The sequence below is a fragment of the Thermobia domestica genome, chromosome 9 (assembly GCF_964235325.1).
Source record: "Thermobia domestica chromosome 9, izTheDome1.hap1.1, whole genome shotgun sequence".
Classification (NCBI taxonomy): Eukaryota; Metazoa; Arthropoda; class Insecta; order Zygentoma; family Lepismatidae; genus Thermobia; species Thermobia domestica.
Window position 1 is genome coordinate 51,737,876 of NC_137462.1, and position 288,358 is coordinate 52,026,233.

General features: G+C 36.4%; 5 protein-coding genes across 9 annotated transcripts in view; 4 read left to right on the top strand and 1 right to left on the bottom strand.

Annotated features, from left to right (window-relative positions):
• The first annotated feature begins 17,182 nt into the window (after positions 1-17,182).
• On the top strand, positions 17,183-103,319 carry LOC145693999 (acylamino-acid-releasing enzyme-like). 2 transcript variants are annotated; one of them, XM_081770143.1, is made up of 13 exons: positions 17,183-17,469; positions 29,735-29,952; positions 35,199-35,377; positions 39,262-39,395; positions 41,479-41,746; positions 45,820-45,962; positions 51,996-52,167; positions 57,095-57,346; positions 61,407-61,550; positions 66,582-66,802; positions 83,457-83,536; positions 92,085-92,294; positions 103,123-103,319. In XM_081770143.1, exons 1-13 carry the CDS (start codon positions 17,455-17,457, stop codon positions 103,256-103,258), a joined length of 2,172 nt encoding a protein of 723 aa, XP_081626269.1. In that variant the 5' UTR covers positions 17,183-17,454; the 3' UTR covers positions 103,259-103,319. The 2 variants fall into 2 exon arrangements, with proteins under 2 accessions (XP_081626269.1, XP_081626270.1); XM_081770144.1 differs by having other exon boundaries at positions 17,183-17,432.
• Positions 103,320-123,602: 20,283 nt separating this feature from the next.
• On the top strand, positions 123,603-169,778 carry LOC145694636 (acylamino-acid-releasing enzyme-like). 2 transcript variants are annotated; one of them, XM_081771046.1, is made up of 13 exons: positions 123,603-124,115; positions 130,449-130,666; positions 136,492-136,655; positions 138,392-138,531; positions 139,164-139,431; positions 140,990-141,132; positions 142,477-142,648; positions 145,831-146,082; positions 151,272-151,412; positions 153,845-154,065; positions 157,305-157,384; positions 160,267-160,476; positions 169,411-169,778. In XM_081771046.1, the coding sequence occupies exons 1-13, from the start codon at positions 124,101-124,103 to the stop codon at positions 169,547-169,549; spliced, it is 2,163 nt and encodes a 720-aa protein (XP_081627172.1). In that variant the 5' UTR covers positions 123,603-124,100; the 3' UTR covers positions 169,550-169,778. The 2 variants fall into 2 exon arrangements, with proteins under 2 accessions (XP_081627172.1, XP_081627171.1); XM_081771045.1 differs by lacking the exon at positions 123,603-124,115 and adding an exon at positions 125,699-125,824.
• A 10,886-nt stretch (positions 169,779-180,664) lies between these two features.
• Positions 180,665-181,120, top strand: LOC145660809 (uncharacterized). The gene has a single exon (XM_081726224.1). It carries the CDS (start codon positions 180,665-180,667, stop codon positions 181,118-181,120), a length of 456 nt encoding a protein of 151 aa, XP_081582350.1.
• Positions 181,121-187,125: 6,005 nt separating this feature from the next.
• Positions 187,126-213,273, top strand: 128up (GTP-binding protein 128up). Its single transcript, XM_081771048.1, has 8 exons — positions 187,126-187,361; positions 193,835-194,000; positions 197,781-197,911; positions 200,440-200,679; positions 203,837-204,005; positions 205,965-206,094; positions 210,353-210,475; positions 212,871-213,273. Exons 1-8 carry the CDS (start codon positions 187,320-187,322, stop codon positions 212,971-212,973), a joined length of 1,104 nt encoding a protein of 367 aa, XP_081627174.1. The 5' UTR covers positions 187,126-187,319; the 3' UTR covers positions 212,974-213,273.
• The window catches only part of LOC145694638 (uncharacterized), an 82,719-nt gene continuing 465 nt past the window's right edge, over positions 206,105-288,358 (bottom strand). The window contains exons 2-3 of one of the 3 annotated variants that reach the window (XM_081771050.1): positions 234,975-235,279; positions 206,105-207,068 (exon numbers count right to left, since the gene is read on the bottom strand). In XM_081771050.1, the coding sequence (XP_081627176.1) occupies positions 207,013-207,068; positions 234,975-235,260 (342 nt within the window). In that variant the 5' untranslated portion in view covers positions 235,261-235,279 and the 3' untranslated portion in view covers positions 206,105-207,012. The other 2 variants (XM_081771049.1, XM_081771051.1) reach the window with 2 other exon arrangements.

Here is a 288,358-nt window from a genome sequence, read left to right on the forward strand (position 1 = left end):
TATAAGAAGATGAATAAGGTTATTTGTTAGTTATATTCTCAATAAAGATGTCTTAATAAAATGAAAAACATTTTTCCCGCATAGGGAGCTTGTAGCGAAATTTCCAAATATGAAAGTCTGATGTGACACTGTACATAATTCTATAATATATATATATATATATATATATATATATATATATATATATATATATATATATATATATATATAGATAGATAGATAGATAGATAGATAGATAGATAGCAGCAGTTAAATGCGTGGGCAGGGGCGGGTAGGAGTAAATCGATGATCGCTCGATTCAGGGCGCTGTAAAACTAGTTACTCCACTGACACTAATCATGTTTCAAATATAAATATATAAATATATATATATATATATATATATATATATATATATATATATATATATATATATATATAATACTATAAGACGATCAAAGTATGATAAAGCACGGTACATACATCGTTTAGATAAACAACATCCTTGTACAATTTATTTTTAAAAATAATACAAATTGTAATCAAATAATTAACTTAAAAATCATAACAACAAATGAAAAAATATTTAAACAGTCTACGCCATAGATGTCCAAACTCGCAAGCCCGACGCTCGTGAGCTCGGCACTAGCGCTGAACCGGGTTCAGGCTCAATAATTGAGCACGAGCCCGAGTGAGCCCTAGCTCCAATGGAATCCAATCTTTTTTTCTCGTGCTGTATCTTTATGGTAATGTGTGTGTTCATCCATCTCCCTACATGTAATGTTTACATATGAACTAACCTTTCATTTGCATATTTCAGATTTTTTTTATTCGTTAGCTTTTTCGACAAAAAATAGTTGCAATAACTTTTACAATGACCTTCGTTATATATATACGGATATATATATATATCAATAGACATTTATAAATGATTTTAACCTGGAAAATATTTTTTCATACTGAGTTCAGGAGGAGAGCGTGCGAAAAATTCTTTTATATGGTTTGTAGAAAATGTAAATTATATTTAATTGTGAATGATTACTTTAGTTCACAGGTTTATTTATTATTTTAATCAGGGTGGTTGAAACGGAAAGTACGAATGTTTTTTTACTACTACTTTTATACTTTAATAATAAATTTCGTTGCGCTAAAAGGTATGTTATTTATTACCAATCTTAATTAACAGTGTTTTTATTTTGCTGAAATAAATCGTTAACATTATATATGTAAAAAAAATATACTGTTAAGCAGCAGTTTGTTAATTGACTTCAGACAACAGTGATGCACATTTTCTTTACTACTTCTTATGCCTAATTGTTTATCTCATTTATAATCTGGTATAAATAGTTTCTACGTATTTATTCCTTAACAATACAGGATCCATTATAACGTGCGCGGTCAACAACGATTGGAAAGTGATAATATCACTAGAGACAGGGGGAAATGTCCTCATAATAGCTTTGTTTCAGAGTTACAGGCATCCAATGGAAAAAAATGAATGTTGGATGTAAATATCTCCAAAACTACTAGACTTTGAGCTGATGCGATATGTTATTCTCTTAGATTTGAAATCTGTTGTATTGAAAAATTACACAATTTAAAATCTTTTGGTGGTAGCGCATGGAAATTCTCCACTGGAAGGAGAGATTCACGAATATTACATTCATATAGGTGAGTCCTACTCATGATATATGGAACAATTTTAAGGCAAGTAACAAAAGTTCGTTGACGAAACCTAGATTTCTTTGTCAGAATAAAAATGGCGAAGGTTTTTTCTTTATGTTGTGCGTAGCTGCATAACTGAAGAACGGATATCAACAAACGCAACACAGGTATTGCGGATTAGGGTTTTGGCTCTGATTACCTCAACATCACAGCTCTGAAAGAATAATATTCTCATTTGCTTTACTTAAATATGTTTAACAACCTCTAAACCTACTGATTCGGGTACTGGCGAAGAGTACTCATGAAAAAGAAAGAAAGGAAAACGGAGATTTTAAATCTCTTGAAATAGGAGCTGTCATCGACTTACTTTGTGTAATTTTACTTTGCGGCCGAAAACGAACAGCTTTACACGTTGTTTACAAATATAGCAGCTGCAACCTATATGCCTATCAGAACAAAATCAAAATAATAATTAAACATATTTTCCATAATTAGATTCTAATTATATTTACGTTATCTCTTCCTCTCATCTTCGCGACTCCCAAGGTTGAGAAACCCTGACCTAACCATATTGTATAATTCGTTTGTCCCTTAAAAATCCAGAAGGAGAGGTTTTCTCAAGTGGTGATGTTTCTTGCCAATTTTCTCAGAAATAACAGACGAATGTGCATATTTCATTAATAATCATTTCAGTAGTAACCTTACAAAATGGCATAGTTTGCTTCTCCCGAAAAAAAATCATAAGAACAAGAAAATGAAATGAAAACTTTAAGTTTTACATCTCACAGTTATGCCGGCTACGCTAAAGAAGACGGTGATGATGAGAAATGAATGAAATGATAGAATGAAGAAAGTGGGAGTAAACGGGAGAGCCCTCGAGAAAACGCACACACACAGTGTTTGTCCATACAAAGCTCATTTGGCGCTAGTTCGTATCGAACCAAGGGCCCCATGCACCAGAGATGAGTGCTCTAACACTAAGCCACCGCAGCGCCGAATGTGAAAATGAATAACGCCTACACTGACATGTAAGGTGATAATCTGTCATAACACAAATTTAATAAGGTATGTTTAATGTGTTGTCATGCTAGAAAAATATTGTTGGGGTTGAACTGCTCACATTCAAAACTTCTGGTAGACATATGGTTGTGTGCCATTCTGCAGTCACTGTTCTACGATTCTCCAGTGGGACAGTTGCAATATGACCTGATTTACCAAAAAAAATGAGGCAATCATTTGTTTGTAAACACTGCGTGCGCGATCAACTGTGTTTGGTTTAGGTTCATCGCGGAACACCTACACAGCAGATTGTTAAGCCATTTTCACTATATTTCACGTTTCAGAAAAACGTATATATGATACATGAGTTGAAGTGCAATCAACTAATGTGAGACATAATTCTACTTTATAAGGTTTCCAAGTTACCAAACTGTTGCTGAATAGTTGCATTGCAATGGAATCTGTTTCAATAGCCTCTTGAGTGCCTTCGCTATCTATGAGAACAGTTTGTACATGGTACACTCAGGAGGGATTTATTGTTGCTCTTAAATTCGTTAAATTACCGCTAAACTCAGCTTACATGCATGATATCTACTGATGCTTGCATATTTTTGTTCCCGCTTTCCTGGTTTATGTTCCCTGTTTAAACACCTACATCATATTGACTCGTATACAGTGTTGCTAACAGATGCCTTCATAAATACTGCAATATTTCCTTAACCTAAACAGCAGATGCGTGTAAATGTGATCGACTGTAAGTTCAAGGGATAGGGTCCAACAGGTGACAAGCGGGGCTATTTAACACGGAAGCCCCATTCCGTCAGTATTATCAGGCAGTTTCTAGTGGTAGTGACAATGAGTGCTTAATAATGTCTGATGTGCGAATTCTTACTTTATAAGTTCGAACACAATCATAAAGTTGTTGCAGCAAGTTGCAGTGAACCACAGGACAGCAAGGTGATGTTTCCAGAAATTTCGTGTAGGCTGTAAAAATGAAGTTTAGCCAAGGTTCGGCAGCCCCAGAATAATGGATGCAGAGGTTAAACGACACGCCATTGAGGAAAATCCTTCCACCAGCACCCGACCACCTTGAGATGTCCCAGTTCACTGTAATGTGTTAACTTCATGAACTAGGGAAAACTATCATTACCTGCCGCATTGTGCCACATGAGTTGAACCCAGCTCAGACCCATAGGAAAAGTGATGTGTGCCGCAAACTATCAAAATTCGTTTGATGTGCGATTTCTGAGACGGATTGTCATATGCAAAGGAAAAGTTTTTTTCGAAATCCGAATTGTGCTAAAACAGTGCACGATTGTGCAACAAAAGTTCGTGTAAAATTATTCTTGCTAAAAACAAACATAATCTAGTGAATGAGGAATTGAAGTGTGAGGAAGAACGTTTACGATTAGCTGTACAACGAGCATATACCACACCGGATAAGAAAGAAGAACTTAATTTACGGGGATAGATCTGCAGATACTGGATTCTCATATGAACAGGAACTGAGATGAACATGTTCCTGAATAAGATCACAGGTCTTATTCATCTACATGATCTCAGAAACTTAATGAATTGGATAACCGATTTTGCTTCTTAACACCACCAAGGCTTTTTGATCCTGGACGCGAATGTAAAATATATAATGTACCTGATGACGTTAACAAGAACGATTTTGAAATGTATGTAAAAGTTCATTGCCGGATCAGGACAACAAAGAGATACTACGGACATTTTTTAACTCTTACAATTTATCCAACAGTTTCTAACATTGGTACCTGCATTTCTGTTCAAAATACTGTCATAATGTTACAATTTTTACATTATTGAGATTAGTGTTGCCAGTTGTGACCGCAGTTTCTCTTAAGTTAAAGCTAATTAAGAGTTACTTAACATCTTCTATGACGTAGGCGAGGTTGACTAACTTGAATTTTGTCAATTGAAAAAGACCTATCAGATGGAACTGCTTTTATTTGTGATTTCACAATTTGCTGCTCGAAAGAGCGCAAGATTCGTTTGTAAGTGAAAAAAAAAATGAAATGAAATCTTTGAGTTTTACGTCCCACGGTATGCCGGTTAGGCTAAAAAGGGGACGGTGATGATGAGTAATGAATGAAATGGTGGAATGAAGAAAGTGGGAGGAAACGGGAGAACCCCGAGAAAACCCACGCACACGGTGTCTGTCCACCACAAAGTTCACTTGGCGTGGGCTGAGATCGAACCCGGGACCCCTAGCACCAGAGATGAACGCTCTACCACTGAGCCACCGCGGCCCTCGTTTGTAAGTGCTGTAAACTTTACGTTTGTAACTACAGTGTAAAGTTACGCCAACGTAAGTAAATGTATTTAATTAGCAGTATATTTCAAATTTTCTATTTACACATATACTTAATTTAGCAGGTAGCATTAAGATTGTGAGCAAGGAAGAGGAGACGACTGTTAGTTGGGAGCGACAAAATTGCAGTCCGCCCCTGAAGCTGGTATTTTCTTTCAGTGTTTACTTCCATAATATGAGTTATCGGTTTAAAATAATATCATTTTAAACTTTGGAATACATTTGTATATAGATAAAACTGACAAGATATATAGTCAGCCGGTAAAATACAGATATGTTGATACACCGTGTGCGTGGGTTTCGTCGGGGTTCTCCCATTTCCTCCTACTTTCTTCATTTAATCATTTCATTCATTGCTCATCAACACCGTCTCCTTTAGCCTAACCGGCATAATCGCGGGACGTAAAACAAAATTTTTTCATCCATTTCATTTCCAGGTCTGTTGGCATCCCTAAATGCCCACCAAAAATCAAGTCGGAGGTAACTTTCAACCATAAGCATTAAGAACTCAGCAAACACTTATATTGATTCTCTAGAGATGGCAAACCTGGTACTCAGGCTAAATGAAAGTTGTACAAGTAATTAGAACCTATTTTCCAATCAAGAATGGAATGGCCAATGAAGAACGCTGAAATATACGATTAAGCAATCAAGATGTCTGAAATTATTCCCAGATGCGCCCAAAATAGCTGTTATGTCCTCATTTTAACTTCGATTTACTCTAATACAAAATATCTGAACCCTTTCCACTGACGTAATACCATAATTACTAATACTAGCGTAAGCTGTACGTCCACAACAGTATCTTGCTTACTATAGTTTCAGAAATTCTGCTCTAATAGATTTTGGTACCAATCCTATCTATTAACAAAATATATCATGCTCCAAAACAGGTAATATCTTAACCAAATTACATAATATATGTCACTTACTCCTCTGTTAGTAAGTGATCTGCATTTATTTTTATTCATGTCCATAACTCGTATCAATGCTAATAGATGGGGCTAGTATCAATATTGTGTCCTCTGTGCAATTCTTTTAATTCTGCTAAATATATTTAACTTTTCCAGCAACAGATATTGTACGTTTTAAAATAAATTCTCGTATTATTTTAAAACAAATTAATTACAAACAATATAATACGAGTTTCTGAATTTACACTTAAAAATTTAAACTTTAAACAGGCTCAGCAGTAATTAACTTAAAAGATTGTTATTGTCACTCTCTGTACTCGGGTGGCCAAGCCAAGAGGGTTCATCGAAGGAGCTAAGGAGCTAAAAGCATCATTCAGTGATGCCAGGCACTTCATGGGAAGTGTTCTGTACCCTCTGGCGCAATCCGCCTTTTTGTATTTATTCCCACTATCATAGTTTTAATGTACTAAAGTACATTTTTAAGTTGATTATTCCAAATATTTTCTACTTTCTGTTGCTTTCTTTGTTATTTCTACGAGGCTGGTTCGAATCCTGTTCATTATTTTTTTTTTATTTTCTGGAAAAAGGTGTTTCCAAGCTGAATTTCAGATTATTTAATTTTATTTTACTTTACTTTATTTTACTTTTAGAAAAACCTCTTACAAGTTTCAAATATAGAATGATCATAAAACTTTCTTACATATAGGAATGTCATCTATTTCTTTTATTACTCTTTCCAAATTAATGGAATCAGATTAAATATTCGAGTCATTTGGATGAAAATAGTTTTAAAAGTTCCAGCTCTTCTTCCTTTAGAAAATACAGTTTGAAATGGAAATTTGAGAAAAGCATTTATTAGAATTGACTTTCCTCGTGGATATGTGGTTAGCCTGTGGCCAGTGGCGTATTTACGATTTTGTTTCGGGGGAATTTGCTAACTTTATTCCTGGAAATGTGAAAATTCTGCAAGATATTTGGTTTACTTTAAAATAGTAGGTCTTTCTGTGTTCGTGCCCCTGTCGTGTTGGCGTACTTAGAATTCAAGAAATACCACCAACCGGACCAGTGTTGCTCTTAGGGCTTATATAAGTGTCTTGGTCACGGGTGACACAGGCTCCACAGCCGACAGGAGCTCATGTGGTTTGAATTTCAAGATAAACTGTAGGTCCACGTTCATATAGCATCGGCGCTGGAAGAAACGATAAATTCGAATCCGACAAGATATTTACTAGAATTACGTGAAAACTCATGAAGTTCGATAGTTCTGAGGTTTACTCGTTCATATATCTCTATATGAAAACATGACTGACCGGAAGTAATTTCAAGCTGAAAAATCATTATCATAAATGATCTGGCATAACTGCCAACTCACCAACAGCAAATCAAGAAGCTTCCAAATTATGCTACACTAATATCTTAATTTAAATATTGATTACAATTGTAATTTTCGTTCTACACCAACATTTACTTATTTTAATCATATCCACTATTATTCTTGTCGTCTTTCCTAACTTTCCCAACAATTCCTCCTCGTTTCACCGAGATAATATAGTCCATTCTTCTCTATACTAATATTTCGTGGGACTTAAGTCAATTTTATTATTTTCTTTCAATATCCATAGTTGTGCAGTAGGGTGGGTCGAATTTCAACTTTTTTTTTGAAAATCTATTCGGTGAAGCGGTTAAAGGGTGTCTTTTAGTGAGCAAAGTGTGCCAGATTTTTTTCTTTTTTCAGAATTTTTAGTCAACGCCTTCATGTGCAGCATCGAGGTTTTATGAAAAATGTATGCAACTCGTACTACACGATACAATATGTCATGTTTTTGGCTGTGTAAAACTCATATATTCTCGTTTTTTTTTTTTTTTTTAGATTCAGCCTTAGGGGCAGCTTAAACTATACCTAATTCACCTTCCCAAACCTCACTTAGCTCTTCGCAGTGCAGTTGTTTGCTTAAATTGGCCAAATTTCAACGCTTAAGGCAAGAAGATTGCGTTTTTTTTATTTGTATGTACAAAAAGTTGATTTATTTTTGTTTAGGCTAAGAATAGAGTTTATCTACTTATTTATTTATGTATTTATTTATCTTTTCCTCTAATGCAGTTCATTATCAACATTCACGATCATTTATTCTTTCTCCAAAATAACCCAGAACTCACAACGAGGAGGTGACAGCACTTCGAGTTCCACCCACTTTTAATTAAGCCCTGTCTAATTTTCTGCCATGGCCTTACTTGCTTGCGTCCTCACTTACTTGCTTTACTTTTCTAGATGGCATAGTCTTTTTCTCGATCCGAGTGTTGGTATTTCCTTCCTAGAAAACAAGGCACAGCGTATGAATCCATCACAACCTGCCGAACCACACACGGATTGAGAACCTTGCGTCACCAGACCCACCATTCACTCTACTGCTTGGGTATGGCACGGTAACGCAGTTATTTCTTCTCAGAGCATTGCAACTCTGAGCACTGCAACTGTCTTATTCACTATATACTTACTTTATACCTCCTATAGGTTAATAATAATATTGAAAATAAAAATGTAAACACTTTAACAAAAGAAAACTCTATATTGTATGTTACTGCCAAAATTAATTATGCTGTGCAGTACATCACAAGTATAATACATAGTACAATAAAGCATGATACAAGTTTCGTGTACCCGTCCAGTTATTGAAGGCTATCCAAGTGGTCGACTTGAACGAAGGACACATAGTAAATGTTTCTAAAACCATAACGAAGAAACGGGAGTTGAAAAGTATCGATATATAATCCTGTTTTATACAGTAATTACCCTATGATATGATTAATAGTATTTTTCATATAGCGGAGTGAAGACCGTGCAATGAGGATTCCTACAGACCAATAGCAAACTCACATACGTATTCCCCATCAATAGAGATCCTCGTATGGCGGTGACCGCTCCGCTCCAATTTGTACGTTATTGCATTTTTCGAGTGAGACTTTCTGTGTAATCTTTTGACCCGACAGCAATATTTTTCCACGTTCATGAGATATTCGGCATAATATCAGTGCCTTCGCCTTTTGCGCAACGCCTGCCACGTGGAAACGGTGAAGCTTTCAACCCATGTTCATTGCAACTTCGATTTTGCTTATTTTCGTGTTTACTGTCACATCCTCCAGTTTGTCGGCATTATCTTAACACTCTGTATAAATCTTTTAGTACATCGGTTCAACATTTAGTAGTGTCAAAATTAGAAAAAAGTGGGTGTACTGTAGAACTTTATTTTCTTTCAAACGACATCTGAAGATAATCTTTGAATAGAATAGCACTACATTTGATTCGATACATTTTACCAGGACAAAACATGAAAGCAAGAAAAAATCAATTTATTAAGAGAAAAATATTTATAAATAAAGTAAGGTATAACTTTGAATATGGTTTTGTATTATCTTAAGATATTACATAAGTCATGAGTTATCAACAATAATTTTTTCCATGTTTTTAAATAATACTTTCTCTAAAAATAAAAGGAGAGATAATAAATACTGTATTCTGATGACAAAACATAAGGTGATAATAAAAAGGGATTTCCATTCATTGTCTGTGAACATTATTTCACAGAAGTCACTAGTGTTATACGTGTAAACACAGTAGTAATCTTTGATAATGCACTGTTACGTATTATATAACATTTTTCTTTACTTTTTTTAAATTTTTTGTTTTGATTCGATACTGGTTAAATAGTCAAATGTTTTGTCAGTTGCAAAACTCTTTTAAGAAGTAAATTTGACTACGTACGAAATTCAAGACAGAATATTGTTCTTCAAGCAATCGAATTTGATTGTCTCCAAATTATATAATATTATTTCCTCCCTAAAGATTATAATCATCATATAAAATTATATTCTTCCATTACTGGCATCTCAGTGGTAGTTCATATCATTCGTACACCACGTCACTCTGTAGGACCACGTCTCATATAGCCTCGCTGCTGAAATAGAAAGTAAATTCCAATCTAATTACGAAAAAATTACAAAACCAGCCCTTACTGGCAATTGCTTAGTTAAGTTCAGGTTCTTTTATTTACTACGGTTGCATTTCGTATTTATTTTTCAAGTGGGGACCAGTTTTATTAGTCAGAATGCTCTATGGATCCTTAAATCCTTCGAAAGCAGATATATATTGGGTCGATGCATAAGTTCGTGCAGTTCTTATATTTTACATTTTATTTTTATTCTGCTGTTCAGTTAATTCAAATACAAATACAACATAGACATAAGATTAACATATTCTACGAGTGTAACAATACATTGTATACAATTCACTGTCACTCACATTAGCTCACAATCACTCAGTGATGTATTCAACTCCACTATCTGACCTTCTGCAATGTTCAGGTAGCAGTCAAAATCTGAAGGTCTTCCAGAACGTACATACATCATCAAACAAGTCAAACCGTCCTGCTCGAAAGCCGGAAAACCAATTCTGTGCTGTTCTTTCAGCAATTTCTTTATTCCCGTACACTGCACAAATTATTCTCTCAGCTTCTGCTGCACTGGATCCTCGGTTAAACTCAAAGAGTAAAATGTGACTGAAATGATGTCTTTTCTCAACTTGACATTCCGTATTTGTTTATCTGAAATATATACAATAATACGTTCATAATGAAGAAAATCTGTTTCACAACATACCAACTCCAAACTACGGTAAAGCAACGGAGTAACGATAAACAATCGCTTCAGGCTGCATTGTTGCCAACCCAAAAGAATACCACACCAATTTAATACACTTAAATTAAAAGAGAAATAAAAAGAAACTTTATCCCCCCCTAAAAATAAAAGAAGCGACCTTATAATTTATTTAGATCAGGCAGCTGAGACTTATAACATTTGAACGGTAGTAGTACGTCCGTTACTGCACACGATGACTTGAACGAAAAAAAAAAAATAATTCTGCTTTTTTCTGCAGTAGATGGTTAGGTAAATTATCTGAGCCGAGTTCATTAATGGAATGAATCCGTTAATATATTTATGGATAACGGCGGCTTTAACGGTAGCTATGCATACCCCATTTTCTACTATGCACACAAATACACACACACACACACACACACACTTGCTCTACCTATCTATCGCGAGTTTCCTGCAGACGTCAATTTCATTCACACCACCCACAAGTTGTAAATTCCAATGTTATCTCAATACTTTACTACCAAAATTTAGATCAGATACTGCGAACAATAACAATTTAAAGTAAGAGACGATTCATAATATTCTGATATTTTTATATGCTAATTCGCATTTTTAAAATAGACTTCCATAATAAAACTATAGCTACAACAAGAAATCAAGGTAAAGTAAAACGGAACAAATAAAATAGGAATAGTTTCACCAATATTCTAAATATATATTCTACTACTTTTAGTTAATCTTTCATATCATAAGTGTTATGTTTCTCTGGTACTCGTAGTTTTGGCCTAGGCAGCCTTCTACTTCACTGCGCTTGGTTGGTTGACGTGAGAGCAGCGCCGATGGTCTGCAACGTAAGGGTGTGACCTGCAAATGGTAGATTTTGTAAGGTACCGAAGTGAAAAGGAGTTACAAAGTGACATGATCCGTTTGGTCCAATATTAACAAAAGTATCATAGACTCCCACTTTGTATAGACAGCCAAACTTCTCTTATATCCATGATGGCCGATGGTCAAATTTGGCTAAGACATAAACTAGAAATAACATAACATTATTTTTTCTAGAACGGGACTTCACCGATTTAGACCAACATTGGGCTCAGGTTCGCTAGCAATTTTGTTTAGATCGACACGATGCAGGCTAAATTTGGTCAGAGCTTAACACAGGAACTGATTGTAAAGTTTCAAGAACAATTTACACTAAAATTTGCAAATTCGCGAATGTCATTAGTGAGCAATTAACATCCATCTCGTCTCGAAGAGTTATGTTCCTTCTAGTCTCGTAAAACAAATACCAAATTTAACTTGTAACAACAGAAGTGATAAAATATCAGTCGTACCATTGTCTTTAAATAAATCTTGCATTATATCATAAGATAGCTGCTGTATTTATTTCTGAAATATAGCAATTTAAAAATATTTTACAAAACCTCTAGTGCGTGGGGTTCCTCGTTCAATCCCAGACCGCGCCAAGTGAACCTTGGGATTGGATTGACAATGTACTTGTGAGTTTTCTGTGGACTCTACCATTTCCTTCCACTTTCTTCGTCCCACCATTATCATCACTAAAAATTTCATCTCCTTGATGGTAGTCGAAAATGGCTCTAATGATTTTCGTCATATTTCACAAATAAGTTTCATTGATAGTATTAAAATATAGCACAAATCATTTCTTTCAAAAAATAAAATAAAAAATAATTCACAATCCCATATAACCTCCACGCTGAGAAAGAAAGTCATACTGTATTAAATCAATCGATCGAAAAATGCAGAAGAAATACGCTCGTAGTAAAATAGTTCAATTGGAGACGAGTTGTTTCTAAGATTGTTAAGTGTTTCCATCGTTTTTGTTTATATTTCATTATTGACGCTAACATTGCATAATTAGCGTGTTACATACAAAATCCAGTAAGGGCGACTTACTGACGTACTTATAAATATGTAAGTATCGACTCTGAAGTAGACCATATGATTGAATGTAGACTTTACGAAATGGAATCGAAAAAGCTCATTCGATGTGTCGACCATACTTCTATTATTTCTAGAAAAAAAGTTCTGTGACCTATTACTTTTCCAGGGACATAGGACCACTATTATTATTATTATTATTATTATTATTATTATTATTATTATTATTATTATTATTATTATTATTATTATTATTATTATAAACTATACAGCATTTTTATAAGCGACAGAACAAGAAATAGTCTGAAGTGTCAATTTTAGGTAATTTTGAGTATAGCAGATAAAAAGTGATTTTAACGATAACATAATGCATCAATTTTACAGCTAATACAGGGTGTCCAATATACAATGGAACCCAGAGTTTGGGATAGTAGAACTTTTGAACTTGAACCTGAAGCGATACACCAATAATGGTTATACCAAAATGAAGCCTTGTTCATGCATTTATTTTTAAAATAGGAAGCAGCGATTGAAGTACACTAGGAACACACAGTGTTGCCAAATGTAATCGAAGGTGTAAATCAATTATTTTTCTTTTTACAAAGCACGTAAATTGACTCATAACTCATACGTATGGATGCCCTGTCGTTAATTTTTAGTTTGTTTAGTTGGAGTAGCTTGGAAACTATGGAGCGGGAAAAAGAATTTTTCATGCGTAGTTTTCATAAATTAACACTGAATTGGCAATTCTGCTAATGTTTCAGTGCATCAAAAGCTGTGTTAAGGATCTGTCTACATTATGCAATTCCTGAAAACAATGAAAAAGGAACTTTGAAATTATCATGATAGACCTTTTACTTACATACACGGCAAAACTACTATTCATTTCTATTGGTTTATTTAAAGCAAGAGGTATACAAGAACAATTCTCTATACATGGCGTGGCAACGAACATCCACAGTGCTATTGAGAACATTAACACTTCTACTCTTCCTAAAGTTCCTAAAGCTACTGGTGAAATATGTTAACCAGGGTTTGAATCAAAACAGGGGGCACTTCCAACATTTGCTATAGAACTAATAACTCATTTCGTGATAGTAGCAGTGTTGCCGGGTGCATGTAAGTAAAAGTTTTAGCATAATATTTTCAAAGTTTCTTTTTCATTGTTTTCAGGAATTGCATAATGTATACAGATCCTTAACAAACCTTTTGATGCACTGAAACATCAGCAGAGTTGCCAACTCAGAGTGTTAATTTATGTAAACTACGATTTATCTACTTGTCCCTTACAGAGGCGTCATCCGATTAGTTATCGGTGGAAATGAAAAATTCTTTCTTTCTGCTCTACACTTTCCAAACTACTCCAACCAAACAAATTAAAAATTAACGATAGAACATCCATAAGTATGAGTTATGATTTCATTTAATTTTCCTATTGAATTCAAATTGCTGGTATAATATTGAAAATATTATAATTTACTTACAGATCTTTTCTTGGTTGATTGTTTGTGTTGGAGTTAGCGTCCTTTCAATATCGAGATTAAATACACATATATGACATGGACCTACTGCTTAACGTAGGATCCAAATGAACTCTCAATTGAAAAACGAATGTGGGTCTCCCGCGTCATTGGTTCGTATGGTAATCAGTCGTTCTTTAAAAAAAATACGGGGGGCACACATAGTATTCCGGGGGGGCACTGCTGGTACTATTTTATTTATTATTATATCATAGACGTTTTATATTTGGTCTCATCCGGGGGCACTCTCAGAGCTCCTGGGGGGCAAGGCCCCCCAAAAAACGTGTCTGGAAGAAATACTGATGGTAATAGTATAGATATGAGAAAATTCTTTTCCCTTGTAGACTACACCTACAGCTTAAAATTATTACAGAATTGTAAGCTTTCTTTTACATTTTTGAACCTTTTATTATTACATAATATTTCTAATAATTTGACTTTTAATTCGATAACAATAATACGATTTCCAGAGTTAAAATATTTTGGCTGCATTTTGAAAAGTGTAACCCCTAAAAATAAACCCTCTATCAGCAACAGATAAATGCGTATAGAGTTTCCTTCTTTCATACATTCTTTACATTCTTTAAATAACAGTAAAACAGTGATGCAATTTTACAAATATATTTCTTTAGATTACAACTAATAGATACCGCATTGGGCAAACTGTGTTTGTCAGAAAATCAAACTGTGATCCAATAAAAAAAAAAAGAAAAAAAACAACCTGATTCTCACAGAGGCCATCATAAATCATCGTCCATTACATTCATCAATTTTTACGTTAAAATAAGTGTATTACAAACGCAACGAAAATCACAAGTAACACTTCCCAGTAACACTCAGATTTTGATAAAATTTGGCAGGTAGATACTACACATGAAATAAATGAACACTTGTTTTTTATTATTATTATTTTCTGCGGAAAAACGGTTTTAGGATGCTAAAGCTCACGTCCGAAATTTTGGAATTTGACACCCGAAAGTCAAAAACAAGTGGACAGAAGTGAACGAAATTGTGCGCAGATATTGTAGACGTAAAATGAGGGAATATGGGTTTCGTATTTTCCTTTAAAAAATGGTTAGATGAGGTACGGACCCTTCCAAACTTTTGATCACGAAATATCAAAAGTGATAATAACAGTATGTCAGATGTGTGTAAAGGACATCAAGAATTGCAACGAAACTTTTTGTATGGACAATACGCAAAAAATAAATGAATATGTTTTTTTTTTAATTTTCTGCGAAAAAACGGTTTTAGTGGGCAAAAGCTCCCATCCAAAATTTTGAAAGTTGAGGCCCGAAAGGCCAGAAGAAGTGAACCGAAGTGAATGAAATTGTGCACAGATATTGTAGACATAAAATGAGGGACTACGTGCTACGTATTTTCCTGAAAAAAAAACGTTTGGGTGGGACACACGACCCCTCCAACACTTTGATCGTGAAATATCAAAAGTGCTAATAACAGTGTCAGAAGTGCTTAAAGGACATGAAGCATTGGAACGACACATTGTGTAGAGACAATACGCAAAAATAAATGAATGCGGGTTTTTTTATTTTTTGCAGAATAACTGTTTTAGGGGCAAAAGTCCCCACCCAAAATTTTGATATTTCAGTCCCAAAAGGCAAGAACAAGTGCACCGAATTGAATAAAATTGTGCACAGATATTGTAGACGTAAAATGAGGTAATTGCTTTTCATATTTTCCTGGAAAAAAGCGGTTGAGTGGGGCACGGACCTTCTAAACCTTGATTACGAAATATCAAAATTGCAAATAAATGTACCGTACGTCAGAAGTTCCTCAAGAATATGGAGAATTGCAATTTGCAAAACAATAAATGAAACGTGTTTTAATTTGTGCGGAAAAACAGTGTAAAAAAAGTAGACATTGCCGTAATAGTGCAGGAGGGAGTGAACCGAAGCAAATGAAATTGTGTGTAGATATTGTATAGACCCTATGAAAATAAGGCTTCTCGTGTTTCTCAAGTGTCCCTATCTGTTTTGCTACAAATTTGGTTCATCAACAGCAAAAAAGAAAATATTCGACACGTGTTTTTGTTTATGCGGAAAAACATTGTAAGAGTTAAAGGTGCCTCCTCAAATGCTATAAAATACGCTATACTGTTTGTGCTTGTTGTTGATCAAAAAAAATTGAAGAAATTGGATGGAGTCACTTGTGAAACACGAAAGGCCTTATTTTACATATCCAATATCTACATATAATTTCATTCGCTTCGGTCCACTTAGCATTTTTTTTTTATTATTATTATTTTCAGGAAAGTACGAAACACGTATTCCCTCATCTTACCTCTGCAATATTTGTGCACAATTTCATTACTTCGGTCCAATTCTTCTTGCCTTTCGGGCGTCAAATTCCAAAATTCTTACTAGGGGCTTTTGCCCCCTAAAACCGTTTTTCCGCAGAAAAAAACATATTCGTTTATTTTATGCTTATTGTCCCTACACACAGATTTGTTCCAGTTTTTCATGCCCTTTAGGCACTTCTGACATACTGTTATTAGCACTTTTGATATTTCATGATCAAAGGTTTGGAGGGGTCCGTGCCCCACCCAACCGTTTTTTCCAGGACGATACGAAACCCGTATTTCCTCATTTTACGTCTACAATATCTGTGCACAATTTCGTTCACTTTGGTTCACTTCTTCTTGCCTTTCGGGCGTCAACTTTTAAAATTTTGGTTGGGGGCTTTTGCCCCTAAAACCGTTTTTCCGCAGAAAATAAAAAAGCCCGTATTCGTTTTATCTTTTTGCGTATTGTTCATACACAGTTTCGTTGTAATTCTTCATGTTCTGTACACACATCTGATATCGGGGCCTACTGTTACTAGTACTTTTGTTATTTCGTGATCAAAGGTTTGGAAGGGTCCATGCCCCAGCTAATAGTTTTTTCCAGGAAAGTACGAAACACATATTCCCTCATTTTACGTCTACAATATCTGTGCACAATTTCGTTAACTTCGGTCCACTTGTTTTTGCCTTTCGGGCGTTAACTTTCAAAATTTTGGGTAGGGGCTTTTGCCCACTAAAACCGTTTCTCCGCAGAAAATAAAAAAAACACGTATTCGTTTATTTTATGTGTAATATCTACCTGCCAAATTTTATCAACTTGGGAAGTGTTACACTTGGGAAGTGTAGTATTGGTGACTGGTACCTAGGTCTGTACCTGAAGATATGAAACCTTAATTGAGGTTAAGGAGGAGAAAAAATTTCACAGTATTTGAATTTATGTGCATATTTTATGTATAATATTCTAATTTAGCATCAGCACGTTTAGCTTCATAACTGTTTTCGAACGTGTTTCAACATGCCTTTTTGTCCTTGCTTTAAATCAGTGGGATAGAATGAACTTGATCTAATAAAATGAAGAACGAGAAACGATTGAAACTTCACATATGTGATATTTTTCGTGTATCTTTCTGAGTACGTTACTCAGTAATGCTTCTTACTATGTAAGTGAAATTGAAACAAAGCATGGAAATCAAGCACGTAAGTTTGGATTTCGGTGTGGATTAGCCCGTCAAATTTAGAAAGCATTTTTCTTACATTTCTTGCTCTAAATGATTCCCGAAGACGTTCGGGATAATTTTCAGTTGGTGCATGCCCATTAATTATGTACAGATTGATAGCACGCGTAAACTGATGTGCCCGGGAAATGATTACTTTCTATTCTATTATATGCAATTATTTCTTTAAGGTTCACTCGTAGTGCCTTCGATATTGTTTCTTACAAGGGAACCTTCCGAAAATGATAGTTGCAGGGAAAGATGTGACCTATGCCAATTGAAAGAGCTGTAACAGAGATGTTCATTCCCAAAAAATTAGCTGCCCATAGCAATAGGTTCAAGAAATATAAGGGGTGGAAGTTCGGGAAACAGCAAGATTGGACAAGGGGGAAAAAGTGCAAATTCCGCAAAAAAGAAGGGCACGGCAAAATACAATGCTGACAAGTGATGTACAGAAAGAGACTTGTCATAATAGGGAACAAATGAAGGCCACCAGTGGGGTTAACAGTGTTGCCAACTGCAATGAAAAGTACATACTTTGCAAAGAGCACTATAGGAAGTGAGTGCAATATTCAGTGTCAACCTGTAATGTAGAATATAAAATATGACGTGCATAATCAGTGGTACAATCTAACAAAAGAAAATAGAAAAAACAGAAGTACGAAAAATATAGAAAAGACGAAGTTGGTCATAATGCGCCATATTTGATCACGAGCTGTGTATATTAGAATGAACAAAACAAGAAGCACCAACTGCGCAGGAAACCGACGTACCTAGAGTCAAAAAGAAAAACGAATTCCAAAGTTGGCAACACTGGCCATGAAAATCCAGACAATTCTAATATTGTTAGGCCACTCGCTTCACAAAAAGAAAATTCCGGCAACAGACATTAGCCTTCGCATCATTTGTACATGCTCGTCAACATTGTACGTACAACTGTTCGATGAGACAATGGTCCAAACAGAAGATAAATTTGCAGTGAGCACAGCGGAATACTGCCAATCCGTCACACATGGTATAATGATCGCCTGTGAATGTCTCGAAACAGTACTCTAGAGGTGTCGGAACCTTTGGTGGTCTTTTTATCACATATCCACACCTGTAGAAACCGAAACATAATAAAAGGCTTGATCTGCTGTGTGCTGCTGTCTGCAGTACTATCGCCGCCTATATGATATACCCAGAGTGTCCCACCTAACTCTGCGACTGAAATAGTTTCAAAGCGAAAAAAATGTGACACATCCAGTTGTGCCGGAATGTACCCATGTCAGCGAGCGACAAACTTCTGTGAGACGCAAGTGCCCCCAAGTCCCCCATCATAGGGTCCCAGGGGCCAACTTCAAAATTTCAAATAGTACCATCGGTCGAGTTATATTTCTTTCGATAAATCTTGGAATGTGCAACAACGCATATCAGAAATATTTACTATATGGGATTTCAAAATGGCCGCCAAAAATATCTGCTCGGTGACAAGAAAAACGTGCATTTTTGGCGGCCATTTTGAAACCCGTGCTTTATATAGCAAATGTTTCTTATAGGCGGTGTTGCATCTATCCAGAGAAATATAATCCGCCCCCTGTTCTCATTTGAAATGTTGCGGTTGACACCTCGAGCTTTATGATGGGGGCCCTGGGGGACTTGCTTCTTACAAAGTTTTCTTGGCCCTCGACATGAGTACATTCCTTTGCAATTGGATTTGCAACATCTCTTTTCGATTCGCAGCAATTTGAGATCACAATGTTTGATGCCATGTTAAGACACAACATATATTAGTTGCGGCCATTTTGAAAACCATGCTTCATATAGCAACTATTTCCTATAGGTGTTGTTGAACATTCTAGGATCTATCGAAAGAGGTACCACTCGGTCTCTGTTGCCATTTGAAAGTTTGAAGTTGGCTCCTGGGGTCCTATGATGGGGATCCTGGGGGCACTTGCTTCTCACAGAATTTTATCATCCCCTGACATTGGTACATTCCTGCACAACTGGATCCGTCACATTTTTGTTCGTTTCGCAAATCTTTCAGGTCACAAAGCTTGGTGGAACACCCTATATATTCCCATATACGACCCAACCATGACATAATGTTCACTACTTCTATTATTGGTTGTTGGCTCAACCCAACCATTTCATGTTCCCCGAATTGACATTGCCTCAATCACTCTAGCATTGATGCATTCCGAGTGGTGCCTGTTGCCGGAATTTTCTTTTTGTGAAGCGAGTGTCCTAACTATATTAGACTTGTCTGGATGCTCATGGCCAGTGTTGCCAACTTTGGAACTCGTTTTTCTTTTTGACTCTAGGTACGTCGGTTTCCTGCATAGTTGGTGCTTCTTGTTTTGTTCATTCTAATATGCACAGCTCGTGATCAAATGTGGTGCATTATGGCCAACTCCGTCTTTTCTGTATTTTTCGTACTTCTGTTTTTTCTATTTTCTTTTGTTAGATTGTACCACTGATTATACACGTGATATCTTATGTTCTACATTACAGATTGACACTGAATATTGCACTCACTTCCTATAGTGCTCTTTGCAAAGTATGTACTTTTCATTGGAGTTGGCAACACTGTTAACCCCACTGGTGGCCTTCATTTGTTCCTCATTGTGGCGAGTCTCTTTCTATACATCACTTGTCAGCATTGTATTTTGCCGTGCCCTTTTTTTTTTTTTTTTTTTTTTTTTGCGGAATTTGCACTTTCCCCCCCTTGTTCAACCTTGCTTTTTCCAGAACTTCTACCCCTTATATTTCTTGAACATATTGCTATGGGCAGCTAATTTTTTGGGAATGAACATCTCTGTTACAGCTCTTTCAATTGGCATAGGTCACATCTTTCCCTGCAACTATCATTTTCGGAAGGTTCCCTTGTTAGGGCAGGAGTTGCATTCATATGTGCAATTTCACTTTACGAAAACTTAGCTTTACGGATATGCGCGTCCAAACGTATGCCATAAAAACGACTTGCAGAATCTGCTAAACAGCTTGCGCTGAGTGGCCACTAAAAGCGAGGCTGCTATCTAACCGAGTCAGGCCAAGAGTAAAGCAGAGAAGGAGACGCACAGGCGCGTCAGCGATGGAGAGTATGTACATAAACGAGGATAGTGCAAGAAATACTTCATATGCAGGTTAAAATCGTATGGGTTAGTGCATTTGTAATGGTTTCAGACTTGTAACTTTATACTTGTAAACAAGAAATATAGGTTTCCTACATCGTGCAGAAAAATTCCATAAATGGAAATTACTATGTTACAGAGTTATCTTTGATGTATACTGTTTCATTTTAGCCTTAGTATGTAGCTCTTCTAATGGTTTCACAGATGTAACATTACACTTGTAAACATGAAATTCAGGTTTCCTACGTTGTGAAAAATTCTTCCGACAGTGGAATTTAGTATCCTACACAATTCTCTTTCATATGCACTCACTCATTTTAATCGTATAATTTCCATTTTTATCACAGACTATTCTTAATGGGTATATCTACCTGGGTTTCTCTCAAAACATAATCGGAAAACATATTTTGCTTCAGTATTAATTGACAACGTAGTCTTACAGTTGCAGTTTATGTATTTCATAGATGCACCGTTTTACCCTATGCGACGATCTGATTTGGATAATTGAATATTTAACTTTGACTCTTATATAGGGTTACTATACTGTGTTCTGAAATGTTAAAATTCAAACACACTTCCATTGGGATAATTGACATATAAACATATTTTTCGACACCAGAATATTACATTTTATCTCTTACGTTTAAGTTTGCTTTCAAAAGTTAATGAAAAATGTATTTAAATGCATAAAACATGATTAAACAAGACTACTCATATATCATCATGTTCATCTTGCTCACTTATCGTTTTCGGAAAATCTTATCTTTTTTAGCAATTCCTTTTTGGAATACAAATAGCCAAATATATCTTTATATATGAAATGTCTGGGATTGAACTGAAAATACACTGTAGCTTAGTAAATGCGGACAACTCAGGGATTTTTTGAAAATGTATGCTGATGGAAATTTCTTCTGTCAAATACGAATATGTCCTCATAAATGCTGATGTATGGTAACTTTTATATATTGTTTTTTTTTTTTTTTTTTTAACAATGCCTACAAATTTGCAAATTTTAAAGATTGCTTTCACCTATTTCATATCCATCCGCGCGATTTGCAGCATATTAGGTCACATGTATGATGAAGCAATAAGACAGAAATGACATAAGTATTATCGGTGTCATTTACACGTAAACTTTCATAAGAGAAATATGCACTCGAGCCAACTGCTTAGGAAAATTAACTCCAATTTGAGTCTCAACAGCCTAAAATAGCTCCCACCTTTAGGTCTTCAACTCCCTAACCTTCTGCGCTACCCACCTGGCTTCACATTCTTACGTTCTCATCTTTAGAGATGGGTATGAGCGAGCTTCCCTAGAAACTCGACTCGAAAAAGACATCTTTGAGTTCGAGTCGGGAACTGGACTCGAAAAACTTCCTCCAACTCGACTAGAATTCGAGTCAAGTCGAGCTAAATCTAGCTAAATCCTCTGAGTAGTTTCAAGTACTCTTTTCAAGTATCCTACATAGACAGTATAATTATCATCAATGATACTACTACTACTGCAAGTTATTATTATTATTATTATTATTATTATTATTATTATTATTATTATTATTATTATTATTATTATTATTATTATTATTATTATTATTATTATTATTATTAAACACCGTGTATAAACATGAAAGATAGGCGGTTTATATCTTTATACTTAACTCTAGTTGACTGCCGACTTCGGTAATCGTTAAGTCTAGGAGGCAAGAACATCGTTCACGAAGTACCGGGTTTATATTCCGGGGGAGCATCAGACTCGTCGCCAGACTTAGTCACGGAGTGAACCCTCCCTCAAGATTAATTGACCACCCTGGAACTGTAAGTTTTGATAATCTGTATTTGGAAATTTAATTAAAACATGAATTTACAACAGATGCGAATTTTACTTTTATGATTACTTTACGTCACATAGCTAAAACGAGCCAAAGCCTGTATGCAGTTTTAATTACTCTGGGCCAAGGAGAATGGAAGAGACGAACATATGAAGGATCACAGGCAAATTCAATATTCACTCTCTACAGCGCTGACGTCATCATCAAGGGCGAGGGAACAGGTACAAAACGGAATTGAATTAAATTTAATTACAGCAAACTGGCATCTTGGCTTATGGCTTTGGAAAGAGATAGGGGAAGTTAGCTGCCAGGTCAGGGCTATTTTAATATAGGTACCATCCCGATATCGCCCAGTAGATGAAAACAGCGTGCTGTCTTTTTATCCTATGTCAAATTAATGAAATCAGGAGAAAGTACTGCAATGCTAACAAAAAGATGCCGAACCAAACCAAACTTTGTAAGTGCAATACAAGTCACCTACACATTGAAACATTCAGCAAATGTGGCAATTGTAGTATATGTTCCAAGAGTTGTTTATCTTGTTGTGCACACATGGCCACATGATACCACATATCTTGTTCTGCGCAAATGGCCCTGCCTGCTACTTTCCACATCATTTCTTTTTAAGAGCATCAGACATAGATGTCAGTTTGCCATCAATAAATATAATTAAATTGTATTTTGTACCTGCCCTCTACCCCTTGGTAGAGACTGTCTCGTTATAAAAATCTATTGTCGTCTAGTTATCAAGACGGGGCGAGATGCAAGCAGTGTCCTCACTCATGTGCAACATTAAAAGTATTCCACATTTCTGCTTACATTTCTCATGGCTTTTGCTTTCCAGTCTAATCAGGCCATAATTTCAAAACGAATTAAAACGAGGTGAACGAGCGAGCCATTTATCAAACTCGACTCATGCTTATCCCTACTCATGTTCCAGGTGTGTTACGAAACAAATCGCTCTGGCCAACACAATAATGATATAAAATGCAGGTTAAGTTAGAGTAAATAGATTGATTAATAAATTTGGAGCTTAGTGTCAATTTCAGTATCGAAGCTACATGAGAAATGATCCTACTGGTTAACGTGGGATTCAAACCGCATAAGCACCCACCCAACTCGGAATCGACACTAGGACCAAACTGTAATCTCCCGCGCCTCAGGCACGAACACTAACCATTAGCCACGAGGGACTCTTAAGTTGGGGTAAGGTAGGGAAGCTTAGGTTGGACTGGACCTCTTTTGTAAAACTTAACTGCGTATATTCGCCAGTGACGTAGCAAGGGAATTGCCGTAGGGGTTTAAGAATTGACATGATGAAGAAGGCACACACACACACACACATATATATATATATATATATATATATATATATATATATATATATATATATATATATATATATATATATATATATATATATATATATATACTAGCTACCAAGAGCGGCCCGCCAATGACGGCGCACAGTGGAGTATTTAGTCTTGAAACCCGGATAAAATTATTTACCATTTATTATCATAAAATAATCGATTAAATTAAATTAATTTGTATTTACTTACAGTTTTAAAGATACTTTATACCCAAAACCTGGTCCTGCAGTTTTGAACAGTCAGGAAAATCAGGAAAATTATATTCTACCTATCTTGTGTATGATTTTTTTATTACTTTAAATTGGCTATGGTAAATACTTTGGAACATTTTAAGAGAAAATTCTTAGTTTTGCTATTAACTAACATTTGCTACGTCAAATAATGGTTTAAAAGTAACATAAACATAAAATAGAAAGAGCAATACACTTTTTTAGATATACTGTACAGGGTGTGGGCAAAAGTCTGGACCGGGTTAAATATTTGAGTAACTGTAAACGCAGTAGATCCGAAGTCAATTGGGATCAATGTTGATGGTAGAGAGAAACATTATGACGTGGTTAAGGTTGTCCGCCATCTTGATGGCCGCCATATTGTAATCAACTTATTTATTTAAATAGCACTATGGTCATGTGACATATTAAAAACATCCCCGTTCGAAGAGAAATGTAACGGTAAAGTTATTTTTCCAAAATCTGCATCGTTTTAGAGTTGGAAATGAATTTAGGATAGGTTATGTTATCATTAAGACTTAAATTGTGTTATGTGTGGAGCATTGTATGGACGGAAACTGACTGTCTCTATTTTTTTCTTGTAGGTAGGATGGGATGTTAATTCGAGAAGAAACGATCAAAATTATCCTTTTGGCTGGAGAACGCAATTACCGTAGGATGTCGCTTATTAAAGACGGCTGCTATTATTGTTGAACTGAGTCCTCTAATTCGAAAATGTTTGTTTCTAGCCTCAGCTGCCTCCTCCCAAAGTTGCTCATCAGGCAAAATAGCATGTTTTATGATTGCTGGGCCATGAATTAAAACTTTATGTAGGACTGGAGTCATCGGATACTAATTATATAGTTTCACATAAAGTTCTGCAGTGGTATTAGCGAAGTTCTTAAATTTCTCCACGTTTATTTCATGGCTACTAGAAATTGCCTACAGAATAATCTTGATTTTTTTATCGAGTTTAAATCCACACCAGTTATTCAGGCAGCAGTTTCGTGGTAAGCAAAAATACCTCCTTGAAGTATTCTCATCGTTTGTATTGCCATGGCCTTGCTTAGGGACGTCCACTAACAAACCCATCTCTTCTCTGAAACTGATTTGAATTTATTTTCTTCGTCTCTTTAACTGTGATTTTTTCTTCTTCTGATTTCCCTTCCCATTATTTAATAGGGATTTTGGTGGCCAAGTGTAATATTGGTTCGAAAAACCTGATCCTTGTATGAAGGACAGACAACAAATTTCATGCTTCATAATTCATGGTGCAGTTTATGAAGTTAGAAGTTTCAGTAAATTTCATTCATTATAGAATTAATTGTATGAAACGCTACTTGAAAAGCTTAATTCTACTTTTCTGTATAAACTCTATCAACTAAAGATTAAACTCACATGTTTATGTCAGGGAACTGTTGTAAGACCTTCTGAATTCACGTAAAAACCAAATTAGATATTATATAAATATTTTTAAATTTTCATGGGGTAATTTCGGACAAAATTTTGTTCGTGGACTAAGTTAAGAAAAGATTGAACTTTCAAATGCAAAAGGAATCATTGATCAACCAGAATCAGAACTTAAACAAAAACACTTCTTAACTTGTAAACTTTATATTTTTTTCTTGCAAAAAGCTTTTGACATTTCATTACATATTTAACCACCAAGATTTAGAGCTAAAATGTTCACATATCATAAAATTAAAACTTCTATCAATGCCCTTAAAAATAATAGTTTTTGTTGATAATGACTTTAATACAATTACTAAAATTAATACCTCAAAAACTGTACTCGCGACCACACTAATTTAAATTCGCTTGGCCAGAAAAATTGAGTTACTTCAGCAATTATTATTTACGTTCATTTCATATCTAAATAATGGGATTTGTGTTTACAAGATCCACCAGTTATCGAAGAACAAGAAATAAACTTTATTTCATGTATTATTCAAATTTTACTTTTTCGACTTTTGTCCGGGTTTTAGGGTCAAATACTCCACTGTGCGGCGGCCCGCTTAGCGGTAACGTGTCTGCTACTGCCAAAATGTCGCACGCGGGTTGGTCAGCGATTTGTGGTTTTTAAGACATCAAATCCGTACGCAGGCAGCCGGATAAATAAATGCGTGGGTCTCAAGAACCAGGTTTCGGAGGAACTAAATTAAAGTACCGCTAAATATTACAGTTTTACTGTAATCAAATTGAAAAAAATAATCGAAAAATTGCTTTGTGGGAACAGTAGTGTGCATAAGACAGTTATCACGAGTCCTCTAACTGCTTTCATTAATGGGAATTCCACAAATTTCTGCTTAACAAAAGCAGTTAGCCGACTCGTGATAACTGTATCTCATGCAGACTACTGTTCCTACAAAGCAATTTTTCGATTATTTTTTGTTTGATTACAGAAACATGATACAATTAACGGTATTTTAATTTGGTTTATGAGGCCCCTTAACACACAGCAATACATGTGTTACGCTAACTATAGTCATTGGGAAGAAAGCAGTGAAGGAACACAATATAACATTTACTTTATTCATCGTCTTAACCACCAGGGCCCACTTTAACATCATGTTCTTGTCAATTTCGCTTAACCAGCAACTTAGTACAGTTGCCAGACTATTGTTCACTTGTAAAAGCATCAGCGTTGCCAGATCTAGCATAATGATGCTAGATCTAGCATAATTTGCATTTCTTTAGGATCTAGCATCTTGGTTTTAGCATCCTGCCCAAATCTAGCATAATTTCAGCAAGTTTATCAAAAAGCCGTAATACCTGAAGATGAGACAGAAGTTGGTCGTGGGAAGAAAAAGAACGGCAGAAAAGTACCCTCTTCCATCGATTCATATAGTCGGTAAACCATACAGACAATCTTATTTTCCGAAGTAAGTTAAAAACGGCTTTGGCCTTTTTTTTTTTTTTTTTTTTTTTTGTAGCTCCACCCAGGGTTTTCTAATCCTTTAACTGCGAGGCATGGTCGGAGCTATGGGGGCCATTCTCCCCCCAACTTTTTGACAACTTCACCATCTTTATTTCTGACTTCATGACCATCTTTATTCCTGAAATGAAGGGTCCGAGACCGACCAAAAATTTGCCCCCCCCCCCCCAGCAGACAATTCCCAACTCCGCTTATGCTACTAGGTAATTTTCTTTCAAAATATGTAAACAAACACTTTGCATTCATTTATACGATATATACGCCATTGAGTCTGGCAACAACTGCACTAGTTTAGTTGAGTTAAAGCTTTGGAGTTTAGTTGAACTATTGAGTTATATCCACGCATTCTTGCGCTCTGCGTATTTTAAGTTACGTTATCGTGTCTGAACTTCGTTTTTTTTTTTTTTTTCTATCTTTTAAAGCTCCTGAACTAGTAATTATGAGGATCTAGCATAATTTGACCGAATCTAGCATAATTTCGATCAGGTTTTGGAATAATTCCGAGCTGTCAGTCTGGCAACGCTGAAAAGCATACGGTATACTGTATGCAATTTTTATCACTCACAAAACGTCTTCCACTTTACGTGTAAACTCTCTTCACTGCATCACCATGTAACAAATGAAGAACGCGAACCGATCATACAGGTAGCGGGACCAGACGACGATTTCTCCAATCAGGCTCTTTAGCGGCAAAGCTGTTATCGTCACTGACGGGTCGCCCCGCGAAATAGCTGCAAAACGGCATAAGCGGGCAACGCCCTCATCCCACCTTGACCCCGCTTGTGTTGGCGGCCTGGCCGCTCCGCCATCGATGGCGGCAAATTGTCAATGAGGTGTGTATGTGTGTGTGTGTTCATGTTGGTCCACAGCAAGCATTCTGTGGTGTTTCATGTACTGATATTAAGTTAGAAATTTGGCTTTGATAGCTGATGCAGTGACCACGGATTACCGTTAGAAATATGAGTCATGTTGTCGGCTAGAGGTCTTTATGGTTTAGTATTTAGTAATAGTAAACTAAACGCTCTTGCAATATAGCTGATTAAAGCCTATAGTCGGCCAGAAGGGATGTGTTCACCTGGGTAATGCGTAGTGAGCTCATCGGCTCCCAGTTGTCATTATTTCTGGCTTTTTCGACCGGCGTTTGCCACCTCTTAATTCAGGAAGCTCTCCAATTGCCTCATGTTTCTGGGCCAACATCCGAATAATTTAGTAGTACCACAGTAGTATTCTCTGTCGTATACAACCAGTGACCAAACACGCAGAAGCTATGCGTGCTAACAATTCGGCTATGCACGAGTTCAGTAAAGTAAAACAAAAAATACCCATTTTCTTCTTCAATGATCCCTATTAACATCCACCGATAGTAAATTTTGATGCATATACTAGAGAAAGAGCTTACACAATATAACTAACGCTGACATTTTGTGCAGTGTTGAAGATAGAACTTCTGAAAAGTAAGTATTTTGAACGTGAGTGTACAATTTAGTTTTGTGCGTGTGTGAAAAACTATTTAAAAAATCTATAAAACATACGAAATCAGACATGAAACAGATTGCGTGTCAGCAGAATTAATTTAGATATCGCTAAAAATAAAGGAGAGATTGAGCCGCATTCCACACCTCCATCCAGAGTGCGAATTAGTTAATTTATATTAGGGTGGGATAAAATTAGGCCAACAGAACATAGAGTATGAAGATGCAATAATACAAAATGAGACAATAGTACCTTACTCACTCCCCACCATACTCATAAATATGATTATCTGACATCTGTAATAAAAGAAATTAATAAATCTACCGACACTAACTATATATTCTCTGAAATGCACAAACGACACCTAAGCGGATGAAAGTTTGTAAAAAAAGGATCACTTTCATTGAACTTACTTTCCAGTGCTTCTATTTTAGAAGTTTAGTCTGTTTCATGTGTCGAAGCTTATTAGGACCTAGGCTATAAACACATGAAACTAATTATATAAACTCTGGACTTTTCTTTTTAAAAAAATCAGTCTGGTATCAACAGTGTTGATTGATGCTTAAGAATGAGCTTGATAACAAAAACGTTAAAGAGAATAGAAAATAGACAAAAACGTTAAATTATTCCTGTTAAAAGTTAAGCCTTGATTGAGGTATATTATGAAGGCCAGCTTCACTCTTTCTCTTAGACATGAAGTTAAGAAGAAAATAGGCCTAAATAATAGTAACAAATTACAGTAAACTTCTGATAATCCCGCAGTTTCGTGAATTGGCCAATGGCAGATGGCCAAAAAGACCGGACTATCGGGCAGTACTTCACGCGATTGCTAAACATTTAAGTCGTAGACTGAAAACAGCTATGAAGTGATTTTTGACACCAAATGTTTACCAGAAACAATAGAATAATAATTTTAACTCAAATATAACTAAAACTAAAATTTTAATTCTTTATTTTAATGAATACATACTGATAGAGAATTTCTGCACTGTACAGTTCCGTTTAGTTCGGAAGCACGCCAAACTCTTTCGATTCCGTTTGCCAGTATGATTGTCTAATTTGACTTGCTTAGCCGGGCTACATGTTGGATGCCGGGCTAACGGAAGCCTACTGTATATACATTTTTATTTTAATTTGTGAAATGAATGAAACTTACTCTCGAACCGGATCTGGTCCGCAAGCTGCAATTTAGCCCTCATTTCGACAATCTGGGTGTGCGATTTCCGCCGGTATCCCGTTCTAGCCTAAGAATTGAGCGATATTAGTTAACCTTTTCGTGGTATCTTATGATTCTAATTCTTTTTGTATAATTGCAGATATCCCAAGCAGTAAACCTGTATAGAAAAGTTGCTCGAATTCCATTTGTGCTGTCGGGAAGAATTCTGAAATCATCGGAAACACTCTTCACTGTAACAGCGACTTGGATGTGTAGAGATTTGGAAAGAAAAATAAGAAGGAAATACCAGGGAACATATTTGATTAACAGGAATTTTGAATTCACTGTGGCTTTGCCTCCGGTAGATGTTTCCACTGAGTAAGTTGTATTATACAGTTATTTACAAGTAAATTAATTTTAGTATGTTAGGAGATGTTTTCCCAGTCACGTATTTGTATCTTTAGTAATATCCAGTACGTAAAGCTGAACACAAAAACAGAGTCCTTGAAGATTTAGTAACTTAAGAAAATAATTTGCTGCTCTTACGTAAAATATTTAATCAGTACGAGAGAAGTAAGCACAAGTGAAATGCTGTAAAATTGTTACACCACTGCCACCTATTGATGTATTTTGTATTACTTAAAGAAAGAGTAACTAATAACTTGAATATTGAAATGCTCACTAAATCTCTGCAGTGGTATTCTATTTGTCTCTATAAAAGAAAATCAAATGCGCTGTAACTAGAAATACAAATCACTGAATAAACGAACGTTTGTTTTAAAAATAATAGCTATGTAACATTTTCGGCAACTAACTGAACATACTGGCTTCATCAAACACTGTAAAAACAAGAGGGAGTTACCAAGGGCGCCGATACCGGGGGGCCGAGGGGCCCGGACCCGCCAAAGCTCATGTGGGCCCCCTTATTGTATTTATGAATATACAATATTTGGTATAATTTGAGTGCAATTTGTCTTAAAGTCTGCATATATATATACCTTCTGCATCTGAATGCCCCCCCCCAATTTACAGAGAAATCGGCGCCCTTGGGAGTTGCATCTAAATATAAAATTCTGTAAAAGGTTTAAGGAAGGAGGCCATGTTCATTGGAAAAGAGCAAACCTGTTTTCGACTTGGAATGCAGGATTTAAAATTGACGAACGGTGGGGAAAGATATTGGAAAGACTTAATTTGTAGCTTAGTTTTCTACCGGATCACGGAGGGGTCGGGATTTATGGTTTTAATTTCAATTTTGTCAACTTTTAGTATGATTGGCTGAGTCCGTTCTGGCCAGCCAATCAGCGTTCAGAATCAGTGTCTGGTATCCTGTTATATTTAGATGCAACTCCCTCTTGTTTTTACAGTGTCTGATGAACTCAATCGGTCTTATGCAGAGTCGTTCTGACGCTTGAGTAGTGCCATACTAAAGAGTTCGCCTAACATACGTTTCCTGAAGTAGTCAGGCCTTTAGTATGATGCTAATCATACTTAAAAACGACTCTTCATAAGGCAGAATATGTTTAGTTAGTTGGCGAAACTGTTAGACAGTTATTATTTTTAAAATAAACGTTGCTTTGTTCAATGATTTGAATATCTAGTTTAAATTGTTTAGGATGGCAAAGCTAATGTGAACCACTTCGTTGGATGCACTTATATAATTCTTCATGGAAGAATGTATTTTTGTTTAATAATTCCAGCGAAAACTCCTGATTCCCACTGAAACACTTCAAAAATTAAATCTTTAATATCCCAAACATATGTCCTTTGGGCCAAAGGGGACGAACTATTAATTAAAGTGTATGATATGAAATAATTGGTGAAATGAGGTAGAGAAAGGAAACGGGAGATCTGAAGAAATCCCATGAATAGAGACAATGTTGTCTATCGCAAACTTACATGACCTCACATCGAACCAATGTCCTTCCCATTGTTATGTGAAGGGGTGGAATTGGTAGCATAACTTGGCGGGAAGAAAGCGCATAGGAAATATAACAAGAAGCATTTGAGTCTTGTAAATGCACCAATATTGAAGAGATTATAAATTAAGTTCAGATTTATGAAGTAAGTTCAGATTATTAAGTGTTCACAAAATATTGTTATAACTAGATGTACAATAATTGCAAATTTGGAGCGAAGTATCGACCTCTATTGATTATTCATAGAATTCTTTTAGTGCATCAATTGTTTTCGTGAGCGAACACATGTAAACAGTTCAATATTTGTCATATCAGCGAAAAGCATAATCGCTTTGAAAAGTTGTGTTCGTAGAATAAAACGAAAAGGACTTCACCATACGCCTAGTGTTGGAAATTCTATTTCCCATTGTTTACAATAAGAATTCGCGCGCCAAATTCTTTTTCAAGGTTAAGTCTATGGCCATCCCGTTTTGCGGTTACTTTTCCTCAATGGTAGTTCCGATCGGAACATGCAACCCATTACGACACTCAGTGCCAGTGTATGTTCTCAAATCATGTCAAATTTGGTTAAGAACGGTACATGCGTCTCGGAGATCCATCTTTTCTTAAATTAATCCTCAATGGTATACCCCATCGGGACATGTGACCGCTTATGTCACTCAGCGCACACTTTTAAATTAGCATACCAAATTTGGTTAAGAACGTTTCAGGCGTCTCGGAGGAGTATCCGCATAAACGAACGCCTAAATCGAATAGGTCTAAAGAAAAGCTTTGCCCCAATAATTAAAAAGTCGTTAAAACCTTGGAACACTAAACATTCATAAATTTGACGACTGATAGCATTAGTAATAGTATAACTCCTTAGAGAGTTTAGTATTCTAAGGTTTTAAGTACCAATTGAGAGTCCTAACGTGAATAATGTAATAAGGAGAATATAATACAAGAATAAGAGACTTGCAACAATTTTGAGAATTACTCATTGAACTAGTCTTTACTATGTTTTTAATGATATTTCATTAGGCCTAACAAGACATTAAACTAATGTAGAAGCCTAGATACAACTAAGAGCACAATTATCGAAAAATCGCAATTACCTTATAATAATTATAACATTTGTATTGCACCAGATGTGAGAGTTCTACCACTAAGCCAACTGGTCTTCACATTCAAACATTTATTTCTGCTGAAATCATAAAAGAAGTATTGAAATTATTCTGAACTGGACTGATTAGGATTTTCTGTTCTTTTGTCGCGTAGGATACATAAATCGGGATCGATTTCGAAGTCCTGTGATCCATTCTCTTAGAGGCGAGTTAGTAAGGTAAGGAACGTCCTATAATCGACCTTGCATGATGGTCTGTGCATACCCTGCTAACTTCGAACCTGGTCGTGACGCAAAGCCCAAGTTAACAATCATGTGTGTCCTTCATAACCTCGTTATTGCTTCTTAAGGGCGTAAACCACTAAAACTCACAAGATGGGACCTACCTCTTAAATGGAGATCACTATCGTCTTTATACCCCTATCCAGAGTCAAAACCGGCACTATGCGAACAAAGTATATGCGTCAACTACTCAGCACATGTATTGAGCTCCTCTGTGGCTAAGCGGTTAGCATACGCGCCTTTGGCGTGGGAGACCTGGGTTTGATTCCCGGCGCGAGCTCATGTGGTTCGGGTTCCACGTTAATCAGTAGGTTCACGATTCATATAGCCTCGCTGCTGAACGGGACGTTAAACCCAAACTCAACTCAACTCAAGCACATGTATTATAGTCTATCAGAATTAATATTAAAATACATTCTGAAGTAATTGTGTTTCTTAGGGGGAAACCACTCATGCGAGACATCTGGAAAATTACAATTTCGCGGTCGGTCTATTCCTGTCGGAACTCTGATCTTTCTACAGAGTCTTTCGTACTTTTGCCTGAAATAATAAAGTTTTATTGAAGACTATTGGAAACCTGAAGCTTCAAATAATTTTACGGAAACCATATATTTCAAAGAAGCAAAGCAATTATCAGCATCCCCAAAGATTGCATGCGAAATATTTACAGTATATTCCCGACTATCCGATTTAATGTGGCGGGAGAGCAGGCCGGATAGGCCGAAGTCCTATGAACTCATTTTTTTATAAGTATTAAGCATACCCCAAGAACAATTTACGAATAGAGTACTGTGCGTACTTTACAGTTGTAATCATGAACAGCGGCAAGAATATTGTATTGAGGTTCGTTACACACTGACGAAACAGTAGACAAGGAGCAGAACGCTGGTCTTTTCCTGTCACAACTTGTATTTTGCACACCACACGTAGGAGGATCGTAGCAGATGCCCGCTTCCAATGCCTTCGCAATGTTGCCAATGCAACACCTTACCTTCCTCATTTAATTACAATAAAAGAAAACTAGGCCCTATAGTGCGGAGGCCGGATAGTTGCGAGCCGGATGTTCGTGAGTCTACGGTAGTTGAATTTGGGCAAGTTGATAGGTGAATGGATTTACTATGACCGATTATAATTAAATATATATTCTGCAGATAAGATAACAATTAATAAAATCTGACATATAAAGAAAAGTTACACAAATAGTGGCTATAAGCTGTATTTAGTATACAAGCTACTTACTGCGTTGTAGAATTTGATAAGAGATACTCGGCTAGAAGTCCAGCGTACGTGTCTAAGAACACAAAACACAAAAGGTAAACTGTTTTCTTTACTCTATACCCAAGACTTCGCTTTTGTAGACCTGGTCAGTTGACCATGGCTACAAATCTGAATTGGTTTGGACAGATGACTGTCTCATCTTGTCTTCTCAATTCGAACCCGATTAGATTGACCACAACTGGTCTCAAACTCCTATCATCTTAGGTGATGGTACATCACTTTTTATCGAGGAATTCTTCGTGACGAAATCAAAGGCTTACTTTATGTATAAATTGAACGAAACTGCGTGTCTTATGGGTGGTTATACATTCAGCTCGACTTGTAAAAAACACTAGTGTTTTGAAAAGGGCTACCCGAGGAGAAAGTGTGTTTTCGTGTCAAATATTGAAACACACTCCCTGAGTGTACCTCCTATCGCATTTGCGTCAATATGCAATCAAGCGTTCTCATGGTCTTGATGCATCCTCTGGAGTGGACTTTGGAGTATTAGTTAAAAAAGAAAAAGAGCGAAACTTATTAATTGTGATCCAAAGGTTGGAATCTGCATCCCGAAAGAGATGCATATTCGTTTTCTGTCTGACCTACGAACAGAATTGTTCATCGATTAAAATTAACGAGTTAATAAACCCAATGCTTGAGAAAGATATAAAAGGCTTGGATATGTTAAGTACAGTTAAGTTGGCAATTCTCCTTGATTACTTCTTATTTCTTACTGAAGCAGCAATAGTAAACAACAAAAATAAAATAAAATTTAAAAACTAGAAGAATGTTAACAGCGGATGTAGCTATCTAGAATATATATTTCCTATTTCCTCGGATAGTTTTGTTTTCAGTCCATAAAATGAATGAATAAATTTTTATTTAAAAAAATCAATGCATTAGATTATTTTAGTTCACATGATTTTTGGAGTATATTTTAAATAGTATTTTTTAAAATACTGTTTTTGTCTTAAAACTTTGGCGTAATATCCATCGTATTGAGATCTTTAACACATTTCTTAAATTAATGTATTACATAACTATTTACAATGTTTTACTTGTCTTAGGTTACTCTCAACTTTGTCTGCATCGGAGAAATTAAAAGCCATTGTCCGGGAAGTGCCTCAGATTCACCGAAGTAGTGAGCGTAATCAATATCTAGAAATTTGGGCAGAGGACAACTTAACCCTTAACTTGGATTTGGCGGCACAGGAGGTACACGGCGAAATTAAGGCTAATGGTACAGGTAAGATTTATATAACTAATCGTGCTGTGGAGTGTTGAAAGGAGCGATCCTCTCTTTCATTGATTCCAACCCTAAACTACAGGAATAAGTCTCTAATCTCCGACAAAACTCATAATGTTCCATAAAACTGAGTATTTTTTAATAAATATTCAGCAATACATAAGAAAACTTGGGAAGAAAGCACTCCGTCATTTCAACTGTTAGCTATATCGTTTAGCATGGAACTCGGAAAAACAAGTCAGAAGGTTAACACCACTAGTTTGTGACTAAATATTTGGAAGCCTTAAAGGAAATTTTCGACATATGACACCAACTGTAAAATTTTCCATTGTACAAGCCTTGTTTTTTAACACAAATCTGATTCAAACTACTCCCTGAGCAAAACAATAGGTTTATTATTTAAAAAATATTAGCACATAACGGTTTCGCCAACTATCCACTTTGGCTTCATCAGATACTATGCGAATGATTCTTATAACAGGAATCTTATAACAAGTAATGATCGCAGTCATGCTCAAGGTGTAGAAAGAAGGAAAACAGTAATTCTTGCCATTGCTAATTGATCAAAATTAAACCCTTTTGCAGGGTGAATGAAGTTACTTGAGAATTCAGAACTATTTTGATCCCACATAGCACAAGTACGTCCACGGGATGTCCGAGACTGAGCCCGCAACGGATGACGGGACATTCCGGGATATCCGAATGTGCTCCCGGGACATCCACAGGATTTCCGCGGGAGATCCAGATGTCCACTAATATCCCGGGATACGGGATATTCAACGGGACCACGAAGGGATGTCTATTGGTTCTCCCTCGGACCTCCTGTCCCATCTGGGACGTCCCGTGGACATCCTACATGGGAATCCTTCAGAACGTCCCATGCAGGAAGTCCATGGGATGTCTTCTCATTGTCCCGATAATCCCGGGAACCGAATGGGATGATTGGGATCAAAATGGGACATTCCAGGGACGTAGTGTGCTATGTGGGATGTTTCGCCACTTAGCGGGACGAGGCACTCTGGGTGCTTCGAGTATTTCTTGGAATAATAGAAATGAAAGTTTTTGGTTTTACATTCTACAGTTATGTCCTTTACACTAGAAAAGACGAATCATAAATAAAAGTAAATGATAGTGAAAAAATGTGGCGCGGAAGTGTGAAGGGAAAACGATAGACACCCAAAAAAATACTCAAGTACATGGTGTCTTCCCTACACGAAGTCCAATTGCCACGAGCTGCGATAGAACCAGGGATCCAACACAGCCATTGAAGCTCAGTACAAATGATTGTATTACACAAAATCTATAATAGTCCTTGCTTAAAAATACAAAGTATGCTTGCATTCTGCAAGCCACTTATGTATTTTAGCCACTTCTTGGCGGAACCGGGAGTGGCAATATAGATAGCTTCCATTGATTGTATCTATAAAATTAAAATATTTCCATATGATCTTATTTTGCGTTAATACAATAACTGATATTCACATCAGTTATATGTAGTATATATAACGTATATGTGTGTCATCGGATTTTCGCATAGAAAAGGAGTCCCCTAGAGCCACCAAACTGTGTACATGGACAGGAGCGGATTAAGGGCAGAGCCAATGGAGCCCAGGCTTGGGCAACCTGAGCCCCCCAAAAATCCCTCTCTTTCATACTAAAATATAACAATCACCTTATTATATTATAGGTTTCAGACTCATGCTAATTTTTTCCCCGCTCGATACGCTCCCGGTATCGCTAGAGTTAAGTCTTCTTCCACCAGTGTCTTCACGATACTTATTTTGTGAGGGAATGAGCTATTTTGGGCCTCTATTACAAACCACATTATCAGCTTGTGGTGACAATTCCCTTGAAATATCTCTCATTACTTAGATCAAATCTAGGAGGTTTTCCAAATCTCCTTAACAATAAACGTTCCTTAAGTTTATTCGTAACATAGGACACCAAAAGCCTTAATCCACCCCTGTACATAGATGAATCTTTACCAGATCCATACGCGTACGAAACTGTTTTACAGATTTTCGACTCGAAAGGGGATTGGGGAATAAAAATTTATGCAAAAAATTATGCAGTGAAATCATAGTGCCTGTAAGGCAGCTTACCCAAACTTTTTGCTCGGGTTCATGTTGCATAATTTTCAATAAAAAAAATCCTGAAGGAAGAAAAATTGCTTCCCTCTTCCAATTTTTATAGAGAGGTTCCATATGTATGAGATATATCCATAAAGTATGGTTGCAACTCCCTGTAGGCAGACAAGTGTGCGTAAGGTGGTAATACTGGCCTTCACTATCACCTTTCCGTTTCCCTCTTGCGGCAGTTCCTCATCGCTACGCCAAGCCTAGTGCAAGTAGCATGTGATTACGATGCAGCGCCGATTTACAATTTCACCAAATGTAAAATGCAAACCATCAAAAGTTTGATTTCATCATAGTTTAGCATCAATTTCAGTACTAAGGATATATGAGACGTGGAGCTACAGCTTATAGTGCAATCCGAACCACATAAGCTCTCACCGGGAACTAAACTCAGGACTCCCGCGCCAAACACACGTACGCTATTCACATTGCCACGAGGAGGCTCGCACTTCGTCCAACGTTTTCGCAAAGCACGAGATAATAGCCCAGAGAATATTCAGAAAACATTTGTTTCCATTTAAGGGAACATTTTGCTGGATAAAACTTCTACAAGGAAAATCAAAGATAGCAACCAGGGCCTAGAGTTGAACAGCATTCACCAGGTTATGGCATATGCTGATGATGTAAATTTAATAGGGGATGATAGGAGAACAGTAGAAATAAATGCAGAGATCTTATTAAACGCTTGCAGGGACATGGGTTTAGAAGTAAATGCAGAGAAAACTAAATACATGGAAGTGCATCGGGATCGTAATACGGCAAATTGTGGAGGCGTTAAAATATTAAATAATGATTTTGATAAAGTGGATACTTTCAAATATTTAGGATCAATATTAACAGACGAAAACCATATTAACGAAGAAATTAAATGTCGACTAAAAGCAGGGAATTCGTGTTACTATTCGGTTCAAAATCTCTTGTCGTCGCGAATTCTGTCGAGGAATTTGAAGCTTAAAATATATAAAACGATAATCATGCCTGTTGTTCTGTATGGTTGTGAAACATGGTCGCTTACTCTGAGGGAAGAACATAGACTGAAAGTATTTGAGAACAGGATCCTGAGAAGAATATTCGAACCCAAGAGGAACGAGAATGGGGAATGGCGGAAGCTTCATAACGAGGAACTACATAGTTTATACGGTTTACCCAACATTGTTAGGGTCGTCAAGTCTAGGAGGCTTAGGTGGGCAGGTCATGTAGCTAGAATGGAAGAAAGTAGAAACGCTTTCAAAGTCTTGGCTGGTAGACCCATAGGAAAACGACCATTAGGAAGACCTAGGCGCAGATGGGAGGACAATATTAAGATGGATCTCGCAGAGATAGGAATACAAAGTAGAAACTGGATGCAATTAGCTAAGGATAGAAGTCAGTGGAGAGCTTTTGTGAACGCGGCACTGAACCCCCGGGTTCCATAGGCCATAGAGTGAGTGTGAGTGAAAACTTCTACAACGATGACGAGATCAAGAACGTAGTTAAAATGTGACTCGAGCAATAGGCGTTAGAATTAATATGTTGTAGTAGACATTTTGTCGAAGACACCTTTTTTTATAAATGAATATTAGTCGTTGTAACCTTACTTCTCAGATCCATCTTATAAGTAGATAAATTTTCCATATACTGATAGACTTTTCTGTCATTATTTCAAAAGAGTTTCATGGTATCAAGTCCTGATAAATAGTATCAAAACAATATGACAAGTATTTTCCATTCTTGAAGGAAAGAACTAAAACTGTGACGCTGTATTTGAAGGTGAATTTGGTTCACTTGCTTGGTGCCCCTGTGAAGATAAGTTGGTATATGTGGCTGAAGAGAAATACATGAAAACAGAACCGTTCTATAATCCACACTCAGCTATGGACAGAAACAGCGACAGTGTGTTTAAGGTAAATACCATTTCAATTTTATGACACACACAAAATATGTAGTGGTCTCTTTGCTAAACATTGTAAAAGTCAATGTTGTATTTTCTAGAGTACCTACGCTAGTTGAAATAAATCAAAAGTTAAAGAAAAATTACTATCTTGTTAATAACGATAAAGCCCAGCCGAACTTAAACCAGTACTGTACACCCCCGTCCTAAACTTTTCACTGGGTATAGGCTACGCTGTTTTGTGAATTCCTATGATTGTAATAGAGTTCGTGTCATAAAATGAACAATGTGTAACGCATGTATTAATAATTTCTTAAAATACAAAAGCTGCGACACTGTTTTAAAGTCTAAAAGAATCTTATGCTATTCCCTTTGTGTTACTCCCTAGATAAAATCACTAAATTAATAACGTAAATGGGTGTAAAAACACAGGAAGAACTAATCCACTACGAGGTGGAACTGAGAAAATCGCGCCCAATGTGTCAGAAGGGAATTAAGATAATTGTAGTGAGGAGTAGAATGGAAATACGAATATCACAATTAAACAAAGATTTCATACTGATATTCACTGATCTAAACAACATGAACTTGAGAGACTAATATTAGAGACAAGACGAGACTTCCTACAACATATACAAAATAAGACTAGAAAGCCGTACTTTTGGTCTCTTATGGAGAACTACAATGTCTTCACATGTATTTTCTTTGACCAGACCAGATACTGACATTTCATATTGCTATTGGGCAATCCTATCACTTTTCGGTGAGCCATACTGGGGCATGAAACATTTTGAATCAGTGTCCTGTATCGCAGATTTATTGCTATCGTGTTTCCCACGGTCACAGTTTCCATCCAATTTGAAGCTCATGTTTTCGTAAATTCATGTTTTCTCCTCTTCGATTCAGGTATTGAACATGTTTCTACTAGATTTTTTCTTTCAGTTCTACGAAATATCCTACCTTTCTTTTGGGGCTACCCTTACACCACCCCTCCTTCCAAGCCATTCCTCCCACTATGAAATCGCAGGTACGAATAATGCATATTGCCTTTGGCCGAACTTTAATCCGATATGTCATTCTCAAATTACGGTTACCGGTATTTTTGTCCCGTTACGACAAATATTCGGTGGTCTCTACGAACATTGTTCAGTAGACTTCCGGACACTGTTCCTATTCTCAAATTGCTTCTTTAGTCATTGACTATCCACCCTGATTTTGTCCCCAGGTCACTGTCTGTATAAACGAAACAAAAGTAGAAAATACTATACGTCTTGAACCAGAAGTCATACGCTAACGACTAAGATTAAGCAATGAATGTGCAGCATATACTGCAGTATACCTTCGACAACGACCCTGACTAAAATTCGCACTTTGTTCCGAAGCTTTGATAATATATAAAATTCATTGTTCTTTGATGACTACGAAGTTTACCTAACATTCAGTGTATGAAATTGATTAGCTTAGTTTAATCAGGTGAAAAACATTTATTAACTCATACTTACCTTATAGAAACAAGAGAACTTTTCCACAATGTTCTATTCGATTGTTTTCAGATAGAACATGGAACCTGAAGTTTAATAGCTTTGTCAACGAGGTACTTTAATGTTTGATTATGTTGGCCACACTAATAGACTTTTGACGTTGTAATGTAATAGTATAATTGACATATATTGTATAAATATTACTGAAGTTGTGAAATCATTGTTTATGTATGTTTGATGAACTTTCATAATCCATCGTTACGGGCACTGAATACTCACCTACCAATTCATTTTAGAACAAATATTATTATCTTTGATTAGCATAGTTTATAATTAGACTAACCCATAGATTATACTTAGTCATTAGCACTATGTAAAATAGAAACAAAATCAATTTGTATTATAGGATAGAATAATATAAGATTTAGATAGAGTGAGATATAAATTGGAGATATTGCTTATAAATATTCCCTTCATACTAAAACCTTGATTCATGCTATTTTTAAAACAGGCTGTAAAGCAGGGCATATGATAATACTGGTAAATACATCAATTGATAATGTTTAGTAATGTAAAACAAGCAATAGGTAATCTTTTCTTATTCGTCCTCTGTAGGGAGGTGAATATTTCTTTCGAGAATCTTGGGGTGAGGAACATGCTACCACACATCAAACTGTTGTTGTAATTTGTAATATAAATGAAGAAAGAATTTCCGTGTTAGAAGGATTTCTACCTGGATACTCGCCTGGTCAGGTTACTTGGTCACCCAATGGATGTGCCATAATTGGAATGGCACTTAAAAACAGCCCACGTCGTTTAGGCCTTGTTCATTCTACCAATAAAGAAAGTGTCATATTTCAAATGGGTCTGCATGGATCGTATAGTACGTAACTTTTAATTAATTGTGCACGAGTATTTTACGTTTTATTCTTGTAGTATCCCTACATACTAACAATTTCTGAACTCAGGACCCATTGGTATGCGTGATATTTGATTTGTCAAGTTACAACTTTGAGTTGAGTTGAGTTAAAATTGAATTCAACGTCCCTTTTAGCAGCGAGGGTATCTGAGACTTAGACCTACTGATTAATGTGGAATCTGAATCACATGAGCTCCCGCCAGGAATCGAACGCGGGTCTTCCAATTCAAAGGTGCGTATGCTAACCGCTTAGCCACGAAGCAGCTCCAAGTTATAAGCACACTAGTCAAACTGATTAAACTTATAAAAGCCAAAATCATTAGAACAATTTCTCAGAAGTTGCCTTTTGAACATATTTTTAAATTTTAAAATGTGTCTGCCTTTTATTATTATTATTACTATTATTATTATTATTATTATTATTATTAGTAGTAGTAGTAGTAGTAGTAGTAGTAGTAGTAGTAGTAGTAGTAGTAGTTGTTGTTGTTGTTGTAGTACATGTTATATAATTTCTTATTCGTAGGCCTATATGTTATATTATTTTATTAATGTTGTTTCTATGTTGTACCATGTAAAAGTTATTTATTCTATAGAGATTACAATTTGTATATCTTTATTTAATACTAAGTCCTTATATATTTTTACTTAATAGTAAGTCCTCAGAATTCAGTTTTATTAACTTCACTCATGTTCAAACTTACGGATAAATATAAGTTTCAAATGCTGTATCGTTCCTAAGTGGCATAGATTGTTATAACTTAAACCATACCTAGAAAGTATCGATATACCGTAGTATGATACAGGAGAAAAAATAGAAAGAAGCAGGTGATCAGAACATAAATGGTACTTCCATTCACAGACAATAACTTACACTGAAAGCACTGGAAATCATGATTAGGCGACTCATGTTTTTGTCAAGTGAGATTGCAGTCAGTCATTCATCCTATGAATAACCTACATTTTAAGAAGTTTATTAGTTTGTTATTAACGCAAAGATTGGAGATAACTGATATATTCCCACTGATGCAAATCAATGGCATATAACTTATTGACATTTATTAAATATTATTTCTCAGACACAGAGACACATCTAACGCTTCTTTACTGTTTTTCGTTACTTTTTTGTTTTCTTCAGTAACCAAATGAGCCGTGTCATATGTGTGTCGTGTTAGTTTGAATGCCGTGACACGCAGTTTTGTATCATTCATATGCAGAAGAAATACCCACAATAGCTCCAAGACCGAACCCTGTGGTACACTATTACTAATATATCTTTCTTCTGATAAAGATTATTAGATTCTGTTTTTCATAATTATTATTGCTACTATTATTCAGTCTCAATACTTTACTGACAATTTGAGAGGCATGATTTGAACAAACTATACTCTTACCCTCTATATATGAAGGGTGTGAGGCAAGAACATGGTAACCAACAAATTTTAAATTTCTGAGTTATGCAACACCCTATAGAAAGCAAAGCATACCGCTTTGTTTCATTCTACCCGAGTTCAAAATGGCGCTCTATAGATCGCAGTAATATTCACTTACGGTAAGCCTCTTTATAACTTTTTGGAATGCATAAGGTGTTAACAGTTAAGATGGCGGACAATGAGGAGACGTGTACGACCTTTCCATCCAAAAAGAAAAGAATTTGCCCGTGGGATGTTTCTTACAGCCAATTCAACGAAGATGATTTATTGTTGAGTGACTCAGAAAGTGAGTATTGTCCCGAAGATGACACAACAGAGTCGTCCTGGGCAAATAATAAGGTAAGTTGCACTGTGCTTTCTGTCTCGATCTGTACGTTGCTTACCATATTATGTTTCCATGATTTTGCAGGATTTCATGTGGGTATTTTCCATACGCTTTTGCATAATCCATTATTGTTTTCGGATAAAGGTTACCAAATAGTGTTGAGTGAATCATGTTGTACTTTCAATAATAAGCGGTTAATCTGAGATATCAAGATTTGCAGTTTGGTAATTGCTGTGGGATATCAATTATTAAATTTTAGTAATTTCAGTGTACCTCACTAAGATTTTTTGCTGGACCACCCAAGAATCCAGTATGTATTTCCAGCAACACTGTGTGTTTTTAAACATTTACGATGATCCGTTTGCTGATCCAATAAAAATCTAGGAAAAGATTTTTTGCAGCAGCAAGCTTCCATTAACACAGTGTGTATTCGCAAATATTCTTTCGGAATCCGCACTGCGTTACTGGAAATTCATGCCGGATTGTGGCTGGTCCAGCAAGATTTTGTAACTTGGGCAAACAAATGAACATGTGGCCCTTGTACTTCAGAAACCGAAAGAACTATTATTATTACGTCGCCTAACTTGTTTTTTTCTTTTATTAATAGTGCTTTCCCTTTATGAAGTACAATGGCCTACATCCAATTTTTCGAATCCTAAGTAACTATAGTTTTCGTTTGATGAATAAAACAAACCTTTCTGTGACAAATATTCAAGGTTGGCTGAGTGAAACTGGAGTACTGTTATAGCAGGGCCAACAAGAGATGGCCTCTAAAGTTTCTTTCCCATGCCCAGGGAAAATGCAACCCCTAATTTGGTACTAGTGTCACAAACCACTTTCACTCTATCTTTCACTATTAATTAAGCTGCCACTGCACCAAAAGAAAAAAAGCCTTCACATGTGAGTAGTGGCAATGTCACTGCGAGCTGTCAGAGACCTTCTCTTGCTGGCTTCTCTATAGGGTTGGGTTAGGTTAGGTTAGAAATAGCTCTCCGGAGTGAAAAACGAAAATAGTGCCAATATTAATATTCTAACGTGTGTATCAAATTGACTTAGGAGAACTTGATGATACACAGAAGAACCAACACGCTATGGAGTAAAAGCAGTATACTCCAAGATCCATTTTTGTGTAAACGTCTGTTTGGATATTGTGAAAGCAATTCGGTTTTTATATTAGATTTTCTTCTTAATTTAGAATCGATTTCTTTAGTTCATAAGGTTTTTCACCAAGTTTGTAATATTTGCATTAGTTGAATTAAAACCCCACTCGTTCGAGTTGTCTTTATGTCGTTAGGTACATTTCTGTAATACTCATGTTTTGTATAATTGAGTCAACAAATATTGTTTCCTGATATGAAAATCCAATACGTAATGTAAATCATGACGCAAAGTAACTACTCATGCTTCAGAAAATAATATTTATATCAATTACGGCTTAAATGTTAAATAAATGTTAAAACATGGTAACCCACACAGCAGCATACAAAGTTAAAAATTCTTTACAATTATTTTAATCTTTTATGTATAGTATTATGTGAAAAATCAGCTTTCCAACTTTGAAAATGAATTGTGAAAACTTCTAATTTCTTACAATAGTAACATTGTGCCTTACCATGTTCTTGCCTCACACCCTTCATATCATAAACTTAAAAAGAAAGAAATAAAAAACACTGTATTTATTCTAAAATATTTTTAACTATCAGACACAGTATTTATGTCCAATAAACTTGTAGTTAATCTGAAATCACGGGGTAGAGGCTATTCTCTAGAATTGTGAGTTGGAATTCGTACTTTCGTTCAAAATATGACTTGGTTTTAAGTTTTGTATTGCAGAAGTTGCAAGCAGCAATTATTCATACCGCTCTTATAGTAATGATCTGTAATTGACACGTTTGCTTGTCTGTATGTTTTAAAAGTGGCATGCAATTCTATATTTTTTCTGTTAAATCTTCACCTCTTCCACACAAAATTAAAAATTCAAAAGCGGAATAATGAATGTAAATTGTTTACCTGTAAAACTCGAAAAATGAATTGAATGATAGTGTAAACAAGGAAATTATTAACAGAAAATCCTATTTCTATTTCAAGAGAGCTCGGAAATACGGCAAAGTACTCTTCTGACGTATTTCTCTATAATTTTTAAACATTAAGCTGTCAACAAAATTAAAAAAAACTTAAGATTTCATTCAAATTCCATGTTACATTAGAAATATTTTATTGAATTCTGAGTTTACTAACTCAGAAAATGTTACTTATAAATCCCCTAATTTAAAACATTCTAGGTATTCTCAGTGATGCAGCAACTGCAGCCCGTTCTCCAAGATATAGTCCAGATGGAAAATACATTATCTGGCTCCAGAGACCTGCTGGAGGATCCATGCATGGAGCTCTGCAGCTAATCTCATTCAATACACAGACCAAAGCGGTAAGATATTTTATAAAAATAAGGTCTGAGATTCTAATGCATAAAGTGGAAAACAGCAATAGTTAAGAGGAAAATATTATTTCAGTAAATCTGATTTACACTGAAAACAAGAATTTTAAGAATGATTAAAAAATGGATCAGAAGATTGCGATCTTTGCCAAGAGTTTTAGGAATAATCCTAAAAATGCATGAAAAGATTGCGATCGTAGCCAATAATTAGTTTTTGGTTCAGGGGCCACAAAATTTTTGAACGGCTCTCAAATCCAGTTTTCGTATTTTTTACAGAATAAGCAAACCATACTGAGTTAAGTGATAGTTTGAGTTTGGCTGCACTATATGTAGTTCTCCAGATATAAGACCTACAAAAAAATTTTGCTTGAAATATATTGAATCTTTTGTTCCAAAAATAAGAAAAATGTTGTTCAATATTTATTTTGTGAAATATTGATAACGAAACGGTAACAGCAATGTTACTAACAAGTTACTAATAAAAGTATCCTGTTATTAATAATATATATATCACCTTTCAAATCTCACATAAGCTTTCCAAGTCAAACTTTCAGACCAAAATTGTCACTGCATCGGATTTGTTCCCAATAAAACCTGTAATTGAGTTCAGCGGGTTTGCAAGAACTAACAATCACATTATACTTGATCAATTGTATTATATTTGCTTTAACCAGATTTTTAGGACAGAAACATTATAAAACGTCCTTACAGAACTTGGAATACCTAGAAAGCTAATTAGATTAATTAGGATATGTTTAAATGAATCCCAAAGTAAAGTCCGGGTAGGAAAATTTTTGTCCACGAGCTTTCACGTCGAAAATGGCCTGAAACAAGAAGATGCTTTGTCGCCATTATTATTTAACTTCGTTCTGGAATACGCTATAAGGAAAATCAAAGATAGCAACCAGGGCCTAGAATTGAACGGTATTCACCAGGTTATGGCATATGCTGATGACGTAAATTTAATAGGTGATGATAGGAGAACAATAGAAAGAAATGCAGATCTTATTAAACGCTTGCAGGGACATGGGTTTAGAAGTAAATGCAGATAAAACTAAATACATGGAAGTGCGTCGGGACCGGAATACAGCAAACTATGGATGCGTTAAAATATTAAATAATACGTTTGATAAAGTGGATAGTTTCAAATACCTATGATCAATATTAACAGAGGAAAATCATATTCACGGAGAAATTAAATGTCGACTAAAAGCAGGGAATTCGTGTTACTATTCGGTTCAAAATCTCTTGTCGTCGCGAATTCTGTCGAGAAATTTGAAGCTTAAAATATATAAAACGGTAATCATGCCCGTTGTTCTGTATGGCTGCGAAACATGGTCACTTACTCTGAGGGAAGAATATAGACTGAAAGTATTTGAGAACAAGATCCTGAGACGAATATTCGGACCCAAGAGGAACGGGAATGGGGAATGGCGGAAACTTCATAACGAGGAGCTGCATAATTTATATGGTTTGCCCAACATTGTTAGGGTCGTCAAGGTTAGGAGGCTTAGGTGGGCGGGTCATGTAGCTAGAATGGAAGAAAGTAGAAATGCTTTCAAAGTCTTGACTGGAAGACCAATCGGAAAACGACCATTAGGAAGACCTAGGCGCAGATGGGAGGACAATATTAAGATGGATCTCGCAGAGATTGGAATACAAAGTAGAAACTGAATGCAGTTAGCTAAGGATAGAAGTCAGTGGAGAGCTTTTGTGAATGCGGCATTGAACCTCTGGGTTCCATAAGCCATAGAGTTAGTTTAGTTAGTTAGTTAGAAGGTTAACTACCTTCTAGCACCTGAACTAAACACATTTCTAATATATTTTTAGCTGGAAATCTCTACCAAACACGTATATCTTAGTTTTTAAGGATTCACTAAACGAAGTAGACAGAGTTTCCCTGAAATCAGTATATTTTCATTCACCAAAACATATCAACACAATAATTATAAAATAGCCGTCGTAATGTTAAGTATGTGGTGAAAATTTTGGTAGCCATTTCTCAAGGACGTTATTGAACATCGAATTTTTACTCATCCTAATATAAAACCTAGTGAATTATGATCACTGCTGTGCAAAATTTTGATTGTAACTAGAACAGTTCTTTAGTTATAAACTGAAAATGAAAAAGGCAAAGTGAACCAATACAAGCTCAGAGGGGAATGCGGGCCGGACTTAAGGCGATAGAGCCGGTTGCTTTGAGTTGGGCCCAGCACTAGACAGTAACATACTCTCGGTTCTTAAATACGCACAAGAACACATTGCAATATACGCTTTTCTTGACAATCCCAGTCATTGTGACATCTGGACAAAGAAGTTTTCCCAAGTTGAAACTGAACAAAACTTAGCTGAGATTACCAATTCAGCAAGAACATTTGAACAATTTGACAATGTTGTCCACTGAATCTGAAATTAGCAGAAATTTGAACTTCAGAGAAAATTCTAAAAGACGTTTCAGAGAGAGAGGTTAAAGCACGAAAGATAACTTTAATCAAAACTAATGACATTTAAAATTTATGAATGTTAAGTGGTTTTTAGATGTCCAGAAAGTATCATTTGTTTCCGACAGTGTACTTAAATTTTCATTTTTAAAAATATTTTTTCCCAATAAATCATTTTACAGTCACTAAAAATGTTACATTGTGACCATGTACTTTACATAGGCGATACACAAATATTCAGTTATTTGTAGGTTTATAAGTATCTAATTTCGTGTTAAAATATAGCTTATGTTTATTATACAACTTTGCGGACCCCACATTTGTAGCCAACCTGCACTAAGGTCTATAGGAATATTCCTGTAGACTGTAGACCGTATATTCATATAGACCTTGGCTAGAAATGTGGAGTCCGCAAAGTTTTTCCCAATTGAGCCCCGCACCAAATAAGGCCGACCCTGAGAGGAATATTATACCTCCATCTATTGAAGAACGGTGATTGTTTATATTATTCAATAGTATTACTAGTGAAGACAAGAAGTTCAAACACGGTATAAAAATCAAAGGTATCAATTTCGAATGAAACATTAAGAAAAAAGGAAAATATATTTTGTGGACATTTGAGTGACTCATGCAAGGTTTCATGTGAAGTATTGTACCTGGATGGAGCTGGAAACATGAGTTACAGGCAAAAGGGACGGAAAAAGGCTGTTGATTTACGAAATGTGGGTGTGAAGAAGTGTGGAAAAAATTAGCAGAGGAAATATTGGGAATAACAGAGGAAAGAAAATAACAAAGAGTAGATGTGATTAGAAAGAAGAAGGGAAACTGTGGAAACGTTGACCAAGAAGGCTCCTAAAGGATATGATAGAAGGCATGTTACATGAAAGAAAAGTAGTGAGCAAAAGAGAACCGTTTTGAGAAAAGAAAAGGAGATGAGATTAGCAAATAACTGAGTTGAATGTAAGCTTGTGAACCTGCGGCCAGTGACCTGCCAGTAATACCTATGATGATGTTGATGACTAACTTAGCGTTGCCCCGTTCCAGCTTTACTTTTTACTAACTTATTTTTCGTTTATAATTTTGAAGTTTCTCCTTCGTCCATAAGGCTGTTGTATATGACATGAATCTGCAGCTTAACGAAGGATCCTAACCACATGTATCCAAACTGAGAATCAAACCCTGAAGTGAAGATACACGTCTATGAATAATTCCTTTATAAATCGATCGTAATGGTAATATATTAGTATAATGAAATATTCTCAAATTCGATTTATCAGAACTCCCTGGTAATTGAACGATTAGTACTTCAAGTAATTTAAATTTACAGTATGTATGGTATTCTATTAAAAAGAGGGAAAACGGGTTAAAACTTAGTTTTAGAGGATACTGTACTCTAAAGGAGCAGCAATACTAAAACGAAAATTTTAGCAGAGTAACTCCTAGATTTAACGAAAACGTTATTTCAGTATCCCCTAAACTAAACGAGAATATCACCTGAGTATCCGTAGGTCAAACGAAAATGTTATCTGAATAACTCCTAGATTAAACGAAATGTTACCTGAGTAACATCTAGATTAAATGAAAATGTTACTGGTTAACTACGAGACTAAACGAAAATATACCTGAGTAATCTTTAGATTACAATGTTGCCTAGGTAAATCCTAGATTGAACAAAAATGTTACCTGCGTAACTTCTAGATTAAATAAAAATATCTAAGTAACTCCTAGGTTAAAGGACAATGTACCTAAGTAACTTCTAGATTAAATGAAAATATCTCCTAGAATACTCCTAGGAGTTACCTGAATAACTCCTAGATTCAACTAAAATATTACCTGAGTAACTCCTAACCTCCTCGGTCCCAGCAATTTTTTGGGGTGGAAATATTATGTTCTAATATTATAGTTATCTTCGGTTGTATACCTTGTTAGCCAATTTTCAGTTATTCTTTCTTATATCTTTGTCATCTGTTTACTGAGTGCATGTCGCCTATAGGCGACATGGGGACTCAGTGTATACATCATGTATAATTCACATGTCGCCTATTGGCGACACGGGGTTCGAGGAGGCTAAATTAAACGAAAATATTACCTGAGTAACTCCTATATTAAACAAAAATTTTACCTGCGTAACACCTAGATTAAACAAAACTGTTACCTGTGTAACTTCTAGATTAAACAAAAATATTACCTAAGCTACTCCTAGACTAAACGCAAATGTTAGCTGAGTAACTACCTGAGTAAACGAAATGATACTTAAGTTACTTTTAGATTAAATGAAAATATTACATAAATAACCTTCAGGGATGCAAGTAAGCACTCATCCGTTCGCCCGGGTTAAGTGGTTCAACGGTGCGGGCGAGTTTTTAATATCACTATTAAAATACTAAAGGTGAGTAAATGATTTCTATTGTGGGATGTGGGCTAGTAGCATTTATCTTGGGCTAGTAAAATTTTGTTGCTTATTTGCATTCCTGACCAAAAAGTGACGTAAGTAACTCCTGGATTAAAGTAATAAAATGTTACCTGAGCACAGTAGTGCATAGAAGGAAGCTTTTAAGTTTGCGGTAAATGATCTCACAGTGTACTAATGACGATAAAGTACAGGGTGTGGCACGTAAAACCGGCCCGTAAAGTGAACACATAAAATGAAATGTAATGTATCGAATATGATTAACTACAACACATAAATGAAATGTAATGTATTGAATATGACTACTCACCTTCACAGCAGCCTTCACAGCAGGTGCTGAAAGTGTCCTCCGCCCACTTCAACACACATGTGAGCACGATTGAGGAGATTCATATATACCCTTGTCGGTTCTTGTGTTGTAATGCTATTGGTGAAATCCTGGATCCTGGTCTTGAGTTCTTCAATTGTGTGTGGATTTGTTTCGTATACTCTTACCTTTAGCAGTCCCCATAAGTAAAAGTCACACGTGGACAAGTCTGGTGACCGAGGAGGCCACACGCCTTTGCTGATTGTCCTCTCTGGCGTAAACATCCCATGCGCAAGGGACAATGATGCAGCTGATGTGTGGCATGTTGCACCGTCCTGCTGAAAGTAACATAACTGACGCTCCTCTTCGGTCAAGTGTGTATAAAACTCCTCCAGGATTCCCATATACATGTCACTGTTCACTGTCGTCTCAAAGAATATGGGCCCAATAACGCGTGTGGCGGAAATGGCACACCAAACACCAATTTTCTCATCATGCAAGGGTACCTGGTGAATTGCGTGTGGATTTTCTGTCGACCAATACCGGTTGTTTTGGGAATTTACGTACCCAGACAGGTGGTCGAATACGGCATTATCACACACTGACACTCACCCGGCTTAACACAACGAGGCCTTTTTCTCAATTGGTTTCGAAAAGTTTCACTGGCTGCGGCTGCACGTGACTGCTGCAGGTCACGTAAGTCGACCCGACCTCGACACACCATCTCTTGGTAGGAAGGTAGATTATTGAAGTGTTGCCAAAAACACAATATACCAGAATATTACGACGGGCCGGTTTTACGTGCCGCACCCTGTATTTATTTTCTTACGTGGTGATAAGTATAGATTTTACTTTTTGTGTTACAGAAGACCGTGATAGTAGAGCAAATTCAAACTGAGATGAAAACAACCAACGGAACCACGTTTCACGGCATTTATTGTTTCTCTCTACCTCAACGGTGTTGGTCTTTGGATGGAAAGAGAGTCGTGTTCAGCACCGAACAGAAGACACGATGTGTCTCTTATGTTTTACACTTAGGTAACGTATTTATTATTATTATTATTATTATTATTATTATTATTATTATTATTATTATACCACTAGTAGCAATTGTGTCTTAGAACAAGTTCTTGCACTGAGAGAAATGCATACTCCAGTCGGCATGTAAATGCTGTTTTTACCAGGTTACGCGCGTCACCTCATTAAGCAATGTTGTTTCATCCGTAGTACTGTCTACACCACCGTCCAGCGAAAATTTTGTATTGTAGGACCACCATTTCAAATCTAGAATTAACGCCATACCCATTCCGACGGTGGTAACTTACGTATATAATGTTGTTACCACCTTCCTACGATTGTTCCCTCCTGCTTCTTTCTAAATCTGTGACTCGCTACCTTACGAGAGTAATAGTTTTCAACACGAAACCAATCATGTGAATAAAATTATCCAATCACAGCGAGTCTAGTTCGACGCCGAACTCCAGACTTGGCATGGTGTTCCCACTTGCTGTACTTTTATACATGAAATCCTAAGGAGCGCACCCGCGTAAATACGATGTATCCACACGGAAATCCTAGTCCTTTTTTTCTCAGTGTGAGATTCACTAGAAATGTATGAAGAAATTGTAACATATAGCACACATTATTACTCTTCTGATGAATTTGTTCACACATAGATATATCATTGGTTCACACAGGTATATCATTGGTGGGATTTTAGTACGAGTTCACCCCAGCAATAATTCGCTTCGGAACTCCCTGCAAAAATTCTTTCCGTCTCAATCTCAAGCTTTTCTCAGGGCTACAACGAGACTTTTGCTTTATTTACTGTTAAAATACATAACATTATTGATACTGTAATATGTCTTTCTATATATAAAAAAAAATCATTTATAGTTTTTCTTAACTTTGTGAAAGAAGCATAAGACATTGGCTGGATTATCTGTGTCCAAAATTGTCAGGAACAAATTCGTTAAAAACTTCGCACCAAAGCAAGATAGTAGTTTCCACTCAGGTAATCCAGCCACTGACAAGATGTTTCGAGGACCTCGTTACGTAGCAGGTTTGCATGAACGCAACGCAAGTTTGTGATTTAATTTGCGATAATTGGCATTACAGTTATAACTGCTCGTTGGACTGTTTGCGTTGTGTTGAGATCCGCAAATCTTGCAAATGAGACCCCAATTTTCGTTAATTAATGCAACAACTGGAAATAACTGTTCTTTGACATTCACCATATTGCAGTATCAACAATGGTAATCGAAATTTATTCACAAGTAACACAAAGTGAATAACAATGACTAATTTTCATTTCACTACTATGCCTATATCATATAGGTTACTAAGTATAGGCCAATAATATGTTGCTAGAATTTTTGAATACGCTCAAAAACTTTGACGCACACTCACCCTTATATCCATCATTACATACTTAATTTAAAATGAAAAATGAAATGAAATGAAATCTTTAAGTTTAACGTCCCACGGTTATACCGGTTTGGCTAAAGGAGACGGTGATAATGAGAAATGAGTGAAAATGGTGGAATGAAGAAAGTGGGAGGAAACGGAGAACCCCGAGAAAACCCACGAACACGATGTTTGTCCACCACAAAGTCCACACGGCGCGAGCTGGTTAATTTAAAATGAGTATACACTGAATTATATATATATATATATATATATATATATATATATATATATATATATATATATATAAATCAGGTGGATATACGCCGTATAACCTCGTATAGCTTCCATTACAACCCTGTGTACAAATTAGCTATAAGTAACTGATAATACGAGATATTGATGAGAATTGTTTCGTTTTCGAAGTTCTGCATTAAAAAAAAGGAAAGAAATTCAGATAACAGTAGATGGATAGAGAGACCCTGAATTCAGTATTATCCGTTCGTCTCAAATAAACCTCTAAGATGACACACAAGCTGATAACCACGCTATTCTAGCGGTGTCATGCATATAAGTAGTTGCGAGGCTTGAAAAGAGACAGGGTAGAGAGTGCCTACCCCTTAGAATTTTACATGTATTGTTTAGCCCTGTTCCTAAGTTCCTATAATTTCTTTTCTGGTTTTTCTTTTTTTACACGATGAAAGTAGATCCTTTTCTAGACCCTGCTTCCACGTAAGTAGACAGATCGTTCAGTTTCCAGCGTAACCTTGAACATTATTATTGTACTGGATCCATATTCCATGCATGGACCTACAGAAGTGTAGGAGCCCAGTCGCACGTGAAATGAAAGGCCAAACACTCGCTGAGTAAACCCTTTATAAGACTTCGGCACTCTGTCTATTACACGATTTCCAGCATATCTAGTTTAAGTTAGATTTGTTAGTACCAGAAACAGACCACTACGTCCTTCTTCTTCTCTTTCTGATTTTTTTTTTTAAATTTTAAACCACATTTTCAGTTCCATCTATAAAATGTTAAGTTATTGAACAAGCCCTTAAGAAACAATGTTTTACAAATTTCGTCGTTTTGTATCCAACATCTGGAAAAGAAGGGGAAAAAGTATGGTGCATAGAATTTATTATCTCTGCGAAGTCTTGATTTCCGAGGGCTACCAGATATCCCAGTTAGCCCTAAATTTATACAATCTATCTTCCCCAAAATTGTCCAAACCTCGAAATATCCCGGTTTTCCTCCGAAACATAAATGAATGTCATTTGTTCTTTATTTAAAAGAGACCGCTTTATTTATTTAAAGCTTCATCGAATCTCAATTAATAGGAATAATCTGCTTTTTGACACCCATTCGATGAGTCTTGATCTATTACACTAGTCAAAGATTTTTATTTTTTTTATTTTTTTTTATTTTTATTTTTATTTATTTATTTATTTTATTTATTTATTTTTTTTTTTTTGCAAGAACTAAAATTACCAAGTCTAAGTGTCTTTTTCAACCTGAATTCAAAGCATGTGATCAGAATTTTCCCATTAGGCAAGATTTTGCTGTGAAAATTAGTTTCTTTGTCCTTATACGCGACATGGACCATATTTTCTTGAAACATGCATGTGTTCGAAGCGGTATAGATAAGTTGTTTATTAACGTAGAAGGATGATTTAATTGTCAGATTATTGTGAAAGTATAAAAGTTTCACCTGGTATGAAGTTTGTCGTCGCCCATTCTATAGTATGGAGTCACTGAATTTAAGTTAAATATTGTTGAAATTATATATTTTCAGTTGCCCCCCTTCCTGCACCTTAACAATTGATAACAAAAGTATAAAGTTAGATAGCTTATGGGACACTAACGTCATGTAGTTATTCGATTTACCCAAAATGTCCTAGTTTTTGCCCAAAATACCCAAAAAAGAAATAAAAAGGTAAACATCATTCTTATTTACCTAAGAAATTTTAAATGATAATTTTCTTGCTATATTTAGCCTCTCGATATCTCTCTTCAATACCCAGCAGTAGACGGCCAGTATACTGGAACTCCATTTGCCTTGGTACTTCTTTTCCATTGTAGAAATTTGCTATGGAATCGCTCACCATGTCCATCGCTTATTGAGCCAAGATTTTCTGGGGAAAAATCTAAGTAAAAGTTTAAGAAGTTGATCTTTTTTTTAAAAAAAAAAGACATAATGAATCCCATAGCTTGGTACGAATTCACAAGATCACTGACTATTTCATGATAGTTGTCTGCTTTATGTTTTCCATGAAAACCACAACAAATACCTTGGAACACTTTCCACGCTTTGTCTTCCAGGGGATTCAGCAGTTTGTGAAATTGTCATTGTCTAATAATAATATTATTTGTGGCCCAATAAATATTTTTCTAGTTTCAGATAGCTAATTTTTGGAAATTTAGATTTCAAATATATGAATGCAGGAAAATTAGAATGCCATAGGTATTATACATATTAGCTAAGCTATCTTTTGTTTTCTCCTTTAGAAATAATGCATTTGGAGAAAGGATTTCATTCGCACCAATCTAAGATTACTGAGACAGTCCCACGGTAATATTCGAAAAGACAATAGGCTTGGTTACCTCACAATAATGTACTCCAAAATTTGCGTATATTTCATGCAGCAATATTAAACTGTGTAAAACAAAAGTTTGAAAATCTGACTCTACTGTAACCAACACCGTTTGAAACGCAAATTTCTCTCTGGTAAAACAGGCACACTATTCGAGTATGACCTCTAATAAGAAACTTTGTAGTCACTAGAATATATTGTAATATCCTACACGTGGCTTATATTTGTAAACACAAACACATGCTCTTTATTTACTACAAAAGCAAACGACAGACATTTATTATGTGATCATGTACCAAACAGACATCAGCGCCACCGCTGTCCAAAAGAATATAAAACACCATTAATGTCTCCACCAACATCAGTTTCAGCTGGTCAAATCTCCTGTCTTAGCTTACTAAGAGCTCTAAAAAATCTAACCTAACCCAAACCTCTTAGCTTGCCTAGAGCTCTGAGGTACCCTACCCACCTAAAGCTTTATTAAAAAACTCAACCTCTCTCTTAGCTTGCCTAGAGCTTTAAAAAGTCGTAACCACAACCACCTAGCTTGCCCAGAGCTCTGTGTTTTTTCTGCACGCCTGACTTGCCTAGAGCTCTACGGGGCACCAATCCTCTCTTTGTTTGTCTAAAGCAATGAGAATCCTAAACCACCTTCCCTTAGCTTGTTTGGAGCTTTGTGGAAGTCCTTGTCTTTGCTGCCTGTGCCAAAAACCACCTAGTTTTTACCCTAACTACTTAGTTAACATTATATTGATATTAACCACACTTATGTATAGTAACTTTGTGTTGTATTGCGTATAACATGAATTTTATAATAAAAAGGTTGTTGGAGAAAACCGAATCCTGTGTGCTAAATTCCTCTACCAAGGTAATTTTATAATATCTAATAACTTCATTATATATAGTAGCTTCATATGTAGTCACAACCCATTCAAACCCATACTGTGATTTTCATTTCTTTCTTTCAGAAAAGAAGGTATTAACTGAGATTACTCACCCTCAAAGTTTGTCTGTATTGGATGTCTGGGACGACCATATTCTCTTCATGGGGACTTCGATACTAGAGCCACATACATTGTACTTGGGACAGCTTCCTCCGGAATGTCAAGAAGAGAAAATGGTTCTTAAAAGGATTACTAACCTTACAAAAATCGATGACTTTGACGATTCATTGTTTCAAGTTGTATGTACTCAGGATACTGATATCATTGGACATAAAAGTAAGTATAAATATGTCTAAAAATATTATAATCATATTTCTGAATTGTTTGGTAAATTTATCACTATAGTGTGTAAATTTTGGTCTCTATCATACATTTAGGATTGATTTGGATTCCTAACTCCGTTAGAAATAAATTACTGGCAAAATGTGCAGCTCAGCGTCATAAATCTAATTGCCTACTATTCACCATAAAACTTGCTGTGATGGAAAGCAAAAATGATCCCAGCCATGGAACGCATGTTAAATAGTGGAAAGCGAAAATAAACAGTAGCAATAGTAAATTTGATTGCAATTTACTTATATTGCAAATGTTTCTGGGCTAATACAATATGTGGTAATAATATTGGAGCGTGACCACGAGTAGCTAAGATTTGGCTTGATTACAGTTTATATTTTAAGGTTGTTAGGCCACGCAAGCTTAAGTTCAAAGAGGAAACTACAAGTAATATAAAGTAGTATGAAACATAGGGTATAATATTAATTAAAGGAATTGAATATTAGATTAGATACCATTTCAGCTGTGAATCCTTTGTAATGTAAATAGCAAGTACATGAATGTAAGAAATATACTGTTTGAAAGTAAGAAAATGCAATTTGATATATGAATCACCGATAGAGGTAAAAGTCAGATTCTGCCAAATCTACACTATCGCTCATGGAAGTTCGGACACGTACTTCATAAGTAATAAACAAGTCATAAAGCTACTTTGATTATGACATAACCTTGTTGCTTGTCAGCAATATTAATAAATGGTACATGTGATAACTTGGCCACTCCAATACAGTATATTATACCAAACTAACAAATTTGCCTTAGTTTTGCAAGTAAAGTAGCAAAACCCCAAGGAAGCATAAGTGGTTTCAAATGCATACAGCAGAGGCCCCTGGACGAGCAGTTGTGTGAAACTGGTAGACCGAATTACGATCGCTCTGGTAAGACAAAATACACTCGGTGAAACGTCGTTGTTTCCGTCAAGAGCAGCGTTAATTATTAGTAGAATTGGATGAGTGAAGATCGTCGTAGTGATCAGAAGCAAATGCATAATTTTAAGACAATGCCGCGAGGAAAGCCTGTGCCTATTCAGAAAAGGACAACGATGGTTACCTTTGATAAAGAAGGGCATTCAGTTCGAGAAATTTCCAAAAAGTTAAGGATAGCTAAATTTACCGTTAATGATGCAATAAGGCGATACGCCACTTTCGGGACTCATGAATATCGTAACCGCCCAGGGCCATTTCGAGTAATATAATAGAGACTGAAGATATGCGAATACGATTACTTAGTAAGCGTAAGAGGAGGTTAACAGCACCGGAAATAACGGAAGAGGTCAAAGAACACGTTCCAACAAAGTGACCGTTAGTACCGTGAAACAGCAACTACAGGAATCAAATTTACATAGGCGTGTAGCAGTGCGTAAGAAGTTGCTTTGGTGCGGTAACAAACAAAAAAGACTACTGTAGGCATACGCACACAAAAACTGGACAGTCAGAGAGTGAAAACGTGTGTTGTGGACGTTTTGGAGTGTTTGGAGAAAAACGACGAATTTTTGATCAGATCTTTGGTTGATAAAATGCTACCGGAATGCATAATGCCGCTAGTAAACATGGTGGAGAGTCTGTGTTAGTTTAGAGCTATTTCTCATATATTGGGGTCGACAGGTTAACTAAAATCGATGGCATTATGCGAAAAGAACCTTATCGAAAAATTCTTGAAACACCCGCCTGATCTCCGTTTAATTGGACAAAATTTCACTTTAGTTCACGGTAGCGATCCCAAACACCCATCTGCACTTTGCAGAACACACCTCCAAGCCCAAGCTGAAGCAGGGATCCTACAGCTAATGCCATGGTCTCCACAATCACCCGATCTCAACCCTATCGAGTAGTTGTGGGATGAACTTCATAGGCGAGTGCGAACTCAGTGTTCAACATCTCAGCATGACTTGCAGAACATACTCCTAGACAAGTGGAATGCTATTCAACCAGAAATGTTGGAAAAGCTACTGAGGTGAATGCAAAGAATAGTGAAATCAGTTATAGCTGCACAAGGCTGTTTTTTGACGAACAAAAGTATAATTTTGTCAGATAATATTCGTTTCCTGTGATTTCCTTTTGTTTCATCGCTGTACCAATCAATACAGGTATATGAACAGCTATATTTGTATTTTGTCTCACACTACGTACGTTAAACCTCTATTTTATATGTTTGTATCGCTGTCCGAACTTCCATGCCAATGTTGCTTTTGTCACAACTGTCATTGCGCTTTCTCGATTCTGTCCACGAATCCTATCTTCTCGTATCAATGACCTGATTCTTTTCTGCCTCCTAATTGCAGATTTATTTCCAATTTTCTAACCTTAAGGAAAGACAGATTTATCTCTCTGATTCGGCAATCCCCGGGTATTGCGGGTTGTTTCCTACTTAATGGAATGTGTCGTGTATATTAAGAAATTGTTCGTATGCACTTGTGTTTTCTTCTTGTTGAAAGCTCGCCAGTGAACGACACAACTTGTTATAAAACTCAAAATGAAAATATTTTACAAATCACATTAAATATAGCATATGAATAAATGTTATCTTCTGACATGTTTTTATCATGTTAATGTGTTCTAATTTTTCAAAACTCTCTCACCGGGAATCCAACCCTGGACCCTGTGCACCAAAGGTAGGTGTGCAAGTTAGTAGACAATAGAGTAATGTAAATACTGGAGTTGGCTAATTAGAGTTTATTGCCCCATTTTGCGATACCGTGTATAAGTTATACAATCTCTATTGTTCTAAGTGGAATCAGAATCATTATTCGGGTTTCATCTAAACTTGATACACCCAATGGGAATAGAACCTACGAACGTATGGACATAAAGTATGACCGTTAGCAATTTATTGTAGCTACGGTAGATTATTGGACCTACATAAGTTCTATAGTCAAAAATGAGCTAAACAATAATAAATAGAGGAAACGTTGTTCCTTAATATAATATTATTTATGCATTTTTAATTTCACACTATTTATTTCGAGACGAGATCGAGACCTAGCCCTTAAGACTGAAACCAAAATCGATACAAGTGTATTTTGATCCAGGCGAGACCGAGACCGATACGATAATTCTCGACTCGAAGATGAAACCGAGACTGAAACCGCTATTTGTGAAACGAGACGGTACTAACCGTAAGTCTCGTTTCGTCTTATCTCGATATCATTCATACTGGCTAAGACAATGATAAGTTGCCCAGGCGTAATGTCGCCACCTGGCACAAGTTGCAGACACAACACTAACATTACCGTACAATAAGTCACATGTGGCGTCCTAAAAAAGCGAAATGACACAATATCTTTCATTTTAACATCCCACGTTTATGTTTTTTAGGCTAATGGATACGGATGATTAAGGCAAGCAAATCATGATGGAAAAATTGGTGGAATGCGAAAGTGGGAGGAACCAGCGGTACCCTGAAAAAAACGGACACGATGTTCCCGCTACAAACTTACTTGGCCGGGCATCGAATCAGGTACCTCACGCACCAGAAGTAAGCACTCTACCACTGAACTACCATGCCCCTAACGTCTTAAAGAGCAGTGCTTCTTAAAATTATCCTAATGCTGAAGTTTACTTACACTCAGCCTAAATCTCCACGTTTAAAAGCCGAAACCGTACATTTGAACGAAGATGCAATTCCTTCTAAGAAACATTGTACATAATACTTGTTTGCCATTCATTTGAAATGACTGTATGGTAACTTGTTCTTGGATCTTCCAGTGTTCTTAACCATGTCTGTCCCGGCGTTCCCCACAGGGGACATAAATTATGACGACATTATTATAGCTTTACAACTTTAAAATCCGACTGGCAACATTGAAAACTGTTTACAAGGGATGATCTATCTATGATTATCCCCTGTAAACAGTTTTCAATGATGCCAGTCTGATTTTAAAATTGTAAAGCAATAATAATGACGTCATATTTTATGTCCCCTGTGGGGGATGCCGGAACCGACATGGTTAAATAAATAAATTAAATAAATAATAACAAACAGTATATTTTTCTGCTATTTCCAGAATATTGTTCAACCATATTTTTCGGGCCATTAGAAAATAAACTGAAGCAGGAGAAAACTCCTTTGATGGTGATACCTCATGGAGGACCTCACTCAGTGTTACTTAACGAATTTCAGTTGTATACAGCTTTCTTTGCTCTCCTAGGTACGCATTTGTTTTTCAAAATAAGTATATTAGCACATATGACAATGTACGGTTTGAAAATTTTAGAACAATTATAAGTATAAAGGTGAAATAGAGGAATTGCAAGTGGATTGTGAATACATAAATATGTCTATCAAACGTGGCTTTGAGAGATGTCACATTTGTAAACATTTATTTTTTATTGTTACAAGCTAACATGAATGCTTATCTACTGAGGCGTACTACAGTAATTCTTGTTGAGTTGATTTTTAGTTTAGCGTCCCTTTCAGCAGCGAGGCTATATGAGACGTGAACCTACTGATTAACGTGGAATCCGAACATGAGCTCCCGCCGGGAATCGAACCCGGGTCTCCCACGCCAAAGGCGCCTACGCTAACCGCTTAGCCACGAGGGCACGGTAATTCTTGTGTACAGCTTTCTAAAGTTCTATAAATGCATTTAAATTACTTTGCACTTAAAACTGTACTCTATGACAAAGCATTAAAATTCCCATGGTAATCTTAGGCGTAGTCAGAGCTATTGATATTGTTATGCACAAACGTTATTAAAGAAGCGTGTGCGCACAGGTAATTAAAGTTCATCCAACATCTTACTATAACATTCGCATGTGCTTATTTTGTTAGATTTTAAGTGTACTAAAAATCAGATAAAATATTGTTTTAATGAATTGAAGAATAACAGACAATAAAATTTTATAATGCATGATAATTGATGAAATAAGAGAACCAAAGGATTTTATTCGGATGTGAATGGACACTCGCTGAAGTTACGTCTATGATGAATTGTAAATGAATCGAAAATAAATCACATTTGTTATATTTCAGTTTCTGTATACAACGTTGTGTAACAGAGGTTTCTTCCACCTGACTTCCGAGTAGTATAGATGAAAGTGTGAATTAACTGGAGATGACAAGTATTTCCCCGTAAAAAGAATGTATCCTCTCTTAAGAAGAAAATTTTCATCCTTGGCAGGGATAACGTTCCCCCCCCTCTCTCTCTCTCACTCTCTGTCTCTAGATTTTTTTCGAATGATCATAAAGGTAGAAACAAGGAACAACTTTTATTTTGTGTAGCCAAACTAAGAAAGCACTTTTATTTGAAATAAATCAGTTTACGAAATATCATACTTTTCTTTTTGTGTGTGTGTGTGTGTATTTGTAGATGTTACAATCATACATTTTGTTTCTTGAAATATTTATTATTCACACGGAAAATATTTTTTTTTTAGCTAAGAGCAAGCTAAAGAACTCGAAGGGAGTGGAAAGATTTGCTATTCCTCCAATGCATCCTTGTACGCTGTGTCAGATTGATAACATTCACTGAAACCGGTTATATCTAGTTTCAGCTGGAAGCACCTACGTATATATAAACGTACCCAAGAAAGTTCTGTCGATTTTTCACCCAATATCTTCGATCATCGATATGTCACCTAAGACGTACTTAGAAGATAAAAAAATAGTTCCCATCAGAATCGACGACCTTCTGCCAACGTTCTGGAAGGCCATGGATTCCATCGCGATAGAACTTGGTGGACCATGAATCGAAGAAGGTATCAAGTGTATTTTGCATCTCTACTAGGGATTTGAACTGCGTCCTCTAAGGTGAGTGTCTAAGGAATGGAACAGGTGGTAATTGGAAGGTGCAATGTCCGGGGAGTATGGCGGATGCAACAGTGTTTCCCATCCAAAGTATAGAATGGTGTTCCAGGTCATCTTTGCCTCATGGGGCTAAGCGTGGTCCTGTAACAGGAGGACCCCTTTGAGATTCAGAAGTTCTGGCTACAGAGTTTGCGTTTTTCTTGAACATGGTGCAACTGTTGACAGTACACAGTTGCATTGATACTCTGAGCAGCTGGTAGCAGTTCCCGATGCACGATGCTGCGAGCAGTCCAGCAAACACACAGGAGGACCTTTTTCTAGTGTAGTGCTGGTTTCAACTGTTTTGGAACCTGTTCATGGGGTGCTGGACGATGACGGCTCCGTGGAGCCTCGTACAGGACCTACTTCTGATCACATTCAACATCCTGTCCAAAAATGGATGTTGAATGTCCTGTTAAACCACCGCTGCACTGTCCGCGTAGTCACGACATCCTCACCAAAGGCCTGGCATATCTTCCGCCCCGCTGCAGCAGCGTTTGATCCCAGTTTGAACTCGTACAGCATACACACCCTTATGATGCTCTGTGGAGGTCCCATGTTCACTCTGTCCTTAAGCAAGTTCTAAGTGTAACTGAACTGCCACAACCAGGTAGTATGTTGGATATACCCACACCAACAACTGACCTTCGCCTTATCTCCATTTGCATTCAACTCTCAGTGTGAGGGCCAATTTAACACAGACCTCCACAAAAGCGAAACAACTTCCTTGGTTACCTTTATATTTGTATTACGAAGAGAGCATTTTTGGGAGAAAGTAAAAAAAAAAAAAGAAAGAAAAGAAAGAAAGAAAAAAGAGCTAATGTCAAAACATATTAGATGTGCTTACTCCACTACAGTATTTATTATAGTTACTGTGATTAATAAAGTTATGAAAATGTTCGTCAATCATAACACTTTCACATGAAGTCTTATGTCCATCAGTGTGTGTACTGCCGAGTTCCCTTGTGTTTTGGTCTTTTGCCTGCCCCCCTGGGAAAAATTCTGCAGGCGTTGCTGTTATATGTATATTATATACAGAGAGAGAGAGAGAGAGAGTGCGTGTGTGTATGTTTGTGTGTGTGAGTGTGTGATGAGTGGATGTATTTATAGGTAAAATTCATTCCTGCGAAAAGTATCCAATTCGCACATTGCATGAAAGGTCCTATTTTACATAGTAAAATATATCTTTAAAAGAATATAGATGCTTCTAAGTCTTTCCACCTATATCCAATACCTCTTCTAATGCAGCATACTTAACTTCCGATACAGAAATAGGACGATAATTTTTACGTAAGCAACTTTAGGATTTCAAATGAATCAGCTCTTAATCAAATGGCTACACCACAGACAGCTAGAAAATGTCGAATACGAAATTTGAAGTTCTGTATTAAGTACTGTCGACCAGAAGAAAAGATAGGGAAATGTTTGCCTAAGTTTTATTCTATTTTTAAAATTCTTGAATTATAATCATTAATTGACATAACAATTACCTACTTGAACAAAGTTAAGAACATTTCAAACAATCTCAAATAGAAATAGTGTACTATTGCACACTAATTAGAGATCGATAAAACGTGCGTAGGGAAATAAAATACTCTCCACGTTTGAATAAAACTTTGCTTGTAAAACGCAAATAAAAAACTTGTCGGGACCGAGGACTTCCTTAAACTGTTATTCCAAACCAGAACATTTTGGAAATAGGAACTCCAAGATATACCACGAAAACCAGTGGGGGTCATGGTTAAACAGGAGCGTCTGGAATCCCAATCATCATGTGGATACTAACCGTAACTGTATTGTACTAACAGTTTATAACGATCAGAAATAGCACGTGAGTATATACTGTATTGAGATTTGTGAGAGTTTAATCATTTGTAACCTTTTCTACAGCAATAAGTAACATAGAAAGAGAGTGTGGCAGACAGTTCCATCTTTCGTGCGGTAAATAGATTTAGGTATATGGTACGTACACTTTAGTCTCTAAATTAGATAAACTATAACCGTGTCGCTGTATGAATCGTCCTCCATTACCGTTTAAAGCAGAAGACAAATGCCGGACAGCGGGTTTTTTCATTGGCTGCTGGTGACTTTGTGTCCTTGAAAGCACTCGGCTGTGGCTGTGTCAGCCCGATAAGCAAAAGCCATATAGCAGGGGAAGTTCAGAGGCGTCTGCTAAATTGCAACAGAGCATTAAATACAGGCTTGCCAACCATATGAAAATTTATCGTGACATACGATAATTTAAGCATTTATGCTGTATACGATAATGCCCTTGTAGTAGTAATAGGTGAATATAGGATAATTTCAGAATGTGCACTTTTTTTTTGCTGTTTTTTGAATGTGCAAATAAATTATAGATGTACATTAAATAATTATAAAACACCACACCAGGGTTTTCTAACTATTATTGCTGCTAAAATAAATCAATAGTACCGGTAATTTATGAATCGGCAAATGGTAACTCAACTTTCATCCTTTAAGTTCAAATATGTTTACAAGGTGGTGAAAATGTTGTTCACAGTAGTGTTACTAAGAATTTCGAAAAATTGTGATCATAGTGGCACCGATTTGGAGGTCGAAACTGAAGATCACTAGATAAGTTTATTATATATGATTGCTATTATCAGTAATATTTTACTTGTTTCTACAATTGTCACGTGCGTAACGAATATGCGATATTTTTTTGTAATATACGATAATTTTAAAGACAAAAACATCGAATTGGCAACTCTGATTAAATATACGTGCTTCCAGATCAGCGAACATAAACAAGTGGATTGGACCACTCTGGTAGAGGTCTGCACGGGCTCGGGCCTACAAAGCATATATAACTTCGGGCCCGGGCCGGGCTCTTCTCACATTTCTCGGGCCTTTTCGGGCCAAACTTTGTAAATATACTGTACAACGATATATATTGCACGGTTCTTTCTGTAGAACTTTCAAAGCACAACTGCAAAATTAAATTTCTAATTGTTGGAAATATAAATACAATTTTGCTTTAATTATTAACTTTCTGTAATTCGGGCTTATTTGATTATCACACAAGCTCGGGCCGAGCTCGGGCCTAAATGCTAAAACATATTTCGGACTCGTGTCGGGCCTCACAGTGTAAATTCACGGGCAAGGCCGGGCCGGGCTGGGGTAAAAATTCCGGTCCGTGCAGACCTCTACAGTCTGGGACTATATTATCTTCACAGTCCCGTTCATCATTACAAGTTTTCTATAAAAGATATACTTTAGGTATCGTTTATTTGTCATTTAACTTCGAATACTAATACTTCGTATGCTTTTGAAGAACACAAGAAATTATTGTGATAGACGTAGTACGACTAGTCCTGTTATGATTGTAGTTACCAAAGTTAAATTGATTGTATGTTATTATTTATTGCTATAGGATTCAGTGTACTTCTAGTAAATCATCGAGGTTCAACTGGGTTTGGCGAAGAAGCGATTAAATCCATTCTTGGTCGTATCGGTGAAGATGATACGAAAGATGTACAAAGTTCTGTGAAGACGACATTGGATCGTTTCCCATTTATAGATCGTGAGAAAGTGTCCATGTTTGGAGGATCCTATGCTGGTTTTCTTGTCACACATTTGAGCCAGCAATATCCAGTAAGTTACAATAAATTAAATCTTATTTTGCTATTCTTCTGTTTGTACACAAGTAATATATGTAGAATACTATTCTGATTAGGTTAAATGACGCAAATGCTATAATGAATTTTTTCTAATACTTTATTAGTAATAACTGCATTTACATTAGGATCATTAGGTGCTAATTTTAACACTCATAATCGCAGATTTTGTTGAAATTTGTCCAATTATTTCTTCAAAAAGGTAATAAATTACAGCCTTATTTACCCTCTATTGTAACACGATTGGGTTCGATTCTGACCTGTCCCTGTTCGGGAAGACATTTCTGTAACAGGAATTGGGTTCGATTTTGACCTGTCCCTGTTCGGCGCCATTTCTATAACAGGAAGGGGTTCGATTCTCGTTTGTCCCTGTGAGGGAAAGCCATTTCTATAACACGATTGGATCGTGTTCCTGTTTGGGAAAACCATTTTATGACCTGCAGGGGTTCGTATCTTGTTCGGTACGCCTGATTGGTGATAGTACTGGGTTCGATCCTCATGTGTGCGTTGCCGGAGTAAAGACTTTAATTGCAGTACGTAGGTCGGATCCTACAGATCCCTAGGTGGGCTCGGACATCCACAATGGTCCGGGATTCGATCCTCTGCTACTAATATGTCTCCTTTAATATTTATCATCCACTCGGATCATCCATTTCAGCCTACCATATAGCTACTGGACACACAACTTAAGAGTTCGAACCAGAACGTTTTAAAGAACCAACATAAAAGTAGATACCAATTGCATTTTCAGCGCTGATGCAATTTATTAATATACGAATTACTAAGTTGCATAGGCGCTAATCACTCGTGCTGTAAAGAAAAATGAATTAAGTTGCTTCTTAAAATTAACACATGTAAATTTAAACCATGATCATTATTTTGAAAGGATACTAATATTTTCGCTTTTAATTTAATTAACACTTAAACTTCACAAACAAATATTACATCAACAGAAGCACTTCAATTTAGAAAACTAATGATGATAATGATATTTTAATTTAGGCCCATTTAATACGAAGAACGCGGTTGACACGGTTGCCACGAATTATTCGCTATATTTCGTCACATTGCTGATTCTTATTCTTTCACTAACACTGTTTACTCACTGTGGCACCTGAAGAGAAACTGTTATTGGCGGTTCCAGAGGGGGGGTCTGTCCAGAAGGTTGCGGGTTGGCCTCCTCTCATCTTCTTTTGATGAACAGGTGGTTTTTGCTACTTGCCTACTCCATGTTGCTGAAACATCTTCTAGATGTACACTTTTAAACGAACATTTTAAAATTATTTCTAATCTTCATAATTATAGCATTTGTTCAATATTACAACTCTTGGATTTACTACGTTTCACACTTGACAAAGATTAAACATTATTTAAGTTGCTTGTTCATTTCAGTTGTGCGCACCAAATTCTAGTGGTAACTTCTATGAATGTGTTCGTCAGACTAAAGAAGCAATTTAATTCATTTTTCTTTACCGCACGAGTGATTAGCGCCTATGCAACTTAGTAATTCGTATATTAATAAATTGCATCAGCGCTAAAAATGCAATTGGTATCTACTTTTATGTTGGTTCTTTAAAACGTTCTGGTTCGAACTCTGTATCATCTGTCCAGTAGCTATATAGTAGGCTTAAATGAATGATTCGAATTGTTGTTAAATACTAAGAGACACAAGTAAGCTTTAGAGGATCGAATCCCGGACCATTGTAGATGTCCGAGCCCACCTAGGGATCTGTAGAATCAGAATTACGTACTGTGATTACAGGCTTTACTCAGACAACGGACACATATAAGGATCGAACCCAGTACTATTACAATTAAGGCGTACCGAACAAGATACGAACCCAATTGGATCACAATATTGGCTTTCCCGAACAGAAACACGATCCAATCGTGTTACAGAAATGGCTTTGCCGAACAGGGACAAACAGGAATCCGAACCCTTCCTGTTATAGAAATGTCTTCTCGAACAGGGACAGGTCAGAATCGAACCCAATCGTGTTCAATATTACAACTCTTGGATCTACTACGTTTCACACTTGACAAAGATTAAACATTATTTAAGTTGCTTGTTCATTTCAGTTGTGCGCACCAAATTCTCATGGTAACTTCTATGAATGTGTTCGTCAGACTAAAGCACCTTTTCTCTCCGTCTCGTCGCGTTGCCAGGCAACAACTTGGTTTGCTACGCAGTTAGGTGATGTAAGAAGTTAAAAATAGCCATGACAACCCATACACAGGAATTTTTAGAGACGATGATTGTTCTCTGTGCTGAATTTTAGCTCCTTATTTGGGAAAGAGAGAGGAACTCTACGATTTCCGTCGCAGACGAGACGCACATACATATATGCACATTCGTTTGTTGGCTGAGAGAAAAATTCTTGTGAGCACTTTTATGCGAGGTTCATTTAGAAAGTTAAGATTTTCTTGATAAAAATTCAATAAACTGAACCGTATGGTTACAAAGGCGCTCGACAGGGCGTTTGTTTTTGAGCGGAGAGGAAAAACAAACAGAACCCTGCAACACTGATCACTTCACTAGTGTCACCAAATTTCATTCACTGGTCATCAAAGGGTTAACATCACTCAAGTCTTCTTGTGACGATATAACTTATTCTATAACACGATTGGGTTCGATTCTGACCTGTCCCTCTTCGGGAAGACATTTCTGTAACACGATTGGATCGTGTTCCTGTTTGGGAAAACCATTTTATGACCTGCAGGGGTTCGTATCTTGTTCAGTACGCCTTTCATTGTGATAGTACTGGGTTCGATCCTCATGTGTGTGTTGTCGGAGTAAAGCCTTTAATCACAGTACGTAATTCTGATTCTACAGATCCCAAGGTGGGCTCGGACATCTACAATGGTCCGGGTTTCGATCCTCTAAAGCTTACTTGTCTCCCTTAGTATTTACTACGTTTCACACTTAACAAAGATTAAACATTATTTAAGTTGCTTGTTCATTTCAGTTGTGCGCACCAAATTCTCGTGGTAACTTCTATGAGTGTTCGTCAGACTAAAGCACCTTTTCTCTCCGTTTCGTCGCGTTGCTAGGCAACAACTCGGATTGCTACGCAGTTAGGTGATGTAAGAAGTTAAAAATAGCTATGACAACCCATACACAAGAATTTTTAGAGACGATGATTGTTCTCTGTGCTGAATTTTAGCTCCTTATTTGGGAAAGAGAGAGGAACTCTACGATTTCCGTCGCAGACGAGACACACATACATATATGCACATTCGTTTGTTGGCTGAGAGAAAAATTCTTGAGAGTGCTTTTATGCGAGGTTCATTTAAAAAGTTAAAATTTTCTTGATAAAAATTCAATAAACTGAACCGTATGGTTACAGAAGTTCCCTATCTTGGCTGTTCCCAATTTTACAGAAGTTCAGAGTTCCAGATAGTTCTCAATTTTCACAATTTCCAAAATCTTGCATCAAATTTTTTACTTAATAACATAAGTTATCACGTTTCTACAAAAGAGAAAAGAGGAAAAAATACATTTAAAAATACATTTATTGAATTCTAGGCTGTGCTTCATAAAAGCATCACAATTCTAAAAAACTATATTTGATCACTGTATAAAACTACGTTTTAATCTAATAAAACGCATAGAAATAACAGCACTATTTAGTATTTTCATAGCACACATGGTTTGCTTAAACGGGAATTTTAAGATTTTGGATCATTTATTCCAACTGGAATTTTAGAAATAAACCTATTTAATGTTTTTATTTAAAAAATCAAGAATAAAATAAATAATCATACAAGCAAATGGTTTGCTGAGAAACATTTTCCTTTGTTTATACTCAACATGTCAAAATAAGTAAGAGTAAGGAAGTAAGGTAAAGGCTGTAGTTAGAAATATATTTTTTTTCATCAACAATGCAAAATATGACATTTACACAGTTCTTTACACAACTAATAGGTTTCTAATACATATATTTATATTTAAAAAGTTATAAGCAGTGGCGTATTTAGAGGAGGGGGTTTCCTGGCTTAAGCCCCCAGAAATCTTACTTACTATAGTAAAGTATATGAAATATCTTGCAGAATTTTCACATTTTCAGGCAAAGCCCCCCTCCAAAACAAAATCGTAAATACGCCACTGGTTATAAGTAATAAAATCAGAACTTTTTCGTCGGAAAAATTTATTCTGTTATTGCCTTGTTTCTGTGGTATTCAAACTAGACTTATACCAAAGAATCATTTAAGTGTAATTCAAATGAGAAATAGGGGTATGTCTTAGTTCTTTCTTGCTTCTCTGCGAGGTAGTGCCGTTAAGTTATACGCGAATAAAATCAGGAAACGAACATTTTTCTTGAAATATTTTCAAAACTTTCCTCTATTATTTTCCTGTTTTTGAAGTTATTCAAACAAACTTATATCGAAGGAAAGGAAACTTAATTGCAACTCAAATTAAGTATAAGGCATATGGTAATTGCGGATGATTAGGGCCACTTTTTTTAAAAAAAATACCTGCTGCTCCTTCATTGTTTATTATATTTTCCGAATTTCTATTAAATATACCTCTTACATCCATTAGCCATTGATTCCATCCAGAAATGTTTATACATCCTCTAAGGTTGGAGAGAAAATTAAAAAAGAACAATAATGCGAAAAAAGAAGTTATTTTTTATTAATAACGTAAGTACTAAAATGTTACTCTCATATATATAGGAATAGATTTTCTTCCAAGGATTCAGAGTAAGCATAAAACATTAGTAGGTTAATCGGAATACAGTAGATTACAGAATAACATCATGTGAAATTATATTGCTCGCATGAAATAATAATAAAATCACTCGGGACTCAATAGTTACAATTGAGTCTGAAGTTACACTTGTATTTAAGAACTAGAGACAATCAAGCATCGTCTGCATGTGAACTTCTTCTCTACCCTACGCATCGTGCATGGAACAAGCTTTACATTTCACACAAGATATCCAATCGCCGAAGGATGAAGAATTGGGGTGGTAATATGAAATACTACAAAATGCACAAATATTGTCATCAACTTTAAGTTCTTTGTTTTCTTCCTTCGTTTTTTGACTTCCTTTCGATTTTCCAGTAGAAGATCTACATGGTTGATGATTGTTTTTGAAAACTACATTCTGACATTTTTACTAATCGTTGTTCCAACTCCTGCTCTTGGTCATTTGTAAATATGATTGTCCTCCTTTCTTTTCAACTGGTTTGAAACTAGCCTTACATCTTAATTCTTCTCTGCAAGCACATTTTGGGAACACCATAATCCTCGCTGCTTGTCTTTGACTCATACCGTCTCTAATCTCTAACTGTCTGCAGTGCCGCCTGAACAACTTCTTCAGTCCATTTGACTTCAGTTTTTCTTTTCGTATCTGGTTATCCGAAATTAGATAGTAACAAAATAATTAATATTTTTAAAGGCGTCTTATTATGTGAAGACATCTTTAAAACAACATGACTACAGGCATTTACTGTATAAAAATCTACAAAATATGTTACAAGTATTGTGGTCCTATTCGCCCCAAATGACTAGTCCCTATTCACCCAATTTACACATGTTTTCATATCATTGGATGGCAACCCTACTTCCATGCACTGACTGACCTTGAATAAGTAACTATTTGTTGCCCCATAACTATCGCTCTTGCATAAAGAAATGTTTCATTGCTAGGAAAAATACATGCTATATAATACACAATATTCTCAACACTGAATTTTAACTTATAATCAAATTCAAACTATTTACCTTCAAGAACGTAACTTCAATTCTTCATACAATGAAAACTGTACAACCAACATGCATCCACCCGTTCCATTAACATTCCTCACGTACTAACATTCCCTCCATGAGGCGTTTAACATTCTGCATAGTTGTCCAGCATTGCCAGATATTGCATTTTCTTAGAGTGGCCCTATTCGAAAGGTGGCCCTAATCACCCACACTTACTTTAATTGTGGCTTGAGTAATATGCGTCTAAATAAAGTTATGCGATTTAGTCAGAAGAGGAAAATCTTATAAAGAGTGGAAGTTTTAAATATATAACTATACCAGTGGCGGTCGAGTTGAGAAAATTTGCATGAGAGCTTATTTTGACACGCTGAATATAATCAAAGAAGAAAAACCTTTTTTTTAACTTCTTATGACTTTAAAACCTCGTCCTAGTTCAAGTGTACTATCTCTCGTAAATGAAATGTTTGTAATTTTATATTATATTTTTGAGGTGACAATTATTCTATTTTGCAAGTTTTTCTAGGTGCATTTCGCCAGCCCCCCCAACTTGGAGTTTCGAAAAAAAACCTATGCCAATCGTTTGTGCTACGTTTGTGCCGGAATGTACCGCAAAAATTTTCGTTTGTACCACTTCCGGTACGAAGTTATAAGGGTTTTAAAGTGGGGGGCTGGGGAAACGGCAGCCCCCCCACCTTGGAATTTCGAAACGAAACCTATGCCAATCGTTTGTGCTACGTTTGTGCCGGAATGTACCGCAAAAATTTTCGTTTGTACCACTTCCGGTACGAAGTTATAAGAGTTTTAAAGTGGGGGGGCTGGGGAAACGGTAGCCCCCCCACCTTGGAATTTCGAAACAAAACCTATGCCAATCGTTTGTGCTACGTTTCTGCCGGAATGTACCGCAAAAATTTTCGTTTGTACCACTTCCGGTACGAAGTTATAAGGGTTTTAAAGTGGGGGGGCTGGAGAAACGGCAGCCTCCAAACTTCGAATTTCGAAACAAAACCGATGGCAATCGTTTGTGCTACGTTTGTGCCGGAATGTACCGCAAAAATTTTCGTCTGTACCACTTCCGGTACGAAGTTATAAGGGTTTTAAAGTGGGGGGGCTGGAGAAACGGCAGCCTCCAAACTTAGAATTTCGAAACAAAACCTATGGCAATCGTTTGTGCCGGAATGTACCGCAAAAATTTTCGTCTGTACCACTTCCGGTACGAAGTTGTAAGGGTTTTAAAGTGTGGGGCTGGAGAAACGGCAGCCTCCAAACTTGGAATTTCGAAACAAAGCCTATGACAATCGTTTGTGCTATGTTTGTGCCGGAATGTACCGGAAAAATTTTCGTTTGTACCACTTCCGGTACGAAGTTATAAGGGTTTTAAAGTGGGGGGGCTGGAGAAACGGAAGCCTCCAACCTTGGAATTACGAAACAAAACCTATTGCAATCTTTTGTGCTACGTTTGTGCCGGAATGTACCGCAAAAATTTTCGTTTGTACCACTTCCGGTACGAAGTTGTAAGGGTTTTAAAGTGTGGGGGCTGGAGAAACGGCAGCCTCCAAACTTGGAATTTCGAAACAAAGTCTATGACAATCGTTTGTGCTATGTTTGTGCCGAAATGTACCGGAAAAATTTTCGTTTGTACTACTTCCGGTACGAAGCTATAAGGGTTTTAAAGTGGGGAGCTGGGGAAACGGCAGCCCGCCACCTAGAAATTTCATAACTAAACCTATGCCAATCGTTTGTGCTACGTTTGTGCCTGAATGTTCCGCAAAAATTTTCGTTTGTACCATATCCGGTACGAAATTATAAGAGTTTTGAAGTGGGGGGCTGGGACACGGCAGCCTCTCACCTAGGAATTTCAAAACAAAACTTATGTCAATCGTTTGTGCTAGGTTTGTGCCGGAATGTACCGCAAAAATTTTCGTTTGTATCACTTCCGGTACGAAGTTATAAGGGTTTTAAAGTGGGGGGGCTGGAGAAACGGCAGCCTCCAAACTTCGAATTTTGAAACAAAACCGATGGCAATCGTTTGTGCTACGTTTGTGCCGGAATGTACCGCAAAAATTTTCGTTTGTACCATTTCCAATACGAAGTTATAAGAGTTTTAAAGTGGGGGGCTGGGGAAACGGCAGCCCCCCACCTTGGAATTTCGAAAAAAAACCTATGCCAATCGTTTGTGCTACGTTTGTGCCGGAATGTACCGCAAAAATTTTCGTTTGTACCACTTCCGGTACGAAGTTATAAGGGTTTTAAGGTGGGGGGGCTGGAGAAACGGCAGCCTCCAAACTTAGAATTTCGAAACAAAACCTATGTCAATCGTTTGTGCTAGGTTTGTGCCGGAATGTACCGCAAAAATTTTCGTTTGTATCACTTCCGGTACGAAGTTATAAGAATTTTAAAGTGGGAGGATGGAGAAACGGAAGCCTCCAAACTTAGAATTTCGAAACAAAACCAATGGCAATCGTTTGTGCTACGTTTGTGCCGGAATGTACCGGAAAAATTTTCGTTTGTACCACTTCCGGTACGAAGTTATAAGGGTTTTAAAGTGGGGGGCTGGGGAAACGGCAGCCCCCCACCTTGGAATTTCGAAACGAAACCTATGCCAATCGTTTGTGCTACGTTTGTGCCGGAATGTACCGCAAAAATTTTCGTTTGTACCACTTCCGGTACGAAGTTATAAGGGTTTTAAAGTGGGAGGGCTGGGGAAACGGCAGCTCCCCACCTAGGAATTTCAAAACAAAACCTATGCCAGTCGTTTGTCCTACGTTTGTGCCCGAATGTACCGCAAAAATTTTCGTTTGTACCACTTCCGGTACGAAGTTATAAGGGTTTTAAAGTGGGGGGGGCTGGAGAAACGGCAGCTTCCAAACTTGGGATTTCGAAACAAAACCTATGGCAATCGTTTGTGCTACGTTTGTGCTCGAATGTACCGCAAAAATTTTCGTTTGTACCACTTCCGGTACGAAGTTATAAGTTTTAAAGTGGGGGGTTGGGGAAACGGCAGCCCCCCACCTAGGAATTTCGAAACGAAATCTATGCCAATCGTTTGTGCTACGTTTGTGCCAGAATGTACCGCAAAAATTTTCGTTTGTACCACTTCCAGTACGAAGTTATAAGGGTTTTAAAGTGGAGAAACGGAAACCCCCTAAAGTGAAATTTCGAAACAAAACCTATTGCAATCGTTTGTGCTACGTTTGTGCCGGAATGTACCGCAAAAATTTTCGTTTGTACCACTTCCGGTACGAAGTTATAACGGTTTTAAAGTGGGGGGACTGGAGAAACGGCAGCGTCCAAACTTGGAATTTCGAAACAAAACCTATTGCAATCGTTTGTGCTACGTTTTTGCCGGAATGTATTGAATAAATTTTCGTTTGTACCACTTCCGGTACGAAGTTATAAGGGTTTTAAAGTGGGGGGGGGCTGGAGAAACGGAAGCCTCCAACCTTGGAATTTCAAAACTAAGCCTATGCCAATCGTTTCTGCTACATTTGTGCCGGAATGTTCCGGAAAAAAATTCGTTTGTACTACTTCCGGTACGAAATTATAAGGGTTTTAAAATGGGGAGCTGGGGAAACGGCAGCCCGCCACCTAGGAATTTCAAAACAAAACCTATTGCAATCTTTTGTGCTACGGTTGTGTCGGAATGTATCGCAAACATTTTTGTTTGTATCACTTCCAGTACAAAAGTATGACAGTTTTAACTAGGGGGCTGCCGTTTCCAGAACCCTCCGCCTTGGAATTTCGAGATAAGACTGTGTCAATCGTTTGTGGTAGTTTTTGCCGGAATGTACCGCAAAAAAATTACGTGCCTGAAGTTGGCCCCCACCTCTCGCAAATTACACCAAACGTTGCACATCGTTAATGCATCGTTAGTGCACGTTAGTGCATTTAGAACTAACGTTAGTGCTATCAGCGTTTACGAGATATTGAAGATTTTGCTGGGGGACCAACTTCATATGAAGTTAGCCCCCCACCCATCTTTATGCAGACAGATTTTCACTAAACTTAGCGCATCGTTAGTGCATCGTCAGTGCACTTAAACACACTAAGCACTACCGTAAGTGCTACCATATTTTGGGATTATTCAAGATTTTCGGTGGGGGGCCAACTTCAGAAATATCAAATTCTATACAAATAGAGGTAGAAACATGGGGTTGACGGTAATCGTTAGTGCATCGTTAGTGCACTTAAACACACTAAGCACTACAGTAAGTGCTACCGTATTTTGGGATTATTCAAGATTTTCGGTGGGGGGCCAACTTCAGAAATATCAAATTCTATACAAATAGAGGTAGAAACATGGGGTTGACGGTAATCGTTAGTGCATCGTTAGTGCACTTAAAAGCACTAAGCACTAACGTTAGTGTTACCACATTTTGAGATTTATTCAAAATTTTTGGTGGGGGCCAACTTCGGAAATATCAAATTCCATACAAAGTGTCAGTATTTTCAGGAATCAGTAACGAATGCACTAATTACTTTGTTAGTGTTTGAAGAGGGCGCAAATTCACGCTGACCACCAAAGATATTTTACTTCTAGCACCTACACTAATTAAGCACTAACGTTAGGGGTTGGTGCACGAAGAAGCACTAACGATGCACTAAGGATTGTACTGGAAATGATCATTAGTGCTTTTTAATTTGGCAGAAATTGGACACAGTGAAAAACTCCCCTTAAATTTCTTATGTGAGTTTCCTGAGATGTAACTGGCCATAACTACACTAATAGTGAAGCACTAATGAAAACGGCTGTAATTTTTTCGTTATTGGTTGAAGTGGGGCGCCAAGTTTATGAAAGCTTCCAAAGGTTTTTTTACTTGTAGGACCTACATTAATGAAGAACTAACGTTAGGTGTTAATGCACTAAGAAGCACTAACGATTTCAGTAGAAGAGGTCATTAGTGCTTTTGATTTTGGCGGAAATTTGACGCAATGAAAAATTCCACATAAATCTCTTATGGGATTTTTGTGGCATATAATTGGCCATATCTACATCAATAGTTAAGCATTAACGGAACTATGAGTGTTTTGCAGAAGCGCTAACGATACATTAACGAATGGACTTATTTTTCGTTACTGCTTGAAGTGGGAACCAAGTTCACGCTGGCCCGCAAAGGTTTCTTACTTGTAGCACCTACACTAATGAAGCACGAAACTTAGGTGTTGGTGCACTAGGAAGCACTAATGTTACAAGGAAAGAAAACTTTCGAAATTATCGTGAACTTAGCCCCCACTACAAGCACTAACGAAAAAATTAGTTTTATACGTTAGTGCATTGTTAGTACTTCTAGAAGATACAAGTAGTTTCGTTAGTGTTTCACCATTAGTGTAGAAATGGCCAATTATAAGTCTCAAAACTCCCATAAGAAACACATGGGGAATTATTCATTGTATCAAATTCCCATCGCATTCAAAAGCACTAATTACCTCTGTTAGTGCAATTGTTAGTGCATCGTAATTGCTTCTTAGAGCACAAACACCTAACGTTAGTGCTTCATTAGTGTAGGTGTTACAAGTAAAAAAAAAACCTATGGGGAAGTCAGCGTGAATTTCACACCGACACTTTAAGCACTAACGGAAAAAAGTCCAATTCGTTAGTGCTTCTATAAAGCACTAACAATTTCTTTAGGGCTTCACTATTAGTGTAGTTATGGCCAATTACATATCACGAGACTCACAAGATATTTAGGCAAATTTTTCATTGAATAAATTTCCGCCAAATTCAAAATCACTAATGATCTCTTCTAGAGCGATCGTTATAGGGATGCGCACGAGACGAGTCGAGACAGGATTTTCCTGACAAAATTCGAGTCGAGACACGGCTCTTCCAATAGAAAGATATATATATTTCGAGTCGAGACATCACTTTTACAGCACATTTTCGAGTCGAGACAGCCATAAATCTTGTCTCGTGCGCATCCCTAGATCGTTAGTGCATTGTTAGTGCTTCTTAGCGCATCTACACCTAAGGTTAGTGCTTCATTAGTAAATGTGCTATAATTAAAATACCTTTTGAGGCCAGAGTGAACTTAGCGCCCCCACCTGAAGCACTAACTAAAAACTTAGTGCTATTCGTTAGTGCATTGGTAGTATTTCTGGAAAACGCTAACAATTTAGTTAGAACTTCAATATTAGTTTAGTTATGCCCAATTACATGTAACGAAACACATAATAAATTTATGGGAAATTTTTCATTGCATCAAATTTCCGTCAAATTCAAGAGTACTAATGATCTATTCTAGTGCAATCGTTAGTGCATCGTTAGTGCTTCTAGAAAACACTAACTGTTTCGTTTGTCCTTCAATATTAGTGTAGTTATGGACAATTACATGTCACTAAACTCCTATAAGACATTTATTGGGAATTTTTAATTGCATCAAATTTCCGCCATATTCAAAAGCACTAATGATATCTTCTAGTGTAATTGTTAGTGGTTCTTAGTGCACCAACCCCTAACGTTAGTACTTCATTAGTGTAGGTGCTACAGGTACAATATCTTTGGAGGTCACGGTGAATTTGCGTCAACTTCAAGCACTAACAAAAAATTAATGCCATTCATTAGTGTATCGTTAGTGCTTCTAGAAAGCACTAAACGTTTGTATGGAATTTGATATTTCTGAAGTTGGCCCCACCAAAAATCTTAAATAAATCCCAAAATATGGTAATGCTAACCTTAATGCTTAGTGCATGTAAGTGCACTAACGATGCAATAACGATTGTCTTTAACTGCATGTTTCTACCTCTATTTGTATAGAATTTGATATTTGTGAAGTTGGCCCCCATCTAAAATCTTGAATAAATCCCAAAATATTGTAGCACTAACGTCAGTGTTTAGTATTTTAAGTGCACTAACGATGCACTAACGATTGCCGTTACTTCTATGTTCCTATCTCTATTTGTATAGAATTTGAAATTACTGAAGTTGCCCATCCCACCGAAAATCTTGAATGAATTCCAAAATATGGTAGCACCAACGATAGTGCTTAGTACGTTTAAGTGCAGTAAAGATGCACTAACGTTTGCCATTAACCCCATGTTTCATCCCTATTTGTATAGAATTTGATATTACTGAAGTTGACCACTCCACCAAATTTTTTGAATAAATCTCAAAATATAGTAGCACTAACGTTAGTGCTTAGTGCGTTTAAGTGCACTAATGATGCACTAATGATTGCCGTTAACACTATGTTTCTACCTTTATTTGTATAGAACTTGATATTTCTGAAGTTGGCCCCCCCACCAAAAATCTTGAATAAATCCCAAAATATGATAGCACTAACGTTAGTGCTTAGTGCTTTTAAGTGCACTAACGATTGCCGTTAACTCAATGTTTCTATCTCTATTTGTATAGAATTTGATGTTTCTGAAGTTAGCCCCCACTTTAAAACTATTATAACTTCGTACCGGAAGTGGTACAAACGAAAATTTTTGCGGTACATTCCGGCACAAACGTAGCACAATCGATTGGCATAGATTTTGTTTTGAAATTTTTAGGTGGGGGGGCTGCCGTTTCCCCAGACCCCCAATTCAAAACGCTTATAACTTCGTACCGGAAGTGGTACAAACGAAAATGTTTGCGGTACATTCCGGCACAAACGTAGCACAAACGATTGGCGTAGCTTTTGTTTTGAAATTCCTAGGTGGGGGCTGCCGTTTCCCCAGCCCCCACTTCAAAACCCTTATAACTTCGTACCGGAAGTGGTACAAACGAAAATTTTTGCGGTACATTCCGACACAAACGTAGCACAAACGATTGGCATATGTTTTTTTAAATTCCTAGGTGGCGGGATTGCCGTCTCCCAAGCCCCCCACATCAAAACCCTTATAACTTCGTACCGGAAGTGGTACAAACGAAAATTGTTTCGGTACATTCCGGCACAAACGTAGCACAAACGATTGGCATAGGTTTTGTTTCGAAATTTCACTTTAGGGGGTTACCGTTTCTCCAGCCCCCCACTTTAAAACCCTTATAACTTCGTACCGGAAGTGGTACAAACGAAAATTTTTGCGGTACATTCAGGCACAAACCTAGCACAAACGATTAGCATAGGTTTTGTTTTGAAATTTTTAGGTGGGGGGGCTGCCGTTTCCCCAGCCCCCCAATTCAAAACGCTTATAACTTCGTACCGGAAGTGGTACAAACGAAAATTTTTGCGGTACATTCCGGCACAAACGTAGCACAAACGATTGGCATAGGTTTAGTTTTGAAATTTCTAGGTGTCGGGCTGCCGTTTCCCCAGCTCCCCACTTTAAAACCCTTATAGCTTCGTACCGGAAGTAGTACAAACGAAAGTTTTTTCGGTACATTCCGGCACAAACGTAGCACAAACGATTGCCATCGGTTTTGTTTCGAAATTCCAAGTTTGGAGGCTGCCGTTTCTCCAGCCCCCACACTTTAAAACCCTTATAACTTCGTACCGGAAGTGGTACAAACGAAAATTTTTGCGGTACATTCCGGCACAAACATAGAGCAAACGATTGTCACTGGCTTTGTTTCGAAATTCCAAGTTTGGAGGCTGCCGTTTCTCCAGCCTCTACACTTTAAAACCCTTATAACTTCGTACCGGAAGTGGTACAAACGAAAATTTTTGCGGTACATTCCGGCACAAACGTAGCACAAACGATTGCCATCGGTTTTGTTTCAAAATTCGAAGTTTGGAGGCTGCCGTTTCTCCAGCCCCCCACTTTAAAACCCTTATAACTTCGTACCGGAAGTGGTACAAACGAAAATTTTTGCGGTACATTCCGGCACAAACGTAGCACAAACGATTCCCATCGGTTTTGTTTCGAAATTCGAAGTTTGGAGGCTGCCGTTTCTCCAGCCCCCCCACTTTAAAACCCTTATAACTTCGTACCGGAAGTGGTACAAACGAAAATTTTTGCGGTACATTCAGGCACAAACCTAGCACAAACGATTAGCATAGGTTTTGTTTTGAAATTTTTAGGTGGGGGGGCTGCCGTTTCCCCAGCCCCCCAATTCAAAACGCTTATAACTTCGTACCGGAAGTGGTACAAACGAAAATTTTTGCGGTACATTCCGGAACAAACGTAGCACAAACGATTGGCATAGGTTTAGTTTTGAAATTTCTAGGTGGCGGGCTGCCGTTTCCCCAGCTCCCCACTTTAAAACCCTTATAGCTTCGTACCGGAAGTAGTACAAACGAAAATTTTTTCGGTACATTCCGGCACAAACGTAGCACAAACGATTGGCATAGGTTTTGTTTTGAAATTTTTAGGTGGGGGGCTGCCGTTTCCCCAGCCCCCCAATTCAAAACGCTTATAACTTCGTACCGGAAGTGGTACAAACGAAAATTTTTGCGGTACATTCCGGCACAAACGTAGCACAAACGATTGGCGTAGCTTTTGTTTTGAAATTCCTAGGTGAGAGGCTGCATTGTCCCAGCCCCCCACTTCAAAACTCTTATAATTTCGTACCGGATATGGTACAAACGAAAATTTTGCGGAACATTCCGGCACAAACGTAGCACAAACGATTGGCATAAGTTTAGTTTTGAAATTTCTAGGTGGCGGGCTGCCGTTTCCCCAGCTCCCCACTTTAAACCCTTATAGCTTCGTACCGGAAGTAGTACAAACGAAAATTTTTTCGGTACATTCCGGCACAAACGTAGCACAAACGATTGCCATCGGTTTTTGTTTCGAAATTCCAAGTTTGGAGGCTGCCGTTTCTCCAGCCCCCACACTTTAAAACCCTTATAACTTCGTACCGGAAGTGGTACAAACGAAAATTTTTGCGGTACATTCCGGCACAAACATAGAGCAAACGATTGTCACTGGCTTTGTTTCGAAATTACAAGTTTGGAGGCTGCCGTTTCTCCAGCCCCACACTTTAAAACCCTTATAACTTCGTACCGGAAGTGGTACAAACGAAAATTTTTGCGGTACATTCCGGCACAAACGTAGCACAAACGATTGCCATCGGTTTTGTTTCAAAATTCGAAGTTTGGAGGCTGCCGTTTCTCCAGCCCCCCCACTTTAAAACCCTTATAACTTCGTACCGGAAGTGGTACAAACGAAAATTTTTGCGGTACATTCCGGCACAAACGTAGCACAAACGATTGGCATAGGTTTCGTTTCGAAATTCCAAGGTGGGGGGGCTGCCGTTTCCCCAGCCCCCCCACTTTAAAACCCTTATAACTTCGTACCGGAAGTGGTACAAACGAAAATTTTTGCGGTACATTCCGGCACAAACGTAGCACAAACGATTGGCATAGGTTTCGTTTCGAAATTCCAAGGTGGGGGGCTGCCGTTTCCCCAGCCCCCCCCCCACTTTAAAACCCTTATAACTTCGTACCGGAAGTGGTACAAACGAAAATTTTTGCGGTACATTCCGGCACAAACGTAGCACAAACGATTGGCATAGGTTTTTTTTCGAAACTCCAAGGTGGGGGGGGCTGGCGAAATGCACCTAGTTTTTTTCTTTTTTTTTTTTTATTTAAGGGGTGTCATAGAATACAGGGTATCATATTCTCGTTCCTTTGACTGGGATTGGTTACGTCTGCAGGATTTTGGAACACGATCGATATTCTGCTGGGTAGATTAGGATTTTCTTTCATTATATGTTGAGGTGGGCGGTCATAATAGTATTTCCAATAGTACCATACGATATCTATCCAAAGATATTCGACGATACTGATGTAAGGATTTGAGAGGTAGACTCTCCCGTTTTACTCATACAGAGGAATTTATTATTGTACTTACGAAACAAGAATCAAAACTAGCGTTTTTAAAAATGATTCGAAAAGTCTTAAGGTTCATCAATGAAATATATAAGTAGGGATCAATTCTATATTTAAATATTATGTAGTTACACCTAATACGTGCTTCACCTCATTTTGTATAATGTCACCAGACGATAACTAGAATAAGCTACATTCTCCCTCTCTCTCTCTCGTTCTAGGACACATACAAAGCGGTAGTTGCAAGAAATCCAGTAATTGATATAGCCACTATGTTTTCAGATACAGATCTTCCTGATTGGTAAGTTTTGATTATTGTTCTAAATATTTTACCAGAAATAGCAGTGCGAAAGATAACTAACTAACTCTATGGCTTATGGAACCCGGAGGTTCAATGCCGCGTTCACAAAATCTCTCCACTGACTTCTATCCTTAGCCAACTGGATCCAGTTTCTACTTTATATTCCTATCTCTGCGAGATCCATCTTAATATTGTCCTCCCATCTGCGCATAGGTCTTCCTAATGGTCGTTTTCCTATTGGTCTTACCGCTAACACTTTGAAAGCGTTTCTACTTTCTTTCATCCTAGCTACATGACCTGCCCACCTAAGTTTCCTAGAGGTGATGACCCTAGCAATGTTTGATAAACCATATAAATTGTGTAGCTTCTCGTTATGAAGTTTCCGCCACTCCCCATTCAGGTTCACCTTGGGTCCGAATATTCGTCTCAGGATCTTGTTCTCAAATACTTTCAGTCTATGTTCTTCTTTCAGAGTAAGCGATGATGTTTCGCAACCATATAGAACAGCGTTTCACAACCGGTGTGCCGCGAATGGACCGCTGGTGTGCCGCGAGGAAATCGAAACAAAATTATTAATTCTATAGCAACGAAATTGCAAGACATAGGAAAAATGTATATTTTTGTATTTCACATTGCTATGAATTTCTACCATGGGAAAAATTACTGTAATTGTAATATATTATTCTACATCTATTACTGTGTAGCAGACAGTATTTCGGCTCGCACACATTTCCACGGTTAGCTGCTATGTTAAGCTTCAATTGAGAGTCATACTAACACCGAGAAATAGAAGCACTTGTACGGTACGCGTCAAGTGAACGTTCGTAGAACACTCATTCGCACGTGAATGACAGAACAACACTTTGTTCAATAGCTGTGTTTTGACTTCGACGCATCACAAGTTGTGTGATTGCAATAATATACACTGATTTTGGTTAAGACAGCAAAGTTAAAAGTACAAGACATTTGTTTGTTAGTTCGTTATTTAGTGATCTTCGTTCTTAGTGAAAGGTTGGATACAGTTTTCGAAAAAGAAAGCGTATTTTTAAAAATCTGAATCATATATTTCATTGCAATTGTTTTCTATTTTAAAATTAGAATGTAAAATAAGCATAATGAATTAGCATGGGGGGGGGGGGTAAACAGTGATCGAGCTTTCATCTCTGTGAGAAGGAGATCAGTAATCACAGAAAAAACACCATGGTATCTTATATTTACAAATAATAATAATAATGAGTGTGCCGCGAGAATTCAAATTACACCCGTAGTGTGCCGCAAGTTGAAAAAGGTTGGGAAACGCTGATATAGAACAACAGGCATGATTATCGTTTTATATATTTTAAGCTTCAAATTCCTCGACAGAATTCGCGACAACAAGAGATTTTGAACTGAATAATAACATGAATTCCCTGTTTTTAGTCGACATTTAATTTCTTCGTGAATATCATTTTCGTCTGTTAATATTGATCCTAGATATTTGAAACTATCCATTTTATCAAAAGTATTTTTTAATATTTTAACACATCCATAATTTGCTGTATTACGGTCCCGACGCACTTCCATGTATTTAGTTTTCTCTGCATTTACTTCTAAACCCATGTCCCAACAAGAGTTTAATAAGATCTCTGCATTTCTTTCTATTGTTCTCCTATAATCCCCTATTAAATTTGCATCATCAGCATATGCCATAACCTGGTGAATACCGTTCAACTCTAGGCCCTGGTTGCTATCTTTGATTTTCCTTGTAGCGTATTCCAGAACAAAGTTAAATAAAAATGGCGGCAACGCATCTCCTTGTTTCGGGCCATTTTCGACGTGAAAGCTCGTGGACAAAAATTTTCCTACCCGGACTTTACTTTGAGATTCATTTAAACATATCTTAATTAATCTAATTAGCTTTCTCGGTATTCCAAGTTCTGTAAGAACGTTGTATAATGTTTCTCTCCTATCTGAGTCGTACGCCTTTCTAAAATCAATAAATAGTTGATGTACCGGGGTATTGTATTCCCACTTTTTTTTCGAGTATTTGGCGAATGGTAAATATTTGGTCGATAGTTGATCGATTTCGTCTAAATCCGCACTGATAATCTCCAATAATTTCATCTGCGTGCGAAAGATACTAGCAATAAATTTCAGCTATTTACATTCCATAGTTAATTAATTAGTATTCATAATGGGGGTATATTAATGATAAAAATTCCTCTTACTTGTTCTTGTAAAGATAGGTATAAAGCAATCCCTAGTAACTAGTGTTGTAAAAAAACGGTTTTTTTTCTGTGAAGTTTTTTTTCAATAAAAAACATCGTTCTTTTTCATGTTTTTTTTCAAATGTCTGTTTTTTTTCTGGCAGCTATTATTTATTGATTTATGTTGAAGATTATTGAAATAATCAATAGAACTTGAGTCGAAGCCTTCGTAACTTACAAATCGCTTGTTTCCTTGTACCTATACGAGCAAAATCGTGTGATTATTCCTTTCGGGCCCAGGTCATTTTTGGCGTTTTCCTACCTTGTCAGTTAGTGACTTATTGCTCAAAAGCCATTTACCCTATTGATATGGTTAAGACCTTGCTTTTTAGAAAAGGAATGTGGCTATTTTTTGGTGTACGTTACATTGCAGTGTTGCGAGCGGGTGGAAAATTACTGAGGGAAATGTAGGGATGAAAATTTACGAAAAAATCCCTAACCGAAATTCAAGACTTTTTGTATCTAGCACCACTCTTGCCATATGGGTCCAAGTCACCTAAAAAATTTCTTTGATGCGTTGACAAGGTACAGTGAAAACCTGAAGTCGCTGGCTTCCATTCAAAGAGAGAAAGAAAAAAAATCTCTGTTTCCATACACATGAAATTTTGACACTTTTTACGCCTCAGAAGCAAAAATCAACAGATATGCCGGGTCTACAGCTTCTCTAATTATCCTATTGAAACTTTTTATGGTGCGTTCTGTAGGCTAAAGAGATGGCTTTCAGGTAGAGGTACATTTGTTCCAACGTAGCGAGCAAGAGGGAAATAATAGAGGGGAAAGGGAAATTTGCCGAATTTTTCACTTAAAATCGGGAATTAATTGTTTTGGCTGGGAATACTGCCATAAAACAGACGTAAACTATATGAAAGTAAATTTTGGTACCATAAGAATATATCCTACAAGTATCATGACGATATCTAACAAAGTAAGCATGAATTTAAAAAAAAAAAATCTCATTCTAACTCAGAAATGCACAATTTCCTTACCATTTACAGAACATGGTTTATTATAAGCCTCAACTGTACTTTCCTAATTATTCTATCGAAACTTTTTATGGTGCGCTGTGTAGGCTAGGGACGAGGCTTTCAGACAGTGGTACGTTTGTTCGAATGTAGCCAACAAGAGAGAAATAATAGAGACAAAAAGAGAATTTTCCCAAAATTTCCCCCTAAAATCGGAAAATAAAATTTTCTGTAGCTGGCAACAGTGCTAGCACACACACACACAAACTATCTTAAAAGAAGCTTTGGTATCCCTATAATATATCCTACAAGTATTGTGACGATATCTAATAAAGTAAGCAGGTCATTAAAAAATATTTCAGTCTACCTAAAAAAAAAATCACAGTTATCTTTCCACTTAGAGAACAACGTGTACTGTAAACCTCAACTGTACTTCTCCTAACTATCCTATTGAAACTTTCTATAGTGCGTTGTGAAAGGCAAAGACAATACTTTCAGATACTGGTACTTTTGTTCCTATGTAGCCAACAAGGGGGATATAATAGATAAAACATGTAATTTTCCCCTAACATCTTGAATTAAAAATTTTCTGTAGCTGGCAACACTGCTACCAGACAGACAAAAACTATCTTAAAATAAACACTGGTACATTACTAATATATCCTACAAGTATCATGGATATATTTAAGAAACAATGCTTCTAATTACCAAAAATATATTTCGATAAACAGAAAAGTAGGGGAAAATCAAGAGTTAGAACCTAAATCCGAATTTTCGTGCGTCCCCTAATTACCCCACTGTAACGATGTGTACCCGAGCTTGTTCAGTAAGAACAAATGTTCGACTGGCGTAAGTTGACTTGCATTCGGACGTATAGGTACAGTTTATAACAAAAATTTCGATTTTTTGCCCAAATTCAAGAAGATTTTAATTTCCGTAGTTGGCAACACTGTACGCAAGCCTGTCCAATTTATGTCAACAATTAGGTATTCATTCGACGTGTTTACCTGACAAGTCTTGAGGAGGTCTCTACAACGAATGAAGCTACAGGGGAAAAGTATTAAAGAAAATTCGAAAATTCTCGAATTTTTGACTGGGGTAATATTTGAGAAGGAAATTCGACACACAGAAGAAAAAGAAACTAAAAAGATAAACTATGGATTAAAAAAGTGACACACCCGTATGTGCCACTTTGGCCAACTGGGTCTGAAAGGGTTACGAGTGTACATTTAATTACATTGTTTTGACTACTAACTTGTGTTGTAATAATTAGGCCTACAGTCTTGACTAATAATAATATCGTTGTTGTAAACAATCACAATTTCTCCATTTTACATCTTAGTTCCAATACTGATGCTGAGAAATGCAGGGTATTTCAAAATGAATATCGGGGAATTAAGTCTCCGTAGTACTTATTACATTTTACCTACAATTATAAACGATACATCAAATAAAAGAACACCTCAAACAGTTTTTGCTTTAAGTGTTCGATGTGAGCTTCATTCGTCACATGGCACACATTGAGTCAATAGGTGAGAAAGGCCCATAAACTTTCCGCCATATGGCACAAAACATTCAATTCACACAGACATTTGCACTGTAAATATAGATTCAGGCTTTGCAAAATTAAAACACACAAAGCTTTCTGGTCTCTAGTCTCCATTTTTGCTACTTGCTCTTTCTAACAGCAGACAGAGAAAATAATGCATGGCATGCGTGTGTACAAAACTGTTTGAGTTGCTCTTTCATTTGATAATACTTATAATTGTAAGTTAATTGTAATAGATACTACAATGTTTCAAACCCTAATATTAATTTTGAAACACCCAGTATTACTTCAAATTATGTCATCCTATATTCATGTCTTGTATGTACGTACATATCATCAGGGCCGGCTCTAGGCAATTTGTCGCCCCTTGCCGCTTCCCTCTTTCTCCAGAAAGAACAAATCTTAAAAGTCACAATTTTAAGTATGCTACTCCAGCATGAACAACGAAGGGGAGGGAAACTACACTCGCACTCAGAAAGGCTTAAATACTTACTAGAAATACAATATTGTTGTGTCTGTTTTTTTCTTTCTTTAAATATTAATCTATTATGTTAGTGAAAGATAAAGCAAATACATCTGAAAGATGATAATCCTTTTTATAGAATTCAATATCGAGTTTCAACCTCAACATGTCAGTTTGCAATTATAGTGCAACTAGCTCTTTTACCTTTATTTCTGGATTTTCCTTCTACATCTGTTATTTTTTTAAAGTGTTTCCATCTTCAATGATAACGATCTTATTTGCGACAAAGACAAGAGAAGGTTTCATATCAGAACTCTGATAACTAACCAAAGTGGACAGGCGTTCGAGAATTGAGTTCTTGTACTTGGCAACAATCAAGCAATTTATTCTGGGATTTATTTCACTATTTGCTTTAGCACTGACCATGTGACAAACTAATGCGACCTAAACATAATTTATGAATGTAGTATTCAAATAGAAGGTCAGCTTAGTAAATTTAGCTACCATGATCATAAAGTCTGTTTCCAACAAGGAACATTTATTTTAAATAAAATACTTATGACAGATAATGCAGTCCCGTGCAAATGCACGTGTTTCACATATGGTAGAGCCAGCTATGCATATCATATATCTAGTCGACAAATTATTTATATATGATACTCAGAAAAATACTAGTAGGCAAATTAATATTAGTTTTTACCTTTAGACAAGTTATTTGCATTTTATACTGTTCATGATATTATTTTCGTACTTATTAAAGGCCTACTTTCACGAAAAAAACAAATGTTCATTTATACTTTTATTTCTTCGTTGATATTGGTGAAACAGTACAGAAACCCGGATTATTAGTAGGTACGCTACTCATATAAATTGTAAAATATTTGTACCGTATCAGTATTTAGTGTTTAATTTATGTTGCATTTTTTGGTAATTACATCTACATAAAAATACTGCAGACTTAAATGGCGTAAGATACATTACAAATGACTATTTGAAAAAAAACAAAATTTAGAAAAAAAACGAGAGGCAATGTTTTTTTTCTAAAAAAAACGTACATTTCTGAAAAAATACGAACGGTTTTTTTTCTATTTACAACACTACTAGTAACAGAGACAACTTGCAAACCGCTTGCTATAAGCTTGAATTGCAAGTCGGCCAAGCTTACATCCAGCTTGATTAGAAAGCGTGCAAGCACGCCGCAAGCTGGATTCCAGTAACGAAGTTACATGGGGACAACCTTGCATTCAGGGTTCCATTCAAGCTTGACGTAAGTGTTTTACAAGTCAAGTCAAGTTAACAACCAATGAAAGGCCAGTGATGCTATGACGCTCTACAAAGGGTCTAAAGCGTCGCTTGCAAGTACAACAAAAGGCAGATTGTATGGAAGCATGAGTTTCAAGTGCAGGCGTAGAAAGCCAAAAGAAAAGCACGCGCCAACTGGTCGAAAACTTTTTTGCTACTAGGAATATAATATGCCAATCAACAAAATATTGGCGTTTTTGAAACACATTGAAATCACTAATATGGCAGAATCTTATTTAATAGACATAGCGTTATGCATAAAATTAATACATTTATCATTTCTCTAATATCTCTGAAAACTAATGGCCAATATTAGTTCTTATTTCATTACTATTTCTGTTACTATATAATTAAATCGAAATATTGTCAAAATTGTTCCAAAATTGTTCAGATGTGCCGTGCCGTGGGTAGGGCCAGCGAAGCGATGGTCCCGGGCGCCGATTTTCCACGGCACGGCAATGGAAATAAACTATAAAATATTGATGTATCTATTAGATTGTTGGTAATTTTCGATATGTCTGCCTTTAGACGAATGCATTTGGTTTATTGATATTTTTCATCCAGAATTAAAAATATACCTTTCAGCCAATGATGTACGCTCGTTTTCTGATGGAAATCAGCATCCATCAAGGAATCTCTTTGATTTTGGAAAGAAAGGAATTTTAATGAAGTCAAATCAGGCAACTAAATTGATTGGTAGCAAGCCATACCTCAATTCATTGATTTTTCAATAGAAATAGCAAACGTATAAGGTCGAGCATGACAATTAATGCTGGATGACTTTCTCCTTCAATATACACGGTATTTTATCGGGTATTGTTCTCGTAAGCTGATCCGAAACGTTATCACAATATCCTTTCGTAAAAAGTATACCAATTGGAAGGTAGTCGGTCAGAAGGACATATTGCAATCCAAAATACCAGGTACTAATGTCATCATATCCCCGATGGACTTCACAAACTTTTCGTTTGTCCATAATTTCTCTCTCAAAATGTGAATATCTGGAATCCATAAAGCCTCAACGATTTCAAACATTTTTAATAGATCATCTTGCAAAATAATGTGCAATTTTCTAAATACTTCTCGTGTGATGAAAAACGTTCATTACCGATTCATCTTTCGGTTTTCACTGTCGGCGTTTTAATCAAATATCTATTAGATAACAGTTTCAAATGAGGCACTTGAATCACCATGAGTCAATTTCAATTGCTGCTTTTTTTCCATATAATTACACTTAGTGCTCATTGTTTGATACACAAAGATTCTGTCCAGAAATTCAGCTATTTCCACGGCAATCCAATTATATCAATTTTAAAAATATTTCAAAATCCAATAATGTTATTGCTATTTTGCTGTAGAGCTCACTTACAGTATATCATACTGTGATTTATCATTAGGGTCTATCAGCGATATCCATGTATTGAACATCAAAACGTATCACATATCAATTTAATCGAAATGGTATCACTTATCAAACCGTACAAACTCATTAACTAGAGTATTTTTTATAGTAGTTTGTAAGAATTGGTGGGCAGTGATCAGTGGTGTATTTAAGGAGCCTTCCAGACTTAATCCCCCCGAAATTTTATTTACTATTTTAAAGTAAATGAAATATCTTGCTGAATGTTCACATTTCCAGGAATAAATTAGCAAGGCCCTCCGAAACGAAATCGTAAATACGCCACTGATAGTGATAAATTGCTATAATAAACTTAAGCTTTAAAACATTGTGGAAAACGTTAAAAAAATGGAGGCAGTTGAAGATTATATATTATAACACTTAGCTAATCCTAAGAAATTGATGTAATGGTTGTCGGTTGGTCTGTGAACTTTACGGATTTCATTCGTCTTTATATACATTTAATATTATTAGTTTACATAAGTATTGTATTCAAATTAAAAAATAAATACTAGTACTATCAATTTCATCTTTATACATCACATTATTTCAATAAAATCTTCTGTTCTTTTTATATTGATATTCATATCACTAACAAGAGCGATCTATACTTTTCTTAATCTGCAGGTGTGCAGTAGAAATGGGCTCTTCTCTACACGAAGTTGATCATAGTAACATAGAAATGTTGCAAAAGATGCGAAAGAAATCACCAATCTACTTTGTGTCTAAAGTAAAAACTCCAACATTATTGCTTATAGGTAAAAATGATAGAAGAGTCCCTCCTAACCAGGGAATTGCCTATTACCTTGCTCTTCGGCAAAGAGGAGTAAAAACATTGTAAGTATATTTGAAACAAAAATATGTCATTAGGACATATCATCAGTCTGCTTACTACTCGTCTTTGGAAAATATCTATCGCCCTCTATATACTTGTATTGTGAATTTGCAGTGCCTAGAAACGAAACTAACATAAGTTAATAATTGTTAAATAAAATGTTATTGACAAAAAATTCTACAAACAGATGTTTAGTCAGGGTTATAATTAATGCTGTCCAAATCGATTTTTCCGAAAATCGAAACTCGATTCTTGCAAAAAGTTGAAATTTCAAACAATTGATTTTCGGTTTTTGGTTTCCAAAACCAAAATTTTCGGTTTCAATTTTTAAGACCAGATTTCAGGATTTAGGATTTAGATTTCTGGGCTTTCGACATCTATGGCCATTTAGCCCGTCACGTTTAGAGGAACGAGGACTATCCACGGAAAGGGAAGGAAGAAAGGATTGGAAAAGGAAGGAAGCAGCCTGGGACCTATGAGTTAGGTACCACCCCAGCATTTGCGTGGTGAGAATGAGGAAAACCCAGGAAAGCCTGATTCAGGGTGGCTGGCCTGAAAAAGCGTTTTACATTTTTTCGATCGAGTGCCCACACCAGGAATCGAACCCGGGACCGCTCGCACCCAAGGCAAGAGCATTAGCGACTACGCTACGCGGGGTCTGCTTATAAAATCGAAATTCAGTTTCGATTTCCAAAATCCATTTTTCGGATTTCGAAACCAAAAATAAATTTTTGGTTTTGTCTCTTCACTATGCTATCCTTATTTTAAGGTGAATATAAACGTAAATAATGAAACGAAGTGAAAATAATATATAGAAACAAAACACTCGCATATCTGAACGTGTTTAATATGTGCTACAAAGTGGGCATACGATAGTAATGTTCTACAATACACTAATGTCCTACTTATGCATGATGTGAGCGTTCCTTGCGTGAAAGGTGGCTAGTTCACCTTCAATGCGTATGAGCCCTGTTTTGAACCCCGAGATCGCTACATTAGAACATAGTGACTGCAGATCTGAAACAGTAGCTTGACACAACATGTGAAATTGCTTGCATGAAAAGACACTGTCAAAAAGAGAAAAGTGTCCAGATATCTGATTTGAAAATTGATCGCCTGGTGAATAAGGTGTTTGAACATATATTTACTCCCACTCCGCACCGAGTAATGGCAATCCCTTGCTGATAGACATTTGTTTTGCCATTTGGCGTGGGATTTTCCTAGATTGTTATACTTTCACCGACATTTGCCGCCTTAACAAGGCCCCCGAGGTTAAGTGTCATTTTTTTTAACATCTAGAATCACCCTCGTGTTCAGCACTAGTGATGAGCAAATGCAAGACCAGGACCAAGACCCGGGTGGTCTTGGTCTTGGTCTTGCTGCAAGAGTCTTGCAGGTCTTGCTTTTAAGAAATCTTATGCTTTTCATAGGTAAATTTTACTCTGGATAAATTCTAAAATACTACAATAGTAACGGAAATACAATGTATGTTTCTAAATGTAATATAGTTCACAGTGTTCGAAGTGAAAAAAAAGCAGAGGCAGTATGTTTTATTATAATTTTGACTCACCATACCGGCTATTTAAATATTGTCTTGATCACTGAAAAACCAGAGACGGTATGTCTTCATTACTGAAAAACCGGAGGTGATATGGCATACCACCGCATACCGTCTCACTTCGACCACTGATAGTTTACCTTCGTTTAAGTATGATGATAGTGTACAACATAGGTGATAATCTTTTTCAATGGGTGCCCGCGCTTCACTACTTATAAGATAAATTACAACGTTTCGTAATATTTTTATATTTTTAACAGATCCATTACTCCCCTGGTTCCCAAACATTGGGGAGACTACCCCTGAGACGCATGAAAGAAAAAACAACACGGTAGAGATTACTGAAATACCATGAATTGCTACCCGTAAATTATTTTTACACACTAGAGGCGTCAGATATTTTTTATTTCCAATCAAAATTAGCTAATCTTCATATTCAACGAACTTCCAATTAAATATTGAGATTTTGTTTTACCGATTCCAGTAAGCACTCTATGGAACAGAAACATGGACATTACGCAAAAGCGATGAAAAATATATTGGAGGCTTTCGAGAAAAGGAGGGAATTAGCTGGGTTGAACGGAAAACGAATGACAAGGTATTAGTAGCAGTAGGGGAAAAAAGAATAATTTTAGATGTAGTTAAGAGGAGGCAAAGGAATTGTTTGAGACATTGGCTGAGGAGGAACTTTATTATGAGGGACGTCCTATAGGGTATGGTGGAAGGAAAGAGAGGGAGGGACAAAGGAAATTGTAGTTGAAGGAAAATATTAAAATAGAAAATTGCTACGTCAAGACGAAGAGACTAGCTGAGGACCACCGTATATTGAAGCTTCTGAGTTGCAACAAGTCACCTGCCAATATTGACAGACCAGCTATGATGATGATGATATGTTAGCAATATTGGCCAAAAAAGAGAGAGAAAAATTAAAATAATCAAACCTCTTAATATTTTAGAATAATATGAGTGAAAGATGAAAACGACTCAACTGTCCATGCCTTTTGTGTAAACTCAATTTATACAAATACTTTTTACCTATATGAGAAATACAAAAACACAGTATCAAAATCCAAGTTATTTGAAATATCGGTACAAAATCACTCTCACTTGTGAATATGGATTATTTATTGTTGTATAATGTTATATTGCTCAATCCTCGAGTGCCATATACCTGAGGAGGCTAAAAGTTATATTGGTAAACAATTATTCAACGTACAAGCACCCGCCCATGAAATCAAACTTGCGGTCACATACACTAAGTTTTTGTCAATATCATGAAAATGTTATTTCGATATTAATTTTTTGAGCACACATTAAAAATTTCTAACGGATGCGTGATCCTTGGAGACAAGGTCATACTCATGCAGCCGGCACCTATGATGTACGAAATTACCGATGTTCCATACTTCATTTCTGTTTAGTTTTGGAACAAAGAAACCTCTCATATGTTTAGAAATGATGTAATATCTAGTTTTACGTACGTCGAGGCTAAGGGAGATGGTGATGAGAAATGAATGAAATGGTGAAATGAAGAAAGTAGGAGGAAACGTGAAAATCCCGAGAAAACCTACGCACACGGTATCTATCCACCAACAAAACTCAAATGGTGGAAACTTGGATAGAACCAGGGACCCCAGCATCAGGGGTTAACGCTCTACCACTGACCGGTACTTGTGCAAGACTCTTGGTCTTGGTCTTGGTCTTGCATCGGGATTCGTGGTCTTGGTCTTGGTCTTGCATGCAAGACTCCTGCAAAAACTGCAACACCAAGACTCTTGCGCTCATCACTATTCAGCACGGGGCCCACGGGCACGAGTTTTAGATCATCTGATGTAGATCTACTTAGGTATATAATAGACCTCCGTCACTTTACCTGAATCTAATTCTAAGTGAATAATGTAGACAACCAAATGAGCCACGGGCGCTCAATCTATGTATAATTAGTGTGTTATTTTTTCTTTATTTAGCAAAGCAGATTAAACAGGAATGACCCCTCAAAATTTTAACTCCCCCTTATTACACCCTAATAACAATGCTGTTAAGATTGTTCTGTTCTATGGAAAAATTATCCTTTAAAGCTGTCAGCTGAAATTTAATATGCTTTTACGTCAACTAGGCTACACAAATATAACTTACTAGAAAATATCTATGTAGTCACTGTACACTCACAGGTATACTGACATCCTGACACAGAATTACAATTCGATAAGTTCGGTTTGTCCGAACAGAATTATGTAATTTTTTCCACATGTTATGCGTAAACCAAACGGACCAGGGCTAAAATCGTACTCTCCACTGGTCTAGTAACTAGCACATACACCTTTGCTGTACAAGATCTTGCGCTCCATTCTCGGTGTTGATGACGTGCTGCAAGAAGAAAAAGAGGTTTACCAACTTTGTATTTCCTTTTGTTCTTTCTACTAGAGGTCTGCACGGGCTCGAGCCAGACTCGGGCCGTAAAGTTTTAAATATACAACCGTAACACAGCAACTGAAATGCGTGGGGCTGAGGGCGGGTAAGTTATTTCTATTAAGAAACCTAAAGCTTTTACTTATCTTTTTCCTAAGTTATCAGTATTGTCCGGGTATCGCTAAGTGGGGATCCAGAAAGGAGTCGCGGGGTCGCGCGCCCCTCCATGAGGAGTAAAATATATGTATAAATTAGTCCCTAATGAAGCGCTTCTTCAAAGGCTGTTGAAAAAAGTTTTCAAATTTATCTCAAAAGGAAGATTTTGAAGACTTTCTCCATTCCTTGCAGATAATGTATGCGTTTCCAGTTCATGGTAATCCTAGTTTCCCTCGTGTTGAACGACATGACTTTCCTCAACGTCGCCTGCAGAAGGGCGAAGACAAATACGTATTACGAAGCACTGCAGTCCACATTTTGTTAGCGAATCAAATACCGAAAAATGTCTCAAGTTTATTTTTCAGACCTGCGCCCCCCTAAAAAATTCCTGGATCCGCCCCCGGTATCGGCTGTTGCCATTTAACTGCTAATAGTCATAGCGTAGCTTTTGAAATGTTTCAAACGTTCTTTGCATAAGGAACAGTTTTCATTATTGTCTTTTTCGCCCTTGCGCTTTGGAGCAATTGCTCCACTCGCTCCATTGTAATTACGCCACTTCTGCTTACCTTTTACACGAATTCAGCAGATAGTACAGTGATTGTAAGGTTATCCACAGCTCAAGTGAAACGATGAAAGGAAATGACTTACAAAGTAAATGCCACATCCAATCCCATGGTCTTCCAGGAGAAATGTTGCTATTAATGACATTTTTTTCTTCTTCCTTCCTTGCTGGTTTGTGATACTAAACAACCAGTTATACTGTATACGAGTACATATATAGGCCTGTATACGTATTTTCGAAACCAATTTTAAGGATAATTTCTGACGTAATGAAAGTTAATAACATTAGTTTATAATACTTTTCATAAAACCAAATGCGTTGTTCGAGATAATGTCTAAATCCTACAAAATGAACTTTCATTAATCATTTAAAAATGTATTACATTTTTTTTTACTTTGCTTGTGTATGGAAGATGTCTCGAACAGAATGTGAAAGATGATTTAAATAAACTATTTCAGTCCTAAAACAATATATTTAATTCAGTGTAGTGATTGTGGGAATTAACTCATAAAAGTATCTTAAGGCACACATACACATACACAGAGATGTTTTTTATTGATTGATATTTCCGATTTAGCTTAGCAATAGTGATGAGCGCAAGAGATTTGGTCTTGCAGTGTCTGCAAGAGTCTTGCATACAAGACCAAGACCAGGAATCCCGATGCAAGACCAAGACCAACCATACCTGCAAGACCAAGACCAAGACCCTTGTGCAAGAGTCTTGCACATTGTGCAAGAGTCTTGTGCAAGAGTCTTTCATTCATTTCTCATCATCACTGTCTCTCTTAGTATCGGTGCATAATCCTGGAACGTTAAACTAGATATTTCATTTCACTTCATTTCAAAACATATTAGTGGTGTTCTTCTTCCAAAACTAACCAGAGATGTAGTATTGAACACCGGTAATTCCGTACATCATAGATGCCGAATGCATGGGCATGGCCTTGGCTTCGAGGCTCAAGCATCCGTTAGAATTTTTTAATGTGTGCTCATAAAATTAATATCAAATTATGTGCTCATTTTCATGACATTGACAAAAACTTAGTTCATTTGGCTGCAAGTTTACTTTCATGGGATGCTTATGCGTTAAAAATTGAAGCCGTGACTTCCATGACCACACAAGTCCAGCTGCAGAGATATTGAGAAACTCAACAAAAACTGAATATTTGTGGGAAATGTAAACTTGGACATCAGATTTTTTACATACTTACTGGCATTTGCTATTCAGCAAAGTGTAAGTATTAAAAAATCTGATTTTTAAATTCACATTTGCAACAAACATTCAGTTTTTATTGAGCTTCTCAATATCTCTGTAGCTGGACTTGTGTGGTCATGGAAGTCACGGCTTCAACTTTTTTATCTATATCGTCGCATGAGAGCCAGAGCAACGTAACCCCATTTTCGTAGGTTTACAGGCGAGAGGATAAAAATATTGTTTTCTTAGAAAGATGTGTTTTTAATAAGATAATAATTGAGCTACATTATAATAGATGATTGACAAGGAGAACAGATGGCGTTACTTTACATTTACACCGATAGGGTCTTTCAAAATTATGTCCAAACATGAACAAAACGAAAACCGCATTTTTGTAGTTACGTTCCTCTAGTTCTCATGCGACGATATAACAAATCAATGTATGTATACGGCACATGGAAAATTGAGCGATATAACATTATACAACAATAAATAATCCATATTCACAAGTGAGAGTGATTTTGTACAGTTATTTCAAATAACTTGGAGTTTGATGGTGTTACTTTGTATTTCTAATATAGGTCAAACGTATTTATATAAATTGAGTTTACACAACAGACATAGTCGTTGAGTCGTTTTCAGTTCTCACTCAAGTTATTCTAAAATATTAAGAGGTTTGATTATAATCATTATTATTTTAATTTTTTCTTTCTTTTTTGGCCAATATGGCTAAATATATCATCATCATTATAACTATTCTACCATTATTGGCAGGTGATTTGCCTTAACTAAAAAGCTTCGATGTACGATGGTCCCCATCTAGTATCTTCGTCTTAACGTAGCAGTTTTCTATACGTTTCATAAAAAGAGCATGTTAGAAGAACTACTTTTGGACAGACTGTTAGGAGTACATTTAATTTGTATAACAGAGCACTGGTTACAATCAGGGTGCTTAGAATACCTAGGCATTCCTCAATTTGAGCTAAGAGCACAATACTGCAGACATAATAGAGATAGAGGAGGGGCTTGTATATATGCAAAAAGGGACCTAAAAACGAGAGAATGTACTAGGTTTAAATATTTAAATGTAGAAAAACACTTTGAAAGTTGTGCATTAGAAATTGTAGATTATAACTTTGTAATTGTATGTGTATATAGAACTCCTGACAGTGATATAGAAATCTTTATAAATAAGATGGACACCATACTAAATTATTTTATAAAAATCAAGAAGACTGTCGTAATTGTTGGGGATATCAACATAGATTTTTTACAGCCGATAAAACACGAGGTAGAACTTCTTCTAGATTCATTTAATATGGAGGCAGTTGTTAAAGTTCCCACACGAATCACAAAATGCTCCAAAAGTGCAATTGACCAGTTCATAGTGAGCAAACACCTTAACTACAACACAGTAGACGTCTTCAACAGTGGTTTTTCAGACCACCTTGCCCAAGTACTCGATATACATGTAACTCCCAATAAAAGTTTTTGTAATACAAGAACAAGTAATGTAACGTACAAAAGAAAATTTAATGATGAAAATATACAATATTTTAATCACCTCCTCAGGGAAGAAAATTGGAACGAGCTTTACTTGTATAACCAGGTCAATGAATCTTTCAGTTACTTCATTGACACCATAACATTCTATTTCAATCTAGCATTCCCTGTTGTAAAGTGTGTAACTTCAAGAAAACAGTCAAAACCCTGGGTAACACAAGGGATCAGAATAGCAAGTAAAATAATGAGACTTCTTAACAAGGCTAAAACACAAGGAAATCTATCACCATATACAGAGACATATTACAAAAGATATAAGAACATATATAAAGGAGTTCTGAAAGCAGCAAAACAGTTACACAATGACAAAATCATTAAAAAATCCGATAATAAGTCGAAGGCGTTGTGGAAACTAGTGCAAAGCGAGTTAAGTGTAAACACTCGTAATGATGACGGTAATTTAGAGGTAATTAAAAATGGCAACATAATTAAAGATCCTCGTACAATAGCTGACCTATTTAATAATTATTACAGCAACTTATCAAAAACGTACAATAGTGAGCTAGCAATGCCCACGAAAATTTTCTCAAAAACTTGCAACAATACAATTTATCTGCATCCAGTTACAAATGCAGAAATAATAAAAGTGGTGAATAAGATGAAAAGTAAATGGTCAGCTGGCGTAGACGGTATACCGCCAAGTATTGTAAAGAAAAGCATTAAATATATTGCTGACTCCCTGTGTTTCCTCATAAATATGACGTTCTTAAGTGGAGAATTCCCTAGTATATTAAAAATTGCAAAAGTAAAACCAATTTATAAAAAAGGCGACAAATCAGAGCTTGAAAATTATAGGCCTATTTCACTTCTCTCAACTTTTTCCAAAATTTTAGAAACCATAATGAGTATCCGGCTATCATCCTTTTTACTTAAACATGATCTAATTACACACGAGCAACATGGCTTCCTAAAAGGGAAATCAACGGAAACAGCAATATATAATTTTGTAGAAATTGTACATAAAAGTTTAGATTGTAAGGAGAAATGTATAGGTGTTTTCCTTGATCTTTCCAAAGCATTTGACTTAGTGTCACATAGAAATCTTCTTTCAAAGCTCCAAGATTATGGAATAAGAGGCATTGCGTCCAAATGGTTTAAATCGTATCTGGAAAATCGGCAGCAAGTAGTAGAAATTACATACAGTAACAAAGATACAAACCAAACTACATACTACACATCAGGAAAACAAAAAATATCATGTGGAGTGCCACAGGGATCCGTATTAGGTCCATTATTATTTTTGATATACATTAACGATCTACCATGTAATATTGCTCCAGCAGAACTATCCCTTTATGCAGACGATGCTAATATCATAGTAAAAGGGAACACAAATGAGGATGTTGAAGGTAATGCAAATGAAATCATTCATAAACTATCTCAGTGGATTAAAGAAAATAAGCTTAAATTAAACATTGAAAAGACACAAGCAATCAATTTTCATCATATCCGCAACAAACATACGCAGCCTGTTAATATTTCAATTGAAAATAACGGAATAGACTATGTGAACTCCACTAAGTTCTTAGGAATCTGGATAGATAAAAATCTCTCCTGGGATGTACAAATAACTAAACTTGGTAAAAAATTAAATCAAATTTATTTCGCAATTAAAGTACTCAAAAATGTTTTAAAAGAGTCTACTTTAAAAACAATTTACTTTGGATTATTCCAGTCAAATTTAACATATGGCATTATATTTTGGGGAAATACACACAAAGCCAAGGTAATTTTTACAATACAGAAACGAATAATAAGAATGATGGCGGCTGCTAAACCAAAAGATCACTGCAAACCAATATTTAAAAAAATTCGTATACTCCCAGTACCTTGTTTGTACATTTTAAATCTACTGATATTTGTAAAGAGACATTTAGAAGGTGTTCTTACGCGGGTAGAAGAAAAACATGATCATGATACAAGAAACAAACAAAACTTTTCCATTGTAGAACACAGAACCGTATTATATGAAAAAGGGTGTAAATACGCAGGTATCATGCTATACAATAAACTTCCCAAAGATATAAAGACTCAAAAATCTGTTGCTAAATTTAAAAAAGAACTACAGAAATATTTACTAAAACATTGCTTTTACTCGATAGAGGAATACATGAATTGCTAACAAAAAAGAAAAACTACATTATCTATAGTAACCACTGTCGTTGCTTGTTTTTAGCATTTGATATATGTTCAAGGATTTCTACATACACTGCAAGTAATAATTACTCTTACTTTATTTTTAATAATATCATGCAAAATGTAATGGATAAGATGTAAGGTGTAATGTTTAATTATTAACCTAGTGTGTGTAATTTTCATTATTATTGTTCTTTTTACTTTTGTGTTTATATATAAATGACGTGTCCACTTCATATGCATTGCAATCAGTGCTAAATGTATGAAAAAAGGACGAAATAAATACAATACAATACAATACCTTTCTTTAACTATAGTCTCTTCGTCCCCTCCTTCTCTTTCCTTCCATCATAGCCTGTAGCACGTTCCTCATAATATAGTTCCTCATCTGCCAATGTTCCAACCAGTTCCTCTTCCTCCTCTTAATTACATCTAAAATTCTTTTTTCTTCCCTACTGCTACTATTTCTAACTCCTCATTCGTTTTCCATTCAATCCATCTAATTCTTTCCTTTTTTCTCCATGCCCACGTTTTAAAAATCTCCATTTTTTCATCGCTATTGCGTGATGTCCATGTTTCTGCCCCATAGAGTACATATTGGAATCAGTAAAACAAAATCTCAATATTTAATTAGAAGTGTGTTCAATACAAAGATTAGGTAATCGTACTTGAAAATAGAAAAAAAATCTGACGTCTTTAGAGTGTAAAAAGATTTGCAATTCATAGTATTTCAGTAATCTATACCGTCTTGATTTTCTTTCATGTGTCTCAGAGGTAGGCTCTCCAGTGGAGTATTGGATCTGTGAAAAATATAAAAGATTACAAAACGTTGTGATTTATAAGTAGTGAAGCGTGGGCACTCATTGAAGATTATCGCCAATGTTGTACAGTACCACCATATTTACACGAAGGTAAAATATTACATTTAGAAACATACATTGTATTTCCGCTCTATTGGCGCATTGTAGAATTTATTATCTCTTGTATCCATAGTAAAATTTACCTATGAAAAGCTTGAGATTTCTTAAATGCATGACTTGCAAGACTCTTGCATGCAAGATCAAGACCAAGACGGGGTGTGCAAGACCAAGACCAAGGATTCCAGTGCAAGACCAAGACCAAGACTGGATGTGCAAGACCAAGACCAAGACCACCCGGGTCTTGGTCTTGCGTTTGCTCATCACTACTTAGCAACTGTTTACGTCTCATACAGTTACTACATTATGTCCCACTGTTAATTTTTCATTTCAGATTGCTCCTCTATGATGATGAGCATCCCTTAAGCCAAGTATCTGCTGAGATGGATAGTTTGATTAACAGTGCTTTATGGTGTCTGCATCATATGGGTATTTCCATACCTGAATCCTACAGGAAAATGTTTGGTTAAAATGTATATATGCAGCATTACATGCATAAATTATTAATTGTATAAGAGTATAAATAATTTGAATCAGTAATAAATTAATAATTAATTGTATATTTTATAATATATGAACATTTAATAAATATGCATTAATGGAAGGTTGTTTTTATTAAGGCTCTTACGAGAGAATTACGGGAAAACACACATCGACAGGCATTTTCGCCGATCCCAAGAGGTTCATCCAATACATGGCTGAAGTAGCACTCTTATTGGTCACATACGAATGACGTCACAAAGATTCAAGTTCAACTTGCTACTATTCTTGCTGCTTTAATTTCTCTGATTCGTGTGTGTGTGCGTGTTAAAAAAAAAAAAAAAGAGAGAAGAGGTTATCAATAGGCACCCTATTATTACTTGTGAAATAAACTGCATTATAATTCTTGATTTATATTCACTTCTTAGGCGGTACAAATAAATTATCCTTAAATAAGTCTTCGTCCAAATATGTTTTAAAAAATGCACTTCACATGAATGTTATTATTGTCTACAGTTTTAACATTTTTATTAGATCACAGAGACAACATTCAGGAGCGTCATTTCAGATTTTGCTTGGGTGGGACAAGACCCCTTGATATAAGTAAAATTTCGCGTTTTTCACTGATTTACTACTATTCTATTGATAAAATCTATATACACCTCAAACTCAGGGGGGGCAAATGCCCCTCCCTGCTCCCCCTAAATGACGCCCCTGACAACATTAGCTGATCGTACTCACAATGAATATAGGCCTACTGGCTTTTGCAGAAATCGCGCACTTTGTAATGCAACATCTTTTGATTTCAAATTTAGAATATATACAGAACTTGGGTTCCACTCAATTGATGATGTAAAATTGAAAACGTCTTGATCTTGTTACTTTTACCATGTACAAAAATGTTTCTGAGATTAACTTTACATTACACGCTCCAGTTCGTCTTCATTTGCATCCAAAAGTAGGTCTGGTTTAGAAGTATTTTGCGGCAAATAACGTTGCAGTGTCGCTATTGATATGCCATGCTCAGTTCAATTGCACGAGAAATGCCCACTAACTTTAGCTAGATGGCCATTATTAGCTAGCATTCTTTATGAACCACATAAGATTACCAACTGGAACATACAATGCAAATTGCATTATATTTCGTTGGAGTTTAGCATCCCTTTCAACACCAAGGTGAGACATGGATCTACTGCTTCACGTGGAATCCGAACCACATGGGATTACGCCGGGAATCGAATCCGGATCTCCTAGGCTAAAGACACGTACGTTAACGATATAGCCACGAGATAGTTCCAGACAATGTAAAGTTAACCCTGCTTTTCTTTAGAATGAATATACCTGGGTCAACTTTACATCGCATTAAACTTTAAACCAGTGGTTCCCAAGGGCCAGCCTTCTGAAGAGGACTTGAAGAACAAGCGAGGGATCACAAGCTGACTACAGAAATAACTATAAAATTGTCAATAAACTTAGCATATAGTTCATTCTATTGGACAAAATAGGAAGTACAAAAGCCTCGAAGAACAAAGAATTAAAACTAGTAAATGACGACAGTAAACAGTATTACATATTTGGTGATACTTTTAAACAATAGGCTATTAAGAAATTAAAACTCGATTTTCTCAATAAGCTCATTTTAAGATATTTTTTGTTTTCTCCCGACATCATCTATATTTGTCACACTTGTGTTACTTTAGTGGTTTTACAGTGTTCTAATACGAAATTAAGCAGGGATTCCGCCAGGATTTTTGTTTTGGGATGTAAAGTCAAAATTAGGAAGGTGTAAATGGTTTGCACGGTTCGTATCGAATTTTGACTAAAAAATTTGAAGTTGGGAGTTCTTTCAAGAATATGAGGCCACTCCCCCATTTACAGGGGAGGGGGATTTACCGGAAATCTTCTAGTAAGATGTTAATATCGTACAATGTCATAAATAGGGTGAAACTGGAGCAGACAAAATTTTAGTGGCCAGATCTAGTACTCTTTTTCTGCATAGAAATATTTTTGCTCGGTGGTCACACTGGGCACATCTGAAATAGAAAGACCCTAGTGATAGTTCTTGACGAAGATCATCCCGATAATCATTCTATCGTTACAAGCTTTGAACAAACAAAATTGTACGTGGTACATATTTTAAGTTCTCTTTCCTTAGGTTGTAGCGTTAAAATGTTACCTGTTTGACGGAGCTGCAAAAGGAAACGCACATGGCCATGGTCTTCATTCAATATCTGCTTTCGCATCATGATTCTATGCCAATTATCACAATTTGAACATGAATTTTCCGTTTCGTTGACGCAAACTGTTACTGAAAGTATCCTCTTGAAACGAATCGCATGAGTCAAAGAATGGAAGCATCCTACACATCCAACACCACCTACTACCACTATTATTATTATTATTATTATTATTATTATTATTATTATTATTATTATTATTATTATTATTATTTTAGTTTAACATCCCATGTCTATGCACTTAGGCTACGGGTGATGTTGAAATGAGTGATAACGGTGGAATTAAGTAAGTGAGGACAAAAGGGAGAACCTCGAAAAAACCCATACACACGATGAATCTACACGCACCAGAGATATGACCTCTAACTTAGTATTACAAAAATGTTAATCCTTTTCTTTGATTGTCTTGCCCAGGGTATTTGCCAGAAATGTTCTTCAAGGAGGGTGTAATGAATTGGAGAGGGTGTGTGGATTGTAATGATATGTTTTATGTAAGAAAGGCCAGTTCGTAAGCGTACTTTTTCTTAAAACTACAAAACATTACAAATTTAACCTAACCTCGGCAAAAGATTGCATTATTTGCTTTAGTTATAAATAGAAGAAAAAATACTTTCCTTTTACTTTTATTTGCTATTGTATGAACACTTTTTCTTATTCTCACTCTCACCACACACAGACATGGAATCGTCCAATTCCAAAATGGCTCCTGTCCATTTACCGCAAATCCCAGAAAAGTTAGAAAAAATATAGGATTTGCATGTTTTGTAGAACTGGGAATACTTCAGTGTGTTCATGTGAAAAACTTCAACATCCTCAAATATTTCCAGTTCTATAAAACGCATCGATCCCACAGTTTTTCTCGCTTTTCTGTAGAGATGCAAGGGCTCGGAAAAAAACCGGCTTTTTAAGAAAAAAACTCGGTTTTTTCTGCTTCGCTTTTTTGCTTCGGAAATTTTGGGCTTTTTTGAAAATTTTGCTTTAAACTGATAAAGCAGACTTTGTTTCGCTTCTCTACAACAAAAAACTCATTTAATTAGTGGTTGATGCAGATAATAATGTGAAACTTAAAAAATAAACCATAAATTTCAAAAAGATTTTTTAAAATTCTTAACATATTTACATTGTGAATTACAAAGGATTAACCAATACATGTAATAGTAGTTTAACCTCTTATATACAATAAGTACTTTAAAAAATGATAACAAAAATAACTAGCAAAATTGTATGTAGTATTTTTACTTCAATATATCACACACCCTCTTTTTGAAGGAAAATAAAGAAAAACATGAGAGAAATCTGCACATCAAGAGCTTCGTTTCGGATGGTTCTGTACATTCTTGATATTTTTCAGTTAAGTTTCAACTTTCAATTGTATATTTCGAACAAAATTTTCACTGATTGATCACATACGTAATAATCTGTTACCACCTATCAGGTGCTTCGGATCTGCAAAATCGGTAAAGCTCCAAATTATGTAATGCACTCACTGTTTCTTAAGCTTGTTCAGAATCGGGAAAGTATCGAATTTTCTGTTCATGGATCATATACGTAATAGACGGTTCATCTGAGCGTACGGTTTCCTAGACTGTAGAATATATACACTATCACGGTTTCCCAGTCCTGAAGGTTTCTGAATTTTTAACAAGTAAATTCAACATATCGTTACGAAACTTTTTTTTTTTTTTTTTTTTTTTTTACAAAAACGAAAAACTATGGAACACATTTAAAAAAGACTGGAAGAATCAATCAGTGTTTCAATTCACAAGAAAGACGACAAAATTGATTGTAATAATTATCGATGCATTTCTCTTTATATTCTATTAATAAGATTGACCCCATACGCACATGAAATTATTGGAGATTATCAGTGTGGATTTAGTCGAAATCGATCAGACATTTACCATTCGACAAATACTCGAAAAGAAATGGGAATATATTACCCAGTACATCACCTGTTTATTGATTTTAGAAAGGCTTACAACTCGGTTAGGAGGGAAACATTGTCTTACAGAATTTGGAATACTGAAAAAGCTGGATTTATTAAGTGTTTAAATGAATCCCAGAGTAAAGTCCGAGTAGAAAAATGCGAGCTTCCACGTCGAGATTGACCTGAAACAAGGATATGCGTATCGACGTTCTTATTCAGCTTTGTTCCGGAGTACACTATAAGAAAAATCGAAGATAGGAACCAGGGCCTAGAGTTGAATGGTATTCACTAGGTTATGGTATATGCTGATAATGTAAATTTGATCGGAGAACAGTCGAAATAAATGCAGAGGCCTTATTAAACGCTTGCAGGGACATGAGTAAATGCAGACAAGGAAGTTCACAAGGATCGTAATACGACAAATTATGAATGCGTTAAAATATCAATTAATACTTTCGACACCGTGGGTACTTTTTTTCATATCTTGGATCAGTATTACCAGACCAAAATCATACTCACAAAGAAATTAAATGTTGACCGAAGTCAGGAATTTCTTGTTATTATTCAGTTTAAAATATTTTGTCGTGAAGAGTTCTGTCAAGGAATTTAAAGCTTAAAATATATAAAATGATAATCATGCCTGTTATGCTTTATGGTTGTGAAACATGGTCGCTTACGCTGAGGGAAGAGCGCAGACTGAAATTATTTGAGAATAAAATTCTTAGACGAATATTTGGACCCAAGAGGAACAAGAACGGGGAATGGCGGAAACTTCATAAGGAGGAACTACATAATTTATACGGTTTACCAAACATCGTTAGTCATCAAGTCTAGGAGGCTCAGGTGGGCAAGTCATGTAATCAGAATAGAAGAAAGTAGGGACGCTTTCGAAGTTTTAACTGGAAATTCAATCGAGAAACGTCCGTTAGGAAAACCTAGGCTCAGGTGGGAGGACAATATTAAGATGCATCTCGCAGAAATAGGAATACAGAGTAAAAACTGGATTGAATTGGATAAGGACAGAAGTCAATGGAGAGCTTTTGTAGCCATAGAGAAAGAGAGAGAGGGAATACATTTTAGTTAAGCACAACTGCACAAGAAACATGAGTGAGTGGTTAGCTTTCGCGCTTCTATTGTGAAGTCCGGGATTCAACCCCGCATTCGACCATTTTGACAAAAGTTTTTCTTAATTCCATCTGTGAATGTAAAAATAGTACGTGTACTGTGAATCTTGGCTGACTTCCTTTCTAATCGTTTTTAAATCTGTTTTATTACTAATTACCAGCAGTGATGGATTTGTGAAGAGGTTAGGGTGGGGATGTCTTTCGGATTGAAGCCTCTACCCCGAAATTACGGAATTTCTAAAACAAACTAAATATTAGTTTTGCCTTTACTCATAAACTTCAAGCTGTCCTCAAATAAAAAATTAGGAATTTTTAGATAAACATTAATAAGAAAAGCCCTTCCAAAAATACTTTTCTAAATCCGTATAAAATGGTATTTAATGTTGTATCTGGAAGATTATAGCTGAATATACAAACGAAACGAAATATTTGTTATGCCTGTACTCATAAACTTAAGCTCCTCTCAGGGACGTACGGAAGGGGGGGGACACGGGGGTCCGGACCCCCCCCCCGAAATTTCGACTTTTTAAAAATTTAGCCTAATTTTAGGGGCAATTTTAGCAATTTTAATATAAAATAGCTTCATATTTAGTTTGGACCCCCCCCGAAATAAATTCCTGGGTACGCTACTGGCTCCTCTTAAATAAAAGTTAAGAATTTTTAGAAAAACCGAACATTATTCAGAGAAACCTCTCCCAAATATTTTTCTAAATCCGATATTGATTATTTCTATCAAATGGTATTCAAGCTTGTGTCCGGAAGATTATTGTTAAATCATTGCAGAGCTACAGTATAACGGAAATGTGGAAGTACGCTCTGATGGATATATTGAAAAACATAAGTTTAATTATGTGCTAGAAGCTAGAGTACTAAGCTCTAAGAAGTGAAACACGAATGACTAAAAAGAAATCTAGAGAAGAAAAATGTCGATAATTCAGAAGTTAAAATAAAGTTAAATATCCTCTACAATTGCCCTCAAATACTACGTACTTTATGTTTACTTTAATTCATAAACCATGTGCTCCATACATCATGATGGTGAATTCTAGAGCAAAATATGGCATTTAGGTCATGGAATCTTATTTAACTTTAGATTATACTATAAGAAAGCTATTTAAACAGAAAAATCATGAAAATGAAAAAAGCCAAAATTTCCAAAATTCTCGTTTTTTTCCCAAAAAAGCCGGCTTTTTATGTGCAAAAAACCATCGATTCAAAAAAGCCGGCTTTTTTGCATCTCTACTTTTCTGGGATTTGATGTAAATGGATACGAGCCGTTTTGGAATGGACGATTCAATATACTTACCCTCATACATATCTTTTGTTCTACCAAAGTTGCACCATGTTCAATCATTCTTCACGTATGTTTATGCATAGTATTTACCTACACATTTCTATGAGGTTTCTTTAACCAGATGTTGCAAGCTTTACCTATTAGTTCATTTAGCCTTTGTTCTTCTTCTTCTTCACAACCGGAGCGAATATCAGGATACCAGGGGCCTTCTATACATACTTTCATTAAATCGTTTACATGTTCACAACATCGGCATCGTTCTGAACATAACACTCTGTTCATTATAGTGAATGAATGCTCTACTTCTGCTGCAAGGATGTTGTAAAATAGAGGATCTGCCCATACAGCAAAATCGTGAAGCCATACGTCACAGCTTCGCCACACCTACTCTGCCCACTCCGTGCCACTAAGATTGCAATGTTTCGAGCCAACAATCATGGCAGAAGCGAGAACAGCCAGATCAGACTTGCCAGTTTAGACGATGCTCGGTTGTTTTTTTGGCTTCGTTGAGTTAATGTGATGAAGATACGTATGGGCAGATCCTCTATTTTATAACATCCTTGTTCTGCTGTGCCTACAGAAAGTCGTAGTACACTTGCTACTTCGGACAGAGTTGGGAACATAATTCTTCTTTCTTCTTCACAGAAAAAATCCAAGAGTTTTTGGTGGATGCTGATGTTAGGACCTGCAGAAACTCTTTTATAAATTTACTACTGTAGTTTGAGTTCAGATTTATTAACATTACAAATGCTGACCACTTCAGTTAAGTCAGGTAAGTAGCGGGTGTTTTTGAACACATCATAGAAGTGAGACAGTTGTTTGAGAGGACCACCAAACCTTTCCTTCATGTTGCTGATAATTTTTGATTTGTAATTGGAGAGAAGAGCCTTCAATTCTTGGGGTTTAAAATTTTCTTCCATTCTCTCACCCTCAGATTTTGCCTTCCTACAACACTTTCAGCATGCTCTGAAATCTCTTTAAAAGCGATATCTTCCAAATGTGCAATGACAGCTGCTACCAACTTCAGCGCTGTAACCATATCATTTCCATTTGGCATTTGCATACTTTTCCTTAGTTTTGCAAGTTGCTACAAAAATGTATTTAAGAGTTCTAGTGTGAACATTATCGATGTCTCTCTTAGTTATAGCAATAGGCAACCAGCATCTGATGACATGTCTCCTGTAGATATGCTCTAACGCAATGCATATTGCAGCATAATGTTTGATTACCACATAAACATTATCTTAATGTGAAAGCCACCTAGTGGAAGCAGGTTACACCAATTTGTGACAAGTAGTGTCTATTGAATATTCAATTTCCTGCAGAACTTTAAGCTGCTTGTGACTCCCGTGAAATGCTGTGTACAGTTTATTCACTACATTTACAACGTTTTGATTTCTTTTGAAGTTCCACACGCCCTTATCAAAACCAGTTGCAAAAGATAGCATCTGCAATGAACGAATATCAACCTAGGCGAATCTTCTTTGAGACGTGCCTGAACTCCGGACTTTTCACCGCTGAAATTTGAACCACCATCAAAAGCCACAGCAGTCAGTTTTGCAGTACTAATCCCTACTTTACGCAGGGGTGCCCACAAGGGGGGGCTATGACGCAAACTGCGTCATTGAAATATTTGGGGGGGTTAAAATCTATATAAATATGGTTGATGAGGGGGGGTAAAATTAATCGAAAAGAAGATTTTTTCATGGGAGAACACCTACGGATAGACAATTGGGGGGGGGTGCGTCATAGACATAAGGGGGGGTGGGCACCACTGCTTTACGTACAGGTATTTTTTGAATAATTGTCTCTGATGCATTCTGCATTAGTAGACTAAACTGGAACACTGCAAACTAAGGTCTCCTTCACTTTGCAAGCCTCTATGTAACATATACAAATACTCAGAATTTCTCTTCCATTTATATCTGTGCACTCGTCTGCCATGAGTCAGAATTTACTAATTCTAGAGAACTTGGCTTTTGTAGATTCAGTGATGGCCACACCAAAAAATTCTTGAACAGAAGCAATAAAGTGATGTGCATTCTCTGGAGGGTTTCTTATGTGCTGCTTTATTGTTCCTCAATGGTCAAGCGATGTAACTGGAGGTCTTCATTTGGATGTAGGCCTATGTGGTATTTCGTCGGAAAATAGGAAATATGCGATCTTGAACAAATCTTTAGTTTACTACTGAAATATCTTCACACTGAATGTTAAACTACTGATTGCCTTGAGTAGCAACACTGTCACTTTGCCATGAGGCCTGTAAATGCACACACATGATCTTCACTTTTGTCATGTTTTCATGCCTTTTCTGGAAGATCTGTGGATGAATATAAAGAAAGAGGGACTAACAAAGGTGACATTACAAATTATTCCGCCCATTCGTTTGACAGACTGACACTCTCACACTACCGTTTCTTGTTTCAAGCTGTTACCGAGTGAATGAAATAAGAGCAGTTTACAATGCTGCTCTTGACTGAACAGCCTGTGTGCGTCGCCACCAGGAGCCAGCTTATCACGGATCACTGTTGCCAATTTGGGGGGAAAGTCGCTAAATCTAGGGGATACGACTTCCAGGATAGCGACAAAAAGTAAATTTTCCGATTAGCGACTTTTTTGGTGATTTTTGAATGACAATACACCTATATTTTAGGTTTACAAGTGTAAGGTTACTAGTGTAAAATAATTACAAGTACTTTACGATGGAAGAAATAAGTGAGTGCGTATGAAAAATGGCTCTAGTAGAAGCTATTTTCCACCAGTGCCATATTTCTGCACAGTGTACAGGACCTCTATTTTATGTTTACAAGTGCAGCGTTACTAGGATGAAACCATAACAAGTGCTATTGAAACTCGTATCATTGCCAAAATCAACTTGTTTCCACTATCTTCGATTGCGCGCACATCTACTATCGCTGGCGTGCTGATCTCTTCGGACTTCTCCCCTCCCGCGGTACCACCCGGACCCACCAGCTTCGTCCTGTCTGACTCCGTTAAATAGTATTTTTCTTTCAATGGCCACCTAGTCAAGGTTGGTTTGCGTTTCTTAACTGTAGGTTTTATTCTACGCACCCGGAAGCCGTATTTATACGCTAATCGTAAAAGAATTGTAATTTTTCAGCAATTACTTCTTGTGACCCCTTTGGATTTTATCTATGCCAAGTGAAGTACTTTCATGGTGCCCAGTGGAAACTTTTTAGGTTATAATAAGAAGAATATTAGTGAAAGATTTATAATTTTTTAACAATTCTTTCTAGTGGTGTGGCAAAAGTAGATCTGTACGTTCTAATGGAGCTTATATAATATAGCATAAAAAGTGATAAGCTTCATAAACCAAGCTATCTTTTGTTGAGGTTATGTCTTCCACACCTGCATCTAACCTTTTCGAAGCATTTTAATATTTTTAATTTTATTACATAGATCAGCAGTTGTGATTTTTAAATTCATTTGATGAATAAATCTAGTGCTGTTCCTCTAGTAGCAATATTTCTGTAAAGAGTATTTTTTGTATTCCATAAACATTCATTTTCTCATATAATTATAAAAGTAATTTAATGTAAAATAAGCATAACCGCATGCCGGACACTTTTCCTTTCCCCTTAAAATGTTTTGGAATCAGGTGTTTACATTAGGCAATCTAGTCGTATTCGCTAGGCAATCTGATCGAATCGACCACAGAAAATAGAACGTCTTTCCATTCAGTTGCCAGTCGATTAGTCGCCTTCGATCAACAAGCGATTAAATTGAAGTCCCGTTTACACGGTCGATTAAGTTGAAAGTGACGTCAATTCAACTGAATCGAACGCAAATCGACTAAGTGTAAACGCCCCATAACCAAGCACTATTAGCTCGAATCAGTTCAGATATATCTAGGTTTATTTTTCTTTTGCTTATTTGAATCAGAGCAGGTGTTGACAAACGGGAAAAGGCGATAATATTTATCTCCAAATTCCCGCTTTGATTGCTGATATTGCCGATAGCAAACTGATTATTTGTAAAAACGTGAGTAGAAGTGAAGCGTGTAAGATTTCTTTTAAGCTTTTATTTCTTTTCGTTTTTCTAAACTCATATTTTCTACTTCGTTAAAATGAAATTGGTTATAAGGTTAAAAAATATGCATTGTATGAAAAGTGAAATTACTGTTAGTTACATATAAATCTTTCATTTAGGTTTTCGTGGCGTAGATAGGACTATGGCTTGAATTCATCACATACACACACACACACACACACACACACATATATATATATATATATATATATATATATATATATATATATATATATATATATATATATATATATATATATATATATATATATATATATATATATATAAGAGAGAGAGACGAAATTCCACGAATATATTTTTAGCGATTTTTCACCCAAAATTGGAGTCATTTCATTTCCTATTGGGCGACTTTTTGTATCAACTTATTGGCAACACTGTCACGGATAGGTTTTCAGTTTCCTATTGCGCGTTTGGTTTCCTAATCACCTTTGTTTTATTGATTATAGCGAATCAGTTTTGATATTGGTTTGATATGAGATTTCAGTTCTAACGTGGATTCTCAAGCAGTTCTTTGAGCCCAATACTTAATACAGTTGGATGAGTAGAGAAATAAAAATATAAAATCGAAGATAATATGTACATTGTTGAGTTTCGTGACAGCTGCCAGAAAAGTTTCACCAAGATATTATTTACTGGGCTATATTTTATACTTATAGCACCGATGATAGTAATAACATAAAAAATTGTTCACCCCCCTTGGAGGGTATCGACTTGTTTTGCCAGGGGGTGGTATTGCCTATCACAGGGAGGGTGTAAGGCAGTGATTTATTTGTTGATTTTGTAGAAGGGGGAATTTATGAAAGGTTGTGTTTCGTATAACAGAACAACTATAAAGTCAGGTTGGTTAACGTTATTTTTAAACCTATATACTTTGAAATTATGGTACTAGTTTCATAGCCAGTCCCCAAGTTCATATTTTTTATTTAAAAAAAAAACAATTTTATGATAAATATTGGTAGGGACATTAGATAAAATTTGGTTAGGCAGATGAGATCACATTCGTTACTTGCCTTGCTACTTTTCGTCCTACTGCTGAGGACAAGTGTGCAGCATCCAGCAAAGGCCCTATAGTTACATTGCAACCTGCATAACTTGTCATAACAAGTGTCACACTCCTACGTAAAGCTTTTGTTATGACAAGTAATTCTTTAGTCCATTCTTATTAGGTATTTGAAGACGAAATTCATCGCCCGAACAATAAATACTACAAAAGTTAAGAGTTTACATTTTGCAGAACAGCGATAGGTGCACATACATTTGAATCTAATTTTATTAAATAGAAGGGGAAAGAGGTACTAAATGTAATTCTTCATATCATAAATAAGTTTTAGTACCAGTAGAATTAATAGTACTGTCACAACGTACCTCACTTTAGAATAGTGAAGCAATAGGAGAGTGGTTTAAATCGGATACCGTCTTTTTCACAGTTGATTCAGCAGTTTCATGGTAGCAGCATGATGTCCATTTTTTATCCTGATAATGACATACTTTTCTGCATTGAAAGAAGTCTCGTAATGTCTTGTAGATTCGAGGATTTTTACAGATAAACGGGTTCTAGCGTCAGTGTGCTGTAAGTTTAAGCTGAAAAAGCCTCTCCCACAGTATGCAGAAGAAACTAGAAGAATAATGAATTTATGTTAAGATTTTGTAGATTTGGTCCAATATTAGGACGTTCTCTCGGAATGCTGCAGAATTTTGGCTGTATTGTCAAAGGGAATTTTTATTTTATTATTATTTTTTTCAATTTCCATTACTTCTTTGTCGCCGTATAACATTCTTGCAGACAATTCTTCTGGTCACTTGGATTGTAGCAAAACCTCGACCCCACTGAACGTTTCGTTAGGAAAGCAAGACTGTATGTTATCTCCTAGACCCTGACAGAATTGCAATCTTATTTGCTGGTACTTCTCAAGAGAACTGTCTAAGGGTTTTGCAAGTAGGACTCCACAAAACTGAGAGCTCCTTCGTGGCTAAGTGGTTAGCGTACGCGCCTTTGGCGTGGGAGACCCGGGTTCGATTCCCGGCGGGAGCTCATGTGGTTCGGATTCCACGTCTCATATAGCCTCGCTGCTGAAAGGGACGCTAAACTAAAAATCAACAATCCACAAAACTGAGCAGTTTCTTCAAACTGAAGTTGTGATTCTACCATGAACATGCCATCCTTTTCTTACAATGCTTCCAGTACACGTACAGTTGTTTCAGTTTTGCTTATTGCCTATAGAATACAAGGGATGCTGACCTTTCTTGTAGAAACAGGCTAAGGACATCTAGAAGTTCCAGCACATCTCGGATCATGGACATTTCATAAACAAAATTCCACTTAGTGAAATTTTGCAGGCCCGAAAATATTGCACGCTGCTCAAAGTTTCTCTGCAAATTTGTAGAAGCTTCTCGAAAGTGTTCCACTAGCGCAGGATAGGACTTCCACAATGCTTCTACTGAACGGTAAGAAGAGCCTAACCACCGTATATCAAAAACTGTAGTAATATTATAGAAGAGAATACCTAGTTCTTCTTATACAGGGTGCGGCAGAACTAAGGAGCAATAAAAAGTAAATCTGTATATATATATATATAAATGTTTTTATTTTCTAAATTAGTACAATATACCATTTTACATTAATTTAGTTTTGAAAATAAAGTGGCGGCCGTTAGGATCAATACATTGTTGTAGACGATCCCTGAAGTTTCGAGCAGCTCTTGCACACATATCGCGGGGTATGGCATTCACTTCGTCAATAATCCGCTGTTTTAACTCTGGTAGGGTGTGAGGGCGGCTTTTGAAAACCTTTCCGTTCAGATGTTCCTAAAGAAAGTAGTCACAAATGCTCAAATCTGGTGTCCTCGCAGGCCACTCAACATCACCCCTCAAAGAGACGAGGCGTCGCGGAAACATTTCTCTCAAAACACCAAGTAAAATTCGAGGTGTGTGAGCAGTTGCCCCATCGTGTTAGAACCACAAGTCCACCAGTCCATGTTCTTCAACAATTTCCTCCATTCTGGGTTGCAGAAAATTTTTCAACATTGAAACATAACATGTGGAATTCAGTCACGGACACTCCTTCCTCCTCAAAAAAGTAAGGTCCTACCACGCCAAATTGTGATATGGCACACCACACTGTCACTTTAGGAGAATCTTGTGGTCTTTCATGAATAATTCGGAGGTTACTTTCAGCCCAGTAGCGAAAGTTTTGCTTATTCACGCACCCACTAAGAAGAAAATGTGCCTCGTCACTACTGAAGAACGCTGCATTGGAGAGGTCTGAGCAAGCATTTGTTCATGCAGATTTTGACGGTTGGCGTAGTCTGCTGGGCATAATTCTAAAGCAATCATTATTTTGCAAGGATGGAACTTCAAATAGCATTGTAGAATCCTTCTCAAACTGCGGTCTGAAATCCCCAATGCAACAGCATGTCGTCGAGCAGAAAGTTGCAGCGATTGTTGAACTGCTGTTCTCACCCGTTGCACATTTTCTGTCGTTCTGATGGATCTGCGTCGGCCATGTGTATCTATTCTTATTGTGCTACCAGTTTCCTCCAACTGCCGAACCCAGAACCGAATTGTGTTTGCATTAGGAACGGCATTGTTACGTGGAATGTTGAACTGTCGCCGAAAAGCTCGTTATGTAGCGATCACAGATCTGTTGTTTTCATGATAAGTGCGAACGGCAAAACCACGATGTGCACCGGTCCAGACCACCGAAATGGGGTCAACGACTGAACAAAGGCAGACCACGTGCAACTGCCTACCCCCACCACAGCTCTCGCGGTAATCGATAGAAGCTGCTTAGTCGGTTCTGCCGCACCCTGTATTAATTCAGTTTCTCGTGTTCTACGGGGACATTGAGTAAACACCACGTAATCGCTCTACAAAGTTTTGAAAATGAACCATATCTGAAACCGTATTAACAACTTTGTGAACAACCAGTTCCTCATCTTCTGACTCATGTAGAAAAACACGAGTAAATTGGTGTCTAATTCTCGCTGCGGTAAAGAGACAGCATTATTTATTTCGCTTTGCATGTTACTGGCGCTCACAGACAAACTGCCATAAGTCTTCCCCATAATATCATTTTGGAAAGATTCATACGTTCGGATAATCACAGAATCACAAACCTCAATGCCTGTTATTGCCTCTAACTCAAATAATCCTAAAATTATATTGATACATATTTGATTAACTGCAGTACGAATATACACAACTTGTTCGAAGTCCATTAAATTTATTTCTTGCAATTTAATTTGATGTGGGGCACCGTAAACGATAGATGATTTTGGACAATAACGTAGGCAGTCCTAAATATCGTAGCTGTCTTTTTACCACGAATTTCATTCATAATTTTCCACCTGTCTTCTGCATTTGTCATTGAAACCTATATTTCTTCCCTATCCCTTTGTTCGCATATTGAAATGTGAACATTTCCTGTGTGTAATAGACTTTTCGTGGTCAAATATTTTATAAAAACGTTTCTTTGATGCATTTGCAATAATATCGTTGCACCATACACTTTGTACATTTATTCTTCTTTCTGTATGAATACCGAAATTAAATGAAATCTTCCAAGTTTTACGTCCCACGTTTATGCCGGTTAGGCTAAAGGAGACGGTGATGATGAGAAATGAATGAAATATTATTTTAATTTAAAAAGTGTTATAAAGATGTAAAAAAAATGCTCGGGCCGGGTTTGAACTCACGCCAAAAAAGATTACTTTACTGGCATATAGCGCTAGCCCACTCGGCCACGAAGACCGACAAGAACAATTGTTTGATTTCTGCTATTTGAATGAAACGTGGCAAGAAATGGATAACGCCAACCAATCAGAACTGTGCTTTTCGTTCCTACTTCCGGGAGCATTACTCTCCTGAGCTAGTCCTGCTTGTCAACGAAGAAGACACCAATTCACAACTGCTATCACTGAAAACGTTTTATTATTATTATTACTGTGCCACTCAGATTAAGAATGATAAGTAGCGATGCCAGTTGAAAGATTTTTTCTTCGGGAAGCAATTCTATAAACAAGACCACCACAGCTCGCGACAATATAGATACTGAAAAAATAAATTATTGTACTTTAAAACAGATTGTATAGACTAAGAAAGGGGGAAAATATCTTCCCAGGCTGGGAAGACTAAATTAAATCTAGAGAGAGGGAAGTCAAAATTTAGAAGGGGGGAAATTCCCAGGCGTCCCTGGCTACAAATAAATTACTGGTGTAAGGGAATCTTAAGGGGTGTAAAAAATTACCTGGTTTTGCCCTCGATTGATTGCCGAAAGGTGCCAGTGTGAAAGCTAGACATATCTACAAAACACTATAAAGTTTTAGGAGGAGAACTAAGAATAATTGACCTGGAATGCAGCCGCGATGCATCAGTTCTTTTGTTTAAGAATGCAAGGCCAAATATCTACAGCAGCCATGGGCGTATCTGGTGGGGGCAGGGGGACGCGTACCCCAAAATTTGTGTAGCAAAGAAATAGATGAAGGCTGAAGTACTTAAACGGAAGAAGTAAAGAAATAGGACAAACATATAAAGGGCATGTATATATTTGTTGTTGCTAAGTAGTAGTGCGAGTATTACATTGTATAATAAATACTTATGTGAAACTTTGTCTCCTGAGTGACGTGGTATAACTGAAGTAAAACAAGAGAAAAGAGAGAAACTGCAATTAATGAATATTGCTAAAGGATATTATTGCTATGTGAAAACAAAGTTGTTGAATGTCAAGAATAAAAGAGAAATGCAAAAGATCACAATCTTGTACTGATTGAGGTGGCATCCCACTGAAAGATACAGGGTGGCCCAAAAGTAAGTATACACCCCTGCATTGATCAAGTATAACATTCTAGTTTATGGGTTTATTTGCTTCAGCTCGTCCGAGCTTAAGACGTAAGTAAACACACATTAAGAACAAATAATAAAGAAACTAAGTCTACCTGATGGATATCAGTAGATGCAATGAGCTGATCAGTATGATACAGTATACCTACATTTAGGCCACCCTGTATAATAATGGAAAAAGTAGGAGACAACATGATAATACTGTAAAGTTTAAAGATGAGGAAATAAAAAAGAGTTTTGTTTGAAAATCTCGAAACTAGTTTTAGGAAGTTTTGCCGGCCAACTTGTTTCAAACGCTTTCTCGGCATGATCGGTTTCACCCCTAAACTTCCCTAATAGCATGTTGGTTTGCAGCAAGTCTTTCACTATATTTGATTTTAACTTGTTAGACTTTCCGTGCACTGTACACCTGCTGCAGGCGTTTTGAAAGAGTTACCCACAACTGTCGTAATTTCATTTTCACTTCCTAGATTTTACTTGCCTCGGAGGCTTGCTGCAACTTTGTAGCAAGTGTGTCAGTTCTAATTTCTACCAACAGGTGGCACAAAAGTCTAATCTTAGAAATCTCCCCGCTAGGCCGCCATTTGTAGTAGGTGAAAAGTGTGTGAAGCATTAAAACATGTGTATAATTACGATAATTACGTAAGTATCCAGTATATAGAGAAATTTTATATTTTAAACGTATATTGTTTGACAAAGTTGTTGAAATATATACTGTGCGATTGTTCGTATACAGTAAATGATCAGTTTGTAAAAGGCATTTAATGCAATGCAAGTATATACCTGCAGAAGACTTACTACACTCACTTGCTGAAGATCTGCTATAGACTTGCAATGCAAGTACATACTTGCAGAAGACTTACTACAAACTTGCTGTAGACTTGCAGTGCAAATGGTATCCTTGCACAGACTTGCGTCAAACCTGCACTAACTTGCTGCCGAGTTGCTGTGCACTTGCAATGCAAGTGGAAACTTGCAGTAGGCTTGCCGTGCAAGTAAACCCCTTGCAGAACCTTGCTTTGCAAACTTACCATACACTTGCGCTGCAGGCGTGCTGCAAGTTCGAAGAGCGTCAACTAGGAAGCTTGCATTAAACTTGCATCAAACTTGCAGACTTGCATTACAAGTCTGCTGCAAGTTTGCCAGACTTGAATTGCAAATCTGCTGCAAGTTTGCCAGACTTGAATTGCAAATCTGCTGCAAGTTTGTTGCAAGTCATTTTTGCTATCTGGGTTGGCATAAATTTGTAAATCAACCCACCGTTACTACATCAGTTTTGATACTGTTATGCAAACTTCCACGAAGCAAGTTGTTTTACCTTGCTACAGAATAGTGTCCTACCAAAAGCTATAAACGACATACTGTAGTGATATCAATATAACGTAAACAGGGTTTCGCAATAATTACGTTTTTACCATTAAGCAAATTTGCACTACACACACAATCAGGATGCATCATGATCTGACTTTCTATACTCACAATCTTGGGCCTTATGCAGAGTCGTTCTGACGCCTGATTAGTGCCATACTAAAGAATTCGACTAACGTTTCCTGCAGTAGTCAGGTTTTTAGTATAACGCTAATCATACGTCAACGACTCTGCATAAGGCGGCTTGTGTCTGATCAAACTTCTTCTCATGATATCTTTCATACACTCGACTTGAAACGATAGCTGATAACGCTCTCTCAATGCAGATATGTGCAAATGATCGGTTTCACCCCGCAAGATCGGTATTACCCCGTTCTACAGTACCACACAAATTCATACCTCTACGTCAGTTGTTTCCTCTTCCCAAACATGCTTTCAATGTCCAAAAATGTTGCTATTGCAGACCCTAATTTCAGCCCCTTCAAGTGGCTTTAGGCAAAAATGTTAAGAGATCAAAGTTTTAGCTCTGTACGAGTTGGAGACGTCCACCAATTTTCAATTTGTTAGGACAATTACATGCTGAGATATTCAAAACAATGTAAACGCCTAAAATCGAAAAAAAAACGCAAAATGGCGCCAGCCGTGTCGCCATGGGATGTTGTAAAAAAAAAATTACCGGTAGTTAATTTTGGTTTTGAAGTACCCCGATATAGGATAAACATTATGAAAAAAATTGGATTTTTTGGAGATGGTCGAGCGACACATGTTTGATCACTTAGGCCGGCTATACACTATAAGATAGATCCTAGGAAATCTCTTACGATTTATCCTAGAGTCAAAATCTCAACGTGTATGGCAACAGATCCCATGTCATTTCCTGTGTTCTGAACGATCCTATGAGATTTCTCTTGTTTAGAGCACGCTCTATTTCGGAAAGAAAATTCGTAAGATTTCGATTTAAGCGACATCAGGTGAGAGAAAGTGAAAACAAAACAAATAAAAACACAAATGATGAGGTATCTTCTGATCGTGCAGGTTTACTTTAGATGTACCACTCGAAATAATTGTTGAAAAATTATAATTTGTCACTATTTTCTAAATGATTTGCGTTGACCGACATGAAAATATCTTACATAGCATAGATAAAATCCCTGAAGGGGACCAACAAAAGCAATTGTTGATAAACTACAATTCTTTTACGATTTGCGTACAAATACGGGGTCAAGATATATATATATATATATATATATATATATATATATATATATATATATATATATAGTATAAAAACTATAGTGCAAAAAACGCAAACCAAGTTGTGCTAGGTTGTTTCTAGAAAGTACGAATGCTATTTAACCGAGTCAGAGCAGGGCTAAGCGGGGTCCCGAGCGTCAGTGAGGGGGTGCGAGCGAAGGAAGCAGGCGCGTCAGTTGTTGTAGTGAAAACGAGTGGTTTTTGGCAATGATAAGTTTGAATAGCACTTGTCATGGTATCGTGGTAGTAGCGCTCTACTCGGAAACATAAATTATAGCTTCTGTAAACTATGCAGAAATGCAGAAAATAGTATCACCGGTCAACTTTCATATGCACTCACTTACGTAAAAGTTTCGCAGAAGGAGTCCAGAAGTAAGCAGAACATACAAAATTTACAGGAGAAATGGAAGATGCAAGTACTTAGACCTAACACAACCTAACTAAATCTAACCTAATGAAGTTAACTAGCTTAAACTAACCTAATATTAATAGAAGTAAGCGAAATTCTATCACTTTTTGAAAATTGTGTTGGACCCATATACTAATATAATCTAACGTAACACAACCGTAACTAACCTGAACCAACCTAAACTAAACTAATGTGAATATAAACTACCGAAATTGTAGCATTTCGTAGAAAAAATAGCTGGACCCTTTCTGTTAAACATTGTCTCACCTATTTTAACCGTCGTTAAAACATTTATAATGATTTTACACTAGTAACCCTACAGTTGTAAACATAAAATACAGGTGTATTACTTTGTATTTAATTATGTTGCTTCCAAAAAAAATTGTTCCTTATAAATATGTCTTTTCATGCAAAGTATTAAATTTTACTTGTAAAACTTCTAAAATGTGGTGCGCCAAAAGTATACCAGCACCCTTCTGACTTATGTTTTTTTTTTTTTTTTTTTTTTTTAAGAGGTATCCAATTTAACAATATAGCGCCTGATATTAATATCAGTGGGATGTGCAGTGTGGTTAGCATAGTAATTCTTCAACTTTATACTTTTATTAAATAGAACTATTTCACAATGTTGATATACGTCATTCGGTCAGACAGGAAAAATCTTCACGTGTATGGCACACAAGGGTAAGATTTCCTACAAGATATGTCATAACATTTTTCCGAAGATAAATCCTAAGATATTTCCTAGGATTGATCTCGTAATGTATAGCGCGCCTTAGAATGGATTGACTCAGAGACGAGTACTTTACATTAGACAATGTATTGAGAGAGTAACCTACCGGCTAAATTCGTCATGTTGCCCAATTTTGATATGGTATTGTTTCTCCGTTATTTTCAAAAATAGTGAAAACTGACAAATACACTGTACAGCGATCGCCGTCCGACCCACCCTTGCAAAGACCTCTTAACTATCACCGATTGATGTGCTACTATGACCGTAAAATATTCTTTTTGAACTTCACATAGCCTCACTTTCGTAATTTACCTTGTTTGTAAGGCGATAGCTATTTCTTTTTATTGTAAATCCCTTGTTGCGTTCATATTACGCAATTTACCATGAAAATGAATGTTTAAAAAGCGCAAAACGTACAAATAAAACACTTATCTTGCATTTTACAGTAGCAATTTAAGATAACGAACTCGATAAGAGAAAAGAAAACAAGCATCAGTTTCCACCCGCACTGTCACAACGATTATGAGGAATTCATGAATAAAAGTTGTGGTGGTTCGGCTGCTGTAGGAACGTAGGGATGGAAATAAAGCAGGTGAGGATAAAATAAAAGTATTTACGTTATTCCGGTTTCCATTCCCTGATATTCGCTACATTTGGTATAGGCCTTATCTATGTAGTGTTTAACTATCAAGAAAGAGCTAACAATTTATGAGAAGACTATTTGCTTTTTTATTAGTCCTCTGGATATACCACCAGAGGATTCACGTTGCCGTTAATGGTGCTAATGAAGTTTAGGTATACCACATTTTGATAATTTTACAGATAAAAATTAATGCTCTGGAAGGAAAGATGTGTTACAAGGAACAAAATTCTGTAGGCGGCAAAATTAACTAGTAAGTATTAGAGTTGTATTTTATGTGTACAAATCTAGGGTTACTAGTGTGCAAATGATGCTGGTGTAGTTTTGGGATACCATGTTTTGAAAGATTTACAGGTAAAATGCAATATTTTGCATGAAAAGACATCTGCCATTAGTACCGTATCTCCGGACCAATTTAAAAACTGAAAAGAAAAACACCAAAATGTACTGCATTCTGTTATATTTTGTTGGATCGCATAAAGTTACGTTAGATTATGTTACATTACGTTAGAGGCATAAGACTACAGTGTAAAAACAAAAACCAACCCATGCTAGGTGGCCACTAAACGAATAATATCTAACCGAGACAGGGCAGGGCGAAGCTGGTGTGCTCTCGGATGTCCGAAGCGAGTAGGCGCGTCAGCGACGGTGGGTATACCCATAAGCCATGGTAGTGAAAAAGGTTTTTGGTAATCATAAAAATGTCAATAGCGCTAGCAACGCTTCACTTGTTAACATGCAACACAGCTTTTGTACACTGTGCACAAATAATTCCGGTTGAGTTAAAGGCCACTTACCTTCAAAACAAGCTTGTAAATTTTTCCAATTTCAAGAAAATGTTGTACAACAGTTTCCTGGGTTTCCCTACTCTTTTCCCACACTGTTCGCCTGTTCAGCATACCGTGTTTTTCACAAAATTTCAATGACTGTCTTTCGTTATTTTTATACAGCTCCACATAACTAATACATGATATGTCACATCCTTGACATACAGGGGCCATTTTCACATTGCCTTTCGCACTACTATATCGTAACAAATGTACCTCTCCGCGTAATAGTCCTTCCGCCTCACATACAGTTCCGCTTATATCATCAGAAACAACAACCTTCTCTACTTTTACTGTTTCACTTACCTCATTTTCACTCATTCCTCCTCACAAACTTAAATAAATTCTCCAATTGACCCGGTAAATTTCCTAAAATTGGTCCGGCAATACGGCACTTGAACCAGACATCTGTATAAAAAACAATTTTCAGCAGGCGACAGAATTAAATACAATGTAATACAACGTAATGTATTTTAATTTTACAAGTGTAGGGTTAAGTGTAAAATCATTACAAGTGCTTTCCGGCGGTTCAAATAAATGACTGCATGTGAAAGATAACTGTATTAGATAGTATTTGTCACTGGCACAGCATTTCTGCACAGTATACAAAAACTGTATTTTATGTTTACAAGCGTAGAGTTAGTAATCTGAAACCAATGCAACTGCTTTAGGACTCGTATCACTGCGAAAACCTACTGGTTTTCACTATCTTCGCTTACGTGCATGCCCATCGACGCTGACACGCCTGCTCCCTTGGCCGACGGGACATACCAGCTTCTTTCTGCCCTGGCTCGATTAAAGCATTCTTGCTTTTTTAATAGGTACCTAGTACAAGTAAGTTTGTGTTTTTTTGCACGAGTTTTTATGACATATATCGGCACGCTATATTTATACGTAAATCGTTAAAGAATTGTAATTCTTCAACAATTCTCGTAGGCCCGTTGAACTTCCATCTATGCTAAGTGGTATTGTCTTGTCGCCCAGCGCAAATTTTTTGGAGGACAACAGAAGAAATCAATGAGAGAATTATAATTTTCAACAATGATTTCAGTTGGTGTGCTTAAAGGTGACCTACACAGCAATTTCTTCGAATTAATGCTGCTGTTTGGCAGCTTCTTTTTAGTATTACGGTACACCCTAAATGCTATAAACATTTAGTACAGCAGAACAGTCCGAGAGCTAACATTTTAAAATTTGCGGAAAAATCTATTCATTAAGAAAAACTAATATGAACATATCACAAGTGACATAATGTAACATATTAATTTTGCTAAGCCCACTTCAGTTGGTATCTTTATGTGGAAACGGAACAATTGCGTTATTTACAACCATGAGAACAAATAGGCGTTATACCAAATGTTGGAACAAAGAAATCGACCTTTCTGCCGCAGAGTAGGTGAAACATGTTCTGAAACGTGTAAATGTTGTTATTACTATTTTTCATTTATCATAAGATTCACTGTTATTATCTTAGAGATTGTTTCTCAAGAATAGAGTTGCATTCCACGGTGCAGATTCACGTTAAGAGGGCTTTACCGTTTTGCGAATGAATACTGCGTCTGGACATATGCCATAAAGCTATACGTATAAGAAAACACCATCCAATTTTCTTTAGGTTGCCACTAAGAAACGTATGTTATCTAACCGAGTTAGGGCAGGTCAAAGGTGATAGGCCTACGAGGGTGTTTCTTTAGCTAGCAAGCGCGTCGGCGACGGTGGGTGTACGCGTGAACTAGGATGTTGCAAAAGGTTAGATTATGTTCGGTTAGTTTCTTTCATTATTCTTTCACACTATTATGACCGACTTTTCTGGGTTAATTGCGAATAGCACGACTTATTTTGGATTGCTAACAGACGACATTTCTTTCTCTCTCTTTTTAACCATTTGCTTCAAACTTTGGCTTTGTGGCTTTTGGCGCCCACAAAAGGTTATTATAAACCATACAAGCAGTCCCCGTCTCCACCGACCGCTGGGAAGATATCGGGGTAGAGAAGAGTGCTTGCCGTAAAGATTAATGAATATAACAAATTAAATAATTTATGAATTGTTACAATACATTGTAAAGCTACGAGCGATTACGGCTAAGAATTAAACGTTAAATTTAAATTGCGAGTACTATGTGTTATGATTAAACAAACAATATATAATAAGTAAATTACAAGAAAATTATATATTTAACAACTTGAACGCTCAAAAGTATTTTTTTTTAAATTATTTACTTTGATTAGGTGGCCTTTTTGATTTATAAGAATGATTTCACTATGCATACTGTACTGCACAAGGAGGGTGAGGATTAAGTTAGCTGCAGTATTTTTTTCTGGGCTATCCTCTTTACAGACTCTGGTTCCTAAATTTAATTCAGTAATTCATTTGCCATACGAAAGAAATTATCCAATAGTTATGCTGCTCACAACAGGATTATTGTTTGGAAGTGCTCCTGCCAAGGTCCACTGACTGCATCAAATTACGTTTGAAACTAGCTTGTTAGCTCTTTTCCTTTTTGGCTACAACTACTCATAAAATCACAAAATGGATTTAGATGCAAGGCTCGTTTTATAATTATTTAACACCGACACTTGGTTTCTTTTACTTCAACTTTTTAGGAACAACAGCGGGCACAAAGCTTTGGAAATTTAATCAGGTCGACGGGCTGGGTGCGAGCCCGTGTAAAGCCTACTCTACGTGCAGGACGAATGACAGGTGCGAGGCGCACCTCTGCTTCACCGAGTTTTTTTTTTTTTTTTTTTTTAACAGACTGACTTGCTTTTTTTGACAACCTCTTGTGTTGCTTCTTCAAAGAGAAAATCCCAGGTTTGACTTGAAACGCAATCAACTGACGCAATGGCTAAACTTAGCGATGAGACTTCTTGCTGGAATGTTTTGTGAAGCGATTTTTTTTATTTTATTTTATTTTTTTTATTTATTTTTTTTTAAGCAATAAAAGGACTGCTGGGCGATGTGATCGAAGTTAGTTGCACATACACACATTTAAACATATATATGTATATGCTTGGGAAAAGAGAGATTTTCTGGAAAAATTTTATACGAGGCCTGTTTATTACTTTTGAAGTTTACACTGCATAGACTGTTTTTCTTTTTTTGATTAACACAGTTAATGAGCGCCAAAAAATTCGTAATACTATCACTACGGTATTCACATTTAAATATGTAACTCTTTCTGCATTTATTTTATTTTATTCTATTAAGGCCTTCCTACATTTATCACATTTTCTGCTAGTTCCAATAATCAATGTATCTTCTGTTCCTTGCTAACGTACGTTCTTATAATACTGAAAATCGAAATGTCACATTCATCACATGGAATTGCCGTCTTTCAATGCGACGAAGTATTTGCCCCATTATACCCTTATGTCTGAGTCAGTATGCCTCCACTTAAAATACAACCAACAAGAAGGAGCTTGCAACTTCCGCAAATAACACATTGGACTTGTTTAGTTTGTATGAATTTCACGAAAAATAACCGATTCGCCACTTACGTATTTTTCATGTTTCTGTACCTACTGTCCGGTATTTACCAAAGAATGTTCCTGTGTTTTGAGAGGTACACAAAATTCGAGTACAGATCATCCTTGTAGCTGAGGGTTACACTTCATGAAAGATCCATGCAAAAGCCTCAAGGATTTCTCAATAATAGCTGTAATACCTTTTACTCACTGACATCAAATTACATTATGCTTCCTTTTTATACTTCAGTAATGATTAAATAAACTTCTTCGGAACTTACCCAAACACCATTATCAAAAATTTAACCTTCCGCTATACAGATAACTGTCCGTAAAACTAGTAGCTATATATTGTGTTTAATGTTTTACCTGTATTGAATTTTAGATATAACGGAATTCAGAAATCTATACGAGGATGGCAAATAACTCTATCCATCATGACTCTGGTATTTATTCCATGTATTACAAATACATTTTGACCAGAGCGTAATACACTTAATACACTTAGGCTAATAAAGTGTGACAGTTTCGACTACTTATCGTTGTCTTCGTTAACAAACAACGATGTGTTGTCGAAACTGTAACACTTCTTTTTACTGTTAATAAACAAGTGTATTAAGCTCTGGTCAGAAAGAGTTAGTTGTTCAAGGACGGTAAAACATAATATTTACTTGTGTACAGTCAAGCAAATTTCAACCGTATGGATTAAATTTAAAATACTTTCAATTTGCTGATAGAAACGAAGTATAAGCCATTTATCAACTTTTCCTTAGCATATACCTAGGTATGTCTGTGTTATGTACCACCAGAGTGAAAAGCAGAAAATGACCAATATAGTAACATAATATGTTTTGCCATCCTTGTATTCATTTGGTTCTTAAGGTTGAAATTCGCTTGCCTGTACAAATGTACATATATTTTACCATCATCGTATGTATATCCTGAAGTGTAATGGCAGTATTTGTATGTTAAAATGCAACTTTCTAAATACAGCTTGTTGAGAACAGATATGGAAATCATTTCACATTTGTGATCAAGTGATTGTGAATTTACGTTTACGGAAATTCCATAGCATAGGTAGCTGTAAGTTGTGAAGCTTTCAATATTAATTCTGCATCATCACAGACTACATAATAAAATAAATTTTAAAAAATGTTCGAAACACATTATAATATAATTTATTGAAGCTTAAGCAATATAGATACCGTGACCTCTCACTTTTGGTAACAAGAGATAAAATAAAATGAAATATTAGTTTAATGGCCCATACTAGGCTAAAGAAGATAGACTGTGATTAATGCTGAAAGAGTCGAAAAAAAAAAAAAACGAAAAATCTTCAAGAAAACCCAAGAACATGATGTTCATGTTCACCACAAACACGTCAGTTTGGGTAGGAAGAGAAATTAGGCATCCGTTGCACTCCAGTTCAGCATTAATCAAAGGGCCTACTATATAATAATAATAATCGGTTTAGTTTCGAACAAGTATTTATTAACATATCACAAGGTAATCTCATCGTTTCTAGGTTTTGAAGTCAGGTTCATGGACACAATACCAAAAGCAGCGATGCCGGAGCTTTGCAGTTTGTTATAACTGAACTCAGTGATATCATATATTGGTTGAGGCGAAATGCTGTGGCATCAGAAATGTTTTTCACGATTATTGCAGATCTCCGCGATTCGATGAACATAGTGATGACGATTTAAAAAAAAAAAAAAAAACAGCGATCCGACTTTCAGAACTTGAAATAATCGCAGTTTTACTTTAATTTCGGATAGTCAATCCGGAAATAGTCAGATAGCAAAATCTTTTGTACCGTTATGTTCCTTTCATTGACATGTATAGTAATTGTGAAAGACACTTATCATGCCACAACGCTTCACCCCAACCGATTTTTTAAAAATGTGATTATTTGTAATAAACAGTTTTTTACTACCCTTCTAACCCGAAACAACTTTATAAATGTAATGGAATATTTCTTTTCTGTTTTCAGATAGAAACTATAGTTAATCTCTTCAGGACTGCGTCTCGCATTCCGTTTGTATCATCTGGAAGAATATTGAAACCCAGCGATTCATTCTTTACAATTTCTGCTGTGTGGTCCCAGAGAAATTTGGAACGGAAAAAATCTGCTAAATTTCAGAGCACTTACTTGGTTCACAGAAATATTGATTTTACTCAAACTTTGCCGCCTGTGGACATTTCTAATGAGTAAGTCGTATTTCTACAAAAGTAGACTATATACTTACAGCTTATAGATATACATAACGTAGGCGTTAGCAATGGGGAGTCGAGTGGGGATAGGACCCCCTCATGAAAATTAAATTTCGTAGGACAAAATCCTATCAAAGTGCCAGCAACTACAAATGATCATCACGATATACAAAGAAAAAATACGTTGAGATATGCATTTCAATGCATTATTTTCTATTAAAATTCAAAGTTTGTTTGTTTATACATAGAAATTAATAAGTTTTCTAATGTTCCTATATAGATAATATCTTTTCAGTATCTATATTTCGGATTCTTTAATCGAGTATCCGTCGTCGGATAAACATCTAGTTTTTAAAACTATGCACATGGCCAAAATTTCTAGCGTGCAAGATTTCAAATAATTCGTAACAGTCAAAGCATATTTTAATAAGTGGCAGTTAAAAAGATAATTCCTGAGTAGTAATATGCATGTCAATGCTAACGGGAATAAAGTTAACGAAATATCGCAAGGTTTTCTTTCAAACGTCACGACACCCACTCAGGTAAACCATCTTTCACTTTTCATAAAGGAAAGAAGTCAAAACTATATGACAACTAAAATAATATATTTTTGAAGAAAGAAATAGAGAGAGAAAGCAGAAACAATACCATTAGAAGACAGAAAATGGCTCCAGAATTCAATAAAAGTACTACTTCGTAGGCAAGTGACTAACGCTCCTACTTTCTTATCGTGTGGTCTCGGTTGCGATTTCCCTACTTCTTACTTCCAAGGTGGGCTAGTTTCTACCAGGTGTTTAAAAAAAAATGGTTTAAACCTAAAAATAAGTTTAAACCCCAACAAGCCGTGTGTGAACTTTATGATGATGTTTCCACATATTTCAAACCATTTTGAAGAGCATTTCTAATACACTACAGACATAGGAAACATGAGTAAAGTGATTTGTTGAAATCAAAAGTATTTTCTGCATAGCATATATATTAATAATTCAGAGCCAGAGTGAACTCAGGTTATTCGTATCTTTATTTGCCTGATTCGTATCATTTAAATTAAGTCGCTGTATTTCTGACTCAGTGAACTAACTCGGACTAAATTAGATCCTTTGTACTCTGTAGACTCTTAAAATTGTTCATTTATTATAATAATGTGTGTATAATGTGTACAGTGATTTCACTTGTACAGTTGTGTATCATTTTGCGCTTCTGAAGTGACTCGTAAAATATTGACAAGTATACAAGATCAGTATATCGTATTTCTGTCAGGTATTCTCCGTGAATAAGTCGGTAGACTTAGTAATCAATGGATTCTGAGTTTGAAAAAATGAAATGAAATCTTTGAGTTTTACATCCCACGGTTATGCTAAAGGAGACGGTGATGATAAGTAATGAATGAAATGGTGGAGTGAAGAAAGTGGGAGAAAACGGTAGAACCCCGAGGAAACCCACGCACACGGTGTTTGTCTACCACAAAGTTCATTTGGCGGGGGCTGGGATCGAACCCGGGACCCCAAGCACCAGAGGTGAACGCTCTACCACTGAGCCACCGCAGGATTCTGAGTTTGTTTCTCTTGGATGCAAACCAAGTAGCGGTTCGGATCCCACTTTAAGCTGTAGGTTTCGTCCTTCATAACCCCGTTGTTGCATGAAGACATTAAGACCAGACAAAATTATTTCTGTTCATGTATAATCTAAATAAAGATAGCAATTCTATTTATATAAAAAAAAAACATTTAAAAAAACTTAATTCCTCTTCCGAACTATTATTTTTGCAAACCCTGCCTGGCTCAAATAAAGACCCAAATAGTAGTTCAGATTCCGTCTTAAGCAGTAAGACCTGTCTCAAACGAGTCCTAATCAAAACGGCCTCGCACTGAAGATCTGAGTCAAAAGAGCTCCGCGTCAGATAAACCCGGATAAAAGTGGTCTCGCATCAAAAATGACCGGATCAGAACGGCCCTGATCAGAAGAAAGCTATCAAAAAAAGTCCTACGTGACGAAAGGATCATAGGTAAAAAGGACCCCGGTCAAATACGCACGGCATCAGCAGGACCGTGGTCAAAAGACCTCAGTTTCTGAAAGATCACATCTCAAAAAATTCCTGGTCAAAAAGACCTCTTAGAATGTGCATTTTAATCAATAATATGATAAAAAGCTAACTTGAGGTAGGTAGTCAAAGTACCAGCTTGAAGTGTGTTCAAGAAGTACTTTTCACAAACTGTTCAAGACGATATATATATAGATATATACAGGGTTACCGTATAGTGGGTATACAGTCCCGTACTGATCGGCTCATGGCATTTTATATCATTTACTTATTGTTATCTATACAGGTATTGACTTAGTTTCTTCATTAGTTGTTCTTAATTTCTTTTCACTTATACCTGAAGCTCGGAACAAACCAAAGCAAATAAATTCATTATCTTAACAAATTAAAATGTCATACTTGATCGATGCTGCTCTGTATACTTACTTTTGGGCCACCCTACATATATATATATATATATATATATATATATATATATATATATATATATATATATATATATATATATATATATATATATATATATATATATCAAATGACATGTTCGCTAAAAGCTTAGCCGCGAGGGAGCTTGGGAAAGAGGGGAATATGTACGATTATATTGAAGAATGAAAGAGATTCACTGAAAATTCAAGCCATATTGATATATCCAGGAACGTGAGATTTGGATAGAAAACTCCTTTCGTTATAATATATCCTCGATACTGAACAGGAACGTTGAATTTTATATAATGAGTCAGTAAATTAAATAAAATAATACTGTTGTATTTTATGTACTGCATGAAAATTGATTGATTTTATTCACCTAAATGATTCTGTGTGTGCAGTTTTGTTAATACGTATATGTATATATTAATCACCCCTTGGTTTAAAAGTCTATGTTCTGGCAACCGTACATCGGAAATTTTAATACTTTGGCTCTAAATAAAGATGTGCATTGGTCAAAGAAAATCCGTATTTCTTTAATTTAATTCCATCTGTAAGAGTGCACGATTTTTCAAGGAGGGATATGTAGCCAGGATTTTTTTTAGCAAGACTGTACATAATGATATCTGTGGTTCTCCTTCTAAGTTACAGGTTCGGAAACAAGACGGTGTGCCCTCATAAGAATGTGTTCCGATGTATTTTCTTACAACTAATGTTACCTGTAGATTCCGGAGAACGTTCGTTTACAGATGCTTTTTTTTTTTTTTTTTTTTTTTTTTTTACTTTAAACTTTCTGGCAATAAATCCCTTTCACAAAATATTAAAAAAAAACAGAAGAATAAGTAATTGTAGTTTTATATCTTTAGATTATTTTGTGATTTAAAATTGCACAAAATTATTTTTCAAGATTATTTAATAGTCTTGTTTTAAGACAATACCCTATATACCTTTACTTACTTTCTTCTTTTTTTAAACTTAATTACAAAAATTTTTCAAAGATTATTTAAATCTCCCAGAAAATCAATTTATAGTATTTTACGTGCAGATAAAGAATACCATCGCATATTACGAGAGACATAATAAACAAAATGGAATATGAATTTCATTGTACATAAACACAAGATAATTAACAAACACGTACAGATTGATATAATGTCGGTAAATAAAAAATTAAATTAAATCAGCCAACATTGAAAAGCTGAAATAAAAATAAACATTAAGAAATTAATTCATGACATATTACTCTGTAAACGGATCGGTAGAGACGGTCCGTTACATATCGCTATATAGTAAAAAATTTAGACATACAGTGAATATGCATAAAATTCTGAAAGGTATAGACACAATTACATTTGTCAGATAAAAGAATCATTTTAAATGTTAAGCGATATTTGTGCTTCTGCAGCAGTTTTTTATTATTTCGTGGTTTAGTAGTTTATTTTACAGTTTCAGTTCCTCGAATATAATTTCTGAGCTTAGAACTGCTTTCTGGCTAAAAGGAATAAGCACCAGAAAGTAAATAAAGAGCAACAAAGAAAAAACTGTAACTTTTTTTTTTTTTTAATGAGAATTGAGTTGTATTTTGCTTCGCTACTGGGCTAGACGGTAGCGCGTGTGCCTCTAGGTTCGATTCCTGGTAGGAGAGCGCAAAACTTTTATTCCACAATCATTCACTTAAAGCTGATAAACAAGTATTCATCTATATAACAATGTGTTTACCTTTTCACCGTGCTCCTCTTCATTTCAGTTTGTGTTAATATTTCGGAGCGCTCGGAAGCCACGGTCGCAACTGCCTTTACTTCTTGCAGGCTGGAACTCCTATACTTTCATCACTGCAAAATCTATGACTGTAAAATCTTGCCTGCAAGAGATACGAAGGATTGCGACCATGTCTCCCGCGCCAGTCGAAATATCGACACAAACTGAAGCGAAGAGAAACACGGGTGAAAAGGTAAGCACATTAAGTTGTACCCCATAGCAACTATCAGAAAGTATTTATATATTTTAATTGAGTCCCTGGTTCGATTTCAGCTCGCGCCAGGCGGGCAATATGATGGATAAACACCATGTGCGTGAGTTTTCTGGGGATTCTCTCGTTTTATCCCACTTTCTTCATGCCCCCATGTCATTCGTTCTTATCGTCATTGTCTCCTTTAACCTAGACGGCACGTAAATGTAAAATATTTCGAACTAAAAAAAACTAAATCACTGAACTTATTTTAAAATAATAACTGTGTGACACTTTCGCCAACTAACTGGACATATAGACTTCATCAGTTACTGTGAAAACAAGAGAGAGTTACATCTAAATCTAACAGGATCCCGAAAAATGGTTCTGAAGGCTGATTGGCTGATCAAAAACGAGATAAGGTGCAGTGATTGTAATAGTTGTTATATTCGTGAAATGGGAAAAAAAGCTAAAAGAACGGTTAAAACAACACAAAGATGATGTGAGACTGGAAAAAGAAAGAAATACCATTTTTCAACACGCGAGGGACACGGGACATAATATTAATTGGTGCGAGATTGAAGTGTTAGCACGGGAACAAAGGACGTTAATAAGAAAATGGAATTAGGCCAGATTGATTGAAAAGAGAAAAGCTGTATTAATGACGAACAATGGTGCAAGTTATTGGAAAGACTTAATTCGCAGCTAAGTATTCTACCGGACCCGGGAAGGGAATGGATCTGTGATGTTTAGTTTCACTTGTGTCAACTTTTGTTATGATTGGCTTATTCCGTTTTGATCAGCCAGTGAGCGTTCAGAACCATTTTCCGTGATCCAGTTACATTTCTCTCTCTTGTTTTTACAGTGCCTGATGAAGCCAATATATTCAGTTAATTGGCGAATCTGTCACACAGTTATTAATTTAAAATAAACATTTCTTTGTTCAGTGATTCGTTTATTTAAGACAGCAAAGTTAATATTAACCAGTTACTAAAATATTTCATTTTATGTTTTTTTTAACATAGAGACAATGTGTCACATTTTGTTAAGATTACTCGCCGATGTATGCCCTCGTAAATATATGGAGATATTAATCTATAAATTTATGATTATACACTCTTAACTAGTATTGCACATAGAATCTTGAAACGAAATTATCACATTTATTAAATTCCATGATAGTATTTTGAGAGGTTATATGAGACGTTGGATCCAAACCACATGAGCTCCTGTCGGGAATCGCACCCGGGTCTCCTGCGCCAGAAGCACGTATGCTATCTACACAGCCACGAGGATACTCCTCGTAGTGTTTTGATGAACTAATGTATACTCTCTTCGTAGAGAGTTATATGAGTGAATTGAAATAAGTACAACTTATCTTCACTGTTTTCTCCGATTTCTTTGCAGGATTATATCAGCTTTTTCAGCGTCTGAGAAATTTCGAGCCGTAGTTCGTGAATTTCCTCAAGATGATAAGAAGAACCAACATTTAGAGATCTGGACAGATAAACACATAAAGCTCAACTTCGATTTAACGTCGCTAGACTTACATGGAAACGTTAAAGGATCTGGTAAATATTTGCTGCCTTTTCCAGGCAAAATAAAGGATATCCCATGAAGAACTCAAATTTTGAAATGCCCGCTATTTCTGCTCTAGTAAGTTGGCAACACTGAACGTTACACGATTTTCATCTGTTGTCTTTGTGGTTAGTAATCACAGAGCGCCGAATAGCGCATGAATTCAACGGAGTTTGCGAACAGTATCTGCAAAACATTGGCCACATTTCTAATAAGTTTTCACTATGACAACACACTGTTCCGTCATGAAATACTCCATTCCTATCCGTACAGAAAACAGATTACGATTATGCGCTATTCGGCGCTTCATGACTACTAAGCACAAAGACAAGAGATGAAAAATCGTGTAACGTTCAGTGCTGCCAACTTACTAGAACAAAAATAGCGGGTATTTCAAAAGTTGCGTTCTTTATGGAACACCCTATTGTTTCTGTTTTCTATTTTAAGTTTGTAATCAGCAGCACCCCAGTAGTACTTAACTTTATTTTTTAGTTAGGATCACGCTAGCAGCTTTTCTGTATTTAAAGGTCAGAAAATATGAATAACAGTATGTTTTGGCGTAATAAGTGTGGTTTTAATGATATGGGTAGGGCAGGAAGCGAGTAATGATAGAACTTCGGTGTATTAGGGTTTTTTTGTTGGCCGGACAATTGGGAATGTACTGCATCTATTAAAACTACTTATCCAAGAACACCAAAATTATAATTCAACTTAGAACGTTTCGACAAAAAAAAATATTGCCATCTTTATCACAGATCGTTTCAGAAAATGAATTTCTTATAGAATTTCGCCCTGTTGATTTTCTTTCTGGCTGCCTTCTGTGCTGGTCTAGTGATGCCTTTGGTTCACATGGTCCTCAGTGCGATTCCCAGTGGGAGAGCATTAAAAAAAATTTAATGCATACGGTAGTTCGGATTCGACCATAAATTGTAAGTCCACATTTCGGGTAGCCCCGCGTAGCGTCATTAACGCTCTCGCTTTTGGGCGAGCAGTCCTGGGTTCGATTCTCGGAAGGAACCGAACCAAACCACTTGGTGTAACCCTTTCTGTGGGCTTGAGCCGCACTAACACCATCTGTCAGCAATCGACTCAACTACGTCCAGCCTAGCCATGAACACGTGCGTCCTCCTGTCTCCAACAAGCGTAGAAGAGCTCTCTCGACCTGCTGGCCGTCAGGTCTTTTGTTCACGTGACTCCTCAGTTAGCCTCACTACGCTGGGTGGACGCCGAAAATTGGGGAAGCACCGGCCGGGATCGAACCCGAGACCACGCGGACTTGAGTCCAACGCTCTAACCATTAGACCAGTGGGAACAGTCACTCGAGAAAGTGTAACAGCTTTTTCAGGCCAGCCCTCCTTAGTTTTCCTAGTTTTTCTCATTCACACCAGGGAAATGCCGAGATGGTCCCAGGCCACTTCCTTCCTTTCCCACCTGGGTAGTATGCTTGCTGAGGGACATACGTGAAGAGCTTAAGGCCGTAGATGCCCGTAATGCTCAGAAATATAAATAAATAAATAAATCATTTAGCCTTGGTGCTAGAAACGGACGCTAACTTTCAACAAACACACAACTTTTTTGTGGTTTAAGTGAATATAGATTTAATAAGTACATTTATTATTTTCCACATAAATAAATAGTTCATAATAGGTTTTTTTATTAGGATTTACTCTTTCTTTCGAGGAAATACTATATAGCATAAGCAACTAAAATATGTTTTTTGTGTTTCCAGGAGAATTCGCTTCACTAAAATGGTCGCCGTCGGAAGATAAAATAGTCTATATCGCAGAAGAGAAATCTCCTAAGACTGAACCATTTTATAAACAAAAATCAGAAAATGGCAAAGGGGACGCAGATGCCGGGTCTTTGCAGGTAATTCATATGTAATATGTATGTCTAAATGACGAAATCTCCATTCATTATATGTTCTGTTTGTATTGTTCATGTGAAAAACGTAATCGTAGTGATACTACAATGTAGAAATGTTTAGGACCAATCCAAATAAAACTTCGAACGTAACTAAAATGTTATGCTAAATCTTACTTTCTTCTTTTGAGCACGAAAAGTAGGTATATTAGAGACATTTTTCTCATGTACAGTTTCAGAATCTCAAAGTTTCACTCCCTTTCCCTTGTAACCACCAACACTCAAACCATGACATTAACCGATCCTTCCGCCAACACCACACATTCATCAATGTGCCCGACCGTTACCTTACTGCGTCCAGTATTTCCCAAAGCGACACTTGGAAGTAATAAACTTCTTTTAAAAAAATATAGAAATCACAAAATTTCTGAAGCTCATTTCGACCTGACACAGTTGTCTTTTATCTTATTAAATTTTCACGACTGTAATTTACGCATACTAAAAGCAAGCGAGTGAATGGAAATCTCAGACCTGCAACATATACAGTGAATGATAGTATAAATTCAGAAATATTCCTGTTACTTATTACATGATGAAGTATTATTCCTGTATTTATTAATCTTTTAATGTTATTGTAGGGTGGTGAATACTATTATCGAGAGTCATGGGGTGAACAGATGACAGACACTCACCAAACCGTGGTAGTAGTTTGTGACATAAATCAAGAGAAGATTTCCATCATTCAGGGAGTTCCGTCGGAGTACTCACCAGGTCAGGTTAATTGGACACCAGATGGCAAAGCTTTAGTTGGTGTAGCATGGAAAAACACGCCACGTCGATTAGGATTAATCTACTGCTCCAACAGAGAAAGCGTTATATTTTCGTTGACTTTGGAGGGTTCATACAGTAAGTAAAATGTCTAACCTTTAAGAGTTACATTTGTTAATTATAGTGGCAGTAATATCACACAGATAAGCAGTAGATCTTTTGAGATTAAAAAAAGAAAGTAAACAGAAATAAAATCAGTTAATTTTTATCGATATTCCTGGCGTCCATCTGATATCAATATCCTTTTAAAACTTCTATCATTTTTCATCCAGAAATTGAGACTAAGGATAGTGCTGGTCATGGTTTTAATTTGATTTTCAGTTTAACGTCCTGTTTCAGCAGCGAGCAGACGTGGACGTACAGCTTAATGTAGGATCCAAACCACATGAGCTCCCGCCGGAATCAAACCCGAGTCTTCCACGCCAAAGGCGCGTACGCTAAGCGCTTAGTCACGTGGGAGCTCGTCATGGTTTTAAGTACCAGTATTAACTGACGTTTGCTAGAATAGGAGAAAATCCTTCGTTCTAGGGAGTTTGTGATGTTGCAGGAAGTAAGACCTTGTCAAGATAGCACCAGAACTTACTATAGCCCAGTGACCTCCAGATCATCGATCGCGAGCTACTAGTAGCTCGAAGGACATTTTCGGTAGATCGCGTTAACTCTTCGGTTGGCTAACCTGATGCCTAAGTGTATAGGCAATAAAAGAATGTAAGATTTAAAAATAAAAAAAAAAAAAAAAGTTAGTAGTTCTTTTGGTTGGTAACTCACAGTAGGATTTAAAAACGACACGGTAGCTCAGAAGCTTCAGAAGTTTGGCGAGTTTGCTTATGTATGTTTCACACTTTTTCTTTTCTTTCTCTTTTGAAATTTTTGCTCTCATACTTCGAGGTTATGTTTTTTTCTAAAATTGATACTCTCAACATAAAGAAGTCCAGTGGATGGTTGCAAGGTACCATCACACCAAGTCCAGTGGATGGTTGCAAGGTACCATCACACCATTTGTTTCAATGGGATGCTAAAATAGCGAGTGCTTTCTGAAGTTAACATTTATACAAAGATATTATAGAAGTTAAAGGAACACTAAAAGTAAAGAAAATTATTATTTACGAGTTCTTAATTCTTATTTCACCGTCCCCTTCCTCTAAATACTGATTTAAGCTAGTTTCAGTGAAGAAACTCATTGATCTTTGATGTTTCAATTAACTGTATTATAAGAATATGTAAATACAAACCAAGCAGTCAAATCAACTATGGTTGAAATTCATAAAATATTTTGACAACATAGTTTTGCAGTGACATCATCAGCAATATGGTCGTGAAATCTGAGTGAAATTAGTTCATGCCACTTTTCTTCAGATACTTTCTTAATGCATTACTTGTGAGGACATAAAGCAATAAAAAAATATTTTGTGGGATAGTTCATGTGTGTGTGTTTACAGTTATGGCTTATTTGTCTAAAATTTAATTATTTTCTTTTTAATTTATTTCCTCGTAAAAATGGAAAATGAGAATCAAAACATACCAATTTGGGATCATTTTTTAAAAAATAAGAACAGTGTATAACGTCAGTTGCCATGATTATGATTTTCTGTTATGAATTTGAATGTATAATTAATAAGGTTTTTAATTTCAACAGGTATTCTTAGCGACGAAGGAGTAGCTGTTTGCTCACCAAGAATCAGTCCAGACGGGAAATACATTGTTTGGCTCCAGAGGTCTGTGGGAGGACCACATCGAGAGACTGATGCTCTTATATTGTACAACACGCAAACAAAACAGGTTAGTGTGTCGACATGTTAAATAACAAAATAGGTATAAAACAGAAATGAATTTCCCTTGTGAATTTTGCCAAGGCAGTAACTATATTGTTAATAAAAATTCTCATACGTTAAAACACCCGAATGACACAAAATCTACGAAGGGTTTGAAAGCAGTGGAGAAGAGAAGGAAATTGCCATCTTGAGAAAATCTCGTTCGTAACACAATGAAAACATGAAAACTTGTTACAACTGTTTGTCAGTTACATGATGTTGTATGCTAGGTTCTGTTTATTGTCATCAAAATACAACATGTAACTTTCTGTTAGGATTTTTTTTTCTTATATGAAGAATACATAAAAAGTACACAGAAAGGCAGAGGGTGGATGGGCCTTTCTGTTTTTATTTTTTTTTAAATACAACTTTTAGCTAACAAAGATTTCATAATCTTAGAATCTAATATATGCACTAGAAACTCAAGAAATTCGATCTGGAAAATGTGCTCTACAGACTGGAAAACTGGAAAAGTCAGGGAAAATGAAAATAGAAAATCTCTGGTAACCCTATTATTAACTTACCTTACTTCAAACTCTAATTAATTGATAGTCTTACTGTTCAGAAAAATGTAAAGAAGTGCATTTTTTTTATTTTGTAATTACAAGAAGTTAAATAAATTTTAAGTGGAAGACTGTGTTTTCCTAAAAATGGACCCTATTTTCAGGGGATGTATGTAGTTTAGCTTAGCTGAACATCAGGTAACTTGATGCGGATTTGATGTGCAAAAAGCGGTAAAATAAGAGGAAATGTTGTACGTCTAGCAACACTGTGCTTTCGTCGACTTGGAGCGGAGCTGTTACTAGTGTACTCTTTGATTATTACAAGAAACACGAAAAATAAGTCTTGTTGTGAGATTTATCGGAATGATAACAATATTAATTTACTTAACAATGTATATCATAGTAACTTCTGGTAGAATATATAACCTTGTAGTAACTGCACATAGAAAAGGTAACAAAGTTATCATGAAGTAATCTATTTCTCGAGACCTGCAACTAATGACCCATATTTTGAAGGTAGAGCTTATTCTCGGAGTAGGGTTTATATTACGAGCAATCAAAAAAAATTATGTTGTGGCTTATTTCCTGATTAGATCTTAGTTTCGGGGAAACACTATAGTGCAAAATGGTATGGTATCAAGAAATGGGAAGTAAGTTTGCAGAAGAATTTGCAAGATAAGTGAGGGAGATAAGATTCCTTTTCGATACGGTTTGACAATTTCTAATTGAAACGTTTAATGATCAGTCATTGGTAAGTATTAAAATTACTTTTATAGTTATATATACTGATTAACCATATACGTTTTCAGAAAGAAATATTAATTGAGCGAGTAGAAACGGAAATTAAAACGTCCAATGGTTCACCATTTCATGGAATCTATTGTGCTTCACTGCCTCAGCGATGCTGGTCAGAAGATGGAAGGCGGCTTATCTTTAGTACTCCTCAGAAATCTCGAATTCATTCCTATGTGGTGGATATAGGTAAGTATTTAATGTTGTCATACTACTATAGCTTTGTGCTCACAATTTTATATTAGGACTAGACTTTAACTAGCTGGGAGCTCCGCCCCCAGACCCCGCGTTTCCTCGGCCTACGGCCTCGTATCTCCTTTCCATCAACAGTCAATTTCGTGCATTTGCTTTTCATATTTCCTGAATTTGCCCAACTGGGGGATTCGCTCTCACGCCTCCGCCTTTGCTTGGCCTACGGACTTGCACTTCTTAAATCCATAATTCTGCCAAATTTCAAGTTTCTTTCCCTATTTCAACTATCTAAAAGATAAGATTTTTGTATCCAAAGAAAACGTCCATTTAAATAACATGGGAATTTCTTCATCCTCCTTTAGGCCCCTGAAAAATTAAAAATATTCACTTTTGGCAATTTTCCTGTCGGTTACCCGGAAGGCTACAATCATGCCAAATTTCATCATTATAATCCTGCCGGAATGCCTAAACATTTTGGGGTTTAGAAGACGTCCCATATAAATAACATGGGAAAGATTTTTCAGTTCCCCATAAAACCACTCTGAAGTTAGAAATTTTTATTTTTACTGATTTACTTAGGTAACGCTTGCAAAAACGTACAAGTATGCTGAATTCCAAGTTTGTATTTCAATTCCAAGTACCTAAAATATAAGATTACAGGTCAAAAAAAAAAAAAAAAAAAAAAATTAAATAACTTGGGAAAATCCTTCATCCGCCCCTTTAGACCCCGTAAAAGTTAAAAATATTCACTTTTGACAATTTTGCTGTCGGTTAGTCCCAGAAAGCCACATTCATACCAAATTTCAACTTTCTACATCAACCGGAAGTACCTCTTCAATTTATGTCAGCTCATGTAGTTTTATATATAGTTAAGATTGTATCGAGGCAATAATCAATTCGCTTGTCTTCTCTTTATAAGCACAAGTAGAAGCTTTTTTAAAATAAAGGTGGATGTGGGAACAGTTTTTCTGTACAAGACTGACATCTATATAAGGTACAGTCGCCAGTAAAATGTACATACACTTTCCCTATATTTTCGCTTACAAATAACTTCGGCCAGAGTAGTCCAATTTGAGTACTGTTATCGGTTGTTACAGAGATTAACGGTTTGCTCTAGATGAAAAAAAAAAAATTGAACTTAAATTCAACAAATACGTCCCGAAACTGTTGTCAAGAGAGCAGAAAGAACATTTGCTTCTATTAATTATTGCACTATCCTCATATCTTTCTAATGTGAGGAAGGAAAACTGGAAAATAAAATATCATTATGTTACGAACACCAGACACCTATTATAAAGAGCAGTTACTTTCAGGATCACAGTTGAAGATCCACTTGGCTCTTGAAACTGGATATTTAAGTGGATATAGAAAATATTGATGCTTCCCAAATCTAATCTGTATCAATGCAGTTGAAAGCAATGGATATTACTTCCCTTCTTTCAGAGTTATTTCTTCTCGTTGTTATTATTATGATTCATTTTGTTTTATTAGGTCATTTATAAATTCGAAGAATTGAATGAGAGATAAATTAACCAATTGACGAAAGCATTTCCTGAGAAATGTTATCACTAACTGCATTGTTTGTATGTACGAGGGGTAATCAGAAAGTAATATTACAAAGCCTGAAGTAAAACGTGTATATAATATTTCATATAACCAAGACAGCCAACAGATAGTACATACATTAGGTTATTTTTCGACATTATGTACATATCGATTGGGGCACTTGTATCGTGGGATGAGATTGAAGGTAAAAATCGTGTCCTTGCGTGTTCAACCACGGTGTCACCAAATGTTCCACCTCCTCGTCTGAAGCGAACCGATGCCTTCCTAGGTACTTCAAGTTCGGGGACAGGTGAAAGTCGGTTGGAGCGAGGTTCGGGCTGTAGGGAGGGTGGTCGATGTGTGTCGAGCTGTGTTCAAATCTGTTGATGCCGTGCTAAGTCGGCCACTGCGCTTCTCGTCGGTCACGTTTTCTCTACCAGCTGCAAACTTTCGACGCCATTCTGCGACATGCCGACGAGACATTACAGTATCTCTGTAAACCTACAAGCTCCCGGTGAATTTCAGCCGCGGTTACATGTTTCGCCCACAGAAATTGAATACCTTAGCGGACTTCGCGAGACCAATTTTCTAAATGAGTCGCCATTTGTGTTTACCTACAATTAGCGCCGTAGGTTGCGAGTGACTGAATCTCTGCACAGTTGCCAACTCCATATAGTAAAATTACCACACTCCTAGAATATCGGCTTTGTAACCTTAGTTTCTGATCCTCCCTCGTATATGTATTTTTATTTTTAGCATCCGACGTTTATGCACCGAGGCTAAGGGAGACTGGTGAAATGGATGATAATAATGGAATGACGGAAGTGGAAGGAAACGGAAGAACTCCGTGAAAACCCACGCTGACGCTATTAATCCGTTACAAAGCCCACTTAGCGGGAGCTGAGATCGAACCAGGGATCCCATGCGTCAGAGGTGAACACACTACCACCGAGCCATCGCAGCCCTATGTGGTTTAGTACTGTATATACAGTTTGGAAATCTGTATACTAACATGTATACCTTATTCTTCGTTGTGTCCAAAAATGTTGTAGTTGAAAGAATGTCGTATGAAAAAAGTCTTGTAGTTCGAATCATTTCATGGTCCTTTATTACCGCCTTAACCAAACTTTAAAAATCGTAGCAATGATACTAACAAAAAAATTGAAAACTTTAAAATATCAACTACCGTTTAAAGACAAGGGATTCCGAGATATGGACATCTAATTATAATAATTGCAAAACCTATTTCCTCTGCTTTTACACCAAATTTTCAAAAATCCTTCCTTAGTGTTTCCAAAAATCCAACTTATTAACTATTTATATTCATAACCCCTCAAATATGCTTTTCAATATGCTGAGTGCTTATTTCAAGAATTTATTTATTTTTCTTATAAGTGTACATTTATATAAAAGTCTGTTTAACCCCTATCATGGCACCTTCATAACTGTCATCTTTCAAACAACTGAGTAAACCTTAATAATATTACTGTTCTTCTTTAAAGTATGTTTCATATTAGTAAATACTTCTTGCCGTGTACCTATCATATATCTTCCTGCAAACATTATAATAAACTATATTTTAAAAAGACCTAACCGTAATTACCAGAATATTTATGTATTTTCTACTGTTGTAGCGACGAAGACAATAATAGAAATTAAAGCACCCGACAGTCTTTGTGTGCTGGATGTCTGCAACGACCAAGTTTTGTGTGTTAGAATGTCTTTGTTGGAGCCACATGCCTTATTTTTGGGTGCACTACCTCCTAAGGGCCAAGAAGACCAACTGAAGTTGAAACAAGTAACGCAGTTTCCTAATATACCTGAGTTAAATCCGTCCACTATGCAGCATGTTATCATGGAGGATTCTGACGGTTTGGGGCACCGAAGTAAGTATATATGTCTGTCTTATCAGTATTAGAAGGAAAACGGCATGCGTACAACAAGGAAAAATACAAAATTAACCTATTTTGTTCAGTTGACATATATTGAGAAATTCTAGTAGTTAGGACAATGTCTGGTATTTCTGTTGAAGGTTAATCACCTGTTCTGGGTCTAAGATGGTTGGAATTATTTCAATATTTTTTTTCTGTTCTTTTTTTCAGTCAATTTTTAAGCAAAGAACACCAGCTTCCAAGATTCACATAACAATACTAAATTTGGTTTTCTTGACGAGAAACATTAAGTCAACTTACTATTTTTTTACCTTCGTGGTAGTCACCATTTTAAATTGTTATTATTTAAAAAGAATTAAAATAATTATTATATACGACCAATAAAAGTGTTTACAACAGGAAACTGTGTAAAAAAAACTCATCACAATTTAAAAATTGTTCATCTTGTTAATACGTAAAAATGAACGTTTCCGAGTCTTCACTGTTACCAAATTGCAGACGTATAGATGAAATGCTCCTTCATATCGCCTCTAAGCCTAAATAGAAAATGGATATGCCTGTGAGAACTAACATCGTCGAGATCCACTATTCTGAACGAAACTGTTTCGTGACACAATCCCATTTCTTGTCGACGGTGTCCTCATTCAAATTTGAAGTTTGATATTGAGTCCTAATGTAATACGAATCACACAGATTTCTTTCAATTTTTGATGACGTTCTTCCAATAATTTTAACTTCATTAATGTTGTGTTTATTTGTAATAAGCCAGAAATCACAGAATCTTGGCCTTGCATCTCTTGTATGTTCCTTTATTGCAGTTTTTGTATTCCTCTTAGTCAGTGATGGCCAAATGGGCCTACAGCCGGATCCAGTCCACAAATAAAATTTTGGAGTATATAACTTCTTCCTTCCCTTAACTCCATGCAAACAGAAGAGTGTAGCTTACCTTCATAATATACCTTAATCGAGACGACATTTAAATATGAAAATATTTATATCCTTTAATTTGTTTATTTGCTCATTGGTATACTAATTTTAGGAGTGCCACATGGTAGTTAAGCTGTAAGTATTAAATTTGAGATCAGAAGTATTAATGCTTATGCAACAAAGACTGTTATTTGTGTTTTTCACTAGTATCCAATGTTGCTATGCTAGGGATTTTTTTTTTCTTCTCGTTTGTTACGAAAAATGATTTTTGCGAATATCTCGGTCCCAAACTATATTTGCGATTTTTTTTTTTCTTTTTTAATCTCTGTTACTAATTTGGTGTTGCTAAAAATTGAAATGTACTAGTGAGCTAAAAAAAGGTGTCAGAAGTGTGTAGATAGAAGTAGTTTAATGGAATTGGGAGAAACCAGCCTGACGATCCCCGCAGAACAGTAAAGGGAGGAAATGAATAAAACCATGCATTGATATATGCATTGATATTCAATGTCGTAAAAGTGCGTAAATATTCATACTTTATTGTAATGTAAACCGCTTGAAGAGCAATCGTATGAATAAACTCAAAGGTGCTCACTTTTGCTCCTCCAAATTATTATAGATCGTTCAAAAAAATACATGCGTACTAAACGGCGGATTTTTGCTGACAACTGTCAGCTTTTTCCAGACTTCGGATATGGAACAGTATTTTGGTACGGATAAGGATTTTGCTTTATCAGCGTAAACATTTAATTTACATACTTCCTATCCCTACCAAAATACTGTTCCTTACCTAAGTCCTGAAAGTGTTGAAAGTTGCCAACGAAAGTTCGACGTTTAATATAAATTTTTAAACGATTAATAAGAATTTGGAGGAGCAAAACTGACTATTCCTGAGTTTATGATTCATATCTTAACTTTCTTAATGTGTTACTTTTTAATGTGTATGATTATTTTTTCATTATTTTTCGGTATACATACATATATTATTTAAATGCATTAAAACATATATATGTATTAAGGTGTCCTTATTATCAGGCCAAAATAACCCATGACAAAATTAGCTCAGTTGAATAATATTAAATAGTGCTCCAAGCGACCTCAAATTTTCGAGGCTAGAGGCTAGATAAGTTTGGAAGGTGTAGAGGGTGTGACACCATCTGTTATATAGAGATAATGCAGGTAGAACTGCACCTATTACTGTACAGTACCACCATGGCGGTCATCTTCAAGTCCGCCATGTTGGGTTGAAATTCAAAATTTTTAGTAGGAAGAGAGTCATATGACGACATTTTAGGGCAGCTTTTCATTACAGATACATCTGACATTATTTCAAACTTATCCTTAATCAATAGTTATACCTTCAAATATATGTTTATTAACTTGCAACTGTCTTTACAAACTTACACGACATCTTTGTCTCGTATTGTATAATGTAAATGCATTGAAAACTTAAGGTCGCGTGGGGCACCATTTAATATTATTCAATTGAGCTATTTTTTGTCATCTTGGTTATCTTGGTCTTATCTGGATTCATTTTAGGGAGGGTGAGACTCAAGAAATCTCGGAAGTTGGAAAATAAGGACCATCTTGGATTGAAGGAAATTCAATGCTGGAACGGAAAATACAAAAGTCATTAGTTCGTTTATTATTTACTTGAGTTTATAATTTGTCTCCTTCAACTCAGAGGACATGACATTAAACTAAAAGATTGAATTTTATTTCGTTAATTTTGTTTACTTTTTCAGTGAATTCGATGGTCCAAGACGACAAGGCGGCTTTCTATTATCGTTGTTGTTGTTGTGATACGAATGCAAGTAAATATAAATTAAATTTCGATAACTGAAAGTTAATTAGTTCTCAGGCAGTAGCCACCAAGCTGTTTTAAATTCTAGTAGAACTTAGGCTTGTATTAGAATTTTCCCGAAGAATAAACATGAAAAATAAAATTGGACGGTACTTTAAGTTGATCCTCCCAAACTAGATTTATTTTTGTAGGTAATTTTTTTTTAATCCCCTTCCAGCTTGAGTTGCATTCAAAGAGATAAGAAGCTGATATTATATATTAGATGAGATGAGTAGGCTGATCAGTAAACCAAAATCTTCATTTGTTGTTAACCAGTATCGCGACATCACTTAATATTGTAATATCCCATGTGAAGTTGTTTACAAACAATCCACGCATCAAGTGTTTATAAACACTACCTCGTGCTTCATCAAGAGGAACTTCCACCAGGGGGATCTGCAATCACCTGCAGACGACGTTTAGTCCCTCCCACGGAGCAGAACACGAAATTGAAGTAGCAGCGCCACCACCACCCAAGGGACGCTATAAATTGGACAGAAGAATCCAGCTCAGTACCAGATTTCTGGTAACCCTCCTCTAGTCTGCTTCGGGACTACGCCTTTCCTTTCTCCTGGCTTTGCCTGCTTTGGGGCTCTGACTGGGAATCCTAATCACAGCCACTTAGCCTGCTTCAGGGCTCTGTTGGCCAACTAACCAGCCCGCTGCTTGCACGGAGCTTTGGGTTCCTAACTCCACTCCGCTTAGTCTGCTTCGGGACTCTGCGGGGATCCTGTCTGCGACCACTCGGTCAAAGACTACCTTTTGCTTACCTTTTGAAATAGAGATCAGATTGTATAGTATTTTGTACAAATACTTTATAGTGGATTTTATAATAAAACTGGTAATGGGAGTTCGATTCCGGACGCTCTTTTTATTAACAGCTCTACCTCTTCCTTATATGAGACCAAACTACACAAAAAGATTACAATATATATATGTTTAAATTGGATTCCCGAATTTTTGAATATATTCTTTTTTCGATACTCGGCCTCGAGTTCGAGGTTTTACTAAGGACTTAATTTCAACAACCTAGAAAGCATGGTCCGTGAACTAAAAATTTCAGAACTGTAGAAGCAGGTATTAAAATAGACAGTACGTAGGAATTTTTTACCGAGAATACTGAACACATAATATAACAGATTACTCACCTACTTCCTTTCTTTCCTTCAAATATTTCAGGTTGCACTCGGATGCTGTTCTTCATGACACACACTGCCTTAAACCCTTCTTTCACAACATGATCTTCACATAGTTTTTGTATCAACAGTGATATTTTAAGACTACAGCAAGTGAACATCAGTACTGATCAAATTTTCGCAACAGTCTTTGATACCACTGTTGATACAAAAATTATGTGAAGATAATATTACAGGGATAGAAAGGCTTAAGCTGTTGTGTGTCCCTGAGGAAGAGTGTCCGAGTGTAACACTTGAAATACTGGAAGAAAAAATTGAAGAAACTTTATTAGTAGTTGAATAATCCGTTATAAAGTACAGTAGAAATGTCTAAAACGCAGACTTATTAGTACCTTCAAGAGATGAATCAATTAATTTCCTCACTTCCGATTGGATAAAAGTGCAAGCAATATGACTGGTAATTAAAGAAAGCATTTAGCAGCATATTTTTGACACTTATTTTCATACAGATAAATTTCCTGACCGATTATCTTGCACTAAAATAAGTTTTTTTTTCCTTCTGCAAAACGTAACTCGTGTAACGTCATAATATCCGTATGTTATATAGTTATTTAGAACCCAATGGAAACAAATGATGCCGTAAATAGCGCGGAGTTACGTCGTGCTTAACCTATCCATTGATTTAAATAGTAGTGGGTCTTTACATTGTGGAGAGGAAGGTCCGTGAAAAGAGAACATAAGTAAATTTACCCGTTCCGCAAAGAAAAGCTGGAAAAATTAATTACAGATTTTATTTATTTAACCTTGATTTTTCTAATATTCTAGTAATAGCAGTAACTCATTCTTCCTTCAACTTTGTCAAACTCTTAAGTAGTATGAGGTCTTCAGCTCGCTGTATTTTTCTTAGTATGTACGTCCGCTGTATTTAAGTGTACTGTGCTAATGCTAAAGTGTTGCTGCTTTTCGAGTTACCCAGCTGCCTCTTCCTTACACTTTCAGGTTGTTCTGGACGAGCTTATACATTCAGGGATGCAAAGAAGCAACAAAATTTCATTCGCCTAAGAAAAAAGCTACTAGCCCACATCTCACAATAGAAATCATTTACTTACTTTCGGTATGATATTAAATACTCGCCCGCACTAATGAACCACTCGCCCCGGGCGAGTGGACAAGTGGTTATTTGCATCCCTGTAGAAAACCTATATTGTTTTATGAAAAGTCATTTATCAAGAAGTATTTTTTAAAAAACTTAATTTAACACCAATGGTTTTCGTTCGCAGGATTTTGCTCCAGCATATTTTACGGACCAGTTGAAAGTACTGTCAAAGGCAAAATTCCCCTTATTGTGCTTCCACATGGTGGGCCGCATTCAGTAATCTCTGATGAGTACATGATGGGAGCCACGTTTTTTGCTCTCTTGGGTGAGTATACTTATTCCATTATATTCCGGAGTATTTCTCGTTTTTTCAGTAATTTCTCTCTACACTAAACAAATGTTGCTGTAAAAAATTGAATATTTTTGTATTCCGATTTTTCACTTAAAGAGTACACGTTTGATTTTTTAATGTCTTAAAGACGATGCATATAGCAAATTTATTTCAGGAAAAGGCAGCCTTGTAAATAACGGTAACAAGCTGTTACTTGTTCTTCAACTTGTAAGTTATTGTTCGCAGAAGTCAGTATAATCAATGTAGAACATTGAGTAATATTTTCAGTTTCTACATCACTTCTGATTTTCTAATGCTTTCCGTAAAATAGAGGTGAATCCTTTACTTCCAAGTCCACAGTTACTGCAGCTAGTGTGAAATAAAATTTGTTTTAATACCCACTCTGAAAATTTGAAACAATATAAGACATATTTGTCATTGCTTCGAACCCTTTATTTCAAGTTTATGTTTCAAGTCCTATTACATACTAGTTCCATACTTCTTCATAATGGAAGTTAGTATTCAACTTTCCTGTAACAAAACTGTATTTTCAATGACATTTTAATCTTAGTAATTGAAAAAGCTTGTAGTTTAATTCGTTGTTATACATGTAGATTTTTTCTACCCGACTATAGCGAAGCCAAAAGAAGGGTATTATGTTTAGCATGTCCGTTTGTGGGTATATATATCATCTCCATTAGTTCCTCTGTGAAGCTCAAATGCCTAAACCGATTTCAATAAATGAGGTATCGTTGGAAATGTAATGACAATCTGGGAAAATAAAATAAGTGACGTCACAAAAAGTCAATATGACAGACGTCAGCCGCCATTATGTTTAAGCTGAAAAAGTTTTTTGTTTGTTTGTTTGTTTTCCTGCAATATGTGCTCTCATCACCAAAAGATTCTGAAAATAAATTATATACATATACAGGATGTTAATGAACAACACCGACAAACTGTAAGAGGTGATTCCTCACATCAAAATAAGAGAAAAAGTTCATATGGACCTATGGCGAAAAGTGCATAGTTTCAGTGGCGAAAAGTGGCTCTCCAAAATCGCGAAAAAGCCAAATTTCAACAGACCCTATTTCGAATTCCAGAAACAGTGGATGGTGATCCTTATCAGTGTAAAGGAAGCCACGCATACATAATCCAAAAGTGTATATTTTATCAATTTTCAGTAGATGTACAGGGTATTCCCTACTGGATGTAATTCTCAGATATGCTCTCAATATAGTTTTCAGATATACCCTGATTTCAGGGAGGATCCAAAGTAGGCAGGAGGTAAACCTTGACAACAATAGTCATCCAATGCTTCGGAGAGAAGTTGGAAGTGTTAGGAACCGGCAACGATGTATTTTGTCACGTGTTATGCAATGTATTTTGTCAAGGTATATTTCACGTTTTCTTCACTTATAAGCGCGAAAGAAAACATTGTAGCATGCGTTTTCCAGAGTACGAGAGACCGTGCTGCTGACGATCCTTAACACTTCCGACATCTCGCCAAATGATTCCGTGTTCATTGCTATCGAGACTTATCCTTTGTCTACTTTGGACCTTTGGACCAATCATAAAATCAGAGCATATCTCAAAATTCGCTTGATGGCATGTTTGGTAATTTCATCATTTGGTAATTTCATCTCTGTTCACCCATTGAACATTAATGGAATGTGCATTTTTGGACTGCGTATGCATGACTTCTTTTACGCTCTATCCACAGTTTAATAAATTCGATATAGGGCGTCTTGGAATTTGTCTTTTTTTTTTTTTTTTTTTTTTCGATTTTGGACAGGCCTAGCTTTGAAACTATGCCCTTTTTCCCACAGGTCCATATGAACTTTTTCTTTTATTTTGATGTGAGGAATCACCTCTTACAGTTTGTCGGTGTAGTTCATTAACACCCTGTGTATATATATTTTAAAGAGAGAAAAGTAAATAAATACAATTGGAGGGAAAAAAGTAACTTTTCCTTTTTTTTATTAAATACATCATAGTGCTGAAAAGTAAAAAAAAAAAAAAAAATGAAAAAAAAAAACAATAAATGAATAACACCTCGTCTTCAGGAAAATAGTTCATTGCCCTTTATTTCAAACTGAAAACTTAACAAAAAAAAAAAAAAAAAAAAAAAAAGTTTTCAGCTATTAATTTTGAATTAGATACTAAAATAGCCGTAAGTTGGAGACCTCAAATCTACACGATGTTGAGTACGCTAATAAGGGTAGACGTCCGACTTTCAGGTATTTTAAAATGTAATTTGTTAATAGTAACAAACTTTTTTGTTTTGTTTTGTTTTGTTTTGTTTTCTGTTCAGAACAAAGGGCGATGAATTATTTTCATTGTGCTTCTTGTATTATTATTATTGTTATTTATTAATTAAGTTTTTTTTTTTTCAACAAAGCATTTTTTTTTTTTTTTCTTTTCTTCAGGGTTCAGTGTTTTGTTGGTGAACTATCGCGGATCGATTGGCTTTGGACAAGAAGCTGTCGATTCTCTTCCAGGCCATGTCGGAGAAGTGGATGTTCAAGATGTGCATCAAGCTGTAAAAACAACGATCGAAAGATTTCCGTTTCTAGATCCCAACAAAGTTGTGTTATATGGCGGTTCGCATGGAGGGTTTCTGGTTACCCATTTGAGTGGGCAATTTCCTGTAAGCATTTTCATAGATTTTCTTCTTTGAAACATAAATAGGAAGGGTTAAACTAACTTTTATGGCTTATGGAACCCGGCAAAAGCTCTTCATTGATTCTATACTTAGCTCACTGAATCCAGTTTCTATTTCTTATTCCTATTTCTGCGAGATCCATCTTAATATTGCCCTCCTATCTACGCCTAGGTCTTCCTAATGGTCGTTTTTCGATTGATCTTCCAGTTAAAAGTTTGAAAGCTTCCTACTTCCTTCCATTCTGGTTACATGACGTGCCAACCTAAACCTCCTAGATTTGATGACCCCAACAGTGTTTGGTAAACTATATAAATTATGTAGTTCCTCGTTGCAAAGTTTCCTCCACTGACCATTCCCGTTCCTTTTGGGTCCGAATATTCATCTTAGGATCTTGTTTTCAAATACTTTCAGTGTGAGTTCTTCATTCAGAGTAAGCGACCATTTTTCGCAACCATACAGAACAATAGGCATGATTATCGTTTTATATATTTTAAGCTTCAAATTCCTCGACAGAATTCGCGACAACAAAAGGTTTTTAACTGATTAATAACAAGAATTCCCTGCTTTTAGACGATTTTAATTTCTTCGTAAATATGATATCATATTGATCCTAGATATTTGAAAGTATTCATTTTATCGAAAGTGTTATTTGATATTTTAACGCATCCATAATTTGGAGAATTGCGATCTCGACGAACTTCCATGTATTTAGTTTTCTCTGCATTGACGTCTAAACCCAAGCCCCTGGAAGCGTTTAATAAGGCCTCTGCATTTCTTTCTATTCTCTTATCATCTTATTAAATTTACATCATCAAAATATGCCATAACCTAGTGAATACCATCCAGCATGGTGAATAGGAAGGGTTATATATTACACCAAAATTGATTTTCTTGAATGATCTTTTTCTATAGAAAAGAAATATAGAAAATAGGTCTATTGTACATTGTCTTATACAGTGGTTCAGTTTTAAAGTGCAGGTTTGGCCGTTCCAACTCTTCTTATTATGCTGAATTTATTATTGACGTGTAACATCTTGTTTTAAGGGAAATGTGAGTGCTTAATTTCATTAATAATAATAGAAAAATGTGATTTCCCCTTAAAGATAAAAATATCATTGTTCATTATTTATATATTTTTATTATATTTCTAAAATTGAAGTACTCATTTAAATTAGATGATTACATTGATTTTTTTAAGTTCAAATTATTAACACATCCTGTTTTAACTTAGAGCTTTTTGCAGACAATAGAAAATATCCTAAGTGAGACGAAACTTTAAAATAACTGTATTATGGGTTTGGCGTAGAAGGCTTGTATACATAACCCCGGACAATTTCCTTGTTTTCTCTTGAACCCAATTTCTTTTTTCTTTCCATTTTCTCACTTTGAATGACGACTCACTAATTAATCTGAAGGACAAATACCATAGTATTCCTGAGAACTTTCACTTCTTATTATTTATTATCACTGCGTTTGCTTTCTGTCTCTGTGTTGACAAGTAGAGAAACTTAACGAGAGAATGAATAAACAAAATATACAAGTTCCTTTTCCTCGATCGCTATAAAATAACTTCCCATATAGTAATTTCATTAAATCTTGTTTTATATATATATATATATAATATGTAAGTAACATTACACTTCACAAAGTACAAAATATAGGATATATTTAAATATGTATTAATTTATCTAACCTCGTACAAACTCACGTGTTAATTTTTCTAATAATACTCCTCAGCTCTATAAGTTTGACTGTACTTTCAGCTATAGATAACCACAACCACTATTATCTACTTCAAATGCACTGCGGCTTTCGTAACAGTTTGTAGGAGTGGAAGCGCGATTCAATTCATTAGTCTAAACGCCCCCAGCTGTCATACTTTCATCACATGTCACGCAGAAATTGGTCATTATTGTTGCGCAAAAGCAGCACAGCTATCGATTTTGTTTTGGCACCAGCTAGGTTCGTGTGGCACCCAATTGTCCATCTTTCCTAGTTTCTCCAAATGCTGTGTGATGGTCGAATGATCAACGTTGAGTTTCTCGGAAAACCCTGAAGTAATTTTTCTATGAATCTGTCTTGATAATCGCCTTCAGTTTTAATCGTCACCAGTCGAATGGATTTGCGATCTTCCTCATGTCTAGGCTTCAATACCCACGAAAGGAACTTTGGGTTGCACTGTGAGTTCGGTCACACTGCTTTTATCCCAAACTTCGTTATTGTTTTGGGCTGATTATGCGGGGCTGTAGCCGAGTGTAAATTCGTAGAAAAGAATCGTGAAAATCTTTTCAGTCATGAAAATTTTTAGGTAGATAAATAAGTAGATAGAAAGCAGAGCATGTTTTCAAATGATACACACAGGTTTTATGACCACAGTCATGTGTTAAATTCAAGATACTTTAAATCTTGTATTAATTTTGCAACAACCGAATAAATGAAATTTATACACACCTTCGCTGATATCTCAAGTAAGAAAGGGACGAAGTAGAAACAGAAACGTAACTGAAGAAGATTAGGGCCTGTGAATGTCATCTGGTGTGTGCCCCTTTTCTTTAGTATTTCTTCTATTCCTTGTCTACTTTCTTCTTATCTAAGTAATAACAACATTGTGTCCATGGGTTTCTTCAAGGTACTCTGTTTACTCCTGCATTTCATTTCACCAGTTCTTCCATCATCATTCACTTGCCTTAATCCATGATTATTCGCTTGACCTAATGATCCGTCTCCCTTAGCCTAAAGGGCGTAATCGTGAGATATTAAACTAAAAGATTTTTCCTTATCTGACAAAGCGAAAGCGTAATTTCTCTTTTTAATTGTTGTATGACAGTATTTTGAATGACTAATTTCTAGTAAGTAGTTTATTATTATTATTATTATTATTATTATTATTATTATACTCGTCGTCTTCTTTCTGAATTGAGTTGTTCAAGAATATATAATATACTTCCTCTGGTATCTTTTTCTCTCTTAACATTACTTGAATGAAATTAACACTAGGAGATATAGTGGTTGGTGTAAGAAATGAAATCAGTTTGTTGTTAAGTTACTCACAACCAACTGTATATAAATTGTGTTATTCGCTTGAAAGTTATTGGAAAAGTAGAATTTAGGTGAGGGAGTCCATTTTTGAACGAAGCTGTTATGTGTGGAATCCTTTATTTAATAGTGTAGTAAATGCAATATAGTATTTGAAACTGAATTAGTGTTTTGTATTGTTGTCATAGGATTACTACAAAGCTGTAGTTGCAAGGAATCCTGTTGTGGATATTGCCACAATGTTCACGATTAGTGATATACCTGATTGGTGAGTGAAATCAACATTTTAATCTTGTGTTATTAAAACTCAACATTTTAATCTTATGTTTTAGAAATTTTAAGGATGAAAAAGAGGATCAAAATATTTTTTTTAAGTCTTCTATCTTTTTTTTTTTTTATCAGTTGCTTATAATGCTAATATACAGACAAATGCATAAAATAACTTGATAAAAACAATTAGCATTCGTGTTTATGTACGGCGCAATATTGGACTCTAACTCCCTTGTCTGTTTTTTGTTCTCATCGCATTATAACAAAAATTTGTTATGTTTTATAACACTCACCACCATGTTCCCTGAAAATAGATACTATGAATAACTATCTGCAATATTTCAAAGTCTAAGCGAACTTCATCTTCTAACAGTAACAGTTTGCGAACTTTAAGTTGTTGTTTTTGCTATTATTATTATTATTATTATTATTATTATTATTATTATTATTATTATTATTATTATTATTATTATTATTATTATTAATAATAATAATAATAATAAATATTTCCTTACATTTGAATTCATTCAAAATCTTTAGAAGTCAATATCCATAGAAATGAGTCAAATGTATAAAGAAAGTTATAGACTTGAGGGAAAATTAGTGTAAAGAACTCCATGGAATAAATTTCTAGTTTTAATATTCTCAGCTACTTAGCTTAGAAACACAAACTATTGTTTTTAGGTGCGTCTAAATGAACAATCACTTTCCACACAGTACCAACAACTCTGCATGAAACTTATTGTTTAAACTAAGTTGTTGTGAAATATTGAAATATTACAGATGAATAGGCATAAAATAGGCTTTGGAATATTGCAGATGATTATATGTATATTAGAATTATACAGGGTGTTTCAAAACAACACCGACAACGTTGGGGAGGTGATTCCTGACACCAAGATAAGACAAAAAGTACTGATCAACCAGGGTGCAGAAATCTGTCATTTCGGAGTTATAGGTTGCCGAAAACATGAAAAAATGAAATTCAAACATCCATAGTTCCAATACCATGGGACCTACCGTAGTCGGGTGAAGACTTCCCTTAGGAACTAGTATGTGCCCTATCCAAATATCCATATTTCAGAATCGTGTGGTACTTCCGCAACAATTTTTATAGAGATAGTTAGTGAGTACTTCAAATTATATACCCGTAGCCAAACTCCCATCGATCCATTCCTCTATCTTGTCCTGAATGTCTTTCCGGCGTTGCTCATCCTTAATACCCGTGATGATTTTGCTTTAAAGTCACCCAGATCTTTGGGGTTTTCTGCACATATTACCGTCTTATATTCCCACAGCTAAAAATCACATGGAACCAGGTCTGTTGGCCTTGTGGGCCATGATGTGGGTCCAATCTACATACTTCGAAGTTTCGGATTCTGTTTCTAATTGCGAGAGCGAACTGTTTGGGGGGGGGGGTTACACGTCATCTTTAATACCCACTGTATCCAGCTGGAGGAGGCGGAACGTCTGCAACGTGTTGAGATAGATAGTGACCGTATCTTCCTCAAAGAAGGAAGGCCCAATTATGTGCCTCATAGACACAAAGCACCATACATTTGCTTTAGGACTGACTTCCTCGAAGTTTCTCAAAGAAGGAAGGCCCAATTGTGTACTCCGCAGACACAGAACAACATACATTTGCTTTAGGGCTAACCCCTTCGAAGTTTCTTAAAGAAGGAAGGTCCAATTATGTGCTCCATAGACCAGAGCACCACACATTGCTTTAGGGCTAACCCCTCAAAGGTTAGAGCAAATAGAAGGTTGCTTCATCGGAGAATATAATGTGCGTCAACAGTGCATCATCACCCAATAGCCGATCGAGGATCAATTCACAAAATTCCAGACTAATGGTCTAATTCAATTTGCTCATATGAGCCCAATTCTCAACTTTTAGAACTTCATATTAATTCTATTCGGGAGGATCCTAAACAGCGATGCACATTCAACTCCAAGATCCTTCGTCGGGTTCCTTATAATGTTTTTCCCTCGCCCAGTCTTGCTTCCCTCTCCCCTCACCTACCACTTGTTCTTGCCCGGCCACTTCACGGTAAATCTGCGACATTTCCTGCCTTTAGAAACTTCGCATGCCATGTCTTCATGCTTTTAAGGTCCAGGGCCATATCTTGACACACAGTCTTGAATTATCGATACATCAGAATACACAATTTTAGCTCTGAATATTACAACAGACGCTGCTCCTTCTCCTAAATCAATACCACCTTAGAACCACGTAATCGCTCGCAGTAACGTGATCCTTTCAGCAAGTAGTTGTGCCAGGTAAAACTAAAAACTGTAGTCCTGTACCAGGCGCTTACTCAGAAATTTTTGTTGGGTGGAGGCCACTACGTCTATGTAGTATTGAACGGTATTATTCTGCACCTGAAAAGATGATAAGTAGTTGTAAAATACTTCCACCTATATTTTCAGGAAAAAATGATAAAACTAGATTATTTTTATAAGAGAAAGAGTGTAGATGAAGTGTAAGATGAAATTTTGATGCTACATCAATTATTTCCTTGTTAAACAAGTATAGTTTTATTGAGAAAGTGCAAGTGTATTTTGCGTTAGGAAGTTTTGGGAGGTCCGGACCCGGTGGACCCTCCCCGTGGGTACGCCTCTGTTCACTATAAATGTTATTTCCCGGAGATATCTCTGTTAGGTATTACAAAGTCGTTCTGAAGTGAAATGTGGATTTAACTGTTAGAAAATTCTATTTCATGCTTGGAATTCATGTATAGCTGTTTACTAGAGTTAGAAGCTAGCAGTACTAAAATAAATTGTAGATATTAGATTTACGAACATAACATTTGTTTTGTAATTTACTAAGTAAACGTCTTGCTTGTAAATTTGAAAGTAATTTAAATAAATCCTCCTCAGGTGTGCTGTTGAATCAGGTTCTTCCTATGATAAAGTTGTCTACAGTGACTTGGATATGCTGCAGTTAATGAGAAAGAAATCTCCTATCTATAATATAGAGAAGGTGAAAGCACCTACTATGATATTAGTAGGTAAAAATGATCTACGTGTTCCCCCGAGTCAAGGTATAGCCTACTACCATGAGTTGAGGAGAAGGGGTATTAAAACAAAGTAAGTATACTACGAAATAATTATACTCTTTGGAGGAATATAGTCCAGGAATATGCATGCTTTGAAATTTTCAGTATGCGATCCAGATTGTTTCTACTGTGTACCACAATGACTAGTCAGTTGAAATGTTGGCTTTTTAAACATGTTAAAGTAAACACTTTTCTTTTAAATCTAAAACAATAAACACGATTACTTTTTCTCAAAGCAACGAAAGCAAAATATAAGGACGTCTAGTTGGGCTACTTTCAATTTGCTCCGTTCTACATATACAGGGTGTTTCAAAGCAACACCGACAACGTTTGGAAGGTAATTCCTGACACCAAAATAAGACAAAAAGTATAGACTAATCTGGGTGCACAAATGCTTCCTTTCGGAGTTATAGGATGCCGAAAATATGGAAAAATGAACTTTAAACATCCATAGCTCCAAAACTATGGGACCTACCGTAGTAGGATCAAGACTTCACTTAGGAACTAGTATGTGCCCTATCCAAAAATGCATGTTTCAGAATGCTAAGGTACTCACGAAGCAAGTTTTAAAGAGCGAGTTGGCTACGGGTATATAATTTGAAGTACTCTGCAACTACCTCTATAAAAATTGTTGCGGAGGTACCGCAGGATTCTGAAACTTGGATAGGGCACCTACTGGACTAGGGCCATCGTAACCTGAGCTCTGACAGATCTAACATCATGTAAGTTGACGACAGTGTTGCGAACCGTCATAGCAAGAAGAATCAAAGCGACCACATGACAGGACGATAAAGGAATCGAATTACTTTATCACTGATTGAATCAGATTATAAGTTGAAATATTTACAAACTAGATATTTAAAAAAAATAATCGTACTTTACTCCTCAACATTCCAGCACAACGTAGTTCCACTAGGCCTAAAATTATTGCCACAATAATGAATACTTTTTTTCTTTTTTCACTTATTGACACAACTCTGTCCTTTTGACAAATTTGCTACGTAAATAGAAGTGAGGTTACATGGAACAACAACCGGTCCACCTCCCTATCGCCGCAGGAAGTAGGTTTTCGTGGAATTGAAAGCGAAGAGGGTAGTGAGTCTGTACGGCTCTTCTAAAGTTCAAGGGCAATGAACCATTATTTGGAATGTCAGGCTGAAATGAGTATAATTTCTAATGATCTTTGTAGGAAATTTGTTGACATAAGGAAAAACTACCTACATACTCTATATATTACAGAGATTGTTATAATGAGCTTTTCATAAGGGCTGATTTAGAAATTGAGTGGTTGGAAAGTAACGAACGTGATCCAGCTATGTTTGTCTTTTCATAGAAGACATTTTTTCACCAATATGTGAAGGGGAGGATAGTTTAGACCCACAAAAATACATTTGGAAACACTGGGTTGTTTCTATGGTAACCGAACAGTGTTGTCGCATTTATACCTACTCATTAGTGAAAGTTTTTGTGTTGTCAGGTTGTTTTGATTTTTTGTGCTATCATCTCAGTGCATTGATGTGAATATTGTGTTGTTATTTTCATTCATCAGTGGAACATAGTTTGTATTCGTATTATTCACATAGACCTAAAATATAAATTTAGCATGTGTATGTGTGTATGTTTGAGTTTATGAACACAATGCCTGGAGTGCGTAAGAAGTGCGGAAAGGGGGTGCCCTTGACAAGTCAGGCACGGGAATTTGTTTGAGTTTTACGTCCCACGGTTATGCCGGTTAGGCTAAAGAGAACGGGAATTTGTGTTTAATCTTAGGGAATATTTGGAGAAAGAACGTAACGACGGTCCTTTATTGCCATTGAATAAAGTGATTGAAACAGTAGATTCAGCTTTATACATTAGCCCTACAACTGTGAAAAGAATCACAAAAGAGAAGTGCCTGAAAGACCTCGCTGCACCGACGGAAATTTTATCCACCCTAGGAAAAAAGCTTAAGATTTCTACAGTAAATGGAATTAAATTATCTACAATTGAAAGCCATTCTCTAACGTAAGTAGTTTTCATTTTTTAAAAAATATATAACATCATGGGCCTTAGCAGAGTCCTTCTGACGCGTGTTTAGTGTCATACTAAAGAGTTGAACTGATTTTGAGTTTAACGTCACTTTCAACAACGAGGCTATATGAGACGTGAATCTACTGATTAACGTGGAATCCGAACCACGTGAGCTCCTGTCGGGAATAGAACCGGGGTCTCCCATGCCAAAGGCGTACACTAACCGCTTAGCTACGAAGAAGCCCGATCTCATACTAAAGAGTTCGACTAACATATGTTTCCATGCAGTAGTCAGGCATTTAGTATGACGCTAATCATATGTCAAAACGACTCTGCATAAGGCCCTATGTGTTTAGAAGTAACGGTTGTGTTCTTTACGATTTTGTAAACTATCTTAACGCAATACTAATTTGTTTGTTTCTTTTGTCTAATACTTTCGTCAGGCATAATGTTAAATAATATTTTTGTTGAAATACATATATGATTCATTTCCACAAAATGTGCCCCTTGTTATATTTATATTGTTACAGAAGATAAATGTGGCAACCGCGCTTGATCGCACGTGAGAGTTGTCAGAGCTCTTCTTAGCGCGGCCTTACTCTAGTTTCTAAGTGAAGTCTAGACCGACTACGGTAGGTCCCATAGTTCTGGAGCTATGGACCTTCAAAGTTCATTTTTTTCATATTTTCCGAAAGGAAGCCTATAACTCCGAAAGGAAGCATTTGTGCACCCAGGATGGTCTATATTTTTTGTCTTATCGTGGTGTCAGAATTCACCTCCCAAATATATATATATATATATATATATATATATATAGCCTGCGAAGTAATTCGCCTGGGGCCAGGAAATAAAATTTAATGATCCGATTGGTACAATTTATTAAAATTCTTCGAATTATTTTCGTTGGCTATCGACAGACCGCTGCCAGCGCGATTTTCACGCAGCGTACACCTCCTTTAAGTTATTTTCCGACAACCCCCTTATAACACCCGTCGTTGCTGCTTGGATAGCAAAAATATCGTCAAAACAGCCATAGGCTTCCTTTAAGTTTGAGGAATAGTAAAAGTCCGCTGGGCTCATGTCGGGATCGTACGGTGGTTACAGCAACGTGGCAACGCTGATTCTAGCCAGTAGTAATGGCGTCACAATAAACGCGGTGTGACTCATCGCGTTATCGTATGAAGCTTCCAGCATTTGACAATCTCCAGTCAAGCCCAAGTGACTGTCTCGCAGACGTGTCAGGACTTCCATGTAATAAACTGCGTTGGTAGTCTTCCCTTAAGATAGAGATTCTTGATGTACCACTCCTTTCTTTCAAAGAGCACACTTAATATTGTTTCCTCCTAGACTCGGACACCCTTGCCTTCTAGAGGCGCGGGAACTCTTTGGTGTGTCACTCCGAACTTTGGGACTTACTTTTGAGTCGTATTGGAACATGCATGTTTCGTCACCTGTTATTACATTATCAAAAAAAAGTCCAGTTCAGTCCTCACTTACGCCAACATTTGACGGAAAATGTCAAGTTGTTTTTCCTTTCATCCGTTGTTCAGCGCTTTTGACACCAGCTGTGCACAAATCTGGTACATGTTCAAATTTTCACTAACAATTTCGTGTATCACTGTTTTGGGTAGATTCATTTCTTCGGCTATCATTCTCACACTCAAACGACTGTCTTGGTCCAAAGTTACTTCACTTGACAAAAAATTTGTCCACGCTACTCATCGAAGGAAGTCCAGAGCGTTCGTCGTCCTCCACTTATGCATGGCGAACATCTCTGCAGCAGTTTTTCCAAGCTTGAAGTAAAATTTAATATCGTATCATTGCCCAAGCGGACGCTGTATTTTGAGCTTACAAAAATCTCGACTCATTTTTCACACAATAACGACCCTTACTATACCAGAACTTGCAAGCAGCTGATCGTGGAAGCGTTGGGTTGACAGCTGGAGCGACGTGCGGTGGTCAGTCTCATTATATTCCGGGCAAACCCTGCATATATATACAGGGTGTCTCAAAACTCTCCTGACATAGGAAAACTCTGTTATTATCAGAGTTACAACAAAATGTATGAGGGGAAACCGTCTCCAAATATAATCTTTTCAGTCTAAAGTGAAGGATTTTTTTTTTTTTAAATCGGAGAAGCCGTTTGGGCTGTACACTCTTTATGTGCCCAATGTCAAATGAAAATGCAACGTTGCCATTTATGCGGACCCACAATATGATGTGAATGTGCACACGTTTGAAATGGGAGGTTGGCCATTGACACGTTAGTGTAAAAGGTAGTAACTTCATTCACTTATGTTATGAGTCCGGGTAAATGTCAGCGTTGCATTGGAAACGTTGCACCAATGTTGATGCTTCTGTTTTATGTTTGAAACAGCACACTTTCCGTGTAGTCTCATGTAAACTTCATAAAAATCTAACAATAGTCTTCGAAGCTAGACCAGAATGGCTGAGAGTATTCATCTCATAATTGTGTGTAGGTTCCCGTATAAATTCGACAAAGATGCATCGATTTTAATCATTCTTCTTTTGTTTAAAAAAATATATATATATATATATATATTTTCTTGTAGTTTCATGTAAATTTCATGAGGATGTAATGATAGCTTTCTGAGCTACAAGATGTCCATAAAGCCGCGCAACCCATACTTGGAACGTCAGAACTTTTGAACCAAGTGCGAATGAAATTAAACTCCAATCCAGGGAAGGACTGTCTTGTCTTTGTAGATATTTTTGAGATATAAACCGTGTGGTGGAGGATTCTACGTTCGTCCTCATGAATACCAGAAACATACGAAGGCACAGTTTAAAAAAAAAAAAAAAAAAAAAAAAAAAAAAAAAAAAACGTGGAAAATCAAAAATTGAATGTAGTATAGCTTTTTCGTGAAAAAATACTATTTTCCGACATTATGAAGCAATATGGCAACGCTGACGGTACCAGGTGGTATCAACACATGTGGATAGCTACCAACTACCATATAAATAGACTGTTACAAACAAACCAGAAACTTTTAAATCATTGAGGAAACGTATCTACTCCTAGCCATGAATTTCTGAACTTCATACGGATCTAACAATAATCTTCAGAGCTAGACTCTGAAACTCTTTAACGGCTGACAGTGTTAATATCGTAATTAACCAACTTCATTGTGTGTATGCACTCATAACTTCAATACAAGTGTACTGATTTTTATTATTCTTATTCAGTTTCAAAGAGTATAGTTTCTCGCAAGTTTCGTATAAATTTTATTAGGATCTAATGACAATCCTTAGAGTTAGGCCATAAAACTCCTCAACAGATAATAGTGTTAATACTGTGTGAATATTCACGTATAATTCTGTAACGTATATACCTAGATATATATATGGTCACGCATGTTTCGTAGGCTGACCCATTTTATAGGAAACTAGTGGCCTACCTTTTGTTTAGGTGTCTTAACTAAACTACTGGGGCAACGAAGATGTGGAAAAATTAAATAAAAGAAAAATAACCATCATCAGGGATTCACCAAAAACCAAAAAGTATAATCTTTTTTTTAAAAATACAAGATTTACCGACTTCAACAGAAGCGCTACAAAGTAGAAAATAATAAAAGCCCTAAAAAGGTAATAGTAATAATAATAATAAGAAGAAATCGTTTGAAACCAGCAAATAATTCTTTACTGTTATCTATATAAAAGAAAATTGAATTCTGTGCCAAGCCAAACAAATTAATGCCTCATAAAATGTTCAGCTTTTAAATTAATTTTAAATTGAAACTAATTTTAAATTTGGTATTTGTTTGTTTGACTTGGCACAAGCTTCAAAATTTTCTTTTGTAGATAATAGTAATTATTTTTTACTTTTAAGCTCTTTATTATTATTATTATTATTATTATTATTATTATTATTATTATTATTATTATTATTATTATTATTATTATTATTATTATTATTATTATTTCTACTTTCTAGCGCTTTTATTATCTTATATTTTCACGCTTTTGTTGAAAAAAATGAAATCTTTGAGTTTTACGTCCCACGGTTATGCCGGTTAGGCTAAAGGAGACAGTGATGATGAGTAATGAATGAAATGGTAGAATGAAGAAAGTGGGAGGAAACGGGAGAACCCCGAGAAAACCCACGCACATGGTGTTTGTCCACCACAAAGTCCACTTGGCGAGGGCTGGGATCGAACCCGGGACCCCAAGCACCAGAGGTGAACGCTCTACCACTGAGCCACCGCGGCCCCGCTTTTGTTGAAGTCGCTTAATATTTAATATATATATATATATATATATATATATATATATATATATATATATATATATATATATATATATATATATATGGTTTACTAAATTCATTTACAAAATGTGATAAGTTACTATAAAATAATAGAAATAACAAATATATTTTTCAGTAGTATATTATTATCGTCCAAATATTGGCCTTCGTTTGCGATACACTTTTCCATTTGACTTTCTGAAGTTTTGAGTTACAATCCTGACGTATAGTAGTCCTCAGATTGTCAACATTGGTATGCATTGGGTCTCAGATAGCCTAAAAGAAAACAATTTAAAGGGGAAAATCGAATGATAATTCAGACTAAAAAACATTAACATGTAACGAGATTAAGCGTCTGGGATAACAATTCACTCAAAACCTACACTGAAGCTTTTATGTTTGTGTTGGTCCCGATTTTTTTTTTTTTTTTTTTTTTTTTTTTTTTTTTTTTTTTTTTTTTTGGTGGTGGAATTACAGATTCTGATTCAAAGTGAGATAAATTTGGGATCCAGAAAAATGTATCAGCTGCACATTCCAATGGAAATTCACTGTAACTGTCTGGCTTATTGCTCGAAAAAGCAAGACCCATAACATAGAATTTTGCAGCTAACAGTGACACATGGATTGTGTATAGAATGACATGAAGCTGTAATAATCTCTTTCTGCCCAATAACGAACATTCTGATCATTCACGGAATTTCGTTACTTGAGACAATACAGCGTTTGGACTAAGATTTTTAAGGATAACCTTACAATTGTCATCCGATTCCTTTAAAATGGGTATTAAAGCTGTTGAAACGGACATGTCCAAATCAGAAGCATGTTTTAGGACTGATTGTTAAAGAAATTGCACCATTTTTTTGATGTCGTAACTGCCCAGAACACGAAAATTTTCAACTCATACTTTTCTTTTTTTAAATGTATTTATTTGGAAGAGCATGAAAGTGATAAGCTCGAGAAATACACCGAGATGGCAACTGAAACGGCAAGCCAAATGTTACCAAATACCATGTCTCGCTCAACTGATGTCTGTGCAATGGTTCAGCAAAATACGAAAAGTTTTTTCTATTGCATCCTGTATTTATATTATAGATTAAACATCTCTCTCCCTCTCTCTCTCTCTCTCTCTCTCTCTCTCTCTCTTTCTGTCTTTCTGTCTTGATTAAGTAAACATTTATGTTTATATTCTTGTTAGATTGAAAATTGTAAAATTAATTAATACTCTTTCAAACTCGGAATAGTAATGTTGGTTTCAAATTTTCCATGTACAGTACATCATAAGTTTTCTTTCTTTAATTGAATATGTTAATGCCTAAAAGATTCTTATTTAAACTGTGAAGAAAAATTAGTATTTTTAGCGGCTAACAAAAGAACGGAAGGATGTATTATACAAAAGGTGTTCAAAAAGTTTTGTGTTCGTTTACTTGTGTCCTTATATACATACTTACTGGTATACTACTCAGTGTATCCTCCAACCGCAGTGACATAATTAGCCCGCTGTTCTTTCGACGCCGAAATGCACTTTGACAAAATACCGGATGTTATAATATCACTGTTTCACAAACAAAATGAGTTCTTGTTAATTGGTCTGCCTACCACGAAGGTGGGCTTTCAGATGACCAATCAGAAAGAAATCAGAAGGTGCCAAGTGGGGACAATAAGAAGATTGAGGAACCACTTCCCATCCCATACTTCTGATTTTCTGTTGTGTGTGATTGGCAGATAGGATTTGTTTCTGCTCGCTTATGAGCAGGTGTGACATCCAACGGGCACAAAGTTTTCTGTAACCTAAAGACTGTATTAATGTAAGACCAAACGTTTCAACAAAATGTCGTGTGGCTATCCATTTGACAATGTGGTCTTTGTTCACTGCAGTTGATGGTCCGCCGTACCGTGTTGGTGTACCAGACTGAAAAAATGAAATGAAATCTTTGAGTTTCACGTCCCACGGTTATGCCGGTTAGGCTAAAGGAGACAGTTATTATGAGAAATGAATGAAATGGTGGAATGAAGAAAGTGGGAGGAAACGGGAGAACCACGAGAAAACCCACGCACACGATGTTTGTCCACCACAAAGTTCACTTGGCGGGAGCAGGGTTTGAACCCGGAACCCCAAGCACCAGAGGTGAACGCTCTACCACTGAGCCACCGCGGCCCCTGTGTACCAGACTGAAATCACCACTGTGGAAGCTTTGTACCCATTACTACATAATGTTGCAATCCCATGGGTAAAAGTGAGGGGGAATGCGGGAGTACGTCGTCCTCCCACTTTCAAAAATATCTATGACGTCCCTCTACGTTTTACAAATTACAATGGGCATAAATAGGCACGTGGGACGGCGTGATGTCGGTCCAATGTCTCATCCCCGTCTACGCGAAGCAATTTATGTCGAATAGAATGACTGAGTAATTGGCTGTCTTGTACAGGAATTCAGTGGCGAACCGTCTCCATTGTAGATGTTTCTATTAATAGAGAAAGAAAATTTGCCACACAACTTCGGCATAAAGGACATAAGTACACGCACACAAAACTTCATGGTCCTAGTGCATCTATTAAAAAAAAAAAAAAAAAAAAAAAAAGTTATGGCCCATTGTGCGAACCTTTTCGAACGCTCTTTGTAAAGAAAAGTGTTTTAGAAAACCTATGAGAACCTATAGTTGCATGATATTTTCATATTATTATTTCAGGTTATTACTATACGAGGACAACCATCCATTGAGCCAAATACCTGTCGAAATAGATGGTGCCATCAACGCGGCATTGTGGTTTCTTCATCATCTTGGCTACTCGATACCAGAAGCTCAGAAGAATGCTTTGGATAAATAAGATGTTTATTGTTATATGAATTACAACTGCTCAACAGCGTATAAGTTCTAACCAAACTAAGTCAAATATATTTACTTGTGTGAAGGAGTTGTTAACTGACAAATTGATTTTTTCTATTTTTTACACAATAATGTAAGGTAAGAGGTATAATACTTAACCATGTAACATTTGTAAAGATCTTTGGAGATATTTTATGTGCTACATGCAATAAAATGTTAGTCATTTTGCATTTCACGTTATTTATTACAACTATCAATACTAACAAGTGCTAAGTTAAGTTAGCAAAGCTCTTATGCGTTTCTTTGAAACTAATTTTCTCACAGGCAGCTTCAGCCACGTTGACTAAATTTTATACAATAATAGTCATGATATAGATGATTTTCAAGAGAGATATTTGTGATTGATCATGTTCTTGATGAATAATGGCTGAAAAACTTCCCTATATGTTAGCATTAATTTCTCGATGCCTATTTCAGATAGAATGACCAAGCTTTGTTATCGAGTGATCATTCATGTAGATCGTTCTGTAGCAAGCTATTGATGGTCAACTATGTCCTTGGGAAATGGTGGCCAAAATTCAAAGTTAATTTTGAAATGCGAAGGTTATAATCGTACTCCTGAGAATGCTATTCGAAGGAGTCCAATATGAGTGACATTACTATTACCAAAATAAATTAATTCCCGTTCCTTCCTGACCTAACAGGATTGGAACAGTTCGAGTTGCGTTAGGGAAATAATAAAATTGCTTTGAGTTGCGTTGCCTTTGAAAATAACGTTTATACTGGACCAAGAATTGCGCGCCTTACATTATGACAAATATTGTATAAAAATAATTCAAACCTAAAATTCACGAAAAAAAAAAAAAAAATCAGTACAAAGTGCATTTTTCAGTAGTGTTGTCAACTATGTTCAGAAAGGCTTAAGCTCTTCGCTAGTTGTTGAAACCTCCATTTGATGCAATGGTATAGAATAATGAAGAGCAGAAATGAGTTTCATTACTAATTCTTGTGGTATGTACTGAATATTAATTAAATAATGTAAACACAACGTGTAAGAATTTTATTGGGATGGTGCGATTGAAATGTCCGCATAATGTTTGTCACTTTAAAAAAACGAAATTACAATACCTTGTTTGTCAAAGTGGTCTCCCGCAGCAGCTGCACACTTTGGTCATTGGTCAGCCAATGGTGAGATTCCTTCACGAAAAAAGTCTGGAGTCTCCAACGTGAAAAAGTCTTCAGTCGCACGTTCCACCACCCGTTCATCAAAGAAGTTCGTTTCTACCAGGAAGTGATCGAAATACGATCGGCGAGGAAGGGTTTCTTGCTATAGGAGAGACTGAGGTATTCACGAACACTCAAGCTTTGATTATAAATAACTCTTTTGGTTTTAGAGATAAAATTAAGATTTCTTGTGTACAGAAATCTTGTAGTTTTTCCTGTTTACTAAAGTGCAGAGGAAAGTTGAAAGTAACATTTTTCAAGAAATCAGAGAGATGTTTTAAAAATGTACCCATGTTCGGGATTGCCCCAGTTGTCGGGGTTATCCCGAACATACTGTTTGCTTTAAACTTTCCTTTACAAAGGAAGCGAAATGCATTAAAATACATTAAAATTATACCGTAATTTAATATTTAAATCTTTAATAAGAATTATAATTACAAACATAACTCAAGTTGAGAAACATGACCAGACCTCATCATCTTTGAAATAATTACAAATGAAAGCTAATAGGCTAAACAAAATGTACTCTTATGAAATAAATTCAGAAATAACGGTGCATTAACTAAAATATTCGTTAAAATGAAAACATTATTTGGAATTGTAGAAATCATAGATGTACGCATTAATGTTTTGCTTCCAAAGACAATGTTCTTTATTAGTTAAATGTTCAAATGCGGTTAATAAGCTGAGCAAAATTGGCTAACTGCTAATGAACACTAGTAGGCTAAATAAATTTGTAAAACACTCTGTGAATCATACAGAAAAAATTGCAACCTATGATGAAGGATCAGATATCTAAAATAGGATTACTGATAGAATAACGAAGTAAGTTACTAATAACCTAAAATAATAAATATAGCAAATTATTCTAATTAATAAATCTAATAACGCTTATAACCAAGACATTATCTATTTCCCAAACCAATTTCATTAACTTATTACTTAATTTTCAATAAAAAAAAAAAAAAAACTAAAAATTTTTTATAATTTGTTTCACACCAAGCGGAATTCCCGAACACGCCGGGGTAATGGCAAACATTCTGTCCTGCATTTCCCCATGAGACGCCATTTTATTGTTAAAGTTGAAACTAATTGTTGACTGCATGCAGGCTAGTAAGATTACAAATAACTAATATTCAAATATAGGAGAATATATATCCTTATCTGTAACAATATAGATAAGAGCCAACGTACCTTGCTCAGATTGTGGAATCAATCTTACAAGTGAATTGACAAAAACAATAAAACGTCTTCTTCCTGGCAATCCACTCAACTGACTGTCACCAAATTTATGCTGCACTTTTCTAGGTCTTTCCGCTAGCGTGCAGCACAATCGTCTGTTTTCTAACAAGCTTCCTTGGGCGTTCGGCATTACCTCAGTGTTCGCGAATACTCCGGTTTCCCCTAACTCGTAAAGAATCTGCACCGTCTTTTGACCGACATAGGCTTGTGCAACGTGAGAACACTATGACCATTGATAGATGCATATAAAGAAGTTGGTGCATTTCGTGGTGTAAAGATCTGCAGTAATCACTGGCGCAAATCCAGGTGCAATGAGAGGGACATGTCCCTTCCAATCTTGGAACTGGGGGGACTGCCCCCCAATAAGTGATTTGAAATATGTTTTTTGGAAAAAAGTGTGATGATTTGTGCCCGATTGCCACAAAGGAAAGTAAGATGAAATTGATGTCCTCCCAGAATAAGCCTCAAATCTGCCCGCCTCCCAATGTTAAAGACAATTCTGCTCCCTGATCCTCCACAGGATTTTTTTTCAATTTCATAAATATTTTGAGCATCGCTTAACAAAAAAAAAAAAAAAGAAAAAGAAAAAGAAAAAGAAAACAGTCTTACTTGTCCCCCCCCCCCCTTGATGTTGAAAACATTTGCGCCGCTGGCAGTAATGGTCTTGCCTCGACGGAGGAAGACATGATGGATGTCTCCTCACTGTACCAGCAACAATATCTGCGGGTTTTAGAAACCGTTCTGGACGCTAACCAGATAAAAACAGTATCCTCGCCGTTTACGTTGCTCTTAGTGGTAGTGAGAGTTTGGTAAAGAAGGTTGATTCGCTTTACTCAGTTTTTGATCCTGGATTCGTGTATACCTTGTATTTCTTAGCACGCACACATACACACAAAACTCAGTTCACTGCGTAGATATAATTCATATAAAGTGTTTATGGGAACTATTCTACATTCAATACTTTTTGTATAACGTAAAATCGAGCTAGAGAAACGAGAGAGGTAAACTTATTCAGTGACATTGCGATGACAATGTTATTGCCAATAAATGATTTGTTCTATGAGAAAGACATTAAACAGAATATTTTCGCAGGTAAATAATAGCACTCCCACTAGAAATATTCAAGTAATTTAGGTAGAGGGTTTATTTATTGACGAGGGAATATCAAAAAGTTCGTGCGATGATCTACAAGGTGACGAACTACGAACCCCTCGGACACAGGTTCTTGTATGTTACTGGACTCGTTACAACCACTTTTTAAAAAAGGTAAATCACTGAAGCTGCTATGATTGACAAGCTTGAGGCACGAAGCATCATTAAGTTTCGTCATCTTCAGGAAAAATAAGCAAAGCAGATCCACGAAGAAATGTATGTAGGGATGCGCACGAGACGAGTCGAGACAGGATTTTCCTGACAATATTCGAGTCGAGACACGGCTCTTCTAATAAAGAAATATACATTTTTCGAGTCGAGACATCACTTTTACAGCACATTTTTGAGACGAGACACCCACAAATCTTGTCTCGTGCGCATCCCTAAATGTATGGGATGAAAGCCCATTCTATGAGATGGTATCCAAGTGGAAACGGCAATTCCAAAGTGGACACTATGACCACCGCGGAAGCCTCTAGATTTGGAAGACCATCTATCACTGATGGTGCCGCCTTGACGGAGAAAATTGAGATCATAATGAAAGACAGGAGGATAACCATTGAATGTTATGTGTTCAATAAGTATGAATTATGGATCTGCCTATTCACAACCAGCTTCATCATCAGAAAGTGTCAGGACTATGGATGCCACGACTGCTCACACTCCTTTCCAGAAGATAAATCGCAAGAATGCTGCAAGAGAAATGTTGCATCGCTGAGGTGAATGAAGACAACTTTTTTGGCAGACTAATGGCAATGGACGAAAGTTGATTTATCTTTATGACCCAGAAACAAAGGAAATGAACAAACAATGGAAACGCCGTCTTCTCCAATCCCTTTAAAAGCATGAATGCTTTAAAATCAGCCGCCTAGTCCGACTGAAAGGTTCATCCTGACAGATTACCTACTAAAGGTGCAGCAAACTATTACTAGTATCTATTATTCCCATCTCTGGACGAAGTTACGAGATGAATTGAAGCAGAAACGTCGTGGCTTGGTCACAAAGGGGATGCTGCTGTTTGCAGACAGTGCACCAGTTCATTCCGCAAATGCATCTATGATGAAAGCAGTGAAAATAGCATACGAAATATTGCTCCAGCCCCATACTCACCGGACCCATTACCAAGTGACTTCTTTCTCTTCCCAGAAATGAAGCGTCCACTCAGAGGACGCCATTTGGACAGTAGAAATAACGTTATTTCTGGGGTTGAACTTTGGTTTCAAAGCCAAACTGAAAACTTTTACAATAGGGGCTTACGGAAAGTGAAGAACCACTGGCAAAAATTTGTCGCTAGGCACGGTGACTATGTAGAAGAGGACTAATACCATCATGGTGTAAGAGTTCTCCAGAGTGGATTTGATTACACGAACTTATCGATACTTCTCATACTGGGCCTGAATTTCAAAATAGATATATGAAGTAATGTAATAAAAGTATGAGTTGTTTCGGAGTTTGTTACTTACCTTTCAAAATAGATATATGAAGTCATGTAATAAAGTTATGAGTTGTTACTTACCTCTCGTACTTAGCCTGAATTTCAAAATAGATATATGAAGTCATGTAATAAAAGTATGAGTTGTTTTGGAGTTTGTTACTTTCAGCGCCACAAACCTATACGAGGCGTGGTAGCTTAACTTGAAATCCGAACCACATGAGCTCCGCATGGAATTCAACCCAGGTATCCAGCACCGAAGGTGCGTACACTAACCATTTGTATTTAAGATGTCCACTTCATTTTTAATGCAAACATTACTTTGAAAACAGAAGAACGTACAAATGTTCGGATTGCTTGGTTTGGGATTCGTTCTGATACGTTTCTCTAATCTTCACCGAATAAACTCTCATTCTTGAATATATTCCATACTGAAATATTAATTTGGATTAGATGTGTGGAACCAAATGGTCTATCCACATTACCGTATATAGACAATTTCTTATTTATCACCAGCTTGTATTGTGGCGGACAAAAGTGCTTTAACAGTTACTGGCGACTGCTTTGAAACCAAATGCAGAGAATGCGAATTAAATCTGTAGTTTGGTGTTGAGAAGAAAGAAAATTGTGAACCAAATAAGATAATAAAACGTGTCATCACCACCAAAAATTCTACATTATATATTTACACCGAGGTCCCGATCGGAGGACCTCCAGATTATTGGTCGAGCGACTTGACCACTGAACCACGATCACTACGCGCTAAGTGATTCGTTTTTAGTTTGTTTAAGTTAGGTTTCTTTGCCTCGTCTTACAAATTTCTACGTCATTTTTATTTGTATCAAAATTTCTTTTATGATTATAAAAGTCAATAATCTTCGGTATAGTTTATATTAATAACTTGTGTTGGTCTTAAACCTTTAGTTCACAATTTTGTTTCTTCTCAAGCACGTAGCCAAGGGGTGGGTCCAGGGGGTCCGGACCCCCCCTTCGGATGCAGAAATGAAAAATATTAAGGAAAGATTAAACAAAAAGAAACGACAAAAAGATAAATCAACGTGAAAAGTATAAAGCTACAGCAAGCGTTTGGTTACTCTTTCTTATGAGGAGCTTTGTGTGGAGGAAACGGAGGGAGGGGGGCTGAATGTCCTAACAAACTAATATCGATATGTTGCCAGTAAAATAGTTTAAATTGATCAATCACCTGGTGTGTAACCACAGTATTCCATGAAGCCCCCCCCCCCATAACGAAATCCTGGCTAAACGAACGAATATATGTTGCCAGTAAAATATTTAAAATGATGAGCACCTGGTGTGATAACCACAGTATTTCGTCACGGACCCCCCCTATTGCGAAATCCTGGCTACGTGCCTGTTCTTCTGCACACCGAACTATAGTAAAGCGGGGCAAAAGGTCGCACTTAATTTTTAGCATGCTATTGCTGCTATACCAAAAACAATATTGAGATGATCCATACCAGTTAACAAACCTTATTCTTTTGCCTATAAAACAGACTGGGTAGATAACAACTGGATTTTGTAATGTATGTTCTAGACGGTGATAAAGTAACAAACTCAGTGTGTGACTTTTACCCCATATAGGGGCAAAAGTCCTTCAGTTAAGGGGTAAAAAGACGCATACACAAAAGAGAAATTTACGTTGATAAACTTTTTATTTCACCGTTATATAGTTTGTATTAAATACAAATTGTCTTTGAATTTTAAAAATAAGAATTTTAACGCTTAGAACATAGAGGTATGTGCTATTTTTTTTTCTACAAAGGTGTAATTTTGAACTAACGAAATGTTCTCTTTTGAAAATAAGTTCCTCAATTATTCATGTAAAGATTTACTTTCATATTAGGACTGTGAGCATTTTAGATATTTGGAATTACCAATATATTCTAACACAAAAGTACGCTCTCCTTCATAAAATGCACATTTTTTGTGCCACTAATTCTTGCATTTGCTACACTGTATCCAATCTTCATACGGGGATCTTTGTAAACTGCTTCACAAGAAGGACAATTATATAATCCTATATGACCACCTTTTCTAGAAACACCAGCTTCTTTCCTAGAAGTGCTTCTAGTGCATACATTTCTTGAAAATAGGTTTCGGACTTTTGCCCAAACACGGATTACGACATTCTCATTTTTTCCTCTGTCATCTATCAACGGGATTTTCAATACAATATGTCCCACTTCAAATTGGCTACTAATGATCAAACCGTTTTAATTGTCGCAATTTTCTGGTAGTAATTAATAATAAACATATCACTGTTTTCCACTGATCTCGAAATTAGTAGCAAAACTATCAAAAAATCTTAGCTCATTATTTCAGATAATTTCTGTGTTGATGAGGTCCGTGCAGTTGACGACGACTATCGACCATGACACCTTTTCAGTGATGCGACAACGTTGCCAACTCATACTATCTTCTCGACAAAATCCCCTCCGCGGACTTTTACCCTCTGCGGACCTTTGCCCACGTCTCCTACACAGATATGACAGATTTAATTCTCATACTCTGCATTTGGTTTCGAAGCAGTAAGCATTAACCGGTAAAGCAATTTTGTCCGCCACTGTACAAAGTGCACAAAGTTTTTTTTTTTTTTTTTTTTTTTTTAAGACTTTACAATAATTTAACCACAATGCTAACATTACATTAAACTCGCCTAAATAGTACTTCTATTAAGCAAGCCAATGTGGAACAGAACTGCCTGAAGCAAGCGGTTTATCTGACAGTACACCTACTAACAGGAGCTACTACTGAGAACTAAAAATAATAAAATTGATTAATGTCTTGTTTATTTTTCAACTAGTTTCTAAATTACATTTCCATAAATTGATATTTTTACACAACTCTTATTCACTTTGTACGTTAATGAAGTTTTTCAAACATGTAGGCTAGATGTATGGCATTCTTCCCTTTAATTCCTAATGGATGTATACATTAATCTGATGTAAGTAAGTAAACACTCGAGAAATTAACCTTCTGTACGTGCCAGTGCACAGAATTAAGTATTCCTGATACAAGAGATAATACGTGGTGGAGCCCCTTTTGACAACACGCAAAGTTTCAACCCTATGCGGCATACAGGGACGGCGCCAGAAACGTTTGATGGGGTGGGCGGAAAGAGGCGGACCTAGCTGCTGGGTGGGCGGATAATGAAAATAAGAACTGGGCAATGTAGACATTTTTGGGGGGCAATAATTAAGTTTCAATCTTTAAACTCTTTAGTTGGCTAAGGCTCAGAAAGAAATAGGTGAGGGACAAGGATGTGGAAAACAGCTGTCTTGGCCTTATAGAAGGTACAATTCTGGCATTCGCCTGGTGGGTCTGAAGAAATGCAGGACTTAGGATGGGCTGCGGGAGTTCATGGCTATATGCTCGATCTACCGAATCCCGCGTAGCAGACACACTACCTCTACTTTCAGTTTTTTTAACAATAATAACGGTGTGTACTGTGTAATCGATGAAGTTCAAGACAGCTTTACCTTCTCTCCCTCCAAGAATGCACATGAATGAATAGAAATAAAAGAAGGTTCAAACCAGAGGCGGCCTTTGGGGGTGGCGACTGGGGCATCCGCCCCAGGCCCCGCGATAGGATATTCTCTTGTCACAGTCAGCTCAAATATGCGAGGCCTCTGCAACATTCTAATGTACCGTAGCTTAGGGTTAAGTGAATACTTTGGGCTATAATACGGTGTGGTTGATTTCTTCGGAAACCAGTTTTCATAAACCAGAACTTCTTACTCAATATTTTACTTTTAGAAGCCTTAAGTTCCCGAAATCTACACCATTACTATGAAAGCGTTTTGCATGATATTTTTGGTTTTAAAGTACCGTAATAATTACGCCCTTGAGTTTCGGATTAACAATGGGTCAGCAAACAAGGCGACGCTAATACCATGCACGTGACTCTAAATGGCCTTATCTCGACTTTTCTTTGTTGTCGAAATAGAGTGAGAAGTCATGTTGTTTCGTTGCTTTTGGGTCAGAAGAGTGGTCCTGTTGCTACGGACATTTTTGAGTCATCGCTTCCAAGAAATAGCTCCTATTGCACTCTTTGTGTAGCACCTCAGTTTGGCTTCGGAATTCGGACCGCGCAGTCGTAGTGAGATGTGGATACGTAATATTATGATTAGTGCGTGAGTGTCTTCCGATTATTCGTTTATTGGGCAAAGAATAAGTGACCATCATGAGTGGCAGAGACAGAGACAAATTCCTTAAATACGAAAGTGGGGCTGCGAAAGCCAAGAAACGGAAATATAAAGATTTCATTCAGAAGCAAAAGGGATCTTTGGATAAGTTTGTTGTAGCGGTAAAATCAGCGGATCAACACCAAAAACTTGAGAACACGGACGATGATTTGTCTGTGACTGTGAGCGACCGGTGTGATGCGACAGACCAAGTTGTGATACCAAGTTTTGTGTCCGACGAAGAAAATAAACTAGCCGGCAACAAAACTGTTTCTACGCCCTGTTTTCCCACAAGTAACAATGAAAACTTGGTGCAATTCTCTGGGGACAACGTTATTGCAACAGACCCAGAATGTGACCTCTCCTGTAAAAGCGCGACCATTCCTCTGCATACTTCTGACACTCTTCAAACGACGAGCACACTGTTCGAGGACATATACGATCCAGGTAATTGGAAACATATTAACAGTGAAGTGCGTGACATGTTAGTGGAGAAGGGTCCGAACAGGCTAAGTGACTGTGAATACCCAAAGGACGAAGGTAACAGACATTTTTCGAACAATTTCTTTACACGGAGGATGCCGAACGGAAAAACAGTGGATAGGCGATGGCTAAGTTATTCGAAGATCAGAGACAGAATATTTTGCTTTCCTTGTAAGTTGTTTGGCACGACAGCTACTAGCGGCCAGTTAGCAAACGAAGGCTGCTGCGACTGGAAGTATCTTGGCGATAAACTTCAGCACCACGAAGTTTCTGTAAATCACGTTAAGTGCATGACAGCGTGGTTGGAATCAGCTCGGAGAATGTCCAATGGTAACGCAATAGATAACATGATGCTAGAACGAATTAGAAAAGAAAAGTTGCATTGGCGCGCAGTGTTAACAAGAATTCTAGCGATTGTACTGTACCTTGCCGAAAACAACAGCGCATTTCGTGGGAGAACGGAGAAACTTTATGCGCCGAACAATGGTCAGTTTTTAGGCTTAGTTGAGATGCTGGCCAAATTCGATCCAACTATGCAAGAACATCTCCGCCAAATTAAGAACGACGAGGCTCACGACCATTACCTCGGGCATAGGATCCAAAACTAGCTTATCCACCTGATGGCGTCAGAAGTAAAGGGAAAAATTATTGATAAAGTGAAACTTGCTAAATATTTTGCCGTCATCCTTGACTGCACGCCTGATGTTGGCCACAAAGAGCAGATGTCCCTAATATTGCGTTTTGTGGACGTATCAGATCCGGAAGTGAAGGTGGTGGAACACTTCATCGAATTTCTGGACTTGGACAACGCAACAGGAAAGAGGTTGTCTGAAGCTCTTCTTGCCACACTGGCGAACCTCGGTCTGGACATCGCCGATTGTCGTGGCCAGGGGTACGACAATGGTGAGAACATGAAGGGAAAACACCAAGGAGTTCAAGCGCACATTCTTCGCATGAACAGTCGAGCATTTTACACACCGTGTGGCTGCCATAATTTGAACCTTGCTTTTGGAGACATGGCTAAATGCAACTCCCAAGCAGTGACGTTTTTTTGTTTCATACAGAGAATATATAAATGCTTTGCTGCCTCGGCTGAAAGGTGGAAAATTTTGGAAGAAACCGTGCCTTTCATGACTACAAATTCACTTTCAGAAACGCGGTTGGAGTGCTGCCTGGAAAGTGTGAAAGCGCTGCGAAAGAAGTCAGAGAGGCACTGTTGACTGTCGCAGATATCGCCAATGATCCGCTAGTAAAAAGTAAAGCCGAATGTCTTGCAAATTATGAGCTCGAAAGCTTCGAGTTTATTCTGAGCTTAATCATATGGTATGACATTTTATTTGCTGTGAATGTTGTCAGCAAAACTTTGCAATCAGCTGACATGCAGCTCGATGTGGCAATACAGCAAATCAAAGGCCTTGTTACTTTCTTGAGAAAGTACCGGGAAACCGGATTCTCCGATGCTATGATCGCAGCAAAGGAAATTGCGTCCGAAATGAACGTAGCTCAGAAATTCAAGGAACGAAGAGTCAGATGCAAGAGAAAACAATTCGATTATGAGGGTAACGACGAAGAAACATCTTCGCCGGAGGAGTTCTTCAGAACAGGATATTTCTTATGGATAGTGGATCAAGCACTTACCTCAATGGAAAAAAGATTCGAACAACTGGAAGAGTATGCTTCAATCTTTGGATTTCTATACAACTTGAAAGGTTTGCGGTCATTGAACGACAATTATTTGTTAAAGTGCTGCATGGATTTGGACAACATGTTACGCGCAGAAGATTCACGCGATTTGGACGGAATTGACTTGTGCGCAGACTTGAAGATTTTTTGAGAAATGCTTCCTGATAACATCAATGCCGCCCAAGAGTGTCTTCAGTACGTTTGGCCCATTCGACATTCATTTCCCAACATCGTTATTGCATACAGAATTATGTTGACAATTCCTGTGACAGTTTCCAGCGCGGAAAGAAGCTTTTCGAAGTTGAAACTTATCAAAAACTATCTACGATCAAGAATGTCGCAAAGCAGATTGTGCGGTTTAGCTATTTTGTCCATCGAAAAGCAATTTGCTTCAACAATGGACTACGAGGACCTTATCAACGATTTTGCACAGCGAAAAGCCAGAAAAGTGGACTTCCGTCTGTGGCCGTCAAAGCAGCGCTTCGTAAGTAAGTTTTATTATGTGTTCTAGTTTGTTGATCTTGCATGCATGTAAAATGTTTCCGAATCATTAATGTCGTAAGTTATATCGACCCCCATGCCATAAGAACCCCTTACCCACTCAAAAATTTCACCTGTTTCCTGGCTTCGGGGGGGGGGAGCTTCGCCTACCGAACCCCCCCGCCCGGGGCCCCGCATACTACTAAGGCCGCCTCTGGTTCAAACAACACAGATTAACAGATAATACTCTACCTTTCGTTAATATCATAAAATACACAATAAGTAAGTAAAGTAAAACAAGAATAAAATAGGCTATCGTAAATATTTTCATCTTTGAAGCATTTATTGCAAAAAAAAAAAAGACAAAAAATAAATCATTTATATTTTCTCTCGTATATCCTTAATTTGTGCACATTAGATTTTTTGACGTGATCTCTATATGCAACAGCAAAGATCTATGTTACTAAAAGAATAGGGAAATTCGACAGCATAATTGTTTGATCATACCTTACACAGAAATATTTGAAATTGAAACTCAAGTTGAAAAAAATAAAACAATTATAAATTGGATAAAGAAGTAAATAGCAATTAACAAAACTTCATCATAATCCACAGAAACAACAATGTATTTTAAACTGTGAAGGGCTGATCACATGGTACGAACAAGCTTACAATAAACTTTTATACCTGCACTTTAATGGAGTACATTGCGTTGATTGCTATGTCCAACATCGAATAATTTTACCACATTCTCTACAGCAGTATTCATTACAAGTTTTCTTTCTACTGAAAGGAAACAAAGATCTCTTAGGCGACAGTTTGCCATTCGGTTTCTTAGATATGTTTTAACCCGTTTAAGACATGAGAAAGAACGTTCACGTGGTGAACTAGATACAGGATTGGTGACAGCAATTACGGCTAATTTGTGAATTTCATGAAAATCAATTTTGAAACGATTCATCACTTCAGTAAACTGAGAGACGGAGGTAATTTTGCATTGCTTTTCCTCCTCAATACGTTTCAAAACTGTACACTATTGACATCACATTCATAATGACGTGCAAGTGGTTTAATTTTCTCAAATGAGAGGAAATGTTCACTTTTAGGGTGAAGACTGCTTATTCCAGTGTAAATTGGCGTTCAGCTGTAGGGGAGAGGGGTAGCCCCGGTCAGGAGATAACCTCGGTTAGTTCAATATAGCGTGAAAAACTTGTAGTAAATAAAAGCAGATGATGGCGCCTTACTGGCAGCTGTCAGATAAAGTAATTTTGAGAGCGACGCCATTGTAGGAGTGATAGGCATTAAATGAAGGCGTGTTGTATTTCTCGCTATGTTGATGTAATATTAGGAAAAATATTCTACACTGTAAGTACTATTCTATTTGATATTTTTATTAAGTGACTTTTTAGGTAGACACTATGCTTATATAGTTCTAAAGCAATCATTAAATTAACGCATTTATTTGTTTGTATGTTGGTGTTGACCGTGTTTAACTCAAAACATGGATTTGGGTAGCCCCGGTCAAAGGATAGGGTAATGGCAGTCAGTGACCGGGGCTCCCCGACATTAAAATAAACGATAATAAACAAGTCTTGACAGCCAACCCCTAAACAAAGCTCATCAAGTGTAATCTAACTCAGAGGCCAGAGATGATGAAGTTGAACAAGGAACTTCCACTGGATCCAGACGTATATATTCATTTGATGATTTTTTTGCCAATACCAATAGATTTATATTTCAAATATATTAAGGTGTTGACAAAAAATATATGTAACTTCAATGAATAAGTAGTTTCTGAAATCTTTACATAAAACTGCGGTTTATTATCTGTCCCTGTAGAAACACAACTATTCTAAAATTAATGAATAAATTTGAAATCTTAATGGTGTTGAAGTTTTTTTTTTTTTTTCATGTGTAAAACATGGGGTAATCCCTGACTGCCATTATCCAACCGTGTGGGAAATAACGGTCAATTCAGTATGCTCATATTTTCGTTTTTAGCCTGGCAATGAAATAAGAGATGTATTTTGAAATTGGTCACAATAAAATAAACAGAATTACCTATAGGATCGACTTATCGCGGAAACTTTTCGTGCTTTAGGAGCTAGATTATAACGATTTTTGCTTAGGTAACCGCCATTTCCCCATTCTCCCCTATCTGTAATTAGGTTTGTAAAGGAGATCATTTTTCATTGCAGAGTTAAACACGGTCCTAGAACCTATTGCATTACAATCAATAGTAATACTTATTGCTTTTGAAGTACAGGATATCACCTTCATTATTCTACTTCTGTTGGGGTGGGCGGTTGGGTGGGCAAGGCCATTCATCGGGTGGGCGGTCGCCCACCCCCGCCCACCCTTAGTGCCGTCCCTGGCGGCATATCCAATATAGGCCATCGATGGCATCCTGTAACAGATTGTACCTTTCCTCAGAAAGTGCCTCAAGTAAATGATTGTAGGGCTGTATGACTGTTGTGCAATTTTTGTTGTAGATGATGACAAATATTTTCTATAAGAGTCATATCCGAGGATTCCCAGTGCTACGACAGAGTTTGGCTCTTCCAGTAGTTGCCCACCTTTGCCCTATGACGCGATGCCCTGTCCAATCTAAGAATTGAGTGGCATCCCGCGCAGTTTTATTTCAAAAAGGATAGTAATCCGTTTTGTAATGTATTCCGTGGCACTGTTGTTCCCACTGGAAAAATTAGATCACTAGGACCACCTTTTAGACTGCATTTCACTATTATATTTGACCATAGCAATTTCACTTGTTTCAAATCGGTTCTAGGTAGATCGGTTTGTCTTGCTACAGAATGGGCTTTAACAAATTTCATTAAAACCGTAAAAAAAAATTGAATAATAAGTTTATATTCAAGTAAAAATTGGTTTAAATTATAACAAATTTACAAAAGTAATTCAACCCTAAAAATTTACGAAAAAACTATAGTACATTTCAAGAAAACAAAGTGAATTTAATACTTTCTCCAGAGGTGTTGGAAGCGACGTTTAGGAGTGAAACCTGCGTGAGTGAAACCTCTATTCGCTACAATGATTATGGAAGAATAAGGAATAGAAATTAGCTTCATTACTCCATTCTTTGGTATATACAGCGTGATTCAAAATGATGTGAACGATAAGGAAACGTTCTATAAGTGATAATACTCTATCAGCAATGAAATCTCTATGGAAATACTTTCAATATTATCCTCAAGTTTTGTTTGGAACGAGCGTAGTAGTTTAAAATTTATCTGCTAGGTGGCAGAGTGATTAATTCCAAGATGGCTGCCTGTGGTGCAGAGAGAGCATTTTGTGTTTTACAGTTTCATGTTTGTCGGTCTGTTGTTAGTGTTCAACGCAAGTTCCGCACAAAACTTCATAAAGATCCACCATCAAAGAACTCCATATGTAAGTGGTATGACAAATTCAACAGAACGGGATGCATTTGTAAAGAAAAATCACTCGGTAGGCCATCCACTTATGAGGTAGATGTTGAAAGGGTTCGAACCAGTTTTCAACGCAGCCCACAAAAGTCAACAAGGAGAGTTAGCAAAGAGCTTCAAATTCCTCAAACAACTGTTTGGTGTGTAATGCGTAAACATTTAAAGATGTATCCGTACCGAGTGCAGTTGTTACAACACTTAACACCTAATGATCACGCGTGTCGTAAGACTTTTTGTGAGTCATTTCAAGAGTTGTACAGTGTTGATTATGATTTTTTGGGGCAAACTTTGTTTCAGTGATGAGGCTACGTTCCATGTGACAGGAAGAGTGAATAAACAAAATGTTCGCAATGGGGGAACTGAGAAGCCTCGCCAAATCTGTGAAATTGTGCGTGATTCACCGAAGACGAATGTGTTTTGTGCAATTTCATCTTCAAAAGTTTATGGTCCGTACATCTTTGACGAAGGAACTGTGACTGGACAAACATTTCTACAAATGCTTACTACGTGGCTTATTCCACAACTCGAACATGACAATGCAAACTTCATCTATCAGTTGGATGAAGCTCCATGTCACTTTCATCAGAATGTCAGAAATTTCCTCAACAACTGACTGCCACACCACTGGATTGGGCGGTCAGGTAAAAATGATCATCAGCTTCTACGTTGGCCACCAAGATCACCGGACTTAACCCCCTGCGATTTTTATCTTTAGGGACATCTAAAAGACATTGTCTACAAACCTCCTCTACCCCAAGATGTGAATGAACTGAAAGAGCGTATTACTGCTGCAGTGCAAACTGTTGATGCAAACATGTTGAAAGGGGACTGGGCGGAATTGGAATACCGAATTGATGTATGCAGGGTAACAAAGGGGGCCCACATAAGACATTTGTGATGTACTATTTTCATTTTTTTTATCACAAAAACTTTGAGAGTTTTAGTATCTAACTGTAAGATTTGAAGCTATTTGGATGATTAATTAAAAAAAAAAACAGTTATAATTAGTTGTAATCGTTCACATCATTTTGAATAACGCTGTACTAAGAATTAATTGAATAATAATACACAATGTGTAAGAGTTTTATTGGGTTGGTACGATTGAAATGTCCATGGATATGTGTCACTTTAAAAGCACTGAAAACTACAATGCCTTGTTCAAGATAAAGCACAATTGGTATTCGAAATTAATGAATGTTTGTTCGAATTAAACTGACTAATGGCCTGAGTTTAAATAATCGTTATTTCCAACTGAGAATGAAGTTAGTGGAATATTCAACTATCAACATACTTACTTCTAATTATTAGATTATTAATTATTTCACTATCAATACTTTTAATTACACAAAATTTAAATGCTTCTATGATTATAAAAGCCATTTAAAATTAAATATTCGATTATGGGCTGTCCAATATGTTCATTATTCTTGTATCATGTGCAATCATCTGTTCAAAATAACAAAATTAAAAATTTTATATAGAAAAAAATAATCAAAAAATCTTATATAATCGACCTAATTTAATAGTAGAAAATTTCACACACTATATTTTTTTTCGTAAAATGTGTTCATGTAACTTTATTTATAAATTCATTTAAAAATGGGTGTGCGCCAGAAACTCCACATCTCGTCTACTCATGCGTATCAAATGGGTACATTTATTTACTATAGAGGTTGAAACATGGAATCCCAATCTTCTTGTTAGAAAAATGTACACTCAGGTTCACTAAAAACTGATAAATTACGAAATTTATAATGGAGAATACAGTATAAACAGATTCACATATAGATACACAAATGCCAGGAACTTTTCGTGAAACCAGAGGAATCTCATAATAACCTTCGTAAAAATTTCGGGGGGCATAACGCAATGATAAATATGCAAAAATTAATTATAACAATTATAAATGTGTTGCTTGTTATCACAAACTAAGACTCAAAATTTGCGTAGCGTTTACGCAAAGAATAATAGAATAAGACCCGAAGGGCCACATCACGTACGAGTCTTTGTAAAATTCTGCGTACAGAAATCCATTGCAATAAATGCAAAAAAATCATTATAACTGCTATGCTGATTAACGCAAACTAAATAGCAAATTTCGCATTGCATTGGTGCAAACTGCTCCAAAATCCCCACAAATCAACCACCCAACGGCAACGTTCTTTGAGGAAAATAATAAGAGCTTACCTGAACTACAATACTACCTGATTTGACAACACTGGAAACAAACGAAGATCATTGAGCGAAAATCTCTTTACTAACTGACATCCTACTCCACACCGACGGAAAATTACGTATACACACCTCGAAACCTATAATTACTTTCTCTTGTTCGTAAAATGCTTGTTCGATTGTTATTTTTATTTGTATATGAATATATGTGAGGAGTGTAATAATCTTCGAAAGTGTAAACAAACGTGAAAACAAACCATGAGTACGATTTTAGATAAAATAGCTGCCATCGAGGCTGAGGTACGTAATTCTAAAAGTTATGATTTTGATCGTAAAAGTTAAATCGATAAATTTATACTTTACGTATTAGATGATTGTCATATTTTTATTCCATCAAATTTATCTTATGCTTAAGGTTAATAGCGATTCTTGGTTATTATCATTTGTATCAAGTAGCTTTTAAAGTAAAGTGCAAGGGTTATATTGCTCGAGTATGCAAGTTCGATTTCTGTATTTTGTTTCCATGTAAATATTGTCTCCAAATATGTAATACGATTTGGGAAAAAAGGCTGGGATAAACTGCAATACATGCTCCAGCTGCGCATCGATAAGATAGAGTAGATAGGGATAAGTAGGTTAGGGTTGGGAACGGGTTACTTAAGTTGAGGTAAGTTTTGATCCATTTTCATAAAATGAATAGAGTGTAGTTTCTCGTTTCTGAGTGAGTATATCAGCTGGAACACTCATTGTAAAGTTAACGTAAAGGCTGAAAGTTACTCTGACTGCAAATTCGTATGTTATCTGCAACATATAGCCTGTATTTTCATTTCGAACATTTTGTTACATTTATTTTAGTACATATTACAGGTACATTTCATGTGGAATACGTTAGTTATTTGGATCTTATTGAAAATGATTCAAAATAGATGTAGGCCTAGATTAAGGTAAAGTGACCAAGGATTGGAAATATACTAAGAGACTTAAAAAGCTTAAGGTTAGAGTTGCCCCTCCAGTTTCAAACCTAGAAAAAAAAACAGTAAAAACATTAAAACGTGCAGTTTTACTATACAGATCCATTGTATAAGTAGTAGTAGTAGTAGTATTAGGGGTCGTAGTAGTAGGAACGGGTTAGAAGCCCCGCAGGGGTTCGTTGGGTTCTGTTCTCGACATAAACGCTGCTGAAACATGAAACCTTCCGCGTCTTGCAAATAGTACCAACTTCCACACTTCTTTCCTCGTATTAAACATAATTTTACTGCCAAACTTACACACCTAAACATCACATAAGAACTCGAAATCATAATTTCTTACCTCATTTCTCCTGTAAATTTTCCTAATTTTTATAAACAACGGAGGAGCAACTCTAAACTTAACCCGAGCTTACTATACAACTGCTTGGTTAGTTTTGATTTTGACGTTGCTTTCAGCACTGAGGCTATATGCAGAAGACATCCTACAGCTAATGTAATGAGTAATAAGGCAGACGAATTATAAATAATATGTTATTGTTTCATAAGAGAAGCATTTCGCATACATAGGCTCAGTTCCTTGAAATAGCAACTTTTGTCGATTTAGAAGGTGCACAGGACGCACTCAAGTCGCTTGAATTTATCAGTCACATAGTGCCATGCCCGCCCACAGATGCCTTCCGAATTTCCGGACGATGTTCACTTCTTGGAAGTACATATCAAAACATAATAATTTGTTCTCACATAGTACTTTATATATTTTATTAAATACGTACTATAATAGTATAATTTATTGACTGTATTATTTGCACATGTGCATCAAAAGTATGTATATTTGCGACTGTGCTTGTTTGTCGGTCTTTTGGTCCTCCTTGGAATCAGTATTCCCACCCCCAGGAAAAAATCCTGCGGGGGTCCCTGCGCAGCACTATTCACTACACAGTACACACTGCAAGTAGATACAGTCAAAAAATTCGGCATTTATTCCGAAGTTGGGCGTCCGCTTGAGCCACGTTTTTTCGCTCTTATCTCCTTTCCACATTTTCTGCAATTTGTTATTAGGTTCATTAATCCGTGCTCTTCACAAACTTTTAAAAGATTTTGCTCGTTATCAACGTATTGCTTCACAAATGTTAAAACTGTTAGCCCATTGCCCTTGTACATTCGCCATGTTGATAACATAGATGCCCGTTACTTTCCCACAATGCAACTGTTCGGTTACCTTGCGCCAAGTAGTTCCCTCCGCTCGGGGTATAGTCCCATGTTTATAACCGCTTATATATAACAAATAAACAGATTTTTCGACACCATTATGTATTATCAAGCACACAAACGATCAGATTATCCAAATCTTTCCTGTAAATTTTAAAAGTTTTGCTGGAAACGGACGCCCAACTTTGGAACATAACCCAAAAATTCATTTGGAATGATTTAATTCGTTGGCAGGGATCTAGAACACTAGTACGCATCTCAATTGAGTTGCTATAAAGAAAGTATTCAACCTGGCTACTAACTCGCTTTCACTCGTTCTCGCTCGTTCGGCATTGCTATGTGCACTGAGTATTGAGTTTTGATAAGAAACTAACTTGGCTACTAACTCACCTTTACTGATATGCACTGGCGTCTCTGGCATATAAAATTTGGGGAGAAGGGGGGGAACATCAAAGAAAGTAATTTAATTGATACTACCTAGCCTAATCTGTTCATTATCTTCGACTCTATTTTCTATTTTTCTGCTTACCTTCACAGACCCGCCTAAGATATATCAAGAACTCTGTTATAACCGTTTCAGTCTGAATATTATATTCCAAATAAATACTGTTATTTGTATGTTAGGTAATAGTTAAGAACAGCTACTTCTCATCTACCGTGCACGAGGATACATCTTACTGTTGCACTACCTAAACACCCTAAGTACAAGGGCAAGAACTCAGTCTATTACCTACTTCTTAACATCCTAGATAGTCAATGAATAATTCCTGAAAGTATGGAGTTTCTCGTCCTTCCCTAAATGGGAAGTACGGCTCCTTAACTATAACCGTATGTTACTCTGTCGTTAGTAAATAAATTAAATTAGAATAAAATTTTTAATATTTTGTACTTCAAAATATTGGAGGGACGCCTCCCTTCGCCAGAGACGACTATGCTGATATGTGCAGCTCAGCATTCTAGAACTGTCCCAATTCGTTCTTCTGTTTGTATATACAAGCGTGCAGTAATCATCCGCAAAATCTTTTTTCATTATAATTATCGCACTATTGTATTTAGATTTATTCATTAGTACGACAGTTCCTAACACCTTACCTTCAAGTGAGCAAAACCTTGTATGTACCTGTAAATTAAAAAAATAAATTAAGTAACCTATTTCAGAGTTCTTGAAGGTGTGTTTTTGTGTATCACTGAATCTTTTGCGCATAAACCAACGTAAGAATTTTCTTTCCTTACGAGTTATAACGGGAATTCAATTAACTTTAGGGTATACACATCGTTTGGTTCCCTGAGCCCAAAAGAGCATGTGACAATTGGCGTTGACAGGTTGTTTATAAGTTATAGTTACATTTTATTGATTGAAAAAAAAAATCGTGAAAATTATGAGTTTTTCTTTCCTTATAACAAGAAGTCAATCTTTCAGTCAGAATCCGCGCAGGTGCCGAAAAAATATATGAGCTGGTTTTGTTACTACTGTTATTATTATAAACACTTCACGGTTGATTATTTTGCTCAAATCGTGAACATGGAGTAAAACTTTGCTTCCAGTACCCATAAATTGATAGTGGCAATTTATACGGTACCGAATTTATTTTCCAAAGATATGGTGTGGAATTGATATATACTCCTAGTCATCATTGTTACAGCTAAGTTTTGGTTTGAAAACAGCCCCCTTCTAATTTGATACTCTTTGCAGTGGACGCATTGTTCTATCAACCAATAACTTCCCTAGTAATGTTCAACTTTGACGTTATTTAAAGCTCACAAAAATTTGGAGCACATTCCTGCTATTTATCGACTGCGTTAATTAAGAATGAGATTCCTAAAACTGTCTTAAAACCTTGATCTTCAGAACAGATGACAGTTCTTAAAAACTAAATAAATGTTCAACAAGTTATACACATAGGTTCTATGTAAATTACTTCTATATTAAACCACAACTGTTCCGTAACATTATTATGTCGATATGAGTAGATTTATATATATATATATATATATATATATATATATATATATATATATATATATATATATATATGAAACGTTTTATAAGTCTAGTTTAGTTCAAGTGTAACTTTATGTAATTATTGTATTTAGTGTTCAAGAAGAACTGTGAATTCGGAAGTAGCAGGATCTAAGGAAGTGTTATTCTTACTCCGTCCAGCCGGTGAATAGTTGGAATGTGGCCAAAATATTATTGAATTTTAATATACGGCTTCAAATTCAGAGCTCTGTTTGGGGAGATATTAATTAACCATTTCTTATCCTTTTTCATCTTCGGTTCCGTGTGATTCAGATGAAGACAGCAGGAGTAGGAAAATGCATGTTCTGTAAATTTGTTTACTTGTACAAATTTGGTAAGTGGGCATTATTGTATCAGACTCATTAATACGGGAAAATATTATTTTTCTCTAAAATCCAAAAAAGAAAAAACGACTTCGTGGCCATTGTTACTACCAGTGCACAAAAGGGAACATTCGTGATACTGGAATGGCCCCACGTAACGAAGTCGCTCTCGCCTTTGGTGAGAGTGGTCCTGGGTTCGATTCGTAGTAAGGACACTCGGACAAAAAGTGTAAAAGCTTTCTTTGTCCAGCCCTCCTGAGGAGTTTTTTTCTGGTTTTTCCTCATTCACACCAGGCAAATTCCGGGATGGTACCTGACGTAATGGTCCCAGATCATTTCCTTCCTTCCTTATTCTTTTCCTCCTTCCCAATTCCCTGGATAGTGTGATCGCCGAGAGACGCTATCCCTCATACCTGACGGGTTTACATGGCCACAGCTGCCGAAAGCCCAGAAACCTAACTCACAATGCTAATCCGTTATAGTGTAGATAGTACTCTGTTTGCTCCTTTGTCATACTACTTCAGTTTGATATCCAATAAATGGTCGGTGACATTTTACGACAGTTAGTATCATTCGTCGTAGAGATCTTCAAGTAATCGTTGTTTTGTTGCAAGTCTGTGTGGTTATGTATGTACTTTTAGCTGTAAAAGATCAACACATTTTGTATATAGTTCTTATGGCGAATGCTCAAGCTTGCCGTATACAATGATGTCCCTTCTTGTGAGTTTTGTTTCAAAGAATGATAACAATCCATCTTGCAATATTTTCACGTATATATAAGGTGTTCTGGGAGGAAGCCAACAGATTTCTCAAACATGTTCCTCACATCAAAAACAGGTTTATTTTGCACTTTGCTGACAAGTGCCTAATTTCGGAGTCACGGGCAGTTTTAGCCAACTTAGTGATGATGATTCCAGGTTGACTATATTGCGACCATCAACAAACTCAGTCAACGTGTTCCTTACATCGAAACAGGAGAAAACTTTATCTTGCACTTTGCTGAAATAAATATGATTTTTCTTATTTCGATGTACGGAATACGTTCACTGAGTTTGTTGATGGTACAGTCTAGCAAATCTTGCTTCATTATCATCAAATTGCCTAAAAGTTTCGCTATCGTCGAAACTAACACTTCTCAGCAAACTGCAAAATAAACTTTTGTTTTGATGTGAGGAACATGTGTGCGAAGTTCGTTGGTTTCGTCCCGTAACACCCTGTATATTTCCTACCGTTGATGTCACATTAAAAAGAAAGAAAAAAAAGGTACTACGACTATCTTTCCAAACTGCATCTCATACATCATTACATTTATATCGCCGTATTTGCAGAGGGGCTCAGTGGTAGAGCGTTCACCGTCGGTGCTTGGGGTCCCTGGTTCAATCCCAGCTCGCGCCGTGTGGACCTTGTGGTGGACAAACACTGTGCTTGTGGGTTTTCTCGGGGTTCTCCCGTTTCCTCCCACTTTCTTCATTCCACTGTTTCACTCATCTCTCATCATCACCGTCTCCTTTAGCCTAACCGGCATAACTGTGGGACGTAAAACTCAAAGGTTTCATTTTATTTCATCGCTGTATTTGACTGTGGCGTGGTGGAATTGTGGTCCGACGATCGCTTTCGTACCCATTGTTGACTGCTATCATAGAATTGGTTCATCGGTTGATTTATACAATGAAGATTATGCAAGATCTCATTGAGTGACACCTTAAAAAAAAAAAAAAAAAAAAAAAAAAAAGTAGTTGAGTTTATTAAATAGTAACAGGTTGAGAGCTCCTAGCTGAGAAGATACAAATTGTTCGTGAGTACTTCATATAAAGTTTTTTTTTATTTTATTTATTTACATACCACTATTAGTTGTCTCAAATATGTAAACATCTGCGTAGGTAAATAATTAAAGCCCTGCCCTGAGGAAGATTGATAGTTGGTTCAATTTAAATAGTGGCTAAAAAAGTACGTATTTAAGGAACATTACAAATAAGTCAATAATTATTATTGTTATATATTTATAGATTAAGAATAGGTAGTGGTCTTGTATCCAGTATTTCTTCTTATATAATTTCGACCGTCCATGGAGTCTTCCTAAGTAACTTCTCTTACATAGTATATAGAGATATAAGATCATTACTTATTTTTAATCTAATTTAATATGATAGCTGATGTTGTTAATGTTACGCACGTTTTGCTTCGTTTCGTATGGTATGTATTCAATTCTGAGTTTAATTTTCCAATGCTATATTCATTATGCTATTGTAGATGGCAAGAACCCAGAAGAATAAAGCAACAGCTGGCCATCTGGGATTGTTGAAAGCTCGTTTAGCAAAACTTCGAAGAGAATTGATCACTCCAAAAGGTGGCGGTGGTGGAACAGGAGAAGGATTTGATGTTGCGAAGACTGGAGACGCTAGAATAGGATTTGTTGGTAATTCTTCTTTATTTGTTAGTACTTCAAACGTAATGCACTATTGTTATTTTCAGTTGATTTGTAAAGAATTGTTATGTCGTCACTTATACTGATATCAATTATTAAGATTTTTTTTATATATTTGTATGGAGGGAGTTCACCAGTTCCCCACCTACTTTCTCACATTTTTCAAAATGTCATAAAATTTAAGGAAAGTTTTGAAGTCCTGTGTACACTTCTTAAGTACTGTTAGTACACCAGTTACTGTTTTCGAAATGTTATAAAATTGTTCATATCCTTTTGTGGGCAAAAGGATAATGTACGTGTTTTTTGTGCATGTGATCGTAAGTTTGATTCCAGCCTAGATGCTTTCATCAAATATAAACAGTGAATGGTTGTTCTTGGAAGCAGAGTTTGTGGCATAGTGGCTAGTGCATTGGCACGGTATGACGGAGGTCTCGGGTTCGAGACCCAGTCGTCAGTCAGTCACTATTTGGTCTTTGCGTTAGAATTCGCATCTATAGAGGATTTGATGTGTGAAATAAAAAAAACAATAGGTTGTTCCCTCCTTTCATTAGTATACATGAAATCACAACAGTCATAATGTGCCCGGTATATGCACAAAGGCTTGCCCAATCACAGCAGAGGTCTGTGGTACAACCCACGTGGTCCGAGATGAGAGCACCGACCTCGAGAGTCAGAATGAGTAACTGTTTTGGGAAGCGGACAGGGTGGCATAGTAATTAGCAAATCGGTACGCTATAACAGAGGTTCTGGGTTCGAATCCCGGTCCAGTCAGTCACATTTTCATTCTGAGTTAAACAGATAATTTTTCGGGTCCTAGTTTTAGCAGTATGTCATATCTCAGCCTCGATATTACAAAAGGGGCCAACTCCAATCAATTAAGTGAATGATTATGAAGAAGATATCTTTAAATTAACTACACAAATTGATCAGTTAAATTTTTAATTTAATGTGTGTGCGAGTGATAAGAGGAGTGATGCAGTGAAAATAATGCGAAGAAACACTAGAAGCCCGAAGAAAACTGACACTCTAAATATTACTCATCACAAACTCATGTGACCTCAGAATCGAACTAGGAGCCTTCGCACCAAAGATGAGCGCTTAACCATTGAGCTGTTGTGCTTTCTAAATTAATTATGACGATATATATATGGATTGTATCCAGAGGGTTCGTGGACTTTCTATTTACACTTCTCATAATAATAAAAAAGATCGATAATTGAATCTGCGTACATCTAGCTTGAATTGGATAGATTTCAGTTTAAGTCCGTTTTTCAGCACCGAAGTATATGGGGGAAACATATTGTTCAAACTAGGGTCCAACCACGACTTGGGTGTGTATTCAATGCGAGTACCACCACTGTGAATACAACTCTGCTCGCCAGTTTGAAAGCTACAAAACTGATTAGCTTCCAGATAAGTCCATACTACTTACATTTAAAACATCTACGCTGTACGAACGTAACACATGTACTTTGGTCATTAACTCAACAACATAACCATGCCCCGAACATTGACTATATTATTAAAGATATGGTTATTTTGGTATGTTAATTATTATGTTCATATAAAATATTAAACATCATTGGTTGTTTACACAGTGGTTCTCAACCTTTTTTTGTCTGACTACACGCTTTACTGAACGCCCACGACATCCTGACACAGTTGTTTGATTTTTTTTTTTTTTTTTTTTAATTATGAATAATAATACAGGGTGATTCTTTATAGGGTTTACAACTTCAATCAGTTATAATTCTTTATTGGAACTGCACACAGACCTCGTTTATATGTCATTATACTGCAAAACACTTCAAGTTTTGTGTTACAAATCCATTATGGCTCAATGTGTGCACCTGCGGTCATCCTGGACACACAACCAACGAAAGTCGATTTCGTACCAAACAGTAGCCAGCATTTCGGGGGTGTCGTCCGCGATGCCTGTTGTGATGCGATGTTTTAGTTCATTAACATTATCAGGTAGGGGAGGGGTGTACACCTTATCTTTCATAAACCCCACAGAAAGCAGTCAAGTGGGTGTAATCTGGAAACCGTGGCGACCAGATAATTGGTCCACCACGACTTACTGGGAAACGCTAATCAAGAAATTCCCTTACGTCTGTCAGGTAGTGCGGCGGGGCGCCATCTTGTTGCCACCATAAGCAACCATCGTGGTCATCATCTAACTGTGGAACAAGGAAGTTCTGGAGCATATCAAGATAGGCGATACCGGTGATTGTGCTCTCAGCAAAGAAGAATGGTCTGTACACCTTTGCTCTGAAAACAGCGCAAAACACTTTCACTTTGGGGCTGTAACAAACCAGCTTCACGTGCGCATGTGGATTTTCCGTGCCCCAAATAAAATTGTGTGTGTTGACTTGGCCGGAAAGGTGAAGAGTTGATTCGTCACTAAATACCACATTGTTCAAGAATGATTCATCACCGCTAATGCAATCCAACATGGTAACACAACATTCGTGTCGGGTATGTTTATCCGCTTAACTCACTGCTTGAATCAAGAATAGTCTGTATGGCTACTTGGACAAACGTCTACGCAATACACGACAAACAGTGGTCTGTGAGATGCCAGTTTCTTGTGATGTACGTCATGTAGATTTTCGAGAACTGCGGACAAAACTCTCTCTAACTGCTTCCACCACATCGTCAGTCACGGGTGAGCGCCGTGGAGCTTTTGTGTGTCGCACAGAACAAAATGTTTCAACAAATGTCTGGTGCCATTTGTATACTGTTGGTCTGCTGGATGGTTCCTTGCCGTATTGTGTGCGAAACTTACGCTGTACACTTTTTGCTGACTTAGTTTCTTCAAACCAAAACACGCACTTAGCTCTTTCCACGCCAGTGAAATTCCCCATTTTCAACTATTGACCGGTGGCGCCGCGTGTGGTCAACTCCGCAACTACTCACAGAATTACAACTGATTGAAGTTGTAAACCTTATAAAGAATCACCCTGTATAAATTATGGTAATGTAAGAGTGCAAGTTTCTATAAAGTAGTGACTATATATAGTTCTGAGCGTTGTTGCTGTAAGTGGAGAAGTTGATTGATGTATTGTGTCAAGATTGATAACTAATTATTAAAAGCATCGTGATTTTTACATTCTAAGATTTCGCGACACACACTATGGGATTGCGCAATGCAGTTGTTGGGAACCATTTTTACAATATAGTTCTTTTATATAAAAATAGTTTTGTTTAAATGAGACAAAATACTTAGTATCATGTACTAAACCACTCCTTAGATTTACAAAATATATGATTTTTAACTTCACCTTTATGTATCGTTTCATGGCCAAATGGTAATTTTTCATTTCATCATCCATGTATCGTTTCATAGCCAAATGCTAATTTTTCAGTACACCTTTTATGTATCGTTTCATGGCCAAGTGGTAAACTTGTTGAGTTGAGTTGATTTTAGTTTAGCGTCCCTTTCAGCAGCGAGGCTATATGAGACGTGGACCTACTGATTAACGTGGAATCCGAACCACATGAGCTCCCGCCGGGAATCGAACCCGGGTCTCCCACGCAAAAGGCGCGTACGCTAACCGCTTAGCCACGAGGGAGCTCCAAGTGGTAAACTCTTTCTATGTGTGTGTGGACCAGTGTTCGATCCTCAGAGGGGATTACTTCTCGTGGACAAACTTGAATAGTGGTTCGGATCTCATTTTAAACAGTAGGTCCCGTCTCACAGTAGCCTCAGTGCTGAAAAGGGCGTTAAATACCAGACTATCAACGAATTCTTATTTTCGTTATTTCCAGGATTTCCGTCCGTTGGAAAATCGACGTTGTTGAGCAATCTTGCTGGTGTTTATTCTGAAGTTGCAGCCTATGAATTTACTACTTTGACAACTGTGCCTGGTTGTATAAAATATAAAGGGGCGAAAATTCAGGTACGCAGTATTTCTTCTCTTGGAAGCAATACATACCATGCATGTATTATATAATCCATTCTCGAGTATTTACGGTAACTGTTGTATAATATAATCTCTTCTCTCAGCCTCCTAAAGTGTCTTTTCACATGAAAAAAAAAAGTATAATTTGTTCGTATTTATTTATTGCCTGTATGTGATTCAACCTGTAAATGTAATGAACTTGGGCGGCTATATTCAGAGTAATATCTTTACTGCTTCGATTTTGCATCTATTATACAGCGCTTAAGGCCTGCTATACACTATAGAATAGATTCTAGGAAATCTCTTACGATTTTTCCTAGAGCCAAAATCTCAACGTGTACGGCATCAGATCGCATGTCATTTCCTGTGTTCTGAACGATCCTATGAGATTTCTCTTGTTTAGAGCAAGCTCTATTTCGAAAAGAAAATTCGTAAGATTTCGATTTAAGCAACATCAGGCGAGAAAAAGTGAAAACAAAGAACTGATGCGGTATGTTTTGCTAATTTATCTTCTGATAGCACAGGTTTGCTTTTGGTGCACCACTCGAAATAATTGATCAAGAATTATAGTTTGTCACTCATTTCCTTATTATTATTTACTAAATGATTTGCGCTGAGCGACATGAAAATATCTCATATAGCATAGATAAAATTCAAAGGGGTTATCAAGAACAATTATTGAAAAGCTATAATTCTTTTACGCTTTGCCTATAAATACGGTGTCCGGATGTATAGTATAAAAACTATAGTGCAAAAGACACAAACCTACCTGTGCTAGGTGGTCACTGAAAAGCACGAATGCTATCTAACCGAGTCGGCAGGGTTGAAGCGGGGGCCCGGTTGTTAGCGAGGGGGTGCGACCGAAGGAAGCAGGCGCGTCAGCAAAGATAGTGAAAACGAGTGGGTTTTTGCAATGATACGAGTTTGAATGGCACTTGCCATGGTGTCATGCTAGTAGCTCTCCACTTTTAGACATAAATTACAGCTTCTATAAACTGTCAAGATACACCGGTGGTGGAAAATAGTATCACCTGTCATCTTTTATATGCACTCATTTACGTAAATATTTCGCAGAAGGGGTCCTGGAGAACTTAAAAAATAAAACATTTACAGGAGAAATGGAATATGCAAGTACTTCGATATAACACATCCTAACCTAATGAAACTAAACTAACCTAATATTAATAGAAAAAAGCGAAATTCTATCATTTTTTGAAAATCATGCTGGACCCCTATGCTAATATAATCTAACATAACATAGCAACCATAACTAACCTAAACTAAACTCATGTGAGCAGAAACTACCAAAATTGTAACATTTCTTAGAAAAAATAGCTGGAACCCTCCCGCTAAACATTGTCCCTAATTTATTTTATCCGTAGTAAAACAGTTATAATGATTTTACACTAGTAAAAATACATTTGTATAGGTGTATTACTTTGTATTTAATTCTATTGCATGCAGAAATTTGTTCTTTATAAATATGTCTTTTCATGCAAAGTATTAAATTTTACTTATAAATCTTCTAAAATATAGTGCGCCAAAAGTACTCTAGCACCCTACTGATTTTTGTGCTTTTTCAGAGGTATCCAATTTAACAATATAGCGCCTGCTATTAATATTAGTAGGATGTGCAGTGTAGTTAGCATAGGAATTCATCAATCTTGTACTTGTATTAATAGAACTATTTCATACTATTGAAAACCGTCATTCGGTCAGACAGGAAAACTTCTCACCTGTGACACAAAACGGTAAGATTTCCTACGAGATATGTCATAACATTTTTCCGAAGATAAATCTTAAGATGTTTCCTAGGATTTATCTCGTAGTGTATAACACGCCGAACAGGTAAATTATTGTATTATTTTAGGGTAGAAAGCGTAGTGTATTATAATCCATTCTGTAACATTTATGCTTTCAGTTTAAAAGTGAGTATATTCAGGAACATTTGACATCATGATACATAAGAGCATTCCAAAATGTTACATCTAATCGTGAATTGATTACTTTTAGAGTACACTTTTAGTCTATTTCTCTGTATAAACTCCTGTCGTCTGATAATATTTAGCCGTATTCAGTGAGTTCTTATACAAAATAGCTTCTAGTAATGTTTCCAATATCCGTTGACTACATTTGTGACATTCAATCCGTAACACAACTTGAAGTAAGAAGAAAAGAATCATGTAAATGAAATAGTATGATTTCGAGACCAACTTAGTTGAGTAAAAGTGTAGCGGATTTCATTAACACAATATATAATAATAAATTCGTGCTGACATCTGTATTGTGCTTCATGTTTTCCATATTTATAGTTTAAATTTATTAACATAAACTGAAGTAGGTAAAGTAAGCAAGAAGTACCCTAAATCGTAGACTCTGTGACCCAATTTACATGGATGAAGTCCGATCTGCCTTAAACTCATCCATTTCGGAGAGAAAAGGTTGTTTTGAAATTGTGAATTATTTTGTGTATATATTCTGAAAGGCAATATAAATATGAGTGAACAATTGCGTTTGTGTTTCAGCTTCTTGATTTGCCAGGAATCATCGAAGGGGCGAAGGATGGCAAAGGACGAGGCCGACAAGTAATAGCCGTTGCTAGAACTTGTAGCCTAATCTTCATTGTGCTTGACGTGTTGAAGCCCCTGCAACATAAGAAACTAATAGAACATGAACTGGAAGGATTCGGCCTCCGTCTCAACAAGAGCCCACCGAACATCGGCTTCCGCAAGAAGGACAAAGGAGGCATTAATTTGCAAACCTTGGTAAGTGCAAGATTCTCTTTTATTACAGAGTATTGGAGATAATCTAGTAGTTAGGACAGTCTGGTAGATAAGGAAGCCTGGTTAACCAATCCTTAGAAATTGAGCTCATACTATAAGTCTCATAGTATAATTCATAGTTTGAGAAAACGGTGCAGTTTCTTGGCATGAATTTGTGGTCGTAGCAACTTTAATATTTTTAACATATACTCCGATATGCCTTTGATCTTTAGTTTTATATATATATATATATATATATATATATATATATATATATAGAGAGAGAGAGAGAGAGAGAGAGAGAGAGAGAGAGAGGGAGAGAGAGAGAGACGAAACTTTTTCGGCTAATGCAATATGTGCAAAACGTTAAAAAAAAATTCGTATATATTTCAGGAAACCTCAAACTTTTCGTTTCAGAGCCAGAAATCACTTTTATATTATCGCGAAATTTGGCATTACTTGCGATAAAAGCGAAAAAATTGAATTCTTGCTAATTGTTGCTAATAATAACCATAAAGCGCATTTCCAATATTATTTAACTTAAAAATCGTTGCATTTTGTCGAAAACGTGTACGACGCTAAATTAAGTGAATAAAATCTGTAAACTTGCATGGCTTGATGTCACTTTCTGCAATTTTCAATACCTCTTTGTGCGTCACTAAGGCCAACCGGGACCCTTATGCTCACCTTATTGTCGGAAAAATGAAAAACTTGCAAAATAAATTCGAGTTAGCTCAAACAGGAAAATTTGTTTCTGCTACTGCAGAGTTAATTAAAAAAGGTAGTGCTTCTCATCAGGCTGAAGTTGTAGTGAAGTTGAAAACCTGCGTGTCAAAACTATTGATGAAGCTGCAAATTACACACAAGCAAGTGACGACAATTCTATGCGAAGAGTACGAAAAGCTCTCCGAGTTGTATGATCCAGAAACAGTTTAACTTCATAAAGTTGTAGACATCAACCAAACTAAACCGTTGTTTAAATCGTTGACTTGTTTTGTGGTGAAAATGTTCATGATGGTTATGTTGGTTATTTGGAAAATGTTCATGTTGGTTGCTTACGGTGAATTTAAACGTACGGTTATTGAAGTTCTCAAGAGTGAGGATGAGGAAGTTGACATTGTATCATTGTTAAACAGTTTAAAAGTTAACCACAAGTCTCTTGCTGTCAGCTCGTTACGTCCAATATAATTGCCAGTCTGAAGTGTTGATGCCGAGAGATTCTTTTCCAAGTATAATATGATGGCTACTGACAGGAGATAATGTCTTGGTGCATGTTATCCTTTAACTAAGGATAAGGTTAGAGGAAGTGTTTAAAATTGTGCATTACTTTCTATATTTCAGTGAATACGTTAGCTAGAATGTGCACCTAATTAAGGTATATCCTCATTTTTGTATTAGATATATCTTACTTTCAAAAACATACTGTTTACAAGTATCATATAACTTTTGCTACATTTTAAAAATAAATGCGAAAATTGTGATAATTAATGCTACAAAATATCAAAATTTGTACGAAAAAGTTTCGTCTCTCTCTCTCTCTCTCTCTCTCTCTCTCCATATATATATATATATATATATATATATATACCTAGACGAAGTTACTGTAAAATTCATCAGAGAGAAGATCCCCTTTTACATTTTCTGGTGTATGATATAAAAGATATAATATGTCCTGGACTTCTGGAATTTGTTTTGTAGAAGAAAACCATAAACTAGATCTCTTACATTGAAATGGGATGTGCTTGTTAAACTTTCTATTTCGGCTTGATCAAATGTCTCCTAGTTTTTTTCAATATGAGCTATCTTAAATTTTAGGATGTGGACTGAAATCTGTATCATGTCCTTCAAGCAAACATTTTCCAACCTTCTTTCAAACTTTTATAAAACATAAAATAAAATAAATAAAAAAAAAAATGAGGAATCTGGAAATTTTTGAAAACACAAGGAGAAAAATGCCGATACTGCATACTGTCCATAGTTAAACTGAAAATTGGGACAACTACAGAAATTTGATAAGAAAAAAGCAGTCGTTTTATTAGAAGTAAAAAACTGAAACATGTGTTACTGGTCCGAGAATCTAACAGAGATTCTGGCTTATTTTGCCGGTATCTTAACTACTTTATAGGGCAGCAGTATCTCAACAGTGAAGCGTTGATCTCTGGTGCATGGGATCCCTTGTTCGATCCAAGCCTGTGAAATTATATTTTACTCTTTCAATTATGTGTATTCAAGAACTAATACTTCAATATTCGCTATAGGACCGCTCTTAAAATGTCCTGTACCAGGTTCCAGTCACAATACGAGTTGTGATACAGTCCATCTAGTCTGAATGACTGATTAGGGACCTCAAAAGTGAAGACGTGTAGTTCGTCAGGAAGCGGATCTGCTACAATAGCAGTTAACATGCTGATATGGTAAGCCAAAGACCTGTAATCGATTCTCGGTGCAGTCGTCCAGTTTTCTCCCGTAGAATTTTGTGGAATTCATACCTGTAGACAATATGGTGGGAGTAAAAATGAAATTATTTAACCTAAATTAATCATACAATTGTTTTATTGGATTAATGGCAGAATGGCACTTGGGTTTTAACAATACAGTATACATTTCTTATCAGAGAGCTTATCTATCTGATCAGCGGGACACGTGTCACCTGGTAATCACAACAATCTTACCAAACATCAAGATCCGTTTAGTGCATTATCAAAAAGAACATGGTACAGGAATCTCACGTCCAGTATGGTTTCCAAGTTAAAAGTCTGCCATCCTTCACGCTGCGATCATCTAGTTGCGAAAGAAAAGAATACCATTTTTCTCTTTTCCATTTTTCCCTTGAAATCATTGAATTCTCGGAGGTGTAGCTGCTGTAGTTAGATACAGAATATGTATAATTTTTAAATAGCTAGTATTTATTCTTGGAGAAAATAAAGTATGAATAATGGAGACTCGAAAGTGTGATATGTGTAACAATGAACATAACAACTTTATTATTAAAAGCAAAACATTGTTACCTGTTATTAAAATGAAAGGTCAAAAGCTTCATCTTCCATTCTGCTCATAATTAATAAGTGAGGAGAAACAATATTATGAATACCTGTCTATTTATAATTGATTATGCATTATTTGATTCTAGTAAAACTTCTTTTTTTATTTATTTATTTAGGTTCCTCAGTCTGAGTTAGATTTGGACATAGTGAAGTCTGTGTTAGCAGAATATCGTATCCATAATGCTGATATCACCTTAAGATACGATGCAACAAGTGATGACTTGATAGATGTTATAGAAGGAAACCGAATATATGTTCCATGCATATATTTATTAAACAAGATCGGTAAGTTTCTGATAATCATACCTCCAATAATTATAGTCATCCTGATGGGCTGTGCTAATATTTTTCTTTTTTTTTTTAATTTAGTGCCTTTTTAAACATATAATTTTGTTTAATTTTATTTAATACTATTATTTCAATATAAGTCTATGTTTATTTTATTTTTCTGTACGCTCATTTTCTCCGATTACGTGTTAGCTTCAACTTTCTTGTTGCTGGTTTAAGTTTCTATCTTGTTTTGTGTTTGGGGAGCATATAGTAATTATTGTTATCAAATGTAATTTAATACATATTAAATGTAATGTAGTACAAGATGTTTCAAAATGAATATCGGGGTTTTAAGACTTTGTACAGGATAGTCCGGAAGTGGGCGTACCCCTAATTGGTGTTTTCTGACAGTTTTATGTTTTACCACATTTGTTGGGTAACATTGCTTGGCATTGTCTGGCAACATTACTAACCATGTTCATTCACGATTCGACACTTCGCGATTTACGTGCGCAATTACCTGAATCAGACGTTCCTGGCGCTGGATTGGAAGAGGTTTTTCATCTTCACCAACTCCCTTTCTTTGGCCTCCAAGAAGTCCCGATCTGACACCAGACAATGCTCTCTGGGGTTCCATAAAGCAACAAGTAAGAAACACTCGATATCACACAACGCAGGAATTACGAGCAGCTGAGGAACACGCCTTCACCCTTGTGACTCAGGAGTATCTCCGCAAAACATCTGCGAGAATTTGGCGCAGAATTCACCTGTGTTAGCAAATGGATGGTGGTCATACCTATGTTTATGACTCTTAAGACTTTTAAGACCTCAAAGTAACTGTGTACAGACATTCTACCATAACTAACACTATACTGTTGAAACTAAAGGGGGATACGCCCACTTCCAGCCCAGTGATTACAATTATAAATAGTACATCAAATGAAAAAGCGACTTAAATAGTTTTGTACACATGCTTCCACTGTGTCTTCTGTCTGCGGTTGGAAAACGCTAGTAGCAAAGATTGCGACTAGTGAATAGAAAGCTTTCTGTGTTTTACATTTTGCAAAGACTGAATTTGTAGTTACAGTGCAACTGTCTATGTGAAGAATTTAAAGGGGACGCTACAACTACGTCCGTATCATTTGCAGTTGCTACAAACTCTAAAGCCTTGAGACTATGGTTTATATGTCTGCTGAAGTCTTGCTGCATCTCGATGAAGATTTTCTGTCGTCTTCAGTGATATATTGACATTTCATCTGAGTGGCGATGTGAACATTCATAGTGTTCGCATCTGGGGGTCTGCATCCCCCCACTTCCCTCCGAGATGGTACGGTTGCAGCGAAACTCGCGTAAAATGTGTTTTGTACCATATCCCAGCGGAAAGTTATGGGCCTTTCTCGCCTATCGACTCGAAGTGTGCCGTGTAACGAATAGTTCTCACATTGAATACTTGCGGCAAAAACTGTTTGAGTTGCTCTTTCATTTGATGTATTCTTTATAATTATACGTTAAATGTAGTAAATACAACAAAGCCTTAAAATCACCATATTCATTTTGAAACACACTGCATTGTAATATTGTAATTTAGTATCTTATAAATTGCTTCTATAATGAATTCAAGGCCGTACCCAGAAAAGGAACTCGAGGAATGTATTGTTCAACATTTGAGAAGCGTTAAATGCCATTTTTAACCAACATAGCTTGAGAATTTCGGTGTAAAGGGATCTACTTAGAAGTAAATACAAAACTATGAGACGTGATAGCGAAAACTTTCTCCATTAAATAATGGTGTTTATGGAAATTCCGTGCCTCTGTTTTGCACGTAGACTCTGATCAAAGAAAAGAGTGGGCTATGCTAGGGAGTACGTTTATTTTTGTTGTGTTTATATGCTGTTTAGGTGTTGGTTCTTGTAATGAAAAAAATACCATGATGAAAAGATTCTTTGTGACTTGTTTCATTTTTTCTTTTTGTAGATCAAATCAGTATAGAGGAACTGGACATTATTTATAAAATTCCTCATTGTGTCCCCATATCAGCACATCATAAGTGGAACTTCGATGATCTATTGGAAAAAATGTGGGAGTACCTCAAGCTTATTAGGATGTAAGTTGACAGGTTTTTATTCAATTTATATCATAGTCGTCTCTGACGTGATTTCTAATTTAGAATAAAATTTGTCTCCATTTATTTATTTATTTGACTACCACACTACTACCGGCGCTAAATGATTTGTGGGTTCATGCTAACCATTTGTCATTGAAGCAGATGAATATGTAAATAAATTCCTAAGATGCTCACCTGGTTCTGTATCCTGTTATATATTCCTTTCAAAAATTATTTAAACGTCGAATTTGCGTTTACCCGTTGGCAGCACTGTCAGTACAAAATAACTGTTCAAGGTGCTTAAACTAACGATCTGTTAATAACTATACAAGATTTTTAAACGCTTTCTAAACAGATTGCTGATTTTGCGAACAGTCAATAGATTAATTAAAATGAAACACTTTGTACTCATCACAGACATTAAGTGGTACTTACGAGAACCACGGTCCTGATCCTCATGTTGCCTGAGTTTTGCAGGCGATAGCGAAAATGCAGATGAAACCCTAATTTTGTGCAATGGTGACCCCGAACGTAAGAACCTGGTTGATAAATTCAGCCCGATACATCCGAGAATAACATTCACCATAGAATATGAAAAAAATGGTACATTCAGTTACTTGGATATCAGTATAAAATGACATGCAAATATATTCATCAGTTTGGTATTTCGCAAACTTTCTGGCGGAACCAACTATGTGAACATTAGATCATCACACTCTTAACTTCAGAAAGTGAATATCTGGAAAAACTTTTTTTTTTTTTAGGAGAGACTCCTTCCTATCCGATCTTCCCGAGTATCACAGTTAGGAAATACAGTACCTCATAAAAATAGATCAGGAGAATTGTTTTTACAAGTCTTTATTAATTAAATGGTACAGACAGATTCAACAAGCCATTTATAAGCTTTGCATTCAACAACTAATCAAAATTACTACGGAGAAGTCTTATTGGTATTCCTTTGGTTCCGCATATTTCTGCAAAGATAAGGAAAATTTTTCAAAATTAAAATACTAGTACTGCTGAAGTTCTCTCAGAATCAATTGGGAAATACCTAACTAATTTTAAGTCATATTCTCTACAACCCAGTGGAATTTACAGTGTTGTTTGACAAAGTGTTGAGCAGATTGTTGGTCAGAGTCCAATGGAGTGGTCCTGTGAAGCGTAGTCGCGAACGTTCTTCCCCTTGGTGCGAACAGTCCGGGTTTCAATTCATAGTGGAAATACTCGCGCGAAAAGGTGTAACAGCTTTTTTAGGCTAGTTATCCTGAGTAACGTTTTTCCTGGGTTTTTCTTATTCACACCAAAGGATAACACCTAACATACGGGACCTACGACGCTTCCTTTCTTTCTTTCTTCCCTTTCCCCGGATAATGTTCACCTCGAGCGAAGTCATCCCTTATACGTGACGGGCTTAATGCCATAGATGCCGGTAATGCCGAGTCCAATGAATACACCTTTTCGGAATGTGGATCAATAATTCAAAGATTCGAACTGACAAATATCTGTCGTCGCGAATAATTGCCAACATAGTGTTAATATTTACCTCAATCGTTATTGTTCTGGACACTGTACGAGATTAACGCGGATGACTCGCGAACTTCGACAACGGTTTATGCTAACGAGATATTATCTTTCCACTTACGCATTCTTTATAGTCGTCCCTCATTTCCTCCCGTCTCCGAGGCCGATGAACCGAGTCGCGTACAATATCGAATCGCACAATGTTGCTCTGTTTTTATAGCCATACTCACAACTCGAGAAACCTGACGTGTAAAAATGAACACAACTTCGTACCGTATACTAGTGAACATAACACATTCGGCACATTAAAATACCTACCTCATTATTGGTTTGCCTCTTGGTACTGCTTGCAAATACGAGCGCCACGAACAATAGTTTTTTGATAGCTTTTGTATATACATAAAATCTTACTAAAAGCCTAAACTGGCGATCCTTGGCAGTCTAAACTGATCCACAGACTCCCTCTTCCAAGTGAGAAAAATGCTTCTCTATAGTACTAAGAACAAAGTACTGATATTTTATTCATTTGTGTTAGGACAAGGGATGAAATCATTCAACACAATGAGCAGATGCGTCAGATTTTGTCTGTTCGTTTCGCAAGTGTATGTTTGACTGTAGTAAAAAAAATATATATTTTTTTATGAGTGCCATTGAAAATTTATATTTATTGGATTAAAGTTGTTGTTAAAAATCCGGCTCTAAGCGTCTCAAAAATTTTAGAAGCCCACAAATCGTTTCGTCAAACCATTGTGACTGGAAAACTGAAGCTCCTTAATCCATCAGATTGTATATTTTCTGTACTTGCCTCCAATAAAGAGATTATGGAAATGTGTATACAAATGGAGTAGATTAATCTTTGCTACACTACATATAGACCAAAGGGGTTGCTTTCGTGTTTCCTTGAATTGAAGGAAAATGAACATGAGATCGAATTTGCATAAACGATATTATTCAGTTCAGAAGAAAATCTCAATTATATTACATGTAGAATCGCTAGGTCATTTTCGTACTGCAGAATGTGTAAATTGTGGTAAAAATTCGCTTGTTTCCTTTCCTTCGGAATATTTTCTGCCAGAAGAAGTTAGAAGAAATTAGTCACAAAGAATGATTATAATGATTATTACATTTAACTTTCGTCCGTGTAGTCACAAGTTTGATTTTCGTATGGAACAAGAGAATTTGAAGGACATTACAAGTAGTGTGTGCAACACTATTAATAGCAGCTACAGGACTAATTTGTCACTGTCAGGTCTGTGTGTCACCATGTGGAAGACGAACAAATGTAGATAAAATTTGCAGCTTGATAGTGCATTTGTTTTACATATACAATAAATAAATAATCTGTTGCAGCAGAATAAAAACTGTCAGCTATTATTGGCAACGAACGACGTATCTTTTAGCACCATTATTTCTTTTTCTCCTCAAAAAGTGCTCATGAGAATTTACCTTCCAGGATGACACTTTGGTCATCTCGACGTTATCTGTATATTGATACACGCCTCTTCTTCCTACGTTATGACTCATATATTTATTTTTCTCTATTTTCTATAAAAAAAAAAAAGAGCTCCTCCGTGGCTAAGCGGTTAGCGTACGCGCCTTTGGCGTGGGAGTCCCGGGTTCGATTCCCGGCGGGAGCTCATGTGGTTCGGATTCCACGTTAATCAGTAGGTCCACGTCTCATATAGCCTTGCTGCTGAACGGGACGTTAAACTCAAAATCAACTCATCAACTCTATAAAAAAAAAAAAAAAAGAAAAGAAAAAAGAACGTGAGAAGATACACCTCACCTGTAACGTTTTATCCAATGAGATATATCGGCTGCTGTATACATTTATTGTATTAAACAGTAATAACATTGTGGGTAGAATTTAAATGTTGGAGAGCTAAGTGAATTAAGGTTGATCAGTAGGTGTTCTCAGTGCTATGCTAAAAAGCTGCTTGAATAGTGCGGGATTGCCAGATAGAGTCAAGTGTTTACTGATGCCAGATAATAAAGGGAGTAATCATGGAATTCTGCTTAGATACTTACTGAAGAAATTATTTTTCGACAATTACCGCGGTTCCTCTTCTCGAACTGCAACGCTAGAATCCAGGAACTTTCTTGTTGTGACTACTACAGTAAACGTACAAATTTGACAACAATGCATTATGGCGTTCTGCGCAAGTTTCGTCTCAAAATCTATTTCCTTAAATTAAATTAATATTTAAATAAAATATGAAACATAACACGAAAAACGGTCAAACAAAATATCTATTTCGTGATAAGATTCCGGTTGTTACTTTAAAATACTTTACACACACAAATAAACATTTCATGAAATGGAGAACTTCTAGTAAGTGCCATCTTGTATGTTTCTTGTAAAACGAATCAAATATTTTATTTTATTTGTTACATTTTTCGATATTAGGAGACACAACCAAATGAATCAGTTTCTTGTGCTGTAGCTGAAACAAGTACAATATTTATAATATGTAACGTTTCTTTGCGCAGTAATTAAGGGAATGAACTAAAATATGTACTTACTTCCGGGTGGTGATCCACCTTAATTGAAGTCAGAGTTAATGTTATCAGGAGTCGATACGTTGACAACTTATGAAGCACTGGTATATTCTTTGGGTTGTAGTGCCAAGGAGTTTCAACTTAGCTTACAATTCAGTGATGCGTATATAATTTTTATTATTATTTTAAATAAGAAAAACTGGTGAATGCAGTTAATGTTCTGCTGTTTTCATTCTAGATATACCAAACCCAAAGGCCAACTTCCAGATTATGATGCTCCAGTGGTGTTACACTCAGATAAAAGGACTGTAGAAGACTTTTGCAATAAATTGCATAGATCCATTGCCAAGGAATTTAAATAGTAAGTGCTGTAAATTGTAATAAACCATTAACAAAATATTACTTGTTGCTTTTAAATACTTTCAAGCGTAAAGATTACTTTAATTCTGACTCCTCTTGTGAGAGAAATATTTGCGAAAATAATAGTTATTATTATTTTGTATATTTTCAACTTTTTAAAATACTAAGCAATTGAAAGTCGCATGTTGAGTCAGTATTACGTACAGCTCACAGATGACGAGAAGAACCCTAGCAGAAATAGTGTGATGTAGGTGTGGGCTCGCCCACTTTTCGCACGGGGGTTTCAAATGACACCACGGAATTGCACACATATAACTTTACCCGGGGTGGCAGATGACATCTAAGTATAGACCACACCTCAAAAACCGAAAATGGACTTGGCCGTGTCGTTGACATTTCCCCGCTTCCCCTGTTTTAGGGTTCTTCTCGTCATCTGTGAGCTGTATTTATTTTAATTTGTGTATAGCAGAGTACACATGATATCCAAAAACTTAATTTTGCTGTGAGAAATTTGGAATGAGTTAAAGTTTTGCAGGATATATATATATATATAATTTTTAATGGTAGCGCACATTGACATATTGTTGATAAGAGCATAGATCCTTATTTGTTGGATGATAATGATGTTGGCGGTGTATATTTTTGGTAGGACAAGTTTCGCGTAAGTGTGAGAAATCTGTGCTTGACGTAGTATATAAGAGAAAAATAGTAGAAAGAAGGAAAAGTTACAAAGCAATTTCCGTTTCTATCTACATAGATGTTCCACTGTAATGCTGTACAAAGTTTGATAACCATACTTCGCGAAAGAGGTAATAAGTCTGCGCATAACGTCCCCACACTTACATTCTAGAACCATACATGTCCCATTTCAATGAGCGTAAGCTTGAAAGAGGCTTTTGAAGCGATCCTTTGCCAATTACGTTCCTTTTAAAATCTAGCCTGGACCTTACTTTCTTGAATTTTTTAACAGAACACTGGAGGAACGGGTGTACGAGATCAATCCCCATATTTCCAGTACCTTCAGGAATATGTTCATAATATGCATTATCATATGCAAAATGTTGCCGTATTTTTGACATTTTAGCATTTGCTGTGGTAAAGATTACATTTCAATTGTTCTACTTCACAGAACTTTTCGAACAGCTTGTAGAACTGTGTATGAAGTTCTGTTGAAAGTAAATTAAAATATAAATGTATAGTATATATTAGAAAAGTAGGTTACTTTATTTAAGAAAAGTTTCATATATTGCATACGATAAATGGAGAAAATAACCAATTTTATATCAGACCGGTGCTCTTACAGGTGTAAATGCAATGATTTACAGAAAGGAAAAATGCGTGACTGAACCGGGAATTGAACTTAGGTCTACTTTTACCGTGCCGGTGTATTAATCATTACGTTACCCAGTCCACTTCCTGAAAAGTTATGCATTCTATCACTCTTCAAGTAGGTACTCTGTCACCCAGTTTACATGGACTGTACCAGTCTCTGATGGTGTATCTATCATACGAGTATAGGCTATGCTCAGCTGAAACAACTCGTTCGCAGACATACGGTTTTTGATACGTATGCATCGCCGTATGCGTTCCTGATCCGACGAAACACTTAAGCTGATTAACATCCGCTATCGACCTATTTGATTTTTAGAATTTCATACTGAGGTGAAATTGTCGTATGAATATAGAAAGTACTATTTCAGTTCCCAATTCTATCATCGTTTACTATTCCAACATTGTGTCACAACCTTCGACCACCAAATAAATGGCAAATATTAAATTAAATTTATAATTACACTAAAAGGTGGCTACATATCTCACGATTACAGATTTTGTTTGTTTGTTTGTTTGTTTTGTTTATTGCTTATAAAAGTTATAATTATACATTCTGTTGCTCAGTGTGTGGGAGCTGATAGTGGAAAGATTAACATCAAAATAACGTTTATCAGTTCACATTCGTAAGCGTGGTTGTAAGAAACTTGTTTTGATCCCCTGTCAGCTTATCTAGAATGAATGATAGCTCCCTTTAGCACGTACGTTTGCTTTATCTTATCACTATAATGTGAAAGGTAGAAAGAAAACCAATAAAGCAGAATTTGATGTGCATCAGTTTACCCTTTCCTAAGAGCTGACGTTTAGTGCTCCACCCCGTACCAATGCGGTGCCGCCTTCGCTAGAAATCAGTTAACATAAGTTATAGTTGTCACTCATGGAGGAGCGTTTGAAAATTGTTTGACACTTGTTTATCTATCAAACTGTGGCCCGTGCATCCTTCCCTTACAAATATATTTTCTTCCTATTGATTCCTTTCTTTTACATATTTTATCGCTATTTCATGTTACAAGTTTCAAAAAAAAAAAAAAAAATCCTTTTTAATTATTTTTGTCCTTTTCTTTCAGCGCCCTTGTTTGGGGTTCTTCTGTGAAACATCAGCCGCAGAAGGTTGGCAAAGATCATGTTCTTTGTGACGAAGACGTGGTACAAATTGTGAAGAAAGTGTAACAACGGAAAGTACATTTTCATTTATGACTACTGTGTAGCCGAACCAACTGCTCCGTGATGTAAATGAGTTTTCCAGAAGATTGGCATCTGTTTCTTCCTGCTATCTGTATAGGTTTCTCTTGTACTCAGAAGTCTTTAATGGTGAAATGTCATTTGAATCAATCAACTGGACATGCTAACAAGTAATAAAATCATGCTTCCTATTGGTCTTCTAAATGGTAGGTAATGATGAATGAAAATATACTTTTCGTTTATTACCTTGCATTTGGGAAAAAATAAAAAAAAATGGACAACAGTAAACTGTGTTGTTATTACTAATCTTGTTCCTTTCGCATTAAGCCTACGTTAACTAGAGTTGAATCTGGTAGAAAAGTTTGCATCAACCTTCAATTACTTATTTTAAGGTACGGCTCTTAAAGGCAGTTTATACTGGAAACATGAACAGTGAACAGTGAAAATACTTACCGGGAGGGAAGTGATCATGATATCGCATTTCCAGAATAATATTTTCGTAACCGAAAATAAGTTTAAATTATCAATTTTTAATGTATAATAGTTGCAGGGTGGGAAAAAATCATGATTTTTTTAAAAATCATTTTTGTTGATTTTTTTTATTTAAATCAAATGTTTCTTCTCGTATAATACAAGTCGCGAACTGAAGAAATAACATTAGGAATTAGTAGTAAAGGTCAATTATGCCATTTAAGTGAAAGTATTGGGTCCCCAATTGTTAACCTATTTGAATCCCAAACAACGTTTTAAGGAAAAAGTACAGCAACATTTATTAACATGACACTCTTCTTTTCACGAAAGTTACTGATATTTGGCAGGGCCATACTTTTAAAAAATGGGAACTAGCTAGCGGCAGGAAATACATATGAAGTACATAAATTTCGCCTAAAATTAAGTAACTAACTCTATGGCCTATGGAACCCGGAGTTTCATGCCGCGTTCACAAAATTTCTCCACTGACTTCTATCCTTAGATAACTGGATCCAGTTTCTACTTTGTATTCCTATTTCTGCGAGATCCATCTTAATATTGTCCTCCCATCTGCATCTACGTCTTCCTAATGGTCGTTTTCCGGCTGGTCTTCCAGTTAAGATTTTGAAAGCGTTCTTTCTTCCATCCTGGCTACTTGACCTGCTCACATGAGCCTCCTAGATCGGATGACTCTAACAATGTTGGATAAACCGTATAAATTATATAGTTCCTCGTTTTGAAGATTCCACCATTCCCTATTCCCGTTTCTCTTGGGTCCGAATATTCGTCTCAGCATCTAGTTCTCAAATACTTTGTCTATATTCTTTCCTCATGTTAAGCGACCATGTTTCGCAACCATACAGAACAACAGGCATGATTATCATTTTATATATTTTAAGCTTCAAATTCCTCGACAGAATTCGCGACGACAAGAGATTTTGAAGTGAATAATAACACGGATTCCCTTTTAGTCGACATTTAATTTCTTCGTGAATATAGTTTTCGTCTGTTAATATTGATCCTAAATATTTGAAAGTATCAAAAGTATTATTCGATATTTTAACGCATTCAAAATTTGCCGTATTACGATCCCGAGAAACTTCCATGTATATAGTACATAAATTTCGCCTAAGTTTTAAAATCTATTTTGTTTGTTTCAGAGAGGGGATCGGACCCTCTAAATACGCCCCTATTATCTTGAAACAAACAAATAGACGTGGACACAAAAGAATTTTCGTCCTAAATATCCATGATGATTTCCCCGTTGGAATAGTAAATGATTTAAAAACTCTATGGTAGAAGAGAAGAAATCAGGATTCACCCGTTATCCGTTCAAAACGGGATTTTCCCTAATCATCCTCTGCATGATACTCGTTTTCATACTGTGCTTACATACATTTGAGTCTCATTGTATTATGATTATTATCTTCCATAATCGAAATAACAGAACAGAAACGGGATTTTACTTATTTTCACTTTAAATTAATTTGTTTCGGAATTTGATTTAAATCAACGATTTTTATTTTTTTTAAAATCAAGTGATTTAAATCAATCCACCCTGAATAGTTGTAAATTTATTTAAATAAAGGTCTTCTGTTCAATAGTTAATATTGTTACAATTCCGAAAAACACTAAAGATAAAGAGTTTTTAGGTTTCTCTGTAAAATTGACATTCTAGTGTTAACGACAGTTTTGTTCTGGAGGTGCAATATACATTCAAAGTTTAAAGACATCCGAGCGTTCGTCTGTTTGTACTGAAGGGCAAAACCTGGAAATATATTTACTTGAATATTAGTGCCACCTTTCTTGCATAATATAAGGCAAAAATTCTTGAGTTTTATTTTATTTATTTTTTTTAATACAAGTGGTAGAAATGTCGATATATGCTTTTTAATTATTAGTTTCTCTTATGGTTCATGTCATTTTACCATAGTATTTTCTAACCCTTCTAATAAGTCACCGGTTTTACAGCCAGTGGTGAGTGTCGGTTTTGTATTTATTTATTTATTTATTTATTTTTTAACTTATAGGAGATGTTTGTATCCACATACTAAACGGGTTCTCAAAATGGACACAAATTTTTAGGGGAGCCTTGTATTCGAGTAAGTAGGATACTTCAATTAAGATGATCGGTTGTGGGGTACGGACTCCACTTCCCGATTGCAAAGCAAGTATGAAACATTTCACCTACGCTGTCTCATGTTCTTTAATCAGAACTAACACTAAGTGGTATTCTCAGCTTCCTGCGGGTAAGGTTTAAAGTTAATCCGCTGACAAATATACAGCCTTAAATTTCCATTAGATGTTTAGGAGATGATTATGTTGTAGAATCAAAGGTCTGCAGTCAAGTATAGCAACAGTAATAACATAATTAGACTGTAGAAATAGTATGTCTACCACATCATTCTTAAGATGATAATAAATCCGACTTTATTATGCATTTTGTACTAAGACAAAAAAGCCTGAACTAACTCGGGATAAAGGGAATTTTAGTAAGAATGACTAGTATTGTAAATAGCTTTATTCAAAAATTTAAATTACTTTGAAGCTTATCAGACCTCGATGTTCCGAGAAAGCAAATGCTCAAAAGTGCCCTCGCTCAGAGGAGCAACGAGACTTAGGGAAATACGAACATCAACACTTATTGTGTTTATATTCTGAGAGTGCTTACTTGTCAGTGAATGCTCATCGTTGTTTAATTTTTTTCAGTTATATTAATGCTTTCTAGGCGGTAATGATGGGCATTTTTCGTATAACAGAATTATAAAATCTGTTCATTTAATTTTGATTAGTAGGAATATGAGTTTTGTTTCAGAGGGTTTCTTTTTTTTTTCTTTTTTTTTTTTCGTGCATTGGGACTGACAAAGGAGAGAAAAAAGTTTTCTGAAAATTTTCATAGCGTAAGACACAATGAAGTCAGTTTTATTATTATAGAAATAATTGATTCTATAGGAAAACATCAATTGGAATATAAATATATTTATAATAATCCTATAATATTTGGAAGTTTCGCTTTTTGTATTATTTTATTTTTAAATCCCTTAAAATGCTGGAAAAACACATTCTTAACAGAATGAAAAATGCAATTCAGAGAAAGAAAGTGTAGCCAGTCAAAAATACAGTTTTAATAATTTTTGGACATTATTGATTACTTTTTGGTGAGCAAAATTATCATTGTTACGATCATGAGAAGATATTGGTTATCTCAATTTATGTTAACACGGATGAATCAAATGCGTTAGTACTGATGTGATAGAAGGAGTTGTTCGTAAGTCTAAACCAGTGTGTCACATTATAAATTTTAGGTTCATTCTCTGACAGAAAGGTGGCGCAAGTGTTCTTTTAATATGAAGGCAGAATACTTATGGTGATGATTATTAACATTTAGTCTTCAAGGCCAGTCGAGAAAGATGTGCTCCTTGTAACAGACTTCAAAAAATGAGGAAGAAGTTGTCAATACGACTCATAGGCTTCCCTGGCTTTCTCCTGTGAAGTTCATAAGGATCTAATCTCTTTGAAGTTAGACGATGACGCTCTTCAATGTTTGTTAGTGTTAATATCGTAATTGTGTATATGCTTCTGTATAATTTCGTAATGCCTAGAACGATGGAAAAAAAAAATGTTCACGTTATGTTTTTTAGGCAGATCCATTTTACAGAAAGTCAAGTGTCTTACCTTTAATTTAGGTACTTAAGTAAACTACGAAAAAATTGATAAAATAAAACCAGCTTTTATAAACTATGTTAACCGACTTAAAAAGTAATGCTAGTAAGCAGAAAATAATTCATCTTTCCCAATAAGATAAGTACGTATTTTATTTAATTTTATAAAGCAATGATTACGAATCTACCTGCTTAAAAACACCTATATTATATTGCATCTACCTACATAAAATAAATTGGGTTTTATTATTGTTTATAAAATAGAAAAATCAAAGTCTGTGCATAGCCAAACAAAATTTATGTCTAATATAAAATTATAGTTTAAATAGTGAAGAACTGTCCTCCACACATCATATCTCGCAAAAGTTTTAGGTATTTCCGTTTATGAGCCTGAAACAATAAGAAATAAAAAAAAAATGACACACATAAAACAGTAACACAACATTGTAATATTTACTTAATTTCAAGATATATAAACATTCGCAATAAAGGAGTTGATAGAATGCTCTGCTCTGTAGACAATATAATTATCCTTAATGAAGTTAGAAATTTAATATTTTATTCTATGTGACTCCCTTCGTGCTTATGGCTGGGGTAATCTATTCCTACTTGAATTATCTGGCAAACTAAGGTGAGCTTTTTATTTCATTATTGCCTATAACTGAAAATTTTAGAACGTTAAAAGTCATTAAATGTAAGAATGAGTTAATTTTACATTCATAATTCAAAAATAGATCGTTTGAAGTTTACTGGGCAGAAGTATTTATATAAATGAAAGCAAATGCTGACCTTTGTCTTTCTCTAGAAGCGGAAATCCAAACAAAACATTCCTCTCGTCTGTTACGAGGTCATCTGTTTTCAATAATAAACAAGTCACACGTGACAATTCACACACGTGTAGAATGAAGTGAATATGTGCTTTTAAGAGACCTCGTGAAATGAAATCAAAGGTCACATTCTAACATATTCTACGTTATCTGTCCATTCAGTAAGTGAAAGGTTTAGCTCAAATTGAATTTTCTGATTATAAATGAAGTGATTTTAATTGAAAAATAAAAACAGTCAGCATGAAATATTACATACACTTTGAAAATATATAATGAAAAACTTGCCAATATCAAGCTCTTTTTACATATTTTTTTATTGTACATCTCACATTGACAAGTCATGGTCGCGGGAAAGTGATACAGGTGGTACAGCCCTGCGTGTCCCAAATATGTATACATAGATAGATATAATTAGGGTGGTCCTTAATTTTCAACTTCCGAGGTTTTTTGAGTCTTAGCCCTAAAATTTCTCCATATCGGACCAAAGTAGCGTCCGAGAAGAATTAGCACAATTGAGTAATATAAAGTGTTGCCCCAAGCGACCTCAATTTTTGTATGCATTCACATATGAATAATGTAGCTACAACTTCATCTACTACTATATAGTACCATCTTAGATTCAGGTCCAAAATTTTTAATAGGAGGAGGACTCACCTGACATTGTTTTGGGGTAGTTTTTCGCCACAAATATACATCCAACTTATACAAAATTAAATAGTTATTACCTCTAAGTCTTTCCAAACTTACAAGCTACCTTTTTCCTCATATTATATGCTGTAAATACATTCAAAAATTGAGATCGCTTGAGGGATCATTTAATATTGTTCGATTGAGCTAATTTTTCTCATGAATTACTCTTTGGTCTGATAGGAACCATTTTAGGGGCTAAGACTTAAAAAGATCTCGAAAATTGAAAAAAAAAAAAAAAGAAAAAGACAACCCTAATATACATAAGTATAAAGGGCACGATTTCATTTACTTAATTTTACGAAATTGCTTTTAATACTAAAAATATCGTACATATTTGAGCCAATACGGCATTTCTTACACAGAATTGTTACGTTGGCATTTCTTACACAGAATTGTTACGCTCAGGGGTTTATTATGTATAATTATTTGCTAATGAGTTAAATTTCATACTTACAAAGGATATCTGGATTAGTGTCGAACTGATTCTAGTCGAGACCTTTTTGAAGATACTGGTTTGCACCTCTGAAGTCGTAACTTTTTGAAATTAGTACTGAATTGATGTTTATGTTAAACTCAGAACTTTAGAATAATGATTTATTGTTTTAAAGGAGTAACAATATATTCTTAAACAATGCGTTATTCGACTTGCTGATTAATGTATCCTCTGAAAACATTAGAATACAGGTTTCGATACATCTTACTGTCAGTTGGTTTGAAAGATGGAAACTAGAATTAAGTTCAAAACAAGTGGACTAATGCACACACAGAAAAATTAATATATTTAAAAAAATAATCAAAAGACATTAAGAACTAAGTATCACATAATTGCCTTATATGAAGATTTATTCTGCACATCTCTTTAAAGATACACATGTTCATTTTCTTAGCTTATAAAGAAAGCTCCCTCAAAATAATAAGATAACGTTATGGTAGTTTATTTATACAGTACCTTTAACTGGTATTTGTGTGTTGCACGATAACTTTTCAAAATTTAGCTGATCTTCGCGAAACTTGGTGGGTGCTATCCTCTGGGCTTAAAAATAAACCTACTGTTTGAAGTTGAAATACATCAAGAATAAGTGGTCAAAATTAGCCCCATGTAGTGAGTTTGAACATAATCAGATAATAGAATGTTGGTAAAAGTTATATCAAGTTTTGATGTAATTTGGTATATATATTTTCTTCAGGACTTTCCTGTTATTTCTATTGCTTGGAGTTGTCAGTCAATGATAATGAGGTAAAAGGGCTAAATTGACTCTAATTTGGAAGTTTCCTCATATGCTTATTATGATAAGACAGTAAATTTCCACAACTTTCGTAAAAATTATTCGATTCTGATACACTGAGACGTATGTTTTCTTTGAAACTTCCTAATTGTCTTTTGCTTGGTTTTGAAATTGATGAATCTACAGAAGGCTGCTCAAGATAAAATGAAACAAGTTTGTCGTGGCGTCATTGTGAGTCAAACGCACGCAAAGCTGAGGCACTTGGACTGTGTGTGAGGCAAGGCCTGGAGAATGAACGGTAAACAGGAGAGTGCGATTGGTATAGGTATGGTTGTGCAGCTCACGGATTACTGAGAAAACTACATCTGCTGACTTTCCAAAGCTCACTGGAACGTGTCAGCGATAAAGATTGCAAGTAACATGGTTTGGACATCAGTGAAGTCCTCGTGCGACGTGTCAAACTACCGCCAGAAGAATGGGAGCGCGCCAGAAATAAGAAGTGAAAGCGACCTCATCTTTTCTCTTTCCCTCCCCAGTTGACACAGTATGTGCCATTTGCTTGAGGTGATGAAGGAGAGCCCTCCAACACAAGAGAATTTGGCCAGGCGATACAGCTCTGTCCACATCATTCACCTAACCTGGGATTGAAGGTGTGACATAAACCACATGGACATGCTCTGACATATCAATACATACACGAAAGATTCTCTAACGTCAGACAACTGTATGAACGATACGTCACAGGTGACACATGGCAGTGGATCGTCACCCTGGATGAAGAGTTGCTGTACCTGGACGACACCAGTAAGACACGGGCAATTTTCTACCAACTAATACAAGGATAATTTTCTATGCGGTTGTGGCCGTATACTGCTGTCGGAGTGCACTTCCTCTTCTGCGGGTGCCATCCAAGTGAAGGTTACGCAATGTTATGCAACCCACATCGACTGTACGGCCAGGAGAGCAGGAACTTCTCCATCCATATGAATAAGGCTTGCAGGTACACTTCCTAGTCATCACTGATCTACTACACATAGAAAGAGGCCGAGTTGGGTATCAAGGTGGTGCCATTCTCGTGGGTTCCTGTCAAGACTCTGGACGCATCCCCCATGCATTTCTGTGGCTTTGGGCTCTTGAAACAGGACCTCGCCCGACATCGTCCACGCACCCTTGAACACTTTTCCAAAGTTTCCAACGCGACCTGCAGGCTGTTCCTCTCTATGTCCTTCGACGAAGCGTTCTCTAATGGAAACCCCGGTGCAGAGCCATCGTTCAAGCCCGTGGGTGTGTCATTGAGCACGATCGGTGATGGAGAAAGGGCATCTACTAGCTAAGTGTGTACTTTATATTGTTTCATCTTATCTTGAACAACTTTACGTTCTTCCATTACATATACACGGGGCAAGTCAAAATGATAGACTCGTTTCAGAAATTTATTCTGTGAAATTAATAAACATAGTGATTCCCTTTTCTACTTGCAGCATTAGTTCGTTAGGAAACACAGATGCAGTCTGTTTTAATCGGTAGATCTACGTGTAGTGTGTCGATCGGTCGATCTCACACAAGCCCAGCAGAGCCTAGCCAAAATATGTGATACTTTTGTAGATATTTGAACTGCCGAAATTTCTGCTACTTCCTTGGGCTGAAAATAAGATATGCACCTTTGGCTTGGGAAACCAGGGTTAGCTAATGTGGTTTGGATCTCATGTTAATCTAGAAGTCCACATCTTATATAGCCTCGCTACTGACAGGGACGCTAAACTCTAAATCAAAATGAAATGAAATCTTTGTTTTACGTCCCACGGTTATGCCGGTTAGGCTAAAGGAGACGGTAATGATGAGGGATGAGTGAAATGGTGGAATGAAGAAGTGGGAGGAACCCCGAGAAAGCCCACGCACACGGTGTTTGTCACTTGACGGGGACTGGGATCGAACCCGGAACCCCAAGCACCAGAGGTGAACGCTCTACCACTGAGCCACCGCGGCCCCAACTCCAAATCAAATCGAAACATAAGAAGAGCCTTAAAAATGAAATGAAATCTTTAAGTTTTACGTCCGACGCTTATGGTGGATAGGCTAAAGGAGCAGACCGTAATGATGAGAAATGTAGAAAGTGGGAAGAAACGGAAGAATCCCGAGAAAACCCACGCGCACCAGAGGTGAACACTCTACCACTGAGCCACCGCGGCCCACCTTATTAAAAAGAAAGAAAAAGAGGAAAGGACAGCTATTCTTTGTCACCAGTGTGTTTAACCTCCTGACACGTAGTGTAGACCAGGCTCTACAAAAAATGATGTTATTTGCCCGTTCGTTTCTGCGAATATCTCGAGCTTTGCTGAGTTGAAACCTTTTGTAGGGTAATATCTACACTTCAAATTTTGCATTGGCAGACAGACGATAGCAGAAGCCCCTTATGTTTTACATTTGGACAACAGTTAAGATGGCGTCGTGCAGCAGTGGCGGCCGCGACCCGTAGCACTCAGGAAATTTATTTATTTTAGTACTTAGAAAATAACAAAATGTTTTGAATCCTCACTTGTATGTCTACTAGATAACCTAAAATCTGTATGGTATATTGGTTTTGAAAAACTTTGTGTTTGGTGGTTTGCAGAGCATTTCTTTGCTGTTGTAGAGGGCTCTCTACATTGGATTTCCATGAGTAAATTTTTGTGGAAGGATAAAATTATGTAGTATTATTTTTGCGCATTGTTGAATATCTTAGATTTTTTTTCTTTTTACCTCCTTAGATTTAACACTGTTTAAGGTAGGGTACGTAGGATTTTGTTCTGGGGATCCACATCTCCCTCAAAATCTTTCAATTTTGCAGAAAATAATATAATTAAGCAGAAAATAGTATATTATAATTTCGATAAATGAAATTAAGCAAAAAAAATTAAATCTATATATATAAAAGAGAACGTACAAATCCTTTGTTCCCTCATCACGCTAATACGGCTGAACCAATTTCTTTTATTTTTGGGGGGTTATTAGGATTTGGACCCTAGATGGTTTTTATCATATCACTTTAATTTTTAATTACCAGTGTCTTGAGATAATTGACCATTCAAGTGTCCATAACGTACAAATCCTTTGTTAGTTCATCATAGGTAAAAATAAACGTATTTATATGCAACCCGCATGACCGTGTCACTCGGCGGGTTAACATAAATGACAGGCGATATAATGTTAACATTTACTGCAATCTACTATGGTTTTTATCATATCACTTGAAAGCGAAAAAGTAAAAATTATCTAAGTAACAAAGTTTATTGCGTTCCGGGGTGACCGCAGCGAAGCGGGGCGGGTTAACATAAATGACAGGCGATATAATGTTAACATTTACTGCAATCTTCTATGGTTTTTATCATATCACTTGAAAGCGAAAAAGTAAAAATTATCTAAGTAACAAAGTTTATTGCGTTCCGGGGTGACCGCAGCGAAGCGGGGTGAACGCTGCTAGTCAATCATAAAATAATAATAATATTGTCAATAATCGAGTTTCTATTTTTTTTAATCTCTATTTTTATAATCTGTGACTTCTGGTCAGAGATTATATAACTATAAAATTGACAGTTGTGTGTTAAGGTGTAAAAACTTTTATATAATCTTTAATCAGTATTTAGGATAAGTTCTCTAATTCACACAACAACTGTTAGGTTCCCGCTAATTTATTATCTCCTGAGATAGTTTACAAACATATCTCATAACATACAAGCGCCCAATGCCTCCATATGTTTCTCGCCTTCTGTTATTTATTGTCACTTTTACACAAGTTCAATTACAACTCTTACGAACTCCTTACTTCACTTCTATTAATCATTTCTCATTTCTGCTAATTCTCTTTTATCTAATTCCTCTCTACATCTAACTTCCTTCAAGTTCCATTTACTATTCATCAATTAACCAAGGTTCGTATATCGTCCTCCTTTTCTTCTTCTGGCTAGTGCTATTTTTTAAACATTTCTAACCTAACTTCCTACACTAAATTCCTACTACTAACAGTAAGGAAAGTGTTTCCCGTTGTAGATCTGTATGTGACTAAGAATCTGATGTATTATATATCCAATCCTGTTTGCGTGGCTTTCTGAACATGGCACGAATTCACCTTAAAGTAGATCTATGGTACTTCCTGACAATACAATGTTCTAGCTTTTTCCGAATGTAATTTCGGGTTTACAAGACATGGATACTTCGAACAATTTTTGCACTTTTTCGATCTGGTAGCAGTAAATGTATGGTTTGAGTACAGACGAAAATGTAAACTAAAGAACTTTCTATCCAAAAATATCCTCAATTTTCATTAATTCAAAATGTCTCGGGGTAAGGAGCTTATTTTTCCTGAGTAGGATCAACGTTAGGAAAGCGATCTCGGAGATTACGATCCAGCAGCCTAAGGCGAAAAAGAACGCCATTTTCATGTGCAGCATCTAGATATGCAAGTACGCGGCATTTTCCCGAAGCGCTACAGATGCAAAACTACCCAAGGTGTAGAAATTCTGGATGTAAGCAATTCTCCAGAGTATAATGTATCTGGTGCAAGGTATTTCTGTGTTCCGCCTGAATGTAATTGTTTCCTAAGATTTCACACTAAAACGTGAACAAACAAGTCATAAAAAGCTCAGTGTGCAAATATTATCAATTATAAAGACTAAGGTATAATTTTACAACAGAAAATGTATTAATATATTTTTTCTTTCCAAAATAATGTTCGTTTGTTGTATACGATCAAAGTAATATTACAAATGTTAATCACTATGAGTATTGTTAGAAGAAATGTATGTACGTAGAAGACCGAATTTACATGTCTAGAATTAAACAGTATGGATCCTATATGAACAGTTTCCTAGGATCCTATATAAATTCCCATTTGTGTTATTATCCCCAAAATACCAGTGTAGAGATGGCTTTACAGTCGATTATGCGCATGCCCTTACAATTCACAAATTACTAATGTTGGGACCCCAAATATTTAACTCTTTCCAGCCCAGTGGTTTCAGTGTGAAACCACATTTTTAACATTTTTCTTCATGCAGCTCGCTAGTTTGAGAATGAAACCACCTTTTAGTATGAATTTTGTGACCCATCTAGGGACAGCAGCTTAAATTATTTCTAGGATTTTCGTTGGCTCTGAAACTGTATCGAAAATTTTGACGTTCAGACTTTGTTATTTGTAGCAGCTTTGTTGCGTCATCGGAGAAATTGAACTATTTTACACCTTCCGGGACAAATATTTCAGAAGGAAATGTTATAGTTGAATATTTATTTCTATATTATTGATACTGAAGTGTTTCTGTCGAATCATCTATCCTAAATATATATGGTTTCAAATTGAAATTACCGAACAACAATGAAATGTTACAGCACAGATTGTTCCCGTAGGTTGTACCATTTTTATTAGAATTAATACATTTTCTTGCAATATTTATTTGTATTTCTTATAGAAATTAATGTTCCCCAGTGATGGAGACTATATACTGTAAGGAAATTTGATGTCACTTCTGACAATCGTGGTGGGAGGGAAAAATTTTGTGGTATCTGCTTGATATCACTGTTGTAATGCATTTCTGATTCATAAAGGATGGTGTGAGACGGCATTCTCTTTGAAGAGTTCCGACTTGCTGTATTACTCGGATGATTGGAACACTAACATGATTGGAAGTGTTACAATCTGCATACGATTCCTCAGATTGTTCCATGTTTGATTCATAGCACTAATCCCACGTTTACATTCTGCAGTTGATATCGGTTATTATTTCCACAGCTTTCTTAATGTTCAAAAATAATACACACGCATAGGTTTATGATTTCATTATATATATATAAGAAACTACCAGAATATTGATCGATATAAGTAAGTATTCGGTTTACATCGGTGTAAAATGCACTCCGCGCAAGAACGAACGCACAGCTACCATCAACTCAACACGAGAGAACATTAAGGCACATCAGCATATCCGATATCATATTGCCTTTAGACCATGAGTCATAACTACAACTCTTAAGATTCAATAAGGTTACCTATCAGATATCTAAAGCTCAAGGTAAAAAATCAACCACCACCAATGATCTTATAGACTATGAGCTGTGATTAAGTTCAAAGTATTGTTTCATATTAATCTGGTATTTAACATTCAAACTTCGCGCCTCATACTAAAATTTTGTTTATCACAATTCCCAAATTTAAAGAATGGTCCTACGTACCTCTCTCGATATACCTAATTCTTGGAATGAACCATATAATTATATGTTCAATGAGGTCAATAACCTCCGTTAATTGTTTACCTTAGCAGAACCAACTGTTGTCTAAAAGGTGTTATTTGATAACTCCCAAACTTAAGAAGTACCACGACAAATTTTGAAAAGGAAATGAATCCCTGTACACTACCTCATCAAGGTCAATCACGTAGTACAACGTATTGCTTACGTTTATATTTTGACCCATAGGCGGGAATAATCAAGACCAATGTCGTAATTTCATTTTGACAATTCGCAAATTATCCTACAAAGTTTACCAATATCCTGGACTCATAATCCCATCATAGGTCAATAAGTGACCAGTGATCATACTAATATTTGACAACGATTTACCCAAGCTGGACCACCCAAATCTAAGAACAATTACCAATTATTGATTTAACAATAAGGAATGTACCCTCCCAAATTTAAGATTGGTGCACAAATATACCTATGTCTTATGAAAGGTAATGAACCCCGTACTCATATGAGGTAACAAAGCCGTTTCAAAGAAAATAAAATAGGTCAATAACTTTCGAAATTTGAATATTTGGCCATAAGAGAGACACCAACATTTACAATGAGTTCTAGAGAACGTTTACCGAATTTTATTTGGTAATTCCTAAATTTAAGAAATGGTCCCATATACCCAACAAAATTTAAAAAATGAGCATCAAAGTATAAGGGAAATGAATCCCTGTACACATTCATCCTTATCAAAGGGTTCGATTACTTCCAAAATTTACATTTTGACAATTTTTACCCATGAAAGGGAACGAAATTTATAATGATATTTGTTATTGTACTGTACTAGTATATCAAATTGGGCAATTTCTAAACTTTAAAGAGTGAGCCAATGTAGCCCTTCTAAATTGTCAATGTACCTATATCTTAAGAAAGAGAATAGATCTCTGTATACCTCCATATAACCATATAAGGTAACAAGACCTCATCAAATGGGGTCAATAACCTCCGAAATTTGAATTTTTGGTAACTTTTTAGCCATAAAAGGGAACGATATGGAACCCCAATACTGATAGAGGTACACTCATGTCCAAAATTATTGTCGCATATCTATAACTATCTTCTTGTAAGAATATAATTTGATGATTATATTGCAGGGTACTTTTAATACTGATACTATGTGTATAATCGAGAAATGTATATTTGTGGTAAATTTCATAGGAAAAGAATTATAAATACTAAAATTAGAATGAGTAAAACAAAATGTTGCTAAATGGACAACAAAGTTTTATTTTCGTTTTATTGTTCTTATTTACTGCTCTTTTGACATGAAATTTTCCACATACATGTCTTTGCCGACTGTACACATACTAGCATTGTAAAAAGTACCGGGCGAATTCGTTATCAAATTATATTCCTACAACAACATATTTGTAGGCATGCGACAGTAATTTTGGACATGAGTGTACATATCCTTGTCCTAGGCTACCATACCAATTTTTTAAATTGGACACTTTCCAAAATTTAAGGAGTGGGCCAAGTAGCCCTGCCGAAATTTTAAAGGGGTAAACCAATATACCTATGTCTTATGATAGGGAATGGACCCCTATACATGCCCATATAACCATATAAGATAATAGGACCTCATCAAAGGGGATAAATTGGGTCAAAAAACGGAACACGTGGTACAACGTATGCTTAAGTTGATATTTTGGCAATTTTTTTAGTCATGAAAGGGAACGAGGTGGACCACCCAAATTTATAGTGGTATATATTGAGGTTCTATACTATTATACCAAATGTTTAAATTGAGCAATTTCCAAATTTTAGGGCTGGGCCAAGGTACCCCTCCCAAATTTTTAAAGGGGTGCATCAATTTACTCATGTCTTATGAAAGGGAATGGACCCCAGTATACGCCTATATAACTATATAGGGTAATTAAGCCTCATCAAAGGGGATAAATCAAGTCAAAAACCTCCGAAATTTGAATTTTTGGCAATTTTTAACCCATAAAAGGGAACGAAATGGGCCCTTCAATACTGATAGAGGTACGTACCTTGATCCTGGGCTACCATACCAAATTTTTAGATTTGGCAATTTCCAAAATTTAAGGGGTGGTGGTCTTATGTACCCCTGCCAAAATTTAGAGTGTGGGCCAAGATACCCCTGCCAAAATCTAGAGGGGGTGGTCCTAAGTACATCTAGGTTATTGACCCCTGGCCTTGGGGCCCCTCATTGAGGATAATCAAAAGTTAGATAGGGTGATGCCACTACTACTAGAGAGCGTTTTCAAACACGTAATTTCTGTTTGTTTTCGATCAAGTATAATTTTTTGTAGCCCAGGCACGTAGCCAGGGTTTCGTGAAGGGGGATCCGTGATATGAAATGCTGTGATCATCACACCAGGGACTCGATCATTCTAAACTATTTTACTGGAACATATATTGGTTCGTTTAGCCAGGATTTCGTAACAGGGGGGGGGGCGTGATATGAAATTCTGAAGGCTCAGGAGCTTGATCAGTGTAAACTATTTTACTATCAACATATATTGGTTTGTTAGGACAATAAAATGAGGACATGTTGGTAAGTATTTTAATAACAAACTATGAAGAAATCTCGAATGATAAAAGAATAAAATAAGTATTGAAAAATATTTTACAATATTTACATTCTTTTCTTTGTTCATTCAAATATAACAATTTTCCTTCCATTATGATCTTAACTATTATGAAAAGTATATATTCACTATTATAAAAAGTACATACTCAATAATGTCTTGTAAAATATTTTACAATATCTGCGTTCCTTTTTCTGTTGAATCAAATGCTAATAGAATTCCTTTTCCATATAAATTTTTGTTTTTATTATTCCGTCAATTACTGGTTCCAAATGACAGGTTAAAGGAGCACTAGAAAATTGTTTTTGAAATAACATGTTTGATTCTGCAAGGATGCAATGACGAAAAATTATGATAAAAAATGTCCACGCTGTTACTCAACGGCACTATGCTTTCGGAAGCTTGAAATCTCCCTGACTAGTAGCAGAAATTCTGAGAATTCTGTAACTTTTCTAGAAACTTCAAATTCCCTGACTCTTCCAGGATATCTCGCTCACCTTGCCACCATGTATTGCAAGTAATACAAATCTCCTCATAAGAAATAGTAACCGAAAGCTTCCTGTAGTTTTTCTTTTATTATTTTTAACGCTGATTCTTCTTTTTCTCATTTCATTTTGTTTCATCCTTTTTTTCATTTCTGGTCTCGAAGGAGGGGGCGGTCCGCCCCCCCCCCTTGGTTACGTGCCTGTGTAGCCTATATGTATCTTAATATAGCAAATGTTTATTTTTATATAATATCTTGCTTTACATAATATCAAGGTTAAACCCCGAAATCCTCTTTGCGCAGTGATTAAATTTAGCAATATACGGTGCTGTATAGACTACGTCCAACTTAAGGAAATCTTTCACTTAATACTGTTCGTAGTACACAACAGCACTAGTTAAATATATATTTTTTATGCCTAGTTAGATCTTGAGATTATATTTATAACTTAATCTGTGTGAGAGGGCAAAATGCTCATTTGTTTGTGTGTCCTAATCTCAACTGGATGGAACCAGCACACTCGAATGAGAACGAACAGGGGCCGTGAGAGAGAGTTATGTGGGATGGTGCAGTGCAGCTGCCCGTATTAGAATCTCTAACCTACTTCCTCGTTGCTACAAAAACAATGAAACTGGATCTCAAACCCAAATACAGGAAACGGAAATTTAGAGTTTTCATTTTTTTTTTTTTTTTTGTTTATTATAGGCCTAGCTGTTTCCTTTCTATATATTACTCAAATAGAACAGTGGTTGCGCAGTTCATAAGGCATCTATCTATCTAACAAATGAATAGACTGGATTTGATTCTAGGTGGGGGAACGGTTGAGTTGAGTTGATTTTTAGTTTAACGTCCCTTTCAGCAGCGAGGCTATATGAGACGAGACCTACTGATTAACGTGCAATCCGAACCACATGAGCTCCCTCCGGGAGTCGAACCCGGGTCTCCCAGGAATTTTCTTTTGTTCCAATACGAAGTTCAGGAGTTCAGCCAATCTGTGCGAACGACCAAGGCAGTTGAAGCGTATTGTTGCCTGCATCACCTCTTATACATGTGAAAGTCTAGAAAATAGACTCAGATCTTGGACCTTCTGTGACCTCCGTCGAAGGAAAAATTAGACTTGTTCTGCCTTATGCAGAGTCGTTTTGATGTATGATTAGCGTCATACTAAAGGCCTGACTACTGCAGGAAACATGTTAGTCGAACTCTTTAGTATGGCACTAATCACGCGTCAGAACGACTCTGCGTAAGACCCTTTACCTTTAATTATATACAGTAGTACCACTCAAATAATTTAACAACCGATTTTATTATTAGCATAGTAAGCTAACTTTCTGGCGTACGCAGAATTTCATAACGGGGGAGGTTCCAGCTCCTGAGTTCATATCGTTTCGGGATTTTGCTTATAGATGTCTCAATATGGTAAATGTTCGTTTTATTATATCATCTTGTTGAAAGGAGTCCAAAACCGGAAATTCACGTATGCGTACGCCACTGCTTAGTATTAATATTATTAAGACTGCTAAGACTGCAAGATTATGTTATTCTAATTTAACCTGGTGTTCCTGTTAGAGCCTATTATTCAGCAAGAGCTAAAACAATCGTTACGCCAAAAAAAAACTGCTCGTAAATGATATGACGGTGCAGAATTGTTAACACACAATATTGTAATTTCGTAAGAGCACATTTCTCATCCGAAGCTATATAGTTTCCCGTTCACATGAAAAATTTCTCATCAACTAAAATAGATACTTCATCTGGTCATTGAAACATAACAGCGACACTTGAGTAACCAAAAAGATTAAACCAAGAGGGGCGCCATTATGCAAAGGTGCACACTTTGGACTAACCTTACTCAAACTCATGCTCACAACATCCTTTCCATCTCATGCTCAATCGACCTCACACTTACAACATCCTTTCGATATCACACTCACTCGACCTCGCGCTTACATCTTTTCGACATCACGCTCACTCGACCTGATGCTCACAACATTCTTCCAACCTCACGCTCACATCATCTCAACATCACGCTCACTCGATCTCACACTCATAACATCATTTCGACATCATGCTCACTCGACTTCACGCTCACATCATGATTTAAAACTCGCGCTCACTCAACCTCACACTCACGTCGTGAGCACAGACAAAGGATATCCTTTGTCTGGGGTCGTGAGGGTGAGGTCGACTGAGCGTGAGTTCCGAACTCATGAGCACCGACCTCATGAGTTCGGGCACCTCTGCCATTACGTATCGGTTTTGATGAGCACGAAGCAAAATATACGTTTCTAAGCTTCTAACAAAAAACTACACATATTGCAGAAATGAATTTTGTCTACACATCGGACATTTTGTCATCACAATTCATTTTGATTCATGAGATACGTACTATAGAAAATTATAAAGTGTTATATGTTAACTGCAGCATGCCTTACGTGTCTCTTTAAAAACTGGAAGGTAGAAAATATGTAATAGATTCTCCGTTCGAGAATCTATACGAGAGAATTATTTTACTTTGTAGGTACTGGATCTAGGCGAGAAAGATACAACTTAAACAACCAGTTCCCGGAGCTTAGAATGAGTGGTGCGAACCGGCTGAATGATAAGCTGTCTATATATAACTCAAAGTCATCCATAAATGCTTACAGTTCCTAGAACGTAAGATTATACTACTCATTAACGAAAGACCATCTCGGGTGTTTTCTCTAAAACAATTCAAAAAGCGGGAGTGCAATAGTTAACAGCTTTTTTGCCTTGCTGAACAATACAATGTATAAATTTGTTGAAATCTCAAATTATTATTATTATTATTATTATTATTATTATTATTATTATTATTATTATTATTATTATTATTATTATTATTATTATTATTTACGGTTTACTTGTATAGTTCTAAGAATCTTCGTAAAACATTATTTAAAATTTGATTCTAATCTCTTCAACAAGTACACCAGCCAATTCTTTACTTAAAAGCAGAAAAAAAAAAGGAAAACGGCATTTTGTTAGATACTACTATGTATTCTAAGCTTACAGGATTTTCCTAAAATGAACACCCTGGTCACGTTGCAGAGGTGTGCTTGTGAAGAAAAGGAAAGGATGAAACTCTTAGTTTCTGCTTTCAAGGTTAGAATCGAAAGAATTTTTCTTAATTCGCTTTTTGGCAAACACACCAGTCTTCCCCTGGAATGGAATTCAATCATTCAAGGTTTTCTGACTCTCTAACTTTCAGCCAAATCTCTCTCCATTTTATTTTATTTAGCCTCTTATTGTTAGTACCGCATTGAATTAACTAGGCAGACACAGCGGTGTAGCCAGCAAGTTTTTCTAGAGGATCTTACTTATTCGGGCACTCAGGCTTTTATCACAGGTTGTAGAAAGTGTACACAACTTATTTATAAAGAAATTTTAAAAAAAAGTTTATGAATGTTCATTTGTCTGACTTTGAGTTCGTATGGGTATAATTTGTATTAAAAAATAATAAAAGCTCGAAGAAAAAGAAGATCAAACTGGGGCACTATTATGCAATGACATAGTAATCAATTTGTAACTGTGTGCAGACCAGAGTAGCAAAGTAGCCACTAGCCAGCAAGTTTCTCTAAAGGGTCTTACTTATTCAGATATCAAAGTACCGTAATCTTTTTTTAAAAAAATCTGCTACCAGATCCCAAATTACACTTATCGTTTTCACCTCCCATTCGCGATCCCCATGTATTCCTCTCGCGACTCTCCAAGGGGTCCCGATCCCCAAGTTGAAAACCCGCAGTGTATTATTAAACAACATTCTAGAATGTTTTAACCCAATAGGCAACTATTGCAATGCTATATATATCTTTCTGCTAGGATTAATGCATTCATATGAAGAACTCGTAAGGAGAAAGGAACGTAGAAATGATTGCACCATGTTATTCTTTTTACTTCTTCCCATTAGTATTTTTTTCTTTCCTCTAAGCAAAACTATTTGAGTGAATCAAGCTTCCGTACATTCCAAACACTTGGCTCAATCTTCTTCGTTTGGCTGACTCGTAGTCGTAGGTAGTAGTAGTAATAGTACTGGTGATACCTTAGCTTTCTGCATTTGGCTCCATGCCTTGAACTCACTGACCAGCAGACCAACCTTGATTCTTTTGGCAATTGTATCGACAACCAAAATACACACAATGTCACTCACTCGAACGCACGCTTACGCACGCACAAGCTTATCCAATAGGCGTTTGTCTTGTTTTGGCCATTCACATCACGGGAAATCCATGCGGCTGTCTGCAATACATCTTCATTTTTAACTATTGATTTGTAAATTGAGAACGACGCAGGAGAAAAGCCCACACAGGAATTGAAGAGCTTATTTTCAAAATGGAATATTCCCATCTTCAGTTTTTTTTTTTTTTTTTTGCTAAGTTGACCTTCAAAGTTTTTTGAATCTATGGAATGAACTATTGAACTCAGTCGGATTACGTCATAAGATGTATGCAAACAGGAAGATTTTTGATAGAAATTATAACTAAAATTAGTCATGTTAAAAAAAAAAAAAAGTAATATATCCACCTCATTCATTCACTTCTACTGTAAAATCAGCAATTCTTGAACATTTCATCTCATAGATTGAGAAACCGTTAAAGGTCAATTTCGCAAAAAACTGGAGATGGAAATATTCCCTTTTGAAAATAATCTCTTCAATTCAAGTACATACGTCTTTTTATAGGATACTATAACAATTCTTAATTATAGTGTACGCAGGATTTCAAGGGAGGGAGTGGTTCAACTTGCCAAAGTGCATATTGAGTTCCTTCGTGGATATATTTGAAGTGTACGCATCTGTGGGGTCACAAGAGACCGGAGTTCGATTCCCAGCGGGAGCTCATATGGTTCGGATCGGACGGTAAGCTGTAAATCCACGTCTCGTACTGCCTCGCTCTTGAAAAGAACACTAAACTCAAATCAAATGAAAATTCCAAATTCATGTTGTTTCAGGATTTTTGTGTACATACCGTGATATGATAAAACACTTCTTCATAATACGAGGGTGTATCAAAAAGTTCGTACCATCACCTAGAAGAAATCCACTCTGGAGAATTCTGACACCATGATGGTATTAACGTGTCTAGCGACACATTTCTGCACGTTATTCTTCACTTTCCGTAAACCCATTTTCTAAAAATCTACAGTTTGGCTTTGAAACTATAGAAATGGAGTCGTCTGAGTGGATGCTTCATTTCTGAAAACAAAAAGAAGTCATTTGGTGCAAGGTCCTGTGAGTATGGGGGTGGGACAATATTTCATATCCTAATTTCACTACCTTTGTCATGAATGCATGGGCTGAATGAGCTTATGCAGTGTCTGGTAACCGCAGCACTCTTTTGGTGTCTAATAACCTGTGATACTTTTTTTTTTTTTTTTTAGTTTATCTAGTAGTTAGTAACTTAGTTACGAGATGGGAATGATAGACAGAAGTAATAGTTTAGCCCGTGGCAGGTGATCTGATCTGTCATGATGACCCCTTTACGATCCCAGAAAACGGAAACCATCATCTTGGCGGCAGACTTCTGAACTCGTGCCTTTCTAGGGTCGGGGGAGGAGGAGGGTATTCATTGGTTGCTCATTTCTTTTGTTTCTGAATCATAAGGATAAAATGAATTTTCATTTCTTGTCACTAGTCTACCGAAAAAGCCCTCTTGAGAAACCTCACAGCGTGCAATATTTCTCTTGCAGCGTTCTCGCGATTCCCCTTTTGGAAAGGTGTAAGCAGTCCTGTCACCCATCGTACTGAGTGCAACTGGTTGTGAATGATATTCAGGCAGACCCATAACTCATACCTATTGCACGCATAACACTTTCAATGCTTATCCTCCTGTCTTCCATTATGATCTCAACTTTCTCCGTCGATGCGGCATCATCAGAGAAAGATGGTCTTCCAGATTTAGACGCGTCCACGGTGGTCATGTGTCCTCTTTGGAATTGTCGTTTCCACTTGGATACCATATCATAGAATGGGCTTTCATCCCTATAGACTTCTTTCAGCTCTTCGTGGAGCTGCTTTGCTGATTTCTTCTGAAGATGGAAGAAATTAATGACGTTCCGTGTCTCAAGCGTATCAATCATCGCATCTTCAATGATTTACCTGCAAAAAGAAGAAAGAAAGAGCAGATGTGTTGTATAATAAGTCTAGAATTTGCATGGTTAACATACAAAATCGTAACTACAAAGTGCATGTCGTAGCTCACCTTGTAGGTGATTGCATGATCATTTTAATTTCCCTTTATCTTCTTCAATTGGGGAGTTAAAATCCGGAAACATCTTTGCGTATGCCATTAGTCTTTACTAAATATGAAAAAAAAAAAAAAAAAAACCGTAGGAACAACAGTAATTCTCTCAAATCATAATTATTAGCAGCGTCATTTCAAATTTTGTTTTGTGTGAGAAGGAGGCTTTCCATTGATATAAGTAGTTTGGGTCTTTTTATTAGTATACAGTGGCGCAAATCTCGGGGGCGATGAGGGGGATATGACCGCCGATTTTGGAATTGGAAAGACTCTCCCCTCAATAATGCGATTTGATTTTTTTTTTTTTTAAAGAGAGAAAGGTGATTTATTGTGTTCGATTGCCCCAAAGAAAATATATTAAATTGGTGTCTCTTGCTGTATAATATACAACAGGTTTACCTCAGAAATCCAGAAATCTGATTCATCTACTGTAATATGAGTCTCGTCTCCCCCTTCCCTCCCCAGAATAAGCCTCAAATCTGTCCGCTTCCCACTGTTGAAGACAAATGTGCTCCTCTGTTCATTGTTTTTGAACTTCATAAATATTTTGATCATCGCTTAAAAAATATGGGGACGGTCTTATCCGTCCTCTCCAATGTTGAAGACAGATTTAGTATATTACCATTGACTAAAACATGTATATTTTAAATTTAAGGGGAAGGAAATCGCTCCCCAAATGACGCCCCTGTAATTGACAAAAACTCTTGGGAATACAACCTCATAGGATATTTTGCTTGTGGAGGACATAGCTTCTTACTTCTACCTTTCGGAAAACTTTGTTCTAATAATACTTTCTGAGGACTTCTTCACCCCCGTCCAGAGTTGGCGTGGGTCAATGAAAACTTGACCCACGACCCACTGACCCACCACCCACGACCCACTGACCCACCACCCACCATGACCCACTCTGACCCACGACCCATCACCCACCATGACCCACCATTACCCACCACCCACGGTGACCCACTGTGACCCACCACCCACGGTGACCCACTGTGACCCACCACCCACGGTGACCCACTCTGACCCACCACCCACCATGAACCACTCTCATCCACTTTGACCTACTCTGACTCACCAAAATCCATCGTCATCAACTCTGAACACGATCCACGGCCTCTTCTGAACTGACTAAAGAGTTTACACTTGTAATAAAACAAAACTGTGAAATTGTCACTAATCGGAGTTTGAATTTCTAGTCAATCGCTCAAGCACCACACTGTTACAATAACAGTGGATCTGACCTTTACGATATAAAATGGTAAAGTGTTTGTCAGTGAGGAAATTGAAACAGTTCGAGATGGGGGAAATTAGTGTGTGCCTAAAATATACTTGTACTAAGAGAGTATTCTTTCAAGTGTTAATTTCTAAATGCATTCCACAAGAAACTTCTATTCGCAGGAAAATACCCCTGTACAATATGGAAAAGGTTATGGTTTCTCAGTTCACAGTATTTTTTTCACAAAAGACTTAAAAAATCAGTTGTTCATAGGGTATAAAGGTGTTCGGGTACCCTCTGTGAGAGCATCTCCATAAAGTATGCTCATAATTGTAATTTGTGTAATCACTAAAACACCATGTTAAATTTAAGTTACAAATATACATAATTGCAATTATTATGAATATTTATTCAAAGTAATTTACCTAAAGCAAAGAAGAGACTTACTAAAAATTAGGTAAAGAGTTGAATAACAAAAATAAGCCATTAATAATACAAATATACATTTTCCGTAACTCGTAATTTTCCACCTTAAAACAAATCTGAAATCGGATTTATTTCCTGTTGGTAACTTTTTGGCGGTAAATCATCCGCAGTGGAATGATGTCCATCCTTCAGCCAAGAAATAACTAGCTCGTCTATTTCGAGCTTGTCTAGCGGTAGGCCATTAACTTTGATGAGCAACAAGTTAGACAATGTTTGAGCACTTAGTCTATTTCTAATATAAGTCATCTGTAAATTCATAAGGGAAAATCCCCGTTCGCACTCTGTCGTGGAAATTGATAATATTTCTATCCGATTTCTGCAACTTCTCATCGACAATCTACTTATTATAAGTATTACTTAAGTCTGATAACGATTTTTCTTGGTCAGGTTTGAAATACTCAGCAAGAAGTATCATCTTTCTATCACCATACAACATCTTTTCCATATCGACCATGTCAGTTGGCAATGTCGATCCATGTAGAACAGAAACTTCATCTACCACGCCTTTCATATGGAATCTTGTGAATAAATTATCAAGTAAAGTCTGATAAACTGATGATTTCTTATTTGTTTATAAATTTAATTTTTGTAATTACACATGAAGGTTTGATACCATTACCAAGTTCCCTCCTCCGCACAGTGGGAGAATTCATCGATCTAGGGGAACTTTATTCAGTGTGTGATGCACATTTGCCTGTGGCAGGTTTTAACATTCTATTCGATTGAAATATGCGATATTTGTGTATTATTTACCAAAGAAGTAACACATGTGTGAGAAAGGTGAACACGATTACACACAATTGGTGAAAGGACAACAGTAGGATTGATGTGATCAGCTTATATCTAAATAAGCGTTTAGTGATAATGAGTACATTACATGAGATAGTCAGAACAATAAACAAGAGTCAGCGAGCACGCAAAACTGACGAGAAAAACAAGTTCATTAGTCTTAGTCACTGCTCTGTTCGGAATGATCAGAGAAATCATTCACATAAGGTGCTTTTAGCAATCGTAGTACCTCGGACATTATGTCTGAACGTTTGGTTTTAGCAGGAGTGCGTTTACTAGCAATATGGATCAGCAGTGATCAGGAATCTATGGATTTAATCCGTGTTGGTATTCACTCTGAATAATGTTCTTGTGAAGAGTTTCCTATATTTCTTATTGTCTTTATTTCGAGCCTCCTGTGCTTTTAAAGAAAGCTGGCCTATCGGTAGAAATAGGACTTCGAGAACGCTTACGGGCATATGATACCAAACGTTTGCAAATAGAGTTCCAAAGAGCAACGAGCGCACCCACTACATTTGTTTGTATCAGTCGGAAAAACACAATTTAAGTATTCTAAAATAATGTGACATCGCTTAATTAAGTGGACATTTTACCTGAGTTATTTCGAACGATTTTTCAGTATTCCGTAAAAACTTGCGGGCTGTATTGCCATCATTGGTGTTTCGTGCTTGTTGTTTCCGCATATCTACCAATAGTCCAAGTTCACTACGAAAATTTTGCTTGGACCGTTTCCTTTTTTATTCCATTTTTATTCCGATTTTCTTTTCCTCGTACATGCCAGGCTTTAATATCTAGGCGGTAGGCAATGTGAAGAATACATTCCATAAGTCGTATCCAAGAATAAACCGGAGAGAGTTCAAAAGTCAAAAAGTTCCGATCTGAAGGTTTATGAGAAAGAATACCAAGATTATTCATCTCTCTCGATTTTGCTCCACATAAATAACACGTTTGCGTAGACGCACATGAGGATACAAAATTACACACTTTTCCATCAATCATGCAAAAAATTATCTTAGGCCGAACGATAAATTCCTTGTCACCTATAGTTATTATGATTGGAGAGAGTTTCTCGATTTGGTCTTCTACTTTTTTGGACTTGGTTTTGTACAACCTCAACCGTTTCTCTTTGAAAACACAAAACTTATGGGATGACAATATCTGATAGAGGATGGAGCAGAACTTTGCCAAATAACACAGTTACGATTGTTAGTGACACTGTACAGTTGAATAGGGACCATAGATACTCCAAACAAACTCTTGTCAGTTGAATGCTTATCTAAGAAAGGTTGGCGATACATACTTTGTTGCGCACCACCACAATCCCCCTTAACACCAATATTAATGTTGCGAACATCAGACAAAGTTCGAAACAATCTTCTTGTGTTTTACTGAGTCTTCTTATGGTATCATGAAGAAGGGATTGCAGCTGTATGTCAACGAATGTCTCTGTGATTTTTATTTCATCTGGATAACAACGTTGCTTAGCATCTCTAACCTTATCATAGGATGGATACATTTTACTGCTTGCTTATTTTGCCTCATCACGCATGTCATTTTACTGGTTTTTCCACAGATTCGCATCAACTACTAACGCCAAAGCTTCATCTTCTGATAATTTCGCCGAAACGGGAAGTACAGCGCTTCCAGATTTCGTTATTTTTCGTATCCCGTGCGGGGAAAGAACAACAAAACTCGTGGACGATCGCTGCCGAGTCGCGTTTTCCTGCCCTCTGTAGTTTTAATTCAGTCGCCATCGTCAGTTCCTCGTTGCTGGTTGATTATATAAGTTCTTTAACTTTCCTACATTGCACTTTTGAGGTACATTTTCGGTCTACCGCATTTATTTTCAACAGAAGTATCCGTTGGCAGAACAGGCGCTAAGTTGAAGTCCAGTTCATTTTCCAACCATGTTGCATTGTCTTCTTTCAACCTCTCCTGGTGCCGATTGGCTTTATCCCGTTTAACCAGTACGTATATCATTAATATATTTTCTTATTGTTGCTCGCGGGTCAGTTCTACTACCTCGGTTTGTTCCATTATGTAATTTGTTAAAACTTCAACCGCTTTGTTGACACATGTTGTTCCCACACATCTAATATAATATGCCATGTAAACACGAGAACCACATTTACACCACGTCCTCAAGTTTTTGCGCAAACTGCGCAAGGTTTCTCGATTGTTTTCACTTCTAACCTCAATAAGCTTTCAGGTGGACTTTATCCGCAGGCTGAACACCACAGAACACCTATTTGAAACCTTGTTTGTAATCCACATATAACATTTTTTCCACACGTTCAAACACACACTTTTCCCACGCTATCCCCTAGGAACCCTAAAATGCAATGCAAAGTTCAAATGTTCAATCTTTTCTTCAGAGAACCTCAATACTATTACAGCACTGCACTAACCACTCTATGTAAGCACAGCAGGACACAAGTCAAATGAACTGCTAGTACGAAGCGTAGCTATCGCAGGATCTACGCGCGTGCACTTGGTTGCCTCCTTTCAGGCCATATTTGTAACCGTTGCACGCGACCATCGCCCGAATTCATGTCAATTTCATACCAACGGCATATTTAGCTACCTACATCGCAGGTATTCTTTGCTATATTGCATGGTCGCAAAATTGAATAAAGTTCCCTTAGATTGATGAAATCTCCCACTGTGCTCCGTCTAGAAAGCGAAAGGGAACGAGGTTCCTGGAAAGCGTTCAGAGGTGAATGGGAATTTCCCTTCTTCTTCAACTTCAATTACCACACTGCTGTTTGCAATGTGCCAAATTACGATGAATTTCAATTAAATTATCATAGTATAATTATTTCCTTGTTGAATTATCGATACTTTTCAGTGGAAAAAAGGATGAAATTTCAAAGTTCCAAATCAAAGTAAGTAGACCAACGTAAAGGGAGATAAAATGTAAAATTTTCCATACAATTATGCGTACAATCCAAACTTAAAATTTCCGTGTAATTAAGCTTACAGTACAAATTTTATGCCTATTTTTCTCACAACTTTATGGGTTGATTGTCCTGTGCTGTAAGCACTCCATATAATAAACATAAGCTTCAGCAATTATTATAGCAGAAAGCAATGGATATATGAAGCCTAGTACTGTATTTTTTGTTTCTATTTTTTTTCTTAAATAACATCGATCGTTTTCGATCATTTTTACAAACCAACTCACTTCCAATTTTCCATATATAGAAAGTGCCCCCCCCCCCCACATAAAGGAGAATTTTTAAAAATGCTAAGACATACACTGTTTATTTTCAATAAAGAGTTAATACACTGAATTTCATCTCCGTAAGTTTAACGGCTTGCGAGATACTCATTATTTTTTCGCAAAAATTCAGATCCTCACTACCTCCTTAGAATATTATGCATTATAATAAAAGCAATATAACATCCCAATTTGGATTAAGGCCTAACTATATACCAAAAGTAATTTCATTTGACTTTGCAATTTGACCGTGATGATCAGGCACACATAGTTACATTCAATTTTCTTTATATAATAATTTATATATTACAGTGATTCAAAAATGTACTTTTTCCAGTAGTTAGCTCTAAAAACTCATAGGTCTCTAAAGCTAAGTAGTAGTGTAAGTCCTATTGCTATTATTACTATTAAAAATATCAATATCCAAAAGTGCCTGTTCTTTTTTCACTTGGTTAGATAATCTCACCTCAGGTAAGTAGACAGAAACAAGTGGAAAAGAAAGGGAAATGAAGGTCTTGAAAGTAAAACGGAGATAAATTTACCAGTCCTCAGAAGATACTGTCTACAATGCAGTGAGCAGAGAGGGTCGGTAGATCATACTGAGTCGGTGGGTCGCAGTGGGTCATGGTGGGTGGTGACCTGCGTGCAGTTAGCCCCCCCTCATGCTAAATTTAAAATTATTGTTATGTCAATCGTTTGATCATCGTTTGATCAGGTATGATCAACAATTTTTAACGTTTGATCAGCTTTACTAACAGAAATATAAGCGATATTTAGTAGGGGGGGCTAACTACACGCTAGCCCCCCCTTCACGTCAGATTCGAAATTTTTTGATGTCAATCGTTTGATCATCGTTTGATCAGGTTTGATCAACAATTTTCAACGTTTGATCAACTTTAGTAACAGAGATATAAGGGTTCCAAAATGGGGGGCCAGCCCCCCTTCACCTCCGATTCGACTTTTTCTTATGTCAATCGTTTGATCATCGTTTGATCAGGTATGATCAACAATTTTTAACGTTTGATCAGCTTTACTAACAGAAATATAAGCGATATTTAGTAGTGGGGGCTAACTACACGCTAGCCTCCCCTTCACATCAGATTCGAAATTTTTTGATGTCAATCGTTTGATCATCGTTTGATCAGGTTTGATCAACAATTTTCAACGTTTGATCAACTTTAGTAACAGAGATATAAGGGTTCCAAAATGGGGGGCCAGCCCCCCCTTCACCTCCGATTCGACTTTTTCTTATGTCAATCGTTTGATCATCGTTTGATCAGGTATGATCAACAATTTTTAACGTTTGATCAGCTTTACTAACAGAAATATAAGCGATATTTAGTAGGGGGGGCTAACTACACGCTAGCCCCCCCTTCACGTCAGATTCGAAATTTTTTGATGTCAATCGTTTGATCATCGTTTGATCAGGTTTGATCAACAGTTTTCAACGTTTGATCAACTATACTAACAGAGATATAATGGTTACAAAATGGGGAGCCAGCCGCCCTTCACTTCCGATTCGACCTTTTCTTATGTCAAACGTTTGATCATCGTTTAATCAGGTATGATCAACAATTTTTAACGTTTGGTCAGTGTTACTAAGGTAAATATAAGCTCCTTTTAGTAGGGGGGTAACTACACGCTAGCCCCTCCTTCACCTGCGATTCGAAATATTTCGACGCCAATCGTTTGACCATCGTTTGATCAGGTTTGATCAACAATTCCCAACGTTTGATCAAGTATACTAACAGAGATTTTAGGGTTACAAAATGGAAGGCCAGCCCCCCCCCCCTTCACCTCCGATTCGATTTTTGTTATGGTAATCGTTTGATCATCGTTTGATCAGGTATGATCAACAATTTTTAACGTTTAATGAGCGTTACTAAAATAAATATAAGCTTTTTTTTAGTAGGTTGGGGCTAATTACACGCTAGCCCTTCACTTCCGATTCGAAATTTTTCGTCACCAATCGTTTGATGATCATTTGATCAGCTTCGATCAACAATTTTCAACGTTTGATCAAGTATACTAACAGAGATATAAGGGTTACAAAATTGGGGGCCAGCCCCATTTTACCTCCGATTCGATCTTTTCTTATGCCAATCGTTTAATCTTCGTTTGATCAGGTATGATCAACAATTTTTAACGTTTGATCAACTTTACTAACGGAGCTATAAAAGTGAGATAAATTTGAGAAAGTAACAATGATAAATTGCCACCTACCAGGGGAAACATTCGGTTATCTACCCAGCGACGCAAACCTGTATTCAACATAGGGGGGAAGTGACGGATAAGACCGTTAGCAATTTTTTAAGATATTTAAAATGTTTATGAAGTTGAAAAACAATGCTGTGGAGTATCAGAAAACTAGAATTGTCTTTAGGGATGCGCACGAGACAAGATTTGTGGCTGTCTCGTCTCGAAAATGTTCTGTCAAAGTGATGTCTCGACTCGAAAAACGTATATTTTTCTATTGGAAGAGCCGTGTCTTTACTCGAATTTTGTCAGGAAATTCCTGTCTCGATTCGTCTCGTGCGCATCACTAACTGTCTTCAACATTGGGAGACCTGCAGGGGCAGATTTGAGGCTATTCTGAGAGGACATAAATTTCTTCTCACTTTCCTTTGTTGTAATCGGGCAGAAATAATCATATTTTCCCCAAAACACATTTCAAATCGAATTATTGGGGGGACAGTCCCCCTCAGTTCCAAGATTGGAGGGGACTTATCCCTCCGGAGTTTCGGCAATGTATCTACCTATGCAGAAATTAAAGTAAATCGGAATTCCGTGCTAAGAGGATGGACCAATAAAAATCTCTTCCCTGAAGGAGAATGAGTGCAGAAAGTTGGAGAGTATAAATTCTCTTCTTTTCGTTTCAAGTGATTCAAATAGCGCGTTGTTTCACAATAATGAGAAAAAGGGAGTCAAGATAGGTATGTAAAACTAACATGAAAAGTTTTTTTTTTTTTTAACTCTCTTGGACCATGGAGTAGTGAAGAAACTCCTGAATCAGCAACATCAAATAACAGCTAAAGCATCTTCATGCATCAATTTACGGTAAGTACCGTATTGTGATCTTTCGTGTACAGTCGGAAACAATAATAAGTAAAGGTGGAGGTATAAGAAACAATAGGTCCAACCTATACTTAATATTGTTTCTGACTGTACATCTACTCTTGCTTACTTCTTACTTATTTCTGTATAATTTCCTTGTGTGGACTGCTAACAAACTTTAAACGTTTAGATACTTGTGTGCCCAAGGACGTAGACATTTCGAGACCTTAGGCGACAAATATTTCGGCGTCGCTTGCGCCCCCTCCCTTCGGTGCCTTCACCTTGATGAAACTTACACCTTTCTTACTATCTGTTAATAATTATGTTTGCAAGTTTCTACAAACATTGGAAATTATATACAAAAATACATGTTATTATCTTTGCTATTTTATTTCAAAACTTAACTTTCATATTGATGTATGTAATTTATATCAGATTGCACTACTGTAATACAAAAGCAATGCCGAAGGCGTTATTCAAAGTTATATATTTTTATGCATTTTGTACTTTTAAAGATTTTACATAAACATTATTCTTCTCGTGCTAAACCGAGTACTTCTACCAATAGGTATATAGTGTATTATAATTTATACACTATGTTAAGTGTGGCAAGTGCAAACCATTATATCTTTCACTTAAGAGTCGCCATCGCTATCAATTTTACTTTCTTCTCTACCTAGGACATTGTTCAGCTTGCTTGGGAAGAACTAAAATATATTTAATTGTTATTTATTTGTAACGGTGTTCGTCCGATGGCATTTTCTTTGATAAGGACACCAGTGACCGCCATGACGTACAAAGCAGCCGCAGGTTCCCGTGTAAGCTATTTTTAAAATACCTGTATATATGATTAATATTTTTCGAAGGCAAAAGTAAGGCTACTTTTTTGAAGAGATCAGGGGTGTAACCAGCAGGTTTAAGTAGGAGGGGCCCTTCGTTTTTGAAGAGGGGCCAGCTACAATGTATATAAAAAAAAAAGTGTTGAAGTTAGCGTTTTTTGAGACCTGAAAAATAGGAAAATTTTTGTTTCCTTCCGGAAAAGTAAAAACACTGGTATTTAGCTTATTATTATTATTATTATTATTATTATTATTATTATTATTATTATTATTATTATTATTATTATTATTATTATTATTGCTTTTTCTCCATAAATTATGTTCCAGGTAGTTTTTATTATGTTTCATCAAGAACTACTGAACCGGACCAAACATTATACCTTTGTGTATAACTATTTCAATTTAAGCCCTTGGACACAGAACCTATCTATAAAGGTTACCAAGAAAGTTATATCGCTTTTTCACCCACTTCCTTCGAACATCGATGTATTACCTCTGGCTAAGACTACCTGGAAGATTAAAGGTAGTCCCCATTAGCATCAACGATCTTCTGCCAACGTTCTGGGAGACCATGCATTCCATCGCGGTAGAACTTCGTGGAGCGTGAAGCGAAGATATCAAGTGAATTTTGTATCTCTACTAGGGATTTGAACTGGCATCCTCTAAGGTGACTGTCCAAGGGATGGAACAGGTGATAATCGTACGGTGCAATGTCCGGGGAGTATAGCCGATGCAATAGTGTTTCCCATTCAAGGCGTAGAATGGTGTCCCGGGTCATCCTTACCACGTGTGGCTTAGCGTTATCCTGTAACAGGAGGACCCGTTTGTGATTCAGAACTGCTGGCTCCACATCTTTGAGTTTTCCTTGGACACGGCTTAACTGCTGACAGTACACAGTTGCATTGATGCTCTGACCAACTGGTAGCAGTTTAAGATGCACGATGCAGCGAGCACTCCACTCAACACACAAGAGAACTTTCTTCTGGTGCAGTGCTGGTTTCGACTGTTTTGGAACTGGTTTATGGATGCTAACCAATGATGGCGGCACCGTGGAGCTTCGTACAGGTCCCACTTATCATCACATGTCAACACCCTGTCCAGAAATGGCTCCTTCCTCAGACGAGACGACAAAGAAACATAGGTGTCTGTTCACGTTGCCTTCTGGCCCGGAGTTTAATCATGTGGGATCCATCGACCCAACTTGTAGTGTTTCCACAGTTGATGGAGGTGCTGCCGAATGATTTCTTCACTCATATTGAATTGTAGTCCCAGTTCCTGACACGTCTGGCACTGTTAGCCTAAATTGCTGCTTGCAGATCTTCATTTTGTACATGTGTTGGTCTTCCGGCATGTGATGCGTCTTCGAGTGTTTCGTCACCGTCCTTAAACCTGTTAAACTACCACTGCACTATCCGCGTAGTCACGACACCCTCAGAAAAGACCTGGCATATCTTCTACTTCACTGCAGCGTCATTTGACCCTAGTTTGAACTCGTACAGCATACACGCCCTTATGATTCTGTGGAGGTCCCATATTCCCTCTGTCCTTACACAAGTTCACGGAATAACTGAACTGTCACAACCAGTTAGTACGTTGGATATACCCACACCAACAACTGACCTTCGCCTTACTTCCATTCGCATTCAACTCACGGTGTGAGGGACAATGGATCACATACCTCCACAAAAAGGGACAGAACATTCTTGGCTATTTTTATACATAAGACTGATCTTTGGAATTGCACTTAATTTCTTTAAGATTTCCTGACAAAAATATTTATTTATTATTCGTCCCTAAAAAACATAATTATTTTATTAATAGCTATACGTATATCCTGTTACACATCAAGTAGTATTAAAAAGAGCGAATGAAATTCGAACTGAAAAACTGATAAAAAAAAAAACGTTATTTTCCACTAAATTTTCCATCTGATAAAAAAAATAAAAAACACTAGTTACATATAAAAATATATGATATTGTTACTAATTAGTTTAGTATCGTTGTTTAATGGTAGTATTTGAAGTACCTTGTTAAAACATTTGACTTCAAACTGTCCAATATGAATCACAGTAAATTGAAGACTTCGGGGCAAAAACCCGTCAAGCCCAAAAAGTGAGAGTGTAAAGGAGATAGCTTCACAAGGTTTTCTCGCCATCGGATTTTCTTCAAACTTGACACATACTAGACCGAAAATAAATAGACACTTTTTTTGTTTCTTTCGGGAAATAAGTTAAGGTCAAAGGGCGCCTTTTCAAAAAGGGCCTCCTTGGTTAAAAAGGCCACATTAAAGAAATGAAACTCTGCCGATGGAAAGATGACTTAAAAATAGAAAATACGTGTTTTGTCGTTTTTGCGAGAATAGAGTTATAGAGGGCAATGGCCCCCTTCAAAACGATAAAGGACACAACCCTTAGGAAATTGGATTTCCGTGGAATTGCTTGAAACCGTGATATGTTCTAGATGTTATATTCCTAAGAAAACGTCTCAATAGGCACAACCACAAATCACTGACCGTTTGGCCACTACAGGGCCACTTTTTTGAAAATAGTCGAATATAACCACATTCTGAATTTTGGTAAAGTGACTAAAGCCGTGATGTGTTGTAGATATTGTGATCCTGAAAAAAATCTTAATGGGCATAACCACCAATCATTGATCGTTTGGCCACTCAGGGCCACTTTTTTGAAAGCAGCCGAAGATAGTGATATTGTGGATTTCGATGAAAATGACTGAAACTGTGATATGTTCTAGATGTTGTGATCCTGAGAAAAAGTCTGAACAAGCCAAGAAGCACAACCACCAATAACTGACTGGTTACTACAGGGTCGCCTTTTTGGAAAAAAGAAGGTAACGGTATTCTGAATTTAGGCGGAATTGCTTGTAACCGTGATATGTTGTAGATATTATGACCCTGAGGAAAAGTCTTTACGGGCACAACTACCACTCACTGACCATTTGGCTGCTACGAGATCACTGTTTTGAAAGCAACCGAAAATAATGATCTTGTGGATTTCGGTGAAAATAACTGAAACTGTTAGATATTGTGATCCTGAGAAAAGGTTTTAATGGACACAACCACTAATCACTGACCGTTTGACCACTACGAGGACACTTTTTTGAAAGCAGCAGAGCCGAAGATAGTGATGTTCTGGATTTCGGTCAAAATGACAGAAACCGTGATATATTGTAGATTGTCATCCTGAGAAAAAGTCTCAATGAACACAACCACAAATCACTAATCGTTTGGTCACTACAGGGCTACTTTCTTGAAAACAGCTGAGTACAACGATGTTCTGGATTTCAGTAAGATTGAGTAAGACTAAGATATGTTGAAGATCTCATCATGAGAAAAAGTCTTAATGGACACAACTATCGAATTATGACTGTTTGGCCACTACAGGCTCAGATTTTTTAAAACAGCCGAGTATAATGACATTTTTTATTTCAGTGTAAATGAATGAAACTGTGATACGTTGTAAGTCGTGATCCTGAGAAAAAAATGTCTAGGACATTCTAGAATTTTTCTTCGTCTCGAAAAATGAGCATCTGAATGTTATCTACCGGTATGCTTAAATAATATTGGCCGCTACTCTTCCATCCCTTTTTCGGGTTGTGAGATAATTTTGAACTTTTCATGATTTTATACAATTCTACCAGAATTCCAGGTATCCTTACCTTCTTCTGTTTTAAAAAAATGTGGCCCCGTAGTTGCTAAATGGTCACTGATTGGTGTTTGTGTCCATTAAGACTTTTTCTCAGGATCACAATATCTACAACATATCACGATTTCAAGCAATTCCACCGACATCCAGAATACTGTTACATTCTGTTCTTTTTTTAAGTGGCCCTGTAGTGGCCAAACCGTGATTGTTTGGTGGGCGCGCACGTTGAGACTTTTCTCTGGATCACAATATCTACAACATATCCAGGTTTCAAGTAATTCCACCGAAATCCAGAATGACGTTACCTTCTGCTGTTTTCAAAAAAGTGGTCCTGTAGTGGCCAAACGGTCAGTGAATGCTGACTGTGCTTATTGAGACATTTTCTCTGGATCACAACATTTACAACATATCAGAGTTTCAGTCATTTTGGTCGAAATTCACAATATCAGGATATTCGGCTGCTTTTAAAAACATGGCCCTGCAGTGGTCAAACGATCAGTGATTTGTGGTTATATCCGTTAAGACTTATTCTCAGGATCACAATATCTACAGCATATCACGGTTTTAGTCATTTTTTTTTTTACCGAAATCCAGAATGTCGTTATAATAGGCTGTTTTAAAAAAAGTGGCCCTGTAGTGGCCAAACGGTCAGTGATTTGTGGTTGTGTCCATTGAGACTTTTTCTCAGAAACATCATATCTACAACATATCACGGTTTCAAGCAGTTCCACGAAAATCCGCGGGGTCCTTTGTCATTTCGAATTGGGCATTGGCCCTATAACCCTTTTCTCGCAAAAACGACAAAACCGGTATTCCCTACTTTGAAGTCATCTTTGCATGGGCAGAGTTTAGTTTCTTTAAAGTAGTCCTTTTAATCAAGAGGGCCCTTTTTTAAAAAGGGGCCCTTTGCCCCTTCAACCTATTTCCCGAAAGAAACAACAAATACGTGTCGATTTATTTTCGGTCTTGTATATAAGTGCCAAGTTTGAAGGAAATCTGATGAAGAGAAACGGAAAATTATTATTTATATATAAACATTAAAGCTGTCGTTTGGGGGGGGAAGGAAGTCATTTGGGGGGCTGGACCCGTTGGGAGCCTCCCGTGGCTACCCCTGGAAGAGATAAAAAACAATGCAAGCCGTTCTCACTGTCATGGCACCCAAGCAGAGGGTTCCTCACACCCTTTTTTTATGCTAGTCACTTTGACCCAGGTGGATGAAACAAAGATCAGCATTATGTCAGAAATAGAAACATCTAGAACCGGTTTTCTTTTATCTTCATTAAAATAATAATAATAAATACAAATTTCCACTTGTAGAATGCAATAATTCCGCGTGAGTCGATGAATACTTTAACATTGTAATTGAATCTGGAACACTATCACAAAATCATTGGTGCATCATTATTGGTTCTTAGTGCAACAACCCCTAACGTTAGTGGTTCATTAGTGTATGTGCTACAAGTAAAATATCATTGGGGTCATGATGAACTTGCCCACACTTCAAGCACTAATGAAAAAAATTGTGCAATTCGTTAGTGCATCATTAGTACTTCTAGAAAAAAAAAACAGTTTGTATGGAATTTGATTTCTGAAATTGTCCCCCCCACACACCAAAAATCTTGAATAAATCCCAAAATATGGTAACGCTAACATTAGTGCTCAGTGCGTTTAAGAGAACTAACGATGCACTTACGATTGCCGTTAACCCATGTAACCTATTTATGTCAGTTAGTATGAAATTTGATATGTCTGAAGTCGGACCACCCACCGAAAATCTTGAATATGTCCCACAATAGGGTAATACTAACCTTGGTGCTTAGTGCGTTTTAGTGCACTAATAATGCACTAATGATGTGATAAGTTTGGTGAAAATCTGTCTGCATAAAGATGGGTAGCGAGCAAACTTCATATGAAGAAAGACCCCCACCAAAAATCTTCAAAAACTCGTAAACTCTGATAGCTCTAACGTTAGTTCTTAGTGCACTAATGTGCACTAACGATGAACTTCCGATGGACGACGTTTGGTGTAATTTGGGAGAGGTGAGGGACCAACATCAGACACGTAAGTTGATGGTTTGTTCATGGTAGATTGCGTAAGTTTAAGGTCAATTTTCTCGAAATACTGGGAGGCCACAATTTTTTTAAAAAGTTGTCCAAAAGTGTACAAAATTCATACATTATTTTTGTTTACTTAAGTCATCGGTATGAAGATTCCGCACCCCAAGTTGATGGTTGAGTTCGAAATTTTAGAGCTAATTTTCTGGAAACACAGGGGTGAACAAAATTATTTGAGTTTAGTTGATTTTGAGTTTAACGTCCTTTCAGCAGCGAGGTTATATGAGGAGGGACCTACAAAATTGTACGAAATTCGCATATTATTTTTAGCTACCTAAATCTCGAATCTGGTGATTCCGCACTCGAACGTCAAGTTGGAGTGCGGAATTTTGATCGCAAATTTCTGGAAACACATGGGTGTACAAATGTTTTTAAAAGATGTACAAAATGTGTACAAAATTATGAACAATTTTAATACATGATTTGTCGATTTCGGACTCCAAGTTGACGGACCTTTATTAAACGTTTAATAGTGTTTATATATTTAATTCGATTATATAAGTCACGCATTTCCTTACTTTTAAAGATTTTGCATAAATATTATTCTTACCATGCGAAGCCCAGCATTTCAGCCAAAGGGTTTTTATGTAATTGTTCCCTTTCTATTACACATTCTTATTCATTGTTTGAGAAGACACTTAAAATACACTTAAATACACTTAATAGTTGTTTATTTCTAGCAGTGTTACAAGTCTCTGTAATAAAGTTAATCAAACGTTGGCAATTGTTGTTCAAACCTGAATAAACGTAGCTAAAACAACAGAAATAAGAAAACACCAAATCGGAGGTGTAAGGGAAGGGGCTGGCGCCCCATTTTCTTTTAACCCTTCTTTCTCTGCTAGTAAAATTTGTCAAACTTTGTTAATTGTTGATCAAATTTGATCAAACGATGATCAAACGACTGACATCAAAAAATTTCGAATCTGACGTGAAGGGGAGGCTAGCGTGTAGTTAGCCCCCCCTACTAAATATCGCTTATATTTCTGTTAGTAAAGCTGATCAAACGTTAAAAATTGTTGATCATATCTGATCAAACGATGATCAAATGATTGACATAAGAAAAAGTCGAATCGGAGGTGAAGGGGGGGCTGGCCCTCCATTTTGGAACCCTTATATCTCTGTTACTAAAGTTGATCAAACGTTGAAAATTGTTGATCAAACCTGATCAAACGATGATCAAACGATTGACATCAAAAAATTTCGAATCTGACGTGAAGGGGGGGGCTAGCGTGTAGTTAGCCCCCTACTAAATATCGCTTATATTTCTGTTAGTAAAGCTGATCAAACGTTAAAAATTGTTGATCATACCTGATCAAACGATGATCAAACGATTGACATAAGAAAAAGTCGAATCGGAGGTGAAGGGGGGGCTGGCCCCCCATTTTGGAACCCTTATATCTCTGTTACTAAAGTTGATCAAACGTTGAAAATTGTTGATCAAACCTGATCAAACGATGATCAAACGACTGACATCAAAAAATTTCGAATCTGACGTGAAGGGGGGCTAGCGTGTAGTTAGCCCCCCTACTAAATATCGCTTATATTTCTGTTAGTAAAGCTGATCAAACGTTAAAAATTGTTGATCATACCTGATCAAACGATGATCAAACGATTGACATAAGAAAAAGTCGAATCGGAGGTGAAGGGGGGGCTGGCCCCCCATTTTGGAACCCTTATATCTCTGTTACTAAAGTTGATCAAACGTTGAAAATTGTTGATCAAACCTGATCAAACGATGATCAAACGATTGACATCAAAAAATTTCGAATCTGACGTGAAGGGGGGCTAGCGTGTAGTTAGCCCCCCTACTAAATATCGCTTATATTTCTGTTAGTAAAGCTGATTAAACGTTAAAAATTGTTGATCATACCTGATCAAACGATGATCAAACGATTGACATAAGAAAAAGTCGAATCGGAGGTGAAAGGGGGGCTGGCCCCCCATTTTGGAACCCTTATATCTCTGTTACTAAAGTTGATCAAACGTTGAAAATTGTTGATCAAACCTGATCAAACGATGATCAAACGATTGACATCAAAAAATTTCGAATCTAACGTGAAGGGGAGCCTAGCGTGTAGTTAGCCCCCCTACTAAATATCGCTTATATTTCTGTTAGTAAAGCTGATCAAACGTTAAAAATTGTTGATCATACCTGATCAAACGATGATCAAACGATTGACATAAGAAAAAGTCGAATCGGAGGTGAAGGGGGCTGGCCCCCCATTTTGGAACCCTTATATCTCTGTTACTAAAGTTGATCAAACGTTGAAAATTGTTGATCAAACCTGATCAAACGATGATCAAACGATTGATATAAAAAAATTTTAGAATCTGACGTGAAGGGGGGGCTAGCGTGTAGTTAGCCCCCCCTACTAAATATCGCTTATATTTCTGTTAGTAAAGCTGATCAAACGTTAAAAATTGTTGATCATACCTGATCAAACGATGATCAAACGATTGACATAAGAAAAAGTCGAATCGGAGGTGAAGGGGGAGCTGGCTCCCCATTTTGGAACCCTTATATCTCTGTTACTAAAGTTGATCAAACGTTGAAAATTGTTGATCAAACCTGATCGAACGATGATCAAGCGATTGACATCAAAAAATTTCGAATCTGACGTGAAGGGGGGGCTAGCGTGTAGTTAGCCCCCTCTACTAAATATCGCGTATATTTCTGTTAGTAAAGCTGATCAAACGTTAAAAATTGTTGATCATACCTGATCAAACGATGATCAAACGATTGACATAAGAAAAAGTCGAATCGGAGGTGAAAGGGGGGCTGGCCCCCCATTTTGGAACCCTTATATCTCTGTTACTAAAGTTGATCAAACGTTGAAAATTGTTGATCAAACCTGATCAAACGATGATCAAACGATTGACATCAAAAAATTTCGAATCTTACGTGAAGGGGGGACTAGCGTGTAGTTAGCCCCCCCTACTAAATATCGCTTATTTTTCTGTTAGTAAAGCTGATCAAACGTTAAAAATTGTTGATCATACCTGATCAAACGATGATCAAACGATTGACATAAAAATAATTTTGAATTTAGGATGAGGGGGGGCTAACTGCACGCAGGTGGGTGGTGGGTCGCAGTGGTTCATGGTGGGTGGTGGGTCATGGTGGGTGGTGGGTGGCAGTGGGTCACGGTGGGTGGTGGGTCACAGTGGGTCATGGTGGGTGGTGGGTCGCAGTGGGTTACGGTGGGTGGTGGGTCACGATGGGTCACATACTGTTGGCCCACGACCCATTGACCCACCCAGAAAACTTGACCCACTTGACCCACTGACCCACTCCATCTCTGCCCCGTCATTGTCATTTCTTCCAAGTTCTCTCTCTCTCTCTCTCTCTCTCTCTCCTTTACTTCTGTTGCCTTTCACATGGATTGCCACCTAGATTGTTATGAGACATTGATTGTTTCATTTCTACTATTTCTCTTTTATTTTCAAAAGGTGTTTCTTTAGGTGTTTCAACTCGACAGTGTCATAGAACACAGATCATTGCAAATTTATTACATTAGAAATCTGTTTTAAATTAAATATTTTCTATGTTCCTCTTGATACTATATAACTACATACACATTTATTATGAAAACATATTATTGAAAACTCATAATTTTATATTACATCTTTACACACAATTTACTCATAGCATTCTGAGAACAAGCGAGCATATTCGTAAACATAAGGGGGCACGGTGGCTCAGTGATAGAGCTTTTACCTATAGTGCATGAGGTCCCTGGGTCGATTCCCGGCCAAGTAAGTTTATAGTGGAAAACATCGTGCCCCTGGGTTTGCTCGGGTATTCCTGTTTCCTCCCTCTTTCTCATTCCGCCAATTCTTCCATCATCATTCATTTGCTATATTCATCGTCTACCTTAGCCAAGTCCACGTTATTCAGTAGGTTCACGTCTCATATAGCCTCGCTGCTGAACGGGACGTTAAACTCAAAATCAATCAATCAATATTATAATTTAATATTATAGAATGTTTAAAATTAGTTATGGGTTAATATTAATTCATTATTATATTTTTAAAAAATGTAAAATCTTTTCATTTTAAATATTATAAAAAATCTCTGTTATTGTTTACTGCTGTTGCAGCTTAATTACAGAAGCCTTTGCTGGCAACGAAACCTACTTTTTTTTTTTTTTTGCACACAAAACAAACAGTCGTATGTAAACATGACCCTGTCGCAGAAATATAGCTGTTGTCAACAATACGGGAAGAAAAGATTTGTTGACTGACTTGAAGGACATAAGTAACATCATACTTGTAACAAAAAATATCACGTTTATAAATACCGTTCTAAGAAAAGTAATATAATTTTTTATTTTATTTATGCAAGAGATGTAGATTTTGTTTCTTTATTGCATTGTAACTTAACGAATAGAAATTTATACGAGGACTTTCCAGAATGTACCAGACGTTTTGGCCTATAGCGGCAGTGGGCAGGGCTAGAGTAGCTACGTTGGTGTCAGAACGTTGCCACTCTCACAAGGGAACATCTTATATTGATAGTAGCATTGCCCAATCAAACAATGTGCAATCGATAGAGGAGTGAAGAAAAGTGAGAAATCCAAAGTTTTACGGGCCGACACCCAAAAACCCAGGAGATACAGAGGGAAGAAGAATCTAGAATCATGTGAAGATAACAATGCAAAAGATACACTGACACAGAAAGAACTTCAAAATGATTAAAGTAATCAAAATGACATTTACACAGCAGTATAGTAAGCAATCATTGTACCCACAGACATGTTCAATAACATCATATGTAATGCAGTGTTGCCAACTGAGCACAAAATGAAGTTTTGTTAAATGGCACGGAGCACAGATTATAACATGCAGAAAATTTAATTATGATTAGAACCACAACTGTTTAATCATGATGTACCGTGTTACCAACATTTGAAGATAGGCCTATATGAATTCCTACATGAATTTCGGATGTAGAAGAGTATATGCATTACCAATACACTGCGGAGCGCTTTATCAACAGCAACACTGAACAATTGACTACCAATAATGTGTGAGGTGATACAATATTACGTGCATCAGAAACGTGAGCCTTCTAATCAATTGTCAATCCAAGAGCATGCATCATTTCAGTTTTGTGTGTTGTGTTTGATATTATTCTGATTTTCCACTTGGGCAAACCTGCTTTGACACTGTGATTAGTCCCTTATTTTCGTGCTTCAGTGATTTGGTCTCATATTTTGGTTTTAACTAGTTAGAATCGTGTACTGTATGTTCTCTTCTACATCCGATATTCATATAGGAATTCATATGCGCCTATCTTCAAACATTGGCAACATTGTACATCACGACTTCACAGGTATGGTTCTACCCCTGATTAGGTTTTCTAGATGTTATAATTTATGTTTCGTGCCATTTAACAAAACTTCATTTTGTGCTCAGTTGGCAACACTGCATTACATATGATGTTATTGAGCATGTCTGTGTGTCTGGGTACAATGTTTGTTTACTATAATGTTGTGTAAATATCATTTTGATTACTTTAATCATTTTGAAGTTCTTTCTGTGTCTATGTATCTTAAGCACTGCTATCTTCACATAATTCTAGACCCTTCTTTCCTCTGTATCTCCTGTGTTTCTGCGTGTCAGCCCGTAAAACTTTGGATTTCTCACTTTTTCACTCCTCTATCGATTGCACATTGTTTGATTTGGCAACGGTACTATCAATATAAGATGTTCCCTTGTCAGTACGCATCCAACTGTGGTAGCGTGAGGACTGTGACGCTCTTACTGTCTTACAGTGCTTTCTGTGACGTGTTACACTGTGCGCTGCAATAGAAAATCTCGCCTCTTGTGAGATGCGTTCTGTAATTAGGTTGATATTGGCAAAAAAGAAATAATAAAATAAAAATAAAAAAAATAATCCATCGCCAAGTGTGTGAAGTGTACGACCATAGAATAATGAGTGAATGTCGAGTGAGGTGCATTGATTTTAAAAATAGTTGTTCCAATGTTCACGATGAAGACCGCAGTGGTAGGCCTATATTAGCCTTTTGTCTGATGAACTGGTGAGGTAAATCAATGGCAAAATTCGTGCAAATCGTCGCTTCACAATTACGGAACTTGCTGAATATTTTCCCTCACATTTCACGGAGTTCGCTGCATGAAATTCTGTTGGAAAAGCTTGGTTACCACCAATCACAGGCGGCAGATTTCTACCGCAACGGTATTGACAAAACTTGTCCCACGGTATGACAAGTGCCTTAATTTGTATGGCGATTATTATAGATTAAGAGTGTACCTTTCAAATATAATACAATTTAGTTTGATCGTTCTGTTACTTTTATTATTATTATTATTATTATTATTATTATTTAAAAACTTCTTTTACTTTCTGGATAACTTTCTGCTTACTACCAATCTTTAAGAAAATTAATATAAGTTTTGACTTTATTTATATAAATGATGCAGAACTTTTTTTAGTGCATTGTAACTTAATGAATGAAAATTTTTACATACTATCAATCTTAAAGAATCTAAGTGCACGTGGTCTGCAATCCACGCAGTATAAATTCTGAAAAGGAAAATGTCAGCGGGCGCATGGGATATAATATTGTAAAACTTTGTCTCATATAGGATTTTTGGGTAGAATCCCATTTAATAAAAAGAGCGTCCGGAATCGATCTCCCACTACCAATTTTATTATAAAACTTCCACTATAAAAGTATTTCCACAAAATACTGTACAAATTAATCTCTCTAATATCAAAGGTTAATTATAGGTGGTCTTTGATCGTAAGGTCGCAGACAGGATCTCCAACAGAGCCCCGAAGCACGCTAAGAGGAGTGGAATTAGGTGCCCAAAGCTCCGAAGCAAGCAGTGGGTAGGTTAGATGGCCAACAGAGCCCCGAAGCAGGCTAAGCGGCTGAGGTTAGGATTCCCAGTCAGAGCCCCGAAGCAGGCTAAGCCAGGAGAAAGGATAGGCGTAGTCCCGAAGCAGACTAGAGGCCCTGGGGTTAGGTTACTCCTAAAGTCCCGAAGCAGACTAGAGGAGGGTCACCAGAAAACAGGTGTCGAGCTGTCTTCGTCCATCCAATTTATAGGGTCCTTTGGGTGGCGGTGCCGCTGCTGCTCCGATGTCGTCTTCTGCTCCGTTGGAGGGGCCAGATGCCGTCGTCTGTATGTGACTGTAGATCCATCAGGTGGGAGATCCTCTTGCCGAACCACGTGTTGGTGTTTGTAAACACTGATGCGTGGAATTGTTTGTTTACATCATCACATAGGATATTACACCCCTGGCTTGTTTAAAAAATAAGCCGAAGGGTTAGTTTTCTTTATATGAGGGTTGGCAACACTGAGGTATCACATAAAAATCACTAAAAACATTAATAACACTTGCAACACTGAAAAAAATCACTTTTCGGAGCAGTAATAAGGTATCAGAAGAAAGCACTAAACAGTTAGTCTCTAATCACAGGCAGGATCAGTGCATAGTATATGTCACTTCATTTCCCTCGAGGTAGGGCTGTTTTAAGCTTTGGCTTAATACACACATATATTAATTCACTTATAGTGAGTGGGGTTGGAGCCTGTAATGTCGGTTGCTGCCTAGTTATATTATTGGTATTAAATGTGTCCATCGGAATTGGAAATATTTCTAAGTGAGGCGTTTTGGATATTTTTGGTATCGAGTGAAGACGGATATATAATATATAAGAAATGATAAGAGTTAGAAGTACTAAAAAGTAGCTAGTAACACAGAGATATAAAGATAATTTATATTGGAAAGTTCTGATTCGAATGGCGTGACTTCTTGGTCACTCTGTATAAGGTGTAAAGTTTCTAAAATATAAAGGCCTTAAATATATGTATTTCAATAAAATAATCTAATTTTAAATGCTAGTGATGATAATGACGGTTCTGAATTCTTGGTCATCCTGTATAATGTAAGACTGATCCTGACTTTTGGAACATCCTGTACAATACTCAAGTTGCATAATGTCGGTGACAATATGTAGTTCACAGAGGAAAAGAAAAAATATCGATGAAAATGTAGAATTATAAGTTAGCTGTCCTTGTAAAGATCAGTTACCTTTTAAACGTGGAAATGCAGATCTCAGCATTATTTTATTCAATTGCAGAATAATGAATCAGCTTTTTATAAAACAAAGAGGAAATGAATGTATCGTTATGAAAAGTGTTTTTATCTGTCTGAAGTCTTGTCTTTGTATTTTCTTCTTTCTAGTGGTGAGTGCTTTATTTTATTTTTTAAAGTAAGGAGTGAGAATGATTAGAAATGTTTTATGTTATTCAATGTTCTTTGCCAATTGAGTTAAATGCATTTATTTAGTTATCTTGTTCTTTTCTTTTCGAGCTGCCAATTGAAAGAAGAGAAATATGTAAAAGATTAGATATTCCAGATCATATTACATATCTTGCGCTCTGCTCTGGCTATTATATACTTTTTTTAGATGTCTTCGCTCGTGTAGAAAATAAAAGAACTTATTTATTCTTGTTCTATGTTTTCTCTATCTTCATAAAATGGCTTAATTCGGTCTACTGAAATCTCCTGTATTGTTTGACGATATGAGTCTGGAAATTTGATCTTATAAAGATTAGGGTTAACTCTTTCGATAATTTCTAGAGGTCCTACATATTTGGATGAAAGTGATTCTGGTATCCCAATTTGACGATTGGGAAAAAATACAAGTACTTTCTGGCCCTTATCAAAATTAGTTTGCTGATGTCTGCGGTCAAAGTATCTTTTCTGTTTATTATAACTTGCGATTAAATTATCCTGGACGATCCCACGTATCTTATTTAAATGTTCTTTGCCGACGCATAACGTCGGAGTTGATGCTAATGCTATATCAGAGGTGGTCTTAGGTTCATATCCATGCATAAGAAAAAAACTTCAATATTTAGTTCCAGCTTGTACGAACGTATTAATTGCGAATGTTATATATGGAATTAGTTTTGGCCAATGATTTTGATTTTCCTGTACAAAAAATTTAAGAGTGTTCTGTATGATTCTGTGGAATGTTTCCACTACACCCAGATTTTTGTGGTCATACGCTGGACAAAATTTAAATTCAAAATTGTAGAAGTTCTGCAGCTTCTTAGAGTTATGTACAGGGTGTCTGTCCAGATACAGGTACGAAAAAGCTCCGTATTTAAGAATAATGTCATATATAAGAAATTGTTCAATTTCTTCTGCTGTGATGTTGTCTACAACTCTGGTGACACAGTATCGCGTGGACATTTCAATAGCAACTAGTATGTGTTTGAATTTTCCATCTCCGACCGGCACTCGCCCAATTGAATCGTACTGCCAGGCAGTGGCAATGGGTTTAGATGAGTGATGCAGCAATTGGCCCACTGGTTTAACTGGTAACTTCTTGAGTCTTTGGCAAAGATTGCACGTCTTTATTCTATTGGCTATGTAAGCTTTCATATTAGGAAAATAGTATTTCCTAAGCGCCGACTGGTATGTCTTGGTATAACCGAAGTGCGGTACCATTGGGTTGTTATGGATACTCTCGAACCATTTGCCTAGTAAAGATTTCGGTACGCAAAGTAAATACAGCAGTCCTAATTGAGGGTGTTTCGCCGCACGGAGTGTAGATAATTTGTTAGGTTCTTTATTTTCCAATACAGTAATGATGTCCGAAAATGAAGGGTCCTTCCTTTGTTCATCTGCTAAATTAGGTAACATAATGGACTAGTCAATTTGAAAGATGTGCTCTAAAGAATGTGAAGCAAAAACTTTAGCGTCTTCTGTGTCGGAGAAGTTATCAACTTCTTTATTCTCGTCCTGTTGTATATCTTGCTTGTCTTCTAAGCGGCTAAAAATGTCTGCGGGACGCTGCTGACTTTTAATGTGCTGAATTTCAAAATTGCAATCCGCCAAGAATATGTTATAGCGACTAAATTTCCCGACTGCCAAACATTTAGCATCTATAAATAATTTAAATTTTCTATTTAGTAAGAAATATCGAAATTTTCGAAGAACATATATCAGTGCATATAGTTCTTTTTGCCATGTTGAAGTCTTTCTCTCACTTTTGGTAAAACGTAGACTACAATAGGAAACAACACGTTCCTGATTGGTTTTATTATCATAATAAGCCAATATGCCGCCTGCGGAGGTTAACGATGCATCTGAATATGCTCGGATTTCCAACGATGGATCAAAATGAAACAAAGATGGAGCTTGTATAATATCCGTTTTAAGTTTTTCAAATAGCTCATCATGCTGTGTTGTCCATTTAAATTTTGAATTTTTATCCAAAAGAATTTGAAATGGTTCCACCCTTTCCGTGAAATCTTTAATATATGCTCTTAAATAAGAGCATAGTCCCAGGAAACTCTTCAAGAGCCGTTTAGAGATTGGTTTCTTAAAATTTCGTATTTTGTTGGCAATTTTAGGTGATATTTTGATCTTTCCATTAACTGAGAATCCTAGAACATCTAATTCCGAGTATAATAGATGGGTCTTGTTCGGATTTGCTCTAAAATCGTGTTTTCTTAACCTTTTAAAGAGCAATTCCAAGTCCGACAGTTGTTGTTCCCAATTTTTGCTCCCTATAATGAGGTCATCCGCAAAGGCTGTTACGCGCGGTGGTAGACCCTCTAAAAGCATGCGTACAGCTAGGTATATACTTAGGGCAGTGGCGGACGAGATGAGTCCCATTATGCAGCGGTGAAACTTATACGCCTTTCTAGTATGATTAAGATCAAAAGTCATGTATTATTGAGTTTTGGGATGCAATAATAGCTGGAAATAATTGGATTTTATGTCAATAGTTGAAATACAAGATTTGCCTCTAAGTACATGTACAATGTCTTCTGTACACTGGAACGGAATGTTCAAATATTGTGTAAATTTATTACAAGCCTGTAAATTCAGAACTAGGCGGAATTCTGAACTATTTGGTTTCTTCACTATGAGAAGTGGCGAGGAAAAGGAACTGTCACTAGTCTCTTTATTAATATTGGCGTCTAAACGTTGTTTAATTTGTAAATCAATTTGTGGTCTTACTTCCAATGGAATGGGAGGTGATCTTTGATGAAAAAAGGCTCCTTTATGTATCCTTATCTTATGCATATAACCACGAAAGTAGCCAATGTCAGTTGGTGTATAAGAAAAGACATCCCTATATCTAAAAAGTAGATCATGTACAGCTTTTTTCTGTTGATCGTTAAATTTGGATTGATGTCAAATAACATCAAAAAGTGACTTGGTCTCTTCTAGCCTATTCTGAATTTCTTGTTCCGTTCTATAAAATGTTTCGTCATTTTGTTCAAATTTTTGGTAATCACCCTGTAAATCTACTTCTTGAACATTCTCTTCAACATATGCAATTGGGGTGTTCTTTATTAACGTTACTGGCCTACTAGTAGGATTTGATATTAATAAAGTGAAATTATTCTTAGGTACTTTAGTAGGTAACGTTTGTCCAGCAAAGTTTCTAATGGAGAGAGAAAAAATATTCATTATTCTTTTGCCGATTCTTGACATTAATTGCTAAAAAGAAATGCGACCTGGCTGGTATGGTAACCTTTCGAGTTGTAAAAACATCAGTCGACTTGTGCTGTTTTATTGTATGCATAGCGCTAGCAGATAATTTTTCCTGAGTATCAATTTCAATTGGATACTGCGGAGGCCGTGGTTTCTTGTATACCGGCAACATATTATTCTTTAAGTCAATTTTGGTCTGTAATCGATTCAGAATGTCTTCACCGAATAAAAATAAAAAATCTCCATGCTCTAAAATTCTGAAATAATGAGAAAATGTTGTTGAGCCAATCCTGAAATTAATCAAAGCTATATAGCGTAAATTTACGATGGAATTCTTAATTCCTCGTAAATTAGTGCTAAAAGGAATCAATTTTGTGTTTGGAGGAAGCCAATTTTTAGGCCATAGACTCAATGAACTGCCAGTGTCAATGATTACAGGATATTTTTCTTTATTAATTCTTACATTAATTAATAATTTATGTTCCTAATTTGACATTTTACTGTTCTCCCTTCTATCTGATAGCGGAGCCACTGCATAAAGTGATGTATTTGCCAATTTTTGTTGTTCACTTCTCTCCTGTTTTCGGGCCCTCAGAACATGTTCTTGAGAGGGTTTGTCCTTGGGCCCCCCTAGGCGTTTCCCTGCTGATTGTTCTTATAGCATGTACTGGAAGAATGACCTTTTTTATAGCATGTACCGCGTACTGTAACTGTTTCCGGCCTAGGATTACTATTATTATTTTTATTATTTTTAGAACTGTTCTTATTTCCATTTCTCTGTCCATTTTGATTACCATTATTTGTATTTTTCGACCTGTAATTGTTACGGCCACCCCTCTTAAATTGTGAGTTCTTTATAGCATTTTGAGCTACAAAAAGAGATAGTTCAGCCATTTGATTTGCTAATTTAGTGAAATCTAATAAATTATTTGTACTGGAATTACTAGATGTGCTAGGTGCGGGGCGTTCGGGAGGGGGATTCGGATTAGCAACTTGGCGGGAAAGATTTGGAGTTATCTGATTTTGTGATGCACCCTGAAGCTGCGGTGCTGAAGTGCAGGAAAGACGGGGCGTTTGTTGGTACTGATTCCAATTAGGTGTTGGGTTACATAATGGATCTGTTGATGCACAGGAAAGGAATTCCACGTAATCACGTTTCTTCATTACGTCATTTGCTTTCTCCAGATTATGTAAATGCGTTTGTAAGGCGTGAACAGTTGTAAATGTTTCTAACGCTATCTTTTGCCAAAAAAAAATTTAAACCTAAGGATAAATAATTTGTTTTCTGCTCCTCGGTGGCCCGAGGTAGAACTTGTCTAATGACCCTCAATTTTCTGAGAAAATATGCATCTATTGGCTCGTTTTCACCTTGTTGGACTTAAAAAATTTCAAATTCCGCCCGAAATGCCGGGAATTTTGGTCTACTCAAATCAACTAATTTATCTTTTAATTGTTCATAATTAAGGGCATCTAACTAGTTCTGGGCCTTTAACTGTAGGACTAAATCAAGTGCTACGTCTTGTAAGTACATAGGTAATAGTTCTTTCTTTTTCTGTTCATTCCACGAACGCAATAATGCAAGATGGTCGAAAAGCATAAGAAATCTATTGGGATCCTCCGTAACGTGTCCCGAATACTTAGTGAGGTGTGGTATATTAAAAGAAGCGCGCGAATTCTGCTCCATATTTGTACCGTCCTCCGGGAAAGTGTTCTTTCCAGTTCTAGTTTGAGGCATGCACTAAGATAAAGTCGAGCCCGATTCACTAGTTATACACTTAAGAAAATCACATACCTTTAAAAAATAGTTCACTTTCAAGTTAATAAAAATACTGTTCGGTAGGGGAGTATTCAGTTCGGTACTGAGCCGGTCAAAGCCTCTACCATGTAAAACTTTCTCTAATATAGGATTTTTGGGTAGAATCCCATTTAATAAAAAGAGCGTCCGGAATCGATCTCCCACTGCCAATTTTATTACAAAACTTCCACTATAAAAGTATTTCCACAAAATACTGTACAAATTAATCTCTCTAATATCAAAGGTTAGTTATAGATGGTCTTTGACCGTAAGGTCGCAGACAGGATCTCCAACAGAGCCCCGAAGCACGCTAAGAGGAGTGGAATTAGGTGCCCAAAGCTCCGAAGCAAGCAGTGGGTAGGTTAGATGGCCAACAGAGCCCCGAAGCAGGCTAAGCGGCTGAGGTTAGGATTCCCAGTCAGAGCCCCGAAGCAGGCTAAGCCAGGAGAAAGGATAGGCGTAGTCCCGAAGCAGACTAGAGGCCCTGGGGTTAGGTTACTCCTAAAGTCCCGAAGCAGACTAGAGGAGGGTCACCAGAAAACAGGTGTCGAGCTGTCTTCGTCCATCCAATTTATAGGGTCCTTTGGGTGGCGGTGCCGCTGCTGCTCCGATGTCGTCTTCTGCTCCGTTGGAGGGGCCAGATGCCGTCGTCTGTATGTGACTGTAGATCCATCAGGTGGGAGATCCTCTTGCCAAACCACGTGGTGGTGTTTGTAGACACTGATGCGTAGAATTGTTTGTTTACATCACATAGGATATTACAATATTATGTTTGTATCACAGGGTCCCCAGTCATGGGGCGCAAGTGTGCAGTGTGGGTCATAATAATACAAAGCTAACAGTATTTATGGATTAAAAAGTGACTTAGGGGGCTATAGCCCCCGACCTCTAGGCGGACAGGGAGTTGTATTCTGATCAAAATCTCAACTGGCAGTCTAAAAAGAATTATACAATATATAATAATCGTAAGATAAAATATGGCCAAAAATATGGAATACATTCCCTTAACTTTCCTACTGTACCTTCACAGAAATGTATTAGGCGAAGTTAGCAGTGGTCACATATTTTTTCTATCTCCGGGCCTCCAGATGGGTTAATCCGGCTCTGGCTGACACCATTGAATTCTGAATTCTTTCATAGTCAGATAAAACTCACCGTTAAATTGTGGCCATTTCGTAAACAGTATCGCACACAAAAGTTTTTTTCCATGAAGGTTGTTTATTTACAATGATTCTTTTAATGAAGTATCAAATTTCATACATTACTGTTTAAAATTTTCCAGTGGACCCCGGGCCCATGATAAGAGGGCCTGTGGGATAAGCCAAGCTCTTAAATCGATGCACCTTCTGACATTTTTCTATTTCATTGACATTTTCATGCTTTTATCTGCAGCTGTTAGTGGTTTATAACCATTGGATGTTTTATTTGAATGCGCGGGAATTCAAAATTAAATGGTAGCTATTTCGTAAACAGTACTCCCACGAATTTTTTTGTACAAATTTTCTTGTTTTTCAATAATCTTTTTAATGATATAGAATACTACATATACCTTGCTATTTAAAATTTTCGGGAGACCCTGGAACCCCTTGATAGAGAGCTCTGTGGAACAAACAGAATATTCAATTCGAGGCGCTCTCTGATATTTCCTTATCTCATTGTTTTGTTTTATCCCTTACCTCTTACTGTTCGTGATTTATAAAGCACTGGACGTTTTATTTGAAACATCCGTTATACAGGGTGTTTCAAAACAACACCGACAACGTTTGGGAGGTGATTCCTGACACCAAGATAAGACGAAAAGTATAGATCAACCTACGTGCACAAATGCTCCTTACGGAGTTATGGGCTATCGAAAACATGAAAAAAAGGACTTTAAAGGTCCATAGCTCCAAAATTATGGGACCTAGCATAGTCGGGTCAAGACTTCACTTAGGAACTAGTATGTGCCCTATTAAAATATCAAAGTTTCAGAATCTTGTGGTATTTCCGCAACCATTTTTGTAGAATTAGTTCGTGAGTACTTCAAATTATATGCCCGTAGCCAAACTCCCTCTATAAAAATTGATGCGTGAGTATAGCAGGATTCTGAAACATATATTTTTGGATAGTGCACATATTAGTTCCTACTCCAACGCGAACATCCAAACGGATGATACAGGTGAGGCAATATATGTGTGTGTTTCAGCGCACCGGCTCTTAACGGTGAGGAATTGTGCGCCGACTTTGCTTCTGATCCATCGATTTATAATATAAAACATTACTTTTCTTTAAAAAAAAAAAAAATGAAACGAACTTAATTTGCTTGTACTGATTTCTTTTCAAAACCTACGTAAATGTTCTATACTTCCCCAAAATTAAACTATATTTTTTCAAAGTTACATTTTTGTTTTGGAAGGAATAACGAAAATAAAAATGAGCTCTAAAGATACTTTCACTGCCACTGAAACAAAATCAAATTAAATGAAATATTTCAGTTTAACATCCCACAATTATGTCCAGGGAGACGATGATTAAGGCAAGTGAATAATGATGGAAGAATTAGTGGAATGAGAAAGTGGAAGGAAACAGGAGTAGCCTGAGAAAACCCACGGACACGGTGTTGTCCACCACAATCTTATTTGATCAAGGTTCGAACGAGGTACCTGTGTTGCCCACGAACCAAAGGTAAGCACTTTACCACTGACCCACTGTAACGTTAATTCTTCCGTTACATTCCCTGTTTCCAAATATATTGAATATTTATAAAGTACACGAGTTTAATGAATCACACAACAGTTATGCACTTTTGGATATATATATATATATATATATATATATATATATATATATATATATATATATATATATATATATATATATATATATATATATATATATATATCCATATATATATATCCATATATACATATATATTTCCATATATACCATATATATTTCAACATATACTGTATTTGTCACATTAAAATAATATACATCCAATTTTAACAATATGGCTCTTCGTTCTATCTTTTTCTAGTTGCCTTAACAACAAGATAAACAAGTCATAGCAACGAAAACAAGAAATATATCGATATAATACAAAATATTTTAAATTATTTCTTTATATATTTTCATCTTCTTCTTATCCGCTTGTGCTCTTTGAAATAGCACTTTTGCCCGTAAATAGAAACAATATTTAGAAGTACATACAAAATATATATTATCGTTGTTTGTATGGCTCCCAAACTATAGAACTTCTTGAATTGATTACAATTGAAGAAAGAATCCTGGACCGTTAAACATTTCATATACCTGATAACCTTACTTCTTGAATAGCTTATATATATATATATATATATATATATATATATATATATATATATATATATATATATATATATTACAATTCATGAAATAATATATTTTGATCTTATATTATTCCATTACATCATTCTTATATTTGTCCAATAATCAATTTTATTTTCATTTTATAAAATTATCGATGAGAAAGACATATTCAAAATATGAAAGTTGGTTGATTATTTAGGTGCTAAATAAATTTTTTAATTCAAGACAATTTATACTTGTTAACAATAAAGTTGGTGTAAGTTAAAATACAACATAACATGTTTTATTTCTTCGGGCATAATTGGCATACATTTGATAAATAATATCTTGTATTGATGCATAGATGAGATGCATAGAATGTGAACGAAGTAAAAAAAAAAAAAAAAAAAAAACAATGAAATCATAAAAATATTGAAAGTGAAACCAAACAAAAACCAATTGATATCTCAAAAAATAATCATACAATAAAGAAATGATTACACTAAGGATTAACTGAAACTTCAATATTATCTATATTGATCTTAGATAAAACTTCTGTATGAACTAACTTTTCAACTAATTGCATCCATTTACTTTTGGTATGCTTTGAAGGACGCCACAACTTTAGTTCGCCAACATTTCGTATACCCAAAAGTTTACCAGTCTTTACATCCTTTAATTCGAAAACCTTAGAGTTAACTTGTCTAGTACATAAATAAGTTCCAGCAAATAAATCGCAGAACTTATAAATTCTCTTCAATGACGCATCACTTTGTGGATGTAACCTCACAAAAACCAGATCATTGATTTGAATTTTGGATCTACCTGTCTGTTGATGTTCGATCATTTGGTTTCTCAAAAGAAATTTTCGTGTTCTACGAAGACATACCATACTGACAAGGTGTGAATAGTCCAATTCATCATTCTCATTAAGTTTAACATTAAAATGCTGTTCTATGGGTTTTATTGAATCAGTTTCATTATGAATATTCGTCGGAGCAACTCCCAAGGTATGAATAATATAAAAAGTAGGTAATTTCCGTCACATACTTAACCCAATCTGTGTGTTTGTTTTTGCAACAGTGTCGAAATAATATACCAATATTTCGATGAACATTTTCAACAATAGAACTACTTGGATGGTACGGAGTAACAAAATGTACTTTAATCAATATTGGCATTATTCATCGCACGGATAAATACGAAATTGTCCATCATTATGACATAAAATATGTTCAATCGGGCCACAATAATTCGATGCAAAATTCGATGCAGAATCGCAGATGAAGTTTCTTTTTGTAGGGGATACGCCACTAAATATCTTGTAAAAACATCCACGACAATAAAAAGAAAAGGGATATAGTATACGTAAGACCGTCTGAGTTCCAGAAGAAGCTGGACGCTCATACTTTTAGGGATTATTCATTGAGTATCTACGAACTTAGAAAGGGGGTAACAAACCCACTTTCATTTACTTATCCACTGATACGAAAATAAAAAAGAACGTACCTATTTGCCCTTGTACTTTATATGCTATAGCGCATTACATTATATGCAACAAGGATTTTGGTCTGCATCATGATATAAATTTAAAAATATTTAACATTTTTCGAATCGAAATCAACAAAATTTATTCTAGAAAGTAAAAATAGAATGTTAAGCACATATAATGAAGACAACGCAGTGATTTAATTTGGTAACGTATAAATATATAATATGAAGTATCCTCGCGCACGAAAGACAGGGGGTTCTCATGTATACTATTACCAAGAAAAGTATCACCAGTAGGTGCTCGAGGAAGAGGTCCATACAAGTCAATAGAAATGAAAGAGAGGTCTTTCAGGCATGATTGACATCATAGGTTTGTATATAGATTGGAGATTATGCTTAATTCTCATGCATCCCTTGCAATCATTAATATAACTTAATTTGCGTTCTGAGTGATTTCCAATAAAAGGATTTACTAATTAGTGAATATACTTTCAAATATCCAAAATGACCAAGATCGTCATGATATGCTTTTAATATATGAGGCACCAATGTCGGGGAATTGCAAATTTTCTTTCTATTTTTAAATTTGAAATCTTTAATCAAAAGTACTTAATTAGACACTTGATACAGTGAATTCCAATTAAGAGGACAACCACAATCCTTAGGGCAAGAAGTTAAATGGTACATGATTTTGGAATAAACTTCATAATTTTTTTGGTGTTCTTTCAATTCATCTATGGATATTTTAGCTATCTCATCCTGTAAAATTTTGAAGGCATTTATAGACAACACTCGATGATTATCGTCTGGAAACAATCTTGATAATGTGTTTACCGGAACATTACTTACACCTTTAATATGTTGTACTTCAAAATCAAAAGACTGAAGTTCCAGTGACCATCGCAATAAACGGCTGTTATACCCTTGAACTTTCTTTAGATGTCGTAAAGAACTATGATCAGTCAAAACTATAAAATGACAACCACTTACAGGAATATATTGAGGGTTATTACTATAATCTAAAGCCTTACGGTTAGGAATAGTTTCACGTATAGAAAAGCTAATCAGAGAATTTCCACATAGATTTAAATCACTATATTGTGGGTTGCTATCATTTAAATGATTTGAAACATTATCATTTGAATTTAAATACGGTTTTTATATTCTTCCGGATAAGTTGCTGACATGGCTTTAACCCCTTCCACGTCAGACGGACCTTGTTTAAATTTGTATTGTCAAAAGATTCGATTAGGTTGCATTGAATGACACAATCTTGAGTACAGTCCTGTATGTTATTTACTTCACCAATTCTTTGGTTCCTATTCTCAAAATTTCTGCCACCTATGTAATTACTTCAAAATCTGGGAGTACGCGAAGAATGAGATCGATTATTTACATTATTCCTAAAAGCTGTATGATTATTATTTTTGTTTCTTCTAAAATTAGGTTTGGTCGTATTGCCATTACGAGAAAATCTAACATTACCTCTCGTATTATGATTGCAATCTTCTCTAACATTGATATTTCGAACAGGAATATGGTTGATTTCTGTTATTATTACCTTGTAACCTAGACTGACTCTCATAATTTTGAACTATCATTATTAAGTGACTAAAATTAATACACTGCGAAGAGATCAATACCTGCTGTAGCCTAAACGGTAATAATATTTTATTGATGCAATACTGCGTGATTCCTGCTTATATGGATTGATCTGTTTCAAGTCATTATATGCTGAAATTACAAAATCTGTAAGACTTTTGGCCACTTTAGGATCAAAACGTCGGTTTCTAATTTGAGCATCCCGGTCTGCTAACATAACATCGTTTCCAGAATTTGTTAACAGCGCATTTTTAAAATATTAATAATTATGCAGACTACCTCTGATCGCTTTATACCATACCGAACAAGGTGGTAACAAAATATGTGGCAATATTTTAAGGAAATTAGTCTTATCTATACCAATTAGTTCACATTCTTCAATTTTTTCTAAAAAAGTACTCGCTGGGATGTCCTCAGATCTAGTTTAGGATTTTATTTCCTAATTTTATCTGAATTTAGTTAAGGATTTTATTTCATTAAATTTCATGCGATTATTAGTACTAAAATACCTTAGATGTCTAGGTTTTACGTGTGTATGGTTCCTTCGACGTGATCTTCTTTCTTCGTCCTCGATATTAGAGATGTCCTCCCTTTCAGAATATCCTTCTGATGAATTACTGTCTTTTTCACGGGGTCTTGATTCAGTTCTCCTATGTTCCTCATACACTACGTTGAGGGCAGGATCAGGATTACACTTTGCTGTACTGATTTTCTCTTTGATGGTACGTACCTCTTCTTGTAGTCTCCGAATTAGGTTTGTATGTTCATTAACTTGCATTTCTACTACATCAACGGTACTTCTCACCACTGCAAAACTATGGATAATTTGCTCTATCCTATTGTCGGTTATTTCCAGTTTGGTATTTATCTGCTGCGTTACTTGCTCCAATTTGGAATCCATCTGCTGTCCTATTTGTAGTTTTACTTGTTCCAGTCTGGAATCCAAATTTTGTGTTACTTGTTCCAATCTAGAATTCAAATTTTGTGTTACTTGTTCTAATCTGGAATCCAATTTGGAATCCATCTGTTCCAAATTTTGTGTCATGGAATTCATCTGCTGTCCTAGCTGTCGTAAAAGATCCATCACATCCGTTGAAGCCTCAGTTGCTGGAATATTGACATCTTCAACTCCTGTACTGGTATTCATTTTAGTTCTTCCATATATTTTTCTTTTATTACGTAGTAAAATGTAATCCGTGATGTTGAGATAGTTTACTAAAACTTCTGACTAATCTCGATGTCTCCACGGTTTCGGCACATTATATACATCCAAAATATGGTTCTTCGTTCTATCTTTTTCTAGTTACCTTAACAACAAGATAAACAAGTTGTCATAGCAACGAAAACAAGAAATATATCGATATAATACAAAATATTTTAAATTATTTCTTTATATTTTTCTTCTTCTTCTTCTTAACCGCTTGTGCTCTTTTAAATAGCACTTTTGCCCGTAAATAGAAACAATACTTATAAGTAAATACACAATTTACATTATCGTTGTACCACGGTACGCCTACTGTAGCGGTTAGCGTACGCGCCTTTGGCGTGGGAGACCTGGGTTCGATTCCCGGCAAGAGCTCATGTGGTTCGGATTTCATGTTAATCAGTAGGTCCCATCTCATATAGCCTCGCTGCTGAAAGAGACGTTAAACCCAAAAATCACTTCAACTGTACATATAAATATGACAAGTAACACCGTTTTTCCATAAGAGAAAGAACTGTCGATTTTGGTACAGAAGATAATACTCTTTATTTCCTACTTTGTTACATTGCAAAACAATATCCAAAGTGCTTTGAAACTTATTTAATAGATTAACTCCATTACTTTAAAATGCACTTCCGCACAAAAAGGATGATAAAATGCCACTTAAAGTGTCTATTAAGGACGCGTTCTAAAATTAATGTAGGCCTATATTAAGGACATACTTATGGTCTGTGTTGTATAGTAACGGTAACACAATGAATTTGAAATCAAAAGCTCTTGTATTGTAATGCATTGAATAATTATATCTCAATAAATGCATATAAATAAACTCTGTTGGGTCAAGGAAAACCAAGAGCCTAACTAGCTATCAGCACGCAATATAATCTGTAAGATATGTAACCTGTGTAATCATTGTTTATTTTTTTCAGAACGTAAGAATAAAATAATAATCACAGTTTTATCAGTTAACCTTAAGTGACATAAATTGAAATTGTTTTGTAACTTTTTCTTTCAAAGGATTTATTTGGACAATATACATCTATTATCTATTTATTAATCAAGTAGGTTACAAGTTTGAACACGTAATGTCTTATCTGTATCTTACACTATAGCAGAGTTTCTTCCAGAAAAATCTTTTTGGGAGCAGTATTCGTAGTTCGAGAGAAAATTCCCTAATCTAGGGAAATTTCGAAAGTAAATTTAGCAAAAAGGGGAAAAGGGATTTTTTTCAATAAACGTGAAAATCCAGGGAAATTCTTGGACTGGCTAATTGACCAATATAAATGCATAGATTTTTCTTTGTTCTTCAGAAATAAACCAATACAATAGCAATAATTTGTGTGTGTGTGTGTTCAAAGTAGCATAATTTTTACCCATTGTTCGTTGGGTATAATTGTGTTTATTGTAAAAGAAAATGAAGGGAAAGATGAGAAAACGGAAACAAAAGCAAATGAATAAAACAAATGTGGTTGGCACTTCCTTTAATATAGCTAAATTAATCACATAACTTCTAACATAGGAATTGGACACTCAACAATCTAGGAAAAATTTGATAAGAAAAGGGAAAATTTTGTCGGTCGAGGGAAATTTTCTTAAGAAAACCTAGGAACACTGTCTGGGAGGTAGTTTCAGATGCATGTGTGGGAAGAAATGATCAGAATCACTTAGAATCTTTTTTTTAAAAAAAAACAAAAAAACAAAGGGCTATAAGCTTTAGATTCGCCTCCCCAAATAAAACTTCAGCTATATCTTACTTCCTTTTCATTTGATATGCAGTACATAACGTAATAAAATCATGTTTATTGCTATTTAGTATCTACTCAACGTCTTCGAAACAACATTCGAAATACGGCACTAGTATTATTATTTTAAAATAAGGAATTCCAGAAGAGATTTTTATCCCACGGGATAGGATCTACTTCATAAAATAACAACATAAAAATGTTATTTTTTTCACTATTGTTTCTCCCTGATTTTCAAAAAAAAAAAAAAAAAAAAAACGAAGTTCATACGCACTTGTTCAAGTAACTTCTAAACACACTTGTAAATAGTAAATAATAAATCTCATTATGATCCAAGTATACCTAAGCCAAGTATATCTGCATATTTACCACGATTTTAAAAGTTCACTTTAAAAAAAATCACTATGATTTTTTTCTAAATGAATAGCAGACAAAGAAATTTTAGTTTGAATTAGATCTAAATCTAAATCTTTTCAAAATAGTACTTCCTTACAGTAATTCCAATAATCAGTCACAAAACTATTTGCAAGCTATAGCATATAGAACTTATAGGATTACCTGCGTTTCATTGCAAATGTCTAAAATATTACGTTTATTGCCAGACGATTAATACCATAGAATTAAATGTAGTAAAAATATTTCTTATTTTATTTATAACTAGGTGTTATGTCTGTTCTTCATACGGGTCAGATAAAATATCTATGTAAACAAACTGAACAACGAAAGAGCAATTAAGAAACATTTCTGAAATTGGATCTATTTTGTCTGTGTGAATGCATTAAAGCGTGTGAGAATATCGTGAAATAATGATGATATTATTATTATGTAGAATATAGAGAGACGCATTGCATTGTATAAATGATGAGCTTGGATAATATTGATTTATTATGATTGTGTTTATCATTTGGCTAGTATTTACGAGTTGTTATTGGGTGGTGACATTGGAAGGTGTGTGATGTCAATCCTACGACGCACAGTGACATCAGTCATTAAACGCAATTTCACAAAGTCCACATTTCATCATCTTTTAAATTGTTATCAAATACACGTATAACGCTTCTGAGAAAAATAAAATTTGTAGTACTTAACATTCATCATATGATTGGAATTTACGCCAGCATTGTTTTCCCGCTAAACCTTACTTTTATTGTTTATTCCCTCTCGGCTGAAGTCTATTATGAATTAAATAATTTCCTGCTGCAATAATTTTCCACTATTTATCCCATAACATTCCACAAGACCAGATTTTTTTAAACAGAGGGAATGATGCAATGTTTATGGAAACTTTTTAAAAACTACGTTATACAAGGTCTTGATTTTTTTTATATAAAAATACTGTCTATTTATTTGATCTACAACCTATCCCACATATCTTTCCAAGCTACATGATGTTCTTAATTTGTTTCAAGCTATTATTTGAGACAGATTTCCTAAGCTACGTAAATCAAAGAATGAGTCTCTAATAAAACATTGAATATATTATATAAAGGTACCCAAGAAAGTTCTGTCGGTTTTTATGGAGGTCTGTATTCAAGTAGCCTTCACATTGTGAGTTGAATATGAATGGAGGTAAGGCGAAGGTCAGTTGTTGGTATGGGTATATCCAACATACTACCTGGTTGTAGCAGTTCAGTTATACTTTGAACTTGCGTAAGAACAGAGTGAACATCGGACCTTCACAGAGCGTCATAAGGGCGTGTATGCTGTACAAGTTCAAACTGGGGTCAAACGCCGCTGCAGTGGGGCGGAAGATATGCCAAGACTTTGGTGATGGTGTCGTGACTACGCGGACAGTGCAGCGGTGGTTTACCAAGCTTAAGGACTGTGACGAAACACACAAAGACGCACCACGTGCCGAAAGACCAACACATGTACAAAATGAAGGTCTTCAGGCAGCGATTGAGGCGAACAGTTGCCAGACATGTGAGGAACTGGGACAACAATTCAGTATGAGTGGAGAAACCATTCGGTAGCGTTTCCATCAACTTGGGAAGCACTAGGAGTTAGGTCGATGGGTCCCACATGATTTGACTCCGGGCCAGAAGGCAACGCGAGCAGACACCTGTGTTTCTTTGCTGTCTCGTCTGAAGGAGCAGCCATTACTGGACATGGTGTTGACATGTGAGAGATGTGGGTCCTGTACCAAGCTCCACGGCACCGTCACCATTGGTTAGCATCACATGAACCGGTTCCAAAACAACCGAAACCAGTGCTGCATAAGAAAAAGGTATTTTATGTGTGTTTGGTGGACTTCTCGCGGCATCGTGCATCGGGAACTGTTACCAGCTGGTCAGAGCATCAATGCAACTGTGTACTGTCAACAGTTGCGCCGTGTTCAAGAAAAATCTCAAACCTCTGGAGCCAGCACTTCTGAATCCCAAAAGGGTCCTCCTGTTACAGGACAACTCTAAGCCCCATGTAGCTAGGATGACCCGGGACACCATTCCACACCTTGGATGGGAAACACTATTGCATCCGTCATACTCCCCGGACAATGCACCATCCGATTATCACCTGTTCCATTCCTTGGGCAATCATGTTAGAGGACGCCAGTCCAAATCTCTAATAGAGGTGCAAAATGCGCTTGATATCTTCTTAGCTTCATGGCCCACCAAGTTCTGTCGCGATGGAATCCATGGCCTCACAGAAAGTTGGTAGAAGGTCGTCAATACTGATGGGGACTATTTTTGATCTTCCAGGTATGTCTTAGGTGATATATCGATGTTTGAAGATGGTGGGTGAAAAAACGACAGAACTTTCTTGGTTACCTTTATAGCTTCATCACAAAATAACTTGATATTTTGTATTTGTTTCTCCATAAAATACAGGATGGTTACAAATTATCGAACAATTTTATTAGGATATACTTTCACTAACACTGAATATAAGTACATGATTTTAGAATCATTAGATAGAGAGAAGTTCGAAGTTTTATCTCGACTTTAGATGCTGTCGACGTGAGCTCCACGTGTAATATGGCAGACGTCCATGCGGTGGCCCTATTGTTGCCAAATACTCTCAAGAATTCTGATATGATATTCTGGAAGGCTCTGGTAATGCGCTTTCTCAATTCTGGCAGTGTAGCTGGAAGTGGAGGGATATAAACAATTGTCCTTGGCGGAACTCCACAGGAAGAAATTTCATATTGTGAGGTCCGGGAAACGTGGTGGTTATATGCAGAATGCGTTACACTGTATCCATTACAAGACAAATCCACCTTCCTGGCAGGTGTCGATTTAGGTACCACAGGACTGGGACGTAAGCAAGGGATGGGTCCTGGGGGACCGAACACCCTGAATTCCCGACTTTTCCGTAAATTTGGTCTAATTTTAAGGATGATTTTACAGATTTTTATATAATTCACCCTCATATAGAATTTGGACCCTTCCATAACTAAATTCCTACATATGTTCCTGCCTCGCACATTCATATAGTGTTACACGTGGCGCTCCCATCGAGTACATCTAAAAATAGAATAAAATTTCAATCCTTTTTCTTTCCAACACACTACTGTTCAGTATTAATAAAAGCATAGCTTTCTGAAATCGCCCAGTAAAAATCTTGTAGCCTGTAGTGTACGAACAGGTTCATAGGCGCCGACTTTGGGGGGGCAGAGCACTTTTGGCCCCCCCAATATTTAAAGGTGGGGTCCTCGCCCCCCCCAATATAATCCAGTTGAGGAAGAATTACCAATGAGGAGTAAGAATTTCTGTCGTAAATTACGTCGTGCCTTTAATTCAATACCAGGAACAGCCTTCTTATTCCATAAAAAGCACCGTTTTCAAATCGGCGTTTAACCTTAGGATTTCCACTTTTTGAAGTAAATTTTAGACTTTCACTCAAACAGCTACTGCTTTCTTACTATTTATCGTAGGATCGTGGTTCATATCTCGTTTTTCTCAGGATAAATCATACTTTCCAATGGTACCACTCTCTTGTCCGTATTATACACCAGAAATAAGAAAATTGAAAAAATGAGATTTTTCGAAAAAAAAAAATCGAAATTTTTGTGCCTCTCTGGTCCGGGCCTGGGTTCACGTAGGGATTTGAATCTTTTTAAAAAATCTTCTTATATACATAATATGTGCGCAAAATTTCGTCCTTGTATCTTGAAAACTGAGGTCGGGAGAAATTTTTGAAAGTCTGAAGGTGACCCATCTTTTCATATATGTATATAAATAGAGAAAGTTCGGGTATTATGGAATAGTCGGATAATATGGAATACCTCATTAGCTCGCCTGTGATGTGTTGCTTCCAAGCAGAGAGGAAAGAAACTACTACCTCACGTCCCCATGATGCTGTAGTCACTCTACATGTGATTGTGACATTCGTTGTGTTGGTAGACGTGAAAATCTGATTTCTTATTCAGGAATACTTTTACAGGTAAGTGGTTTACAACCTGTATTTTCCTATTGAAATGTAATAGAACAACAATTGTTTGTTTACAATGACGTTGGATATACAGAGTGGTAGTTTGATAAGCGTCATTATCCTATACGCCTTCGAATGCGTTTAACAGCTCTTTCGTTTCCAAGCTGGCGTGGAGGGCAATATGGAATACCCGCAAGAAAAGCATGGTATTCCGTATGGTATTCCGATTACAAAAATATCTATCGGTATTGGGCAATTAAACATACTAAATGGTTTCTTATATATTTTTTTATTATAGCAAATTGTCTGATGATACAAGGGGTAAGCTTGGGTCCAGCGTTCATCATGTTTAATGTGAGCACACAATGACTGTGCCGATCCTGAAGCAGCGTGTTATATTTATGACTTTTGCAAGTAATCACAATCAGTTATGGCTTTGCATTCAGAATTTTCATATATTGCTACTATATTAATTGTAACATTGAAACAGAAAACTTTTTTCTTTTCTATTTATATATAGCATTTGTATTCCATATTACCCGACTATTTCATATTACCCTCCAAAGTGGTTTCTTTACAAATTATACATTTTACTCACCCCTGTAACGAAACTTCTTTATCAAGATATACATAAATAAAGCCAAATATGTAAGGCGTATATTTGTTTTCCTTTTTGTTTCAATGTGCAATTATTAACTGAGTTACAAGCGAAACAAAAATGGTATTCCATAATACTTGAACTTCCTCTATATATACCTAGGTATAAAATATTTAAAAAAAAATGTACTACGTCATTCCTATTTAGCCTAGAGTCATGGTTCAAACGCCAATTTCTTCAGTATAATAAGCCCTTTCCAACGGTATCACTCACATGTCCGTATCATACACCTAAACCAGATAATTAGGGAAAAACTCGGAAGTATTTTTGCAAATCCAACCAAAACATTTTGCCTACGCCTGGGTTGACGTAGGGATCTGAATTTTTTTCTAAAAATACATTGTTATGTATATAATACGTGTGCAAAATTCCAATCTTGTATCTTAAAAACAAAGGGCAGAAAAATTGTTGAAAGTCGTGAATTTAGGCTCTCTCTTTATAAAAACACATATACCTATCATAAAAATTTACTGCGTCATTACTATTTTGGCTAGAGTCATGGCTTAAACGTTATTTTCTTTAGTATAACAAGCCCTTTCCAACGACGCCATACACATTTATGTATCGTATTCCTGAACCGGAAAAATCGGGAAAACTTATTTTTTTTTCTAAAAAAATCAGCCCCTCGGAACATTTGCGGCCCTCGTGCCCGGACTCGGTTTCACGTAGAGATCTCAGAAAAAATTGAGAAATATCCAAAGGTACATACAATTCCAATCTGATATCGTGAAAACTACAGGCGTGAAAAATTTTTGAAATTTGCCTTAAGAAAAAGTAAAAAGTCACACCCTTCCGCGACCATCTGGTTCCAAAACGCATCCGGGGTGTTCTTTGGTCCATCCTTGACTTGACTAATAAAAGAACAACTTAAGTACCTGTTATTGAACCTAAATAAGAGGTCAAAGACTATAGTACGCCATGGTAACAAAAGTTATCAAAAATCCTAAAAGAGTCAATAGAGCACTGAAGCTTGAATCAACACTATGGTAACACTGATATGAGAAGTGAAAATCAATGTGGTGCAGTGAAGTTCCCAGAATTTGAACTTCAATTTGTTTTAATGCGTTCCCTCAAATTTGACTTAGGTCATGAATTTAGAAGCGGAGCGGATGCACCAGCCCGAGATCTGGAGGGAATTGGGCCTTTATCCAGCAGTTGGTAGAAAACGGCTGAATATGATTATATATTTATTCATTGTTTTGCCCCCCCCCCCTCCCCCAATATTTTCTTCAAGTCGGCGCCTATGAACAGGTTGATCGCCATGAAACAAAATCGGACCTCACTAAGTAGTCGATACCCAGTTTTGGGTCTCACTGCAACTGGTTGAGGCTTGTAATACCTCTATGAGGGTTTCACTTGATATTTTTAAAGTGTACAAACAAGTTGCTTAGACTTCTGAATGTTACCCTGTATTTGTTACCTATTCTATCATATCATATTTCGCGTATTCATCGTTATAGTCGCAGGTATAAAGCCATGTCGACTGCGTCACTAAAACTGTTTTTAGATTAGAGTTGATTAAAAAGTTACAGAAGTATGAGCTGTAACCAAAATGGCCTGGCCGAATAGCTGGTATTAGTAAAGTTGCTATCACTAAAAATTGTCAGAAGTAACGAAGGGTAGTAGTACCAGACATATATAAATTGTTCTAGGTAACTTAAAGATTGTATCAAACTAAAATATGTCTAACAGTAAAATTGTTTAAAAAGCGAAATTTTAATAAAAGTAAAAGTTTAACACTCATGTACTTATCTGTCCACGGCCATCTTCATTTGTAGCCTGATCTTGTAAAGCAGAAGTTGTTCAGTTCTCATAGAAATGGAATAATATTGTTGTAATTAATTTACTGATTTGTTGTTGTGCACAATATTTATAATTTAGTTATTTTATTGTTGTACAGCAAATTAACCGACATACATATTTCGTGAATTTGTTGGTTAAAAATTATTTACACATCTTTACATTATCAATAACAAGAAAACAATGAAATTAGTGAAAAATTGGTAGCGGTCAAAGTTGTACTGGATCATCTCAAATGATGCTGTATTTTTGTACCATGAGGAAAAGAACAATAACTTATCTGGAACACTACCGTTATTCAGAAAAATAGTCTCTATCGGACTCCGCAACACTCTTTCATTTGTCAATTTGTTGTTGAATTCCTCACTGAAAGAAGTCATCTGTTTTGGAGGCAAAAAACTAGTTACTCTCGTCGCACGTCATCCTCATCTTGAAGGTTTCCCCGAAAACATTTTGCAGGCTATAAAATAAGACAATAGTCTGTTGGGCTGGTGAAAACATCGGGTGGAGGATTTTCTACCAGCCACATTCCGAGATTTTAGCATAGGTCCTTCTTGTCGTGTATGGGCGCGCGTTATCACGTGGATGAGCACACCCTTGCTGTGAACCAAAGCAGAACATTTCTCCAGCAATGAAGTCCGTAGTCCTTTCAAGCTGCTGATAGTAGACATCTGCATTTATTGTCTGGTTATGTGGTAGGAGCTCAAATTGGATTATCCCACTGATAGCAAACCAAATACTCAACACTGCTTTGCAGGAGTGGAGGTCCTGTTTTGGCACAGTTTTTGCGTCCCCTTTAGGTACCCACTGGCGTTTCCGAGTAATGTTATGGTAGAGGACCCACTTTTGAGCCACTGTCAGCATTCTGTTCAATGACTCACGTCTGTGATGAGTGAGATGGAAACTTGAGATGTTCACTCGCTGCTGGTTCTCTTGAGGCGTTAACGAATTTACTGAGCTTCAACACGTACCCAAGATACTGAAGATGACGATGAACAATCGAATGGGTGGCATAGAGTTCACTGGCCAGCTCTTCAACAGTTTGCATTAGATCTGCCTCCATCACTGCTCGCAGGGCATCGTTGTCCAGCTGCACAGGCCTAACTTCTCGTGTCTTATCAATGAGGCTAGTGCCCCAGATCGAAACCTCTGGAACATTTTCTGTCACTTCTACACATCCACAACATTGATGTTTCGTGACGCTGTGTTGGCTGAATGTCACTGGCGAAATTCATATAGGATGACATGCTGTGTGTGGTCCTCCATCACTACCATGATCAAACACAAGCCATAATTCCAAAACGGGCAGTAAACTGTTTTCCTTCGATACACTGCTACACAATGAAGTACTCTATATGACACAGGTATGGCAAGAAATGTCTATTTCACTATTACATCACGTGGCGTCATTGCAGCGATCATTGAGAAAACGATATTACTTCTGGGATGAGCTGGACAAGGATAAAAGGAAATAATTGAAATAATTGTAGTAGTCGAAGTTATAAGTTCTGTCTCGCCAAGCAAGAGGCAAAAACACTTCGTGCAATATTGGATGTCGTGGCTTAGTGTTCTGAATTTACTCCAATCGGCGACAGTACCAAATAGTTTATATACGGTTCATTTACTTTTAAATTTCTATTGTTTGAGTGACCTAATGAATAACTTCAACCATATTTGGCCCCACTATGTCACACATTTTGTCCATGGCAGTCATCCTGTTCAACTATTACTCTCTACTTTTTACGAATAATTTCAGAGTATTCATTCGCATAACACAGAATACGAGTCTAGTTTCGAAACCTAGCCTTACAATAGTTCAAATGTCACTGATGTACAGACTTTCCTGTTTGTTTAAGTCTTCTTTTTTAAAAAAAAAAAAATCCTAAAGGAATTTCGGTTTTAAAAATTGACCAACTTCTAGAAAATAATCATCTATTTATCAAATTTCCACATAAAACCCACTAGATTAACTTTCTCTAACGTCATTAACAATGAATACGTATCAATAAGTGATGAAGGAATTGGAAGAAATTTACTAGGCATGACCGCCCGTAAAAGGAGGCAAATGATTCCTGGATTTTCAAAAGTGATTCGGTTCTGTAAAATACATGTCAAAACATATTAGATTCACTTACTCACATACTGGGACAACGTTTCTTTCAGACATGTTTTTTTGGGGGGCACTGCGTCCCGGAGCTCTGAGAGTGTCTCCCCCCAGGAGGAGACCAAAAAATACGTCTCTGATGTAATAATAAATAGAATAGTACCAGCAGTGTACCCGGAATACTAATTGTGGCCCCCCGGAACATTTTTTCTGAAGTACAACTGTACTGGAATATTTAGAAATAAAACATAATATATTTGCTGCAGTAAAGTTATGAAATGTGCATCAATAATTGTTTTACACGAAGGATTCCTATATGCATTGTATTCGGGACTTCGGTTTGAGTGTTGGTTTTTTCCCTCTGCCCTTATCCTGGGGACGTTTCTGCACCAGCAGTGGCGTAACTGAGGGGCCCGCAGGCCCTGCAGTGCTGGGGGCCGCAGAGTTTGGGGGCCCGCCACGGAGCAAATTCCAAGAACTATAGGGTACAAAAAGTGAGCTGAATACTGAATATCCATTTCTATGAACCTTTGGGGATCCTATGGTACAATTTGTACCATACGCGTTTTTCATGGTACATTGCGTTATTTCTCTTCTATTTGAGCTTTTTCGTCCGGGTTTTTTTTCAAGTCCAGAGGCATTCTAGAAGACATTACGTATGGTTTCAGACCTTCCTGCGTCCAGACATAGGAGGTGATGACGTCATAAGTCAAATTTATTTTCTCATTTACTAAGCCTATGTTAAATATTTTTTGGCGGGCTTATTTTTCCACGTAGAAGATTGAAATTTTGCACAAACATTCAGTCCACCAAGTAGTATTTACCAGATTTTTTTCAGATTTGTGAGTTGTAACAGGGGAAGAACCATAGAGGCAAAGGGGTGAAAAAGGGATATTTTTACCCCCAAAATCCCGTTTTTCAGAATTTTCCCGCCTCACATACATGATGGGGACACGTGAGTCATACCGTCTGAAAGGCAGTTCCATTCTGAAGAGAATGACGTCGAATCATTATCCTAGGATAATTAGGGACGTCCCAGGGATTTTTTGAAAAATATACTTCTATATAGGGAAAAATGGGACATGGTCGGTATATTTTTTTTGGCGGGCTTACTTTTGCACCTAGAAGATTGAAATTGTGCACAAGCATTCAGCCCACCTAGTAGTATTTATCAGATTTTTTTCAGATCTCTGCATTAAAACAGGTGGGTTCCAGAGGGGGAAAAAATTGAAAAAAGGAATTTTTAGACCAAAAAAATCCCGTTTTTCACGATTTTCCCGCCTCACATACATGATGGAGACACGTGAGTCATACCGTCTGAAAGGCAGTTCTATTCTGAAGAGAATGACGGTCGAATTATTATTCTAGGGTAATTAGGGACGTCTCAGTAATTTTTTTTCAAAATATACTTCTGTATAGGGTAAAAGTGGGGTATTTTCTGAATTTTATCTGGCGGGCTTATTTTTGTACCTAGAAGATTGAAATTGTGCACAAACATTCAGTCCACTGAGTAGTATTTAACAGATTTTTTTTCAGATTTCTGCGTTAAAACAGGGGGGTCCAGAGGGGCTAAAAGTTGAAAAAAGGGAAATTTAGACCAAAAAAATCCCTTTTTTGGAATTTCCCGCCTTAGATACATGATGGAGACGTGAATGGTACCGCCTGAAAGGCAGATCTAATCTGAAGAGAATATGGGCGACACATGACCCTAGGGTAATTAGGGATGTCTCAGGAATTTTTTCCCCTTAGATCATAGTGTTTTGTGGTAATTTGGGGCATTGTGGGAATTCTTGATAAAATTTCTCCCGCCCTTACTATTCAAGATAGAAACTTGAAATTTGACACACACATTCAGTATACCAAGTACTATTTATCAGACTTTTTTTTAAATGGCTACGTTTACACAGGGGGGTCCAGGGGGGGCCAAAGTTCGAGAAAAAAAAATTCCCTCCGAAATTTTCACTTTGACATTTTTCCCGCTTCTGATATATGGTATGAGCATGCAAGTGGTACCATTTGAAAGCCAGCTCTATTCTGAAGAGAATGAGGTATGAACCATGATCCTAGGATAAATGGTGACGATGCAGTAGCTGCTTGACTGAAAGTCTAAAATATAGCCCAAAAAGCCGGGATCCGGAAAAGATCCCCAAAGGGTTAAGAGAAAATAATTTTGCTGCCGACTGTACAATGTGCTGAAAATGTCTTCCTTATGGTACAAAAATTTAAGCAGATAGAATACGTAGCCCTATTACTACATTCAATTCAATTTACATTGCTTCGTTTCTTTATGTAAACATATCAATCAATGCGCCAACAAACACTGTTGTATTCTTTCTTGATTATAAATGTAAAATGTGCCTGTATCAATATGTTAATTATGATTTATTAACCATTGTCTTTTACAGGGACATAATATAGTAGGAAGTTAATGGCCATAGGGAAGGGGGCCCAAAAATAATCCTGCGGGGGGGCAACATTTTTGCATTACGCTTATATTTAAAAATGCCTTCCCGCTAATCGCTTGATATGATGAACGTGAGCATACATCAACTTAAAAACGTCAGTCACGATAACCGGCTTCCAAATTCGAATCCATACCTCCGAATTGCGAAGCAAGAACGCCGTGAGTAGTATTGATTTAGTGTGGTATCCATAAAAGAGATGCGACAGTTGATAAGAGATAGCACATATCTACTGTTTAACTATGGATAAGGGGACTATCGAAGGAGGTGATGAAATAGGGTCAGGTTTTTTTTTTTTTTCCTGGAGATAGATGACGAAAGGAAAGGTTGAATGACCACTACGAAGGTCACAGTGGATGGTCCCTGTGCAGGACCACAATGGATGACCCCTGAAGACTGCCCCCATGCAGGACCCATAGCCCCTATGCAGGACCCATAGCCCCTATGCAGGACCTATGGCCCCTACGCTTCAATAGAAGCTACCTATTAAAAAGCAAATAAAAGGAAATGGTTCCCTTCCCTGCTTGCAGCTTATGTAATGGTTCGTAATATGTAAAATATTACTCATTGGTAAAAATATGGCCCCTGGAAATGACCCCAACCCATGGCCCCTATGCTTCATTAGAAGCTACATGCTAAAAAGGTGGGAGCAGATAAAAGGAAATGGTTCCCTTCCCTGCTTGCAGGGACAGTGAATGACAGCAGGACCCATGGCCCCTGGAAATGACCCCAACCCATGGCCCCTGTGCAGGACCTATACGAACAGTATGTGAGCATATATAATTGATTAGAAGCTACATGCTAAAAAGGTGGGAGTAGATAAAAGGAAATGGTTCCCTTCCCTGGCCCCTGGAAATGACTCCCAGGACCCAAGATTGCCCCTATGCAGGACCCACACGAACAGTATGTGAGCATATATAATTCATTAGAAGCTACCTGTTAAAAAGATGTGAGCATCCCTCGACTTGAACAAAGTGAAAAGTTAAAAATAAGCCCCTCCCCCTCCTACAAGTATACTATGAAAAGGGTAATATTTATTATAGCATTTTTCTTACTTGCGAGCTGAAGACTGATGTGCATAGACGTCCTTCCTTGAGAGCCGTTGAAATTGAAATGAACGAGCGAGAAGGTGTTTGGCGTGGCTTTAGTGACGTCAAGATTAACTTTGTACCGTATCAGAATGATAAAAGTGATTATAGACTTTATTTATTGACACGAATCACAGATTACTGGCAATCATCTACAAACATTTGTATGATTTGAACTTAATGAGAACTCTGAATAACAATCACGTGCAAGGTTAAAAACCTTTATTATTGACAACCATGAGTGATATCTAACAGAGTTAATCACAGATGGATCACGAGTTTATGTGTCTAAGTTTAAATGATATTGACGATAGAGAAACCGATAATCACGAGAACTGATGGGTTATTGAACGCTTGCTTGCAATCATCTACAAACATTTGTATGATTTGAACTTAATGAGAACTCTGAATAACAATCACGTGCAAGGTTAAAAACCTTTATTATTGACAAGCATGAGTGATATCTAACAGAGTTAATCACAGATGGATCACGAGTTTATGTGTCTAAGTTTAAATGATATTGACGATAGAGAAACCGATAATCACGAGAACTGATGGGTTATTGAACGCTTGCCCTATTACAAACTGAACTTGTATTTGTAAATATATATATAAACAATTTGGAAACGTTATTACTTAGAGATAAACAGAGAACGTCGAAAACATTTATTTTGTTATTACAATCTAATACGAGAAAATAAACTGTAACTTTAGAGATTAATGCCCCGAACTGAACAATTATTATTGTACGGATTCAATGTTCACAGTGAGAACATTGACCATGCCCCGCCTATATGCAATAAAGTACATGGACTTATGGGTAAAAAAAAATGGTTCCGCCTATACTAAATAAAGTACTTATATATAAATCCCTTTGCTCCCTTTTTCTATATATTATAATTGTTGCTACTGAGAGTGCCTTTTATAATAATTAATTGTGTGATTTTACGTGCGTGTGTTTGCGATTTTTAAAAAGTTTGGACGACCAGCGAAAACTGTAAGTTATTATTGTAGTTGATATATATATTTACACATATTCACTGACGCGCCTTTTGTACATTAATATTTAAACCTAGGGCTAACGAACAAATGTAAAATTGTAATTCACTTTAAAAGTATAACACATAATCGTTAACGTGCCACCACAGGCATTTACATTGAAACGTGAGAAAAAAGTGATTAATTGTAAAATATTTTTAGCATTAATGCCGCACCTATGTTTAAAATGCTATTCATGTTGCGCGCTTACACAAAGATTTATTTTTTAATTATAGCAAGCATTTACGGAAATAATTTTAAAATGCAATTGCACCTAACACATATTGGTTACGCCTTTGTTATAATTGCACTTACGCGAAAGCGAAATAAAAATTAATGTGTTCACCTAACACATATCGGTCGCACTTTTTAAAATTGCACTAACGCGAACATAAAATAAAAATTAATGTGTGCACCTAACACATGTTGGTTGTACTTTTTAAAATTGCACGAACGCGAACATGAAATAAAAATCACTGTGTTCACCTAACACATCTTGGCTGTACTTTTTAAAATAGCATGTACGCGAACATAAAATAAAAATCAGTGTGTTCACCTAACACATGTTGGTTGTACTTTTTAAAATTGCACGTACCCTAATACAGATATTTAACCCAAGGCGACCACCAACTTACATTTGAGAACGCGTTATAAAATAGTTTGTGTTATATAACTTTTGCGGATAAATTAGTTGCCTGGCACAAAATTTTAAATTGCCCATCTATTATTAAGCTAAGCTAAGATGGCTATACTTCCTAATGCGCCTTTACTTGAAAACCACATTTTTTTTACTAAGCTATTGTAACGTAACCGTTGCTAACGCGCCTTTACTTGAAAACCATATGGTTCATTAATAAACTAACCTAAGCTGGTGATACCTGCTAACGCCACCTATGGTATTGTGACCGTCGGTAACGCGCCTTTATTTTAATGGAGCATTATTCACTTTTGATAATAATGTATAAAATAATTATTATTTTGTTTTAACTTGTTGCTACGCGTTTGCTAATACTGAATAATTGCTTGGAAATGCACACCGGCTTTGCCCTCCCCCTGAACCACATGGTTGCGCGTATGCTTTACCCTGCCCCGACCACATAAACGCACCCACGTTTTTCACATGTACACCGACTGCTACATGTTTAGAACTAATAAATGTAATTATTGTACGCATGCTTTCGTATAAATGCAAGTATTTTTCCCGAATGGACTTGCATTGCTACACATTAATATTAATAATTGTATGAATTCTTCCGTATAAATGCAAGTATTTTTCCCAAATGGACTTTTACTGCCACGGCTTGAACTATTTTTTGTACGAATGCTTTCGTATAAATGCATGCACGCATGGACACCGACTGTTACACATTAATATTAATAAATGTATGAATGCTT

Bases quoted from the DNA above. Each gene is read 5' to 3' on its own strand.
- LOC145693999 (XM_081770143.1), top strand. The intron at 61,551-66,581 runs GTACGCATTTGT...TTATTGCTATAG, and splicing joins AGCTTTCTTTGCTCTCCTAG to GATTCAGTGTACTTCTAGTA. The intron at 66,803-83,456 runs GTAAGTTACAAT...CTCTCGTTCTAG, and splicing joins ATTTGAGCCAGCAATATCCA to GACACATACAAAGCGGTAGT.
- LOC145694636 (XM_081771045.1), top strand. From the start codon at position 125,714: ATGCCCATCGACGCTGACACGCCTGCTCCCTTGGCCGACGGGACATAC. The intron at 136,656-138,391 runs GTAAATATTTGC...TTGTGTTTCCAG, and splicing joins TGGAAACGTTAAAGGATCTG to GAGAATTCGCTTCACTAAAA. The intron at 151,413-153,844 runs GTGAGTATACTT...TCTTTTCTTCAG, and splicing joins CACGTTTTTTGCTCTCTTGG to GGTTCAGTGTTTTGTTGGTG.
- LOC145660809 (XM_081726224.1), top strand. From the start codon at position 180,665: ATGCAGCTCGATGTGGCAATACAGCAAATCAAAGGCCTTGTTACTTTC.
- 128up (XM_081771048.1), top strand. From the start codon at position 187,320: ATGAGTACGATTTTAGATAAAATAGCTGCCATCGAGGCTGAG. The intron at 194,001-197,780 runs GTAATTCTTCTT...CGTTATTTCCAG, and splicing joins CGCTAGAATAGGATTTGTTG to GATTTCCGTCCGTTGGAAAA. The intron at 200,680-203,836 runs GTAAGTGCAAGA...TTATTTATTTAG, and splicing joins GCATTAATTTGCAAACCTTG to GTTCCTCAGTCTGAGTTAGA.